Source organism: Acomys minous (assembly GCF_964271855.1).
Source record: "Acomys minous genome assembly, chromosome: 15".
NCBI lineage: Eukaryota > Metazoa > Chordata > Mammalia > Rodentia > Muridae > Acomys > Acomys minous.
The window spans coordinates 99,135,274-99,413,670 of record NC_140497.1 but is presented as its reverse complement, the minus strand read 5'-3'; the positions used below and the strand labels follow the sequence as shown (position 1 = coordinate 99,413,670).

The 278,397-nt window shown below is 50.2% G+C and overlaps 11 protein-coding genes across 44 annotated transcripts in view; 4 read left to right on the top strand and 7 right to left on the bottom strand.

Moving 5' to 3' along the window:
- The window catches only part of ARHGAP9 (Rho GTPase activating protein 9), a 9,898-nt gene extending 8,355 nt beyond the window's left edge, over positions 1–1,543 (top strand). For both annotated transcript variants that reach the window (XM_084759610.1, XM_084759611.1), the window contains 3 exons: positions 1–37; positions 498–603; positions 1,093–1,543. The exon at positions 1–37 is cut by the window's left edge and continues 98 nt beyond it. In XM_084759610.1, the coding sequence (XP_084615736.1) occupies positions 1–37; positions 498–603; positions 1,093–1,264 (315 nt within the window). In that variant the 3' untranslated portion in view covers positions 1,265–1,543. The remainder of the gene's footprint in view (positions 38–497; positions 604–1,092) is intronic.
- An 83-nt stretch (positions 1,544–1,626) lies between these two features.
- GLI1 (GLI family zinc finger 1) lies at positions 1,627–13,214 on the bottom strand (the record flags this gene model as incomplete). 3 transcript variants are annotated; one of them, XM_084759571.1, is made up of 15 exons in its annotated part: positions 12,845–13,214; positions 12,580–12,760; positions 11,996–12,312; positions 11,641–11,755; positions 8,863–8,990; positions 8,542–8,634; positions 7,983–8,178; positions 7,659–7,803; positions 7,237–7,326; positions 7,008–7,145; positions 6,576–6,725; positions 5,588–5,752; positions 4,908–5,138; positions 3,727–3,991; positions 1,627–3,353 (listed from the first exon to the last, which is right to left on the bottom strand). In XM_084759571.1, exons 5-15 carry the CDS (start codon positions 8,960–8,962, stop codon positions 1,627–1,629), a joined length of 3,300 nt encoding a protein of 1,099 aa, XP_084615697.1. In that variant the 5' UTR covers positions 8,963–8,990; positions 11,641–11,755; positions 11,996–12,312; positions 12,580–12,760; positions 12,845–13,214. The 3 variants fall into 3 exon arrangements, with proteins under 3 accessions (XP_084615697.1, XP_084615696.1, XP_084615698.1); XM_084759570.1 differs by having other exon boundaries at positions 12,580–13,214; XM_084759572.1 differs by lacking the exons at positions 12,580–12,760; positions 12,845–13,214 and having other exon boundaries at positions 7,237–7,320; positions 11,996–12,444.
- Positions 13,215–17,762: 4,548 nt separating this feature from the next.
- INHBE (inhibin subunit beta E) lies at positions 17,763–20,448 on the bottom strand. Its single transcript, XM_084759623.1, has 2 exons — positions 19,067–20,448; positions 17,763–18,797 (listed from the first exon to the last, which is right to left on the bottom strand). The coding sequence occupies exons 1-2, from the start codon at positions 19,362–19,364 to the stop codon at positions 18,043–18,045; spliced, it is 1,053 nt and encodes a 350-aa protein (XP_084615749.1). The 5' UTR covers positions 19,365–20,448; the 3' UTR covers positions 17,763–18,042.
- A 4,677-nt stretch (positions 20,449–25,125) lies between these two features.
- On the bottom strand, positions 25,126–33,774 carry INHBC (inhibin subunit beta C). The gene is made up of 2 exons (XM_084759624.1): positions 33,257–33,774; positions 25,126–26,482 (listed from the first exon to the last, which is right to left on the bottom strand). Exons 1-2 carry the CDS (start codon positions 33,561–33,563, stop codon positions 25,737–25,739), a joined length of 1,053 nt encoding a protein of 350 aa, XP_084615750.1. The 5' UTR covers positions 33,564–33,774; the 3' UTR covers positions 25,126–25,736.
- Positions 33,775–40,148: 6,374 nt separating this feature from the next.
- Positions 40,149–158,481, top strand: R3HDM2 (R3H domain containing 2). 25 transcript variants are annotated; one of them, XM_084759591.1, is made up of 28 exons: positions 40,150–40,419; positions 60,605–60,672; positions 102,484–102,584; positions 105,886–106,084; positions 106,536–106,682; positions 113,049–113,090; positions 113,616–113,702; positions 115,994–116,120; positions 118,656–118,734; positions 119,307–119,366; positions 119,823–119,963; positions 120,349–120,457; positions 122,978–123,073; positions 125,800–125,831; positions 125,957–126,010; positions 132,752–132,984; positions 136,380–136,549; positions 141,326–141,427; positions 143,542–143,784; positions 144,089–144,215; positions 144,412–144,572; positions 145,006–145,160; positions 146,811–146,911; positions 151,833–152,002; positions 154,441–154,588; positions 156,575–156,672; positions 157,006–157,090; positions 157,747–158,481. In XM_084759591.1, exons 4-28 carry the CDS (start codon positions 105,920–105,922, stop codon positions 158,085–158,087), a joined length of 3,273 nt encoding a protein of 1,090 aa, XP_084615717.1. In that variant the 5' UTR covers positions 40,150–40,419; positions 60,605–60,672; positions 102,484–102,584; positions 105,886–105,919; the 3' UTR covers positions 158,088–158,481. The 25 variants fall into 25 exon arrangements, with proteins under 25 accessions (XP_084615700.1, XP_084615717.1, XP_084615718.1 ...); XM_084759592.1 differs by lacking the exon at positions 102,484–102,584 and adding an exon at positions 99,678–99,782; XM_084759594.1 differs by lacking the exon at positions 102,484–102,584 and adding an exon at positions 99,674–99,782.
- On the bottom strand, positions 68,650–72,667 carry LOC311584240 (reactive oxygen species modulator 1-like; the record flags this gene model as incomplete). Its single annotated transcript, XM_084758338.1, has 2 exons — positions 68,650–69,077; positions 72,624–72,667. The coding sequence occupies 2 exons, from the start codon at positions 72,665–72,667 to the stop codon at positions 68,744–68,746; spliced, it is 378 nt and encodes a 125-aa protein (XP_084614464.1). The 3' UTR covers positions 68,650–68,743.
- Positions 158,482–159,405: 924 nt separating the features above from the next.
- On the top strand, positions 159,406–167,551 carry STAC3 (SH3 and cysteine rich domain 3). 6 transcript variants are annotated; one of them, XM_084759614.1, is made up of 13 exons: positions 159,406–160,678; positions 160,778–160,861; positions 161,299–161,399; positions 161,893–162,157; positions 162,391–162,488; positions 162,670–162,742; positions 163,564–163,661; positions 166,031–166,097; positions 166,293–166,345; positions 166,570–166,655; positions 166,825–166,876; positions 166,956–167,093; positions 167,200–167,551. In XM_084759614.1, the coding sequence occupies exons 1-13, from the start codon at positions 160,504–160,506 to the stop codon at positions 167,296–167,298; spliced, it is 1,389 nt and encodes a 462-aa protein (XP_084615740.1). In that variant the 5' UTR covers positions 159,406–160,503; the 3' UTR covers positions 167,299–167,551. The 6 variants fall into 6 exon arrangements, with proteins under 6 accessions (XP_084615740.1, XP_084615744.1, XP_084615742.1 ...); XM_084759618.1 differs by adding an exon at positions 161,606–161,672 and having other exon boundaries at positions 160,576–160,861; XM_084759616.1 differs by adding an exon at positions 161,520–161,672 and having other exon boundaries at positions 160,576–160,861.
- A 6,284-nt stretch (positions 167,552–173,835) lies between these two features.
- On the top strand, positions 173,836–175,906 carry NDUFA4L2 (NDUFA4 mitochondrial complex associated like 2). The gene is made up of 4 exons (XM_084759566.1): positions 173,836–173,954; positions 174,302–174,390; positions 175,077–175,137; positions 175,229–175,906. Exons 1-4 carry the CDS (start codon positions 173,898–173,900, stop codon positions 175,283–175,285), a joined length of 264 nt encoding a protein of 87 aa, XP_084615692.1. The 5' UTR covers positions 173,836–173,897; the 3' UTR covers positions 175,286–175,906.
- A 170-nt stretch (positions 175,907–176,076) lies between these two features.
- SHMT2 (serine hydroxymethyltransferase 2) lies at positions 176,077–181,308 on the bottom strand. Of its 2 annotated transcripts, none has more exons than XM_084759564.1 (12): positions 181,165–181,308; positions 179,609–179,806; positions 179,066–179,145; positions 178,702–178,902; positions 178,396–178,477; positions 178,123–178,245; positions 177,879–178,018; positions 177,536–177,701; positions 177,263–177,362; positions 177,024–177,179; positions 176,822–176,929; positions 176,077–176,671 (listed from the first exon to the last, which is right to left on the bottom strand). In XM_084759564.1, the coding sequence occupies exons 1-12, from the start codon at positions 181,195–181,197 to the stop codon at positions 176,544–176,546; spliced, it is 1,515 nt and encodes a 504-aa protein (XP_084615690.1). In that variant the 5' UTR covers positions 181,198–181,308; the 3' UTR covers positions 176,077–176,543. The 2 variants fall into 2 exon arrangements, with proteins under 2 accessions (XP_084615690.1, XP_084615691.1); XM_084759565.1 differs by having other exon boundaries at positions 179,609–179,797; positions 181,165–181,305.
- A 2,961-nt stretch (positions 181,309–184,269) lies between these two features.
- On the bottom strand, positions 184,270–193,512 carry NXPH4 (neurexophilin 4). The gene is made up of 2 exons (XM_084758436.1): positions 193,317–193,512; positions 184,270–185,773 (listed from the first exon to the last, which is right to left on the bottom strand). The coding sequence occupies exons 1-2, from the start codon at positions 193,371–193,373 to the stop codon at positions 184,916–184,918; spliced, it is 915 nt and encodes a 304-aa protein (XP_084614562.1). The 5' UTR covers positions 193,374–193,512; the 3' UTR covers positions 184,270–184,915.
- Positions 193,513–197,716: 4,204 nt separating this feature from the next.
- On the bottom strand, positions 197,717–267,341 carry LRP1 (LDL receptor related protein 1). Its single transcript, XM_084759046.1, has 87 exons — positions 267,205–267,341; positions 264,995–265,114; positions 262,933–263,061; positions 262,550–262,813; positions 253,338–253,500; positions 253,006–253,228; positions 251,634–251,823; positions 251,311–251,454; positions 249,919–250,155; positions 248,498–248,678; positions 247,571–247,793; positions 246,376–246,577; positions 245,654–245,779; positions 242,116–242,256; positions 241,853–241,978; positions 241,328–241,444; positions 240,914–240,994; positions 239,145–239,312; positions 235,814–235,996; positions 235,257–235,457; positions 233,876–234,121; positions 233,523–233,720; positions 232,063–232,267; positions 231,745–231,909; positions 231,043–231,287; positions 230,702–230,833; positions 229,971–230,198; positions 229,607–229,781; positions 229,424–229,518; positions 229,047–229,196; positions 228,786–228,926; positions 228,272–228,406; positions 226,630–226,761; positions 226,025–226,159; positions 225,726–225,855; positions 225,493–225,619; positions 224,795–224,946; positions 224,581–224,705; positions 223,893–224,270; positions 221,946–222,135; positions 218,621–218,825; positions 217,808–218,000; positions 217,059–217,184; positions 216,777–216,905; positions 216,453–216,572; positions 216,137–216,250; positions 215,715–215,864; positions 215,515–215,637; positions 215,135–215,251; positions 214,893–215,021; positions 214,506–214,628; positions 214,278–214,418; positions 213,971–214,161; positions 213,014–213,197; positions 212,734–212,819; positions 212,446–212,565; positions 211,894–212,081; positions 211,561–211,766; positions 210,889–211,077; positions 210,305–210,453; positions 209,851–209,944; positions 209,318–209,434; positions 208,976–209,095; positions 208,582–208,704; positions 208,301–208,426; positions 207,615–207,731; positions 206,880–206,986; positions 206,651–206,783; positions 205,803–205,922; positions 205,480–205,602; positions 205,257–205,397; positions 204,993–205,127; positions 204,796–204,915; positions 203,716–203,984; positions 201,868–202,046; positions 201,350–201,456; positions 200,937–201,053; positions 200,420–200,596; positions 200,170–200,310; positions 199,915–200,088; positions 199,552–199,713; positions 199,011–199,185; positions 198,795–198,896; positions 198,586–198,650; positions 198,369–198,459; positions 198,125–198,269; positions 197,717–198,014 (listed from the first exon to the last, which is right to left on the bottom strand). Exons 1-87 carry the CDS (start codon positions 267,269–267,271, stop codon positions 197,874–197,876), a joined length of 13,374 nt encoding a protein of 4,457 aa, XP_084615172.1. The 5' UTR covers positions 267,272–267,341; the 3' UTR covers positions 197,717–197,873.
- Positions 267,342–278,397: the final 11,056 nt, after the last annotated feature.

The window sequence follows — 278,397 nt, the reverse complement described above, 5'->3', positions numbered from 1 at the left end:
CCTCCACCACTGCTGCCTGATTTCCGTGATGCCCTTGGTAAAAGCTAAGAGCTTTGGACAACACTCCTGACGCGGGAGGGCACGCAATAGAGAGCAGAACAGAGGGTCCCTTCCGTCTTCACTATGGGAATGGGAAATAGTTTATATGCCAGCTCTAGTTGGTTTTTTGGAGGGTGGGAATGTTTAGAAGGCTGAACAGAAAATAATTCTAAAAGTCACTTGCTGCCAGGCTACCTGGAAGAGTGGAGGGCTGTGTATGGGTCAGCAGTAAGTTGTATGCTCATCAGAGGCAAGGTCCTGTGTGTGTGTGTGTGTGTGTGTGTGTGTGTGAGAGAGAGAGAGAGAGAGAGAGAGAGAGAGAGAGAGAGAGAGAGAGAGAGAGAGAGCTAGACAAATGATATCATTATTCATGGACTTGTTGGAAAGAGGGAACTTAGCCACCCTATCCACCCTATCATAGTGTTTTCTCTAACCTCAGCCCCTGTCACTCCCTCTAGAACTTTCTGAGCCAAAGCAGTGCCTCTCTAAAATACAGAAATTAGTAGACTCGTTGCCGAGGCCCAACCATGACACTCTGCAGTACATCCTGGAGCACCTATGCAGGTCAGGGAGACTCATCATCCTTGTTGGCACTGGCGAGGGTGGAGCAGGGCATTCGCTGGGGAGCGACCCTGACCAGGGAGGGTGGAGACAGGGGGATGCTGACACATGTCCAAGCCTTGGTAACGCAGCATCCAACGGGAGGCGGGGGCGGGGGGGGGGGCGCGGGGACACACGAACACAAGATAAAACGAGGGATGCCATGAAAAGAGTAATGGCTTCTTCGCTCTTCCTTCTCTGGCCTTGTCTCGGACACTGTGCGCAGGGAGGACTCTAGGGGCGGGCCCTGGAGCTGAGAACCAGTTGTACCCCGCTTGTACCTGCAGATTGTATACTGAAGGCTTCTCCACTAGCCTATCTCTGCTCTTCATTATGTCTGTACTGGTCCCTCCAGCCAGCAGGGTGCTCTCCACCCTGCTCAGACCTACTGGGGCCATTCTGGCTTGCAGTGGGAAGCCATAGTCTCTCTGTCCCCCTTGGTTTTGCCCTCAGGGTGATCGCACACTCCGATAAGAACCGCATGACTGCTCACAACCTGGGAATCGTGTTTGGACCCACACTGTTTCGACCTGAGCAGGAGGCCTCTGACATGACAGCTCATGTTTTCTACCCTGGCCAACTGATCCAGCTGATGCTCAATAACTTTGCCAGCGTCTTCAGCTGACTCGGGCACGGATGGGGAGCACGCTTGCCTCCTATGACCTGTCAGCCAGTCTTTGGAGAGGGGTGGCAGGTTGCCTGTTTGGGAGCTAGCCTGAAGGGCATTCTTCATTCTCTGAGTCTCACTTGCTCTCTTAGTGGGGGGCAGGAGGGAGGCTCCCTGAAGAGGAAGATGTATGAGCCCCACTTCTACTCTCCCCAGCACGATGTGTAAAGTATTTTTCTCAGCATTCCTTTATTGTCAGGAAACTGTCATTATTAAAGTTTCTTTTCCTGGAACATACATAGACTAAATACAGGCCTTCCATCCCTGGGCACCCCATGCAGCCACTGTGGAAGCATGATCAGGGTGGCTTCCTTGTCCTTTTAGGCATTAGAGTTGAGGACTTGTGTCTCTCCCGGCAGAGACCCCAGTAAGACACTCATGTTACCCACTGCCATGTTGGGGGGCCCGGAGGGAGGTGGGGTAATTTTAGAGCTGTCCCCTTGCTCGTGGGAAGGAGGAGGGCTCAGCCCCTGAGCCTCATCTAGAATAGCCACAAAGTCCAGCTGAGTGTTGTCCAGGTCAAGAGAGTCCAGAGGATTGCACACCTGCCCTTCAGGGGGAGGGTACAAGGCAGGGCCGGCTCCTAGCCTGCCCACTTCAGGGTGGCCACAGCTGGGGTTGGTGTCCCCCACCTTGAGGGGCCCATAGCAAGGGGGCAGTGGGGGCAGAAGCCGGGGAGGTGCTGCTGGCTTATGGGAAAGCCTGTTTACCCCCGCTGCAAAAGTTTCATGGCACTGAGAAGGGGAAGGAAAGGAGCCTGACTTGTGATTGGCCAAAGTAGAAGCAAAGCCAGGTCCGTATGCAGCTGCTGGGGCCTTGGCAGGGCTCTGACTAACTTGAGAACCCCCTAGAAACTTGGGGCTCTGATACGGAAGTTCCTGGTGGGGGAGCCCTCCCCGGCCTCTGCCCTCCCACAGCAATTCCTGCTGCGACTGAATGTAATCGCACACAAGCTGAGCTTTGAGCTGTCCTGTGGAGTGAGAGAGAGGGTCGAAGCCGAGGCCAGGCCTGGATTCTGACAGAAGATAATCATGCGGAGGCTGGGGATAGGCACCTGACTGGGGATACTGGGGAAAATGGGAAAATGGAGGTTGTGGGCCTGGGGACCCTTCACCGGGATGGGCATTGAGGCAAGGTGCCAATCCGGCAGAGTCAGACCCCACCGGGCACCCTTGCTCCGGCTTTACCTGCGCTTGTCCGTAGTGTTCAAGTCGAGGACACTGGCTATAGGTCCCACTTGGAGCCTTAGTGCCACTGTATGCCCCAGAGTGGGAGGGAAACTCATTCCATGTTTCTGGGGTAGGGTCAGGATAGGAGAGCTGCTGGGGGCAGTGGCTAGGGCCGTAGTTAGTAGGTGGACCAGGCCCAAGAGGCAGGGAACCCGGACCCCTAGCTCCGTAAGGCTCAGCCGCCGTCCCCTCAGGCCCCCCATATCCCAGAGTATCAGCAGATGAAAAGTCCATGTATGGGTTCAGACCATCGCCCATCATGGAAGTTCCAACCTCTGGCTCCTCCTGTAGCCCTCTTGTGTCCATAGCAACGTTTTCAGTGATGCTGGGGGGCTGTGGCGAATAGACAGAGGTAGGGAGGTGGGGATCGAAGGTCCGCCCTGTCGCCACGCTAGGGGGCGTATGGACACATCCCAAGCTCTTGAACCTTTGGACTCTGGCTGGAGCAGGGTGGTCAGCAGCCCGGGCTGGGTCACTAGCCCTCCGGGTGACCCCTGCATTGGGGTTGTATCCTGGGTACTCGGCGCGGCTTCTCCAAGGAGGTACAGGAAGACCCCCCATTCTATCCAGGCTGTGAGCTGAAGCGGGTGGAGTGCCGCTGCCCCTGGCGGAAGTATATCTCGCTCGGAGCAAGTAATGCTGGGCAGGTGTGAGGCCAGGTAGTGACAGTGCCCCATTCTCTGGAGGGGATCCCGGCGGGAAAGGGGACGCCAAGGAGGACCGACGGCTGACCGTATAAGCGGAACTAATGCTGCTGGAACTGCTGCTGCGGCGGTCGAGGGAGACTGGGGGGCCCAGACGGCGGGACACCGGCGCGCCTACAAACAAGGAGAAAAAGCAGGTGGTTGGGAGTCCCCTTGATTCTCACCCTGCCCCCACCCGCGCCTGCCGACCCCGCAGAATAACTTTGACTTGGAACTTCACTGTAGAGTCCCAGGCTTTCGCGACCTCGCTACACTGTCTCCTTTGCCTATCCCTAGTCTGCTTCAGCAGGGACTCCATGCGCAGTCACAGGGATAACATATCACAGGTGTATTAAATAAGCACTTTTCTGCTGCAGTGGAGGGAAGACGGGTGGGGGGCTGTGCAAATGGAAGCTCAAAGCATGATCTGAGCTTGTTACCCTTAGGGCAGGTCCACGGCTCAGCGCAGCAACACACGACCCCCGACACACACACACCCAGCTCTCACCTGCGTGGGTTAAGTTGGGCAGTTTGAGACCCCGGGACCCTATTGGCCGGAGCTGGTGCAGCTGATCCAGCCTGAGGTTCTCCAGGCGGCGAAGAGTGGAGAGTCCGGTGGCCGCAACACAAGGTCCTTCATCCAAGCTCGACAGGTCCTCGGTGCTGCCCCCTGCGTTGCCAGTCATCTCCACACCGCTATCGGTGTTGGCTGCGCTGCCTGCTGGGGAGTGGTCACTGCTGCAGGAAGACTGTGCTCCTGGGCTCTGCTGTGGCTGTAAGGAGGATGAAAGCGGAGGTTGGCACCCTCCCCAACTCCTTCTGTGAGTGCCTGAAGCCTGTGTCCCAGTGATTACAAGGGCTGAGGACTAAGTGGGCAAGGTAAACGAAGAAAATGTGAGGGGCACCTGCTGGGGCGCCATGCCTGCTTCCTCCTAGGACCCTGACAGTTTCTCTTTACCTGTTTCCTCTTGTTGTGAAGAATATACAAAATATGCCCATCAAAGGCTTGGAACTGTGTAGATAAAGTGTTTTTTGAGAATGAATCCATAGGGGGCTGAAAATTTCCTTTTTTTTTTTTTTTTTTAAAAGATAGAGTCTCTCTGTGTTAGCCTTGGCTGTCCTGGACTTGCTTTGTAGACCAGGCTAGCCTCGAACTTACAGAGATCCACCTGCCTCTGCCTCCTGAGTGCTGGGATTAAAGGCCTGCGCCACCACACCCAGCTCTTTTTTTTTTTTAAAAAGAGGTATATTTATTATTTATATAGTGAGTGCTCTGCCTGCATGTAGGCCTGTAGGCCAGAAGAAAGCACCAGATCTCATTGTAGATGGTTATAAGCCACCATTTGGTTGCTGGGAATTGAATTCAGGACCTTTGGAAGAACAGCCAGTGCTCTTAACCACTGAGCCATCTCTCCAGCCGAAGATTAACTTTGTGGTAGAGCGTTTGCCTACTTCATATTCCCAGAAGCAGCCCACCCCCCCAAAAAAGAAGTGAATGTGTTGGGCCAATTAGACACAATTATAGCATCCTTAGATGAGGTTGGCCATGAAACAACACTGAGTCTGGAGACAGGCAGGCGGGGCTGGCCACAGAAGACTGGTGTGCACAGGAGGAGATGCTTCTGGAAAAGGCCTAGAGCGTGGTCACAGGGCACGGTGGGGAACAGAGGCAGAGTTTCCTGGGCTTACCATGTTACCCTCAGGCACAGCCAGTCGGCTCTCTTCCCTGATGGATCCGCCTTCCCTTTCCCGCTTGGGCTCCACTGTGGAAAGGGACGGTGCCCGTGGCAAGGGACCATCCCCTCGATGCCGCTTGGTCACGTGGGCATCGGGACCATGCACTGTCTTGACGTGTTTGCGGAGTGAGCTGGGGTCTGTGTAGCGCTTGGTACAGCCAGGGAGCTTGCACACGTATGGCTTCTGTTGAGTAGAAAGCCAAGCCAGAAGGCCAAAGGGATGAAAGCAAAAAATGGCAGACCGAAGGGAGAAGGCTATAAGATGGGGCAGGGACCGAGGACACCGGGAAGTAAGGGGAGTGGGGGCCCTCAGGTGGGGTGAATCATGAGGGGCTAGGAGGCATAGGGAAACAGATGGCGTGGGCCTAGGAGAAAAGAGGTGGCTCCAAGGCCGTGAGGCCACCTAAAATTGGAAGCTGAAGGGGTCAGGGGTCTATTTTAGACTGACCCTTGGCTGATTAGACCAGAGCAGCAAGTGGAAACTCTTGTTTTCAGAGAGTGTGTCCTGTATGAACCTCACAGGAGGGGAGCTCACCTCTGCGGGTATGGAGTGAGTCCTGGGTTAAGGGGCTCTTTTCAGGGGGTACGCTTAGGAAGCCTCTCGGGTCGGGGAGTCTCAGTTTCAGCTCTCACCTCGTTGGAGTGGGTCCGATTCTGGTGCTTGGCGCGGTCGCTGGCGTTGCTGAAGGCCTTGCTGCAGCCTTCCTGCTCACACATGTAAGGCTTCTCGCCCGTGTGCGAGCGAAGGTGCGTCTTCAGGTTCTCAAGGCGTGAGTACGACTTCCGACACCCCTCAAACTGGGGGGTGTGAAGGGGCCAAGCAACGTTTCTCAGATAGGGCAAGGGAGATTTAAGGATTTACATCAGAGAATACAGCTAAAAGTGGGGGTACATGGGGACGTAGGAGAATGCAAGAATTGGGGCACAAGAGCAGACGGGAGCTAACAGCAGAGAAAAATGGAAACACCACAGGGTGAGGGACAGCAGTGGAGGAACAGGGCCCTCTCTGTACAGGGCTCACATGGTCCTAGAGTGGGTCGTCTGGGGGGTCAGGCTTACACGAGTGTCCTTCATCATTGATGCAAATAGCGATCCACTAGGCAGTGTCCTAGCAACAGTACTAAGGGACCCACTTAAATAAAGGATTCATAAATATATATTATTTATTTTATTATTATGTTATTTTATTATTTTGCTTTTTAATTTTTATTTTAAAAGAGTATTTATTATGTATATAGTGCTCTGCCTGCACGTATACCTTTAGGCCAGAAGAGGCCAGAAGAGGGCATCAGATCACATTATAGATGGTTGTGAGCCACCATGTGGTTGCTGGGAATTGAACTCAGGACCTCTGAAAGAGCAGTAAGGGCTCCTAACCTCTGGGCTGTCTCTCCAGCCCCTTATTTTGGTTTTTATTGAGGCAGGATCTCACTGTGTAGTTTTGGCTGGCCTTGAACTCACTATGTAGACCAGGCTAGCCTCAAACTCATAGAGATACACTTGCCTCTGCTTTACAAGTACTGGAATTAGAGATTTGCACCACCAAGCTGGGCGGTGGTGGCGCTTACGAGTGGACTCTACTATGATCTGGCACCAACATGGGGAGGGGCGGGTGCCTCACCGTGCACTTGTGTGGCTTCTCGCCCGTGTGTCTGCGCATGTGCACCACCAGCATGTACTGGGCTTTGAAGGGCCTCAGCTCCCTGGAGCAGCCTCCCCAGTGGCACACGAACTCCTTCCTCTCGCCGTGGATATGCTCGCTGTTGATGTGCTGAGGCAAAAGACAGACAAGAGGCTTTCCAAGGTCCCAGATGCCACACAAACCCTGAAGCAGCCTTTTCAGGTGACTATCCATCATCCTTAGCTCCGCCCCTTGGGGTGGGGCTAGGGACGCGGCACGCCCACATCTCGGGTCTTCTAGCCCGCTAGCTTCCTCTGCAGGGCTGAGCATGCAACCTCTGGCCTCTGCACCCTTGAATCTTCTGCCCTCAGCCAGACCACAATAACCCCACTACAGGCTCCCACCAGCCATCTGTTACCCCCTGGGGCTCACGTGCACCAGCTGCTCCTGGGAGTCAAACTCCTGACTGCAACCATCCCAGCGGCAGTCGGTCTCGTACACAGACTCAGGCTCCGGTTTCTCCTCTCTCTCCAGCTCCTCCCGCCCAGCAAGCATCCCTAGCAAGTGATCCTAGGGCAAGAGGGATGATCTTAGGGTCATTTGCGCGTGGCACGTTTCGTTTTGCTCAGGTCCAGAGGGGAAGCCCTGCCCCTTCCCCTACCTGTGTGCCTGTGGAGCCAGGGCTAGACATGTCCCCTTCCAAAGGCTCTTCTGGGCACTTGCTGACCATCATGCTGAGCTCCGACTTCAGCTTCCCCAGGGGAAGAGGTAATAAGGGTGGAGTGGTCAGAAGGCAAGACATGCCAGGTCTTTCTGCCCTACAGGCCCCACCCACCCACCCAAATATCAGGATCCGGTGTGTATGCGTGTGTGTACGGACTTCCTCCACAGCCTGCACTGATGAACAGGCGTGCTCTGGCAATGTCTGAGTCCACCCCAACGGCTGATCACCGCCATGCATATACCTCTACTGTCCTGGTACCCAAAGCTTGTGTACCTGCCGTCTCTCTTTGCCTGGCCCCTGCTAAGCCACCCAGTCTGAGCTGGAGAAGCCAAGCACTACAGACAAGTGGAGGGCCCCACCTGGCAGGTTGGACGTGGTCCCCGAGACTGAGGGTGAAACATCATTGCACCTCGAGTAGAGTCGTGTGGACCACAGGGCTGGACTCCATAGGAAGGCGACGTCCCTTTTTGGTGACTCATCTGTGGTGGGAATCCTAGAGACGGGCTAGGTGAAGAGGAGGCTGTTAGTCACATCTATCCGTCATCACAGCCCTTGCGCTATTCTGCGGGGCGCCTGGAAGGCTTGGTTGAGGGGGCCTCGGGGACGTTCTGGGGAAGGGTCTGAGTCTTCTAATGGGTTTTAGTGTGTATTTTAGGGGTCTCTTAGTTTGAAGCTGCCAGCACCTCATGGTGCCAATGGAGAGATGTCCGTAGGAACCTCCTGGAGATGCGCAGCGTGAGTTGATGAAAGCCACGAGGGAGCTGGGTGAGGTGCGGATGACTGTTTGTAGGTCCAGGCTGGCATCAGAAAGAGGCGATATGGAGAGTGCCCGCTTCTTTGTCAATTTGACTGAACTCCGGGGAGGAGGGAAGAGTGGCCCTGGGGCAGGAGATAGGTGTCGAGATACAGTGATGGAGGGTTGGAGAGATACAGGGCTGGAAAGATGGCTCGGTGGTTAAGAACACTTGCTGTTCTTCCAGAGGACCCGAGTGTGATTCCCAGCACCTACCAGGCAGCTCACAACCTGTAACCCCACAGCCTTGACCTCTACACGCACACACTCACACAGACACAAACACATGCATCCTTAAAAAAATAAAAACAGGGCCACCAGAAGAACCTCTTGGTTGCTCTCTGATCTCTTTCATATCTGGACGTTTCTTCTCTTGAGTTTGGTCCTCACTTCCCCCTTCAGAACAAGTCCCCAGGGGCAGAGGGAAGGCAGAGTGCCTGAGTTCTCACCCTCAGTGCAGCCGTTGGTCTCTCTGGCAGACCCGTAACCCTGGGGCCCTGACGTAAAGTTGGCTTGATGGCAAAAGGGCAAGCCAGAAAGTCCTGGAAAAGAGAGACAGGTGGTGTGGGGCATTTGAATGGGAGATACAGGGCTTACCTTGAACCCCACATGCGATAAGAGCCCAGCATACATGGCATGGGGGTCTCACAATCCTCCTGTAGCTAGGAAACTAGCACGGGGTGGGAGTGGGCTGAGAGGGACCCTGGAGCTAGGTGAGCGGTCTGCCACTGTGTCCTCCTGGAGGCCCAGGAACTGGTCAGTGTTCTTACCTTCTGTCCCCATGCTGGGGAGCCCTTGGCTGGGGAGGGGGTGGAGACAGCACGGCTCAGCATAGCTATTGTCTTCTGGTGGAGTCATGGAGTTGAACATGGTGTCTCAGGGAAGCCTGAGGGGGGCACTGCAGAAAGGATGCAGAAAGGAAAGCAGATCTGCAAGTTGTAAAGATGGAGAGAAACAGACAGTACATGACACAAACCCATGGCCGGCATGTTGTCCCCCGTGGCCCCGACTCCTCTCTCAGAGACTGGTCATGGAAATCAAGTGGAAATATAATGTCATTCAGCTGTGTTTAGAAGCAGAAACATCCCGAAGAGCAGGCAAGAGGCAGCCGGTCAGTCCTGGGGGTCTTTTGGGGGCGAGGATCAGGTAGGAGCTTCCTGGTCTGTGTACCTATGCACGTGGGAATGCTATGAACTTGATCCAAGTTCTGGGTGATATTACTGCCATGAGCCCTATACTGTCTTTTTTTTTTTCTTTTTTTCCATCTATGGTTTTTCGTTCTGGCCATGGACTAGCTGTGAGGAGTATGATGGTGGAACACACTGAAGGTCTGACTTGACTTCATGCCCGGGGCAGCTCACTCTGCTAGAGTCCAAGAACTCAATATGCAATCTCTCCAGCGCCCAGTAGAGGGAGACCTCGCTTCAGTCCAGATTGCCTGGTGGGGCCAGAAGAGAACACAAATGCTGTGTCCTCTCAGTCAGAGGACTGTGTGTGGGAGGGAATGAGGCTTCAGAGCAGAGCGTAAGGAAGGTTTGCGTCGGGCCTACCTAACCCTTTTGATTTTGGGGGGCTAGTGGAAAAGGGCTTTGAGGAAAGGCTTGCTGAGAACGAGAAAGTCCTCCTCTTCAGGAAGGCGTTAGAGAGCGAGGAGCTGGTGCGAGGTCCACTTTTCCTCCTCAACCAGCTTCCACTCCACTCCACGTTTTCCGGTCTTCCGGGAGCCGAGGGTGGGGTGGGGCGGGGTGGGGTGGAGAACCACCGGGAGCGGGCCAGCCTGACGGCGCGGTGGGTGATCCCGGGATGCTGGGACTTAGGGTGAGGGCGGGGTAAAATGGGGAACGGAGCCTGGACCCTACGACCCGAGGGCTGTAGCCTGGGCTACCTTTGCTAACTACTCCTTTTCCAGCTGAGACCCGGATCCCGCATCCCAGACCTCCCAGCTCGACCTTGGCACTAACGTTGGGAGTGGGGGGCACAGCTGGCTGGCAGCTGGATGAGGGGGCACGTCTCCCGCCCCTCTCTCCCTATGACTCATTGAAGGCAAGGAGAGGACTTGTAAGAGACCCCCGGACACTAGATGGTTCCTCAAAGATGTCACTCTCATCTCCCCGTCCCATTGCCTGACCGCCCCAAAGAGACGCGGTGGAAACCGGGCGACAGCCCTCTCCGCCCACGCGTGCCACAGCCTACACTCACGCCTTTACCCCCACCCTTCGTGCTAGTAAAGAAGATGTCGCTAACTTTTCCTGTTTCAGTAAAAGTTTTCTGGGCGGGATGGGGGCAGAGAGCACTGAGAGTTAGCCTGCCAGAGGCCCGAATCATCTTCCGTGGAGTCCTCTATGCACCCCGACTCCCCAACTCCCAGGAGTCGGCCCCACCCCCTTCTCCCGGTCCCGCCTTCCCCGCCCCCGTGCCTTCTCGGCCCACCCAAGTCGCCGCCGCAGGCTCCGGCTGCAGACGGCTCAGCTTCCCCCGCCCGCCCGGGGAGCCCAGAAAAGGGGGGGGGCGAAGGGTGGAACATTCTTCCCTCCTCTCAGCGCATCCTGAAAGCAGGCACTGGGGGGGGCACTATTGGAAAGTGGGGTCCCTATAGTGGAGTGGGGGAAAAAGAAAACTAGAAACCACAGAGAAAGAAGTGCTTGAGTGGGTAGGGTGTGCACGCAGGGGACGCCTTGGATTCCTGAGCATCTCAGTCAGCTTCTTAAGGGTTAACACTATAGACCCCCGGGAACCCCCTAGTGACGTCAAGGGCGAGTCGGAGACGTCTGTCCAGCGGGGGATGCCCGGGGAAATAATGGGGGGGGTCCTTCTGAACCCCGCCCCCTAGGGAAAATCACGCGCGTTCAAGAACTTTTCTCCTAGAAAACTGCCCATCTTCCTGCCAGCACAGGAGGGAAAGACCTAAACCACAGAGTCCCTGGCTCTCCGGACGCCCCAAACCCTCGGCCTCTATAGAGTCCCCAAAGCTAACTGTCCTGGGTTGATTGTTTCAGGGTCACGGGGCCTGAAAGAGGATTCAGAGCGGCGAGCAAGGGCAGGCAGGGTGGTCTGAGCAGAGGAGGGGCCTCGGTCCCCAGCTCCCGTTCGGGCGGGGGGCCAACCGGGATACACAAGCTGGCAGTGGCCAGTGGTCCCGCTCTGCCCCAGTAGGGGTCTCCTGGCGCCTGGTTTCAGCTGCCCCGGTGGTCCTGAGGTCAGAGGGTCAAGCCAAGGTCTCCCCAGCTCCTGCTCTCCTTCAGAGTCCTGCCCACAGTCATCGGGATTCAGAAATCCAAAATTCCTAGGGATTTTTTTTCTAAGGCCTACACCACGCGTTAGGAAACCCACCCAGCCTCCTTCCTAGTCCAAAACCACTTTTTTTTTGGCCCCCAAAACCCACGGGCACATCTGTCACAGCACAGGTCAGGAATCCGACCCCAGCCCGGCCCTCAGGGATTGTGTTGCCTCGCACACTTCTTATCCCCACCCTACTGAACGCTCCCTTCTTTTGCGGTGGGTCCAGTCTCAGAAACACTGACGTCTTCCCACGGCGCTCAGAGACGCACCTGGAGTTCCCTCTACCACGCAGACCTCCAGCTGGCCGTCCCAACTGCCTCTTCATCCCAACCTCAAGAGAGGGAGAGGTTTCTAAAATGTGGGAAGAGGCGCGAACAAAGAGACCTGAGACAGATACAGACTGTCAGAAGAAAAAGGAGGTGCAGAGAAAAGGAGGCAAGAATTAAAGCAAAACAAGAAAAACAGCCAAACTTCCTAACAGCTCACCCCAATCTCTCCCACCCCATAGTTCTCCTGCGCCCCAGGTCTTCTTCTGGGATAGAGTCCCTAGGCGTCAGAGCTTCTCCTCAGCCCCCTCCCCCATCGCTCCCAGGTGGTCTGTCCTCCTGCCAACCCCCCTCTCACCTCCGTCGGGGCGCAGGGCTCAGGATGCGTGGTCCAGGGCTGGAAACTGGGCTGGGGGGGGGGGCCGCGGGGGAGGTTGCTGCGGGGAAGGGGGGGCGACAGGGCCACTGCAGCGCAGCTTCAGTGCCACCCCACCCCCCCAACCTGGCCCCCAGCCCTCCCGCCGGCCCCGCCAGGCCGCGAGCCGGGACCACCCGCGAGAAGCGCAAACTTTTTTTTTTTTTTTCCTTTTGCAAAAAACTTTTTCTCGCTCTTGCCACACGCGCGCCGCCGCTCTTCCCGCTCACGTCCCTCCTATATCCTTCCTTCGGGCCGTTCTAGAAGATGAGGTAGGATGGATACTAGAGAGGGGGTGCCGGGCTTATGGCACCCCCAGGACCCCCAGGATCCTCCCCCTCCCTTGAGGGACCCTATACTGCCTACTACCCCCCCCCAACACGCTGCTCTTGGTGGGCGGTAAATCCCGGCACGGATCCCTGGATCGGCTGTCCACGCAGAGATCTGAACCGGAGCCAGGAAAACATTGAGGAAAATATTGCGTGGCGGGAGAGGGGATGGGTGCGGTGGGGGTAGGGGAAGCTCACCCCAGAAAGTTAACTTTGAAGGTACGGCTGTCGGCTTTCATTGGTCTTAGCTGAGCATTCTCCATGCTGTGGTCTCCAGGCCAGCCTCACTCTTTGATGGAACGTGGAGGATTGGGGTGTGTTGGGGTTTGGGCAAAAGGAGTTGTGTTGGCTGTGGTAGAAAGTTTTTACGGGGTGCGACCTGCGGGACATGAAAAGAAACACAAGCTGAAGTTCTAAGTGCAGGATGTGCACAGACCACTGCAGTGCCCTCTGTCTAGAGTACCTCTCCTGAGAAACTACGAAATCGATCTCCAAATTCTGGACACCGCTGCCACCTCCACACCTCTGTCTTTAAGTCTCTTCGCGCCCTCTGCTGGTCGTCTTAGCACATGGCACTCCACGGAAGTCGAACTGATGGCACTTGGGAATTTAAGGAAATTTAACAGGTTCCCTTCATCAAAGCCAGTTTAGAGGCCTAGAGAGGGAACTGCATGAACCCAAACCAAAGGGCACACCAGGGAGATTGCGAGTCCCTGAAGTAGTGCCTGACAGGGGAGGACCCTGTCTCTATGGATTTGTGTTGCCATGGTGACTGGACACAGAGGAGAGGGCCGCTATTTCAGTTTCCCACCTGAGAAAGAAGCATGGTGGGAAAAATAAGTCGGTGTTCTCAAACATCTCTCATGCCTGAGCGCTGCTTGAAACCAGCTTCTTGGGTCTGCAAGGTAAGTGTGTTTGAAAAAGTAAGATGAAGGGCTGGAGAGATGGCTCAGAGGTTAAGAGCACTGCCTGCTCTTCTGGAGGTCCTGAGTTCAGTTCTCAGCAAACACATGGTGGCTCACAACCATCTAGAATATGATATGGTGCCCTCTTTTGGCGTACAGCTGTACATGCAGGCAGAGCACTGTATGCATAACAATAATAAATAAATAAATAAATATTTTTTTTAAAAAAATTGGTGAAGCGAGGCATCCTTCCAGCCCTAAGAGCTTCAGTTGCTGTTCCTCATCTGAACACGGCAGCTTTGAAGAAAGCTTTCGATTGCAATTGGTTCACCATTTTGCACTGTCCCACACAGGAGTCCTATTAAGCCGGGAATTTCTCAACATTTAAAAACTGGACTACAGACCAGATGGTGGTGGTGCTTGCCTTTAATCCCAGCACTTGGGAGGCAGAGGTAGGTGGATTGCTGTGAGGTCGAGGCCAGCCTGGTCTACAGAGTGAGCTCAGGACAGTCAAGGCTACACAGAGAAACCCTGTCTCGAAAAACCAAAAAGAAAGAAAGAAAGAAAGAAAGAAAGAAAGAAACTGGACCACAAATGCTATTCCTGGTTTGTTTAACCTTTTCCCCCAACTTTATTTGTACCCCTACAAAGGTACTATTCTCTCCAAGTCAGCCAGAAGAAACCTTAAGAACATGATGCCCCATTTCCTCTCAGGTTGTGTAGGTTTTTGTTTTTGCTCTTGGGCTACAGATGCATATTTTCATTGGGAGTTCTTTATAAGTTATTATTAGTCTTATTCAAAGAGAAAACGAGGTTGAACTCAGGGATGTCTCTCTTTTCCTTTATCTTTCTTTTATAGGTATGGAGATAGAAAAGAAATGGGAATATAGAAATATACAGGGTTGATAGGACAAAAAGCAGATTATTAAATCTACTCAACTGAAGGCCTTATTTGCTAACTCACAAATAAGGTTATTTTTAATTCATTGGTATAGAATTTTGTATATTGATGCAAAATAAGCTTAATTTTGATACATTGGTGTAGTATTCAAATTTAAGATTATTCTCCACACACATTATATACATTTCTACTCTAACATGAGGTATTGAACCCATACATTCAATTATAATACAAAATTTACTTCCAATACCTTGGAAGTGCTATTGCAGGCTGTTTACGATAATTAATATAAGCTAATTGTTAGTTGATCAAATCATGGTCATATCAATTACTAGTTTATTTTTATCACAGGAATATACATCCTAGGTTTAACAGATAGATATGATCCTATAGATAGATAAAGTAAAATAGATAAGGTCTTCAAAAGCCTCAGAGACCTACAGGGTATGGCATTTAAAGATGCTTTTTAACATTTTAAAGTTTCTTTGACAACAAGACAGGTTAATTCCTGGCAATACCCAGCCTACCTCAAAGAAGATGATGAGCATTAAAGAACCTCCTTATGGAGCTGGCTTCAAATGTGGCAAAAAAGCCACTGGGCAAAACGCCTTCATTTCTACCACAGACAGAATTCTGCCTAAAAATGGGCAAGCTTAGATGCAGGCAGAGTTAATGGCCAAACTCTGCCATCACAGGGTAAGCAAGTCCTCAATACTTCCTGCCTCACAAATATATCTGTCAGATATACTGGGCCAGAAGGCTAAAGATGATGCTCCAATTTTATAGAGCATTTTGGGTGACTGTTCAGGCAACAAACTGTTTCTGTCGTTTTTTTCATTTTGGAAGCTGCTAACCTACTCAGGTAATTAAGTTTTATTCTTTCTCAAGTCTCTGATGAGGTTGAAGACCAGATAGTTTAACCTTTTTAATTAAGCTTAGCTGTTTAGGGGACAAGATGTTTTTAGGTCTAGATAGATGTTTTAAGGTGATAGAGATGAGATATGATAGATATTGATTTACATTCAGAATTTTAGACTCAGTGGGGGTGTGGTGGCACATGCCTTTAATCCGGCACTTGGGAGGCAGAGGCTGAGGGATTGCTGTGAGTTCGAGGCCAGCATAGTCTACAAAGTGAGTCCAAGACAGCCAAGGCTATACAGAGAAACCCTGCCTTGAAAAAAGAAAGAAAGAAAGAAAGAAAATACAGAATTTTAGAATTTTAGATTCACCAAGATAGGAGATATGTTTTCAGCAAGGTTGCCAAATACTATTAGCCAAAACACCATGAATGTAACATTTATGTAATTCCTAATTGTTTCGTGATTCTTCTTGCTGTATGTAGTTTATTTTATTTATGTGTAATAGTAGAAATGTATATGAAAAAAATCCTTACAAGAGGGCCTGGAGGAATGGCTCAGACATTAAGAGCACCGCCCGACTGTGGGGTCATTCTTATTCAAAGCACCTCGAGTGCTATAGTGTGTGTGGAGGCCAGGGGACAACTTGCAGGTCTCAGTCCTCTTAGACAGCCGTCTTAGTTACTGCCTGTGGCTGTGATAAAGACAGCACGGCCGAGGCAACTTATGGCAGACAGTGTTTATTTGGGGCTTACAGTTTCAGAGGACGGGTCCATGACCATCATGGTGGGGGAGCATGGCAACAGGCAGGCAGGCATGGCACCAGAGGAGCAGTAGTTGAGAGCCGACATCATGAGACACAGCCAGGGGGATGTGCATTTGAAACCTGAAAGCCTACTTTTTTTTTTTTTTTTTTTTAAGATAGGGTCTGTTCCTGAACCTGGAATGTATCAATTCAGATGGTCTCCTCCCCAGCATCGGGGTCACAGATGTCCTCATCCTGGGATTTTACATTGGTATTAAGGAACAGAACACAAGTCTTATGTTGGTGTGGCCGGTAATTTACCTAATGAACTGTGCTCCCAGCCTCTCTTTAACTTAAAAAAAAAGATTTATTTATGTGCATCAATGTTTTTTTTTTACTGCATACACCGATGTGCACCACATGCATGCCTGGTGTCATGCAGAAGAGGGTGTCAGACTCCCTGGAACTGGAGTTATCCATGGCTGAGCCATCATGTGCATGCTGACAACCAAACCCGTCATCCTCCACAAGCACAGGCTCTCTTCAGCGCTGGGTCAGCTTCTCCAGCTTTTCATTTTTAGATGTGGGGTGTGTGTGTGAGTGCCAGGTTCTCTACAAGGCCAGAGGCATTGGGTACCCTGGAGCTGGAATTATATAATTGTGCCACTGGATGTGGGGACTAAGAATTGAACTCAGGTCCAGTAGATACTCTTTGTTGTTGTTTTGGTGGGGTTTTTTTTGTTCTGTTTTGTTTGTTTGTTTGGTTGGCTTGGGTTTCTTGAGCCAGGGTTTCTCTGCGTAGCCTTGGCTGCCCTAGACTCACTTTGTAGAGCAGGCTGGCCTCGAGCTCACAGCGATCTACCTGCCTCTGCCTCCCGAGTGCTGGGATTAAAGGCGTGCGCCACCACGCCCTGCTTGGGCATGATCTATAATCAGCATTTAAATTTTAAAAGTGAAAGGCATGGCAACAAAAGATCGCAGAGCCAGGTGTGATGGTTTATGCCTTTGCCCAGTGCTGGAGAGCTGAGGCAGGAGGTTTGACAGCTTCCAGGTGTGTACGGTGGGGTAGGGCGGTGACTCAGCCATTAGGTTTGCTCGTGTCTCCCACTGAAGTTCCCAAGCGCTCTCACAGGCAGCTGTAATTTTAGTTCCAGGGATCCAGCGCCCCCTTCTGACCTCCACAGGCACTGCAAGCCTGTGCTACCCCCTACGTGCACAAAAGACTCATACACGTAAAATAAAAATAAATAATTTTTTTTAAGGAGAGAAAGAAAAAGAACATACAAGCTCCTGTTCTGTGTCATTAGATGTACCATATAACATATTCTGGAAAGACGCACTGTACGTTGTTTGCTTTGAGAAAGGATCTCACTCTGTAGCTCAGGCTGGCCTAGAATTCACTATGAAGGCTGATCTTGAACTCGTGGTGATCCTCCTGTCTCAGGCTCCCGAGGGCCGTAATTGTAAGTGTAAACCACTACACCCTTTCCCCCACTGAACAGTGTAGATAGAATGGCTACAAACCGGCAAACAACCTCTTAGACTTAGTTTTGGAAACCTCTGAGGGGGCTTCAGAGACCTCCCAGAGGTCCCCAGACCAAGCTTTGCTTATGGCCCATCATATCAACCCTTTGCTACTACTCACCGCTGTGTTTTTTTTTTTCTCGTTTTTATTAAGAAAGTACAAATATATGTCTTCCACGCGGGTCGTGCCCTCCAGGGGAAGCCAGAGATGCCATGGGCTCAGTGTCTCTTTTTTTTTTTCCTGACTCTCAATTCCAGGGGCTCCTAGCACCCCTCCCCCCACCGTGCTCATCTTCCTCGTGACCTTGCGTAAAGCAGGCAAGAGTCCCCCTCTCACCCTTTTCCCAATCTGCCCTGCTCTCTACTTCCGCCTTCATTACTTGAGGAACTTACTTCTGGAGAGAGACTAAATATCCCCCCACCGCCACCCCCGCCTTCTTCCTTCCCTCCCACTGCATTCCCTTGCTGTCCTGGAAGAGGGTTCGACGTGGGCAAAGTGCTAGCCAGGCAGTCCCCCTTGAAAGAAAACACCTTACCCATCTGTCCACATTTGAAACAGCCTAAAATAGGCCAGAATCTGGGACAAGAAAATGCCCGTTTGAGTTCCATAGGGGTCACACTGCCAGTTAGCCTGTTGCGGGGGGGGGGGGGGTCAGCACGATCAGAAAGAGTCTTTCGCCTGGGGAAACCCCAAACTTGAACTTCACTCAGAACCTTCCTGTCCTGCTGCTAGCTGCAGCCACAGGCTTCTACTACCATGTCTGGCACATCGGTCTTGACCACATTGCCATTATGGTCAAGGTAAAGGAGTGAGAGAGGTCTCCGGGCAGTAGGGACACAGCAGGAGGAACCCGCAGGCCAAGGGTTGTTGGCTTTGAGGAGGCTAAAGACAGCAGAATGGAAAGAGGCCGCGATGCCAGGGCTGCCAGCCAGGTGGGGCGGGCACTGCCCACTGCAGTAATTCAGCTGGTATCCCTCGGGCTGCAGGATCCAGTCTCGCCACCCCAGCTCCTGGAAGTCTACATAGTGGTCTCGCCTACAACATAAGGGGGTCTCAGGCTCACAGGTGGGAGTCCTCCTCCGGGCCCGGCCTGCTCCGGGTTCATTAGCTCGGATCTTAAGTTCCAAGAAGGGCCGCTGCTGTCCCGCCGTGTCCAACAGCCGCCTTGGCAGTCCAGCGATAGTGCTGTTGAGGTCCAGGGGTCTGTAGTCCAGCTGGAGTCTCACGACTCCAGATTCCTCACCCCGCAAGCCACTAGAGGGCAGAGTCAGGGCGTGCCAGCCCGACGAAGTCATCTGGTGCTCAGCTAGGAAGGTGCGGGATCCTCGGCACCTCGTGGTGCCGCAACGGAAGATCCTCAGGTACAGAGTGCCAGGAAAAGAGGGGGGCACATGCAGCCAGAGGCGGGCATGGTAGAGGTGATGGGACCCAAGATGGGACAGCTGGAAGGTGAGCATGGAGCGGTAGGTTGAAGTGGACTTGTCTGCGCAAACGACAAAAAAAAAAAAAAAAAAAAAAAAAAAAAAAGCAAAGAAAAATGTGAACAGAGACAAAGCTTCTTTCTGATGCTCCACCACGCTGTCCAGCCATCTCTCACACAGACCTCTGGAAAGAGCCTGGGCCGCCCTCAACCACACAACCACGCTTGTCCTGGGCTCTTCTTTCTCCTGCCACACCCCACTCCTTACGCCTCCCTTGCCCGGCTCTCCTTCTCCCCCCCCCCCCCCCCCCCGGTCTCTCTCCCTCACCCACCTACGATGGTAGCAAAGCTGATGACTTCCTCTCGGTTGCCAGTAACCATACTCCTGGCCTGCAGTCTGCCGAGGGCTCTGGTCAGCGCTGCTCGGGGCAGAGGGCGAGTTACTCTAGGACGGCTGGTTAGGCGCAGCCCCTGCAGGATTTGCTGCTTGGCTAGCTCTAGGACCAGAGCGCGTTCTCCTTGGGGTGCCAGTGTTAGGCCCCCACAGGACGGACATGCAGATCTTGTGCTCTGCACCCACACCAGTGCCCACAGTAGCACCGGCCAGAGCTGGACATTTGAAAGCCCCATGCTCCAGGTAGATGACAGCCTCGGGTGGATGGCAGTTTGACGAGTCTGATTTCGGGAGTCAAAAAGAGAGGAAGCAGGAGCAGCAGGCGGCCGACCAATGTCACAGCTACCCTTGACAAAGATCAGAGCTACTTGTCCCCGAAAGCCTGGGACTCAGGAAGACTGAGAGGAGACCATCGGAGGCGTAGCTATGTTTGACCCTCACAGTTCATGACTACCTACTGAGCAGGGCCTCTTTAGAGCCAACAGCTTGGGCTCCCTCACCTAGTGGTCAGCCAGCAGACCTAACCCTCCGAGCCTTAGGATTGGCTAGCTGAGCTGCCCGTCAGGCCCCTGTAGGGAGGTCTACCCCTGGGGTTGGAGTTTCACCATCTGGCTGTGGTGGCTTGAGGTAGGGGTATGGGGGGTGGGTGGGTTTACAGTGTGCAACGTGGGCATGCATGATGCAAGAAAAGGGATAATTTCACACGCTCAGTTTCCAAGGTCTGGGAGTCAGAGGAGGGATTCCATAGGAGCCAGGTGGGGATGGGTGGCTCCTCAATTTGCCCTGTTTCCCCCCACCACCACCACCACCCCTCAACTCCCCCCAATTCTGTAACAGTTTTATGAGGCAGCCATGGGCTCCAGGGTTTAGTTCTCAGGGTGTCCAGGTCAGAAGAAGAATTCTGGTCTCCATTTTCAAAGCATTCAAGGTGGGATAGGGTGAGTCAGGTTTTGGAAGGGGTAGTGTTAAAAAAAAAAAAAAAAAAGAGTCCTTTTGCTCAGGCCAAGGTGGCAGTGCCACGGGACATAGAAGTTACCTTTTGACCCTGCCTGTGCTGGCTGCCCAGAGTCCAACTGGCTGGGGGTGGGGGTTCAGAGCAAGGGGTGAGGACGTGCTTCTGTGATGTCTGGGAAACCCCAGAGAGGTGGGGGTGGTAGTGATGCAACTTTACAGCAGGGCAGAGTCCACCAAGGCTGGCAAAGGGCACGCACCTTTGAAGAGCCTGTGCCCAGTAACACCTGTCTTTAGGGCACTGTAGGAGTCGGCCAAATTTGAGGCATCCCAGGGGTGGCTCCTTGCCATCCCAGCACTCCAGCCCCACTCTTTACTTTCCTCCCCTCACCGCCCGCCCACCCCCCACCCCCGAGACAGTGTTTCTCTGTGTAGCCTTGGCTGGCCTTGAACTCACAGAGATCCGCCTGCCTCTGCCTCCCGAGCGAGTGCTGGGGTTAAAGGTGTGTGCCACCACGCCCGACTTTGGCTTTGTTTTTTCTTTGTTTGGTTTTTTAAAAGATTTATTATTTACTTTCTGCATATAGGCATTTTGCCTGCAAGTACGCAGTATGCTTCATCCATGCAGTGCCCTCAGAGCCCGGAAGAGGGTGATGACTTCTCCTGGAACTGGGATGACTGCTGTGAGCTGACATGTCGGTGCTAGGAATTGAACTCAGGACCTCTGGAAGAGCAGTGAGTGCTCTTAACCGCCGAGCCATCTCTCTCCAGCCCCAACTTTGCTTTTTAGTGAGTGTGTATGTGCGTGCGTGCGTGCGTGCATGCGTGTGTGAACATGCCGTGTAGAGGCTGGAGTAAAGCCCTGGGTGATCTTCAGGATCACCACCCACCTCCTTTGAGGTAGGGTCTCTCGTTGGCCTGGAACTCACTACTTAGACTAGGCTGGCTGGCCCGGGAGCCACAGGGATCACTTCCTGTTTGGACCTCCCCCACACTGGGATTGTAAATTCATGTTTCCGTTTCTCCCTGAGTTCGGCAGGCGCTATTGCTGCAGGTTCGTGTGATTGCAAGGCAATAGCTTTACTTACTGAGTCACCCCCTACCCCCAATTTCTGACACCCCCACCCCCACAGGGTTTCTCTATGTAGCTCTGGATATCGTAGAACTCACTGGGTAGATCAAGGCTGTCCTTGAACTCACAGATCCACCTGCCTCTGCCTCCTGAGTGCTGGGATTTAAGGCGTGGACCACCACACCTGGCTTAATTTGCAGGGGGGGGGGTGGCGGTTATTTTTTGTTTGTTTGTTTGTTTTTATCTTGTGAGATGAAGCATTTCTGTGTTGCCCAGGCTGGCTTGAACTCCTAGTGTGAATGATCCTCCTGCCTCAGTCTGTTTAGCATTGGAGACTATGGTGGATTACTTTATTTTGTTGTTTTTGTCCCTTGGGACAGACTCTCCCGACCTGATCCAGGTTGGCTTTGAACTCCCCTGTAGCCAAGGACGACCTTCAATGCCCTGTGTTGTTAAGGGGAACCTTCAACTTCTGTTCTTGAGTGCTGGGATTAAAGTCATGCACCACCCATCATACCTGGCTTTTACTCGGTGCCGAGGTTTGAACCCAGGGCTTTGTGTATGCTAGGCTAGAGCCCCACCACAGAGCTACATAGCCAGCCCTGAGGTGGATGACCTTAAGTGGAAGTGACCTTCTACCTCTGATTAAAAAAAAAGATGGTGTCAGGCTAACTTTTCTCCTTGGGCCCCAGTTTCTTTAAGGACCGGGGAGGCATCAGGGAGAGAGCTGTAGGCAAAGGGGGTGTGGTTTAGAGTCCTCATCCACTCTGCCTTCCCCTTTCTTTAGCTGTTGAGTTCTGGGTCTGGGCCAGGGGTAAGGGGTGTTCTGAGAGCTGAGCCTCAGTACCATCGGTGTCCACCGTGTGGCAGTGCTTGCCACTGGACGGCAGCTGACCAGAAAATACTGGGGACAGGGATGGAGGTTGGAGCTGCTGGAGTGATGGGGGGGATGGGGGGGGCATGCTTCATGCTTCATCTTCTCCCTTAGGTGCCTGTCTCCCTCACAGGCAAGGGAAAGGGGCTGGCTCCTCTGCTCTCTTGCCTCACTACTGCCAGGCAGCAGAGCAGGTCCCCAGGACTGGATGCCTGCCACCTTTGACACGTGGCAATGGAGCCGGATGGCAGAGGCCAGGCTTCCTAGAAATTTATGGCTCTGTGGAACGGAGAGGGAGGAGGAAGGGTTAGGAGACACTTCTTTCTGCCTGCATTCCCCCCCCCCCCGCCCCCTCACCCGGCCTGAAACACATTCAAGACTTTTGGCTACTGCTCCATATAGCCTCAGTCCTCTCTTTGTTGGTCACTGCAGGTGAGTGACAACCTGCTAGCCCCTGAGGTATGCACTCTGAGGCTGCAAGCACCCATGTCTGGCGATGCCTAGGAGGGCTTACCTGTGGTGCCAGGAAACAGGCTCAGAGGAAGTGGCGAGATCTGACTGTTGGAGTCATTGACACCCACCCCCCCACCCCCCACCCCCGCACCCTCTCTGTCAGGTGTCATGGTTTCTAGCTGTTCCTACCCTCTTTTACTGTTGCGCCTGGCCCGGTCCTACCTCCCCACTGACACTTACGTCAGAACTTAGCTATAAATACGCTCTTAGCATCTTAGTCACTTTTCCCAAGAAGTGCTTCCAGGTTATAAATACCCAGGCATCTGCAGCACTGCCCGCCTTGCCACCCGGCTGGCTGGGGGCTGGGGGTAGCGGCAGGCTTGAGAGGGGGGTGGGGAGGAGATAGAAGAAGCAGGACCAGTTATCCACCCAAAGGAGAAGAGCCTGAAGGAGTCTAGAGGTAGAAGGTAGCGGCTCAGGGAGAGAATGTGTAGAAGATGGCAGATCCTTCCATTCCCCCCGACTTTTTTTTTTTTTTAAACAAAAAGCAGAGCCAAAAGGAAAGTGAATAACGCGGATCCTGTGTTTATTTTTAAATACGCCGTTTTGCTCATCGTGGATTTGCAGCATCCACTTTGGCATCTGAAAAATCTTTCATTAAAATACTGGTTTTTCTCCATCAATGAATTGTTTGCCTTCACCTTAAAATCTTGCCCATCAGGTGAGCACCTCTCTTTGCTTGACCCCTGGCCTTGGTCCTGGCCACTGAAACTGTCACTATAGGGGAACAAATTGGAGCTGAGAGGGGGGATAAAGGAGGGACACACTTATCAAAATGCAGGGGATGAGATGCCATGAATCGTCTTTAGATGAAGGGCTTCTCAAGTCAAAGGTGAGGTGACCTCCATGGCCTGCTTAGGAAACCCCACAGCTCAGGCTTGCAGCTCCCCGAAAGGCCCCCTTGCAGGTTTTCTCTCTTGCACTTCCATCCCAGGGACCTCTTACCCTGGCAGGAGGGGTTCTATGCTGAGCAAACACAGACACTCACATTACCCAAAGGACACATGGGTTTTGCGCAAACCTGGCCTTGGGTTGCAGACAATATCGACCCCATAGTTGAGGGCTGTCCAGCCAAAGGGAGGAGATGGTGAGGAAAGAAGGGCAAAGGTCCAAAGAGGACCAGCTCTCAGAGGAAATGCTGCCCTCTCATTATCCCAAGCCTTCCTCTTCTTGACCCACTCAGGCTTCCTTCCAGGCAGGACTCATGGCTAAAGCTGTAAGAGTGTTTGGAAGGAAGGGGAGCCAAGTTCCCAGCTACCAGCTCCAAGAAGGCCTCTGCCTCCCACCCTGTGTGGTCAGGGTTGGCTTACTTGATAATTGATTGTTGGTCTGTCTCACCTCTTGGAGTGAGTACAGAGGGTGATGAGATTTAGGCAAAAGGTAGTTCATTATTAGCCATGAAACCATTGACCGATGGTTCTGGGTGGAGGATGGAGGGAGACTGAAGAAGAAGAGGCAGCCTGGAGGAGGAAGAGGCCTCAAGTGTGAGATGGATGGGGGCCATGGGAAGAGAGAGGAAAGTTCTGGGGTATCAGGGAAGGCCCCAATAGGAGACAGGAGCTATCTTTTTATTTATTTATTTATTTTTATTTTATGTGCATTGATGTTTGGCCTGCATGTATGCCTCTGTAAGGGTGTCGGGTCCCCTGGAGCTGTTACAGACAGTTGTGAGCTGCCATATGGATGCTGGGAAATTGAACCCGGGTCCTCTGGAAGATCGGCCTGTGCTCTTTACCACTGAGCCATCTCTCTAGCCCCCCTTTGAGGCTTAGTGACTTACAGAGTCATAGGTAGGGAACCCACCAAAAATGATGTTGAAAGCCCGGCATGAAGCCTGGTGCGGTGGCGCACACCTATAAACCTGGCACTCGGGAGGCAGAGGCAGGCAGAGCTCTGTGAATCTGAGACCAGTCTGGTCTGCAAAGCAAAGTGAGTCCAGGACAGCTAAGGCTACACAGAGAAACCCTGTCTCGAAAAACAAAACAAAAAATATATACAAAACTTGGTATGGTGGTGAAGACCATTAATCCTAGTAGAGGCAGGTGGATCTCTGCGAGTTTTAGGCAATCCTGCTCTACATAGCGAATTGAAAAACTAGATGCTCGAACACCAGGGACTAGAAAAAGGACAAGCCACCAGAACTCTTTAGTGTTGAAACAATGATATGACGCGGACATAGCACAGCCATGGTGACACAGAGCCATGGCCTGTAAACAAGCGGGGAGCAGAAATAGAATAGGAAATATTCTTTTTAAAAATTTTTCCTTTATTTTACTTTGCGACAAGGTCTTAATGATATAACCCAGGCTAGCCTAGAGCTTGCTGGCCTCAACCTTTAGGTAGGTCTCCCGCTTCAGCCTCTCATGTGCTGGGATTATACTTGGGAGCCGCTATGCCTGATGGAGTTTTTCTGACCTCTGTACCGTCCTAAGCTTTAGTTTCCAACCGGAGTCTCCCTTTCGTCAAATTCAGCTGGAACTTAGTGGGTGATGAGACCCCGGAGCATCAGGCCCCAAGGGCAGAGGTGGACAGAGAACACTGGGGGCCACACAGGATTTGAGAGCTGAGCCTTGTTTTGGAAAACAGCAATCTCATCTTGGGTGAACCCCAGGAAGGGGTTCTGTGGAGGTGGAAGGCCATAGAACTCAAGGGACTGGGAGCCGAGCCATCAGCTGACAGGACAGGAGGCAGAGGAGGTTACATGGTCGGTTAAGGGTGAGCTGAGGGTGTCTTTGCTGGGGACAAAATGATCTTGCCTGAGTTGGCAGTGGATTATCATCCCCTGGACTAGGGTTGAGGATGAGGGGTGTCCCAGGAGAGAGAAAGGCCATTGGTTGTGAGTGATTCTCCTTAGATGTAGGTCTCCTGGGGTTGACAGAAGGGTGCTTGCACACTTAGAAAGGAGGAGCTTGCATTCCCGACAGAGACGAAAACGTGGTCACCCCCTCCTTCTGAGGAAGGCCATCTTTGGGTTTTTGTTGTTGTTGTTTTGTTTTGTTTTCAAGACAGGGTTTCTCTGTGTAGTCTTGGCTGTCCTGGACTCACTTTCAAGACCAGGCTGGCCTCGAACTCACAGCGATTCGCCTGCCTCTGCCTCCTGAGTGAGTGCTGGGATTAAAGGCGTGCGCCACCACACCCGACGGAAGTCCATCTTTGTAAGAGGCCACACTACCTTGGGCTGCCTTTATCACACACAGGCTAACTGCACCCACAAGCCTCTACCACCATGTCAGGTATGTCCGTCTTGACAATGTTGCTGTCCCTGTCATAGTAGAGGAAAGACAGAGGGCGCTGAGCTGTGGGCACGCAGCATGAGCCCCCGCCAGCATTGCCGGCAGCCGTGTTGGTTTTGAGCAGATTGAGCACTGATGTGTGAAAGGACGCAGAGACGCCAGGTATGCCTGCCACATGTAGTGGGCACTGCCCGGTGCAGAGGTTCATGGCGTAGCCTTCAGGCTGGATGACCCAGTCATGCCAGCCGATCTCACGGAAGTCTACAAAGAACTCCTGTCGACAGCACATCTTGGACCCTCCCTGGCAGTTGATGCCTTGTTGTCGGCGAACCCGATGCTTGCCCTCAACTCTTACCTGGGCTGCCACAAAAGGCCTGTGGGAAACCCCACCCAGGATCACTGAACCGTGGGCCACCTGGCTTTCAGGTACCAGCTCCAGAGTAAGATGCCCCTGAGTGCAAGCAGCCTGAGCTTCCGGCCCCAGGAGAAGCTGGTGCCAGCCGCTGGCATCCACCTGCAGCAGGTGATGACTTGTCAGGGTGAGGTTGGTGTCATACGGTCTTAGTACAAGTACTCTTATGTTCACAGTCCGGGTGGCATTGGGGGGGAGTTGCACAAAGAGCATGAGACGAGCCTGCCGGACCTCCAAGCTACCAGCACTTCTATCAGAGAAGTGGAAGTCGAGGCGCGTCTGGCTGACGCTGGAGGGGCCTGGAAACATAAGAAGCCGTAGTCAAGTCATAGCAGCCCTCTGAGTGTCAGCTCTACCAGCTGCTTCTCTATTCTCAGCATATACTCCCTTTGTCTGATACAACGGCTCCTGTTGCCCAAGCTAGCACTAAACTCAATATACACACAGGACAGCCTTGAACTGACGGTCCTCCTGGTCTCCACTTTCACAGTGCTGGGCTTACAGGCCTGTGCCACCACGCCCGGCTCAGAAACAATGTTTTAAATGATGAGAAAGCCTGCAGAAAGAGACCCTGGAGGGCTGGGCGTGGTGGTGCATGCCTTTAATCCCAGCCCCAGAACTCAGGAGGCAGAGGCAGGTGGATCTCTGTGAGTTCGAGGCCAGCCTGGTGTACAAAGAGATCCAGGACAGACAGGGCTAAAACAAAGAAGCCCTGTCTCAAACACAACAACAAAAAACAAAAACAACAAACCGAAAACAACAAACACAAACAACCCCCCCAAATTATATATATATAAACATTTATATATACTATATTATATATATTATTTATATATTATATATATATATATAAATTTTTATGTTAGGGCTGTTGTGTAGCACAAGCAATGTGTGTGTGATGAGTGAGACTTATTGCCAGAACCGTAAACAAAACAAAACAAACAAAACCCTCATATAACAATAGCAGCAAAACTGTTTTATGTTGGTTTATAAAATTAATGAGTGACAGAAATAGAAATTTGTGTATCAGAAGTGGGGTGCTGCCACCATAACCCAGACCTAATATTTGTACCGTTCACTTTGGGACTCAGTGGCAGCCTGTTAAGCCAAGACAGAAGTGAGGAGGCTGCTGTGCAAGTTGGAGAAAGAGGAAGTCGAGTTATAGGTTGTTTATCACCTATAACAACTTGGAAGCCAGAACCATTTCTAACTACCTTGTGACGTCAGCTAGAGATTTCCTGGCAGAACACTGAAAGTGCTGATTGTCTTGTTTTGGCTTCCTGTGATAAGACATTTCAGGAAACATTCATTGGAAGTGGTATGTGTGTGTGTGTGTGTGTGTGTGTGTGTGTGTGTGTGTGTGTGTGTGTCAGGGAGCCAGGAATGGTAACTCACACTTGTAATTCTGGTAGCATTTAGGAGGCTGAAGCAGGAGGATTGCTGTGAGTTTGAGGTCCACCTAGGCCTAGTGAGTTCTAGGACAGCCTGGACTACAGTGTGAAGCCTGCACACACAAAACCTGCTCAGTTTCCCAGCAGAATTTGTAAAAGGACCTGCAAGATTGAAAAAGAAAACCCTTTCTCCTTCCTTCTCCATTGACTCCATGGTTTTCAACTGCCTATTTCTTCTGCAGAGGACCTCGGTTAATTCCTAGCATGTACATCAGGTTGCTGACAGCTGTTTTTACTTTATTTTTATTTTTTAGCTTTTTTTGAGAGAGGGTTTCTCTGTGTAACAGTCCTGGCTATCCTGGACTTGCTTTTGTAGGCCAGGCTGGCCTTGAACTCACAGTGATCCTCCTGCCTCTGCCTTCTGAGTGCTGGGATTAAAGGCCATGCATCACCACGCCCAGCGCTCACAGCTGTTTGTAAACCCAATTCCAAGAGATCTGATGCCCTCTGACCTCTATATAGTCTACATAAACTCAATAGACACACATGTACACATAATAAGTAGATAAATAAACAAATCTTTTTTAAAAGGGCTCTCTTTCTCTCCTTTCCTCTTTCTTTTTCCCTCTCACAGGGTTTCTCTATGTATCCCTGGCTGTTCTGGAAATGCTGGGTTAAAGGGATGTGCCACCATGCCAGGACAAAAGACTCTTAAAATAAAAGATAAACCCAGAGCCCGACGCAGTGGTGAATGCCTTTAATCCCAGCACCCAGGAGGCAGAGGCAGGTGGATTGCTGTGAGTTCGAGGCCAGCCTGGTCCACAAAGCAAGTTTAGGACAGCCAGGACTACACAGAGAAACCCTGTCTCGAAAAATCAAAACAAAGAAACAAAACTCAGGATTAAAAAAAAAAAAAAGGCCTTGTTGGATATGGGTGTCTGAATCTCTAAGTTCAGCCTGGTCTGTATAGGGAGTTAGAGGTCAGCCAGGGCTCCATACCTTGTCTGTGATGGTTTGAATACGTATGGCCCCCACACACTCTTGTATTTGAGTGCTTGGCCCATAGGGAGTGGTACTCTTAGGAGGTGTGGCCTTGGAGTAGGTGTGGCTTTGTTAGAGGAAGTGTGTCACCGTGGGGGCGGGCTTTGAAGTCTCCTCTCAGTGTGGCTCACTGTCGCCTGTAGATCCAGATGTAGAATTCTCGGTCCCTTCTCCAGTACCGTGTCTGCCTGCACACTGCCATGACGATACTGGACTGAACCTCTGAAGCTGTAAGTCAACCCTGATTAGATGGTTTCCTTTATAAGAATTGCCACGGGGGTCGGGGAGGGGGGTGCTGGAGAGATGGCTCAGAGGTTAAGAACACTATCTGTTCTTCCAAAGGTCCTGAGTTCAATTCCCAGCAACCACATGGTGGCTCACAACCAGCTATAATGCAAGCTGGGCCCTCTTCTGGTATATGGGCAGAGTACTGTATAAATAATAAATAAATCTTAAAAAAAAAAATTGCCACGAAGCCAGCTGGTAGTGATGCACACCTTTAATTCCAGCACTCAGGAGGCAGAGGCAGGCAGATCTTGAGGCCAGCCTGGTCTAGAGAGTGAGTTTCAGGAAAACCAAGGATATACAGAGAGCCCCTGTCTCAAAAAACCAAAAGGAAAGAAAAAAAGAAGTGTTGTGGTCATGGTGTCTTCACACCACTAAAAATCCTGAGCCACTATCTCTAGCTGGGCGTGGTGGCACACACCTGTAATCCCAGCTCTCAGAGGCAGAGGCAGGCTGATCTCTGTAAATTTGAGGCCAGCCTGGTCTACAAAGCAAATCAGGACAGCCAGGGCTACACAGGGAAACCCTGTCTTGAAAAACAAAACAAAATAAAACAAACAAAACAAAATACTGTCTCAGAAAATAAGCAAATAAAAATAATTTTAGTGGGGCAGTGGTGGCTCAGGCCTTTAATCCCAGCGCTTGGGAGGCAGAGGCAGGCGGATCTCTGTGAGTCTACCAAGTGAGTCCAGGACAGCCAAAGCTACACAGAGAAACCCTGTCTCAAAAACAACCAACCAACCAAACAAACAAAAACAAAACAAAACAAAAATAAAAAATTTAAAAATCCAGATCCAGTCAGGTGTGGTGGCTCACACCTTTAATCCCAGCACTGGGGAGGCAGAGGCAGGTGGATTGCTGTGAGTTCAAGGCCAGCCTGGTCTACAAAGCGAGTCCAGGACAGGCAAGGCTACACAAGGAGAACCTGTCTTGGAAAAAAAAAAAAAACTAAAAAAAAAAATCCAGACCCAACACTTTGTTAAATTAATTATAAAATTGCGGTGTGGTGGTGCACGCCTTTAATCCCAGCACTCAGGAGGCAAGGGCAGGTGGTTCTCTGTGAGTTGGGATGGGAAAGATACAAAGTTATTTTATTTACTTATATATTTAGCTTTCTGAGACACTTTCACCATGTAGCCTCAAATTCAGACTGAGCTCAGTTTCCCAAGTACTGAGATAACAGGTGTGAATACCTTGCTGGCTTAAGGTTTGCCTTGACAGCACAGAATGTGTTATAACTGTTGAACAGGCTACACTATATTATTTAGAGACCCAGGGAGTCTTTTTTTTCTACCATTCAGTTTATTTTTAAATTTTATTTGTTTGTTTTTTGAGACAGGGTTTCTCTGTGTAGCCTTGGCTGTCCTGGAACTCACTATGTAGACCAAGCTGGCCTCAAGTTCACAGAGATCTGCCTGACTCTGGCTCCTGAGTGCTGGGATAAAAGGCATGGGCCACTACCTCCTGGTGGTTTTTAAAAAATAGATATTTAATCATGGGCATTTGAGGTAGGCAAGCATAGGAAAGTTTGGTAGTGTGAGAGTGTCATTCGGTTTTAGTTACACCTGTTATAATGATGCACTTGGCAGCCTACTTCCTCCATCTGCACAAAGTAGATGGGAATTGCTGGGAATTGAACTCAGGACCTCAGGAAGAAGAGTCACTGCTCTTAGCCTCTGAGCCATCTCTCCAACCCCGGGCCCATGGTCTTAATTTAAAATGAAAAGAGGTACTGGGCGTGGTGGCGCACGCCTTTAATCCCAACACTCAGGAGGCAGAGGCAGGTGGATCTCTGTGAGTTCGAGGCCAGCCTGGTCTACAAAGAGAGTTCCAGTACATCCAGGGATAGCACACAGAGAAACAAACAAACAAACAAACAAAAAAGGGACCTAAGGGCATCATGCAGTAGAGTGCAAAAGTACAAAACCAAAAGGAGGCACCTTTAATTCCAGCGCTAGGGAAGCAGAGGCAGGTGGATTTTGAAGTGCTAGAGGCCAACCTGGTTTGCATTGTGAGTTCCAAACCAGACAGGAACTAAGTGAGATCTTATTTCTGTTTTATTTTCTGTTTGTTTGTTTTTGTTGTTGTTGTTTTTTGTTTTTGTCCTGGACTGGCTTCGTAGACCAGGCTGGCTTCCAACTCACATCAATCCGCCTGCCTCTGCCTCCCGAGTGCTGGGATTAAAGGCGTGCCTGACCAGGCCCAGCTTGGTTTGCATGATTTTTATCCAGTTCTATGCCACCCTGAATCTGGATGCGGCTGCAGCGACATGTTTTGTCAATGGGACAAAAGTAAACAAAGTATCTATAGAAGCTGGACAATCATTTATGCTGAAATTGCCCTCGTGGAATCCGGCTGCCATGTTTTAAAGAAGGTTGGGCTAGAATGACCAGACAAATGCTTCAGTGGGGTTTTTGTTGTTGTTGTTGTTTGTTTTTTTGTTTAAATTTTTTAAACTTAATTTAATTTTTTTTGTTTTTGTTTTAAAAGATTTATTTATTATTATGTATACAGTGTTCCACTTGCTTGTTCACCTGCAGGCCAGAAGAGGGCACCAGATCTCATTATAGATGGCTGCGAGCCACCGTATGATTGCTGGGAATTGAACTCAGGACCTCCGAAGGGGCAGACAGTGTGCCCTTAACATCTGAGCCATCTCTCCAGCCCTGCCTTTTGGGTTTTGTTTTTGTATGTTGAAGCTGGGCATGTGTCCGTAACGCCAGCGTTCGGGGTTGCAGAAAGATCATGAGTGGGTTTGGCCCATCTGAGCTGCATGCTGAGTTTCAGGCCAGCCCAAGCTGTGTCAGGAGACCCTGTCTCTCAAAAAAGAAAAACCAGTCATGTTGAAACCCAAATCCCAAAGTGATAGTATAGTAGCCTGTGGGAGGCTCCTAGGTCCTGAGGGTGGAGCCCTGGAGAGGGGATTAGGGCCTGGTTAAAAGAGACTTCGGAGTTTCCTGTGTCTTTCTGCCATGTGAGGATACAGAGAGAAGAGACCGGTCTCTTCCTGGACAGGGGATGAACCCTCCGTATTTCCTGTTCTTTCTACTTTCTAGAATTCTAAGGAATGAATATATATAATATATAATATATGTAATATATTATATAATATATATAATAATATATAATTCATATATATATATATTCATCTCCATTTAAGTCTCTAAGCTATTCTCTTATCGTCTTCATTTACGAATGAGACCCCTGACCATTAGCTACCCGGGTCCCTCAGCTAATAAGAGCCTCTGCAAGAATCAGAGGCCATGCTATGTGGCTGCATAATTTGTGCTGGGTCTTGGGGAAGGAGGAGAGCAGGTGCCCATCAGGGGACAGGAGCCAGGAGCACAGTGAAGATCGCTCCGGCAGATCTAAGAGCAGAGGAGCGCGCAGTAGCTTTCCTTTTGTTTCTAAGCGCTAAGATTTTCTCCTCTTCTCTCCAGCTGGCGGCTGTGGAAGTAACTCTTTCCTTTACCTTTTATCCTTTGGTTGATTGGTTTTGATTTTGGGGGTTTGTTTGTTTTCCAGACAAGATTTCTCTGTGTGTCCCTGGCTGTTCTGGAACTCAACCTGTGTATATAGACCAGGCTAGCCTTGAATTCAGAGATCCGCCTGCCTCCGCCTCCCAAGTACTGGGGCCCAGCACCAAGGCTGATTTTTTTTTTTTACTCTTTATTTCCTACACCTCTCTCTGAGTTCTATTTGACCTTGTGACATGAGGACTGTATTATGGGGATCTGAGGTTTTGGAGAGAATTTATAATCTTGGTGTTTTACTTTTTCTCTTTTTATATAAATGGGGAGGTCTTGAGGAAGAGGATATGGAGGTAATTGATATATCCTGGAGCCAGAGAAATTACAAACTCCCCAGTAATCAATCAGCCCTTGGCCTAGGGTGGGCAGGCTCACACATGGAGAGTTGGGGATTCTGAGGGGGCGGGCTGTCAGGCAGACAGACAGACAGACAGAGACAGAGACAGAGACAGAGAAGCCAGAGGGCATGTGGACGGCAGTTTCTAAAGAAGTGAAACTGAGAGGCAGGAGAGATGGCTCAGAGGTTAAGAGCACTGTCTGTTCTTCCAGAGGTCCTGAGGTCAATTCCCAGCAACCACACGGTGGCTCACAGCCATCTATAATGTGATGTGACGCCCTCTTCTTGTGTGTATATGTAGTAAATAAATAAAATAAATACATAAATAAAAAATAAAAAATAAGTGAAACTGAACAGTTTCCATCCACCGCTACGTGGACCTGATCTATCCCAGAGAACCTGGGGGTTGCGAGCCTGTGGAGGGCAGGATGGTTAGGGAGAGGCCAGGCAGGTGTGGGTGGGGGGCAGAGCTGCAGACCACGGACCCACCTGTGTCAGCAAAGCTGATGATCTCATAGTCTTGTGTCTGGTCCAGCCGGGCTTCCCGCTGAGGCCCGCGGAGGCGCTGCAGCGCGGTCTTCAAAGCAGCTCTGGACACAGGCCGACTCAGCGTGGGGCGCTGGCGGAGGTGTAGCTTGTCCAGGATGCGTTTCTTGGCTAAATCGAGAAGCAGCTCCCGCTGGCTCTCGGGGTCAAAGGTGGCCCCCCAACATGCTGGACACGCAGCGTCGGTTTTGAGGTTGGCCACTGTGGCTGGAGTCAGGAACAGAAGAATCAGGAGCAAAGGGGAGGCCATTGCTGGAGGGGCCCTCCTTGAAGGACACAATGCCTAAGCTCAGAGACTCAGCAGCAGTGGCCTCAACTCTGCCCTGGCCACCAGGGCCCCTGGGAGGAGTGTGCCACCAGCTGGTATGGTTCCTTTTTGTCAGAGACACAGCGGCTAAACATCTGGCTTAACAGTGAAGTCTGTACAGGTGGAACTTGGCAGAAGGCTCTGGTGTAGGCAGCGAAAGTACAGGGGGGTGAGGGTGGGGGAGGGGGAGAGGCTGGATTGTTTGAAGAAAGAGAAGTCCCTTGCTACTGTTGGGAGATTGTTAACCAAAGTGAGCTGCCGGGCCTAAGGGCAAAGGTCAGAGCCTTGCTGTGAAGCCTGGCCAAAGGCGGTGGGGTGAGCAGTGGTGGTTTCAGATAACGTTACTGCAGGGCTCAGGCAGGAGGATCACAGAACTCAGCCCTTAAGCTTCTTAAAAAAAAATAAATAAATAAATAAAGGAAGAAAGAAAAGACAACAGTTTTGCCATGTGTACAGTGTGCCATTGGGTCAGATTCTCACCCAGGCTTGCTCAGGCTTGCTTTGAACTTGCTATGTAGTGGAGGTTGGTTTTGAACTGTCTCTGCGTCTCAAATCTGGTCTCACAGGCACAGACTACAGTCGTCTTCTTCTTCTTCTTCTTCTTCTTCTTCTTCTTCTTCTTCTTCTTCTTCTTCTTCTCCTTCTTCTTCTCTTCTTTAAACCTTTATTTTATGTGCATTGGTGTTTTGCCTGCAAGTATGTTTATGTGAGTGTGTCAGATCCTGGAGTTACAGACAGTTCTGAGCTGCCATGTGGGTGCTGGGATTTGAACTCAGGTCCTCTGGAAGAGCAGTCAGTGTGCCCTTAACCACTGAGCCATCTCTCCAGCCCCGTGTCTTCTGCTTCTTAAAGTCCACCCACCCACATCTTTCCTCCTCCTTTGTTAGTTTTGTTCCAGTTTTCCCCACTAAGTCAAAGTTTTCTGAAAATGAAGGAAAGGTGAGAGAAAAGAAATGTCCAAAGCAGATGTTCTTAGTGTGCAGCGTCTGTCAGAAACACAGAAAAACAACAGCACATCTGCAAGCTATGTCCGATTCATTGGCCGCACTTTCCCAAGTGTCCCTCCATGGCTGCTGGTATTCAACAGTTTCTTTGGAAGAGCCTTGTTGACTACAGAGGCCAAGAGCAGACACCGATAGAGTCACTGTGGGTGGTGCGACGTCAGTAGCTCAGTGCTAGACTACAGCCTCAGGGCTGAGCTGGAAGACACGGGGCACAGGAGAGTGAGGTGTAGCGATATCTCTAAAAATGGGTGGCCTTGAAAGTGGACTGCATCAGCCAATGGCAGCTGCGCTGTGCTGAGCTGACAGTCCTGAGACGTTCGGGAGTTCTTGTTGCCCAGTGGTCACTTGATGATGACAAGTCCTTGAGGCCGTCCATCACAGTGTTAGGCTCTGTGTGTGTGGAGAGTGTACGCTTCTTCCTCTGTGTGGTATTGCTCATTAAGTTTATGGGCCTGGGGCTGGAGAGATGGCTCAGTGGTTAAGAGCACTTGACCGCTCTTCCAGAGGTCCTGAGTTCAGTTCCCAGCAACCACATGGTGGCTCACAACCATCTGCAACAGGATCTGATTGCGTCTTCTGGTGTGCATGAAGACAGAACACTCATACATAAAATGCAAGAATAAATAAATCTTTAAAAAAAAAGTTTATGGGGGGCCGGGCGTGGTGGCGCACGCCTTTAATCCCAGCACTTGGGAGGCCGAGGCAGGTGGATGGCTGTGAGTTCGAGGCCTGCCTGGTCTACACAGCCAAGGCTACACAAAGAAACCCTGTCTTGAAAAACCAAAAAAAAAAAAAAAAAAGTTTATGGGCCTGATCCTTCTGTCTTTTTTATTTTTATTATTTTTTTGTTTTTGGTTTTTCAAGACAGGGTTTTGCTGTGTAGCCCTGGCTGTTCTGGACTCACATTGTAGACCAGGCTGGCCTCGAACTCATTGAGATCTGCTTGCCTTTGCCTCTCAAGTGCTGGGATTAAATGTGTGCACCACCACGCCTGGCTGGGCCTGATCTTTCTAATTAAAACTTTTCAAAACAATTTATTTGTCTAGCGTGTGCCTGTGTATGTGTCCCGTGCACATGGTGCCACATGAATTCTGTGGAGAACTTGCAGAAGTTGTTTCTCTCCATCTACCATGTGGGTACCAGGGAGCCAACACTGCCAATAGGTTTGGAGGCGTCTTGTCTACCCTCTAACATTTTGTGCTTTTTTGTCTGTTTGTTTTGAGATGGGGTCTCACTACGTAATTCTGGCTGTTGTGGAAGTATGTAGACCAGGGTGGCCTTGAACTCACAGAGATCTGCTTGCCTCTGCCTTCTGAGTGCTGGTTTGCTCTTTAAAAGAAAAAAAAAGTATATATACATACACATATGTATTATATATTTAAAATATTTATCTTTGTTTGTTTTTCAAGACAGCGTTTCTCTATGTAGCACTGGCTGTCCTAGACTCACAGAGATCTTCCTGTCTCTGCCTCCCAGAGTGCTGGGATTATAGGCCTGCGCCACCACGCCGCTTAAGTCTTTGAAATTTTTTTTTTTTTTTTTTTTGGTTTTGTGAGACAGGGTTTCTCTGTGTAGCCTTGGCTGTCCTGGACTCGCTTTGTAGACCAGGCTGGCCTCGAACTCACAGCGATCCGCCTGCCTCTGCCTCCCGAGTGCGGGGATTAAAGGCGTGCGCCACCACGCCCGGCTTAAGTCTTTGAAATTTTAGCTACATCATTTCTCCCCTTTTCTTTCCTCCCTCCGGCGCTCCCATGGATCTATCCTCTTGGGCTCTCTTAAATTCATGACCTTTTAAAATAAGTAAATAAATATTCAATATATTTATATATTATATATATGTATTATATAATATATATATTCCTAAGTGCATAAATGCAACCTTTTCAGTCTATATAATACTACCTGTAACCTGTGTGTATATCTTCAGGAACAGAGCTGACCAATTGGGGGTTTCTTCCCTGGGGAAGACTCTCCCTGTCTCTGGATTCCCCAGCTGCCTGTAGCTTTGTGTAGGGCTGAGGCCCTGAGAGCTTTCCCACATTTCCAGTGTGACGATGGGTCATCACTGTTCAGGGCTTGTTTACACAGCTGTGCTGATGAGAGTTAAAAGTCTACAAAGATTTCTGAAGGCGTGAAGCTTGACACTGGATTTTACATTCTTATTCTCAAACATGTTTTTGAATCTCACTGTGTAGTCCTGGCTTGCCTGGGGCTCTCTATGTAGCCTAGGCTAGCCTGGAGCTTGCTATGTAGCTGAGGATGACCTTGAATTCCTGATCTTCCAGGGGTTGGGATCATAGGTGTCTCAGTTACATTTCTATATCCAAGGCAATTTATAAAAGATAATGTTTAATTTGGGGACTTTCCAATTCAGAGACTTAGAGGCCATCAATCACAGCATGGCAGGAAGCAATCGCTGAGAGTTTAGATCTTCATCCACAAGCACATGAGGGAGGGAGGGAGAGAGAGAGAGAGAGGAGAGAGAGAGAGAGAGGAGGGGGGGGAGGGGAGAGAGAACACTAACTAGAATGTATGGGCTTTTGAAACCTCAAAGCCCACCCAGTGACACACCTCCTCTAACAAGGCCACACCTCCTAATCCTTCCCAAACACTTCCACCAACTGGGGACCAAGCTTTCAAGCACATGAGCCTATAAGGGTCATTCTCATTCAAACCACCATAACATGCAAGACAAACTATGCATAGTTTATAACTTTATTCATAAAAACACCAGCTTTAAGATGAACAGGTTTGGGCTGGAGATGGTTCAGAGGTTAAGAGCGCTGACGGAACTTCCAGAGGTCCCGAGTTTAATTCCTGGCACCCACATGGTAGCTCACAACCATCTTTAAAAAAAAAAAAAAAAAAGGATGGACAAGTCCAGGCCTTTAATCCCAGCACCCAGAAGGCAGAGGCAGGTAGAGTTACAAGCTGACCTGAGTTCAAGGCTATCCATAGCTAATAGTGAGACCCTTTCTTTCTCTCTCTTAAAAGATAAAAAAAAAAAAAAGAAAAGAAAAGAAAAAAGAAAAAGTTTAAAAGGGTTTTGGCTATAACTGTGCTAAGAGCAGGTGTATAAGATGCAGGTCCAATTTCTAGTGACTTCCCCCCTGTACACCTGTACACCTGCCTTTTATTTTTACTTCTGGTTATTTTAAATACATATGGCACTGCTATGTTGACCAGGCCAACTGAATTTCTGGGCTTCACAATACTGTGTCCACAGCCTGAATAGTGAAGGCCATGGGTACTTGCTACCATGCCTGCTTTTCCCAGTTCCAGTTCCCACTTGCTCCTTCCTGAGACAGGGCCTCTCTTTGTAGCCCTGGTTATGTTAGAACTTGCTATGCCAACCAGGCTGGCTTCAGACTTGCAGCAGTTCGCCTGCCTCTGTCTTTTGATTACTGGGATTACAGGCGTGTGCCACCATTCCCAGTTTTGTGAGGGCCACGGTTCAGGGAAGGCTCAGAAGACAAACTCAGTTTGGATATCTGAGACTTTGAATTACTATGCCTCAGGTTCCCACATCTAGAAAATAGATGTAGGGGCTGGAGAGATGGCTCAGTGGTTAAGAGCACTGGCTGGGGCTGGGTGTGGTGGTGCATGCCTTTAAGTCCAGCACTCGGGAGGCAGAGGCAGAGGCAGGTGGATCGCCGTGAGTTTGAGGCCAGCCTGGTCTACAAGTGAGTCCAGGGCTGCTAAAGCTACACAGAAAAATCTTGTCTCGAAAAACCAAAACCAAAAAAAAACCAAAAAAACAAAACAACAACAACAACAAAAAGCACTGGCTCACTGTCTGCTCTTCCAAAGGTTCTGAGTTCAATTCCCAGCAACCACATGGTGGCTCATAACTATCTATACTGAGATCTGCTGCCTTCTTCTGGCCTGCAGGTGTATATGTACTCTACATTTTCCATCACTGCCTCTGCCTGGTACTTGCTGGGTGAAGAAAACATAAATTGTATACTTCTTCCAGGGGCTGGGGATACAGTAGGCACTAGAGCCCTTACCTAGCAGGCATGCATTTCCAGAGTAATACTGCAAAGAATCCTCACCTCCTCAATCCTGCACACCTCCATGACTTTGCCGAAATCCCTGCCACTCTTCTCTGCTCAACAAACAACAAACCTATAGTGTGTACACACACACACACACACACACACACACACACATATAGTTTTTTGAGTTTGCTTGTTTATATGTAAACAAACATTTTACATATATATAATTTGTTTGCTTGTTTGGTTTTCCGAGACAGGATTTCTCTGTTTAACAGAGCCCCAGTTGTCCTGGACCGGCTTTGTAGACCAGGCTGGCCTCCAATTCACAGGCTGGCCTCTGCCTCCCGCATGGTGGGCCTAAAGTGGTGCACCACCACACTTGGCCCCTCTTCATATTTTTAAAGGCTAACTGAAAGTTTGACTGTAGTTTCTCTGAAGCTTGGAGATTTTTACTTCTAAGAACTAATTGCTCTTTCTTTTTCCACAGAGCACCAAAACCACGGTAATTAGATTTTCCCCGCATCATTCTCTTAACTACTTAATGGTAGGGTTCCATTGATTAAGACTACATTTTTAAAAAAAGACTTATTTGTATGAGTGTTCTGACTCGATGTGTGTCTTCGCCTGAGTGCCTTATGCCTGCTGAGGCCAAATGAGCCCTGCATCTGGACTGTGTGTGAGCTGCCACGTGGGTGCGGGGAATCAAACCCATGTTCTTCTCATGAGCAAAGAGCGCTCTTAGCGCCTGAGCAGCGTCGCCAGCGTGCTACACTGCTTCTTTGAGGGTCGTAAACTGGTGGACTGACCCTACCTAGAATAGACAGGGGAGGTTAGAATTTGTTGTTTTTAGTAGCCCTGGCTGTCCTGGAATTTGCTTTGTAGAGCCGGTTAGGGGAGGTTAGAAATTTAAGATGACTGTTACAAACAAACAAACAGCTGTATGTTTGAAAGGTCACAAGAGCTTGATTTTTGAGGTCGCAAAACACCTTTAATCCCCTTTAATCCCAGCACTGAGGAGGCAGAGGCAGGAGGATCTCCTGAGTTCGAGGCCAGCCTGGTTTAGATACATATTAATTGTTCCAAGACCTTAAGGGCTAGCGACGTCTCAAAACAAACCAACCAAATCCCATATATACGAGCTTCATTTTGGGCGGGGGGTGGGGGGGGTGCAGTCCTAGCTAGCGATTGGCAGTGCGCCTCGGAAACACCAGCTCCAAGAAGGCTGAGGGGGGAGGACTGCGGAGTCTGCACAGGTGATTATTGTACAGCTGGCGTCCTGTGGCTGAGGGCAGCGCGGGGTCGCGCGCCTAGGGAAGGGCGCGGGGGGCGCGCATCAGGGGTCCGGGAGAGGCCGCGGGGGCGCGCGGCGGGAGAAGGCCGCGGGGGCGCGCGGCGGCCCGGCGGCGGCGGCGGCGAGGCGCACACAGGAAGCAGGGACGCGCTGACGACCACGCCGGACGTGGTGACGTAGCGCGCAGGCCGCAGCGGGGGGCGGACTCCGGGCCTTTCTTCCCCTTCTGCTTCTCCCCCTCCCCCCTTCTCTCCCTCTCCGGGTTTGGGCCCCCTTCTCTTCCCCTCTCCCCCCTCCTTCCCGGACCCTCTCCCCTCCCCCGCCCCGCTCCCCTGCCTCCCCGCCCCGGCCCCGGGGAGACCCCCCTCAGAGAAGAGCCCGCCCCCAGAAGCGCGCCGCCGCCGCCGCCGCCGCCGGCCGTCGGGGCCGAGCTCAGCCGAGCGGCCGTGGGCCCGGGGCGGCGGGCGGACACCGGGCGCGCTCCCCGCTCTGGCCCCCGTGAGGTGAGGCCACCTCCGGCCGGGAGGGGGGCGGGCGGCGCGCGGGCAGGGGGCGTGGCGGGGCTGGCGGCGGAAGGGCTGGGGGTGGCGGTGCCGGGCCGCAGCCCCCGGGAGCGCGCGGAGCCGGGGCCTTGGGGGTCACGGGGCGGGGGCGGCGCCACCTGTGGCCTGTGCCGCCGAGGGCCCGGGAGCAGCGGCGCCCTTGGCCGCGGTGGAGGGCAGCGCGGCTTCTCCTCGGTTGTCTGTTTGCCCGGGAGCCGTCAGAGAGCGGGACGCGGAGGTGCTGGAGTTTGTAGCTGCACCGCCTTTGAGTTGACACAGGCGGGAAGAAGTTGGGCCTGTGCGGAGCTCACAACTCGTGCTTCCTCGTAGTAGGGCAGAACATTTTCCAGCGTTGGTCACCATTAGCCTAGTAACCGCAGAGTGTTTACTCGAAGTGAATTGCTTTTGCATAATGATGATGAGTGACCGAATCACAGCCCCAGGACTGCACTGATACCCAAGGAAGAAAAATGGGAAAATTTACATTCCGATCCGAGTCGAAGGAGTAGCCTTGTTTGTTTTTTCCCCCACCCAAAGACTGTTATTTGTAGGCAACTTGAAGGCTCTGGGAGATGCGACATGTACCACTTACCATCACATATTGCTAGCATTTTATTATATTTTCACATAGTTAAACTGGTATATCAGTCATTTGTGGCCCCTCTTCCAAATGCATTTTTCCTCACTTTAGTAAAGAAGTTTCCTTACCCTACCAGACTCCGGTATCAAGATAAAAGTTGAAGTAGATGTGGAAAGTTGTCAGGTCACTTCATATCACATACTAGATGCATTTTTTTCCCTCCCCGGTAGCTAATTTTCACAGTTATTTTTAGAATAGACAACCTTGCTGATGAAATGTCAGCAAAACCTAAACTTGAAGCATTGCAATTCCAGCCTGTGGTGGTGGCGGTGGTGCACGCCCTTAATCCCAGCACTCTGAGGTGGAGGCCCGAGGATCTCTGGGTTTGAGGCCAACCTGGTCTACCAAGTGAGTTACAGGACAACCAGGACTACATTTCTCCCCCCCCTTCCCCCCCTCTCCCTTCCTCCCTCTTTCTCACACACACACACACACACACACACACACAGAATTGCAGTATTGCAGTTAGAGTTGTTTTGTGTTCACTAAGTGATCTGCAGTACTAAACAGTTTAAAATTTATCACATAAAGCCTGCTGTGATAATACAGACCTGTAACCAGCATTTGGGAGGTAAAGACTGTACGATCAGGAGTTTAATGCTAGCCTAGTCCACAGATAGAGTTTGAGATCAGCCTGGGCTACGTGCGACCATGTCTAAATAAACAAACCAAACCAAACATAAGACCAAAATTCACCTAATAAAAGCTGGTGGGGAGTGGTGCAGATCTGTAATCCCAGCATTAGGGACCCGACTTGGAGGCCAACCAGGAATATGGGATTGAATTCAAGGCTACCCTGGGTTCTGTAACAGTATCCTCTCTCAAAATCAACAAATCAACAACAGCAGAAATAAGTAAATGTGATAAAAATAATATGCCTTGGGCTCAGGCTGTGACTGAGTCTGTGGAGTGCTTACCTAGCATGCTTAAAGCCCTGGGTGTCAATCCCCAGTGCTGTGTAAAACCAGGAGGTAGAGGTAGGAGGATCAGAAGTTCATGATCTTTCTCCACCACGTATAGAATTTGAGGATAGCCTGAGATACAAGAGACTCTGAAGACTTCCTGTCTTCAAACCTGGTCCTCCTAGTCTTTGTTTAATTCTTAATGTTGAGACAGTTTCTCTCCAACTCATAGCAATCTTCCTGTCTCAGCCTCCTGCACTGGGATTGCATGTGTGCGCATTATGACCTGCTGAAAACCAAGTCTTTATGTTTGCCGATAGCACCATAGTTCTGTGGCACCAGTTTCCCCGAATGCACACACTGATCTGCTTGTTGTGATAGCACATTTCTGACCAGAGACTCTGCTCTTGTGTTTTGTTCTTTCCCTTGTAAAGCTGCATCGCCTGTCTTGTCACCTTTATCAGGTTGTTCCTCAAGGGTCTCTAACGGGGACATTTCCTTAGCTACCTGAATTGCAAAGGATTTGTGTGAATCCTACCAATTTTTCTGCTGACTTTGTCACCTGGCTACTTTCTGTAAGTTTTAGTCTTTGCTATTTAAAAAAAGGAAAACTTCAGGATAACAGGTTTTTAGTTTGGCTAATTGCTTGCTGTGTCCTCATTACTGGCACATCCGGCATGCATCAGTGCTCAACAGATTTAGTGTTTATTGATGGCTAGGAAAGAGGGTCTGATGGTTCCCAATCTGCCCAAGGACTTAAGCTCCATTGGGCCCCCTGTTCCAGCCTCTCAAACAGCTGGGGTTACATGCAAGGACCACTCCACCTGGCTGTATTCTTGAACTCTTATCTTGTAGTGAATTTCTGGAAAGATTTTGTAAGGTATTCATTGGAAGATAATATTTTTCCCCTGTTACTTCTTGGGATATTTTCTGTTTGGCAGAGAAGAGAAGGGAATGTGATATCTTTTGTGGTTAGTCTTTTTTTTTTTAAAGATATATTTTTATCGAATGTATGTATATATGTATGTATGTGTGTGTGTTATTATAAGCCTAGTGCCTGCAGAAGCCAGGAGGGTGTAGGATCACTTGGACCTAAAGCTAAGGCTGTTGTGAGTTGTCATGTGGGTGCTGAGAACCAAACCCCCTCTTCAAGAGCAGTGAGTGCTCTTACTGTCTCCTGCCCGTGTGGGTTGCCTTGGATTCATCCATAGTTGGCGGAGTCAAGGATACCCAGTGCTGCCTCAGCCTTAGCTGAGCTGGCCAGACTCATGACCAGTGTTCAGTTGATGGAGGGTGATGGTCCTGCGTCCCTGTGGGTACAGTTGAGCTTAAAACTATAAAGTTGCTTTCTCTAATAGTGGGGAATTTGGTCCTAGAAAGCACTTGATTTCTCCCCCTTCAGCATTTTTAGCTGAATCTAGTAAGTCTACATTAAGTTTATAAATAAAAGAAGCAGGACCCTGAGTGCTTTGGGGTACACCTCATTTATTTCTTTGACGTTCTGGTTGTCTTCTCTAACCTTGCTGTAGTGGCCGGGGTGAAATTTCTGCCTGTGGCAGTCTTGCCTACTCTTTAGGAAGGCAATGGATGGGGGTGGGGGGTGTATTTTAAAAAGCACTTAGTAGGAATGTGGTGGCAAAGGTTTTGCCATAAGTGTTTGCCAGGACATTGAAAGCTGCCATGCTAGAGAGAGCGCAACTTGTTTGAGGTGAAAGAATTGAAGATCTAGATCTGTTTCTAGTATTAATGTACAAGAAATGGCACTGGAGGTATGTTAAGTAAATAAACGCTGACATAGTCTAGCACGTGTGACGTGGAGGTGCGAAAAAGAGCTCAGTTACCTGTGCTTACTGAGTTCTGGTCTATCGTGAACTACCTGAGACCCTGTTAAAGAGGAAAAAAAAGATTTATTTTATTTTTAATTGTGTGTATGTGTGTGCATATGAGTGCAGGCCAGAAACAACAGGTCCCTCTGGTGTTAGAACTATTAGCAGTTGTGAGCTGCCTGACACGAGTGCTGCAGCTGAACTCGGGACTATATAAGATCAGATCTTAACCACCAAGGCATCTTCAGCCTGCTACCCTGTCTCCTGGTGTGGCCCTGGCTGGGCTGGGACTCCTGAAGAGCCTCTTTCTGTTGACTCTGTGCTGGGGTAACAGGTGTGAACCACCGCCAGCCTTGCCTATTAATCATTTTGTTTTACAAATAATTTTTAATAACATAGGCAAATTGGTAACAGTGTCTGCCAAACTTCTGTTTTCCCCTTTAGGTCTGCTCACAACAAAATTTCTAGTAAGTTTTTTTCTAGCTTCAGAGATACTTAAACATTTCTATGTCTAGATGAATAGGTGCTGATAATGCTTCTGTACAGATAGTTTCTTTTCTTTCTTTTTTTGGTTTTTCCAAACAGGGTTTCTCTGTAGCCTTGACTGTCTTGGCCTCACTCTATAGACCAGGCTGGCCTCGAACTCACAGAGATCCACCTGCCTCTGCCTCGTGAGTGCTGGGGTCAAAGGTGTGAGCCACCACGCCTTGCTCAGATAGTTTCTGAATGAGCATGGTGCTTACTATGCCAGGTCTCATAGGAAAGTGTTTAGGAAAAGGTGAGAAATTTTTTTGAACTTAATAACGTGTGTGTGTGTGTGTGTGTGTGTGTGTGTGTGTGTGTGTGTCGTGTATGTATGTATGTTTACAGAGAGAATGAATACAAATGTGGCACATTTACCAAGGCATGTGCATGTGGATATTAGAGGAGAACCGCCTGTGGTGTGGGTTCCCCCTTCCACCTTAACATGTACTTCAGGGATGGAACACAGCTGTCAGGCTTGGGAGGCAAGGTTTTTGGCTTTGGAGCCATCTCACTGGCTCAGGAAAGGTAAAATTTTGGGGAACGGTGAAAAGTGTCATGTTTTGGTTATATTCTCCTGCTGAGTCCAAAGGAGAGCATTTTGTGGGACTATCTATAATTTTCTTTTTAAGGTTTTCTTTTGCTTTCTTTCTTTCTTTCTTTCTTTCTTGTTTTTTTTTAGAGATTTATTTATTTATTATACAGTATTCTGCCCAAATGTGTGCCTACATTCCAGAAGAGGGCACCAGATTTCATTATAGATGGTTGTGAACCACCATGTGGTTGCTGGGAATTGAACTCAGGACCTTTGGAAGAGCAGCCAGTGCTCTTAACCTCTGAGCCATCTCTCCAGCCCTTAAGGTTTTATTTTTGAGACAGTTCTCAACCATGGACCCTTGGCTAACCTGGCCTGGATTCACAGAGATCTCCCAGCCAAAGATTTTATTTAATTTAAAAACTGTGTGTGTGAACCGGGCGGTGGTGGCACACACTTTTAATCCTGGCACTTGGGAGGCAGAGGCAGGCGGATCTCCGTGAGTTACTGGCCAGCCTGGTCTACAAAGTGAGTCCAAGACAGCCAAGGCTACACAGAGAAACCCTGTCTCGAAAAAAACAAAACAAAACAAAACAAAACAACAACAACAAAAAACCCCCAGAAAGGGCTGGAGAGATGGCTCATTGGTTAAGAGCACTGACTGCTCTTCCAGAGGTCATGAATTCAATTCCCAGCAACCACATGGTGGCTCACAACCATCTGGCCTGCAGGTGTAAATGCAGGAAGAGCTCTGTATACATAATAATAAATAAATAAGTCTTTAAAAAAAAAAACACCCAGAAAACCAAACCAAAAATTGTGTGTGTGTGTGTTTATGTGCTAGTAGCTGTGGAGACCGGAGAGCCTGGAGCTGTGGTTGTAAGCCGCCCCACATGGGTACTGGGAACTCAGGTTGTCAAGGCTGCCAGCGTTGGTGAGGCCTTTGTGTGCTGCTGCTTAAGATGGGGTAAAAAAGGCAGGAATGGTGGCAGGTGCATGTCTGCCATCCTAGTACTCAGGAGGCAAAGCAGGGAGGTGAAATAAGTTTGAAGCTGTCATGGGCTACAATGCTGTGTCCCTGTCTAAAAAAAACAAGAGAAAGGAGAAAGCAAGTCTCCAGAGAACTTTTTCCTTCCATGGAATGTGTTGCCAACTTTGAAGAGGGAAAAATAACCAGACTCATGGCTTCACAGTGTGTACATGAGTGCAATTGGTGGATCTGATTTCAGATCTTCCTATCTAGTGGCTGAGTATTTCCTTTCCCTGTGTCCTTCTCGTCCTCTGTAGAAAACATTCCACTTGATGGTTGAGTTGAGTAGACTGGACGGCTTGCTGCCTTAGTAGTGGGCGCATGTGCCCATCTCTCGGCTTAGGGTCCTCCGTCCATTCCTTCTATTACGTGTGACTTTATTACGAGCAGATAGGAAATGTACTTGCTTTGGCCTTTCTTTTGAGTTTCCTTGATATATTCTTTCTTAACACTTAAAATCAAGAGCTGTTGAAATCTGTTAATTATGGAAATAGGAATGTAGCTCAGATTTATTTGTTTTAAGAGAAGTCTCTCTGTGTAGCCCATACTGGCCTTGGTCCTTTAGTTCTACTATAATGCAGTACATAAGCTGTGAGCTGGTTTTGTTGTGCCACTTTTGATTATGTTGGTGTGTTTCACGTTGTAACACCTTTTTTGGTGCACCACTTTTGGTATATTGGTGTGTTTCATGCCATAACACCATTTTTGCTGCACTTTGTTATTATTTTATAGTGTGTGTGAGTTGTGCTCATAGGGTCATGTGTGCTCAATGTGTGCATGCCCTGTTTGTGTATGGAGGTTGGAGAATAACTGAGGAGTTGGTTATCAATCCTCCTTCATGTGGGTTCTGGGAATTCAATTCAGATTCATCTTGAGACAGTGTATCCTGTAGCCCAGACTAACCTCAGATTTGCTATGTAGCCAAGGATAACCTTCAACTTCTGATCATCCTGCAACTACTTCTCAAGGACTTAGGTTATAGCCATGTGCTATTATGCTCATTTCGTGTGTGTGTGTGTGTGTGTGTGTGTGTGTGTGTGTGTGTGTGTGTGTGTGTTTATGTGGTTCTGGGCCGAGAACTCTTCCAGCTGAGTTCTGAAATTTATTGTTAGTAATAATCAAAACCTACATTTCATAATCTTTTTTGAAAATAATTTAATTATTTTTACTGTATGTGCATTGGTGTTTTGCCTGCGTGTATGTCTGTGTAATGGTGTCAGATCTTGGAGTTACAGACAGATGTAAGCTGCCATGTGGGTGCTGGGAATTGGACCCGGACCCTTTAGAAGGGCCAGTCAGTGCTCTTAACCGCTGAGCCATCTCTCCAGCTCACATTTCATAGTCTTTAAGGCACCTTTGTCTTTGCTAAAGGCTTGGTTAGGGCAAGCAAACTGGCTTATTAGGTAAAGGAAAGGCACTTGCTACTTACTGTTAATCAAATTTGGGAACCTGAGTTTGATTCCTGTAATCCACCTAAAGGTAGACAGAGAAAGCGCAATGAGCCTTAATGTCGTACAAGTGTTTATGGTAAAAGACCGAGTTTGGGCTGGCAGTGACACGCCTTTAATACTATCAGTCAGGAGGCAGTGGCAGCCAGCTATCTGTGAATTCAAGGCCAGCTTGGTCAACAAAGTGAATTCCAGGCCAGCTAGGACACACACTGAGACCCTGTTTAAAAACAAAACAAAAAGGACTAAATCTTTAGGTTTTGTTGACATTGTTTCATATGGTATTTGTAATAATTTATGCAGGGTTTTAGCATATGAACACACATAATTGTAGCCTCAAGTAATCCTTAGTGCCTGGAAGAGTGGTTCAGACTTAGGAAAGCTTTCACAGCCTTAATAACTAGGAGGAAAGCAAATTGAGGGAGTTTCAATACAAATTGAGTGTTGCTATAATCCCAGAGTGGCGTGAAGTTTACTGTGTAGCCCAGGCTGGCCTCAGACTTAGAGGCATGTGCCTGCCTCTGCTTCCTAACACACCACCTTTTAAAATTACCTTGTTTGATTTCTTGTCTGGTAATCTGACTTCCACCCTAGACCTTAATACCTATTATATCAGGAATGTTACATATCTTATGAATTGCTCTATTCCTAATGTCCAAATCCATTTTTCATACACACTTACTGACGAGATGTATATATGCATTAATAATGAAGAAATGCATATATGTATGCAATTTGAGTGTTTTTAAAAAAATATTTATTTGTGCATATGGGTGTGTCTTGTCTACATGTGCATCTGTGTACTAGAAGAGGGCACCAGATCTCATTACGGATGGCTGTGAGCCAACATGTGGGTGCTGGGAATTGAACTCAGGACGTCTGGAAGAGCAGCCAGTGCTCTTAACTACTGAGCCATCTCTCCAGCCCTGCATTTAAGTCTTATTGCATAGATTTGTATTTTGGCTTAGGATATAGCTGGTAATTTGCATTTTAGTAAAGTCCATGTGTTTCTGATGTTTCTGGTTAGTTGTCTTAGATAACATTTCAGAAACAGCACATGAGTGTGACAATCCCACTGCTCTGATGATGTTACTTAGCAACTGTTAAGGTAAGCTGAAAATTTGTGGTTTTGTCTTCAGTTGTGACCACTTAACCAGAGCTCTAGGCTCATTTATTCTCTGGAATTCAAACATCTCCATTTGACTCTCACATAGCACCTCAAAGTTCACCATGGCCAAAGCAAAAATAATTGGAAGAAACTAGGGGTGTAGCTTACATGGGTAGAACACTTGGGAGGCATTGAGTGTGATTACTGAGTATGCCAAATAAAACAGACATTAAAAATATAGTAATAATTTTTTTTTGCCATGTGGTGGTTGTGGTATATGCTTTAATCCCAGCACTTGGGAGGCAGATGTAAAACAACTACAATAATAATAATACTGATTTTTGTGATTGGGAATGTAGTTTATTTTATAGAATTTGGCATGCCTGAGGTCCAGTGTTCTATTCAACGTACCACTGAAAAAAGAGATCAAGATTCTTGGTGCCAAGGCAGAGTGGGTGTGTTTCTGATAGTAGCATGCTGGGAGCTTTTGAAGAAGGAGCAAAAGTCAGCTGTTTAGCTCTCCTGTCATTTCACATGTTCTTCAGATGTGTTAGCTTTCAGTTGTTTGTGTCACGGGAGGATTTATTGTTTTGCTTGTTTAAGGTTTTTCTTAGTGTGTAGCCATGGGAGTCATGGAACTTCCAAAAGGCCAGGCTAGCTTAATCCTCCCCAGTGCTAGGATTAAAGTCATGTGCCCCCATTCCTGACCCTCTGACAGATTTATTTTGTTATTGTTAAAAGTGTGCCTTTCCCCCTTCTAGTAATTTAGAAGTGTTCTTTATAAGATGGGCACTGTGGCACAATGTTGTTTTAAAGAATGTAAATCCCACATGTTTGATTTTACCCATAAAGTCTCAGGAGCCAGATGCTGGGGTGAGAACCTGCTACCTGAGAGAGGCAGAGAAAGCACCCAGCTGACCCTCCACTCAGCTCATGTGTCAGAGGGAAAAGCCCAAAAAGCTCACTAGCTCAGCTGACAGCCCAGGAGGAAAAGGCCACCCCCCCCCAAAACAAAAACAAAAACAAAAACAAAAAACCACCCCAAGCCAAAGGCTTGCTGGCTCAAAGCTTAAAAGCCTAAAAGCGTATCCATGATCTCTTAAATACACTCTTAAATACACCTCAGCTCAAAGTCCCTCCTACTCTTAATCCCCGTCAGCTGGTTTCCTGCTCTGCCTCTTGACCTGGGGTTAACTTTATTAAATCCTGTGTGCAGAAAGCTCTTGCATTTAAGGTGTGCGCTAGGGCTGACTGAACCACACTTTAATCACCTGTTTACAATAAACAGAAAGCTTTTAGATTAAAGGTGTGTGTTAGGGCTCATGCCAAAAAAGACACAGGTTTTTACAGTTCATATCTGTGGTTTACGATGGGATCAAATACCCTGCAACAGCACAAACCTGTACACAACCCACTGCTTAGGATTTAAGGCCAGCCTAGGCACCCATTGAGACTCTTTGTCTTAGAATGAAGCAGGGGACGAGGGGGGTTGAGGGTCGCTTTATTTTTTAAAAATTACCTTCTTTTTTCCGTCCTCCCTTTTCCCCCTTTTTTTTGGGGGGGGGGCGGGCAAGAGGGTCAGGATCTTTAAAAAAAAAAAAAGTCCTGGCTGTTCTAGAACTCTCAATTTATTTTTTTTCCCCCTCATAGTCTCATGTGGCCCAGGCTGGCCTGGACTGTGATACGTGGTTGAAGATAACCCTGAGTTCTTAACCCTCCTGCCTTCCTGCCTCTGGAGTGGTGGGATTACAGGCATGTGCTAACCATTTTTTTAATGTAGTGCAAAGGGCAAACGGAGCTACTAAATTAAACAGCCAGATGTGGTAGTGGCTTACATAGTGAAAGTCTATGGGGAAGGGATAAATATGAATGAATAAACAGGTGCTAGTTTGGCATAACATGCTATAATGCTAGCTCCTGTTTACTCATTCATATTCTCTCTCTCAATAGAATTTCACTGTGTAAGCCACCCCATCTGGCTATTTTAAGATTTATGGCTTTTGTTTCCTCAGTAGCCTTTTGTTGTTGTTTGACACAGGGTTTCTATAGTAGCCATTTTGCCCTCAGTGTAGTAGATGATGACTGTGAACTCCTAATCCTCCTGCCTCTACTTCCCCAGTACTGGAATAACGAGTACCTTCTATCCAGTGTCCCTGGCATCCATTGATGAGTCTATTTTAAAAATAATTGTTTTATGTACATTGGTGTTTTGACTGCATGTATGTCTACCAGGGTGTTGGATCCCCTGGAACAGGAGTTATACACAGTTGTGAGCTGCCATGTGGGTGCCTGGAATTGAACCCTTGTCCTTTGGAAGAACAGCCAGTGCTCTTAACTGCTGAGCCATCTCTCCAGCTCCATATTGATGCTCTTAATTGAAACTTTTTTTTTCCCTTTAGTTTTTCAAGACAGGGTTTTTCTGTGTAGCCTTAGGTGACCCGGACTCACATCATAGACCAGGCTGGCCTCAAACTCACATAGAGACGCCAGCATCTTCCTCCCAAGTGCTGGGATTACAGGAGTGCAGCACCATGTCCGGTTTAGAATTGTTTTTATAGAATACCCCTTCTCTGTTTTGTCTTGATGAGTGCTATAGAGTTGATACTTTACTTTTTAAAACTCTGTATGTGTGGTATTTGTATGTGTATATGTGGTATATGTATGTGTATGCAAGCATATATGTGCGAGACTGTGCCTAAAAAGATAACTAGGGGCAGTGTCTACACACTGAAGGTTATCCTCTAGGCCTCCATACACATGCACACATATGTGTGCAACTCCACCAAATGCACACATGTATTAGTACATACAGATACTTTACTTTCCTCTCAAATTAAATACTTTAAATCCCTAGTTGTCAGTATTAAAAGTATTAACAATATTGACTATTAAAATTAATATCACTTGAGCTGAAGAGATGGCTTATCAGTTAAGAATGCATATTGAGCTTATTGTGGTAGCACACACCTTTAGTCCAGCACTCGGGAGGCAGAGGCAGGCATGTCGCTGTGAGTTCAAGGCCAGCCTGGTCTACAAAGTGAGTCCAGGACAGCCAAGACTCCACAGAGAAACCCTGTCTTGAAAAACCAAAACCCAAACCAAACCAAAATAAAAAAAGCATTGTTCTTAAAGAGGACCCAAGTTTTGTTCCTAGCACCCACATAAGGTTGCTCATAACAGCCTGTTAATTCTAGGCCCAGGCAGTCTAACACTCATGGCATCTGTGGTGGGCACAGCACTCTTGTACACTTGTACACATAATTAAAAATACAATGAAAAACTTTTAAAAGAACACTAAAATTTGGCAGCAAAATGGTTCAGAAGGTAAAGGCACTTGCTGCCAAGTTCAGTAACCTGAGTTCAGTCCCTGGATTCACATGATGGAAGAAAAGAACTGATTCTTACAAGTTGCTCTCTGACCTCCAAATGGTCATGTTTTGGTAAACCCTGCCCTCAATAAATATGTAAAATGTAAACATGATTTAAGAATGTTAGGGCTGGAGAGATGGCACAGAAGTTTAGAGCACTATCTGTTCTTCCAGAGGTTCTGAGTTCAATTCTCAGCAACCATATGGTGGCTCACAACCATCTATAATGAGATCTGGTGCCCTCTTCTGGTGTGCAGGCACACATGTGGGCAGAGTGCTGTATAAATAATGAATAAATAAATCTTTAAAAATAAAAAAAGAATGTTAGCTGGGCACTGTGGCGCACGCCTATAATTCCCAGCACTCAGGAGGTAGATACAGGTGGATCTCTGTAGAGTTTGAAGCCAGTCTGGTCTACAAAGTGGGTCCAGGACAGCCACAGCTACACAGAGAAACCCTGTCTTAAGAAACACACACACACACACACACACACACACACACACACACAACAAACAAGCCCCCCAAACAAAAACGAAGAATAAGAATGATGGGGCTGGAGAGAAGGCTCAGCGGGTAAGTGCGCTGGCTGCTATTCCAAAGGACCCAGGTTCAGTTCTCAGCAACCACATGGCCTCTCACAGCCCTCTCTAACTCCAGCTCCCGAGGGTCTGATGCCCTTACACAGACACACATACAGGCAGAACACCAGTGGAGATAAAAATAAATACATCTTAAAAAAAAAAAAAGAGGCTGCTGCAGTGATTCTCAGTTTGGTTATTAACCCTGTGGGTTGGCGTCCCTGTCCTTTGGCACAGGAGCATCAGGCTTTCAGCTCTCTCGCCACACTCTCACAGCAGGTGTTTGCAATTGCTTCAGACTTTACTTGCCCCAGGCCTGGAGTCAGTCACCTCTGACAGAACCCTGATTTTTTTCTTTTTCTTCTTTTCTCCCTCCCTCCCTCCCGTCCTATCTTCCTATCTTCCTTCCTTTTTGGTTTTTTGAGACAGGGTTTCTCTGTGTAGCCCTGGCTGCCCTGGGATTGTTTTGTAGACCAGGCTGGCCTCAAACTCAGAGATCCACCTGCCTCTGCCTCTTGAGTGCTAGGATTAAAAAGGTGTTTTTACTTCTTAAAAAAAAAGCAGAGCAGCTATAAATTTATTTTTTATTTTATTTTTTGGTTTTTCGAAACTGGGTTTCTCTGTGTAGCCTGGGCTGTCTTGGACTCGCTTTGTAGACTAGGCTGGCCTCCAACTCACAGCTTGCCTCTGCCTCCGGAGTGCTGGGATTAAAGGCGTGTGCCACCATGCCTGACTGCCAGTTTTTTGGTTTTTGTTTTTTTTGAGACAGAGTCTCATCCAGCCTATGCTGGCCTTGAACTCCTCCTCTTCCTGCCACAGCTTCCCAAGTACTGGGATCTTGGGTGTGAGACACACCTGGCTCAGATAGTGGTAGTCAGCAGTTACTGTCCTGTCAGTTGCTTATATGGTGTATTTCTTCCTCCTTTTATATGATTGGCTGCTCCAACAGTACTAAAAGAATTAGCTGCTTGGCAACATAAAACGAATCACATATCTTCCAACTATGTCTATTGCTTGTCTAAATTTAGAACCATGTAGAGCCTTAGTAGAATTGAAATCTGTGGGGGATTTTATAGTTAGTAGACAGTATTCAGCTTTTCAGAGTAAGGAAGAATACAGGTAGCTTCAAAATGACTTTTGTAACCTGCATCACTTAATTAAAACACAGAGACCAGTAAAAAGTCAAAACTGGTCTGAGAATTTTATTTCATTGCCATGTTTCTGAAAGTTTCATTCTGGCATGTTCAATGTGGTGAACAATTTTTATTTCCTTCCCAGTGAATTACCAGGGGTGTCCCACTGTCTTTCCTCAGTGTCTTTTAAAGTTATACTTGATACAGTTCTCAGTACTTCATGTGAATGGAGGAGCCAGCATATCTGTGCTAGAAATCAGGTGAGGACTACACTGGGACCTATGGATAAGATTTATGATGTTGGAATTGTTTTGTGGGATCAAACTAGAGTTAATAGATAAGTTCGAGCAGAAATTTACCTGTGTATATGTGTGGCATGTCAATAGATTTAAGAAGTGAGTACATTGAGTAAATAGTTTAAGTTAAATATAATTTAAAATGTGATAAGGTTTTATTTAACAGTAAATATATTTCATACATCAGCTGGTAGTACGAAAAATGATGTTATTAATGCATAGTAAGAAATCCTGAGCCAAGTGTGGTGGTGCATGCCTTTAATCCCAATACTCGGGAGACAGAGGCAGGTGGATTGCTGTGAGTTCAAGGCCAGCCTGGTGTACAAAGCAAGTCCAGGACAGCTAGGGCTACACAGAGAAACCCTGTCTTGAAAAACAAAAACAAAAGAAATTCTGAGGATATTTGAAAGTACAAAAATTTATCATAAACTGAAGAGAAAAATTAACATAAATAGAATGTGGTGTTATTGAGATTCTAAATTAAAAAAAATAAAATAAAATAGGGCCCCTCTTAACTCTTAAGGTTATTATGGGGCCGAGAGATGGCTGAGTGGTTGAGAGCACTACTTACTCCTCCAGAGAACCCAGGTTCATTCCCAGCACCCACATGGCAGCTCACAGCTGTCTATAACTCCGGTTCCACAGGATCCATCACCCTCACACAGATATACATATATGCGGGTAAAACACCAATGCACATAATATAAAAATAAATAAAAGTTATTTTTTAAAAAAGTGATATGGAGGTTGAAGAAACGCCAGGCGGTTAGGACGGAGTACTTCCTATTCCAGAAGACCAGGTTTGATTCCCCACTTGGTCACTCACAAAGGTCTCTAACTCCTTTGTGATCCAGGGCCTATGATTCTCTCTTCTGCCCTTGCAGGCAATGCGTGGATGTGGCAAGCAGACACACAGACAGGCAAAACATGCGTATATACAAAGAAAGAATAACTATTTTGGAGGGAAAAAGAGAAGTTCAAATAGAAAACAGATAAACCAAAAAACCTATATGGACAGTAAGGAACTTTAGCTTATGTGCGTTACATTTATCAGTATTGAACTCTGTTGGGTTAAAAAGAAGAAAACAATGTAAATATCCATCAGATAGAACAACATACTTCTTATATACTGATAATACCTATAACTTTGTGTGCACATGTATGCATAAGAATGAAGCCAGACGTCAACACTAAGCCTTCTTTAGCCTGTTTTTCCCCCTTCAAAATGTGTTTGTTCTATTTATGTGTATCTGTGTGTGCCCACATGAACACATGTGTAGGAGGCCAGAAGAGGGTGCTAGACTCCCCGGAGCTGGAGTTAACGCTGCTGTGAAGCACGTGATGTGGGCGCTGAAAACCAAACTTGAGTCCTCTGCAAGCACTCTGAGATGCTGAACCAGCTCTCCAGCTCCCCTCCACCCTACGTATTTTTCAAAATGTGTTTGTCTTGTTTCCACCTCACTTGTGAGACAAGGTCTCACTGAGCCAGAGCTCACTGCTTGGGCTAGATGGTCTGGCCAGCGAGTGCCCAGGGTCTGCCTTCCCCCCCTTGTTGACTGCAACACTGAAGTCACAGATGTGTGCCACCATGCCCATACTGAGAGTAGGTGTTGAGGGGCTGCCTCACTCACACCTCCGTGCTCATGCAGCAGGACTTTACCACTAAGCCAGCTCTCCAGTTCTTATGCCTTCTTTCAAAAGAGGGAAAAGCAACTTTCAGCACAATTGGGTGAGAATGTTGAGCATTATTTTATTTATTTTAACTTATTTTTAGGGCCAAGAATCAAACTTAGAGCTTTTCATGTACTAGGGAAGCACTTGACCACTAAACTATATTCCTAGCCTTGTTTTATGTCTTTGCAAATCCATAATATATAACTCAGTAGAAAGCAGTTGGATTCTTTTGTTGCTATCCACATTCAGTCTGTTGTGATGCCTTATTTTGGTTCAAGTATATGAAGAAAATCCAGCTCCAAAGACAGACATAGTTGGAAGAAGTAATAGTAGTTTATATCCCCTTCATTAATTACAATTATTCTTCTTTGATGCTATAATCACAGTCAAGTGCATAAACGGTGCTGTACTTTCTTCCCTTCAGTCTTCCCTCCCTTCTTTCTCTCTGTTTTTGAGAGACAAGGTTATGCTGTTTGGTTCATGTTGGCCTTTGGCTCACCATGTAGCTCACACTTAAGATCTTCCTGCTTTGGCCTCTGGAACTGGTGTAGTAGGCATTGCCTGAGGTTACATTGTCGAGTCTAGGAGCATTAGTGGAGTTCGTCCTTGATGGTATTAACATTTATGAGTGTGTCTGGGCATGGAGTTCTGCAGGTGCAAGGTTCTAGCTTCAGTCCAGATACTGTACTGTCCATCTTGTAAAATGAGGAGATCTTTACTTGTGAATGACTTGGAAATGTCATGGGGTCAGCTGACAACCTTTTTTGAGACAAAAGTCTCACTCTGTAGCCCTGGCTGGCCTGGAATTCTCCCTTAGACCAGGCTGGCCTGGAATTCTCTCTGTAGACCAGGCTGGCCTCATAATCACACAGCCCTGCTTGCCTCTGCCTCCCAGGTGCTAGGAGTAGAAGTGGGCACCAGCAAAATGGCCTCAAACTGACAAGTATTGATTCACTGAATGAAGCAGACCTTCCAGATGTTTGACCCTTGCGCACGCGTGCGTGCGTGTGTGTGTGTGTGTGTGTGTGTGTGTGTGTGTGTGTGTGTGTGTAGTAGAAGTATTTTACACTTACTATTCTGCCAAGTAGAATATTAAAAAGCCACGAATGTGGACTGGAGAGGTGGCCCAGGGTTAGGAGCACTTGTCCTTGCAGAAGGCCTGGGGTTTGATTCCCATACCCACATTAAAGCTCGTACCTGTCCACAACTCCAGTTCCATAGAGCCCAACACTTGCTTTTGATGCGGAACACTCACATATGAGACACACACACACACAGATAATTCTTAAAGGAAGGCATGAACGTGTTCGACATGATGGTTTATGACTGTAATCCCAGTGCTTGGAAGACTACAGCAGGAGGATAGCTGTGGGTTCCAAGCTTGGCCTATAGAGTAAGGCACTGTCTCAAGCATCAGAGGGAAAAGCTGAAGGACAGAAATGACAGTCAGCCTTCCTTGTCTGTAAGTGCCGCATTTGTGGATTCAAGCAAATACAATTAAAACATTCCGGGAGGAGGCCAGCCATGGTAGTGCATCCCAGAACTTGGGAGGCTGAGGCAGGTGACGTCTCTGGGTTTGCCAGCCTGGTCTACACATCAAGTTTCAGGCTGAGCAAGATGAGATGAGATGTTGTTCCTAAAAAAAAACAAAAAACAAAAACAAAAACAAAACAAACACACACACACACACACACACAACAAAATTACTTCAGAAAAACAACTGCGATTGTATCAAACATGTACAGACTTTCCCTTTGTTACCTTGTAACCAATACAGTAGTATAGCACCTATCACACAGTATTGAAATGTCTACAATGTAGAAATGATTGAAGTATATAGGGAAGCCGAGTGAGGTGGTGCACACCCCAGCATTTAGCAGAATGTGATGCCAATCTGGGTTATATGTCAAGACCCTATGTCTCCTTACCTCCCCAAAGAAGTATAGATCTACAGAGTTATGCAAATATTACACTATTTTATATAAAGGATTTGAGTGTATTGAGGTTTTGGTATCTGTAGAAGTTGGAGGGGTGCTATGGAGGGTAGAGGATTTTGAGAAGTGACTATAAATGTATTTTTACTGTTTCATTATGGACATTTTATTTTTATTATCTATTGTGCTAGGAATTGATCTGAGTGAGAGCCTTCCATACGTTATCAAGTGCTCTACCACTGAACTACATACATCTCAGTTCTTGTATCCCTAATAGGCTTCTGTGTTGTTCTGTTTCGTGATAAGGTCTCACGTGGCTCAGGCTGAGGATTACCTCAAGCTTCTGACTCCCCTGCTTGTGCCTCCTCGTCCCCAGTGCTGGAGTTCCAGGTGTGCACATGACTCACACCAGGCTCATACCAGGCTTTGCTCAGTGTGAGTGGCTACAGAAGCACCCTTCCAGCTCCGGGCCTCGATTGTTGAGGTAGTCTTGTTGTGTAGCCCAGGCTGGCCTGGACACTAGGCATCTTTCTGCTTCAACTCTGCAGTTCTTAGATTATAGGATATGCCACTGCTGCTGGGTTTGTTTTGCTCATAGGAAATCCAGGGCCTTGCACATGGTTTTCCACTAAGCTACTTCCCCAACTTGAATGTTACATTTGATTAATTACTTTAACTTTTGTGAATGCACTAACAATTTTACCTATGTAAAAAAGGCACATAAAGGTGGGCCTGGGTTCCCAGTGACTGCTAGGTTGAAGTGGGAGGATGGTGAGGTCAGTGCCAGCTTGGGCAGCTTACTAAGAGCATGCCTCAAAATAAACCCTAGGAGGAGGGCTGGTGAACTATTTCAGTGTGGGTCTGGAGACATGGTTCAGCAATTAAGGACATTTGTTGCTCTCCCCAGGCACCAGACACACCCGGTGCATATACATACACACAGCCCAGACACATCTGCACAAAATGAAATAAATGAATCTAAAGCCAAAACACTTCAGTGCACAAGGCTTTAGGCTCAATCCCCAGTACCGCCAAGACAAAATAAGTGCAAATAACATCCTTAGTGTTGCTGTGAAGCTGGTTTGACCTCTTAGCTCTCCTGAAACCTCATTTTTAAAATTGTTGTTCTGGGTAGCTCTGTTGTATATTCAAAGATACTGAAGTAGAGTAAAAGCAATCTTATTAATTAACAAATTTATAATAATAATAATAGTAATAATAATTATTATTATTAATTTATTTTTGGTTTTTCGAGACAAGGTTTCTCTGTGTTGCCTTGATTATCCTGGACTTGCTTTGTATTTTGTTGGCCTTGAATTCACAGCAATCTGCCTGCCTCTGCCTCTGCCTCCCAAATGCTGGGATTAAAGGCGTGCATCACTATGCCCAGCTTTAATTTATTTTTGAGACAGTATCTCACTATGTAACTCTGGCTATCCTGAACTCAAAGCGATCTGCCTGCCTCTGCCTCCCGAGTGCTGGAGTTACAGGTATGCACCACCACGCCTCCCTGTAGTTTGGAATATTATGAATAATATTACTAGGATTATTATTATTATGATGATGATGATGATGATGATGATGATGATGGTGGTGGTTTTTTTTTTTTGGTTTTTCGAGACAGGGTCTCTCTGTGTTAGCCTTGGCTGTCCTGGACTCACTTTGTAGACCAGGCTGGCCTCGAACTCATAGCGATCCGCCTGCCTCTGCCTCCTGAGTGCTGGGATTAAAGGTGTGCGCCACCACACCTGGCTCTAGGAATATTATGTGTACAACATTCTTTTTTTTTTTTTTTTGGTTTTTCGAGACAGAGTCTCTCTGTGTAGCCTTGGCTGTCCTGGACTCACTTTGTAGACCAGGCTGGCCTCGAACTCACAGGGATCTGCCTGCCTCTGCCTCCCAAGTGCTGGGATTAAAGGCGTGGGCCACCACGCCTGGCTCAACATTCTTGTTATGTGAGACAAGTTCACTTAACATTGGTTATGTATGCCTTGGAGTGTTGCTAGGTTATAGGCTATATGTATATTTAGCATTAGTAAGTGTTGCTAGCTTTACAAAATGATTGTATTAATTTATTCTTCTTCAGTAAAGCTATGACAATTCTGATTACACTCTGTTTTAAAAATTATATATATTTTGAGATAGGGTCTTGCTAAAATTATAAGCATGTCCCATCATCTGAGCTACTCACTCTCTCCTCCTTCTTTCTTTTTAAAGTTATTGTTGGAATAAAGCATTTTGGGTCAGAGGATGGAGGATTTTTCTGTACTTTCTTGGTGTGGCCAGGGACTGATACTTTGACTTTATGAGTCTGTTTTCCAAATCACCATCATAATACCACACATCTCTTGATGCTGAAAAAATTAATTTCCCCTTCTGGTAATTTTGATATTTATTTTTAAATTCATAATTAATGAGTCTCTTTTTACAGCCTCTCATCTAGCTTTCCTTTGGCTGATCATTCATTTGGAGTTGCTAATATGGGCCTTAATTTACTTTGTAGACCAGGCTGGCCTTGAACTCACAGAGATCCGCCTGCCTCTGCCTCCCAAGTGCTGGGATTAAAGGCGTGTGCCACCACCACCCAGCTAGCAGAAGTGTCTTTATATGAAGTAAACAGGAACCTTGAGCAAGGCTAAGACACCGTTGGCCTGCTAGTCTATCAGGAAGAATCAGCAAAGGTCCTAGGGGACGTGACAGTGTCATCTCGCAGAGCCCCTTGCACTGCAATGAATCTTTCATTATAGTAGCTGCCACAGCCTGTATTTTAGAGAAGATTGAGACAGTGCTGAAGGTTCAGCCCACTTGTAGAGGTCAGGATCTTATAATAAGGATCCAGGTTATAAGAAATGCAAATGAGCCAGGCGTGGTAGCACATGCCTTTAATCCTAGCACTCGGGAGGCAGAGGCAGGTGGATCGCTGTGGGTTTGAGGCTAGCCTGGTCTACAATAATGAGTCTAGGATATCCAGGTCTGTTACACAGAGAAACCCTGCCCCAAAAAACCAAATAAGAATAAATGCAAATGAAACAGGGAGAGGTAGGTAAAAAAAAGGTGCTACTGTGGGTCTTAACTGGATCTCTATTGTCCATGAAGGTCTCTGTGTATTAATATTTTAAATTGCTTTTAACTTTTTTTTTTTTTTTTTTTAGGTTAAACTTGTTTCTTAAATGAGGTGCCATATCAGCACTGGACTCATGGAGACTGAGCATTTATTCAGGTAATAATACTTAACATTTCTGAATGTTTTTATATGCCAGACAACAAAGTAAATGTTATAGTATCACCCTCACTTAATCGTCACACAACCCTGTGTAGTTGGAGATTGTATTTTACCCATTTCATAGATAAAGAAGTTTAAATTCAGGGAATAATATATGGAGGGGTTTTTTTGTTTTATTTTGTTTTTTTTGTTTTTTGTTTTTGTTTTTCGAGACAGGGTTTCTCTGTGTAGCCTTGGCTGGCCTGGACCCGCTTTGTAGACCAGGCTGGCCTCGAACTCACAGTGATCCACCTGCCTCTGCCTCCCGAGTGCTGGGATTAAAGGCATGTGCCACCACTCGGCTTTTTTTTTTTTTTTTAAGCCTTTTGCTCCTTCCAAGTGAGAGATACAAATAGTTTGGGATAGGTGATATTATTTGTTCATACCAGTAAGTGCTATGCATATACAGTGGTTTTGATTGAACTACTGAAATTTCTTAACATTTTTCACTAGTATCATACTTTAATTTTCTTAAGAAAATATTTTATTCTGTGGACAAGTGTTTGTTTGCCTGTATGTATGCGTACCATGTACACACCTGGTGCCTTTGAAGGCCAGAAGGAGGAATTGCATCCTGGAAACTGGGGTTATGGATGGCTCTGAGCTCCGACATGAGCCCTGGGAACCAAACCTTAGTCCTCCGGCAGAGAGGCCGGGCTCTGAGCTGCTGAGCCACCTCTCCAGCCCTTGCAGCATACATTTGCTTTCTATTAAAGAAATAGATATACCTTCAGTAAAGAAAAATCCAACTTAGGATTTTTGTTTGTTTGTTTGAGACAAGGACCCACTATACAGCCTTAACTGTCCTGGAACTCACTGTGTAGACCAGGCTGGCCTCGAACTCATGAGATCTGCCTGCCTCTGCCTCCCAGTCTGGAATTAAAGGTGTGTACCACCATTCCTGGCTCCAGGTTACAACTGTTTGTTTGTTTTGTTTTTAAATCTGTGTGCCACATGCATTCCTGGTGCCCCAGGAAGTTGGGAGTTGGATTCTCTGGAACTGGAGTTATAGATGGCTGTGAGCCGTGTAGGTGCTGGGAATTAAACCTGGGTCCTCAGCAAGAACAAGGGCTCTTAACCGCTCAGCCATCTTTCCAGCATCCCACTTCAGCACTCCTCAGAATGCTAAAAAACTGGACATAGTGGTACACGCCAGTAATCCCAACTACTCAGGGAGTTCAGACAGGACGGCCACACCTTTGAGACCTGCCTGGGCAGCTCTGCAAGACCCTATGTCAAATAAATAAAAAAGTAAAAACAACCTTTCACTGCACCGTGGGTATGCGTTTGCCACACACAGTACATGTGTGAGCCCATTCACTTCTTCCACCATGTGTGGCCGCAGGACCTGACTCAGGTCTTCAGGCATCTAAAAGGTGGCTGGCCATGGGGCTTCCTCACTGAGTAGGGTCCCTTGCTGCTTTTCCAGGGAGTACCAGTTCAGTGCCCAGCTCCATGTTGGGTGGCTCACAGCTGCCTACAACTCTAGCTGTAGAGGATTTGATGCCCTTTTGTTTTTCAATGCAGGGTTTCTTGAGTCCTGACTGACTTGGAACTCACCTGCCTTGCCTTCCTCTGCCGTGGTTAAAGGCATATACCAGCACCACACCCTTTTTTTTTTTTTTTAAATGGGGGCACTGAGGATTGAACACAGTAAATTGCTGTCTTAGTTAGAATTACTATTACTGTGGTGAAACGCCATGACCAAGAGCAACTTGAGCAGGAAGGAGTGTATTTGGCTTACATATCCCAAGTCACAGTCCACTGAGGGAAGCCAAGGCAGGAACTCAAGCCAGGCAGGAACCTGGAGGCAGGAGCTGATGCAGAGACCCTGGAGCAGTGCTGTTTACTGGCTTCCTCCTTGTGGTCTGCTCAGCCTGCTTACAGCACCCTGGAGTACCAGCTAGGAGATGGCACCATCCATAGTAATTTAAGAGTATCCCCTCTAGCCTGATGCCACGGAGGCATTTTTTTCAAGTGAGGTTCCTTTGTCTTAGATGACTCTAGCTTCTGTCAAGGTGACATGAAACTAGACAATTGTGCAGCCTGCTATGACCTCACTCTGTTGCTCAGGCTGGTATTGACCAGGCTTGATGTGGTGAATACTTGGGGTTTAGAAATCTGGGCCATAGGCCCAGCTAATTAGAATCACTTGCCAGAACTTTTGTTTGTTTTTCTGTGTGGCCTTGGTTGTCGTAGACTCTCTCGCTATGTAGACCAGGCTGGCTTTGAACTCACAGAGATCCACCTGCCTCTGCCTCCTGAGTGCTGAGATTAAAGGTGTGCGACACCACGCCCGGTACACTAAGACTTGTTAAAGATGGTTTTTCCACAGCTGTTGTGCTCATGGAGAAGTATCATGGGATTCGGCATTGCAGGAAACTATTCCAGACACCAGAAGCCACTGTTTGGGGCTGTTTTGTGGCTGAGTTTTGGCTTTTTCAGTTCCAGCTGCTTCTGTTAAGGGGCTCTCAGCAGTGAAGTGTTTGGTTTTTATGGAGGGGAGCAAGCCTGGAAATCACTCAGTCACCCAGATTTTTCCCAAATTCCCTTAGCTCCTGCCTTGTCTTCCCAAGTGCTGGGATTACTGTCATACAGCCCTTATGCCCCGTATTCCTGTCTCAGTAAGCAGACATGTTGTCAACCTATTGAGTCTCAGGTTTGTTTTTTGTTGTTGTTGTTTTGAAGACAGGGTTTCTCTGTGTAACCCTAGCTATCCTGGAACTAGCTCTATAGACCAGGCTGGCCTGCCTCTGCCTCCTGAGTGCTGAGATTAAAGGCATGCACCACAGCCACTTGATTTTTAAAAATGATTTATTATTTTTCTTACTGTATGTACATTTCCCCACCACCACCACCTGGTTGAGTCTCAGATGTTTTTAGTACCAGAATTATTTTATCTTCTTTTTTTAATGCCAAGACTTGAACCCACTTTCTCATTCCTCTTTTAGACCCTTAAAAATTACTGAAATCAGATGTGGTGGCATATACTTGTAATCCCAACACTTGGAAAGCTGAGGCAGAAAGATAATGAGTTTGAAGAAAGCCTGAGGTACATTGCAACCTCCCCCCTCTCTGTCTCTGTCTCTCTGTCATTATTTTATATTATATAAAAATTGAGGTATCTGGAGAGTTTTAATGACCAAGCATGGGAGTACATGCCTATAAAATATACTTAGGAGGCTGAGGCAGGAAGATCGTAGCAAGTTCAAGGCCTTTTGGCAATTGAATTATATAACAATATTCTCTTAAAGAAAGAAAAAAATTAAAAGTGTGCGTGTGCGTGTGCGTGTGCGTGTGCGTGTGCGTGTGTGTGTGTGTGTGTGTGTTGCATGCACAGTGTGTGGTTGTATGTGCCCATGAGCCTTCATACTGAGGCTAGAGGAGAATGTTGGGTGCTCTCCTCTTGTGCTCTCCACTTTATTTTTTGAGACAGCATCTCTCATTGAACCTGAAACTCCATATTTTGGCTGCTGGCCAGCAATGCTCCCAGAATCCACTTGTCTCTGTCCGAGGACAGAGTTACAGGCATGCATGGTCATGCCTGACTTTTATGTGTGTGGCTGGCATTCAAAGCCAGGTCTTCTTGCTTGCACAGCAAATGCGTTTGACCAGAATCATGTCCTCTGCTCACAAACTGAGAATTTTTAAAACATTAATTCATGTAAAAAGGATAATCAGCATGTGTTGAGGCCTTTCGCTTGTTCCTCGGCACTACAAAAAGAAGACCAAGCTTATTAATAGTGGTCTGTTACCATTACGAAATAACATGAAAGCAAATTATAGTGGCAAGTGCCTTCCAAAACTGCAGCAACAGACATCATTGTAAGATGAGGCATTATTTATTACTTTAGCAAATTTTCTTAATGACGGCTTAGTATACAAGTGTGACCCAAATCTTGCATTGCTTAGTAAAGATTAAATAACAAAACGACAGGCAGTGTTTAAGTGTTTCTAACAACGAGGCATTATACATACCTAGTAACTCATTTAATTCTTACATCCCATGTGATGGTCACTATTACTTCTGTTTTACAGGAAAAGGAAACTAAGGCACTGCGTTGTTAAGTGACTTGCTTCAAAGTAAAATGTTGGCTGTCATTTTTGTTGCTTAATCTTTGCTAAGCAGCAATAGATTTGGATCACCAATATTATTCTGCTAACCTCATCATTAAGAAAATTTGCAAAAATGATAAGATTTAGTATAGATGTTTGAACCATTACTGAAGTGACATTTATTTGTGTGTGAAAAGGATCACATGTGCCATGTGCTATGCAGACAGGGCAACTTGCAGGAGCCAGCGGTTCTTTCCTTCTGCCACGTGGGCCCCAGAGACTGAACTTGACTAGAGAGCTTGGTGAAAAATGCCTTTACCAGCTGAGCCCTGAAATTCAAAGGTCTTTTTATAATGACCTTTGAATCTAGTGAAAAGAGATTTCCATGGTGTCTTGTGTTACAACGTCTTTGTCACTGCTCTGAGCTTCCTTCTGGTCAGTTCCCAGTGAAGGGACAAGACGAACAGAGAGAAAGCTCTCACTGGAACTGTGACTGGGAGGCTGTTCTCTTCTCCTGCTTTTGTTGCTGAGTTCTAGACCTTTACTTTCAGGAGCGGTTGTCCGGTTGCCCCTTCTCTCTGTCTGACTCCTCACTCTGCACATAACATCCATGTTTGCCTTTGGGAGTGCCAGCCAGCTTCAGGAATTGTATACCAGGAAGCGGTTTTAGACATTTATAGCTTTGCATTTTTGGTTTAGATTATGGTGTGTTGGAACTTCTTAGATTTTGTGTCTTTTTTTGTTTGTGTTGTTTGTTTGAGATGGGATCTCACTATGTGGTCTACATAACAAGTTGCATTGACCCCCAGCTCACAGAGACCTACCTACCTGCCTTTGCCTTCTGAGCACTGAGATTAAAAGCATGCACTACCATGCCTGGCTTTTTTTTTTTTTTGTAAAGATATACTTAAAAATTTTTATTTGCATCGATGTTTTGCCTGCATGTATGTCTGTGAGAGGGTGCTAGGTCCTCTAGAACTGGAGTTGCGGACAGTTGTGGGCTGCCATGATGGTGCTGGGAATTGAACCTGGGTCCTCTGGAAGAGCAGCCACTGCTCTTAAGTGCTGAGCCATCTCTCCAGTTCTGTTTTTTTTTTTTTTTTGTTTTTTGTTTTTTGTTTTTAAGTTGGCACTTAAAAAAATTCAGCACTTAAAACCATCCCTGTAAGGTCAGAAGGTAGTTTAGCAGGTGAAGCATTTGCCTAATGACCTGAGTTCAGTCCCTAAAATCCATGTAAAGGTGTAGAGAGAACCAGTCTACTAATGTCCCCTGACTTACATGCATGCACTGTGGCACACACAAAACCAAACCACAAAAGCACCAAACAAGTTGAGCCTTCGCTTCATGCAGCCTGGTTAGTGGTCTGGTGAGTGCTGGCTGCTGGGACTGTGCCCATGGCTGCTGAGCAGGCAGAGAGGTTAGAGCAGCCACACACTGCTTTCTTTGTTTCCTTTTCTTTTTTCTTTTTCTCTTTTCTTTCTTTCTTTTTTTTTTTTTTTTTTTTTTTTTTTGAGACAGGGTTTCTCTGTGTTTGGCTATCCTGGACTCACTTTGTAGACCAGGCTGGCCTCGAACTCACAGCGATCCGACGGCCTCTGCCTCCCGAGTGCTGAGATTAAAGGTGTGCACCACCACACCCGCCTTCTTTGTTTCGAAAACTGACCTGTAGTTGGAGAAAGCAGTTAAGAGAAGTAGCCATACACAAACAATTACTTCTCTGTTCATGCCAAGCTTAATTACATGCTTCCTATGTGCATTACATGTATATACTTACATGGTGATGCTGCACTATCACTTGCCTCTTGTAGCTAATGATTTATTAATACTTATTTAGCCAAGACCCATTTAAGAGCAGATGATATGGTTGTTTTTTTTGTTTTGAGGCAGAGCACCACGTAGCCTAGTTTGGTCACAACCCCACTATGTAGCTCAGTACCTTGTCTTCCTGGTCCTCCTGCTCTTACCTCCCAGTGCTAGTTTTATAAGTGTGTATGCTTGCCGTTGTTACTGTCTTACTAATGTTCATCATGTCGCACCAGACAGAATTTCCTTGTTAAGGCTGTATAGAATTCCACTGTATCTGCATGTACCTTTTGCTTATTCATTTATCCATTGATGGACATTTTGGATTGCTTCCACCTCTTACGTATGTATTATCTGTCCAAGACCCTGTGTTTAATTATTTTAAATATATTCCCAGAAGTGGAATTAGGGTTAGGATATTCATTTTAGTGAGAAGAATTGATGACGGCGATGATGATGATGATGACGACACTGTTAGATGTCCATGATGTCACTAAAGGAAATCCTAAAATGGGATTCAGGAACAGCTGTGTTTTGGTTTCAGTTTCTTAAAATTGGTATTACCCTTTTGCCCATAACAGGGGATCAGACTAATTGCAGATCATGTGGTAGCATTGCTTTAGCACAGATTTGCTATGAACCAGACACCCTGCAAACACTTTGAAAATTATTTACCCTCATTAAAATCCTGTGAAGGAGATTTTTGGCTTGCTGTTTCATAGTTCAATGCAGTGAGGCATGAGAAGTTACTTGAAGCCATAGAGCTGGTGTGTGACAGGGCTTGGGAGACTTCCTCCTCCTGATGTGTTTGGGCTGGTGAGATGGCTCAGTGTGTAGGAGAACTTGTCATAAAGCCTCACTATCTGAGTTGGATCCTTGGGGCTCACATGATGGAAGGAGATAATTAAGTTGCCCTCTGACCTTCATACTGTGGCATGCATGCACCCTTCATAACTGAATGTGACTTGACAGCACCTCTAGGTTCCAGATACAAGCGTGCAAGCAAGTCTACACAGTGCCTTAGGTCTAAGCACAGCGAGCTGAGGTTTTAAAGCTGAACAACAAACACTGTTCTGTTGTTTCCCCTCCTGTTGTAAATATGCTTCTGTAGTGCCCTAGACGATCACTTTGGAGTTCTCAAGAGGGCCCAGCCTGAGCTAGAATGGCATAGTGCGGGGACTCACGGATCTTGTTTCTGCTTACACCCTCCCATTGTTTTATTTGTGTTTTACCCACCATTCGGGCTGTGAGAAGTGTGTGACAGTGGGTATTATCCACTGGAGGACAGAATTTGAGAAGAGATCCACTGAGGACCCTGGGGCTGCTCAGGTAGGGCCTTATGCTCTTTAGATGGGAATAGTACAGTCAGGCATTTATATGGCTCTGTCCCCGTTGGCATCTTGTTCTGTGGGGATGGACAGCTGAGGAACATCTTTGTACTGTCTACAGGAGTGGAATAGGGCCCCTTGCTGTGACTGAGAATAATACTAAGGCCAGGACTCAACTCCCGGTCTGTTTGACCTCGACCTCGCTATTATTATTCCTTGTCACTAGTGGGGAAGCTAAAGTTTACAGAGGGAAAGAGCGTGGCTTCCTCTGTGGTGAGTGGGGCAGAGATGTCGAACAACTGATGGAATCATTCCATGCCAAAGTGATCTAAACAGAAATTTAAAAACACACTGTTGAGCTGGATGGTGGTGGCAGTGGTGGCGGCGGCGGTGGCGGCAGCGGCAGCTGCGCACGCCTTTAATCCCAGCACTTGGGAGGCAGAGGCAGGCAGATCACTATGAGTTCTAGGCCAGCCTGGTCTACAAAGTTAGTCCAGGACAGCCAAGGCTACACAGAGACCCTGTCTCCAAAAATCAAAAATCAAAACAAACAAATAAACAAAAAACCACACTGTTGAGCTGGAGAGATAGCTCAGCGGTTAAGAGCACTGATTGCTCTTCCAGAGGTCCTGAGTTCAATTCCTAGCACCCACATAGGGGCTCACAACCATCTATAATGAGATGGTGCCCTTTTCTGGTGTGCAGGTGTACATGCAGGCAGAGCACTGTATACATAATAAATCTCTCTCTCTCTCTCTCTCTGGAGAAGAAAAACTTTATGATTGTACAAGGGTCGAATTGGATGGGGAAGGATAGATTTAGTAGGCAGTCAGTGCCCTGCTTAGCATTGTATGCCCATTCCGATGGCCATGAATATGCCAAAGGTGCCGCTACTCTGCATCATGGTTTTCCCAATGCCACCTATCAGCTCCTGACCCAGCATTCTGATCCCGAGACAGGAGAAGGTGCCTAACAGCGCCCCAGCCGCCATGCCCACAGCACAACCCATGACAAAGCCCATCTTCACGTGGTTGAAGCAGCTGGGCTGGGACTGCCTGTAGGGACCCACGGCCAGGCCACCGGCATCTCTTTGCTGCCGCAGTCGCTCAGCTCTACCTCTCAGACCGAAGGCTAGGCGGAGGGTGCTGGTGGCCCGCTTAAAACAAAACCAAAGACTTCACTGCACCTTAGAGTACACACAGGTCATCTGTACTTGGGCTAAGTTGTGAAGAGACACAGCCAGATATTCTTCTAGGTTTGTGAGTCTGTTGGACTGTTTATGCCTTGGCCTATAGTTTAGGAACAATTTCTTTGGTGCTGTTTATTTTTTGCTTAATTAAAATAAAACAATATGTAAGAGGACCAGGTTATTGTTTGTGTTTATTCTACATTGTACATTTATTGGTAGATTAGGGATCATTAAGGGTTATCTTAGCTGAGTATGGTGGTGCATCCCTATAATCCCATTACTTACAGGAGGAGACAGGAAGATTGGGAGTTCAAAGTCAGTCTTAGCTATATTTTGCGTTTGAGGCTAGACCCTTTAATAGTTTGAAAGATGGCCAAAAGAAATTACCTTAAATGTTATATAATTTTGGTTGTCTGAAATTGAGTTCAGACTTACAAAGACTGAAGCGCTCATATGTATATATGTATCTCTGTCTCACATTATGTGTAGTATAACTTTTAAGAATTCCATTAATTTTATATGTGAGAGTATTATGTGTGCGTGTCTGCACATGGGTGGAGGTCAGAGGGCATCTTTTGGAAGTTGTTTTTCTTCTTTCATATGAAAGGTCCTGGGAATTAGACTCAGGTCATCAACTTAGCCACAAGCACTGTTACTTGATGAACCATCCGTCTGGCCATGGAAACATCAAAATGCACCATATTATCTTCATCACACATAGTTTTTAAAAGTGCGTTGGAATTCTGCTGCTGGTTTTGAGTGACAATTTCAGCAGCCTCTTTTTATTGCAAAGGGTTTGGGGACTTGTTGACATAAAGCCATTTTCCTGGTGACTCCTGATGCTCCCTGCTGGTCTCCTTAGCCTCTAGTCTATTTTTAAATCATGCTGCCGTTTAATGTATTGCAGCAGTTCTTTTCCTGAATTATTTATCATCATTGTTTGGAGCTGATTGGAGCACTTTGGTTTTTTGTTTTTCGGGGTTTTTGTTTTTTTCACCACTGCTCATTAGAACCTACATGTCTGCCCTTCACCATAGTTGACAGATTTGGTTCATGTTAAACCCCACTTAGCCTGTCCTGGAAGGTCTAAAGGTAGTGTTGAAGCAGACCATAGCTCATGACACACGAGGTAAATCAGTTGTGTTGTTACTACGTTGTAGGAACTGTGCAACAAAAGCTCTCTCTGCTCGTTGGGCTGCCTGTGTTATGCTGAGTTTTCTGATGTTGTTTTTGCTTTTGTAGTTCTGATTTTGGTGTTGTGCACTTAAGAGAAAGTGGAAAGAAATCTAAATGAGAAGCACAGCAGGAAATGAGGTTCCTTCTAGTTAGAAATGTGACCTGGGTATTTGTAGACCTAGAAACTCCCTGGTATGGTGACATGGCTTACAGGAGAGTGGTGTGTTTTGTTTCGGAGTGTTGTTTTATGAGCTTCAAAGAGGGTGGCAAAACCTAAGAAAGAGGTGGTGATTCTGAGAGGTGCTTCTTTCCACCTCTATCTTGAACACATTAAAGCTGCTGTTTCCCTTTTGTCTTCATTGTGGGTCCTCCATTGTACATATTACTGTTGGGTATTATTTACTTCTTTAAGTGAGGATTGTTTCCAGTATTGTAAGCAGAGGGACGGTCACTAAAGTGCATGAGGCCTCCTTTCTCCTCTATCTCATCAGGCACCTCTGAGTTTGAGGCCTTTAAAAACTGTTCTCCTGGGGCAGTGGTAGATCACTTTTTATTTTTATTTTTTTTATTTTTTAAAGATTTATTTATTTATTATTATGTATACAGTGCTCTGCTTGCATGTACTCCTGCAAGCCAGAAGAGGGCGCCATATTACATTACAGATGGTTGTGAGCCACCATGTGGTTGCTGGGAATTGAACTCAGGACCTTTGAAGGAGCAGGCGGCGCTCTTAACCACTGAGCCATCTCTCCAGCCCTAGATCACTTTTTATTACTGGACCAGAAGGCAGCTTTGGGCATCTGTTGCTGCTTCTAGTCAGTTCTACTGACCAAGACACTGGGGCCTTACTGCCCTGTGTCACTCTGCTCCCTGCTGACTGGTGGTGGTGGCCCTCAGATGTGGACATCCCATATTGCTTGGCAAGGCTTGAGGATAGCTGTGCTGTCCAGTCACAGATGCTTCATGTCTTTGGACGTGTCAGACAAGTTGAACCCACCTTATTTTCTATCTTTCTCTTGTGCACTTGTCTTAGCCAAGTCATCATGACTCTCACTTTACCCACACAGTTCTATGGCTACTTTAAAAAATACATTTTTTTGAGCTGTGTAGCTTGAACTTGTCATCTTCCTACCTTAGCCTACAGGTGTGTGCTACCATGTGACATAGACTTACATTTTTAAGTAAATGTATGGTTCAAGCTACCCAACCCTTGTTAATTGAACATACTTTTATTTTTGTATTTATTGTACTTCCTGTCTTGAACATTAAGGGTGCTATAATCCTTTTTCTTTTTTAAAATTTTTTTGTTTAATTTTATTTATGTTGTATGTTCCACATGTGTGTGGGTGCCCTCCAAGGCCAGAAGGATGTCCTAGAGCCCGTAGAACTTGAGTTACAGGCAGGTTTCCTGGGGGTGGGCTTCAGGACATGGGTTGGGTGGCAAGTACTTGTACGCAGTGAGCCATGTCTTTGTCCCAAGGTTGATCTTAGACTCAACTAAGAGGAAGGGGAAAAGAAGAGATTGTTTTGTGCCATGCAAGTAGAGACAGTAAAAAGCAATACAACAAAAAATATTCACAAAACTGATACAAACAACAGCAGCAACAAGAAAACCCATGTCGAGCCTCTGAGCATGGTGGTTCTTGCTTGTAACGTCAGTAGTGCTGATTTATAAATATCACAGGTTTAAGGCCAGCCTGGACTATGTAGGAAGTTCCAGGTCAGCCTTATGAGAGTTGCATAATGAAACTTTTTTTTTTTAAACAAAAAGTAGATCCAAATTGATAGACCACCCAAGAATCTGAGAAAAGCACCTGGACATTGTGGCTTATGATGTAATCAGTCCTAGCAGTCAAGACATGGGGCAGGAATTTCAGGTGATCAGGGATAACCTGGGCTACATGAGACCCTGTCTCCAAAATGAGAGAGAGGGAGGGAGGGAGGAACAGAATTGTGTGTTTATATATTGCCAAGAATGCCAGAGACTGAAATTGATACAGCAGGGAGATGATTCCATGGGACAAGTGCTAGCTGCACAAGACTGACACCTAGGTGGCACCTGGGAGTGCTCTCAGCACTCTTGCAGTGAGAGGAGAGCAGACGGCAGAAGGGCAGAAACAAGATACACGGTGGAAGGCAGTGGTTGACTCCTGATGCTTATGTGTATACCATTGTGTGTGTGTACACTAAATAAATGTTTAGGAATTTAAGAGGGTGAAAATGTGTATGACTCAAATTAGCACTAGGTGTAAAATATTCAGGATTAGGTTGGCACAGGCTGTGCTACTACTGGTGAACTGGAAAGTGTCTGTGGGTCATAAGACTCAGGGTGTTAAGATCCCAACCCTGTTCCCACCTGCCATAGGTGAGTAGATACGTCACATTGCTGTGCAGCCTCATCACCAGATTAGAGTCAGTGGGACCAAGATCATACACTAAGTCTACCAAACCCTCCTAGAGGAAGAATTTCTCCAGTCATACTGATGCTAACACATACAATAAAGATAAAACCAGCCTTTAATTCCAGCAGTTGGGAGGCAGAGGCAGGTGGATTGATGTGAGTTTGAGGCCAGCCTGGTCTACCAGTCCAGGACAGCCAAGGCTACACAGAGAAACACTGTCTCGAAAAAACAAAAATCAAATGTGAATATGCAAAATCAAGCTATTTACTCTGAAGTAGCTTATGGTTTGGTTTGTTTGTTTGTTTTGTTTTATTTTTGAGACAGGATATCTCTGTGTAGTCCTGGCTGTCCTGTAATCACTCTGTAGACCAGGCTGGCCTAGAACACACAGAGATCCGCTTGCCTCTGCCTCCTTGAGTGCTGGGATTACAGGTGCACATCTGAAGTATTTTAGTACTGGAACAAGTTAGGGATCTCTCCTGGTGTGGCCAGTGACTTGTCCATTCCAGAAATGAGAAATGAGAATTTGAATTTGAATAGCTATAGTCAACATCATCACCCCAAATAGAATCTACAGAAATGATACAACATTCATTACTTTACACATTTGTATGTGTTGGTCAGAAAGAAAATACAGTGTGTAGCTATATAAGCAAATGATTGCTTTAAAATAAACTAGTTAATGTTTTTGTTTTTGAGTTAGGGTTTCTCTGTATAACCTTGTCAGTTCTGAAACACACTCTGTGGACCAGGCTGGCCTTGAAAGCCACTATACCCAACAAGAAAGTATTTCAAAGAAGAAAATAATGAATTATTTTAAAAACTGATAGGTCAGATGAGATGAGAACTTCCAACTGATTACATCTAGATCTCTTTGAGGGTGGGGTCCACATGTAGACCCAATCAAGCCAACTGTGGATTCAAAAGAAAGGGACATGTGGAAGGCTGAGGCAGAAGGTGAGGAGCTCAAGACTAGTCTATAGGTTATGAAATGTGATCTGGGAAAGCCTGGGCTACAGAACGAAACCTTGAATCAAAACAAAACAGTACAGCTCTGCAGATTGGCTAGGCTTTTCCTGTCATTTGTCTTAAGCAATGCGAGTATCAACTGCCTCCTCAGTGTTTACCTGTATGATATACTGTAACATTGAAGCATATCTGGGGTTTGGTAGCTCAGTCTCCCAAGGGTACACCAAGGGAAAACTACCTTGATGTGTCAGAGAGAAAAGAATGATGACTAAAGCCTAATAGGCTTGAGGGGGGGGCAGGGGGTGGGGAATGAAGGTGGAGGTGGGAGGGCAGGGAGGATATGACAGATGGCTGATAGCAAAGAGAAATGAAGTAAAGCCAGGAGATGGTGGTATACACCTGTGATCCCAGCACTTGAGAGGCACAGGCAGGAGGATCTCTGTGATTCATAACAGCAGCAAAACAACATGAGAAATTGTATTAAAGGGTTGCAGCTTTAGAAGGGTTGAGAACCACTGCTCCAGAACAAACATTCAAAACTCCATGTTTATTAGCTGTAAGTATTTACACAAAGATAGTGAACTAAATATATAAAGAGGGGTTGGGAAGATGGACGGGGTAAAGTACTTGCACACAAACCTGAAGACACCTGAAGATACCTGAAGACCCCCACATAGAGCCAGACAAGCAGGCAGCAGGCCTGTAACCCGGCAGAGGCATTTGCAATCTCCAGGATAAGCTGACTGGCCAGGCTAGCTACAATTAGTGAGCTCCAGGTTCAGCAGTAGGTAAAGTGGAGGAAGTGTGTCACTGTGGGGGTCATGCCAGGCCCAGTGTTTCTCTCTTCCTGGATCAAGATGTAGAACTCTCAGCTCCTTCTCCTGCACCAAGTCTGCCTGGAGCCCCGAAGCCTTCACTGGAGCAGTTCTCTTTAGGAGCATCTTGAAAGCCAGTGATGAACAGCCACTCAATCCCAAGTCTCCAAAGACCATGCCTCCTGTTTTTGACTCACATTTATATCTCCTCTCAGAATTTGTTCAAGGATGTTTTTCAGCTGGTAACAGCCAAGCTCCCCCACAAAGTGGTTCGACTTCTAAAGGGATAAACATCACCTGCTCTCTCCCAAGTCTGTTCCTCATCCCACACTTGGGATCTAAACAAAAAATCCATGTTTATCCCTCCTTCAGCCAGGGCTACACTGAGAAACCCTGTCTTGAAAAACAATAACAACTCCAGAAACTATAGGTTGTCACTGAAGCATTTACAGCTGGAACGACACATGGGAACACACTCTGACCCTGAGGCTGGAACGATGGTGAAGTGCCTGCCATGCACGTGTGAGGAGAGCTGAGTTTGAATCCTCAGACTTCACATACGCCCAGGGGCTCCTGGCGGAAGTGAAAGTGGGGAGGGGAGTCCTTGGAAAATCACCAGCTAGCTAGGCAGTAGGAGTGGCACCCACCCTGAGTTCCAGCACTCAGGAGGTAGAGGCAGGTGAATCTCAGTGGGTTCGGGGCCTCACTGGTCCAAAAAGGGAGTTCCAAGACAGCCAGGGCTACACAGAGAAACTCTGTCTCAAACAGATAATAAACAAATAGGATACACTGTTTACTTGACAAAGAAAGATGCTGATTGCAGACCTGGTACTGTGGCACTCCGAGGAGCCGCTGAACTCTTTACAGATGGTTCTTTGGTAATGTGCTTCTAAAGAACACTAACTAGTGCCTTCAAAGACACCAGCAGACCTAGCTATGTGCTGTACATGCCAGATGTGATGAAGAAATGGAGTTATCGTGTAAACACTGAAAACATGCTGCACAGCTCTGTAATCCCGGTATTCAAGGAACTAAACAGGACAGTTTTGAGTTTGAGGCAGCCTGGGCTACATAGGAAGACCTTGGCTTAAGAAGAAAATGATTAGAAACATTTCATTCCAAAGAAAAAGAAAAAGTCTCTTTTTGATGTCGTACTTCTTCCCATTGGGTCAAAAGACACCTAAGTATATGATTATACGTAGAAAACTAAGGACCAGTTATCAAGTGCTGGGAGCTTTCTACTTCCCTCTGTGTGTGAGTAGTTAATGCATATGGAGATACCAAGCATAATTATTCAAGACCAAAACGTCCCTGTGAATAAGCCTGTTTAATGTCTCCGGATATTGACAACTTTATTCTTGGGTAGCCAGGGTAGTGTGCAGCTCACTGTGCAACTGAGGGTAACACCTGCTTTATGTGCTGCTGGGGATGGACTCCAGGACTTCCTTCACAGTAGGCAAGCAGGCTACAACCAAGCCTTTACAATTTGTTTTTATTTTTGTTTTTTTGTCTTTTTTTTTTCTGTTTGTTTTTCGAGACAGAGTTTCTCTGTGTAGCCTTGGCTGTCCTGGATTAGCTTTGTGGACCAGGCTGGCCTCAAACTCACAGCAATCTGCCTGCCTCTGCCTCCCAAGTGCTGGGATTAAGGACATGGGCCACCACTGCCCAGGTGTTAACTTTTAATAGAAAGCTGTTTTTATATTTAAAAAAAAAAATTGTAGGCCAGGCGTGGTGGTGCATGCCTTTATTCCCAGCACCTGGGAGACTAGCCTAGTCTACAAAGTGAGTCCAGGATAGTCAGGGCTACATAGAGAAATCCTGTCTAGAAAAACAAAAGCAAAAACAAAACAAAAACAAAAACAAAAAAAAAAAAAAAAAAAAAAAGGAAAAGAAAAAGAAATGCTTTTTCATGTGGCTTGCAAAACAAGCATTCTGTTTTTACTGAATATTTCTTGACGTTTACAGGTTCTTTTAATACCTCTTCCCTTGCTATGCCCCAGTCTGTCCTGAAACTTTGAATTCTCCTGACATGAAGGCCTACTCTCCACTACTGCAAACTTTCCCACTTACAGATTAAAATAGGATATTATAAAGCAGTATACCATGTGTTCTTTAATAATTGTCTATAAACTATATTTTTTAATAATTTTTTTAAAATTTTATTTTGAGTCACTATTTGGCTCTGGCTATCCTAGAACTCTCTGTAGACCAGGCTAGCCTTGAGCTCACAGAGATCTTCTGTCTTCTGCCTCCCAAATTATTTTATTTTTAGATTTGTGTTTATGTAATGAAGCCTGGCCTCAAACTCTATATAGCCAAAGATGATCTTGATTTGTGATCTTCCAGCCTTCACCTTCCTAGTGCTGAGAATACATCAGGTAGGCACCACCATAACTGGTGTAGGTAATGCTGGGACCAAACCTATGGCCCTGCGCTTCCTAGGCAAGTACTCTGCCAGCTGAGTGATGCCTTCAGCTGCAACTGAGGCTGGTGCCCACATTAGTCTCACCCACACTTAATTTCTTTCTAAAGTTTTGTTTATTGATGCTTATCCATGTAGGTGAATTCCTTTCAAAAATTTTTTTTTTCAGTGCTGGGGATAAAACCTGGCTTTCAAACATACTAGACAAGCACTCTGCCACTAAACTATGCCCTCAGCTCTAATTCTCTACGTTATGACAAGTATGGCCAGGCCAGGTGGTGCATCTTGTTTTCCCAGCACTCAGGACACTTGAGAGGCAGAGGCAGGTGGATTTCTGTGAGCTTGAGGCCAGTCTGTTCTACAGAGTGATTTACAGGACAACCAAGGCTACACAGAGAAACCCTGTCTGAAAAAACAAAACAAAAACTGTGAAAATAAACAACAATAAAATTCTTTTCTTCTTCTTCTTCTTCTTCTTCTTCTTCTTCTTTTTCTTCTTCTTCTACTACTACTACTACTACTACTACTACTACTACTACTACTATTTGGCTCAATTGTCAATGTTAACATCCTATGGTGATCTAGCTAAACATATTTTCTGGTTTGAGAAAGTTTTTTGCTTTTATTTAGCTTCATTTTTTTGATACTTTAGTTCTTTCTATGTATATAGTTGTTGTCTGTGGATAGGAACAATTGCGTTCCTTGGCTCTGCGTGCCTTGTTTCTTCTTCTGGCTTATTACATTGTTAGGACTCCACTGTGGTCTTGAATAGGAGTGACAGTGTACAGCCTAGCCTTTTCTGATCCTAGTGGAGAAACATTCATTCTGTAGGTTTCTTTAACTGTATTAAACCAGGACAGTTTGAGCCAGTCACTCACTTGTAATCCCAAGATTTGGGAGGCAGAAATAGGATCGCTGTATGTCCATGGCTAGCCTGGTCTACATAGAAAGTTACAGACTAGGCTGAGCAGTGATGGCGCATGCCTTTAATCCCAGACTCAGAAGCAGAGGCTGCTGGATCTCTGAGTTTGAGGCCAGCATGGTCTATAGAGTCAGTTCTAGGACAGCCAAGGCTACACACAAAGTCCCTGTCTCAAAGAAAGTTCCAGACCAGCAGGACCTGCACAATGAGAGCTTGTTTTTTGTTCCTTTGATATTGTTTGTTTGCTTTTAAAGACAATTTCCTTCATGAGCATTTTTGCGGGGGGGGGGGTTCAAGACGGGGTCTTTAAGTGTTAACCTTGGGTGTCCTGGACTCGCTTTGTAGGCCAGACTGGCCTCGAACTCACGCAATCCGCCTGCCTCTGCCTCCCGAGTGCTGGGATTAAAGGCGTGCACCACCACACCCGGCGAGCATTTTTGTTATAGATTGTTTTTCAATTTTGTCAAATGCTTTTTTAAAAAAAGATTTATTTATTTATTATGTATACAGTGCTCTGCCTGCATATACAACTTCACTCCAGAAGAGGGCACCAGATCTCATTGTAGATGGTTGTGAGCCACCATGTGCTTGCTGGGAATTGAGCTCAGGACCTTTGGAAGTGGAAGAACAGCCAGTGCTCTTAATCTCCAAACCATCTCTCCAGCCCTTTCAAATGCTTTTTTTGTGTGTGTCTTTTGTTTGTTTTATGCATTAATCTTTGATTGATCTTCAAATTTATGAAGTTGTTTTACTGTCTGTTGTTATACATATCAAGTGATTACCTGTATTTTGGTTGTTATAGTTTGTAATTCTAAAGTTTCTATTTTTCTGTATATATCCTATTTCTTTGCAGAAGCTGCCTGTCTTTTCAATAGTTTAAGAGTGTTTGTTGTACTTTGTTGAAAAATTTGTGTAACATCTGCCAAAAGGTCGTTGCCAGATAATTAATCCTTTTATTTTAAAGATTCATTGATTATTTATACAATATTCTGCCCCCATGTGTGCCTGCACACCAGAAGGCCTGCCCCCCCCACCTCATTATAGATGGTTGTGAGCCACCATATGGTTGCTGGGAATTGAGCTCAGGACCTCTGGAAGAACAGACAGTGCCCATAATCTCTCTGAGCCATCTCTCCAGCCCCCAGATAATTAATTCTAATATCTGTCTATCTTGATGTTTTGATTGTTCATGGAAATTATCTTGAATCTTCACATAGCCAAATAATTTTTAGATTGTTTCCTCAAATTTTGGGTAATTATGAGGGTATAGATTTTTTTTTTTTTTTAGGTTTTCGAGACAGGGTCTCTCTGTGTAGCCTTGGCTGTCCTGGACCCGCTTTGTAGACCAGGCTGGCCTCGAACTCACAGTGATCCGCCTGCCTCTGCCTCCCGAGTGCTGGGATTAAAGTAGATTTTTATTTAAATCCTTCAAGCTAGTGTTTGCTTTTTTAAAAATTTCATATATGTGCATTGGTATTTTGCCTGCATGTGTGTGTGAGGGTTTCAGATTCTCTGCAACTGTGATTACAGACAGTTGTGAGCTGCGATGTCGGTGCTGAGGCATGAACCTGGGTCCTCTGGAGGATCAGCTGCTGCTCTTAACCATATCTGCAGCCCCCAGTGCTGACTTTTCATAAACGGTTGACCCAGGTGAAGCCCTTCTAGATGTTCTAGTCAGCCTCCTTTAGTATCGATTCCAAAACCATGGCAGTTTTTAAAGCTCTAGTACTCTTTGGGTCTTTTTTTCATGTGGACCACCCAGAATTCATTGAGACCTTAGCTAGGTAGCTTCTCTCTCTTGGTTTTTTAGAGACAGGGTTTCCTTGTGTAGCCTTGGCTGTCCCGGAACTCACTATGTATATCCAGGCTGGCCTCGAACTCACGGAGATCTACCTGACCCCACTTTGACTCCCGAGTGTTGGGATTAAAGGCACGCACCACCACCACCTGGCAAGGTGCTTTTTTTTTTTTAGTTCAGAATGACCTTATTCTATCTGCTAGGGATGCATACAGAAGTATGATAAGTTACTATGAAACATTTTAAATAAATTTTAAATTATATATTTACATGCAAATATACTTTTTATGGATCTATGTGATTATTTTAGTATATTTTTGATTGTCTATATAGTATAAACTTCTCAAACCAAAAATTGGAGGCCACAAAGAACTATAGGTCTAGAACATGTCGGTCTTCTGCTTAACAACTGCAACGGGGTACTGGGTGAGCAACTCAGCCTGGCCATGAGCCTGAACTACAGGATGGTAGGAAAGACCCGACTTCCAAAAGTTGTCTTTGGACCTCCGCCTGAGTGCTATGGCATGTGCATGCACATATACGTAAAAGTAACTTATTCTCTCCTGGTTCAGTTGTTGTCTGGGAGGCTTACTGCCTCTTTCTGCTAACCTAGGCCTAGTTCTGGAAGCTCCTGGCCTCCGTAAATCTAACCTGGGCCTAGAATGTTTTTAGCCTCTGAGACTTACTGCTTAATAGTTCACACTTGTTCTTTTTGAGCTCTGGGCTGGCTGGTTCAACTCAGCTGTTCTGGCTCAAATTCCTCTCCTAGCTGACTTATTTAATCTGGCTTCTCTCTCAGCCCAGAATTGCTCTGCTTGGCTTCAAACTAACTCAGCAATCTGCTCTAATCTTCTGGCTTCTTCTCATTTTCTGGCTCATTCCATCTTCACCTGAGTTCTCTCTCTCTAACCCATCTCTCTATTACTGTCCTGGTAAAACTGCCTGCTCTCTCTGCAAATCTGCCTCTTAAGTAGCTTCCTTTTCCTCCCACTTCTTGTGACAGTTGGGAGGATCCTATTCTGTCAAATCTTCTCTGATTCGTCACTTTTTCTGCCACTCAATTAGACATCATTTTCAAACATGAATGCTTCCTTCTATAAACTAATTTTACCTTCATTTGGGATTAAAGCCATGTACTACCACACCTGGGCCCAAGCGTTTCTTTACTGGAAACTTGCACTAAACCAGGCTGGCCTTGAACTCAGATCTGTTTACCTCTGTCTCTGGGTTAAAGGCATGTTTGTATTCCAGTCAGATCACACAGACCTACAAGATCTTTGGATGTGATCTCTTGCCAGAGCAGCCATATTCTGAATTAAAATTCCTCTCTACACACAATAAATTAATGCACTTTTAAAAACTAGCAAGATGCCTTTAATCTGAGTGCTCGGGAGGCAGAGGCAGGTGGATCTCTGAGTTTGAGGCCAGTCTACAGAGTGAGTTCTAGGACAGCCAGGGCTACACAGAGAAATCTTGTCTCAGAAAGCCAAACAACAAAACAAACAGCCTACTAGTGGCCTTTCATCTCAGCACAGGCCCACCTATGCCTCAGGTGCTGGGATTAAAGGTGTGTGGATGAGATCATAGACCTTCCCTCCTTTCTTCTCCCATCCCACCTCCCCTACTCCCCCACCTCACCCCAACACTCTTCCACCCAGGCCAGGCAAAGCAGCCCCCCCAGAGGGAAGTGATGAAAAAGCAGACAACAGAGTCCATGTCAGAGGCAGCCCCTCTTGTTAAGATTACAGGTGTGTAGGGGTCCTAGGTCCAGTCCATGCATCGTCCTTAGTTGGTGCTTCAGTCTCTGTGAGCTCTGTCCGTCTTCTCGTGGAGCTGTTGGATTAGTCTTTTTAACAGCTTCTCTTGCTTGCCTTAGGTTGCCTTGGCTCCAGCCATAGTGCCTTTGTGCATTACAGATTTGCCCTCCTCTAAGATCCACTGCCTCCTGTAGTGCTAGATATTGTTAGCACTTTTCTTCAGGGCTGGAGGTACAGCACAGTGGTGGGGTACATTCTTAGCACGCACAAGATTCTGGATTCAGTCCTTATGAACTAAAGGAAGAGACCGGAAGAGAGAAGAGAGAATCTGAAAGGCACATTTAAATTAGTTACTCCTGAGCCACACTTACTTTGTTTGTTGAAAACAATCTGTAGACCAGGCTGACCTTGAACTGCTTCAGTCTCCAAGAATACTTGGGTTATGAGTGTGAGCCCTGATCTAGATTTAAATCAGCTCAAGGCGGATTCTGGAAATGGTGTTGAGGCTCAGGGATTTCTGGCTTTTTTCTCCCAAGGCGGGATCTTTGCTGAGTGTGGTGGCTCACACCTTTGATCCCAACATTCAGGGAACAGAAGCAGGAGATAACTGAGTTCTAGGCCAGCCAAGGCTGCATAGAGAGACCATGTCTCAACAAGAAAAGCAGCAACAAAACAGTCTTTTTCTGTAGTGCAGGCTATTCTTGAACTCTGAGCTTACCTTCTGCCTCCCTCTTGTTAAGATTACAGGTATGAGCTGCCATTGCTGGCTCACCAAGCATACTTTATCTTTTCCATTATTAAATGACTACTCTTTTCTGTGGTCTCCTTTATTTTAATATATTCATCCTTATCCCCTAATATTTGTTCCTCCCCTCCCCCTCTCCCTGTCCCTTCCTCCCTTCCCCCAGTGTCTGGTCCTTTCCTTAGTTCCTTATTTTATAGCTTGGTTTTTTGGGGGGGACAATATGGGAGGGGAAGCAGGTAGCTACTAGAGTTCCATGCTGCATGTCTTCTGCCCCAAAATGAAAAATGATTTTACTAAATATAGCTTGCTGGAAAGAAAATTCTCTGTAATTGTGTTTGGTCTTTGTTTTACATTTTAAAACAACTTGAGCCTGGTAGCTTTTAGGTAAAAAGCATTTCTTTGATCTCAATTATTTTGAAGGTGAGAAAAAGTCAGGATAAATTTAAAAGTGAACTTTAACATATCCCCAAATCATTATTTTGGCAGCTGAACATATGTAGCAAAAAGGAGCTGCTGCTGTATCTTTAAAAGCTGTCCTCAGAGCAGTGTGGAGGCAGGCATTCCTCTGAAGTGCTTGAATGAGAGCAAGAGGAGGAGGTGGGGGCCCCTCTCTCTCTCTCTCTCTCTCTCTCTCTCTCTCTCTCTGTCTCTCTCTCTCTCTGTCTCTCTCTCTCTCTGTGTGTGTGTGTGTGTGTGTGTGTGTGTGTGTGTGTGTGTGTGTGTCTCTGGGTGACATCCCTTAAAACAGCTGGGCCATGGTCTGCTTCAGAGCAGTTAGCTGGAGAAGCAGCAACAAGGATCAGTAGCATTTCATTCAAGGGGGAAGTGGGGCGGCTGGGGACTGTGGGCGGGGGAAGAGGCACAGGTTTCCCAGAAGGAATTTCTTCCGGCAAAATTCCGGCAGAACAGATCCTTACAATGAGGTCTCCATTAAAAATGTGCTCCCTGTTGGTGTAAGTGCAGATCCATCTGGGGTGAGTTTTGAGTAATTTTCTTTCTTTAAATAAAAGTCCTTGGACTTTACAGGTTGAGACGGAAGAGGTGACAAAAACTGGCATTTAAAAATATCATTGTTGATTTAACTGTAAAGTACACACAATGGAAATTAAATTTTCAAATGTTAATTTTTTTGCGGGCTTTGTGGACATTTTCAGGGCGGTTTTTATTTTTAAAAAGATTCTAAGTATTAGGTTTGCTAGAACTTCTTCTGTATATGAATTCTACTTCTTCCATGATTATTTCAGGCAATGCTTCATTCAGATTTTGCTTATGAGAATCGCGGTGATTTCTGTTCTCTTTGGTGATGCTGTTGACGCACATTGCAGGAAGCAGGGAATCCCCTATAAATATCCTTTCCTGTGTCATCACCCAGCTCTCCATGCCCGGCTGGTGAATATGCTTCTGTGTCCTCTGTCTTTATGTAACTGTCCCTACCTTTTTTTCCCCCCTCTATTCTTAAGATATGTTAAGAAGAAATATGTCGCCTTTGTTGTACCCAGGGAGCTTTTGTGATTATAAATATCTGGGAGTAATTTGCTAAATCATTTTCCTACAAATGGTATTTGATGTATTGAGGTCGTTACGGGTTTCTCTGGGTTTGCCACTCCTAATTTTGGGTGGCTTGTTTGTTTCTTATAATTGGCTTGTTTTGTGTGCTGGCTTTGGTTTCTAAAGAGTGCAGAAATGGGATTCCCTTTACCTCCAGTGACGTATTATTTTGTTTGCAGTCTTTTTCTTCCGAGAGGGAGGGGCCGGAGAGAAGGAAGAAGAAAAATCGATGTGAAGCGGTGCGTTCTCCCTTTATGACTTGATAACTGGGTACCACTGAACAGGACTGAAGCTAATGTGGGGTGTTTTAGTGATAGGGGAACCGATGTTTGTTTCTTTTTGCAACAGGCTTAGACAAAGTCGGGATTGCTGAAGCAAGGTGCTTGAATTAACCGTGTGAGTGCTGATGCTAATGAATTTTACCTAATTGCTGTTTCTAAATGTAGAAAGAAAAAGAGCTCATCAGGATTTTAGAACCCAGAAGCTGTTAGTTTAAAATTGAGTTTTGGAATTTTCTATTTTTCTGTGTTATTTATACTGGTCCTGATCACTTTGTGTGCTGTTTTCCAGACCTCAAAATAGGTAGTTATATAAAAGTCCTTGCCACTGTAGTTGAGAGTAAAATTTAATTTTTAATCTATATAGTTAAAGCAAAGCTTAGGAAAGACTTGCCAGGTATAAGCCTGGATGTGAGCATAACAACGCCCAAGATCATTGGTTTTGGGCTCAGTGTTTGAGCATCCAGTTCCTTTTATGCAGCTCCATTTTAATACTGATGGTCTTTGAAGGGCTACCTGCAGAGGTCAAGCTGAGGAGCTCACTAGACTAGAGTCACCACCGTTCCGTAAAAGATGTATTTGGATAGCATGTGTCTGAGTTGTACCTTTAAGAACATGCCTGTTTATTTTCTATCTTGATTTGTTTCTCTGTGCCGTACTGCCACTTATTCTGAATTATTTGTAAGAAGTGAAAAAAAAATAGTTTCAGCTGTTTCGCTTAGATTATGCAGTTCTGTTTTCTGCGGTATCTCAGTAATTTATTATATCCATAAATGTTTCAAGCTAACAATTCAACTTTATTTAGGTGGAAGTAGGGTGGGGGCAGAAAAAGGTGACTCTAGAGTAAGCTCAGCTCATCCTGGAGGAATTGCCTGTTTACTGTAGGCAGAGATAGGAGCTGTACGGTCAGCCAGCACAGCTCCTCTGTGTCCTTGCATCTTGATATTGCAGCAAATATGTGGGTAATTTCTCATTAGCTTTTCAGGAAACCCCTGTGGTGGACAGCCCTCCTTAACCGTTGCTGGGAGACTGCTCTGACGTCACTGGGAGCAGTTCCCAGTCTGCAACTAGAACAGGAATAGCCTTTGAGGGGGAAAGAACTGCTGTGAAATTAAAAGATGACAGTTTTTAAAACGTGGTTTTCTTTTGATTTAGGGGTAGGTAGGAAATATCGAAAACCTTCCTTAAATGTTTCAGTCATTTCCATGCAAAAAAGCACCAAAAGATCATTTTATTCCACTGAAGTGTCTTTTTTTCTTAATTATTTGTTTTCTAATTATTGGGGTTTAGAAAAGGTCAAGGAAAAAAGCTCCTAAAGGTGTTAGAAAAGGAAGATTACAGTTTCTTTTTACCCTTCACTTTCTTGCCCCTCTCCTTTTAGAGGGGAAAGCAAAGATCAAGGGCAGCTTCTGTGACAGCTGTTTTAGCATAATTTAAGAGTAATTGAAAATATGATATGTTGGAAGGACATTCTGGCAACATTGACTGCTTTGTATGATTTTATTTATTTAATTACTTGAGAGAGGGTTTCACATAGCTGGGGGTGGCCTCAAACCTGCCACATAGCTAGGAATGACCTTGAGGCCCTGATCCCCCAATCCCACCTCTCAAGTCCTGGGATTACAGGGGTCTGTCACCATGTCAGGCTCCAGTGATGTTTATACAAGACTCTTTTTGGACCTAAAGGTAATATAATTTAATTCTTTCTCATCTCCTTTCCCAGTTCCTCTCTTAATTGTCTGTTACTAGTTTCACTTCAAGAAAGGCATTCTTCTTGGCGTGGTGGAACAGCAGGTGGATCTCTGAGTTTGAGCCCAGCCTGCTCTACAGATCCCAGTTCCAGGACAGCCAGGGCTACAGAGAAAAGCCCTGTTGGGGTGGGGGGTGGAGTGGGGGCAGGGCGGCAGGAAGCAAACAAAAAAAACAAAACAAAACAAAACCAAGGAACAGTGTTCTGATTGAAGGCCTGCTGTACCAGTTACTGATTATTGTCTTGGCTAAATTACTAAACTTCTCAATTTCTTCATGTGTAAATGAAGTTAATAGTACCCACTTCCTAGGTGTTTTAAGGGGTAAGGATAACGATTTTGTTTAAGGATTAAGAATTAAAACAAAAAACATAGGGCTCTGAGGTGGCTCAGTAGTTGCAGCCAAGTCTGATGGATAACCTAAGTTCAGTCCCCAGGACCCATATGAAAGCAGAGAGCTCACTCCAGCAGGCTACCTTCTGACCTGCCTACCTGCACACATGAGCACACAGTCACTCACTCACTTATATACACATAAATAAATGGAGAAAATTAAAACCAACACCTATAACCCATCAGAGGCTTAAGCAGTTCAAGGACAGGGAAAAAAAAAGAAAAGAAAAGAAAAGGTAATGTATATAAAAGTTTTAAAAAGCTGGTGTGGTGGTGTACACCCCTGCACTCCACATAGCCAGAGGCAGAGGAAGATGGATCTCTGTGCGTTAGAGGCCAGCCTGGTCTGCAGAGCAAGTCCAGGACAGCCAGGGCTACATAGAGAGCCTTTCAACCCATCATCGTTGTCGTCGTCGTCGTCGTCATCAATAATGATGATGATAATGATGATGATGATGATGACGACGACGACGACGATGATGCTTTAAAATAGCCCTAGAGGACTGACAAGATAGCTCAGCAGGTAAAGATGCTTGCTGCCAAGTCTGATGGCTTGAGTGCAATTCCTGAAACCCACATGGTGGAAGGAGAGAACCAACTTCTAAATGTCTGTCCCCCTCTCCCTCTGCCTCTCTCTAGAGAACCAGCTCCTAAATGTCTGTCTGTCTGTCTTCTCTCTCTTACACACACACACACACACACTGTAAAACAAAAAGACAGTCTCATAATAGTGTTTTTTATTTATGTAGGGGCAGAGATAGACACTGAGTGTCTTCCATAATCACTTTCCACTTAAATTTTTTAAAATTACATTTTCCATTTAATAGGGTGGAAAGGTGGTGCAGTGGTTAAGAGCACTGGCTGCTGTTGCAGAGGACCTGCGGTCAGGTCCTAGAAACCACATGGCAGCTCACTACAATCTCTAACTCCAGTTCTCGGGGATCTCACTTGTCCCCCACAGCCACCAGGCACATAGGTGCAGGCAAAATACCACACATATAAAAGTATCTTTGGGATTAGGATCATAATATACTTACACCTTCTCCCTCTAAAGCCTAATCTTTTTTCTTAGGATCATTTTTGTCATGTATGTGAGTATGTATCTGTGGACCTTACGCACCCCTGGCTCTTGAGGTTAGATGAGGGTAACTAGCTGCAGTCGCAGGTGCCCGTGAGCTGTCGTGTGGTTCTGGGAATGGAGCTCTGGTCCTCTGTAAGAGCATCCAGTGTTCTTCACCACTGAAATTTTTTCATAAACAAATCTTTTTGTTTTTAAATTATGCTTTGTGTCGTGTGTGTATGAGCCCATCTATGCCATGGCATGTGGGTGGAGGTCAGGACAAGTGGTAGAGCCTGTCCTCTCCTTTTTTCTCCTAGGGCATGTGGCCCTAGGTGCCTTTTTCTGATGATCCATCTTGCCAGGCTTGCTTCTCTGCTGTATTTATGTGTTTGTTTTTATCTGTCTCTGTGTGTACATGTGTGCAGACCCACATACACGCCTGTGGTGCAAGGGTCCAGGTTGGCGCGCCCCCCTCTATAGCTGTCTATTCTTTTTGAGACAGAGTCACCATTGATTCTATTTTGCTTTTCTGTTGCTGTGATAAATTACTCTGACCTAAAAGCAACTTGGAGAGGAAAGGATCCATTCCATTCCATCATGGAGGACAGTCATGGTGGAACTCAGTTAGTCAGCTAGCTTTTGTTATGTAGCCGAGGAAGGACCATCTGCCTAGGAGTGGTTTTCCCCGGGGCCCTCCCTGTCTGATCTGGGAAAATACCCCCCAAGCTAACAGTGGATGGATGCTAACCAGGGCTGCATGTGTGTCTGCACTTGTGTGTGCATGCCATGGAAGTCGCGGCAGCTTTTGAGGAGGTTGGTTCCTTTCTTCTGCTTTGAGGCCAGGTGTCTCTTACTTCTAGCCGCCCCACGCCTCTAGGGAGTTTTCCTGTCCCTGCCTTCCACTTCTCCTAGAGTACTGGGGTTACAGATGTGAGCTGCTACATGTGGCTTTCTGTTATTTCTGGCAGCTGAACTTAGGTTATCGGGCTGGCGTGGCCGACACCTTTATCTGCTGAGTCATCTTGCCGGTCTTCCTCCCTTTTGGTCTGAGCGTGCATGCTATGTGAACTACATCTCATTCCTTACATGGACGTTTTGCGGAACAGATTTTCAAGCCATATAAAATAATGAATTTCTGAAATGAATGTAAGTGTAGTATCAGCATTTCAGATATACATCGACACAGCTATTCCTCTTAAGTATCATAGCCAGGGTTTGAGCCACTTACCTTTATCCCAGCACTCCAGAGGCAAAGGAAGTATCTTTTCTAATTTGATCTCAAAGGCCAATTTGTGAGCTCGCACTCTGAAAAGATTAGTAACTCTTTTTTTCTTGACCATCATTCATCTGTTGGTTGGTTTGGGCTTGTTGTTTTGGTTTTTGTAGAGAACCTCACCACATGGGCCCAGCCTAGTTTCAGATTCCAGGTCCTCCTACCTCAGCCTCCTAAGGGTGTGAGGTAAGTTTCAAACCGGAACTGAGGTACCTGTTAACATAACAAAATATCCCTGGCCACCAAGTTCTCCCAGCCTCCCTCAGTCCCCACCTGTTACAGGGTATGACTGGCAAACCCTGCCCTCTACCCTGAACTGTGGAGCCCAGGGGCTGGGCTGCCCTCCCCCAGGGGCTCCTCCCTGCCTTTTCCAGGTTACCCCCACCTTTTTTTTTTTTAATCTTTGCCTTCTTGGCTGCTGTACTTGGTTCCCCTCTCTCCCATCCCCTTCTCATCTCCCCAGTAAAGGCTGGTGGTCTTGTTATGTTACTGTATCAGAGCCTTTTAAGATCCACAGCTTCTGCCTAGCATGTTGGCACACATTTAAATCCCAGCACTGAAGCAGGCAGATTTGTATGAATTTGGGGCCAGTCTGATCTACATAGTAAACTCCAGTCCTACCTAGTAAATGGAAAAATTCACAGCTTCTGAGGTAAATCTATAGAGTATGGACTTTATTATACAAACTCTTTGCTCCCATGGCCCAATCTAATATTTATATGCAGGAGTGCTCTAAGCTAAATTTATAGATTTGGAGCTAAATTTGACAAGATCTGCAGTTTGAGGCCAGTGGCAGCACCCACTGTGATGTTGAAAGGGAGCTGGTGCTGCTGGTTGGCAGGTGTTTGCTTTGAGGTCAGCCTAGAGCCTCTGCCTGAACAAAGTCACCAAGCAAACAGCCTGCTGGTTTGTAACTGTTTTTTTCTTTGGGCTTCTTATCTTTATCTGTCTGAAAAAGAAACTGCTTCACTCCAATCTGCGTTGTTTGGATGGTTTCCTCTGTTGCCCACCTCTGGAAAGGCACCTCTGCAGAGGTGGAATGCTCCTTATATCATTATAAGAATGTACAGTTTGTATGAAATACTGCATATGAAAGTCTCCTTAAAATACTGTATTTAAAAAAAATAAATTGATTTGGGGCAAGGGTGGTGGCACCTGGTTTGAACGGGAGGCCTTCTATATACTAACTATATGCTGTACAGTTGAGGTACCTTGACCATAAAAAAAAAAAAAAAAAAAAAAGGATTTTAAATGGACCAAATGTCAAATAAAATATACTAAACTGTCCAACATCCTGCTCCTGTTTTATCTTCTTTTAGTTTTATGTTATAACATATTTTGGGGTATGGGCCTAGCCTTTAATGGCTGAGCTATCTTACCAGCCCTATTATGTTATAATTTAGAGTGTTATTATTTTGTATATTTTGAGGCTTTTCCTTTTTTTTTTTTGTTATTGTTTTGTTTTTTTGAGACAGGGTTTCTCTGTGTGTAGACCTGGCTATCCTGAAATCATTCTGAAGACCATGCTGGCCTGGAACTCACAGACATCTGCCTACCTTTGCCTCCAAGTGCTGGTATTAAAGGCGTGCGCCACCACCACCACATGGTTCCTTTTTAAGGGACACGAACTGCAGAAAAGTAGATGACTAAGAGGGTAAAGGTGACTCTCACCAGCCTGACAACCTGTGTTTGTCCTCAGTGCCTATGGAGTGGAAGAAGACAGCGACTCCTACTGGTTGTCCTCTGCCCTCCACACATGCCAGGCATGTTCCACTTGCATACACACAAGTAAATATCAAAATGTAAAAGAAAGATTGACTATAAAAAAAAGAACAGAAGAAGTGAGAGCAGCACTGCCCGTTTGTATTCTAGAGCTTGAAGGTCCCACCCTAAGGCCCGAGAAGTGGGCATGGGACAGGTGACAAACACTAATTCAGTAATGAAACTGCATGCATTTTTTTCTTTTCTTAAGTGGGTGAAGTAAGGAAAAACATTTTGTCTCAATGATTCCTGAATACCTTTATCCTAAGGAGTCATTGAGAATTGCTAATAAAGATACAGGCACAAAGGTGGTCATCACAGAATATTTTACTGTAAAATTGATAGCTGCCTGAATTCACAACAATGGTTGCTAAATTATGATCCATGTATGTAATAGAATGTTTCTTTAGTTAAAGATAATTTAAAACCTGCTGTGATATTTTATATTTGTAATCTTGGCCCTGCGGAGGCTGAGACGGGAAGATTGCTAGTTCAAGATCAGTCTTATCTGTGTAGCTGGGCCGTAGCCAGCCTTGAATGCATAAGGTGCCTTTTCAAATTACAAGAAGCAGGACCTTCAGGAGGACACTTTTAGTTTGAGGGCAGGCTGGGTTACATAGTGAATTCCAGGCCACTCTGGGGTACAGAACAAGACCCTGTCTCAAACAAACAAAATAGCAAAATTCCAAGCAGAAAAAAGAGATCAGTGTAATGGAATATGCCTATAACCCCAACCCTTGAGTTGCTAACTAGTAGATCATGAGTTGCTAGCTTACACTACCAAGTAAAAAGTTAAAATGGAAAATTGTTACAGTTTTAGTAGTTGATGAAAATTGTCTAAGTGTATATCCTATAATTACATTAATATTACTGGTATGAAATCATCCAATATGGATGTTAGTTTTATATAAGGATAGACCTTAGTGTGTTGTTATTGGTAATGGTAGTAGTGGCTGAATTACAGACTATGGCTGATTTTTGCTACCTTTTCTGTTTTTGTGTTTAAAATAAAAAGAAAGCCAGGTGAGGTGGTGGTATTCTATATATATGGAACCTTAGCTAGGTGTGATACACCTTATGTCTGTAATACCAGGTTTGGGAGGATTACACAGGAGAATTGCAAATTTCAGGTCAGCTTGAGCTATATAATCCTGCCTCAAAAAAGCCAAAGGGAGCCATTGGTAGTGGAACCTGCCTTTCTTTAGTTCTAGCTCTCAGGAGGTGGAGGCCTGTGAGCGTGAGGCCAGCCTGGCCTATGGAGTGAATTCCAGGATAGCCAGGACTACACGAGAAACTCTGTCTTGGGGGGGTGGGGGGTGGCGGGACTCAACCAACTAAAACCAAACAAGAACACCAAAGAGGTGTAAGAGGGGAAATCTTACTTTTAAAAAAAAATGATTTTATTATATTTCTTCTCCTCTTCCTCCTCCTCCTAGTCTTTCTCCTCCTTTTCTTCCTCCTTTTTATGGTTTTTCAAGACAGGGTTTCTCTGTGTAGCCCTGGCTGTCCTGAACTCGCTTTGTAGACCAGGCTGGCTTTGAACTCACAGAGATCTGCCTGCTTCTGCCAACATGCCCTGCTTTATTATATTCCTTAATTATATGTGTATTGTGTGGTGTGTGCATATGAGTCCAGGTACCTTTGGCGTCCACAAGAGAGCTTCAGATCCCTTAGAACTGAGGACCCTGATGTGGGTGCTGGAACCTGAATTCAAGAGTCTTACCCCACCCCCTTAAAGACAGGGTCTTACTTGTATGGTTTTGAAGTTGCTGTCAACTTTCCTCAGACTCCTGATAGCTGGGGTTCCGGGTGTGCGCACCACACCTGGTCATTGCTTTGCTAGTTTCTCCTTCCATCATGTGGAGCCACAGACCGCATAGGTCATCAGGTCAGGTTGATGGCAGGTGACTCAGTGAGTCCTCTGGCCAGTCCCTCCTCCCAGCCTGTGAATTGACTAACATCTCTGCTGTTAGTTTCTGCATATAAAATTTTAATGTTAAATTGAGATAGTGATAAATTGAGAAAAAAAAATTACATGTGATACTCCATGTAAGTTCCTAAACATAGCATTGAGAGCACTGGAAATAATAAATAATAGCTATGTCTGTCTGTCTTTCTTTTTGCTTTGTTTTGTTTTTTGCTTTTGTTTTTTGTTTTTTTGAGACAGGGTTTTTGTGTTTAGCCTTGGCTGTCCTGAACTTGCTTTGTAGACCAGGCTGGCCTGGAACTCACAGCAATCCTCCTGCTTCTGCCTCTGGGAGTGCAGGGATTAAAGGCGTATGCCACCACACCAGGCTGAGATAGGCTTCTCTTATGCAAGCCTTCAACTTGCCTTGAAATTCTGATCCTCCTGCCACAACTCCAAGTGTTAAGCTCACAGATGTCCTGCCTTGCCCAGGTTATTACTAGAGTGGATGGAGGACGAGGCTTCCTGTGTGTAAGGCAAGCAGTGTATCATCTTAGCTACATCTCCAGCCCTACAAGTTCTACCATCATCACTATTATTTTAGGAAAATAGCTTCCTGTGATCAGGGGTTTGGGTTCTCGTACTGGGAGATAACATCATTCATAAAATATCTTTCATGGGACTGGAGAGATGGCTCAGAGGTTAAGAACACCAACTGTTTTTCCAAAGGTCCTGAGTTCAGTCCCCAGCAACCACATGATGGCTCACATCCATCTATAATGAGATCTTGTGCCCTCTTCTGGCCAGAAGGCACACCTGCAGGCAGAATACTATAAATAATAAATAAATAAATCTTAAAAATAAAATTTTAAAACAGGGCGGTAGTGGCACATGCCTTTAAAAAAATAAAATAAAATATGTTTCATGTAACTTCTTGTCCTTTTGAGCTCAATAAATATGCTGTCCTTCTATGTAAACAGCTGAAGATCCTTACAGATATTTTTATATCTGTGAATGTCTGTTTGCATGCCCTTCTGCCATGGTGCACATGTGGAGGTCAGAAGACAATTTGCTCAAGTCAGTTCTCTCTTTCCACCATGTGGGTTAAGGGATCAAACTCAGGTTGTCAGGCTTGGTGCCAGGTGCCACTGCCTACTGAGCCATCTCTCTAGCCTTCATTCAAGATCCTTTAAAAAGAAAAAGGGAGATCCACAGAGATGTCTCAACAAGTAAAAGAAAATAAGGATACTTGCTATAAAAGCCTGTCACCCTGAAACATGAGCCGGAAGGAGAGAACTGACACTTGATGGTTGTCTTTTCACCTTTAGAAATCTGCAATGACAGGTGTGCCCCTTTCTCTCTCTCTCTCTCTCTCTCTCTCTCTCTCTCTCTCTCTCTCTGACACACACACACACACACACACACACACACACACACACACACACACCCTGTTGCCTGTGTTCCCAGCTCCAGGAGGGGAGAAAGTGGGAGGATCAGAAGTTCAGGGTGCTCTTTGCCAACATAGGACTCAAAACCCAGCATGGGCTTAAACCAGCCTGACTTAAAAATAAATAAATAAAGGGCTAGAGAGGAGAATAAAGAGTTAACTGTTAGGTTTTCCTCTATGATGGTAATAAGCTGTTTGTACAGAGAGAACTAATAATGTCTTTTCTATGCTTGCTTTCATACTCTTATATAATTAGGACTCCCATGAAAAGTGAGATCTTTCCTTTTCTTAAGGAGACAGTCCTTAAGAATTCTTGAGAAATTTTAGCAGGACTTGGTGTCTGATCCAGAATTGGGGTGAGGGTGAAGCCATCCTGGGCTGCATGATGCCTAGAATTTAGAGCATGTCTCAAGAATATAAAAGTTCTTGAATAAATTTGGGACAAAATTTTTTTCAGTTCCAGGAGTTTCTGAAATTCTGCCTTTTGTTTGTCTGTGTTTGTCCCATGGAATTCAGTGCTGATAAAGAGAGCCAGATCAATTGAGATGGGCATGTAAGAGATTACATGTGCTCGTATTGGTAGCTATTTTTCTCAGGGCAGGGATGTTGAAAAACACTCTCTCTCTTTCTTTTCTCCTCCTCCTCCTCTTCTTCTTCCTCTTCTTTTTCTTCCACAAGAGGTTGAACCAAGGCCTTGCACATACTACCATGCTAAGCAAGCATATTACTGACTTATATTCCCAGTTAATGTCCAAGATTTGTAACATTTGCTTCTTTATTTCTAAGTCCAGCAGAGGTCTTCATTTTGAGAGGGGAGGAAAGAGGATTTTGGTGATTAAGTTCAGAAGCTTGTACCTGTTACTAACCTCCACCTCTGAAAGATGCTTGGTTTTGCCCTGTAGGGGGTAATAATGTGCAGTGCTGCACTGTGAAGACTGTGGCAGTGAGCCATAGTCCCCGGTCAACTGCAGCATCACAGGGAGCAAAGGAAGGTGCTGCACATTGTGATGCTCAGTAGATCATATATATGAATACATTTTATTTAACATTTTCTTTTTTTAAAACTTCATTTTAGAGGATGTGTATGAGTGTTTTGCCTGCATGTATGTGAAGTGTATGAATGTATACAGTGACACAAAGGCTACAAGGAAGTGTTGGGCCCCTCTGGAGCCAGAATCATATTCTGTTGTGAGCTGCCACGTGGGTCCTGGTCCCCTGCAAGAGTAGCAAGTGCTCTTAACTGCTGAGCCACCTTTCCAGCCCCTGATGTAGTATGTCACCTTGCAGTGTTTATTAGGAGGAGCATCTCTTCCCTTCTCTTTGTTCATTATACAGCAGTAAGAGAGTAACTATAGAGTCTTAGTACAGTCTTTGTGCTAAGATAACTTTCTACTTTTATAACAGTGTTGGCGTACTTAATATTATTAGAGTATATACAAAAAGCTGTTAAAATAGGGACTGCTGCTCTCACAGAGGACCCAAATTTGATTCTGGGCAGCCATGTCTGGCAGCTCACAGCCACCTACAGCTCTGGTTCTAGGGAATATGATGCTCTCTTGACCTCTGAGCGCACCTGCACTCATGAACACATACACCTGCTTAAATTAGCTGGGTGTGGTGGTGCACAACTTTAATCCCAGCACTCGGGAGGCATAGGCAGGAGGATTTCTGTGATCTACAGCTTGATCTACAAAGTGAGTCCAGGACTGCCAGGGCTACACAGAGAAACTCTGGCTTGAAAAACAAACAAACAAACAAACAAACAAACAGAAAGTTAAATTAAAGCCGGACATGGTGGCGCACACCTGTAATCCCAGCAGAGGCAGGTGGATTACTGTGAGTTCAAGGCCAGCCTTGACCAAAAAAAGTTAAATTAAGGCTGGAGAGATAGTTTGGCTGTCAAAGTGGTTAACACATGGGCATTAGAACCCAAGTTAGATGTCCAGTGCTCCAGTAAATGGCACATGCGTTCTGAGAAATGGCACGAGCGCACGCACACACGCGCGCGCGCACACACACACACTTGTTACCTCAGTGCCAGAGAGACAGACACAGGAGGAAAAGTGGAATTACTGGCTGAAGTGAGTTGAGTTGCTGAGCTCCAGGTTCAGAGAAACTGGCACAAAAACAAACACATAAAAGTGTCAAAAATTAGGAATATATCTTATGTCAACCCCTTCCTTCAAAATACATGTGCATACATGTGTACCTACACATGTATACACACACGAACAAGTGAATAAACACAAAAATTGTTAAATGGAAAAATTACTGTTTTATATGTTTTACTTCAGTTAAAAACACATTAAGAGCAGTATGAATTCGATGACAACCTGTAATTTCCAACGAACTTTAACCCTGAGTAGGCGCTGTCTAGTTCCCAGCATTCTCTTGACACCACAGGGCAAAGGGTAGAGACCAAATTTTACTTGTTGCATTCTGGGGTTTTTCATCAATTACTGGTGAATAGTATCTGGGAAACAGGGATATCTTATATCATATGCCAGTTGGATTGGAAACTGTAACCTTCTGCCAGTGAGGCAGATTTTGGCTTGGCCAGCCAACTGGCCTGCCTGCCTGCCATCCGCCCTTCCTTCCTTCCTTCCTTTTTTCCTCCTTCCTCCTCCTCCTCCTCCTCCTCCTCCTCCTCCTCCTCCTCCTCTCCCTTCCCCCCTCCCCCCCCCCTCCGGGATGTTTTCAGGTAGAGGAGAAGGAGTGGAACCACATGAAATGTGAAGAGTAAGTACACTATTCTGGCACTGGGAACACCACTTTTGTTTGTTTGTTTGTTTGTTTGTTTGTTTGTTTGTTTATCCCTAAGAGCAGTGGAGGGTGATGTAGAAGGGATATACAGAAAAATAGCCTATAATAGAATTCTGAGGACTGTAAGAAATGTATTTGAAAATATTACAATAAAATCTTAAGATATATCAGTTTCAGTTCAAGGGCAGCCTGGTTTACAGAGTGAGTTCCAGGACAGCCAGGGCTACACAGAGAAACCTTGTCTCGAAAATCCCCTCTCCACAAAAGATATGTTGGTTTTTGTGCCTGTTATAACATTTCAAAAAGAAGGGAAAAAAAAGGAGAAACATGAGAAGATATTAGTCCTAAGTTTAACCTTGTGTCAGCTTTCTGACTTTTCAGAGCTTCTACAACTCTTCTGAAATGGAGCAAGGAAAACATCCTGAGGGAAGTCTCTGCTTCCATAGATTCATTGCCATTGCTGTTCATTACCCCTGCCCCGAACTGCTAGGATGGCAATATTTCTTATTTGTCGCAGAGATCATCTCTTGTAGCACTTGCAGCAATGTCTGTGTAAGCTGTTTTTTAAGATGGGAGGGTAAGCTCATTTTGTAGCTCTTAGCGGTAGACTGTTACCATGGAGTCTTCAATCAGATTGGCTGACCTAGGGACCAATGAAAAGACAGATCATAAAACACACCATCATTTAACCTTGAAGAATTCCTTTATTTGGTGATTTTTTTTGTTTCTTTGTTTGTTTGATTTTTCAAGACAGGGTTTCTCTGTGTAGCCTTGGCTGTCCAGGACTCACTTTGTAGACTAAGTTGGCCTCGAACTCACAGCACTCTGCCTGCCTCTGTCTCCTGAGTGCTGGGATTAAAGGCATGCGCCACCATGCCTGGCTTATTTGGTGTTATAATATGAATATTGACAGAATGTAGAGCCATGAAAGAGGATGTTTCAAGAATGATAAAAGGTGCTTTTCTCAAACTGTGTTGTTGCATATGAATACTCTTAAGACTATATTTTCAGTGTGATTTGACTGGAAGATGAAGCTCCTGTGTATGTACCACCTTTTTGTAAATTGTACTCCTGCTGGAGTCACTTGGGCTGTGACAAGTTTGGTTTGGTTTTTTGTTTTTGTTTTGTTTTGTTTTGAGACAGGATTTCTCTGTGTCTTAGAACACAGCTCTGGCTGTCTTGGACCTCTATAGACCAAGCTTTGTAGACCAGGCAGGCCTTGAACTCACAGAGATCCACCTGCCTCTGCCTCCCAAGTGCTGGTTGATTAAAGGTGTATGCCACCACGCCGGCTCTTTTTGTTTTGTTTTTTTTTTTTGTTTTTAAGATTTATTGGGCTGAAGAGATGGCTTAAAGGTTAAGGGCACTGACCGCTCTTCCTAGAGGTCCTGAGTTTAATTCCCAGCAACTACATGGTGGCTCACAACCATCTGTAATGAAATCTGGTGCCCTCTTGTGGCATGCAGGTGTACATACAGGCAGAGCATTGTATACATAGATAATAAATAAATAAATAAATAAATCTTTTTTAAAAAAGATTTATTTATTTTTATGTATATGGGTACTCTATCTACATGTAAACCTGCAGGTCAGAAGAGGGCATCAGATCATATTATAGATGATTATAAGCCACCATGTGGTTGCTTGTAATTGAATTCAGGTCCTCTGGAAGAGTAGCCATTGCTCTTAACTACTGAGCCATGTCTCCAGCCCTGGTTGGTGTTCGTGTGTGTGTGTGTGTGTGTGTGTGTGTGTGTGTGTGTGTGTGTGTGTGTGTGTAGTTAAATAATGTAAAATACACAAATCTTAAATGTTCTGTTAATGAGTTTTGGCAGTTGTATACTGCTCCTATAAAACTACTCTGCAGAGGCTAAAAAATGTCTTAGTAATTAAGATAACTTACTACAGAGGCTGGAGAGGTGGCTCAGTAAAGGACTAATTTCCAGTTCTCAGGATCCTAACATAGCTGCACACTGCCATCTGTAACTCCATTTCCAGGGGACCCAGCTGCATCTTCTGGCCATCACAGGCACCAGGCACACTTGTCGTACCTATGCATACAATCAGGCAAACATATAAAATAAAAATAAATCTTAAAAATCAAGAAGAAAAAACATTAGTACAAACAAAATAGAATATTTCTTTTTGTTTTGATTTTGGTTGCTTATTTTTTTAGAGACAGGGTCTCACCCAGACTGGCCTGAAGCAAATGGCAATTGTCCTGTCTTAGCCTCCTAAATTATTACATTATATGCATGGACCCTCCTATCCAGCAAGATAGAATATTACTATTAACTCGTGGAAGGTCCCGTATTTTCTCTTGCCAGTCATTATTTACCCTGCCCTCGCTCCTAATTCTTAAAACAAGCACTTTGACTTATCACCATAGATTAGTTTTACTTCCATTCTTTTTGTTTTTCTTTATATTTAGATTTATTATTCTTTATTTACTTAATAAATTTTAGATTATTTTTATGAGTATTTTGGCTACATGTATATACGTGCATCATATCAAAGAGGGCATCACATCCCCTGGAAATGGAGTTATACATGGTTGTAAGCCACTTTGTAAGTGCTGGGAACTGACCTGGGCCTTCTGCAAAAATAACAAGTGCTCTTAACCACCGAGCCCGCTCTCTAGCCACTTGTTTTTGCCTTCTTGAGAAAGGGTCTCACAGTACAGTTCAGGTTATGTTTCTTCTATATCAACCTGTTGTGTGAAGGTCATATTTACATGCTGAGCTTAGTTTTGTTCTTGAACTGCGTATAATTATGTAGAGAGAGGGTCCTGGTTTCTCTTATAGCTTTGAAATAACAGTTCTTTTATAATGTTTTTTAAAGATTTTATTTGAAAATTTTAAAGTGTGTGTGTGTGTGTGTGTGTTTATGAGTATGGGTTGTGCACATGAGTACAGTGCCTGAGGAGCCAGAGGAGGTGGTCCAGTGCCCTGGAACTGAACCTGGGTCAGAAGCATATGCTCCTATGTAACCACTGAGCCATCTCACTATTCCTTAATATTTTGCTGTTATTGTTCATTTTAGGGTGTGTGTGTGAATTGTTTATGTCACTGTATGCACATAGAGGTCAGAGGACAGGTTCTCTGGAAATTAGTTCTCTCTTTCTACCTCTTGTTTCTGCTTCTGCATTGCGTACTCTAGACTAGCTGGCCTGTGAGCTCCCCACCCATCTCATGTCTCTTCCTTCCATTTGCTGAGTGCTGGACTTAGCGATGCGTGCCACCGGATCTGGCTATCTTTACATTAGTTCCTGGGAGTCTGGCCTAGAATATGCAGTACAGCAGGAGAAACAAAAGAAACAGACCATGCCTCAGCGGGTGGAAGAGAACGGACATCCAGAAAGCTATGCCTCACCCAAGATAATTTGTTTGTTTTGTCAAGACAGGGTTTCTCTGTGTTGCCTGGGTGTCCTCAAAGTGGCTGTGTGGACCAGGCTGGCCTCAAGAGCAGAGATCCACCTGTCTCAGCCCCCCTGGTCCTGTGTTTAAAGGTGTGCACCCCTATGCCCAACCCCCCTTAATTATTAAATATTTTACTTGTTACAAAATTTGGAGAGGGGTCTCCAGTAATTGAGTCAGGTTGTCAGGCTTGACAGCAGGTACCTTCATCTGATGAGCCATCTCACTGGCCAAAAGTTTTTTAAAGATTTGTTTATCTATTATCATGTATACTGTGTTCTGCCTGCATGTACACCTACACCCCCAAAGAGGGCACCAGATCTCATCATAGATGGTTGAGAGCCACCATGTGGTTGCTGGGAATTGAACTCAGGACCTTTGGAAAAGCAATTAGTGCTCTTAACCTCTGAGCTATCTCTCTAGCTCCCACCTAAAAAATTTTTTAAAAATCTGTTTCTCGTCACATGTGAAAGAGTAAAGGACTAGAAAACTTTACAAGAAATTCACCACAGAGTTAAGTCAGGACTTTTAATGCCTTTTATTGTGTCATTTATATTTCCTCTACTTGACATTGATCATAAAGGAGAAAATGAAAACTAAGAAGATGGACCCTCTAATGCTACACTTATGAGGCTATGGCAGGGTTGTAGGTTCAAGGATAGTCTCAGAGACATAGCAGGCCCTGTCTCAGAAAAAGAGAGAACATAATATGTCTGTCTTTGTGTCTGGGTATCCCTATATATTCCCTTGCTCCAGTGCCTTAGAAGTCATCTATAAAGTTGATAGAAGACTGTGTAATCTCACTGTGTTCTGGAAGGTACTGATGAGGCAGTCAAAAACTTATGGAGAATATGTAATATTCTCTATGAAAGAAATAGTTAAATCTTGACACACACCCCACCAGCCATCTTCCCTTTACTATATTTCTTCACTGTTCCAGTAGTCTCTTTTGTGTAGCTCTGAGCCACTGCACATCCTCAGAAGATCCTCTGCCTTAGAAATCCTACTTATAGTATGTGTAGATAGTTGCCAGGGATGTACTTTTATGGACCTCCTGGGAGCCTTGTGTCTGCTCTGTTCTGGTCCTTTTTTTTGTTTTTCTTGCCAAAAAGAAATCTCCCAACTCCTAAATTTCTTATGTGTGCCAAGTAGACAAGCCATCAAAAGGGGAGATTATTTCTATGCCTTCTATTGGCTTTAAAGCTATTCTCACTTTAAACATTGTTTTTTACTTTGGTGCATTTGTGTGAATAAGCAAGCAAAGCAAGCACAAGAGCATGTGCACATGCCTTTATAGCTGTTATGACAGGGTTTCTCACAGGGCATGGTGGCGCAAACCTTTAATCCCTGCACTCAGGAAGCAGACGCAGCTCAATTTCTGTGAAGTTGAGTCCAGCCTGGGCTACCTAGTGAGTTCCAGGCCAGCCAGATTTACAAAATGAGACTTGTCTCAAAAAGAAAGAGAAAGAGAAGACAAGACAGGGCTTCTCGCTGAACCCAAAGCTAGCAATTTTGACTTTTACTGAGTAGCCCAGTGAGCTCAAAGACTGTGCCTGTAGCTCTACCTCTCAGCACCTGACTTCAAGGCATATGCAGCCATGTGTGTGGTTTTATTTTTTTCTTTGTGTTGTTTTGTTAGGTTTGGGGCAGGGTCTATGTAGCCTAGGCTGGCGTAGCACTTACTGTGTAGACCAGGCTGGCTTCAAACTCATACAGATCCGCCTGTCTCTGCCTCCTGAGTGCTGGGATTAAAGACTCAGGTTGCCACAAAACACCTGGCTCATGCCTGTGTTTTGTTGGTTTTTTGTTTGTTTGTTTTGTATGTGGGGTCTGAGTATTTGATCTCAGAATTTACACAGTAAGTACTTGTAATTTGCTAAACTGAGCTATATCCCAGCCCCTGTCCTTTCAATTTTAGACTTTTAAAAAAGTTAAAAAATTGACGTACCTTTAAGTTCAACTTTCACTTTTGCGTCCCCCACCCACAAGGTTTATTACTAGGAATTCTATTTGCTGAGAATGCAGAGACTTCTACATAGAATTACAGTACTGATAATTATTTTAATTAAGCATTATTTTGGAGAGCAAAAGAATGCCTTACCCTAAGAAATAGTTTTATTGAAAATACTGAGAAAAATATATTAAAATATTAAGCCAGGCACATAATTATAATCACAACACGCAGGAGGCTGCAAGTTCAAGACAAGCCTGGGCGAGAGGAAGTAGGAACAGTGCTGTGGGGGAGAAGGACGGAGAAAAGGTTTTGTGTCCGTGTCTTTGGATAGCTCATGACCCAGGGATTAGTCTCTCCTCTCAGATCCCTCATGACTGGCATGGCTTGTGTTGTCTGTGCACTTGCATCTGTCCCCAGTCAGCACAGGGTTTTTATTGTTGTCTTTGAAACAATGAGAATGCATTGGAAATGATAAGGAGACTTGAAACAGTGTCAATTGAAGACCCGATTTTAAGAAGCAAGAAATGCAGACGAAACAAAGAATGCAGGCAGGCGCGATGGCGCATGCCTTTAATCCCAGCACTCGGGAGGCAGAGGCAGGTGGGTCGCTGTGAGTTCAAGGCCAGCCTGGTCTGCAAAGAGAATCCAGGACAGCCAGGGCTACACAGAGAGACCCTGTCTTGAAAAACCAACAAAGCAAAACAAGACAAAAAAAAAGAAGAAGAAGAAGAAGAAGAAGAAGAAGAAGAAGAAGAAGAAGAAGAAGAAGAAGAAGAAGAAGAAGAAGAAACAGGGAATGCTTAAATAAGGAAATAAGCAATGTTGTCTTTTGTAAATAGCTGACATGGAGTTAAGATTGTTCTTGTTCAACATACTCCCGTCCTGCTTCTGAAGCTGATGCACCTATGGTGGGCTGTCTGGTGCCAACAGGATATTCCCAGTAAGACTTCGTTAGTATACATAATTGAATGCTTTTCATACTTGCTCTTTATATTGTGTGTTATCAGACAAGATAATTATTTAAGAAACATGGGGAGTACGGAAATGGCCATGGTGCAACATTACTTATTATGTGGGTTTTGTGCTACTTAAGTTGGATGTTTACCTACATTTCGGAAACAAGTTTTAGGGTTTGTTGTTGTTTTTTGGTCTAGAAAATACACGAATACCTGTTTTCACAAAAGTAACTGTGCTGCAATTTGAAATACAACAAATGAAGATGATGCATAGCTTTTCAATAAAAGATATTTAAATACTGAAAAATTATGCTTTTTGTTTTTTTGAGATAGGGTCTTACTATTTAGGTATCCCTGAATGTCCTGGAACTCATTACATAGGCTTGGCTGGTCTCAAACCTGTAGAGATCTGCCTATGTCTGCCTTGAGTGCTGGGTTTAAAGGCCTGTGCCACTAATACCTAGTACTGTGCTTGTCTTTTAGTACTGACATAGAAAGATAAATTGGGCCCAATGGGAATGAGGAACAAGAAGGTTAATTTTGTCATCTTTTTAAGAAGGTCTTCCTAAATGGAAAAGTTTATATTTGAAGGCAGATGCTTGGACTTTTCGAAGGCGAACTGAGCCAACTCCCAATCCTAAGTGCTGAGTTTTCTTAGTACTGTAAAGAAAATGGAAGCTTGACTTACCTGACAGGACACGGTAATACATAAAACTCTTTAGAGCCAGCAAGATGGCTCAGCAGGCTCAGTGGGCAAACAGTACTTGCTGCCAGGCACGTTGACCTGCTTCCTATCCCTGGTCCCCAGACGGTGAAAGGAGAGATCCAACTACTCACCTACCATGGACACAGTACACATACAACACACACAATAAATTTTCAGAAAATTTAAAGCTGATCATGTGTGACATGACATGATATAATAAATGGACAGATAGGGCTGGAGAGATGGCTTAGTGGGTAAGAGCGCCACCTGCTCTTCCAAAGGTCCCAAGTTCAATCCCCAGTGACCACATGGTGGCTCATAGCCATCTATAATGTAATGTGATGTGATGCCCTCTTCTGGCCTGAAGGTGTACATGCAGGCAGAACACTGTATATATAATAAATAAATAAATAAATAAATAAATAAATCTTTTTTAAAAATGGACAGATAAAACACCACATGGCTTATAACTCTTTCTATAGAGGTGTGTACCAGTACATCAATTAGTCAGGATATATAGAAATATATTTTATTTCTCCCATGTAGATGAGATTTGGCACATGAAAGGAGGTGTGACCATAGACAGCACCTTCCTCCCTCCACCTCCAGCCTTCCAGGTGCTGAGAGATTCAGGAACACCATAGTGTCTAGCTGCCAATGGAATTAGCTGTGTAGACCAGGATGGCCTCTGCCTCCCAAGTGCTGAGATTATAGGTATGTACCACTGTGCCCAGCATGAAGGAGAAGTGTTTGTCCCTAGGCGAATCAGGTCTCTATAAACAGCTACTGCAAGGCAGACAAAGACTGTTTAGCTATGCTGGTGACGCTGCCTGTGCTTCTTGAGAGCCTTTGGGGTCTGACCCTTTAAATTGCTTGAAGGATAAGGAAATGTTTGCTTGGCAACTTTCTTGAAGTATTGTTGACCATTTTTTTTCAAATTGTAAACCACACTGGCAACAAATGTGATTAAGGAAAAAAGAAACTATTCAGGCTCAAAGTACAGTCAGTGATCCCTGTAAGAAGTAGTGTTGATGAGCATTCTTGGGGCTACATGTGTTTGACTCTGGCAATCTGTAGAATCCAGTATTGCCCAGGCAGTGACAGTGAATGATCAGAAGCCACCCCTGTCCATACAGTCTGTGTCGCCGGGAGGCAGTAGATACACTGAACCCAAGTATTAAAGAGCAGAACTAAGGTTTTCTCCCACTCCAGGAAGATAGATGCTCAGTCATTGTAGCGGGCAGGTGGCTAGGAAGGTCTTCTCTACTTGTTTACACTGTGTAACAGAAAGAACACAAGGCACTGTGACTGCTGTATAATTTAGCTGCTTTTTGGTAGTGTGTGGCTTGAAGCTGGTGAGAGTTCCGTGGTTTGTAGGAGCTGTGGCGTTATTTTCTCCCTTTTGTTAAAGAAGGGTGTTTCTGGTGATGAATGGAGCTTTATTATACATTTTTCCTCTCTCCAGAGAGAGTCTAGTGATTTAAATAATACAACTCAAAATATGAGCAGATTTATGTTGGTAACAGTATATAAGTGCCCAGAGAACTCAGAACTCACCCTGAATTGCTTTAGTACTGAACTCGGGTAATCTCAAAACAGTTATTCTGAGGGAAATTGCCTAGGCAGTGTGATTTCATCTCTGTGAAACTCCAGTTTCATCTCAAATGCATGTGGCTAGTGGTATTGCTCAGTGGTGGAGTGTGTGCCCCGCACTGCTGAGACCTGGGTGTGGTCCACAGCACCCCATTGCCACTGTCTAGGAAATACAGATTAATTTGACGTGGCAAAGCAGACCAGATCTGACCAGGGGTGGTGGGAAGAGAGGGAGAACTAAGACGGGACAAGAAGAATAAACATGCTTACTGACTTAGTTGTAGTGATGGTTTCCCAGGGATGTTAATATTACAGCTCATCAGTTACGTGTTTCACATTATGTAGGTGGCTAGGCATAATATAGCACATGCTTGTAATTCCAGCACTTAGAAGGCTAAGGCAGGGAGATAACGTGACCTTGAGGCCAGCCTGCTCTACATAGTAATAAGTTCCAGGCCAGTCAGGACTACATAGAAGAGCCGATCTCTAAACAGCAAGTGTAATTGATTAGATATATGCCATATTATAGATCAGTTTTACTACAATTAAGTTTAAAAAGAAAAGAAAGCTGGACATGGTTAGTGTACACTTTTAAACCTAGTACTCAAGAGGCAGAGGCAAGCATATATCTGTGAGTTCCAGGACAGCCAGGACTACCTACAAAAATAAATAAATGAAATTAATCTAGGGCAGCATTTATCAGAGGACTTTTTTCTAAGTGGTAGGGAGACTGCTGGCTGTATGTGTCTGTGTTTTAAAAAAACAAAACAAAGCCAGGCATGGTGGCACATGCCTGTAATCCCAGCACTCCTGGAGGCAGAGGCAGGCAGATCTCTGTGAATTTGAGGCGAGTCCAGGACAGCCAAGGCTACACAGAGAAACCCTGTCTCAGACAGCCAAATAAATAAATAAATAAATAATAAAACAAGCTGTCCATGTGTGTACAAAGCTATAACGCTCATCTGTTGCCATTGATGTCTTTTCAGAAGTCCGTAGAAGCTCTGTGTCCTGCTGCAGAACATGTCTAACAGCAACACTGCTCAGGAGACTCTGGAAATAATGAGAGAATCAGAGAAAAAACTGGTGGAAGAATCTGTAAACAGAAACAAATTTATATCTAAAACTCCAAGTAAGGAAGAAGTTGAGAAAGATAGCGAAGATACTGGTTTGCGTCAGGAGACACAGGTAAGGATTAAAAATGTGTTTTGTTCATAGTCCTTTAACTTGAAGAGAAACAGAAAATTGTAGGAATCTGCTGATTCCTGATACAACTTTCTTTAACTTAGCCCCAAACCAGGCATAGTCATGCACTCTGTGTCTTAGTTTGTTTTTCTGTTGCTGTAATAAAACATTCTGACAAAAAGCAGTTGCAGAGAAAAGGGTTGATTTCACCTTACAAGTTACAGTTTATTATTTGGCAAAAACCATGGAGCCATGTAAGAAGGCTGCTTATTGGCTCTTTCAGCCTGCTTTCTTCTATAGCATGGAGCCATGTAAGAAGGCTGCTTACTGGCTCTTTCAGCCTGCTTTCTTCTATAGCACAGGCCACCTACCTAGGGATACTACCACCCACAGTGGGCTGGGCCCTACACCAGTTAGCAGTTAAGAAACCGCCTTTAACTGCCTATCATTCCAGCAGAGACAGGTGGAAGCCAGCCTGGTGGTCTACATAGAGTGTTTCAGGACAGCCAGAGCTGCACAAAGAAATCCTGTCTTGAAAATAAAAAAGACAGAACAGACCAGAACAAAAAGAAAAGAAAAAGCTTCACACATATGGCCAAAGGTCAGTCTGATTAAGACAATTCTTCCATTAATATTCCCTCTTCCCAAGTGATTCTAGGTTTGTATCAAGTTGACAGCTGATGGCCACCATGATAGCTTGCAATCCCTCAGCAAGTGATGGCAAAAAATTCAGTTCAGGGTCATCCTTGGCTATATAGCAAGTTCAGGGCCACAGTCCCATGGTTCGTACTGTAATTGCTGCATTTTCTTTTAATTCTGGCGTGAACCTTCATTGTACAAGAGGAAGCTCCACAACTTTGTTGAGGCATATCACTAGAAACTTATTTCAGTATAATTTGTATTGCTTTCTTCCACACAAAAAGGAATAGATCTAAAATGGTTTAAGAAAGAGAGTAACATCACCACCATAAACTTTATAAGGATACAAGATTTTAAATGGCCAGAATAGCATCCTATTACATCAAAATATACTTCAAGGTGTTTTGAACAAAAACAAGTGTGTTTTCTGAGCCTAGTCAGGCAAACCCATTCTTTTCTTCTTTTAGGATTCAAAATGAGACCCCCTCCTCTAATTCAGTGGTCCTGTGCTTACAGCCAAGTAGCAGTGTTCAGTTTGGTTCACTCTCAGCAGGGTGCCTCTGCTATAAGAAGCTAGTGCTTTTGTGTTTGCTGCAGGTGGTGGCACAGCCTGCCTTGGCGCAATTAGTCAGCATTCTCCTTGCCACTTGGTGCTGTCTGCAGCTTGGTCTGATGTCCAGTACGGCAGAGCCAACATTCCTGGAGCTCCAGGCAGCATAGCATCCTCTACCCCACAGAAAGAGGGGTCTACTGCATCTCTGGCAGCATCCCCAAGCAGTGAAAAGATAGAGGTGTTTTCCTACCACTTAATTACTCTGCAACTAAAAAGCAGATCCATCACTGAGACACATTACTGCACTGTCCTGGGCCAGACCATGGGGTAGCTGTACTCTATTGAGCACAATGGGTAACCCACACTTGCATTTTTGAAAAATAATTTATTTATTTATTATTTATATAGTATTCTGCCCACATGTGAGCCAGTAGGCCAGAAGAGGGCACCAAGTCTTATTATAGGTGGCTATGAGCTGCCACATGGTTGCTGGGAATTGAACTCAGGACCTTTGGAAGAGCAACCAGTGCTCTTAACCACTAAGCCATCTCTCCAGGCTCTACAATCATATTTTTTTATTTATTTGCTTATTTATTTTTAATATTTTAAAGACAGGACTTTATGTAGTTCAAGCTGACTCTTAAACATGCTGTGTAGTCAAGGCTAACCTTGAAGTCCACCTCCCAGAGTGTTGGGATTACAGGTGTATTCTGCTACCGTGCCCAGAACCATGTTGATAAACAGATGGATGGATAGATGATAGACAGACAGACAGACAGATGGGGCTGGAGTCACACACGGTTGTCAGTCTCCATGTTGGCGCTGAACCCTAAGTGCTCTTAACTACCGAATGTCTCTTTAGTTTTACCAGTGATATTCTTTTTTTTTTTTTTTTTATTGTTGAGGTTTATTTTCTTTATGTATGAATGTTTTGCCTATATGTCTGTGTGCCATGTGTTGTGTGGTACTTGTGGTGTTGGATCTGCTGAAACTGGACTTACAGACAGTTGTGAGTGCTCTGTGAGGGCTGTAGACTGAACTCGGGTCTTTTGGAATAGTAGGCTTAACCACTGAGCCATGTTTCCAGCCCCAGTGGTAGTATTTTTTAACTATCAGAAAGTAAGTTGCTGCTGGCCATTGCAGCACATGCCCTGAGTCCGAGCATTCAGGAAGCAAAGGCAGCAGATCTTTGTGCGTTTAAGGCTAGCCTACTCTACATACTGAGTTCCTCCCCAGCTAGGCCTACATAGTAAGACTGTGTGTCAAACTACTAACTGAGTATATTGGTACACACTTGTATTCTCAGCATTCGGAAGGCAGAGATCGGAGCCTCAGGCCAGCCTAGGCTACGTAAGACACTGCCTTAAACAAAACTAAACAAAATTTACATACAGAGACATATTTAACAAGTAATAGGGGCTGGTGAGATGGTTCAGTGGTTAAAGGCATGTGCCACAAAGCCTGCATTCAGACCCCAAGGGTGGCTCTTTGGTGCCCAGGTAGCCAGACTCTCAGACTTTTCTAAGCTGTTAGAGAGCTCTTTCTCTGTGTCATTCTAGTTCTCTTCTGTTGCACAAACCCAATATCTGTAAATCCTTTGTTTGTGCCTGAGGGGGAGACTGGTCTTTATTATAAGCCTGGGAGATAGAACATTAACTCTAGCAAAAGTCAGGTCAGAGCCAGGAGCAGTGTCAATTTGGAAGGTGTAGAAACTTGAAGCATAATTTTTCAAGACAACTTAATTCACCCAGGCCTTGTCTTCTGTAAAGATTAAAGCAACAGCAACATAAAGGATGAGTTACAGTTAGACAGCTCCTTGAGGTGCTTGCTCTGCAGCTGTCTGCTCTTCTCTGTCTTTCCCTTTGCAGTGTGCCAAGTCTGTCCTGGATGCTTCCCTCTCCATTTTCTCTGTATGTGATTTGTCATTCCCCACCCATCCTTCCCAAATATGTGGAGACAGTTTGCCACAGTTCCAAATATACTTCCAGCCTCCACTGATACCAAGAATGAATTTTAAATACTCAGGACAGATAAGTGATGAATGTTTAATTATGTGTTGTCAAGATTACATGAAAGATAATAATTAAATGAACTTTCAGATCCAAGTTATTTGTTCTCAGGAGACAATTCTCTTCTGAGCTCTTGTGTCTGTTTCTTAAAGATAGACAGAAAAGAAGGAACATACATAGGTTTTATATTTCCTGTGAGGCACTCAGCTGGTTAAAAAGCTCTTTATCTCAGTATACAAATACTTTGTAAGTAGGATTGGAGAAAACCTACTTCCCCTCTCACCTGACTCCTGCTTCCAGCAGAGGAGTGAGAGTCACTGCTGCCATCTATTGGAGTCTTGTTACTGACCCTCCACTCCTTAGGAAGCCCTCTGCCCTTTTCTGCTTCTCAGCAGAGCACATGTTCCTTCAACAGCCATGAAAATTCAGCCTTCTCTGCTCCTGCTGCAACTGCAGTCTTCCAGAAAGCTAACTTGTGCATCAGAGAACCCCTTCTCCAAGTGGAAGCTGAAGGGTTTGAAAGAGAGGAGGCACTTTTACCAGGGCCATGTGACAGACATTTTGGGAATTGATTATTCAGAACAGCTTTTACAGAGAGATTTAGTGATAATGCAGGCTGAGATTCCTTTTAGAATGGGCAGGCCATCAGTGTCACACGAGCTGAACTCGAGCGTGTGTATCAACGGCCAGCCTTCTGAGTGGGCTATCTGCTTTTATACTTAGAATCCCTTTGGGCTCATCTGTTCTGTTGATTTAAAAAAAATTACTTTGAAATAAGGTACTAACTATTAATTCTCTTCGAGCTTCCTGTGTATCTTACTGCCTAGCACTAGGTCTCATAGTCATATGGCCTAATCCTTTAACTTCAGCTACTGCTTCTAGCATTTTGTGCTTTACTTTATCTGTTCCTTTTCCCTGATATAAACACGAGTTGAGAAGTCTGAAAAAAGCAGGATGATGCCTCCTGTTTCTCTGCCTGGTGCCTAGTGCCTGACACATTAGGCTTTAGCCTGAGTTTGCCTGTGAACTGAGAACTTTCCGTCAGGGGCGTGATCAGATTCGTACATTCTTAGTGAGATGCCATTATACACTGTGAAGAGCAGTGAGCGACACTTTATAAAGACTTTAAAGTGAACCATAGGTATGCTGTGTCTATAGATACATCAATGACAGGGTCACTGTTTATACTTAGATTGGAAACATCCTAATGATGTATATATTGAAAGGGATTGGTAAAAATAAACTGTAGCATGGCCACACAATGGAATACTGTGTATCAGCTATGAAAAACAGTATATCTTCTGTGGAATTATGTCTCTAAAAATTAGTTTAATCGTAAAGTTTAGAGTAGTTATGCACTTGATTTTTTTTCAGTGTACATGCTTAGAGTAAGCTTATATACATTAAAGTCCATGGATAATTTTAAAAGAAAACCTGTACTGATTGAACCGCACCAGGTATTTGTGGGACAGATATGAATGTACTCAACATGTGACTGACAGCCCTGAGTGTTCATGCCACTTGGGTGTTATCTCTTTGAAAAGCTGATGAAAATAGTACTTTGTAGCTCCCTTGTTACAACAAGTTTTGTCACTGATCAGTTCTACTATAATTTGTGACCCTTTCCAACCACCCTCTCGCTCCCCCATTTCATACTGTGGCGAAGTTGTTTGTTTAACTTGTAAAGAGAACAGAGGGAAGAGAAATCCTTACCTCAAGAAGCCCATGCTAATATCCTGCCTCTATCTTGTCTTTCCTCTCCATCCTCCAGCCTTAGTTTTTTATATACCCCAACCCCTTCCTCAAAGCCCATATTTTGACTTCTCACATGTGTGTTTAGAAATATTAACAAGTAGTTAGTTGTGTGCTCCCACAGCCTGCCTCCAGGATTCTCCTCCTCTTCCTCCTCTTCCTCCTCCTCCTCTTCCCTCTGTCCCTCCCCCTCCCTCTTCCTTCCTCCCTCCCTCCCTCCCTCCCTCCCTCCCTCCCTCCCTCCCTCCCTCCCTCTCTCTCTCTCTCTCTCTCTCTCTCTCTCTCTCTCTCTTTCTTTCTTTCCCAAAACGTGGTTTCTTTGTATAGCCCTGGCTGTCCTGGACTCTTTCTGTAGACCAACCAGATTGGCCTCGAATTCACAGAGATCTGCCTACCTTCCTGAGTGCTGGGATTGCAGGAGTACACCACCACACCCGATGGCCTCCTGGACTCTCTTCAGATTCTTCATCTTTCTCAGTAGATGCCATGTTCCGTATCTACAGCCCCTCTTCCTTGTTCTCAAGCTCTTATCCCTGTCTTCCATGCTTTTTGTTTTTTATCCTTTCTCATGCCACATCTCCTATCCACTGAAGCTATAAGACCATCACCAGAAGCTTAGAACCAGACTCTCTTGCTTAAGAAGAGAAGCATTGCTAGGGAGGCAGAGGCAGGTGGATCTCTTAGCTGGAGGCCACTCTGGGTGAATTCCAAGTCAGCTAGGACCATGTAGAGAGACCCTATCTCATAAAATAAACCAAAAATGGGACAGTGGGAGGGAAGCACTTGAAAGGAAGACTTTGTAGTGTTATAGGGACAGGTTTTCTGGGCATATCAAGTTGGAACTATAGATGTATTGTTCTATAAATATGTTATAGGTGCCAGGAAATGGCTCAGCAGGCAAAGGTGTTTGTGGGTAAAGGTACTTGTTGCCAAGCCTGATGCCCTGATTTTGATCCCTAAAGCCCACATGGTGGAAGAACACAAACAATTCCTGAAGATTGTCCATTTACTGCTGTATACCATGGCACTCTTACACACACCACACACACACTGTTATTTTTTAAATGTTATTGGGTCTGGAAAGACAGCTTAGCAATTAAGAGCACTGGCTGGGGTCTAGAGAGATGGCTCAGCAGATAAGAGCACTATCTGCCCTTCCACGGGCCCTAAGTTTAATTTTACTGGAATCTGATGCCCTCTTCTGGCATGCAGGGGTACATGCAGGTAGAACACTCATATACATTAAACAAACAAACAAACAAACAAATAAATAAGAAAGAGCACTGGCCGATTTTCCAGAGGATCTGGGTTTGATTCTCAGAATCCACATGCCACTCAACACTGATCTGTTGTTCCAGTTCCAAGGGATGTGATGTCCTGTCCTGATATCCATGCACTGCAGGCACATATGTGCACAGACATACATGCAGGGAAGCCCTATACATATAACAGATAAAGTAACTGGGTGTAGTTGCACACATCTGTGAGTTCAGGATGGGGAGATTGAGGCAGGAGGGCTGCAAGTTCAGGGGTAGCCTAGGCTACTTAGTGAGACCCTGCCAAATGAGGATTCAGAAGTTGAAGGTCATCCTCACATATATAGTGGGTTTGAGGCCAGCTGGGATGCATTAGACCCTGTCTCACAACCAGAGAGACATGAGGGGATCATGTTTCATGTCCACTATGGATTAAGAGGACTTACGTGAGGAAGTTGTAAGGAAAAGCACTTGATGCTCTGCTAGTGCACGAGGTCAGCAGAAGCTCCTGACTAATGTGCAGACAGCCCAAGAAAGTACTGCCTCTGGCTCATCTTCATGAGAGTGTGCTTCCACAGCTGGTGGCCAGGATCCGTTCTGTAACAGTTGCTGGAGTTGGAGTTGGGCAACAGCCACACCAAATGCTCTCCTCCTAGTGTGGCAGCTAAAGACAGCTAATAGTTAGGTGGTGGTGTTAACGTGTGATGCTTCTAGGTTTTCATTTCCCACTTTTCATATTTTTAATCCTCTTCTAACAGAGACGGACATCCAGCCATGGCCATGCCAGGAAAAGAGCCAAGGTGAGAACTCCTCCCCCGCTCTCTTATCTCTAGATGTGTGCGTCAGTGGTGCTTGCCTGTTCTAGCTCAGGCAGGAGGGGCCATTGCACGCAGAGCGTGAAGATAGTCCTGCACGTGGACTGGGAAGTCAAACTCACCCTCTCCCCTTCAGACAGTCTGCACCTGAGCCTGAAATGACAGGTGAAAGGGCTCTGGAGCCTGAGAGTATTCGGTGATGTTTATACTGAACTGCCTCTTGCCCTGCCCACTCATGGCTTCTCTGGGAGAATGGCTGTTTGCATGAGTATTAATAGTCAGCAAATTCTGCCCCACACCAGCCTGGTCTACACAGTGAGTTCCAGGGCAGCGAGGGCTACATGGCTACCTCCTGTTTAAATTTAAAAAGAAAAGAACAGCAACAACAACACTGCTTGATAGAAACTGCAACTAACAGAGCCTAAAGGTTATTTTATAACTACTCAGCAAAGGAATATATATATATACAGTGCAGTTTTGATGTTTGTTTTGTGCTGCTTTATTTTTCAGTCTAATTCCAAGCTCAAGTTGGTACGCAGTCTGGCAGTCTGTGAGGAATCCTCCTCTCCCTTTGGTGATGGGGCGCTAGACACCCAGGTGGGTCTTTTACAAGCCTAAGAGATGTTCATTTTGAGCATGGTAGTTGCTGGGTAAAGCATGTAGTGGCACCACATGCATATTGGACCTAGAAATCAAGGAACAAAGTGTGTTATTTTGTTTTGAGACAGAGTCTTGTGTATCTTAGATCAGCCTCAAGCTCTATGTAGCCAATGATGACTCTGAACTTCTGATCCTCCAGTCTCTGCCTTCCAGGTGCTAGAGTTCCACACCTGTACCACCAAGACTTGCAAGAAAGGATACTTTAAGGAAAAGCTCTTGGGAGCTGGAAAGATGGCTCAGAGGTTAAGAGCTAAGGATCCAGTTCTGATTCCCACCACCCACAAGGCAGCTCACACCAGGCATACAGACAGTCAAAACACTGATGCACATAAAATAAAAATAAATAAATCATTAAAAAAAGAAAGAAAGCCAGGTGTGGTGGCACACCACTTTAATCCCAGCACTTGGGAGGCAGAGGCAGGGGGATCACTGTGAGTTTGAGGCCAGCCTGATCTACAAAGCGAGTACAGGACAGCCAGGGCTACACAGAGAAACCCTGTCTCAAAAAGCAAAGAAGAAGAAGAAGAGGAAGAGGAGGAGGAGGAGGAGGAGGAGGAGGAAGAAGAAGAAGAAGAAGAAGCAGAAGCAGCAGCAGCAGCAGCTCATTTTTTTGTTGTTGTTGTTGTTTTGTTTTTGTTTTCCAGACACGGTTTCTCTTGTAGTCCTGGCTGTCCTGGACTTGCTTTGTAGACAGGCTGGTCTTGAACTCACAGAGATCCACCTGCCTCTGCCTCCCAAGTGCTGGGATTAAAGTGGTACGCTACCATGCCCAGTGAGTAAAGCTCATATGGTAATACAAGGGGGTAGTTTCAGTCTTAATTTTTGGCTCACTTGGTAGAGGGCCTGGAGCTGAACAGTTCCCCATCAGTGGTAGAACCATCATCCAGTTCTTACAGGGACAGCCAGTGCAGCTTTAGCTGTGACTTCCCACAGAAAAAGGTTGGCCTCTGCCCTTGGTAAAACAAAAATCCAAAGAATTAACAACAGACATTCTTCTGTAAAATAAAGTTGGAACTGGGGAGATGACCCAGTGGGTTTCTTAGTTAGTGTTCTGTTGCCATGAAGCGACACCACAGCCACAGTATTTAACTGGGGCTGGCTTAAGGTCAGAGGTTTAGTCTGTTGTCATAATGGCAGGAAGCAGGGCAGCACACAGGTAGACATGGTACCTCAGAGTTCTACATCCAGACTAAACAGGCAGCAGAAAGTCCACTAGGCCTGCCTTGGGCTTCTGAAACCTCAGAGCCCATCCCTTCCAACAAGGCCACACTTTATCATCCTTTCAAATAATGCCACTCCCTGGTGACTAAGCTTTCAAATATATGAATCTATGGTGGCCATTTTTACATCACTGTGGGTAAAACCTTTATTGTCTCTAATAATCTCAGACTTTCAATTTTACCAATAAAGATTCATAAGCCAGAGGCCGGGGTGAAATCCTACTAGCTCAGAGAGGCAGAGAAAGCACCCAGCCCACTTTATTCCTCAGCTGACTTCCCCAAAAGAAAAGGGCATCGTGACAGTGGGGAGTTTGAGTCTTAATGTCTGGTTCATTCGGCAGGGGACCCAGAGCTCGCCACACCATCTCAAAAACCCTCAAATTGAATCTTCCTCCCTTCTACTTCCTGTCTGTCTGTCTTCCTGACTTCTTACTTTCTGTTTTTTCTTATATTCATTCTCTGCCAACTGGTTGCTTGCTCCACCTCTTGACCTAGGGTTGACTTTATTTAATCCTTTTTACAATAGTCAAACAGAAAGCTCTTGGATTAAAGGTATGCGCTAAGGATGAACTACACCAAAACTAGAAACAGATTTTTCTAGTAAACAACACAATCTTGGGTTTGACAGTGTGTTTAAATATCCTGCAACAAGCCTTGCACTTCAAGTGTGAGGGCCTGAGTGCATATGCCCAATGTAAGTGCTCCTGTAGTGAGATGAGAGGCAAAGACAAGAGTCTCTGGAAGCTTACAGGCTAGCTAGCCTGGGACACACTACTACACACAAGACACCCTACCTCAAGCAAGGTTCTCTGAGCTCTGAGGTCAGAAGAGGCTGTCAGAGCCCCTGAACCTAGAGTTACAGATGGTTTTGAGCTGCCATGTAGGAGCTGGGAACCAAACACAGGTTGTCTATCAAAGCAATAAGTGCAATGAATTAAGCTGAGCCATTTCCTTCATACTCACCAGAGTGTAAGTCTTTTTCCCTTCTTTCTTTTCCTCTTGTTTCAGGATATAATTCAGCTGCACATCAGCTGCCCCTCTGACAAGGAGGAAGAAAAGTCCACAAAGGATGTCTCTGAAAAGGAAGACAAGGACAAAAGCAAAGAAAAGGGCCCAAGGAAGATGCTATCCAGAGGTGAGAACTCACTCTCTCTCATCTACCCTAGTACCTGATGCCACAGTGTGCTGTCTCTGTCTGTTTCCTCCCTCCTTCCTTCATTTCTTTAGAGGGAAGGTGTTTTATTTTGTTTTTGTTTTGAGAGACTAGCCCTTGTAGTTTACTATGTAGACCAAGCTGGCTTTGAACTCACAGAGATCCTCCTGCTTCTGCCTTCCCATGCTGGATTATCTTGGCATTTCATCTTTCTTCCCCATTATTTATTGTTATTTTATGTGCATAGATGTTTTGCCTGCATGAATCCCTCTGCTCATGTGCATGCCTGGTGCCCAAGTGGGCCAGAAGAGGGTGCCAGTTCTCCAGAGACAGTTATGAGCCACCATGTGGTGGCTGGGAGTCAAACCCAGGTCCTCTAGAAGAGCATGTGGTGCTCTTAACATCTGAGCTATCCTTCCAACTCTCTCTTAAATTTTGAGGCAGGTCTCATGTAGCCTAGGCTGGCCTGTAACTTGCTGTGTAGCTAAAGGTGACCTTGAACTTATGATCTTCCTGTCTCTCGTCCCGAGTCTTAGGATTACAGATGTGTGCCACAATGCCTAGTTTTAATGTGGTGCTGGAGTAGAGTCCCTGGCTTTGTGCATTCCAGGCAAGCACTCTACCAACTGAGCTATACCCATAGCTCATCTCTCTTCCCGTCTCCTTTGTACAGCGTATTGGTCCTGGGTCCTTGTATGTTAGGCAAGCACTCTGTCACTAAACTATATCTCCAGTCATCTCTTTAAGTTTTGAGGTAATATCTCACTAAGTTTCTCAGGCTGTCTTTGAACTTAGTTTATCCTTGAATGCCCCTGCCTCAGCCTCCAGAGCAGCTAGGATTACAATTCCACACTGTTTTCTCTTTCCATCCTGATACTTGGCACCCATGGGTTTTTGTGGCCCTGCAGTTCAGTGTCTCCTGTTGCCTCAGTTGCTTGGAGAGGAATTGACCACGTCAAGTACTTTGCTTTTTTAACCAGCTCTGTCAGCATCAATACTACCCTGGTAGCGTATCTTCCAGATACTGTATTTTTTGGACCATAAGACGTACTCCCCCCGCCAAAAGGGAGGTGAGGGTGGGGACGTAGAGCAGGGAGCAGGGAATTAGGATGTGCCTTATGGTCCCATTGCTGTTTTTACTGTTTTTCTTGTTTTACTGCTCTAAAAACTGGGTGTGTCTTATGGTCAGATCATCTTAGAGTCCAAAAAATACGGTAACATTTTCATTTTGCATTGGGGTTAGCTACAATGATTTATTTATGTTAATTTGTTAATTTTGAAGCATCGTCTCATGTAATTTGGTCTGGCCTTGAGCCTCCTTCTTCCTCTATCTCCTGAACTGGGATGGCCAGTGTAGGTGGGGCTAGGGATCAAACCCAGGCTTCACGTGTTAAATAAGCACTCCACCAGCTGCACTTTACCCCAGGCCTTCACCAGTATAGCTTATAATGTGGGTCAACTTTCACTCATTAGCCTGTGCTATGCTAGGTATCTGTGGGTGAAGTGTTTTCAGTGCAAGCCTGACAATCTGAACTTCACCCCTGGAGTCCACAGAGAGATGTGAGGAGGACATGCCATGGCATGTGTATCTACACCATGTGACCACACACGTGCGTGTGCGCACATACATACACATGTACATACACAGAGCACACATACATACACATCACACACCACATATACATACACAGACCACACATAAACATACATACACAGAGACCATTTTTAGTCTTTCAAAGGTTATATTTGACAAATAAAGCAGCCTTGGGATTAAAGAATAATACTGAAATTTTTTCCTGAGATTTTGGATAAGTCAGCCATGATGGAAGTCAGCATGAAAACAGCCTTACCTGTTTTCATTAGGTAGGATAAAAACCTGCTTTATTCTCATCAGGGCATTCAGCAAATATTTATTAATGTTAAGTAGTAGTATTTTAGTATAATACTGATACAACACTGTAGCCTAAATTCATTCTTCTGTTGTTGTAATGGGGTTGTATGCGCATGTGTGCGTGTGTTACGCGTGTGTACATGTTCACATGTGTGGAGGCTAGAGGGTGAAGTCAGGTGTTTCCTTCTATTGCCCTCTACATTAATTTATTTTTTGGCACGTTCTGTGTTTGGTGGTTGTTTTCTCTGTGTGTGACATGTGTGGAGGTTAGGGGACACTGTTCAGGAGTTAGTTCTCACCCCTGGGTAGGCTCTGGGAGTCAGTCTCCAGCTGTGGCAGTGTGCACCTTCACCGCTGAGCAGTCTAGCCAGCCTCTCTGCGTTAGTTTCTGAGACAGAGTCTCTACACCGAACCTGGAACTGATTCAACCAAACTGGCTGGCCAGGGGTCTCCCCCGGACCACCTGTCTCCACAGGACCTGGGACCTTACCCATGGTAGCCAGGCACTTTATCACAGCCCAGAGCTTGATGGGAACTTCACAGAACATTGCTGTTTAGACAGTGGCTTTTGTTTAAAATTATGCAGTTTTATTTCCTTTAAATTTCTTTTGTTGTGATGATTCTAGACTCCAGCCAAGAGTATACGGACTCCACTGGAATAGATCTACATGAATTTCTTGTCAATACACTGAAGAAGAACCCAAGGTAAACATGATTGAAAGGGCTAGGGTAGGGGTGGCAGGACCCTGAAGCCGAGCAGCTTCCCCGCACTTGTGCGTTACTAGAGGATGCCTGTCTCTTCTTACTTCTCTAAGGTTCTCAGTTTTGAACGATCTGGAATACTGTCACATGGGGATTTCTGTGTTTTGAAGAGTAGAGAGAAATCTTGCGAAAGGAGAGCACAGTGACTAGGAAGTTTGAAGGCTTGGGTGCTTGTTAGTTAAAAATCCCAGAGCAGCGACCTAGGGCTTTGTACATAAGCAGAACCACAACTGCTTTAATCCTCTTCAAATCGCTGGGTGGGACATGGAGCAGCGCCTAGGCTTACCAGCCTGAAGTGTGTGCTGCTAATAGCTAGGTGCTGATAGGAGAGACGTACAGAGTATGTACTTTCTCAGACCACCACAGGACAGCCTAGGAAGGCTCCTCAGCTTCTGCATTGTGGCCGGTATTAGAGTTTGGATACATTCCTCAGTTTTTGTGATGCACAAGTTGGTTTTCAGTTCCTGCTTTTACGGAGGGCAGTGTTTTGTTTTGTGCTAATCTTTTTAAAACAGGGACAGGATGATGCTGCTGAAATTAGAGCAGGAGATTCTGGAGTTCATTAATGACAACAAGTAAGTTACTTTTATGAAACTTATTTTAGAGGTGGGAGGGACACTGGAGAGGAATTATGTACAGCTTTGAGGCATCACTATTTCCCTCAAAGAAAGAACTTTGAATTACCCCCCGGGGAAAAGTTAGGGAGAAACAATCTGAATAGGTTAAGGTTGAGCCAAAAAGATTTTATACTGTTTTTAGCAGTTAGGTATAGACTTCACCCATTTCCCTTTGACTAACCACTTTCAGGTGGTGGAAGAAAGGACTTAAGTAGCATAGCATCATGCAGTGGGAATGTGCAGTGTCGCTAGGGACTAGAACAAATTAATCTGCAAAATACTGAGAGGAACTCTTTTTGTTCTCACGGGGTAAATATCTATTTCTTGTATGTCTCATCCTCCTAAAATGTTTCCACTTTAGACACTGGCTTCTATTGTTGTTATCTTTTGTTTTTTACCCTGGTACCCCTTCAGTAATCAGTTCAAGAAGTTTCCTCAGATGACCTCATATCACAGGATGCTGTTACACCGGGTAGCTGCCTATTTCGGGATGGACCACAATGTTGATCAAACTGGGAAAGCTGTCATCATCAACAAAACCAGCAACACGAGAATGTAAGATTCTGATGAGAGATCCTGGTCTCCCGTGGAGACTGGTCCTAGCTTCTGTTCATGTCCAGTAGCACCAACACCACACTGAGTGAAGAGGTGCTGCACTAAAGAGCAGGCATCATGTAGCGGTGCATGCCCGCAATCCTATAGCATTCAGGAAAGGTGGAGGTGGAAGGGTCAGGACTGAAGAGCCTGCTGCCTGAAAAAGGGGGTTTGGGGATCAGACACAAAGGTTTCATTTAACTCTTCATGTGACATGACCATTCCTGACACCAAGAATTCTCTTGAGTAGAGACGTAGAATTTAGGAGAGCTGTGCCTAAAGTCCTTCTCCCTGATGGAAAGGCCTTTCTCCCTCCCTTCTTCTCATGTTTCTTTCCAAATCTCAGCCCGGAACAGAGGTTCTCAGAACATATAAAAGATGAGAAGAACACGGAGTTTCAGCAGAGATTCATTCTCAAGAGAGACGATGCCAGCATGGACCGAGATGATAACCAGGTGAAGAATGGGAAGGGTGGGCCTACAGAGAGCCTGCAGTGAGAGAAACTGGGAAGGGAGAAGGAAATTGAAAATATCGTAGAGTGGAAAGTGACACAGAGGTGTTACCTGAGTTGGTTTTGGCCTCACACTGAGGACTGACTACTGCTGGGCTGAAGAGACATGGTACTGAGGTCTGCTGGGTGATCTCATCTGGCCTACAGTTCTATAGGTCTGCCACTAACTTCTAACTACATTTCATTTTGGACAAAGTAAGGTCCCTCCCTGTGTCGGCCTTGATCTAGCTGATTTCAGTGTCGTCTCCTTCTCCCAGCCCCTCCCTCGGCCCATAGGAAGGACATTGGGGTTACCAAAATACCAAAGTTACTTTCTCTCCTTTCCACGCTTATCCTAGCTGAGGGCTAGCCTAACACTGGCAAAGTTATGGCTGGATTTAGACAGTTGCAGCGTGTGTCTGGTCTCTTTGGCAGACCCCTCAGTCTGTCCCACGTCCTTCCACCAAGTGAGTTACTATGACTCAGTGCTGGGAGCTCAGGCCCCTTTGGCCCATTCCTGTGGAACTAAGCGAAAAACCAACCAAACTGCCCTGGCCCCTCATTTGCGGTGGGGCTTCTGCTGCTCTCATCTCTGTCCCTTTGATAGCAAGTGACTGAGGACTGGTTTCCCCAGCTGAATGGAGAGTTCAGGGTTATCCTGCATCTGCTCGGCTGCCAAAGGGGATTAGATGTGAAGAGTGAGTCTTGGTAAGGAATAGTAACTGTATAATAATACCTTACTTCTAGAGTCACAGCTAGTTTTCTTGAAATACTGTATGTCTTGAGACCAGGACCTTCCTTGCTTGCTACTTGAATGTGAAAGGAGTCCTTTTAAGAAGGTGCCGTTGTCTAATGCAGACAAACACGCTGGGTCTGACCGAAAGCAAAGAAAATTACAAAAAGACAAATTTTTGTAAAACAAGAAAGAGCCTTTCCATCCTGATGCCCTTCTCTACATTTCCCAAAACCCCTGTGCGTGACTCGGGAAGCACTAGGCTGCAGGCACACTGGAGTGCAAGGTGACTGGGTCCCAGGAGGGAAGCTTCTGTCCGCTTTCTGGCTGTGGTGTTAGCAACAAACATGGTGTTGTTGTTTTATTGTTTCCCCTGAGCTGGGCTTTGCTTTAAACATACATATGTTATCTCTTTTAATCCTTTCCACAACCCAGTGTAAATGGGGTAGTTAACCCTACTTTTCACATAAAAGTACTGAGTCTACAGATGTTTGGTTACTTGCCTGAAGTCACTTTACTGTGAGTCGACATCTGGGATTCGCCTTGATGCCCCGTTGGGCTTTCCAGTCTGCCGTTGGCATACCGTGCTAGAGGCTGCGGACTTTGAGAGTCTTGTGTCTCCTTGTAATAGAGCTGATGAAAGATAGTCAGCAGGACATGGTCTAGAGGACAGGAGGACTGCATCTCGGCAGTCAAGACCCCTCAAGGCCTGGGCTGCCTTTGGGAGGGGAAAAGGGAGCAAGAGAGAGGTTTGGCCTCGAGCAGCAGGTTCCTTCAATTTCACGTGGCTGAAGGTCAGAGTTGTCTGTAATGTGACAACACTGACTCACTGAATTCTGCGGTTACCTTAGAGAAGGGCCCTCTGTTAAACCCTCCCAGGACAGTGTTCACAAAAAACAATTGAAGAGGAAAACAGTGATGGGAAGTTAGATAGTGACTAGCCAGAAGTGGTCATCTGCCCATCAGACATTCCTGTTGGTCACCTCACTTTGTCTGTCAGAGAACATGAAGTTCTCCCTGTGTCCCCATCTCCTTCTTTACCCTTTCTGTCCTCACTGTCCACCGTACCTCATTTATCTGTTACTTTCTTTGCTCATTTCCTTCTATTTTGTTCTCTTTTTCTTTCTCTTCTGTGTTGAGCTGTTCTCTTTGTTCTTTATTTCTGTCTCCTCAACTCCCTCCAATTGCTATAATTAAGTTGAGAAAAATGCTCAGTCTTTGAGTTTAGCTTCACCCCTGAGATTTCATGACCAAGACCCTTTTTGTGAAGCCCTGTCTGTCTTGGGTTCCTAGGATGTGGCGTCAGTGACTGAGGAAGGGTCCTACTGAGTGCCAGCTCTGTGAGCGTCTGACACGCCGCTGTGCTAACCTTCCCTCTCTGCCCTCTTCAGCCTCCTTCTTCCCCCCAGAGCACTGTTGTTTATTTGCCCAGGGCTGCTTCCTTGATCTTCACTGACTGAACAGTACCTGATTACTCCAGGGAACTGACCCAGTCCTTATAAGTAGTTGTTGTTCTTGATATTTGGGGGTTGGCGGGCATGGCAAGTCCTCTACCATCCAGAAACGCTGATCTCCCAAACTACATGGTCAGATGTACCCAGTGAAGCCTGTCCAGGACTGGAAATGTCATTCCTTTATTTTCCATTTGTTGATGGCAACTGTAAACTTTCCCGGTTTCTCTTCCTTGCTGGTGTGCAGTGAGCTTGCAGTACGAGGAGAACTTAACTAGCTTAATTCTGCTCATCGATCTAGATCAGAGTTCCATTGCAGGATGGAAGGAGGAGCAAGTCAATAGAAGAGAGAGAGGAGGAATATCAAAGGGTCCGAGAGAGAATATTTGCCCGAGAGGTAAGTGTAGCTTCTGAGAGTTGTCAGACCATAGCTTTTAGCTCTTAATCTTTGCAACTGTGAATGGAATGAGCCCTCCATGAATGTTGTGGGGTCTTTTTGTTTCCTTTCCTTTTCTTTGCTATTTTTAACCAACATCAGTCAGTCCCAGATTTGACCTCTAAAACTGAATGTGGCTTATCCAGAAGCTATGGGTTTTTATTTTGAAATACATTCTGCTGTATGGTATACAAAGAGACTCGAAACTTGGAGTGGCTGAATTTGGTAAATATAACTAGACTGGAAAGAGAATTGGTTTTGGCAGAACTGATGAAAGGGCCCTAAGTCTTGCCTGTGAAGCCCTCCTCCCACTCACCCTCTAGACTCCCACTGTCTGTTCTGCGCATCTTTGCTTTTCAGTAGAAGATTCAGTGTCCACATGGACTCCACATTCGTCTTGTTTGGCCAGCTTGTTTTCAGGGTATGTTGATGCTTTTACTAAAGTGCTGTTCTGGCTGATCCTCTATAGCTACCACATTCCCCGTGCATACACAGAGAGCACCCTATTCCCTCCAGACACTATTTGGATGGGAAGCCTCCTTCTTTCTATATTTCTTACCTTCTAGAACAGTGGTGGCTCCATGGTCTAAAGGGGAACTGTGTTTTTAAGAACTGTGAGCCATATCAAAATACACTTATCACCCTGTATCTAGTTGCCTTTGCTTATTACTCCAAGAAATGTTTAGCAGGATTTCAGGAAAGAGCTTAGATAAGCAACAGATGAACAGATCTCTGAAACATGTACACCGGGATAGAATAACATCTTAGCAACAAAGGACGTTTAAGTCAAGTGGACGGACACTGCTCTCCTCCCATGCCTCTATTCTTCTTCTCTCATCAAGACACCCCTCCCATTTTTATATCACACACAAACACACGCAGAACAACGTGTGTGTCTTTTCATCATCACCTCACCCAGAAAATAAAGTCTCCAACTCCAGAAAAATGCTCGTTTCATTGTCTAGAGAGAAAGCCAAGCAATTTTAAGAATTCTTATGGAAAATGACACACAGCAAGCTTTCTGGCCTAGAATTCAAAAAGCAGTCTTCTTACCTTCTATTATGTAGACTTCCATTCTGAGTTAGAAAAGTCTGTCCTCCAAATACTATCCCTACCTGAAGAGAGTTTAGTGCCTTGCCTGCAAACCAGGTGGGTGGACTGAGAGGAGAGGTGTTGTAGTTATGGCTAGGATGGCCCTAAACTGTGACTAGAAGTGCTTATGTGGTACTTACGGTCTTAGTATTTCATATAGGTTAACTTGTATCATCTTAACAATAGGTCTGTGAAGGAGTTTTAATTATTTTTTCTCACTTTATAAATGAAAACCTAAGACACAGGTTCAGTTACAGCCTACCTACCATGGCATTGCTAGTTAGTCAAGGTGCCGGTGTTGGATGTAGACAGTCTGGCTCCAGAGTCCACGTTCATAACCTAATGGCAGCTGCCTCTTGATGGCTTGCCCTGCTCTGGGGTCTTCAGTGACGGCCACGCTGACTATCTGTGTGCTCCTCTGCTTCCCTGACACATGGAAAATGACTGCCTCGCTGTGTCACGCCCTCGCAAAGCCGTTATCTAAATGCACAGACAGCTTATCACAGAACACTGGGCCTAGTTATCAGCCATAGTGGAACACATCTGCCTCCAGCCACAGTAAAGGCAAAGTTAGCACTTCTCTCCTCTTTCCTTCCTGATGTCTAGTCTCTCAAGCCTCTACTAATATGTATGTATTCTTTGTTAAATCCTTGTGGATTTATCACTTTCGTTTCAGTACTTCCTAGCTCTTGTAGTAGAGGCCTCGGAAATCTCAGAAGATCTAGATGAGGAGAAATGGCCAAATTCCACCATCCTCCAAAGAGTCCATGTGGAGAGGAGCCGCCCAGTCAGAGGGAGTGATTAAGGGTAGAGTGAGGACAAGGAGGCAGGCCCAGAAGAACGGGAAGTGCCAAGAAGGGTGTTCGGATGGAAATGCTGCTGCTGCAGCCTTCTCTAGGGCCAGAGCTGTGTTTTGGGAAAGCTGCTCTGTGCAGACCCTGCTGTGCTCAACAGCTGGACGCTGGCCCTCGGTGCCTTTTTCTAAGGTTTGGGAGTCTACCACAGGGTTTGCCTCACTCAGCTCAGTGGCTTGGTCAGAAAATGATCTGGTGGAACTGCTTCAGACTTCTGATGTCCTAATTTTTTTCTAGGCTCTAAAAAGTATCTGCTTTCCCAATATCTCACCCATAATGGGGCTCAAGTCACACTGCCTTTCATTTGGGCAGAAAGAGAACAGCCACTGAGGTTAATTTGCAAAAAAATGAAATTTCCTTCTCATGTGTCCTTTACTTTGCACATGCTTTAAGATGAGTATGTCAGTTACTACATTCAGTCACTACCAGAGCAATAAATGTAGAGCTAAAAAAGGAGGTAATTAGGCTCATAGCTTTCCTGCCCTCCTCTCCATACTTCTCCCTTATCAACCGTCATTGAAATGTTGTGGAAAGGCTAAAAATGCCATTGTTTTCACACTAAAGGTGAGAAGTCGGCCTGGGCACAGCAGTGGGTTACCCTAGCCTCACCCCGCGCTCCCTGTTGGTGGGGTGAGAGCTTTGGTTTGAAGACAGTGGGCATTCCTAGTATCGTGGACATCCTTTGCTATTGTGCCTTATAATTTTCTTATGAATTATTTTCCATTTTCTCCCCCTACCTAGACTGGCCAGAATGGATATCTAAATGACATCAGGTTAGTACCACTGAGCATGCTCTCTGCTTATCATTCGCCTTTATCAGTGAGGTCGTGTATATTATATGCCCTATAATGATACTATTCTTGTCTTGTTTTGTTTTGTTTTTGGTGTTAACCAACAGACTCTCCAAAGAAGCCTTTTCTTCTAGCTCTCACAAGAGAAGGCAGATTTTTAGGTACTTGTGTGTGATCTGTATCTCTCTTTTTTATTTTTAATTTTGTTTTGCTGTAATCTTTTCAGTGGAGTGAGTGGGTTTTCTCCATGCATGGCTGCTTGTGAAATAATTAAATTTGTGGGTTTTGCAACACTGGATTCTTTTTCCCTTTTTGGAGGAAAAAAGGTTCCTCCTCAGTGGCTTTATTGAGTCCTGAGTAGATGTGATAGGGAACGACTAGTTGTGTCTGAGACAGGTAGGTACTATTTCCACCCACAGATGGGCTAGCCTTGGGCACTTGTAAAGGACTCGAACCTACAGGTAGTGTAAGGTGAAAGAATGGGTGTCTCCTGACTGCCTTTGCTCAGCCTGTAGAAAGGTGTGGACAGCTGAGATCTGAACCTAGAACAAGGGCTATTTTGTATCTCTAGGAAAAAAAATACATGCATGCATATAAATACATACACGAATATCTGTGTGTAGTGTTCTTGTTGACAAGAGACTATATAGTAAGATGGCCTCAGAGAGGATAGGTCGCATTAGAATGGGCCTAGAGCATGTCCTTTAAAAGACTGGCTGTCTGTCACCCTCCGTCCTGAGGAGAGCTGCTGCTCCTGGGCTGCATTAACTCCCCTAGCACCTGGTGCTCTTCATCTTTTCACAAAAGAACTGTAACAAAATCTTTTTGCTTCAATCTCTCAGTCCCATCTCAAGGGATAGTATAAAATGGAGGTGAGAGAAATACCCTGTGCTGGTACCAGCTCACTGTAAGTTTATTCTTCCTGATTTGCCAACAGAAAAACTACAGAACTCAGGGACCCTGAGTATTTAACACTCTACTTCAGTACTACTCTTTCCAAAGGGTGTTTCTGTTTTTTAAAATCATGAGTGATAGGAAACTCGGATTATTGGTCTCCTCTCTAACGCTGCAGTTGCCCTCTCTCCTTGTTGACGTTCCTAGGGCTAGTGAGCCTGAGATGCTCAGTGGTCACCAGGGAGCACTACTTACATCAGGTGACTCACAAGCACTTGTGGTGTCCTCTGGCCAATTCCACTTTCACTCATGTGTGCCTACCCACACACATAGATACGCACACACACACATACATAAAAATAGATCTTAAAAAGAAGAGGAGGAAGAAGAAAGAAATTGGAGCAATGAAATTTTCCAACGTTGGGATAGAGAATTTTCATTTCTCTGAATTTTAAAAAAAGATATAGCAGGCGTGGTGGCACATGTCTTTAATTTCAACACTAGGGGGGGCAGAGGCAGGCGGGTCTTTGTGAGTTTGAGGCCAGACTGATCTACATAGTGAGGACAGCCAAGGCTATGCAGAGAAAACCCTGTCACAAAAGACCAAAGCAAAAAAAAATTATTTTTGTTTTATGTGTATGGGTATTTTGCGTGTGTGCGTGTGTTGTGTACCACATACATGGAGTGCCCACAGAGGTAGGGGTGTGTATGTGTGTGTGTGTGTGTACACCACATACATGCAGTGTCCACAGAGGCAGAAGAGGGTGTTGGATTCCCTGAAACAGGTTAGAGTTGTGAGTTACCATGTGCATCCTGGATGTCAGACTCGGGTCTTATGGGAAAATATCCAGTGTTCTTAACCACTGGCCATCTCTCCATCCCCTCTGACCTCTTTTATCCCTGTACAGTGCTGCCCTGAGGTACATCAGAAAACCAGAGGCAGAGTGAGCTTTGATGATTGATGGAACCAAAGATATGTAAAGTTCTCACGTTTAAAAGATGAAGATTTTGCTGGATAGTGTACAGCGAGCAGTCATAACCATCCCAGAGTGTCTTTGACAACAGCTGTGTGTGAACATATGTTGCCAAAGTCAATCTTTACTCCTTCAACTCGCTGAATACATTGGCCTGTAAACAATACTGGTTTATATCAGAGGAGACAAAGGCACAGAGATGACATAGCCAGCCCTAGAACACCTGGCTGTAAGTGGCAACACTGAGGCTGATTTTTGTCCAGTGTGCTTTTTCTGTCCCACAGTAGCTGTTTACAAGCCTCGTTTCTTCCTCTCAAGCTTGTGTTTATTTGAAGCCCTAGTTCAGATTCACAGCTAGGAATGCTGCTTACCCATGAGCATTAGGCTGCACCAAACTGCAGGGGATGGCTTGAAGACTCTGGTGAGCAAGTGCAATCCTCACCTTTCCAAATCTTTTTTTTTTTTTTTAAAGATTTATTTATTTATTTATACAGTATTCTGACTGCATGTGTGCCTCCACTCCAGAAGAGGGCACCAGATCACAGTATAGATGGTTGTGAGCCACCATATGATTGCTGGGAATTGAACTCAGGACCTCAGGAAGAACAGACAGTGCTTGCTGTTAACCTCTGAGCCATCTCTCCAGCCCCCCAAGTCTTTTTTTTTTTTTTTTTTTTAATTCAAGCCTGAAAAACCCAACTGTGTTTGATTAACAGTGATTAAAGGTGAGGACTAGTGAGATGAATTCAGCAGGAGTGTGCCTCTGCCCAGGATTCACATGGCAAGAGAAGAATGCCAACTCCTGGGGCTGTCCTCTGACCTTTATACACACACACACACACACACACACACACACACACACACACACACACACACACACCCAAATGTAAAAATAAATAAATAAATAAAACTGTGAGTAGAGAAATGGCTCAGCTCCTGTAGAGGATGGAGTCCCTTCCGTTCCCAGCACCCTTTAGGAGTCCCACTGCTAACTGTCTATTATTGCAACTTCATGGGAATCTGACATCTTCTGGCCTCCATGGGCACATGCATCGCATACACAGACCCCCTACTGACGCCCACACGCATAAGCAGCTGGGTGTGGTGGAGCACACTTTTGATCCTAGCCCTTGGGGAGAGCTAGTGTAGGAGGTCTTTATGAGTTCAAGGGCCAGCTTGGACTACATGGCGAGTTCTAGGACAGCCAGGGCTACAGTGAGACCCTGTCTCACATCAATGAATAAAATAAATAAAAGACGATGTGCAAAGGCTTAAGACAAGAGAACTTTTTGTTTTGTTTTTTGAGACATGGTTTCTCTGTATAACAGTCCTGACTGTCCTGGAACTCCCCCCCCCTTTTCTTTTTTGAGTAGGGCTTTTCTCTGTGTAGCCTTGGCTGTCCTGGACTCACTGTGTAGACCAGGATGGCCTCCTTCAACTCACAGGAGATCCACTACCTCAGCCTCCTGGCTTTAGAATTTTTTTTTTTTTTTTTGGTTTTTCGAGACAGGGTCTCTCTGTGTAGCCTTGACCATCCTGGACTCACTTTGTAGACCAGGCTGGCCTCGAACACACAGTGATCCGCCTACCTCTGCCTCCCGAGTGCTGGGATTAAAGGCGTGCGCCACCACGCCTGGCTCTAGAAATTTTTTTAAACATAGGTTAGGTGCTGGTAATGCGGTTCAGCTGGTAGAGAACTTAACTAGTGTACAAAGGACCTGGGTGCATGGGCAACACAACATGGAAATGGAGGTGGTGGTGCACACCTTCAATCCCAGCATCCAGGAGGTGGAGGCAGGAGGGTCGGAAGTCCAAGATCAATCTTGGTAGTTTGAGGCCCCCCCAAAAAAGTATTTAAATGTAGGATCATAGAGTGACTTCCTACCCTGTTAACTGTAAAACCTTCCGTTGCCACTGCCTCATACATTTCTGTCCCAGTTCATGCCTTTAAAAGTATATACTACACCTTTAATCCCAGGACTTGGGAGGCAGAGGCAGGCAGATCACTGTGAGTTTGAGGCCAGCCTGGTCTACAGAGTGAGTCCAGGACAGAGAAACGCTGTCTCAAGGAAAAAAAAAAAAAATATATATATATATATATATACACACACACACACACACACACACACACACACACACTATACCTGATTTTGTCACCCATACTGGCAATAACTATGTCAACTTCAAAGTTCTTACTTTATTGATAAATGAGCCACACTGCGGCTTAGTGTTCTTTATTAAATACTTCTCAGACCCAACAAATTGGACCTCTTACTATAAAACTAAATTAAATCTACTTAAAAACTAAATCAGAGAAGTTTGAGGTGAAGCTCACTTGGCACAGCACTTGTTGCCTAACTTGTAGGATGCCCTGCATTTGATCCGTTAGACCACCTGGGCAGTCCAGTGGCACACACACCTACAAGCCAGCACCAAGGAGGAGCCACAGCCCAAGACCATCCTTGGCTACATACCAGGGTTCAGGCCTGCTCGGGCTAGTACCCCATCTTGACACAGAGACAGAGATTAGGGCTAATTTAGCCTGAATTCCCTCTGGTTTTGTAGTAACACAAAGTGCGAGTATGCTCTTCATCCTCATCCCATCTCTCTAGCGTAACACAACCCAGTCCTCAGAATTGAATTTAAGTGGCTCTCCCAAATTGTCATGTTTTTAGTGAAATAATATTTATAGAGAAGGAAACTGATGGATTTTTCTCATGAGATTCTCCCTCAAGAGAATAATGTTTCAGTCATCAGACAGTCCACATTTTGAGCTTTTACTGTCACTGCTTTGGGGAAACTGGGTACAGAAACACTACTTCCTAGGGTACTTAATTTAAAGACGCCTCATTCAAGCCCAGCACTCAGGAGGCAGAGGCAGATAGGTCTCTAAATTTGAGGCCAGCCCAGTCTGCAGAGTGAGTTCCAGGACAGCCAGGGCAGGATGATGGAATCCTATCTGTGGAAAAAGAAAAGGAAGAGGGGTGGGAAACAAGCTAGCTCACCCACTCCAAAGCCTTGGGAACTAAAGTGACTGGGATAGCATTTTCTATTCAGTTTTGGTGGGATAATGGTAAAACGAAGGGGATCCCAAGGAGTGTGATTTTTGCCAGTTACTCACTGGTGCATCTACAAAATCTTCATAACTGTTGTCACTTGGTCCCCTTAGGTAGGAGTTGTTGGGAAAAGTGAAATGAGAGGAACTTCTGAATCCGGAATGCTCTTAGTAAGGAGCAGTAAGCCCTCAGGAAAGCTGAGGTGATGGCTCAGCCTGTGCAGTGTCCGCTCTGCAATCATGAAGACCTGATTTCAGATCCCCAAGCCTGTGGAAGAGCTGGCAATGGTAGCTGTCCATAGCCGCTGTCCTGGGAAGAGCAGTGAGGCAAAAGCAGGAGCATCCATGGAGCTCATAGGCCAGCAGTCTAGCTGAGTTCTTCAGCTATCCAGGTTCAGTGAGAGCCACTGTCCCAAAAAAGAAGGTGGAAGGCTGGTGAGGTGACTCAGTGAGGAAAGATGCCTGCCATCAAGCCTGATAGCTTAGATCTGATCGCTGGGAGCCACATGGTAAAAGAGAACCATACTTGCAAATTGTCCTCTTGACCTAAATACACACGTACTCAAAATAACAGAATACAGTGTAACAGTGAAAACATTTTAAAAATAGTAGAGCCTGATCAAGGAAAATATGTGATGTTTACTTCTGGTCTTCACACACATGTACTACATACACGTTGACACACACACAACTCAAAAGAAAAATAAAAATTTGATTCCTAGCACCCACACCCATTGGCTCACAACTGCTTACTGCAAGGAATCCTTTTTTCTGTTTTCCTTAGACATCCGTACACTTGTGGCATTGCACACACACAAATCCAGACACACGAGAAGTAAATCTTCAGAGGCTGGAGAGACAGCTCAGCAGTTGAGAGCACTGGCTGCTCTTGTAGAGGACCTGGGTTCAGTTCTCAGCACCACATTGTTCCAGGGGATCTGATGCCCTCTGTGGGATTTGTGGACACCAGGCACACACATAGTACATATACATTTATTCAAGCAAAACCTTTATACACATTTAAATAAATATTTTTTTAAGACAAGACAAAACTGTCAGGCCAACAATATCTTGGCGTCCTGTTATTTTAAAATCACAGGCAATCTCCCCACCCCGCAAGATAGAGATTTCTTTATGTGGCCCTGGCAGTCCTGGACTTGCTCTGTAGACCAGGCTGGCCTTAAACTCAGAGATCCACCTGCCTCTGCCTCCCTAGTGCTGGGAATAAAGGCGTGCGCCACCACACCCAGAACACGTGATGCTTTTACCGGCAGGATAAGCCTGACGTCTCAAAGCAAATAAGAACAGAAGCTTTGTGCCTCACTCAAGGCAGTGAGATTATAAACACGATGGCAGTTATGCCCAGTCAAGCCGCTGCCCTCTCTGCCAAGTCCCAAGCATATACTTGATCTTCCTGATGACCATGTCAGTCCTTACAAGCTGTGGAACCTTTTTCTTAGATAACAAGATGGAACTTCCAGAGAATAATTTGGACACTCAGACTGTTCACTGTAACCTCCTTCCAACTCTGGAAAGATATTCATAAGTAGCACCTCTGCTGGCTTAGATGCACGCTGTTTGGAGCCCTTTTTTGGGGTGTATCCATGTCACTGGCTACTCCTACCTTCTACCAGCAGTAGCTTCCAGGAGTCCATTTGTTTTAAGAAGTCCCAGAAGTTGCTGCTACCCTTCTGTTGCCCTCTGTTTCCTAGCATGTGTGAGGTCCCTGCAGGGTGTGGAAAAGAGATCTCAGTGCCATGTATGTTGCTTCCCATTTGCCTAAATCCACTGTGCTGAATTAGCTGCCAGTTCTGTCTTTCAGATTTGCCCCGTGTTCTTTGTTACTGTACTGGACCTTGTTCTGTCTGCTCCCATCAGATCCTAGTTGGCCAGCTAGGCCACAAAAAGTGATCTCTCTCTTGGCCCTTATGTTGAAGTGGGTGGGTGGGGGGAACCTCTGACCACTGTGGTTTCTGCAGGGGAAACCGTGAAGGGCTGAGCCGCACCTCAAGCAGCAGACAGAGCAGCACAGACAGTGACCTCAAATCCCTGGATCCACGGCCTTGGAGCAGCACAGACTCAGATGGTTCTGTCCGGAGTATGCGACCCCCTGTCACCAAAGCCAGCAGCTTCAGTGGGATCTCCATCCTCACCCGTGGTGACAGCATTGGCAGCAGTAAAGGTGGCAGTGCAGGAAGGATCTCTAGGCCAGGTACAGCAGTATCTCTCCTTCCCTCCTTGCTTGTCTTTTGCAAAATATGTTAGTAACTGTTGAGGAAGCATCTGCTTCAGTATAGTTTCCTGGAGACTTGGACAGCATTACCAGAAGAGAGGACATCTGATTCTTGGGTCCATTGTCCATTCTTAAATCTAGTTGCCTCTTTGATTTTTTTTTTTCCAACTTTCTGTTCTTTTTTAGGAAGGAAGGAAGGAAGGAAGGCTGGTTGGAGCTCACTATTTTGTGTCTTATCTGGCTAAGGTGGATTATTAGTCCAGGGCAGGTTACATGGCACTTTGATAAAGTGTAACTGTGTGTAACTGATAAGTAGTAGTCAACATACCAGAACTTAGAAACACCCTGTTCCAGCACTTTCTGAAGTTAGTACTAGGAAGGAGTGGACACTCACGTTCTCATGGAAGCTTGTCAGCACCTTCAGTGCTCCCAGCCCCCTCCGTTCCTGCTACAGTCTTACCAGAGGCCTGTTTAGCTCTCCATATACAGTTGACCTGACCTTGATATCATTGCCCTGTGAAGAGTATCTTGAACCCCACACCAGCGACCTATAGGTCCTGTCTGCAGTAGACAGTGGTGGTGAAGCCTTTTGCCTCTGTTAGATATCCCTCCTGCCCTTGTCTGGTAGCTGCATTTTCTTTTTTTTCTTTTGATTTTTCAAGACAGGGTCTCTTACAGTCCTGGCTGGCTTGGAACTCACAGAGACCCACCTGCCTCTGCCTCCCAAGTGCTGGGATTATAGGCGTGCGCCACCACACCCGGCTGCATTTTTATCTAATACCACCACCTCTGCCTTTAACTAGGCCTTCATTTTATTAAATTATGGTATTAGCTCCATGTTCATCTCTTCCCTCTATTGTCAGCCATTTTCAGAGCATATTTACTAATCTGAGCACAGACCTACTCACTTTCAGTCCCCTCTTTAAAATGTTCATGTTAGCACCAAGGAGATAGCTCAGAGAATAAAACCGCCACTGGCAGTATCCTGACCTGAGCTTTATTTCAAGCATATTTGTAAAAGCCAGGCCATGGAGGCTGGAGATGGTTCAACAGTTAAGAACACTGCGTGCTGGGCTCAAGTTCAAGCACCCACATGGTGGCTCACAAACATCTGTAGCTCAGGTTCTAGGGGATAAGAGACCCTTGTTTGATCTCTGTGAGTACTAGGCACAAATGTGCTACACAGAAACTATGCAGGCAAAATAGTCACACACATAAAATAATTAAAAAAAAAAAAAGCCAAGCATAATGTTACATACTTAGCAATCCCAGCCCTGGGAAGACAGAGCCTAACTGACTCAACAAACCCATGAAACAAGGTGAGTAGTTTCTGAAAGACAGTGCCTACTGTTCACCTTCGAGACACACACACACACACACACACACACACACACACACACACACACACACACATATTTAAGTTCATGTTTCTACATCACCTACAGAAAAAAAAGGGCATGGTAGCAGCCTAGGAGGCTGAGGCAGGGGGATCTCTGTGAGTTCAAGGCCATTCTGGTCTCCATAGTGAGTTCAGGCCAGCTAGAAGTACATAGTGAGACACGGTCTCAAAAAGAAAACAAAAACAATAAAATTCAAGCTACTTAATACAGCATAACTGTTAGTTTGCCGTTGTCGCTTGATTTTCCTTCTCCAGCTCTTCAGCCATCTCTTGAATTGAATATGACATAGCTTTGTGCCCTCTTACCCTGATAAACTTCTAGTCATCCCACCCTCAAGTGTGTCTTCTCCCGCTTGCTCTTCCTTGACCCTCTGAGGAACTACTGTTTCCTCATGCTTGCTGTCATTTAACTTTGGTGAGAGCAGCACCTTTTTTCTCCCTTATCAGATTTTAAGAGTGGGTCAAGAACCATGCCCTTAGTTCATTACATAATTCCTCATACATAGTACATAGTCAATAAAAGTATGTTATATGTGAACCAAAGTAAACCTTTTTCTCTTTATGGGAAAAAAACAAAAACAAACAAAAAATAAAAATATGGGGCTAGGGCCTGGAGAGGTGGCTCAGAGGTTAAGAGCACTGGCTGTTCTTCCAGAGGTCCTGAGTTCAATTCCCAGCAACCACATGGTGGTTCACAACCGTCTATAATGAGATCTGGTGCCCTTGTCTGGCTGCAGGCACACATGCAGGCAGAGTACTGTATAAATAAATAAATAAATAAATAAAAATATGGGGCTGGGGAGATGGCTCAGAGGTTGGGAATGCTGTCTGTTCTTCCAGGGGTCCTGAGTTTGAGTCCCGGCTCACAACCATCTATGATGAGATCTAGTGCCCTCTTCTGGTGTGCAAGTGTATATGCAGATAGGAATTATATTCCTTTTAAAAAGTGTGTGAGGCAAAGGCAGGCAGATTTTTGTGAGTTCGAGGCCAGCCTGGTCTACAAAGTGAATCCAGGACAGCCAGGGCTACACAGAGAAACCCTGTCTCAAAAAAGCCAAAAAACAAAAAAAAAAACCAACCAAACAAACAAACAGAAAAATGTGTTGTGTGTCTATGCAAATACATTAGCAAGCCTGGAAGTGAGACATTTGTTGAGTAAAGATTGTGTATATGTGTGATTATGCTTAAAGGAATAAGTTGCTTTCTCAGCAGCTTTTGCCAGGGATGGTATGATACACTTTGAGAAGAAAGTGAGGAGAACTCAAGGTCCCATAGCAGACCAAGAGGCTCTGAAGCTTCATGTTTGCAGCCATCCCATTATGCTACACAAACTGACCTTAGGCACTTCAGGGGAGATGCCGCAACAGGCTCATATTTGTGGAAAGTCATTTTGGAATTTGGGGTTTTTTTTTGAGACAGGTTTCTCTATGTAGCTCTGACTGTCTTGGAACTCACTATGCAGACTAAGTAGACCTCAAACTCAACAGAGATCTGCCTCTGCCTGCCTCTGCCTCCAGAGCAGCAGGTCTCAGCCTTCCTAATGCTGCAACCCTTTAATACAGGTCCTCATGTTATGGTGACCCCCCCGATTACTACTTTATATTGTAATTTGCTACTGTTATGAATTGTAACGTAAATATTTGATATGCAGATAGTCTTAGGTGACCTCCATGAAAAGGTTGAGAACTGCTGCTCTAGAACATTTTTTTTCTCAATTCCCAAACCAGCTATTTACATTCAAGGTGGTTCCTGGCCCAGGGGGCAGAAGCCCAAGAGGTGGACTCCTACCAGCAGAAAAGCTGCAGTAGAACATCTGCACCCTTGCATAGATCTTTGGGTAACTGGGGGCGAGAATGAGGAAAAGGAGTGAAAAGAAAGGACAAGGGAAAAGTAGAGTTGTGCAGCTGGCCCTTGAGGAATAATTATACTCATGGTTTATATTTACAGCTTTGGGTGGGTCTCCTCTCTGCCTTAGGCCTGGCACTAGGTGCCCCAGAAGTGTGCAACCAGGTCACCTCACCCCAGTCTGTCCGGGGCCTTCTTCCTTGTACTGCCCAGCAGCAGCAGCAGCAGCAGCAGCAACTTCCTGCTCTCCCACCCACTCCTCAACAGCAGCCACCCTTGAATAATCATATGATTTCCCAGGTGAGTCACTCCCTACCCAAGTGTTGAGCCCCTGGGGTCTGTCAAAGAAGGTCTAGAAGTGGTGTCATCTTGTCCTCTGTGCTGGGGAAGATTCTGCTCCTGCCTCCAGTTCTTACTCATTAGCTGTTGGGAGAGAAGAAGAAGGGCAGGTGTTGGGCCACAGTACTCCTTCTGTTGTGTTGTCCTCTTAAGACAAGGTATAAGCAAAGCCTACCTCAGCCTCAGAGCTCCAGGCTGGAGCAGTCTCGCTCCTGGCCCTACCCCCACGTCCTCAGTGCTGGGATTGCACATGTGCACTGTCACACTTGGCTAGCCTGAGAACTCTGTTTTACATTTCTTCCTCCTCTTATGAGGCAGGATCTATCTGTGTAGCCCTAGCTGGCCCGAAACTCAGAGCCCACCTGCCCCTGCCTCCTGAGTGCTGAGTTCTCAAAGTTGTGTACCTGACAACTTGTCCCTCGTTTTGCTGAGAGTTGTTGGTGGGATCTTCTACTCCACACCATGTTTCTACTGTACCTTTAAAGTCCTGCATAATTAACAAGATGATTTTGCTGACCATATATGGAACCTGAAAAGATCATAGTTCCAGTCCTCCCACCCCCATAAACTGACCATGTTGATCTACAAACACATACTCGTTGCTTTGGGAGTGGGAAATAACACTCAAGACCTCACAACTGATGATGATAGACAGAGAGCACCCAGGTGGCATGGCACATGCTATAATCCAGGACTTTTGAAGCTGGGGTAGAAGGATCAAGAAGATAGCCAGGGCTACATAGTGAGTTTAAGCTAGCATGAGCTGCAGAGTAAGACCTCCCCTTAAAGACAGAAAGACCCTGGCACTTGCCAGGCAGTGATGGCACACACCTTTCATCCCAGCACTCAAGAGGCAGAAGCAGGCAGATCTGAGATCACGGCCAGCCTGGTCTACAGAGTGAGCCCAGGACAGCCAGGGCTGCACAGAGAAACCTTGTTTGATGTTGGCATTAGCCAGGGTTTGAGAAACATTGTGTTTCTATGCAGACCATGAAAGCCATCAGCCAAAGAGTCAGATCTTCTGGCAGTTTGAATCTTAATATTCTGAGTGGAGTTGTCTCTACTATAAAAATAAAAAATACTCTGAGTAGTCACTTACTCTGTATAAGCAGAGCTCTTCGTGACCAGAGCCCCATGTTATACCTCAAATATTCTGTTAGCGAGAAGGCTGTTTGTCTCCTGCTGCCTGCCAGGCTCCTTTATTCCCCTGCTCAGTCCAGCTTGGCCTTAGAAGTATCTCCTCTCTGGTGCAAGAATCAGTTTCCTGCCTAGTCTTACCGCAATGTGTGATATGCCTTGTTTGGTTGATAACCGTGGGAGGCCTGTTCTTTTCTGAAGAGAAATGGAGGAGTGGATGGGAGAGAAATGGGGCCTGGGGGGGGGGGGGGACTGGGAAAAGAGGAGGGAGGGGAAAATGCAGTCAAGATGAGGTGATGATAGAATCCGTTTCCAATCTGTAGCTATGAACTGGAGACTCAAGTGGGAAGATCCCAGGATGACCCAGTGACCTGACACCTGCCCCTTAAGTCTTATGTATGCTTGCTAAGGTGTACACTTGGGGCCCTTGATCTGCCTGTGAATGATCCCTCCAGCTGCCTCCCATTGTGGTTTTGTATGTGACCATTTCACTTGCTAAGGTCCCAGCATTTTGTTTTGGTTTATTTTTCCTGAAATACGTGTATTTTAATACTGTCTGGCTCCCCTTTCTCCCTCTTAGTCTTTTATCTTTTCCTTTTACCTGCCATCCACATTTAAAAGCACAGCAAGAGCCAGGTGGCAGGGGCACACAGCCTTTGGGAGGCAGAGGCAAGCGGATCTCTGAGTTCAAGACCAGTCTGGTCTATATAGGCTACACACAGAAACCATATCTCCAAAACCAACCAACCAAACAAGCACAGCAAGAGTGGAGAAGGCATAAAGAGGCAGAAGAGCAACCGTTTGGCATGAATACTTTGGAGTAGATGGCAAGTGGGCTCTAAACCCCAACCTTGTCCTTGAGCCCTCTCCTGGGTTCTGCAGTTCAGTGGGTGCATTGGTGCTGTGGAGTGTGGCCTTGGGTTAGATGCCATAGAGTGGGGATTAGGCATGTGCTGCTTGGTGTGAAGACTTGTTCTCTCAGAATACACTCCTGAGGTTAGCTCAGAAGAATCCTCTCTGGGTGAGTTTCAGTGTCCCAGGAGATGGGAGCCACTAACCCTACCCACCACCTGATGCGTTTTTACCTCTTTTCTCGATCCCTTCTTCCTCCTTCTCCTTCTCCTCCTCCTTCTCCTCCTCCTCTTCCTCCTCCTCCCTCTGCCTCTTCCTCACTCTGCTTCCCTCCTTTCTTTTGTGGTGCTAGACTTGACGCCTGAGCCCTTTCTCCCTGCTTTCCTGCTCCCCTTTTTGTTTTGTCCTAACTTGCTGTCAGCACTGAGGCTGTGAAGTTACACAAGAATACTTACAGTCTGTTTCCTCAAATAATGCCGTGGTGTAGGAATAAGGGACGGAATCACATAAACATGTTCCACTTTTAGAAAACTTTGGGAAAGGGGTACTTATTGGGTGTGAATTCGAGGACAGCCAGGGCCACACAGATAAACCTTCTCTCAAAAAACAAACAAACAAACAAACAAACAAAAATGTGAGGGGGGAGTGGGGGTGATGGAGTACTTACCTTTAGCTCCTAGCAAGAGGATTTTGCCCATATGTCAGTGAAGCAGGTGGCACCAGGAAGTGAGGCTGAGGGCAAAGGCTCAGTGGCCATGTATTATTCAGTCGGTTTACACTGGGGTGGATATTGGAAAGGAGCCCTGATAGCTCTGTAGCTAGTTAGTGTCTTTAGATGTCATAGAGCTGTTCGTGTATCCCAGACTTCACCAGTAGGTGGCAACAGATGTCCTTGTGGTCTCTTAGAGATATCCTGGTTCTGGAGTTTGAGGCCATCCAAGAAGATAATGCTAGAATAACCAAGACATGAACCAGAACCAGCAGCGTAGCAGTGGAGGTGCTGGGGAGGCCTGTCCCCCATGGCGCTGCTCTTGCAGCTCTGGCGGCAGACCAGCAGGTAGTCTTCTGGTCTCTGGGCACATGTAGGCAAAGCACCAATACACATTTATAAAGTACTTGAGGCCCCGCCTTTACTATGGCTCCTCCTAGTTAAGGGAGCCAGAGAGCATCCACCTCCTTCTCTTCCCTCCACACCCACCCCAACAGAATCTTTATTATGTACCTTTGGCCGTCCTGGAACTCCCTATGTAGACCAGGCTGGACTCCAACTTACTGAGATCCACCTGCCTCTGCCTCTCAAGTGCTGGGGTTACAGGTGTGCCACCACCGTGCCCAACCTTAGTCTGCACTTAAAACTCACAAATGCGGAAACGAGTTGTCGTAGCACTTTACTGTTTGTCATGTCTAAATAGGCGAGCCCTCCTGAAGAGAATTAGGATAGTGGAAAAGGCACATAGGCACCAGCAGCATTTGGAGCTAATATTGGCAGTCTGGCCAACAGTTAGATTTAGACTGTCACTGGCTTATAGAAAACAAGGATGTCAGTAGGGTGAGCTGACTTCTCAGGCTATGCAATGTCCCTCTTCAAGTAATTGGGATTCTTGGAAACTCTTTAAAACTCTAGATGTCAGATTCTCTGCTAAGGCCTTCAGTCCCTTTTGGGTTTCAAGCCATGTTCTGTTACTTAGCTATGTGATCCCAGGTGTGCCATTCGATTTCTGTGACCCTTATTTATTTATTTATTTATTTATTTATTTATTTATCTTTGAAGGGTGAGGTTCACCCAAGAGCCTTGCACTGCCAGGCAAACACTGTACTTGGCTACACCCCCAGCTAGCCCTCCTTTTTATTGTTGTATTGTAAGGTGTCATGTCTCTAGACATTCTTGTAAAGCCGTCATGAAACAGTGTGTAAATGTCCGGTCCCTTTTCCTTCCTTACCACTGTCCTTCTCTCATCCCTTCTCCACCAGGGGCTGCAGCTAGAGAACTGATGAGATAATCCACAGGACTGGAGAGGAAGGAATGAGGAGAATATAATTAGTTGTTTTAGAACACTGCATGTTCTCAACAACAGACTCTGCTGCCTGAGGCTAGTGAAGGGCTGAGGGACAAAATGCACAGCTGTTGTGGCTGTAGTTCAGCCCTTCATTCCTGAGGGCACTTTTCATACTACCTCACAGCCTGAAGGAAGGTAGGAAGTCACGGATGAGGATCAAGTGGCTAGAATCAGGAATCTACTGGGTGTTTATTTCTTCTCTTCCCTGTAGAGGGAGATGTCTCTGTGGATGAGCACTTCCTCCAGAACTGCCCTTGGATGACCCTTTGTACACTAGTCTAGCACTGCACACAGTGCCCCGCAAGTGCAAGTGGGCTTTAGGGGAGTTGGGATGGAGCTTCTCTGTGATTGTGTGGTCAAGTCAAAGTATACCTCAGGAAAGTGTTGCTTGGAATCAAGTCATAGACCATGGCCCTGAGAGTCTAGATTCCTCACACAGCTGAAGACTTGAGTGGTTAGTCGGCAGGGAGCATACTGGGTCTCTTCTATGGGAGAGGCTGCTTGTCTGTGAGAGATGTGAGTGCCACAAGCTATCCTAGGCTTGGCCAACCTGCTCAGTGGCCACGTGACTCATATGAAATGTCTTTGATGATTAACCTTGTTGTCCCTCCCCTCCCCTCCCCATCTCTGCCCTCTGCCTCTCCTTTTACCCTTTTCTCTTCCTTTCCACATGCCTCTGTGCTGGCCACAGCCAGTCCCGGCCCTGCAGCCCTCTCCACAGCCGGTTCAGTTCTCTCCAAGCTCCTGTCCCCAAGTCCTTCTGCCAGTCTCTCCGCCCCAGCAGTACAACATGGTATAAACTCCACTCCCCCTTTTGTCTTGTCCCTGTGTGGCCTGTATCTGTGGGGATGTCTGGGTCAGTCTTTGGTGGCCTTGCCAGCATGTTGTGCTTTTGGAAGAGATGCAGAGAAAGCTGTTTCTTGAGGGGCCAGCACAGGCGGAACTGAATTCCAACCTGATAACATCATCACAGAATACCAAAAGACAAGTGAATTTATGACAGGGGATGTTCACTTGCTCTGCGTGTCAGGAAGTAAGCTAACTGAGACCCTCATCTCTACTATATGTGCCCTTCATTTCATTTGTTTCCAGCTTATTCTGTTTTATACAGAATTGTGGTCTCTGATTTCCTTCATTGCAGACTTCTCAGGTACCAGTTTTAAAGAACTTAGACCTCACCTGTCTCACCGTGTCAGATTATGTGCTCTTCACATGTACACTACATGCTACTTGACTTATTTGAAACTTGAATGTATTGGCACACGCCTTTAATCCCAGCACTTAAGAGGATAAAACAGAAGGATTGCCCTGAGTACTAGGCCAGCCTAGGCTACATAGTGAATTCCGGTCCAGCCTGGTATAGAGTAATATCCTGTCTCAAAAATACCCAAAATACATAAGTTAAATTAAAAATAGTTTGTATCCTAAATACAAATCCTTTGCAAATCAAATTAAATTTGCCTCATAGCTAGTAAGTTCATGGTAGTAATGAACCCTTACTTTTTTACTTTATATTAATCACAGCTCTCTGCTTTTTCACTGGAACCCCCTTTCCTCCTACCTTTTGTCTCCATTCTGAAAGGTGCTGGAATATGGACCTCAAATTAATCTGCAATCTTGTCCTCTTGTTATCTTTTCCTGACCAATAAGGTAGCAAAACAGTCCCTGAGAATTATTGAAACTAGAGGGTAGTGTTTCCTTTTGGTTTTTAGTATTTTCTCTCGCAAAAGAACTAGTCTGATGTGTATGTATGTGTGCTTATGTGTGAAATACTGTCCAGAGAACAGAAAACCCAACGGGAAGCTAAGAAACTAGCCTGTCATCACACAAGTGAGAGATGGCACACCATCACTCGTGCTTAGGGAAGGCAGCTGACGAAAAGGTAATTACAGCCAGCCAGCCACCGCCTTCCTCTAGTTCAGCTGCTCACCCTGTCTCCTCTCGGAGGTGAGAATTGGAAGTGGTTTTTGAAGGGCAGGAGAACTCTAGACTAGTGTCAAAGAAGAAAGGTGGAAATAACCTTGGAAGGGAGGAGAGAAACAAGCAGCAGGAGTGAGTGAGCCCACAGCTCTGCTCTGTGCTGGGGCCATATGAGCCCGAGGTCCATGCACAGGCTGTGCAGGTGTGTTGTAGGTACTTCCTGTAAGAACAGGGCAGGGGCATGAGGCAGGCATACAGGAAATGGAAAGAGTATTACATCTTTTCTTTAAATCTTATATTTATCCTGTATTCCTGTAGATCGGTGCCCCCATCTCCTGAGGTATAACCATGGTAACAGCTGTGATGAGAGCAGCCATTGTTACATTTTATAGAGAGACTGTTTCTGGTTTTAGGCCCTTCACACAGGTGTTTAGTTTAAAATATCATGACATAGTCTTAAGGCTGAAATGCACAGAAACCAGATGGTATATCTAAGGAAAGCTGTAGAACAGTGCTTCTCAACCTGTGGGTCTCGACCCCTTCAGAGATGTCAAATGACTCTTCTCAGGGTTGTCTAAGACCATTAAAGGATACATATATTTGTGTTACAATTCATAACAGTAGTAAATTACAAAATTATGAAGTAGTGATGAAAAGTTTTATAGTTGGGTCTCCACAACCTGTGGGGCTATATTAAAGGACAGCAGTGTGAGGAAGGTGAGAGCCGCTGCTGTAGAGCATTGCATTTCTGACTCTGTCCTGGGTTTGGGTTATTTGGTATATGTGAGACAAGGCCTATGTAGTCCAGGCTGGCCTAGAACTTAGTATATCGCTGAAGCTAATCTTGAACTCATGATCTTCCAACCTCCACCTCCCAAGTGCTGATATTAAAGCGTATGCCACCCCATCCAGCTGTCTTTCTGTATTGAAGCCAAATGTGTGAGGTTTGACACAGCCTCAGCCACTGAGTCCCTACTCTCTCAACAGGCAGATGACCTCAGCAACCCCTTTGGACAAATGAGCCTTAGCCGCCAAGGTTCTACTGAAGCAGCTGACCCATCCTCAGCTCTGTTCCAGCCCCCGCTTATCTCCCAGCATCCTCAGCAAGCTAACTTCATCATGGCTTCTGCAGGACAGCCCCTGCCTACTTCCAACTACCCCACCTCTAGCCATGCACCAGCTACCCAGCCAGTCCTGCCACCCCAAGGCTACATGCAGCCCCCTCAGCAGGTAGGCAGCCCCTTCCCAGCTTTGGTATTGCTGCAGTTGCTCAGTGTCACAGTCCTTTTTCCTCCAGTCTAGACTGACCAGAGAGAATGCTCTCCCCATTGTCTGCTTCAGTTACCGTTCTGCCAGGTCTCCTTTCTGTACAACACAAATCTTGTTTGACTTCAAATATGTATAGTTATCCCATGATTGCGAACTGAAGATATGTCCGTTTACAACTTTCTGGTTAGCAGCCCCGGGGCATTTTGTAACTTGCCGCATAATGGCTGGGTTAGAGAGCCCTCTCCCATCTTGTCTGTTCTTGTAGATCCAGGTCTCTTACTACCCACCTGGACAGTATCCCAATTCCACCCAGCAGTATCGACCTCTCTCTCACCCGGTGGCCTACAGCCCCCAGCGCGCTCAGCAGCTGCCTCAGCCATCCCAGCAGCCTGGTAAGTAGAGCTGCTGCTGTGAGACGGTGGCGCAGACGAGGCCAGGGGAGATGGGGTAGCAACGCTGGGAGTTCTAAGAAGGGGCCAGGACCGACAGAAAAAGGAAGGGAAAAGACCGGGGAAGGAAAGGCAGCTGGAGCTGTGGGTGGCCTCCGAAGCATCACACTGACGTCTTGTATGCCTTGCCCATCCTTAGGCTTACAGCCCATGATGCCTAGCCAGCAGCAGACGGCTTACCAAGGCATGCTCGGGGTCCAGCAGCCTCAGAACCAGGGCCTACTCAGCAACCAGAGGAGCAGCATGGGAGGCCAGATGCAAGGCCTGGTGGTTCAGTACTCTCCACTGCCTTCTTACCAAGTGGGTGTACTCTACGTCAGGGAAGATCACTGAGTCCTTGGGAAGCCAAAAGCACAGCCTCCCAGGGCCATGCAAACTTAAGACTCCAGTACTGAGATAGCATCTGTTTCCTCCTAGAACGTCTAGGTTTTTTTTTATTTTTCTTCTCAAAGAAGGTGCAGAGTTTGAGAAGGGTCTAAAATTGTGGTTTTTATATAGTCATGTAAGTAAGTGTGTGTCCAGGAGACAGTGTGGAGGAAATTGGAGCACCTCCTTGTGCGATATCTGAGCATGGTGTTTGGGGGCGGCAAGATTACAAGGGCTCTGTGAATGTGTGCTGTGGGCAGATGAGGACTCCTGGGAGAAGCCCCTCACAAGGGGCCAGGGACTTGTCTTGGTCTAGTGATGAGCAGCAGCTCAGCGAGATGACCCCAGTCATGTTCTTCCTCACCAGGTCCCAGTGGGCAGTGACTCACAAAATGTGGTCCAGCCACCTTTCCAGCAGCCCGTGCTGGTCCCTGCCAGCCAGTCTGTTCCAGGAGGCCTCCCGGCAGGGGGCGTGCCCGTGTACTACAGCATGATCCCACCTGCTCAGCAGAACGGTACGAGGTGAGGACGGCTGGAGAGCTGGGGCCCACACAACCCAAGATTAACCCCAGCAGCGTCCTAGCACAGTGGCACACATACAGTCCCAGTAGCACTTGGGAGGCTGATGCATGAGGGTCACAACTTTAAGGCCAGCCTCGACCACCTGGTGAGACAGCCTCAGAAGTACAGGGGCCATCTCTTTCTTGTTCTCCTCAGAAGTACAGGGGCCATCTCTTTCTTGTTCTCCTCATTGACTTGATACTTAACGTAGAGGTCTGCAACAAGAACTGCCTGTTCCGAGACATGGGGGAGAGTGACCCCAGTGCTTGCTGTTTAATCAGCCGCACTCAGACATGGGGGAGAGTGACCCCAGTGCTTGCTGTTTAATCAGCCGCACTCAGACATGGGGGAGAGTGACCCCAGTGCTTGCTGTTTAATCAGCCACACTCAGACATTAAAAGAACCAGATTTTACAATATACTTATATAATTTTCTCTTACCACAAAGAGAGGGTAGGTAGGTTGTAGCTAATAAGATCGTTGGAGTAGAAGGGACATCTTTGGTTCCACTACATAGACTAGGCTGGCCTGGATTCTGGTCTTCCTACTTCAGCCTCCTGAGTCTACTGAGGTGACAGGTGTGTGGCACTGTGATGTTTTTGTTTGTTTTTCTTGATTTAAATTTGAAAACAGAGTCTATGTTGCTCATCATCCTTGAGTGGTGGGTAATAAGCATGAGTCGCCGGGCCCTGGCTACCTCTTTATTTAGGTGTGCTCATGTCAGCGTGTATCATGGGAGTCCATGTTGGGTCCCATGGAACTGGAGTTTCAGGTGGTTGTGAACTGCCTGGACTGAGTGCTGGGAATTGAACCCTATTCTTCTGAAAAGATCAAAAAGTGTCCTTAACCAAAGAGCAATCTCTTCAACACTCTGGCTGAGACAGTTTCTTTGTGTAGCCCTGGCTGTCCTGGAACTTACTCTGTCGATCAGGCTGGCCTCGAACTTAGAGTACACGCCACCACACCCAGCTTTTTCGTTTTCTTTTTCTTTTTTAAATGAAGAAATTCAAGTTAGGAATGTTAACAGACCCAAGCAAAATCACACAGCTGGATAGAAATGCAGCTGAACTAGAGTTAATGTAGGCCTAACTGTATGTATCTGTGTGTTCATCTCCGACGTGTGTGTGTGTGTGTGTCTGTCTGTTATGAGTGTGTATCCATGTTGTTTTCTCCTGTTTGTCTTAGGCGATCCCTAGTGTCTACCGTTGTGTGTGCACCCTCAACTATGCAGCTCTTTTTACTCCTTTTTTCCGAGCACCATGGGTCTGACCCTGACTTGATTTAGTACCTTTTTGTTTATAAAACCTATATGTGTGTATACACATGTATGTGTTTGCTGTTCCATATTGTTAGGAAGAGCATGTGCTGCTAACATTCTAACATTCCGTATTTAGCGCAGATTAGTAGCTCCAAATTGAAAGATGATCAAGTACAAATATATATAATTAAGTTTGCGCTGATGAGTGATTTTAGAAATTGCATGGCAAATTGGTCTGGGAATGGCTTGTAGCTGCCTCTGCTTCCCACGGGGGAGGCCCGGGAAGCAGCAGCTGTGTGCAGGAGCTCTTTCTCCCTCTGCCCCTTCACCACTCCTTTTTCCCCCCTCTCCCAGCCCTTCTGTGGGGTTTCTGCAGCCTCCTGGCTCTGAGCAGTACCAGATGCCTCAGTCTCCATCTCCCTGCAGCCCACCGCAGATACCACAACAGTACTCAGGTAAGAGTGCAAAGACTCTGGGGAGGGATTGGGCACTGACAAGAGCATACACTGCAAGAGCTTGTGTTATAAAGCCGTGAAGGGTTTGGGGATGGGCTATGACCTCATCACAAAGGGCTAAGTCTTGACTATAGTGTGGAGTACATGCCTTACTCCTACCACCCAGAAGGTAGACACAGAAAGATCATGGCTCTGAGCTACGGCTCTGGGTTCATTGTTATTTTGTTGTTGGGTGTGTGCATGCGTTTGGGGTGGGGGTGGGGGCATTGCATGCATGCTAGTGTCTTTTTTCACCATTGTACTATCATAAAATGCTTACCTCTGTCTCCTGCACTCATTTATCCTTTAGACTACTTTTCTTTTTCTCTTGGGAATATGAAAAAAAAAAGTTGAGAAATGCTTTTTAAAACATCATAGATTGTTTAACAGGTTTTAGTGAGTGCTCACACACACTGTGATGTAGTTACTCTTAGCACAAGCTGTAAGGAAATCTAAGACTCTGAAAGTCATTCTGGTACTAGGACTGAAACTTAGGACTCTGCACTCTGTGTAACCTATAAGCTGCATCTTCAACAACAGGTTTTCGGGAGACATTGTGCTTTATCCCTTTCTGTCCAGGAACTAATGGCTTTATTTTTTTTAATATTTTTTAAAGATTTATTTATTATTATGTATACAGTGCTGAAGTGGGCATCAGATCACATTGTAGATGGTTGTGAGCTACCATGTGGTTGCTGGGAGTTGAACTCATGACCTCTGGAAGAGCAATCAGTGCTCTTAACCTCTGAGCCATCTCTCCAGCCTCTAAATGGCTTTATGTTAAACAGATATAAGCTTCTACAAGGGCTGACTATGCCAGGAGAAAGATAAATGCTGTGTGACACCTGGCTGTCTGCTCCTAGCATACCCAGGCAGTTCCGTTGTTCATTTACCTCTCAGCATTGCTGACACAGTGACACACTACAGTTAAAGAACCTTCAGCGGGCCACACGGCGGTGGGGCACACCTTTCTTTTTATCAGCACTGGGGAGGCAGAGGTAGGTAGATCTCTGTGAGTTTGAGGCCAGCCTGGTTTACAGAGTCCAAGACAGCCAGAGCAATACAGAGAAACCCTATCTCCGGAAACAACAAAAAGAAGCCTCAGGGCTTTGGAGAAGGGATCTTAACTTACCTTCAGACCCTATGGTCCCATTCCACTTTGTTGGGGGTCAAGGTAGGGGGTGGGACCTGTGCCCTCTTTTGAGGATGGGGAGCCATTTGGCTGGTTTTCCCATTTAGAACGAAGTGCTTTCACCTAAGATGTTTTGCACTCTCACTGTTGGGTGCTTTGGGCAATTGCAGGGTTAGTCTTGCTCATAAGATGCAGTTTACCTTTCAGGGAAATGACATCCAGTCTCGTCCAGACCAAACTCGGACAAGCTAAGGCTTTAAACCCACCCATCCTTTTATTACGTGGGTGGGCTCTGGCTGCTTCTGTCTGCCAAGGGCACTTGACCTTGACCTTCCCAGGGGAACATGGGAACTGTAGAAACAGCTCCAAAAATTGCTGTGTTGGTGCTTGACACCATAGAGCGTTTTCTTTCCTGTTTGTTAAGATCAGTGTGTACATAGGCATAAGGATATGCTTGTGAGTGTATTAATCCTTTGTGGTATGTCAGGATATCTCTTTGGTCTGTGGTATCTGTTGTTCAAATATAAAAAAAGTCTTGGATCAAAAGCAAAGCCATAGGAAATAACTATGTATCACCTGCTTGGCCTAGAGCTAAGCCTACTAAAATCTCTAGGGTCAGGGTGGCAGAAGGAAGTAGTGCAGACTTCCCAATCAAAGGACATAAGGAAGAGCTCTCCATCCGCTGCTGTCCTTGCTGCTTTGCAGTTTCTCCCAGTTATCTCTCCTTTCTTCTCTAGACTGAAAGCTACTCACAGTCTTGCACCCTCCCCTCTGTCTTACCCACACTAACGTAGGAGTAAGACATGGTATTCACCTGACCACTGATGCTTCTCATAGAAAGTCAGGAGGCTTTAAAAAGAAACAAGTGTGTTTTCTACCTTCTTTTCTAGTTCACTGTTAACTGGGAAAATAGTCTGGCCCACAAAGGCTGCCCTCTCACCTTCAGAGGACAGTGACCCCGCCCTCCTCTCATGTAGCAACATGATCACTTTTCCAAAAATAAAGGCAGGGATTAGGATTGACTATCCCTGGAACAGCCGTTTGGTTTATTAATACCTTCTTGTCGTTGCCCAGTTCGCCTGACCCCTGAATTCTGCAGCTGTAATGCTAGCCATAACTACAACTCCAGGAAACACTTTGTCGCCACTTGAAATGATGCCTTGTAGGTCCCCTGAGGTTTATATGGGGACTCCTGTTTGGGAAAGATGCACACAACTGAGAAATGGCAGTGACATCTATGCACAGACTCCATCTCACAGTGACACAGCAGCATGGACAGTGTGACATACAGAAATAGCCTTCACATGCATACTGGCTCATTTTTAAGGGGTTTCAAACTGAGAAGACTGTCTTCCACTTCAGAAAGATCTTCCTCTCCCCTGCCAAAAGAAGGGGGTTGGGGAGCCAAGAGAGTGATTTCTATGTTGTAATTTTGGCTTCATTTCTTTTTCATACATTTGGTCCCCGCTGGTAAGGAAGAATCCCTATCAGTTTTCAGTTTTCTATCTCAATGATCTTAAAAAAAAAAAAAAAAAAAAAAAAAAAACCTAAACAAAAAAAAAAGAAAAGAAAAGAAAAAAAAAAGAAAACCAATTCTGCCAGACATAAATGTCATCTGCTTGTATTTATGTGGTTTGCCCTGCCCAATCGACCTTTCTGCCCAGGTTTAATGATGCCACTTAAAAAGCCATTCACACGTCCCCTCTCCTTTCTTAGCTTTCGAGCTGAAATTGATTTCCTTATTCAGCCCCCTTCCTTCTCCTTCTTCCACCAGCTCTCAGCCCAGGCCCCGTCCCCAGCCTGGCGGTAAGGAAATGCTATCATCTGGGCATTAGGAAATAGGGACGGTTCAGCTGCTAACAGAGGCCACCTGCTTTTGGCTTGAGGAAGAGAAGCATAACAATGAGCTCATCAGTTGAGTAGTGCTGTGTGTCCTCGCTTGAGTGAAGGAACATGCTCCAGGCCAGTGGGGGAGGGGCTCACACATCGCAGCTGAGAATCCTGCTTAGCTTATTGTTGTTGGGATTGGAGAAAACAAAATAAGGACTTTGTTCTTTTTCTCCCTCCGTGGAGCCCCCAGTAGCTCCTTGTGTCTGCACATTGTCCTGCTTAACTCTCACCTCATGCACCCTGACTTACGCCCCACCTTCCCTAGCTAGCCCAGGGCCTTAGGCTCTGCTTTGAGCTGCCTTCCAGAAAAACTGTTTTGTGTTGGTCCCTCAGGTCACAATGAGGCATTTGAATAAGGTCAATTACAGTGTTGTTGGTAGAGGATATTAGGGTGGCAGGTAAAGTACCCAGAGCCCTGTAGTAAGGAGTTGTTACGGATACTTAACACACCACAGCTGTGCGCCTTCACATGGCCAAGCCACGCTGATGAATTTGCTGCAGGAGACAGGAATGACCAACCTATGGTACTAAATATTTGTGCTCTCTGATAAGTCCTAAGGGTGGGTCCACAAATTCCCAGAGGATAAATACCCCCTGTGTCTTCTGAGCTAAGACTTCCTGTCTTCTGCTTTCCTGTGACTAATACTACTTGAGTGAGCATTCACCTCCCAGCATGACTGGCATCCAGAGGCTGAGGTGTTTCCCATCATAGCAGCAGTGTGGCAGTGGCGGCGGCAGCACTGAAGCACCAGACCACGAAAAGGGCAGCATTGCAGAAAGCTCCCATTTCTCCACCACCATACACACAACTCACCTCAGCAAGAACACAGCCTGGAAGGTCACAGCCAGCTCCCATGTGTGGAGTCAGGGCCCTGCCTGTTCCTCACAGCAGGGTCTGCCCATCAGACTGCTCCTCTGTGACTCTTTGCATTTTTTTTCCACCATAGAGAAGGTTAGAATTGATGTTCCCTTCTCCACCTTCTGAGTTGAGGGAACTACCAATGCCTTCCAGTACCAAAGCCTCATAGGCACATCCATATGGCCCTGGACTCTGCCAGTGTAGCCCTCAGTGTAGCAATTAGTTATCCTTCTGGCTACCTCATTCAAAACTTCCTGTTTTGGTCTTTAAACGATCAGGCTTGTGTGTGGCTCACTCAAATGCACCGTGAGCACTGGCAGGAAGCAAACGCCTAATACATCTCTTTTCTTTTAGTATTTTCCCAGTGTGGCTACATATCAGCAACTCAAAATAATTTCCCATTTTCTGAATGTGACTTAGAGCTCCAAATTGTGCCCTCTGCTTGAACTATTCCCTGACATAGCCAAATGGCGACAAGCAGTACTTCGTAAGGTGGTTAATGAAGCTGGGGGCTTTCCTCTTCTCCAGAACAATTAGACTTGGCTGGCTTACCTACAGTCCTTCCCAGAGAAACTTGCATATACCTGCCGCCCTGGCCCATGCCCCAACCTAGACCAGCATTGTGCCCAGGCATTTCAGCAGTCTGACCTGGGTGTTTGGTAACACTCAATTTTGACAGAATAGTTTTTCTGCCAATCATAGCTGAATACCCTCACCAGATGAAGGGCGGGAGAGCACTGGCAGCTGGTCTCAGCTCTCACCAGATGAAGGGCGGGAGAACACTGGCAGCTGGTCTCAGCTCTCATCCACTCATACTTCTACTGCTTGGGGGAGAGAGACTCAGAAGCCAGATCAGCAGCCATGTCAGATTCTTGGCAGCACACAGGGAGAATGGCCCTGAAACAAGTAGGTGGGTTTGCTTGCTGGCTGTTCCATTCTGAGACAGCTCTAATTCCAGAGGAGTCTGAATTCCCAACAATTGCTTTCTTTGTGCCACTCAGGAGTGTCGCCTTCTGGGCCAGGTGTGGTGGTCATGCAACTGAATGTTCCTAATGGACCCCAGGCGCCCCAGAATCCATCTGTGGTCCAGTGGAGTCACTGTAAGTACTACAACATGGACCAGCGAGGTCAGAAGCCTGGAGACCTGTACAGTCCTGATGGTAACCCCCAGGTAAGTCCACCAAGCCTCGGCACTTGTTTTGTTTTTTCAAGACAGGGTCTCACTATGTAGGGCAGGCTGGCCTCAAACTCTTGAACTCACAGAGATGTGCCTCTCTGCCTCCCAAACCACTGGAATTAAAGGCATGTGCCACTATACCCAGCTCAGTCCTTGTCTTAATAAGGAAAGTCCAGATTCTTCTCAGGAAGAAACGCGCATGTCATCCACTAAGCAGCCTCTTTTTATTGTTTGTTTCTTTTTCTTTTTCAAGACAAGGTTTTTCTGTGTAGCCTTGGCTGTCCTGGACTTTTTAGGACAGGCTAACCTTGAACTTACAGAGATCTTTTTCCCTCTGCTTTCCCAGGTGCTGGGATTATAGGCCTGTGCCACCACAACCAGCTAAACAGCCTCTTTTACACATCTTTCACTGGATGTTTTAAGAAAGAAATATGAGAGTAACAAAGTACACCCTCTTTCAAGGAACCTAGTTATCTCAGACAGGAGAGTGACCACATCAGCCCATGCTCAGGAGCCTAGTTATCTCAGAGGAGAGTGACCACATCAGACCATGCTCAGGAGCCTAGTTATCTCAGAGGAGAGTGACCACATCAGCCCATGCTCAGGAACCTAGTTATCTCAGACAGGAGAGTGACCACATCAGACCATGCTCAGGAACCTAGTTATCTCAGAGGAGAGTGACCACATCAGCCCATGCTCAGGAGCCTAGTTATCTCAGACAGGAGAGTGACCACATCAGACCATGCTCAGGAACCTAGTTATCTCAGACAGGAGAGTGACCACATCAGACCATGCTCAGGAACCTAGGTATCTCAGAGGAGAGTGACCACATCAGACCATGCTCAGGAGCCTAGTTATCTCAGACAGGAGAGTGACCACATCAGACCATGCTCAAGAGCCTAGTTATCTCAGAGGAGAGTGACCACATCAGCCCATGCTCAGGAGCCTAGTTATCTCAGACAGGAGAGTGACCACATCAGCCCATGCTCAGGAGCCTAGTTATCTCAGAGGAGAGTGACCACATCAGCCCATGCTCAGGAATCTAGTTATATCAGACAGGAGAGTGACCACATTAGTCTGTGTTTAAAGCATATTTAAGTGGAGGACACAGGGATGAATGCTGCTCAGTAGGAGATCACAAGCCTAGTGCACATGAGGCTCTGGGCCCAAGATTGAGCTGTGTCTCACAAACATGCACACGTACAAACATGTGCACACAGGTAGGGGAGCCCCGCAAGCCTCACGGCCTTCAGGGAAAGATCCGTGCAAGCTAAAGAGTGAAATGAGTCCACACCACATTTTCAAGGACTGGGTCAAAACTTCCAGAGTTTGACCTCAAGGTTTTTTTTTTCCTTGTACATTGAAATACAGTAAAACTTTGGAAAAAGGTTTCCAGGTGACAATTATCACAACAAAAGCTTCAGGCACAGCTACAGAGAAACACCCTAGTAAAGGAGCAAAGCACTTGAGTTCTATGGACTGATAAACAGAGCTCAGGACAGGGCATAAAGAGGAAGGATTTGTGATAAGCATAAGAACAGACTCTATAAGTGGAAGATGCAGGTACATGGGCCTCTTCCATAAGGACGGGTCCTATTGGTGGAGGATGCAGATACATGGACCTCTTCCATAAGGACAGGTTCTATTCAGTGAGAGACTAAGTTCAAGATAAAGTACGAAACAGTGCCCAGGATTGTGGGGATTCAGGAAGGCTGGCTCCATAGAATAGCAAAAAGATCACTGGCTTGCCAGACATCTACTCTTATGTTTTTATTTTTCGAGACAGGGTTTCTCTGTGTAGCCTTGGCTATCCTGTACTCACTTTGTAGACCAGGCTGGCCTTAAACTCACAGAGATCCACCTGCCTCTGCCTTCCAAGTGCTGGGATTAAAGGTGGCGTGAACCACCACACCCGGCCCTCCAACGCCTTCTTTAAGCTTTGCCTACTAGACATATACACACACATGCACAGACAAAACAATGAAATAGTTCAAGAGTGCCTACTAAGTCAGCCGTGATGGCACACGTCTGAAATTCCAGCAGTTGGGGAGGCAGAGGCAGGTGGATCTCTTGAGTTTGAGACCAGCCTGGTCTACAGAGTGAGTCCAGAACAGCCAAGGCTACACGGAGAAACCCTGTCTGGAAAAACAAGCAAAAATGAGTGGGTACTACAAATACAAACTAGGACTGCCAAGGTAGGTGAGTGGCTCACTGCTTGCCTAGCATATGTAAAGGTCTGAGTTTGACCCTAGCGCTGGAAATAAAATAGGAAATAACAACACAAACTAACTAGGGAACAGGAAGGAGTTTGAAGCAGCAGTCTGGCTTGGGCAGTTCTTAAAAGACCACTTTGTAGAGTGATGACTTGGAAGCCTTGGAAACATACCAAGGCTAATGTGTGCCTGTGCGGTGTGTGCTCTTGTCTTTCACAGGCCAATGCACAAATGGGCAGCAGCCCCGTCACATCTCCTACCCAGTCTCCAGCACCGTCTCCTGTCACAAGCCTCAGCAATGTCTGCACTGGACTCAGCCCCCTGCCTGTCCTCACACCATTCCCTCGGCCTGGAGGTCCTGCACAGGGTAGGGAGTTAGCTGAGGGTGGGCTGCTGTGGAGCTCAATGCTCCTCATCCAGTACAAGGTGGAGGGTTAGAAGGTAGCAACAGGTAGGGAGACAGTGGTGCTAATACTTCCTGTGGCCTCATCTGTTAGGCAAAGGATAACTTACCCCAGCCCTCCTTCACGTGCTTGGTATATACTACCAAGTAGGATAAAAAGAGAAAAGGCGTCCATTCAACTTTGCAGTGAGCAGAAGCACTCAGCCCAACATCATTGCTGACCCAGAGAGCTGGGAATGTGAGGCTGTGTCAGAACAGTTGGGCTTTGTCTTGTAAGGTGTTTTAGCTGGGCTTGTCTCAGGATGCAGAGGCAGAAGGATCTCTGTGGGTTTGAGGCCAGCCTGGTGTACAAAGTTCCAGGTCAGCCAGGGCAATTACACAGAGAAACCCTGGGGGGGGGCAGGGAGGGTATTTTTAAAATGTATTATTTATGGCATGTGCCTATGTGATTTATATATACCTTGGATTGGGATTATAGGCAATTATGAGGTACTGGTGTGGGTGCTGGGAACCAACCCAGGCCCTCTTCAGGGACTGAGTGCTCTTAGGTGGTGTCCCAGCTCTCCAGCTCCAAGGAGAATGTGATTTCTGAAGAAGCAACACGTAGATCCAGTTAAAGCACCTGGTTCCAGGGCAGGTCTCATAAACTAAGAGGAAGACCTTAGTTTTCTCATCCAGAGAAGGGAGTTAAGAAGGAAATGGTCTTTTGCTTTTTGCTTTGGCTATCACAAGTAAACTAAAAATAAGATTAAGATGTTGTTTAAGGCCAGGCGTGGTGGTGCATGCCTTTAATCCTCCCAGCACTTTGGAGGCAGAAGCAAGTGGATCACCTGTCTACAAAGACAGAGAGACCGTCTTGAAAAACAAAACAAATCAACAACAACAAAAAAAGATGTTGTTTAAGAACTTTAAGATGCTCTGAAATAAAGAATTTTATGAGGGCTGGAGAGATGGCTCAGTGGTTAAGAGCACTGCCTGCTCTTCCAAAGGTCCTGAGTTCAATTCCCAGCAACCACATGGTGGTTCACAACCACCTATAATGTGATCTGATGCCCTCTTCTGGCCTACAGGTGTACATGCAGGCAGAACACTATATTCATAATAAATAAATAAATAAATCTTTAAAAAAAAAAAAAAAAGAATTTTATGAGTAGTAAGTCACGCAGCACTTAGTGCTGCCCCCGGCATTGCTACAAGGCTTTACTGCTGAGTTCAGTCACCATCCAAAGCACCAAAGCGGGCAGCTCCCCCCAGCATTGCACTCTAGTTACGCACAGCCAGTGGTTTTGGCTGGGCATGAGGCTCCAAGTCTGTGCTCTTGTCCATCACTCTGCATTGCCTCTCTCTGGAGTTAGAAACTTGGGGCCTTGGGGATGACGAACACACCCAGAGGTGATGACCGACGCTCGTGGAGCTCAGGCCTCCTCCCTGGCCATTTCCCTTTTCTTGAAACCAAGGCTCACTTTGCATCCTGAGCTGGCTAGAATTCCCTGTGTGGTCCAGGCTGGCTTCAACTATAAGCAGTCGTCCTGCCTCCGCCTCTCAAGCACTAGAATAACAGGCATGTCCACCTGCCTCCTCCCTCCATTTGCTCAGGGTGGAGGGGCTAGTAGTGGGGCTCAGAGCAGGAAGGGACACTGCTCTTTGTTTGTTTTCCTTTGTTTTTCTGAGGCAGTGTCTTCCTATGTAGCTATGGCTGTTCTGGAACTCTCAATGTAGACCAGGCTGACCTTGAACCCATAGAGATTTGCCTGCCTCTGCTGAGTGCTGGGACTAAAGGTATGTGGCCGTCACATAGAAATGACGCTCTTGAATCAGCTCCATAGGCACTCCCATCATAGAAAAGGCAAGAGCAGTGTGCATTGCTGTTTACCTCCAAAGCCCCCTGGGTCTCATGATAGATACACTGTGAAATGCAAGCTCCCGGGAACTGTCTGTTCTTGCTCCTAGGTGATGGGCGCTATTCCCTGTTGGGTCAGCCATTACAATACAATCTATCCCTCTGCCCTCCCTTGATCCATGGCCAGTCGACTTACACGGTGCACCAGGTAAGCATGGCCAACAGCAGTCTTGGGACATCAGACCCCTTCTTATTTGGGAGGGGTCTCCGAGCCATCTGCTTCAGCCAGCTGGGGGAACATTGGAGAAAACACAGATGGGCAAAACAAGAAAAGTTTTACCCTACTCCTGTGCTCATGACACCCACCTCAGTGCCCAGAGAGAAGTTTTTATGTCTCAGTTGCCACTCCCTGGGAAATCTAACTACCTGGTGGGGTCAGGTCCTCAGGGTGGGGTGCTGCCCCTCAGTCTCTAGGGGGGACACTGGGACACAGAGCAATCAATCTGTTCATTTGGGGTGAGATTTATATTGGATGTTGAAGGGACAGAGTGGATTGAAGCATGGAAACCGAGGCAAGAGACAAGCACTCAAATCTGCCTCCACTGACCTGGGGACAGCAGATGTTGGTGAGTAGCAGGACTCCAAACACCCAGGGGATGCCCTTCCTTGCCATCCAGTGCAAGTGGGAAGCTGCCTGAGAGCAAGGGGGGCGGGGGGGGGGGGGGGGCGGGGATGGAGCCTTCTTTGCTCAAGAGCAGCAGGAGGCAGAGAAGCGAAGAGTCTGTTCCCCTCGTAGACACAGTGTGGGAGTGGACTTAGCACAGTGTGGGAGTGGCTGAGCCTCTTGGGCACTCCATCTCCTAGAAGCCCTTCTGACACTAATCTAGGTCATCTCCCCCCTGGTGTCCTAGACCTGTGTTGGGGTTCGTGGAAAGTGTGGGAGAGGAGCTTCTCTCAGGCCTTCCGTGGGGTTGCCTGAACAAAGAAAGAAGGGGTGGAGCTGCTGAGCAGGATAGGGAAGTCTGCCTTTGGATCAGCCACTGAGTAGTTAAAATCACTAATAATCCTACATGTCACAGCAGTGCCACCCTGTGAAGGTGCTCTAAAGATGTCATTCTTACATCCCTGAGTTAGGAGAAAGGAAGGCTCCCCCTACCCCCTCCTTATCTTGATAGGTAGGGCTTTTGAGGGATTTGGGGTACAGGCTTGGTCAGTGATACAGCCAGGCCACTTCCCCGTCTTGCTTCACCTCTCACAGTCATGTTGTCTCCTCCCCTTTCAGTGCTGGGAAGGGTGCTGGAGGTGACAGATCTCCCAGAAGGAATCACCCGTACAGAGGCAGACAAACTCTTCACCCAGCTTGCCATGTCTGGGGCCAAGATCCAGTGGCTTAAGGATGCTCAGGGGCTGCCTGGTGCAGGTGGGGGGGACAACAGTGGGACTGCTGAGAATGGCCGCCACTCGGACCTCGCTGCCTTGTACACAATAGTGGCTGTGTTCCCCAGCCCCCTGGCTGCCCAGAATGCCTCCCTTCGCCTCAACAACTCTGTGAGTCGCTTCAAACTTCGAGTGGCTAAAAAGAACTACGACCTGAGGATTCTGGAGCGAGCCAGCTCCCAGTAAACAGAGGGGGAAGGGACTGGCACAGTAGGAGTGGGGGCCTGACCTGAGGGAGCCAAGGCAGAGCGAACTGGGCCAGAGCCTACCACAGAGGCTGAAGAGAGAAGCAAAGAGATTCTCATACAGCATGGCCTCCTTTGCCATGGGTCCTGCTTTCCCCTTGACTGGTCCCTCTCTGTCTCCCTTTCCTTCCCATCCTCCTCTATGATTTTTTTTATCTCTTCTCCCACCATGAAATTAATTTCTTTGATATTTTTTTGGTCAAGTAGAATCGAGAGGGTCCCACACTCCCCTCTTCTCCCATTTCATCACCATCCAACCTCCCTTTCCTCTTTTGGTCTTCATGAATATATTTATATGGACAGAATTAAGAAAAATAAATTGATTTCCCCATTCTCTCACTTCCCCCATCTTGTCTCCCCAAACCCCACAGAGTTAAAACTTGGGACCCTCCCCTCCCCAGAACACATGTGTATTGTTTGTTTGAGGTTTGTGCCACAGTAACAGACACAGTATTTAATTGCACATACAGATGTTTGCTGGGTTCACTGTAAATTTTATTTAATCTGGTTTTTTGTTTGTTCGGGGAGTTACTTGGGGGGAGGTTGGTTTTGTTTATAAATATATATATATAAAAAAAAAAGCAAAAACCTATCACTGGACATCAGTTACTGTTTCTCTGTTAAGGGTTTCTGTGGGAATGGTCAGAGGGTCTGAGCAGGTCCAGTTCCACATGTGCTAAAAGGGCTTTTTGTAGGTTAGGAAGTTTTCCTAGTTGTGCACATGTTTTCCTAACCTTCCTTCTGGCTCTCCTCTTCCCTGTGCATAATTCTCACAGATGGTGGTCTCTGGAACTGGGATCTGTGGTTCTCAAACTCTGCAAACTGCTCTTTACCCGTCAAGCCTGTTGTTCCTCAGTTCTGGCCCTTAGTGTCCATATCAGAGGCTCCTTCTTGCCCATTAATTCTGATTTCATTATAGCCTTGCTACTGAGCTGGGCAAGTCAAGTCCAGAACTAGGTCAAGATGCTGGCCTCATTTCTGTCCATCTAATCTTCTGACAAACCCTCAGGGGCGGGGAGTTTGCAACTTCAATCCTTCATAGGGTTGAGTTCTTAGCAGAAACACATGTGGACATTGCTTACAATAAAACCAACGGAACTTACAGTGCCAAGATGCTGTATCAATGAAGCATGCTCACCTGTCCCACGCAGTTGATGGAACTGAGAAGCAAAAGTCACCACTTGCAAGGTAGAGCTGTCTGGAGGCGTTTCCAGGTTCTCTCAGTACCACAGCCTGTTAATCACAGCACTTAGGGAGCAGACAGGCAGATCTCTTAAGTTTAAGACTAGCCTGAACATAGCAAGTTCTGGGACAACATAACATACCTTCTCAAAAACAAACAGGATCCATACTCAGTTACAGTCTTGGCGGCTCCAGGAGTGCGGCCACCCTTGCCTTGCTGTGCTGGGCTCTCAGAGCTGAGGGCTGGAGTTGCAGTTAAAATGGCTTGAGACTAAGACTTGGCTATCAGAAATTCTAGAGTTTGCAGTTGTCGTGGGGAAGGGAACAGACGATAAGAGCTCTCTGGATGGCCATCAAGATGGCGCAGTGCTTGCTGCCATGCCAGGAAACCTGAGTTTGATTCCAAGACACACAGTGGAAGGAGAGAACTGACTGGCAAATTGTCCTTTGATCACCACCCACATGTTAGAGGGCATGCACCAATAAATATACACACATAGTTAGCCGGATGTAGTGGTGCACACCTTTAATCCCAGCACTCTGGAGGCAGAGACACTCTCTGAGTTCGAGGCCAGCCTGGTATACAAAGTGAGTCCAGGACAGCGAAGGCTACACAGAGAAACCCTGTCTCAGTGAAAAATAGAATACACACACACACACACACACACACACACACACACACACACACAGATAAATAATGTATTATTAAAAATAACCCTGACTCTAGAAGGCAGCTGTGGGCTGGTGAGGTCGGTTAGGAGCTGTAATGGTGCTTGTGTATAACCCTGGCAGCCTGAGTCCACCCCGATCCACCAGTGGCAGGAAAGAACTGACTCCAAGAGTTGTCCTCTGACCCCACACACCTGCACTCACAGACACACAGGCAGCTCCAAGCTGTCCAGGGTTAACTGAGCTCCTCTCTGCTCCTTAGCCCTCTGGTACCAACCCGCCTCTCCCCACAAAGTCCCCTCATGTGAGTGTGTGTCGTGTACAGAAGCTCCTTTCCTGCTAGGGATCTGGCTTGGTGGTGTAGCACACGCTTAGCATGGCACAGCCCTGGGCTCAGTCCCTGGGACTTGGAGTGGGCTAGGGTAGAGAATACCCGTTGCTGACTAGCAGCACTGACCAGCTCAGTGTAAACACACCCAGAGACTAGCAGCTGGGGGGTAAGGGGGATGGGAGGAGTCAGGGTCCAGCCCTGCCCCAGACCTCTTGGTTCCAATTTCTGCCTGTCAGCTGTGCTCTCAGCTGTCCACTGTTCTCCAGCCCTGTCACTTCAACACTGCCACCCACAGCGAGAGGCTGCGAGGCCTAATGATACTGTCTGGGTGGCTGGTGTGAGTCCAGAAGGTACTGGGGGGCTTAGCCCTGAAGGAGGAGGACTAGCCTTCCCCAGGACCACCATCAAGGTCTTAGGGAACTCCCTCCTCCTACCCTGAACTGACTTAGGAAGTCTGAGAAGTAAGGCATCTCTCCATCCCTTCATCTCCCCAATCCTGAGTCTGTTCGGCTTCTTCGTCTCTCTCCTTATCTGTGAGTAGTTTGGATTTTTAAAGTAGTTTGGGTTCTACTTCGGGATGAGCCAAGATTGGAGGAGGGGGTGGGGTGTGGTCCAGGGAGTGGAGTGGTAAGGAAAGGAAAGTCTCATATTACTTTGAAAACCTAAAATAGCTGAGGCCTAAGGCAGGCCAAGGCCCCCAAGGCTTAGGAGAGAGAGGAGGGCAGACCTCAGGACACACTTTCATGCCGGTAGACAAGGATTGCCCTTGTGAGCCAGGTTACACTTCCAGAAGCCATGAGAAGGTGTGCGTCATATCCACCACTCAGGACTCTCTGTAGGACAGTGTTTCTCAACCCTTGGGTTACGACCCCCTCTGGTGTCACATCAAACATCCTGCGTGTCATATAAAGTAGCAAAGAGACAATTTTGTGGTTGGGGGTCACCACAACATGAGGAACTGTATTAAAAGGTTTCGGCATTAGGAAGGTTGAGAAACAAGAAGCCAACAGCCTTGGTTACCATACTGGACTTGAAGACCCTGGAGCTGTCCCTCGACGTGGAGAGATAAGTGTTAGTTTAAGGAACCGGTGGGGAAGTCTTCCCTCTGTTTTTGGGGGGACCTCCATAGAATTTGATCACAAGTTCTTCCAAAGGCTGTTGGACCAAGTTTCCCGTAACCCCTTTCCCAAGGGCCACCCTACTGTGTGCAGCAAGAATACAGGAACAGAAGAACGGCAGTCAGATTAGACCTCATAGTGGGGTCCATCCTCTTGTAGGATGACAGAAAAGGAGGTGGTGGAGTCCCCTCAGCCCCCCTTTCCAGAAGAGACTCCACAAGGTGGGGTGAGTCTGGACCTTTGGCCACTAGGTGGGGGGTGTGGAGGTGGAGGGCTGTGAAGCCATCACATCATCTGAAGAAAACTGCTTGGACTGATGCCACTTGTGTGTGACTCATTTGTTGTTGGGTTAGCCGACACCTGCAGCCCCAGTCCACTAATCCCATGACGGAGAAATGAGAACGTGACTGTCATTTAACATTGGGTTTCCTTCACCCCTCCCTCAGCTACAACGACTGAAGCAGCTATTCAAGAAGGGCTCTCCAGAGACTGCAGAGACGGAGCCTCCCCCAGAGCCGCAGGCCAATGGCGAGGCAGTGGGGGCTGGGGGTGGACCCATCTACTATATCTATGAGGAGGAAGAAGAGGAGGAGGAGGAAGAGGAACCACCCCCAGAACCTCCTAAGCTTGTCAATGACAAGCCCCACAAATTCAAAGATCATTTCTTCAAGAAGCCCAAGTTCTGTGATGTCTGTGCCCGGATGATTGTGCGTGAGTCTTGAAGGGGAGCAGAGGCAGTAAGACGGAAGGCCCATGGGTGGGGCAGGACTTGGAAGAGTTGTGTCTGAATAGATAGACAAACTGCTGAAATTCAGCCTATGAAAATAGTAAGGTTGACAGGATAGAGTCCCAGAAGAGGGCAGGCCGACGAGAGCAGAAGTAGCCACAGTGGTACAAAGGAAAAGGGGACCCAGAACCTTACACAAATGTTCTCCCCCTCCAAGTCAATAACAAATTTGGGCTCCGGTGTAAGAACTGCAAGACCAACATCCATGAACATTGTCAGTCCTACGTGGAGATGCAGAGGTGCTTCGGCAAGATTGTGAGTAACAAGGCTCTGGGGAGGAAGGCACAGGCCATCAACTACTCCTTGCTGGCCCCTGCATGTCCCATCCCATACATTCCCCTGCTTTCTCTTACTCTGAGAAGGGCTGAGCACTCACTAGGGAGGGGACTGGACCCCACCTTGCTCCTTCTAACGCTCTCTCTGTCCCATCCTGCAGCCACCTGGTTTCCGCCGGGCCTATAGCTCCCCGCTCTACAGCAACCAACAGTATGCTTGTGTCAAAGATCTCTGTAAGTGCCCATGCAGGACCTGAGGGAGTGGGCAGGCCCCAGAGATGGTTTCGGCCCCCACCGGAAAGTAAATTCTGAAGCAGATCCGTCTTCTTTCCATAGTTCTCCCTCAGTCTAGTATTTTACAGCCATTTCTGGTTGCAGTGACTCGTCCCACTGAGAGCCATGTCTAGCTGAGACATGGGTAAGCAAGGACTAGCCAGAGGCAGGGATGAGAATGAGACCTCAGACTCTAGGCTGCTTTCACCCTGTTACAGAGTGATGCCACACTCAGGGGCCAGCTCATGAGCTAAGGATAGCCTCCTGGACAAGTTCCCAATGTGGCAACCCTTAAAAGTGTATTCACTGATAGTACAGGCCTTTAATCCCAGCACTCACAAGGCAGATCTCTTTGATTTCTATACGTAGCCAGGGCCATGTAGCAAGACTGTCTCAAAAAGAAAGAACACAGTGACAGGCCTGTGCTCAGAGCTCGCTTCTCCTGTGGACTCAAATTTATTTGGCGGAGAAGCTAAACTTTGTGACGAGTATGGGTACAAAATAATGTGCTGGTGGTAGGGCCCTGGCTTGCACACATACTGCTTAGCAGAACAAAAGCCAGGATAACAGTGATTCCAAGCCTGTCCCAACTCCCAGGAAACTTAGCAATGCTGTCTTTCCAACACCATCAGAAGGCATTCCTTCATAGATTGGTGACCTTCATGACACAGCTGGCTCTTCCCTATTTCCTGCACTCCAGTCCCCAGCAAGTCCCTGTGAGTAAGAGGTCTCCCCTCCAAGCCCTGCACTGTAATGTCTTCTTTCTCCTCCCATCCCACTAGCTGCTGCCAATCGCAACGACCCCGTGTTTGAAACCCTTCGCGTCGGGGTGATCATGGCAAACAAGGAACGGAAGAAGGGACAGGCAGATAAGAAAAATGTGAGCGCTCTATGTCCCCACAGAAGCCTCATGGCTCAGGTCAACTCCTCCTGGGGAAAAGACAGAAGCTATAGTTCCTCGGCCCCCAAATGTTGCAGCATAAGCAAACAGAAACATTCCTGTGTGAAATACTACATTTTTTTTACATGACTATACCTCACTGTCGGCCTCTGGTTAGGACTGAGCATGTAGCTTAGTGGTGGCAAGCTTGCTTGGTGTCTGTTTGAAAGGTACTCCGGTCTAATACCCAGTACCAAAAAGCAAACTTGCTCCTGCCACAGAGTGTACTTCCCCAACCCCTTCTAAAACTGAGAGACTAAGTGCCACAGAAGGCTTTGGCCAAGCCCCGGCATTGCTGGGTCACAGGCAAGACCTGTGCTTTTTGCATTTGGGGGAGAGGAAAGAATTGTAGCTGCAGCAGGAGCCCATGGAGATCATCTGTGTGATCTGTTCCTCGTGGAGATAAGACTGAGGCACAAAGCCTCCTAGGGGCTCCAGGGCAGCCCCAATGCTTTTACAGTAGACAGACAAGGTTGATAACAACAGAAATGTGTTTGCCTGCATAAGCATAAACTAGTATAGATGGTGTTAGTTAAATCAATCCCAGTTCTGAGGTCTCTGTGGGCACCGGGCATGCACATGGTGTTCAGACACACGCAGGCAAAGCACTCATACATATAGGGTAAAGATAAAATCTCAGAGAGCAGCAAATGCTCTTACTACACTCCAGCAAGCCCCGCCCCTTATTGAGGGTCTCAGGTAGCAAACCAGCACTAGGTCTCCTTGTAGCTGAAGATGGTCTTGAATATCTGATCCTCCTGCCTTCATTTCCCTAGTGCTAGGACTACAGATACACATGTGCACACCTGATTCATAGGTGGTAGGGATCAAAACCAAGGCATCATGCATGCTAGGCAAGCATTCTACCAGCTTAGCCACGTCTCTAGCACACATCTGTTCCACTCTGCGCTGAGGGTCTGGCCATATGGCACAGGCTAACATAACTTGCTTTATAACCTAGACTGGCCTTGAATTCATGACCTTCCTACCTCAGCCTTCCAGTGCTGGGATTGTAGGCATGTACCACCTTGCCAAGCTTCTAATAACTTGAGATTTCATAGGAGAAAATTTGCTTTTTTTGAGGTGGGGGAGGACTGCCCCAAAACAAAACTAGAGGTCTGATGTCTAAGTAGTTGATATAAAGCTTGGGTACAGATAACAAATTTCAGCCAGTTCAACTATGACTTACAGGGCTGTTTCAGGAAAGACACCCATATTCTTAGGTTCTGTTCTCAAGGGGGAAATGTAAAAATGTGTTGCCAGACAGATTAGGTGGTGCAGTGCCTATAGTCCCAGCATTTGGGAGCTAAAGGCAAGATAATCAGGAATTCAAGGTCATTCTGGCCACATAAGGAGTTTGAGGACAACTGGCCTGCATGAAACTCTGTCTAAAAAAATAAAATAGGGCTGGAGAGATGGCTCAGAGGTTAAGAGCACTGTCTGCTCTTCCAAAGGTCCTGAGTTCAATTCCCAGCAACCACATGGTGGGCACAACCATCTATAATGTGATCTAATGCTCTCTTCTGGCTTTCAAGCACTGTATACATAATAAGTAAAATCTTTTTAAAAAAATAAAATAAATAAGAAGAAAAGGAGAAAGCTGTGTTGTGTGCCCCACCCCCACCCCCAACCACCACCTTTTCTTGCACACTGGATTATTTTAAAGCAGACAGTATAATGAAGGGCCTGAAATCTGGATCATAGGGGCCATTTGAAGGGATCAAAAATTACTGGGCAAGAGAAGCCAGGAAGGATATGCCTGTGCCCCTTGGATATGTGAAGGGACTGTGTTTGCTCCACATTTAAAGCTCCAGGAAGGTAAGTGGAGACAAATAACTAAAGACAGCACAGGCTTAACAGGTGTGGTGGTGCATGCCTTTAACCCCAGCACTCAGGAGGCAGAGGCAGGCAGATTTCTGTGAGTTCCAAGGCCAGCCTGGTCTACAAAGAGAGGCCAAGACAGCCAAGGCTACACAGAGAAACCCTGGCTCAAAAAACAAACAAACAAAAACCCCAACAAACAAATTTAACACAGGCTTAATAAAAGGAATTGAAAAAAAACCACATGGGATTGTATTGTAGGGTAGTGAACTCCCTGTCAACAGCTGTATTCAGGCACAGTATGGGTGACCTGCCTGCCAGCATAGTTGAGAAGAAATTCCTGCATCGGGGAAGTAGTTGGGCTAGATATTTTCTCCAAATTTTCTTCCAATGTTTAGATACTATTGTTCTACTGCTCTGGCCTGCCTGGAGAGGCAGGGAAACAGGAGCCCAAGACAGATCTCTCTAACTCTGCTGTCACCCTCTAGCCTCTAGCAGCCATGATGGAGGAGGAGCCAGAGTCAGCCAGGCCCGAGGAGGGCAAGTCACAGGACGGTGAGTGAGTGCCACCATCTCCATCCACAGAGGTGGCCTGGGGTGGGTGTGGTCAAGGGTTTAGCTGCTGTATAGCAGGTGGAGAAGGAAAGGGGGGCGGGGCCCAGGGTGAAACCGGCCTTCGACCAGGAGCGGGAGGGCGTGATGGATGCCCTCCTAGAGGCAGAAGCAATTTGTCCATATTTCCCATCCAAGGAAACAATGCAGAAGGGGACAAGAAGGCTGAGAAGAAAACGTCTGATGACAAAGTAAGTTTCTCCCGGTAGAACCGTGGTCCTCCTGGCTGTAAAGGTTTGACATCAGTCCCAGCTGTGCCTATCACCTCCCCCCCAACACACACACACACACACACACACACACACACACACACACACACACACACGCCACACTGAGACAGACACACAAACCAATAAATGCCTCTCCTGGAAGAGGTGAAGAAGTCTTGTAATCTGTCACCTTCTCTCACCCTCAGCACAAGCAGCCTGGCTTCCAGCAGTCTCATTACTTTGTGGCTCTCTATCGGTTCAAAGCCCTGGAGAAGGATGATCTGGATTTCCCGTGAGGAGCCTTCTAGGGAGGCGGGAGTGTAGGGAGCACTGAGGAGTAAGAGATGAGCTCTCTGGGAATGGAGCCAGGTGCCCTGGCGGTCTTTATCGATGCTGTGCCTGCTGCACAGCCAGGAACTGGAGTGTGAGTGTAAATCATAGAGCTCGCCTTCCTATCCCAGGCCAGGGGAGAAGATCACAGTCATCGATGACTCCAATGAGGAGTGGTGGCGGGTAAGCCTAATGGCTAGAGCTAAGGTGGGATATGGGTCAGTCTAGAACCTAAGATCATCCTGCCTACTGCCTTCTCTAGGGGAAGATCGGAGAGAAGGTCGGATTCTTCCCTCCAAACTTCATCATTCGTGTCCGGGCTGGAGAGCGTGTGCACCGTGTGACTAGGTCCTTTGTGGGGAACCGCGAGATTGGGCAGATCACTCTCAAGAAGGACCAGGTAGCTGGGTACCTTAACCTAATCCCAGGCCTCATCGCACCTCCTCCACCCCGCTCCCAACTTCCCTGCTCTCTCTTACCTTTGGCCCTACCCTTTAACCCCCTAGATCGTGGTGCAGAAAGGAGATGAAGCAGGCGGCTATGTCAAGGTCTACACCGGCCGCAAGGTGGGGCTGTTCCCCACTGACTTCCTGGAGGAGATCTAGGTGTGGGCGCCTGCTAGCGGGAGACAAGCTTGTCCTGGGCGGGGCCCAGTGAGGGTAGCAGGGGACCGGGGCAGGGGACTACTGGATGAGTAGAGCAGGGAAGGCCTACCAGAGCACACTCATGTTTCTGGGGGAGGGTCTGGCCCCCGCCTCGCCCCCCTGCCTAGGGCTTGAGATGCCTGGCTGAGTATCTTGGCATCGAGGAAGATATGTCCCACACTTCAGTCCTACCCAACCTTCAAGTTCTGGGGCGGGGGAGGGGAGGGCGGGGTGGAGGGGAAGGGGGAGGAGGAAGGAAGCATCTCCATAAGGAAATGCCAAGGGGCTGGACTGTCAAATGTTAGGAATTTATTAAAGTTTTGACAAAAGTTAGAAAAGTTTTTTTTTAACTGCGGATGGAGAGAAGGCCTGTGGACTGAGGGAGGGAGGGAGGGAGGGAGGGAGGGTGTTCGTGGGCGCTCCACCTCATCTTGTCAGCTTATGGAAACCCAAGGCTGGTGTAGGTGGACAGACATGCGCTCGCGAGGCCGGGCTTCTGCTGGAAGTGAAGAAAGGGCCAGCCTGGAGTCATTGTCCCTGTGGTTGGGAGAATAGCACGGCAGGGCCAGGTACCTCAGCTAGATCTTGGCTGGTTAGCATTTCCGAACCTGGCACGGAGCCTTGCTTGGCCGCCAGGGGGCGATGCAAGATCTCAGTTGGAGAGAGAGGGATGGGGAGGGGCTGGAGGGGCGGCTAAGGGGAGAGAACCGGAGACACCGAGCCAGAGACCCTAGGTCTGGGAGGGGGTGGGGTGCGTGCCGTCTCCATGGCAACACTTCCTCTAGTCCTCCGGGAACGAAGCTAGCGAGGCCGGGGGGCCTAACCCCTCCCGCGCGGCCCCTGCCCCAGCCGTTTCCCGACAGGTACGGAGAGAGGACGCTTGGCAGACGGCTAACCGGTGCTAGCAGAGACCCCCCCCGCGGCGCGCCGTATGCAAATGTTATTATTTGCATATGCAAATATGCAAATGTCCCGGCCCTGGTCAGAACGGCAGGTGGCGAGGAGCGGGAAGGTGTGCGGAAGGGAGCAGAAGGAGACGAGGAGTTTGGGGACCTGGGAGCCGACCATTGAGAAGCAGCTTGGGGTGGTCGCTGGAGTGGGGCAGGCGGAGGGTCTTGGGTTTGATTGCGAGTGGGGGAGGGCCGGCCTGGCCAGCCAGAAGCTCCTCTTCTAGTCTATGGGTTGTCTGCCAGGACTGAGGTTGGCACCGCCTAGCAAGGTTGGCAGCGGGAGCCCGGGCACCATCTGCTGCTGGAGGAGAGGGGAGGGCAGAGGCTCAGCTGGGCTGGGGAGAGGAGGGCCCCGGGACGGCACCCCCTCCCCTTCCGTAGAGAGAGATGAGGTGTGCTGGGGGTAGGGAAGCACACAACGAAACTCGCTGCAAAGCCGGTTCCGCTTCTTGTTCCTTTGCCCTTGACTGTCACTTCTTGAAGCCTGGCTGTCTGAGGGCCAGGGCCTTAGAGAAACACTCGGACAGTCCCCCTTTTTTTACCGTGACTAAGCTGGAACGGGAGCAGATCACAGGCAAACGCACACACCCCCAAGACACACAAGTCAATGTATTGCCCCGTCCCTGCACGGAATTCGCCTACCAGAAGTATGGGGAGGGAGGATGCCGATTGCCTGTATCTATCAAGCGGTCTGAGGGACTCAAACCCCGAGCAGCCCCACCCCCGGGACTGTCAAGAGCCCCCCAAAAATACTGAAGCAAAACCAATTTACTGGCTCATTGGGCGGCAGTGTTGGTGTAGGGGTGTCGAGGAGCAGGGAGAAACGGCTGTTCTCTCCCTATACTCGCAGGGCGCCCCCCCCCCTTTCTCCCTCGCCTTACTGAGCCGGCAGCTGTCCCTAATTAGAGCGGCGGTTTAATTGGATTTATCAGCAGTTAATAGGAAATTAAGCAAAGGGCCCGGGAGAAGGGGGGTGGGAGGAGCCGGGAGACAGGCTGCGCCTAACTGGAAGGAGGGGTGCTGGGGTCCTAGGGGTGGAGAACAGTGTCTTGATTGAACCCACTGATCACACCCTCCCCTCGGTCTCCTGCCGGCTGAGCTGGGCCCTGGCCAGTCCCATGAGAGCAGAAGATATGACAGGGACACTGTTTGGCCCCCCAGTGCCTCCCACTCCCACAAGCCAGCTGCCTGGTGATGGATGACGCTGCCACACACTGCAAAGGTCATAAGTCTGGGCCAAGGAGCAGACTGAATTGAAAATAGATCAGAGGAAGGACCAGGGTATTATAGAGCCCTGGACACAATGTACACCCACCTTCTCCAGGTTCTAATTGTTATTACAAACAAACAACAACAACAAACAAACAAATCTCCTTTGCTGATTGAGCAAGTGAGGAGGTGAGGTACAGACTGACACTGTCTTCAATCTTCACCTCACCTCACTTGGGGCTCCTGAGGGGGGGTCTCCTAGGACTGTTGCTTGTGTCCCTCCAGCCATCACCCTCCTCTCAAGTGGGGCTGTCAGAGTCTGCTGGAATTGTTGCAGCAGGGACAGCCTGAGGTCTATACCTGAAGGCCTGAGAAGAACGCTTATGAGCCAATCAGGCAGGGGCCACGGGCCTCTGCGTCCTCAGCCCCAGGCACCTCTTGTCACCAGGTCCTCATTACCCTGCTTGGCTAATACGGGCTAACAAGGCCTACTCCAGGGAGCCCAGCGACCTTTCTCACACACGGCAACTCCGAAGGGCACAAATGGCGGCATCTCCAACAATTGGTTGGGTGCAGCCCCTTGAGTAGATTTGGAAAGGCTCCTGAGCTGCTGGTGGGTGGTATGTATGTGTCTGGGAATGTGTCTGTATCCCGACCACAGATACGTGTGTTCAGAGGCACACGTCAGTGCCTCTGTGTCTATACTGCCCTGTTTGTCAGCCCCCATTTCTATGATTTCTCTAAGTCTCAGGGTGGCTAGGTGTGTTGTGCGGTCTTTCAAACGTGCTTTGACACGCCAACGTGTCTGTGTGCTCTTTAAGTCTGGATGTGCCCTGGTATGCAGGTGTCACTGTCTCAAGGATCGTATGTGTGAAAATCAAGAGCCACTTGTGTGGTGTGTGTGTGTGTGTGTGTGTGTGTGTGTGTGTGTGTGTGAGAGAGAGAGAGAGAGAGAGAGAGAGAGAGAGAGAGAGAGAGAGAGAGAGAGAGCGCTGCTCTGGCGTTTCTGCTTGCAGGTGTGTGTGTGTGTGTGTGTGTGTCGGTGACAGTGCGTGGGCGTGTGCCTGGGTGTGAGCTGCGCGGCAGCAAGTACCGAATGACAGTGTGACGCCCGCGCCCGCGCGCGTTCCCGAGCGCGAGGGCCTCTGATTGAGCCTCCCGCCCCCGCTTCTTTCACTCCCCATTTCTATTCCTCTCTCCTTTCCCCGGCCGGCTCGCCGTCCGCATCATCTCCATCCATTATTGAAGAAACAGCCGCGTCCTCTCCAATCACATCAACACCCCGCCCCCTCCCTGTTGTACTCGCCCCGTGGCCCCTCTGGCTGCTAGGGAGGAGGGGGATGCCCAGGCGTAGCGGGAGCCCAAGGTAGAAGTGGGTTCATGACCCTGCGCCCCGGTCTGGGCAAGGCACCGGGACACCAGGGTCCCTGGCGGTGAGCGCTTTGCATAAACAGATGGCGCGGGCGTCTTTGTCTCGCTTGCTAGCCTGCTTGCCGCTAGGCTCCTGGCTCCACTTCTGTCTGGCTGATGCAATCATGATCATCTCAGAGCCTCAGGACCCAGCGCCCTTAATAGTGGCAGCGGGGGTCAAGGGCCCGCGGGGCTTCTGAGCAGATGCAGGGCATTGTGGCTTCCCTCTCGGGCGCCCTCTCTAGTACCTCAGCTGCGGCGGGAAGACAGAGGCCGCTGCGAGGTGACAGGAATGTGGAAGAGATGGGGAGGGGTCCCTGAGCAGTGCCCCCAAGGTGTCCTCGGGCTGTTCCATTGGGTTGCTGCACCTCCCCAGAGACAGGTACTAAGCTACAAAATAGAAACAGAGCTAAAGAATGGATGGATGAGGGAGGGAGGGAGGGAGAGAGAGGCGGGGGGGGGGGGGCTTTTGCAAAGATCCCACAGCCAGGTAGAGCGAGGTGTAGAAGGGAGGAGAGACTGGTAGAGACACAGAAACAGACCCAGAAAACAAAGCCAGGTTGAGAACAGTGGCAAAGAGAGGCACAGACATACCTAAAGACATAAAGCTAGAAACAGTCTGAAGAAAGGAGCTGAAAGGACGACAACCAAGGGCTTTAGGGGGAGGCCAAGTCAGAGGGAAGTCCGGTAGTATTAGAGCAAAAGTGAAGCCCCGGGTGTCGGGTGTCTAGGGCCAGCCTGGCGAGAGGATCCAGCCCAAACCTGGATGCCGTGGGCACCTGGTGAGACAGAGTCTTCCGCGTCCCATGTATGTCCTCTGACCACACCAGAAGGGTGGAGGCTGAGAGATTCCACTGCCTTGGTTGCAGGAGCGAGCGAGCCACCGGGCACAGACCTGTATGCACACTCCAGGCGCAGTCTAACTTGAGCAAACGTTGGCCGTGCAGAGCAGGCGCTGCCCGACAGGGGGAGCCCGAGACCTCGTCCCTGAGTTTGAGAGCAGCTCGGCCTCCAGAGGGCACCCGCACCCACGGACCCCCGCAATCTGCTCGCCTTCGCCCCAGAGAGCCCAGCTGCATTTGACTTGCTGCGCCGCCAGCCACGCGGATTAGTACCCTGGAGCGGTTTAGAGTTGAAGAGTCGGGTTCCCCTGGGACCACGGGTCGTGCCTAATCCTCGGCTAACGACTCCTGCTGTCTCTCATCTACTGGGCCAGCGTGGCCTGAGTTATTGTAGGGGACGAGGGGGGCGGGGAGTGTAAGGAAGGAAGTAGGGTGTGAGACCTGGAACCCCAAAGACCACGACCCACGTATGGGAACATGAGGGGAGGGGGTCTCAGGGATGAGCCTGGATCACGGAGCAGATGAAGCGTTGAGAAATCTCGGAGAGGCCAGAGCAGAAGCGACAACGTAGTATCTGAGCGGGGTGGAGACCCAAGGGAGGAGAAACGGTGGAGGTTCCAAGACAGAGAGGCTCTGGGCCTCAACCAAGCCTAGGTCATCAGAACCAGGCAAGCAAGCGAGGGCCCAAGAGCAAAGGGCCAGACGTCTCTCCAGGAGTCCTGGCTCCCCAGCTGCCACAGAGTACCAGATGTGCAGCCCAGATGGGCAGCTGCTGGAGCTTGAGCTGCAAGATTGGTATTTAGCACCACCACCACCACCACCCCTAACAGTCCAGGCTCGGGGGCGCTGGTGACAGGACACACCCGCCCTGGCTCAGGATGCGGGTGTTCTGGTAGGACCCTGCTCTGCTCCAGGCTCTGACATCCCATCAGTCCCCCTCCTCCACCCCACCCCCACCCCCACACACATCTCAGTGAGTCTCTGTCTCTTTGTTCTCGCCATGTCTCTGACACTTTATCTCATTATCCGCCGGAGGGAGGCGGAGAGCCCGGACCCCGCAGCCTAATTACAGCAGAGCTTGTCAGCTCAAGGGGCGGGCGAGGTATCGGTGTGCAAGAAAGGGAGGGGCCTCTCAGAAAGGGTTGTCCTCCCTTCCTGTACCCCAGGGAGGCAGGGGCGGGTACATGGCTCGTCCCAGGGGGTGCCCACCATAGGACAAGTTCTGTAGAGGAGAAATGGGGGGGGGGAACTTGCGGGAAGTGGTGATGGAAATGAATATGGGAGTGAAGAAAAGGAGATGAGGTTCATCTTCTGTGTCCCCAAAACCAGTCCTCCAAAGATGGAGGGTGGGGAAGACTTCCTGCCGTGGCAATATAGCATATACCTCAATTGGCTTTTCTCTTCCCTATTTCAACACCTCTTCTAGCTTTCTATGTCTGCTTCCTGCATTCAGAGCTCTTCCTCTAGTCCCAAGGCCAGAGATTAAGTATGGTGGTCTCCTTGGGGAGCTCTACCTTCATCATCTCAAGCCCCTAAAGGGCCACAGCGCGGAGATTCACACACCAACATCCGCCACCTCTTACTACTCTGGGCCAAGCACAGCTCAGTAACTGCCAGGAACAAGAAGAGCTGCCAGGCCTAACACTGCTCATCTGGCCCCTTCTGCCCCGCCCCCTACACAGTGCTGAGGTAGAACCTGCGCTCTCATGGCCCTGCTAACTCCCAGGAGGCTCCAGGTGTGCACAGAAGGTACACTACAGATGCCCTTACTGTTCCAGTGAACACTCCACACACCCATTTTGTTAGAAGGCTGCCTGCCTGCCTGCCTGTCCCACGTATGGATCTCCCCTTAGGTCTCTGGGTGCCAGAGGGGCTCCTCCTTCGGGTACCCAAAAACCCAAGTACAATGGTGTCTCATGGGCCAGGGGTTCCCTATCAGTAAGAGTTGGGAAGGAGAAACCTCAAGGCTCCCCTCAACTATCTCCAGCCTGCTTTGGACCTGGAAAAGCTGGGAGGAAGCAAGCTGGGTGGGGCTGGCTGGCTGGCTGGCTGGCTGGCGGGGCTAAGCTGACCCCTCCCCGATGGGGGGCGGGACCCCAGGGGGAAGGAATAGAACAGATCCACCAAAAAGACCAGACATTGGATCAAGATGACAGGAACCAGTCTAGGGGCCCGCTTATACCGGCAGATAAAGAGACACCCCGGGGTGAGTGCAGTCCCTAGATCCTAATCCCCCTCTTGTCACCCTGCCCCCTAAAGTCTTGCCCCCCCCATCCCCACACCACATCCCCGCTCCTCCAACCCTGCTTCCGGTCGGTCCAGTTTCCTTATGCTCCCAAATCTTCCCAGAGACATTGCACATTCCATCTCTGCGATGTGCCCCATTTCCCTGCACCCTTACTTCGAACAGGATCACTGTAGAGCGAGGGAGAGTGTGCTGAAGCTGCTGGAAGGTAGCAGCACACCTCGGTGAAGACGAAAGGGACAAATCTAGCACTGGGCGAGTGGGAACGGGCAGAGTTCCGGCCCTAAGAGTGCTTGGTTTCTCTGCAGCTCATCCCAATGATTGGCTTCATCTGCCTGGGCATGGGCAGTGCTGGACTCTACTTGCTGAGACTGGCCCTTCGCAGCCCCGATGTCTGGTAACTACCTCAGGGAAGCAAGCAGAGGTCCTGGGTGGGGAGCAAAGTGGTCCGGCTTAGGAATGAAGGTAACGGGTGACCCTAGAAGGGCTCCTTGGTCTATGTCCCTCTTTCCACTCAGCATTTCAGAGGGTCAGAGTGGCCCCTGACTGTAAGAGACTCTCACCTCCCTTACTGGACCACCTGGTGGCTCACTTGTCAGTGGCTAGCCACGTGGGGCAGCTGGAATCCCAGCAGCTCACCACAGGGTTGCCATGGCGACACAGCTCCACTGGCCACGTCTGGCTTTTAGGTACCCTTATGCCTGCCCAGAAGTGCTGTGAGGCTGACAGTGTGGTCTTTGGTGGTACTGGGACTTCACGTCCTGCCAGAGGCATCAGGGGGTCCTCTGACAAGCAAAAGGCCAAACCACTCGCCCACTTCAGTCCTGGAGTGTGAGGCACACTGAAAGCCCTGTCCTTCAGGATTTCTGCCTGATTGGGAGGCGAGGAACCCTAGGGAATCTGTAAGCTAGATCGTCACTCTGTCATCAGATGCTGTGCTTCTTGCCAGCACCTGCTAACATGCCCCTTTCTGCCAGTCTCTAGGAAATGTGCTTCCCTCCCCAGGGTAGGAAACCAGGGGTGGCGACGCTGAGGTCATGTGTAATGTCAGAAGCGACCCTAACCCTCCTGTCCCCTTCACAGCTGGGACAGAAAGAACAATCCAGAACCCTGGAACCGTGTGAGTCCCAATGACCAGTACAAGGTAAGTCTGTAGCGCTACAGTACTCTCCACTCCCCTCCTAGCCGCTTGCTCTGCACCACACACATACAAACTCCCATGTCCGTCTCCACAGTTCCTTGCTGTTTCCACCGACTACAAGAAGCTGAAGAAGGACCGGCCAGATTTCTAAGCCAGGGCCGGCGGCTTCCACTCCATGCCCCAGACCCTAGGGCGTCAGTCTAGCTTCTGCTTACACAGGCTGGATTCCCACGAAGAGGGGAGGCTCCACCCCCACCCTCCTCCCTTGCTCCCTGTAGAGGAAGGGCCTCTGACCCTCAGCTCCAGTCCCACGTGGGGGAGGGGAGTCAAGACTGCAAGCAACCACTGGGGTTGACCCAAAAAAAGGCCCAAGCGGGCTCCCCTCTCCTCCTCCCCCACCCCATGGGCTGGCTGGGTGGGGCACGGGCTACGTGTTGAGCGTGCACTACGTGTGCCAACAGCAAGCAGGGGCCTGAGTGCCAAACGACATGGGGCCTCCCACAGCAAGGCCTGGGGCTGGGGGGGAGGGCGGGGGATGGCTTCTGCCCAGGCTGGGCTGGGCCCGTCCAGGCTACCCACCCTGCCTAGAAGGGCGCACCTCTACCATGCAGGGTACCCCTTTCCTGCCCAAGCCTGCTGCCTCCCATCAGTGACACCCCCTCCCACCTGGCACCTGGGCCTTCCCCCACCCCTCCCTTCCCTTGCTCCTCTGTCCCTGGGGATCAAACAGAAGCAGCCGTGGGCAAAATACAATTTCATTTAACAAATTGAATTTGCTGCGCCTGCTAATCACGTCTGGTGTCGGCTCTGATCAGAAACAGAGGAAGGAGGCTTCAGCCCCGGGGGTCCTTGTGGTGGCGGGAGGGAAGGAGGAATACTTGTTGGGGGAGTACAATCACTGGATGGCCCAGGGGACCCCTCCCACAGTAACAGGAACTCTGGGCAGGTTAGCATTTTATTAGATAAAACAGGAAGGAGGGCCTTTACCCACTCCTTCCTCTGGCACAGCACGCAACTCTCCCCCTCCCCAAGAGAGAGCAAGAGCCCTGCAACACTGAGATGTGGCAGAGGTCAAGGCAGAAGGCTGAGGGGAATGAAGTCGGCTGTGCACCAGCACACCCATAACCCCAGCCAGCACTTGGGAAATGGAGGTAGGAGGGTCAGTTCAAGGCTAGTCCCAGCTAAGTGAGACCCTGTCTCAAAAACAAGCTACATGTGTGTTGGGTGCTTCTTGTAGATACGGTTACAGACCAACCCCTCAGCTACAGACTCTGGAAAGGAGCTTGCGCCTGGGCAAGCCTTCCTCCCTCCACTAAAACCCAGAAAAGATCAGCAACAGCTCTTTTGTGGTCCAGGTGGGCAGAAGGAAGAGTTACTTCCAGTCTGTGGGCCTTGATTCCCAGGCGCCCTCAACGTTCATCAAATCCAGGCATCGGAAACGCCCTGGCAAACTGTTCCACCTGTTGCCGGAGGTTGGCCAAACGCTGACTTGTTTCCGGGTCCTTGAGCAGGAAGGATTTGAAATCCTGGAGCTTGGCTGAAACCAGTGACAAAAGATGGTCTCAGTGCTGCTAGGCAAGGCTGAGGGGCTGGAACAGCAGGAGAGGGGAGGGGAGGGGAGGGGAAAGGAGGGGTGGGGGCCTCAATGGGTGACACCTGGTTGGCTGGGGATCTTGTAGCCACTCACCAGTCTTGCGCTTCACCTCCAAGCCAATGTTGACTCCTTCATCGATAAAATCAACCACTCTGCGGAAGTCATCCTCTCGGAACTGCCGAGAAGTCAATGCTGGGGCTCCTGAGAGAGAGCGGAAGACAGATAATTAGCATAGCCAAGATCCCAGGTAACTACCCAGGATGGGACCCGTCCCTCCTCAGCCCCCAGGTCTCACCAAGCCTCAGGCCCCCAGGAGTGATGGCGCTCCGGTCCCCAGGGCAGGTGTTCTTGTTGGCCGTGATGGACACAAGCTCCAACACACGCTCAGCTCGGGCTCCATCCAGGCCCTTGGGCCGCAGGTCCACCAGCACCAGGTGGGTGTCAGTGCCACCTGTAGGGGACAGTGATGGGGGATTGCAGAGTCCTGGGCCTCTGCCTGAGGCCACAAAGGCCTTCACACACACCCTGGCTTACCAGACACCAATGAGTAGCCTCGCTTTAGCAGGGCATCAGCCATGGCCTGAGCATTCTTCAACACTTGTAAGGAATATTCCCGGAACATGGGGGTGCTGGCCTAGAGATGAGACAGTAGCACCTGTCACCCCAGGGCTCAGGAAAGACCCCATCTTGTTGCCCTACTGAGCAAGACACCTCCCATCTCAGCCATTTCCGTCAGCCTCAGCCTTAGCTACAAGGGAGCAGAATCTCTGGGCCAATGCACCCCGACACAAGGGAAGGCTCCCCAACCTGCTTGAGGGCCACAGCTACCGCAGCAATGGCATGGTTGTGGGGACCCCCCTGTAAGGATGGGAACACAGCAAAGTTGATCCGGTCCTCGAAAGTGTAGGGGATCTCTTGGCCAGTCTTGGGGTCTACGGTCCGTACTCCCTTCCGGTAAAAGATGAGTCCCGACCTGTGGGGAACACCAGTGGTCAGACTCTAGGATGAAGGACAAGTGATGGGAGGAAGGTGGCGAGGAGAGGCTCCGAGTCCGCTCCCTCCGTTCTGTTTGCTGTTCTGGATCCCAGAGGGACCAGCCTCATTGCACCCTCAGATCCCCTAGTGAAGTGTGACCCCAGGGAATTCTGACCTGGCCCCTCGAAGAGTCTTGTGAGTGGTGGTGGTGACAATGTCCGCATACTCGAAAGGTGACGGGATCACCTTGGCAGCCACCAGGCCGCTGATATGGGCCATGTCTGCCAGCAGGTGTGCCTTGACCTCATCACACACCTGGGCGAGTAGAGAGACAGGCCTCAGCCTGGAGAAGACCCCGAGTAGGTATACAGAGGGCGCTGTCCTTCCCAGCCCCCCACCCCCACCAGTCCCTCACCAACCTCTCTCATGCGGGCATAGTCAATGAGGCGGGCGTAAGCACTAGTGCCAGCTATGATGAGCCGTGGCCGGAAAAGCCGAGCAGTCAGTGCCAGCTGGTCGTAGTCAATGAGGCCAGTTTGGGGCTGGACGGACAGATAACCAGTTAAAGCTCAGAAGTGGCCAGAAGTACAGCATGTGCTCCTTGAGGCTGAGGGATGCTCAGAGCTCCAGCCCCTCCCACTGGCCAAAAAAAACCCCACCAGGGCCAAGTGCCCGGGTGCTAGAACACTTACATTGAGCTTATATGGCATAGACTCAAAGAAAATGGATGTGGCAGAGATCCGCTTGACATCAGACATGTAGCCATGGGTGAGACTAGAAAGGAAAGGAGGCCTCAAAGTGATCCAACCGGACTTACCCAGCCACCTCCCTGTTCCTAGAACACCGGTGCTAGCTTGTCCACCCTGTGCTGGGTACTAGGGCCCTGCTTTCCACCAGTGTATCAGGGGACAGGTGTGGCCCATCTTCCTTGGATCTGACAGGTACTGCCCACCACACCCATCATCCATCCCAGCATCCCAACATCCCAGCATGCTCACTGGCCACCGTCGGGCAGGTCCAACCCCATGATCCTATCGTGAGGCCGAAGAAGGGCTGTGTAGGCAGCCAGATTGGCTGGGGACCCCGAGTATGGCTGGACATTGACTCCCCATCGTGCGGGGTCTAGGTCAAAGGCTTCCAGGGCCCGGCGCTGACAGAGCAGCTCGATTTCATCCACAACCTCTGCTCCTCCGTAGTATCTGCCGTGGAGAGGGTACATAAGGGTGCAGACAAAGGAACCCTGGCCATCAGCAAGGGACTGGGTAGCCACTGCTCCGTACACACTAATGGGGCTCCAGAAGGTTCCGCCACTGGGAGTGCCATCCCTGATGCTGCCCTCCAGCCCTCTGGTCTGGCCCTCACCTCTTGCCAGGGTAACCCTCCGAGTACTTGTTGTTCAGACAGGACCCCAGGGCCTCCAGCGCAGCGCGGCTGCAGAAGTTCTGGGGTGGTGGGGGGGCAATGTCAGAAGGCAACGAAGCCCGGCCTTCCCCTGGACTCCCACAGCCCCACCCCTGCCAGAGCCCACAGGCTGCAGGGGTGAGACAGGCTGCACACAAAAAAAGCATGTGTTCCTTGCCAGGTATAAGGCAGGACCAGAAGCAGCATTCTCAGAAAAACTCAGCGGCCATGGTGGGTGACCCCAGTAAGGCCACCTGTCCATTCAACTTGGGTGTCCTAGGTTCCTCTTTCTTCTGACAAAAGAGGTAGGTAGGTAAGGAAGACATGAAACTATGCGGCTATAGAAGCTCCCTAGTGCCCAAGCCCCATAAACCAGATTGGTCCTGCCTTATGTTTCAGAGGAAAGTATAAAGAGAGGAAACAGGCAGAGGAGGAGGCTCTTGAGTCTGACAGGGGGATGACTCACGGTGGGTTTGCTCTTTGGCCCATATCCTCACGTCCTACCTCTGAGGCGATGAGCTCCAGACCACGACACTGTCTGTCCTTCTCCCTCTGCAGTAGCTCCCACATCTCAGGGTCGCTGTCTGATAAACTCTCCTGGCCTGTCCAGCCTCCAGCTGCTTCCCCGGCCTGTGTGGGGGCCACCTTGCTGTGCTGAGCCCGAGCAGCCATCCAGATCAGCTGACCACATCTCTGCAGAGGCTCAAGGTAGAAAAGCCAGGGGTTAGCCAGGTGTGGTGGCGCATGCCTGTGATCCCAGCACTCAGGGAAGCAGAGGCAGGGGAAATCGCTGTGAGTTCGAGGCCAGCCTGGTCTACAAAGAGAGTCCAGGACAGCCAGGACTACACAGAGAAACCGTGTCTTGAAAAAGTAAAGAAAAGAAAAAGAAAAGCTAGGGTTAATTAAAAATTGTCCAGACCTCTCCCAATTGCCCTCGGCCTCGGGTACAGATGAGCCCTCTGGCTGAGTACACAGCCTGGTCCAGCCAACAGACTCAGACCTCACCACCCCCACCCTCACCTAAAAAGCAAGTTCTAGAGCCAAGGTTCAGATCACTATCCAAAGGGCAGTTTTAATCAGCTTTACTCAAACACCACCACCACCCACCCACCACCACCCCTGTCTAAATCTCCCTCCCCATCACCCTTGAGTGACTCTGCAAAGTCACAGAGCAAAGCTTGTCCTCCAGAAGCCCATGTCCCCCCAAATTCAGGAGAGAGACACTGAGGTTCCAGATTCTCCCCACACACTGGAATGACAGGGCCCAGCCTGTGCCTGGAGATGGCTCAGTAGTTAAGAGCACTGGCTGCTCCTGTAGAGGACAGAGGTTCAGCTCCCAGCAGCCACCCATCTGTAACTCCAGCTCCAGGGGATCTGATGCCCTCTTCTGACCTCTGCGGGTACCCAGGCATGCATGTGGTACACACACATAAATGCAACAGTCCTAAAGGGGAGAACTTCCCAACGGAGGAAGACACCAAGTCAACCGGGCTTAACGCCACGGGCTGTCAGGGTAGTTTCCAAAGCAACGAAAGTAGGAGGGTAGACTTCAAGCAGCTCTGGGAAAGAGGTGTGAGCTGGCGGGTGAGAGTGGGGGTAGGGTGAAGGTGTTTGCCCAGAGGGAAGCCAAAATCTTAACACTCTCTCGACCTCCTTCCTGCCCGCACGGCAGCGGGACCCCTGCCTGATGAAAGCTCTGAGGCTCGGTTGCATCATCTCCACGGCTCAGAGCTGGCGGGAAATTTTCAACTCGCTTAGCGAAGCCCGGAACCCCACTTGTTCGCTAGGATACTGGTAACAGGGGGTATGCGAGCCGTTACCCTAAGAACCGTGTGACTTGGGCGATCACCGGACCCTGGGAGGTCTGATCGCCAGAACTGGGGGCCTACGAACCGCCATGTGCGCCCAGGGCTCTCAGGGACTTCCTGGTTAAGCATCCGTTCCCCTGAGGCCCCCGAACACGTGCGGCGAGGAGCCAGGGGAACCCCACTTTGTGAGAAGGAATTAAAGCGGGGTGGGCCTTTCCACTCGTCATCCAGTATCCGGAACCCTGTTCTTACCCGAGTGGTCCAAAGCAAAGAGAAGGGTACCATCGCTACCAGAGGTCACAGGAGCACCGGCCACTAAACTCTGGATCGGTGTAGTAACGGGGTCGGAGCCGACTGCTCTTAGAGCGCATGCGCGAGAAAAATACGGCCCTGAGGTCCGAGTCAAAGGGGCGTTGTCTACGCATGCGTAATGCCAGTCTCTAAAATGGCCTTCTGGGAACTGTAGTTTTTCCTTCATCCTTGTTTCCCATCCGTACCTCCCGGTTTACAGAGCCTTGCCTGAAAGAGACTTAGAGTTCCTTCATGGCCTTTCTTGAAGCTCTTCAGAGTTTTTGCTTTGTTTTTCCTATCAGTTGTCTAGACAAGTGCTTTCTGGTTTGTTTGTTTTCATTTGGTTTGTACCTACCACGTAGCCAGCATTATGGCCCTCTGGGAGTTCCAGACACATATAGAAACCAATATAGTTTCAAACTGTAGAAGACCCAAATCCCTGCTTTAGGATTACAGCAAAAAGAACCACAGTTTCTTCCGTCGTAAAACAATGATGCTTGTGATGGGCCACACTTGGCATTCCAGCGCTAGGGAAGTGGAGGCAGGAGCGTTAGGAGTTCAAGGCTAGCCTCAACGACACAAAGAGGCCAGAGGACCACACGTGAGCCTGTCACACCTTACTCACCCCCAAGCATATAAAAGAGCTTATGAAAGGGATTAAATGAAACTTGGCCTGTGAACCACTTCCCTGTGGATTGACTCACAGACCGCCTCTTCCAGGGCCACTTACCCACTGTCAGCTGACAGCGGTGTCAGCCACCTCTCCTCCTGTCACACTTGTACACTTGTTGCGTTTCATGACTTGTTTGCAGATGACTTATTCCCCAGTAGTCACCAAGTTCTTGAACAGGATCTGACCTCTCCAGGGGAGATTGTAAATGAGCCGGGGACATCTTTTGTATTGTTTTGTTCGTTTTGTTTTTATCAAGACAGGATTTCTCTGTGTAGCCCTGGCTGTCCTGCAATTCACTCTGTAGGCCAGGCTGGCCTCAAACTCAAGAGATCTGCCTGCCTCTGCCTCCTGAGTGCTGGGACTACTGTTGCACGCCACCACCGCCTGAGCTTGGGGACATCTTCTTAAGGCCTGTACTTCAATGGTTCTCAAAGAAACACAACCAAGCCTCTATTGGGGATTCCAGTAAGCAGTGGACATTGTGGCGTGCTAGGCTTGTCACGGCCCTGGCGAGACAAGGGACCTACTGGCTGATGGGCCGGGAAGAGGTAAGCAGCGACAACATGCAGCACTTCTTCACCTCGTTCCCATGTGTCCAGATGACCAAGGAGCAATGGAGATTGGAGGACACAGCCTTGGAGGAAGAATGTTTGTAAGGAAGAGATGGACAAAGCATGGGAGGGGGAGATATGTAATCACCACCGTGAGGGGGTTGTTGTGTTGGGTGGTTTTATTTTTTATTGTAATTATTTTGATTTTAGGGTTGTTTGTTTGTTTGTTCTTGTCTTTCGAGACAAGGTTTCTCTGTGTAGCCTTACTTGTCCTGGATTGGTTTGTAGACCAGGCTGGCCTTGAACTCGCAGAGATCCACCTGCCTCTGCCTCCCAAGTGCTGGGATTAAAGGCGTGTGCCACCTTCATCCAGTTTGATTTTGTGTTTGTTTGTTTGTTTGTTTGTTTAGATACAGTTTATTGATTTCTCAGTGTCTCCCTGGCTGTCCTGGAACTCCCTCTGTAGATTAGGCTGGCCATGAATGCAGAGATCTACCTGCCTCTGCCTCCAGAGTGCTCGGACTAAAGGTGTTGCCACGCCACGCCCCCACCCCCGCCCCCACCGTTTTGTTTTCCTTTCAGTGCTAGAGATAAAATCTAGGGTCTCCTGTGTATGCTGTTGTAGAGTTACAGGTGTGGAGACGCCCAAGCAGGCCGATTGCCGGCATAGGAGCATCCCCAACCTGGATCTCCCCAGTGGCCTCAGTGGGTCTGTAAAGCTTCACTTCTCTCAAGTAATTGCTGCAACAGGCCCCGCCCTGAATGACCTATCTTCCTTCTCCTTTCCCTCCAACAGGCTCCTCATCCTACTAACACGTGTTTGAACCCAGGGCCTTGTGCATGCAAGAGCTACACCCTAGCTCCTGGCGTTTATCTTCTGACGGGTTTTACTCTCAGGCATGTGGGTGTGTGTGTGTGTGTGTCAGATCCATCTCTAACCCAATGTCCGACTGAGCTGTAGGCAATCCTGTGGAGGGCATTGCTCTCCTCCTCCCTGTGGACACCTGCACCAGGGACCCCACTAAGTCAGCCGCTCTGTTCCTCAGCTTGTCTGCACCCCGCCCTCCCAAGCCCCAGTCAGGGGGTCCCAAGGGGAGGGGGGGGCTGCTGAGCTGAGAACTGCTAATGAAGCCGCAGCCAATTAACGCCCGGGCCAGGGTTGGGGGCGGATAAAATTAGCAGCCAAGGCTGCAGGAGGGAGCTGAAGGCGGGGTGGGGGGGGGGCGTGGAAAGGGTAGGGCAGCTGGCTGAAGGGGGCTGTGTGCCAGCGGCTACCAGCAGCGACTCGGCCCCGCCCCTCCAAACCTGCGCTTGTCCCTTCCCCCATCACCTCGTCCCAAGGCTCCCTCCCTCCCTCCCTCGTCCGTCTGCAAACTCAGCGCCCACGAAATTAGGAAGGAAAAGGAAGATCGATGACTCCAGATGCCGCAAACACCGTCCCCCTTCCCTCCCAACCTTCCACTTCCCTCCAGCCCGGTGGAGCTTAGCAGGTTGTCAGCTCTCTGTCCCCGCTTCTCCATCACATTCAAGGTCTTAAACCTCCCCTTCCCCTAAATCTGGATCCAAACAGACTGCGGGAAGTCCCACCTCAGGTCTAATCCCAGTTCTATTTGCCTTTTCTAGCATTCACTCACTTTAACAATCCCCACCTGGGCAGGCTCTCGCCCACTGGTCGGTTTCTCCTTGATCGGGTCTGGAATAAACTCAAAGGAGCTGTGTCTGTCAGTCTTTGCCTCGGTTTCCCCAACAGCCGCCGAGGAAAGAGGCCCTGGCTCAGCCTCCACCAGACAAAACCCCACACCTGCCCGCCCCCCTTTCCTACAAAGGTCTCACACAGGCGAGTATTGGATTTCGCTTTATTTTGTTCCCTTTCTCGTTTGTTTTGGCGATGAAAAAAATATCACCTAGAGGAAACAGCCAAAGGGGGCAGGTGGAGCCGGACTGTGGGCACGGGACGGAGGGAGGGAGGAAGGCAGAGCGCAGGGGCCAGGCCAAGCCCGGGATCAGGACTGTTGCTTCTGCTAGGTTGGGAGAAAAGGAAGGGGCTGACGTGGGGCGCGAGAAAGGAAGGGGGCTAGGTGGCCTAGGGCCTTTAGACACTTAGGTCTTGGGGAGGGGGGTTCGGACCTCCGCTTGGGGAAAGAAAGTACCAGGCCAGGAATCATTAAAACTGCGGGGTGGGCAAAAGGGGAACCAATATGTATTCGTAGGGAACCCTAAGAAAACTTCCAAGCTCCGCCTGCTCCGAGGCTGCGCTCTTGCCCCTCCAATTTACCGCTGGAGGAGACTACCTCAGCCTCAGGGACGCTCGGGGCCACAAGGGAATGGAGAACCACGCTGGCTGATAGTCCCGGGCAAGGCTGTTTTCCTCTACCCTACCCGTAGTGGAAGAAGTGGGGGCAGTCACAGGAGCATGGGGTACAGGAGGGGGGGTCCCACCTAGCGAGGCTGCGATCTGGTGGGAAGCTCGGGGAGCAGGACAGGGGCGTTATCCAAAGTAGGGGTGCTCACTCTGGAAGTTATAGTCTGGGCACACCTTCTGCACCAGTTTGTAGTCAAAACTGAGGAAGGAGACGAAGATACAGATGACTTTAAAAGGCTTGGCGCAGAGCCAGGCGGCCTGGCTCTGCGTGTGCTCAGTAAAGCACACCTGCGACGGGTCGTACAGGCACGGGCGGTGCTTGCGAGCGCGGTTTGTCTTCTCGTATTCCACGTGGCAATTAAAAGCGCGCGACTCTTTGGCCCCGGGCACTCCCAGCGCGCCTCCGAGAGGGCCGGCAAGTGCGCCCCCAAGGTTGGCCCCCAGCCCTTGCCCCGCCATTCCCAGAGGGGGCCCCAGTCCAGGAAGTACCCCTTCTAGTGCCAGCGTAGACTGCAGAGGATGAGGGGCAGGCCCAGGCAGCCAGACGCCCCCGAACTCCACGCGCTTGGAGGGCGGCACGATACTGACGCTTAGGTTACCCAGGCTGGACGAATTGTGACGGAAGTACACACTGAAAGTGCCGTTCACATGGTCCACGATCTTGCCGGTCACCAGCAGAGAGAACTTGAGAGTATGCACACGAAAGTAAAAGTCCCCCCAGCCGAAAATCTTCTTGGCGCGGGCCGCTTTAATGGATGGCTTCCTCTTAGTGCGCGGCGCGGGCAAGCCGCCGGCAGCCCCGGGCTTCGCCAGCGCCCGGGTGTGGTTAGCGGGCCAGGCCCAGCTCCAGGAGCGGGTTGCGCCCAGACCCTCGGAAGACCCGGGTGCTGGGAGCTGCTGGCCGCGGGCGCCCCCTCCGGCCATGGCGGGGCGCAGTTCCAGGTACTGCGGCCTTCCGGACTCAGAGATTTGGCCACTGACTGCCTGTGTGGGAAGAAAGGAAAAAGACGCTGTACTGGACAGCCCGCGGCGGTGGCTCAGGGGTGTGTTTGGGGCCAGATCTTGTAACCCTTTGGAGCTCTGTGATCTTGGACGAGTCAGCTCTACGCCTAGCTAATACACCTGTGAAATGACCTGATAATCCTGGGTTGTCACACAGCTCCAGGGTGGGCATAAAGACAAAGCCTGCTTTGGTGTTGGTGGTTAATGGGGAAAGCGCTTCCTGATAGTCTGGCTTGTGATGTTCCCGGTCATGCGCCTGAACTGGGCAAGCAACAGAGGCCTAGCCACCTCCAACACTAAGCGAGCTTCCTGGCTTCTGCAGAGACTGGCTCTGAGCAGAGAGAATCCCAGACCATGGGTTGAAGCTTGGAGAATAAAGGGGACACTCCTCCTGTCCCCTTCCCCTTGGTGTGGAAGGGCTGGAGGAGTCACCCTGCGCGCCCACGCCCCCGGTGCTGGTCGGTCGTCTCCGGTGGCAGGGGATCTGGGAGACAGCCCTGATGCGTGTTCAAGATGGATTGAGAGGCGGGAGCAGTCGGGCCAGGTCCGGGCCATCAATTATCTTGGGGTGTGTGTGGAGGGGGTGGCCGGGGAGTGAAGGAGCAGGGAGAGAGCGACAGGAGAGTGAGAGGAAGAAATATGGAGACGCCGCTCCAGCACAAGGAGCGGGAGGGAGAGGAGCAGAGCGTGTCAGAGTGTGTCAGTCAGCCTGCGCTAGACACCGCCGCCGCCGCTACTGTGGCCCTGACTGCCTGCAAGTCCCTTGGGAGAGGCAGTCCTGTGTGTGCCCAGGTGGTTGTTATCTTGAAATGGTTGTGTATATGTGTCCATCGGTTCTGTCTTGGTTATCTTGTACATATTCAATCTGTGAAGGCTCGTGTGTGTGTGTGTGTGTGTGTGTGTGTGTTTTAATTTTCTGTGTGTCTGTATGCCTATGTATATCAGCCTGAGGAGGGTGTGTGTGTGTGTGTGTGTGTGTGTGTGTGTGTGTGTGTGTGTCCCTGTCCGTCTGCTTTCTGTGGCTGCCTGTCCATTGTGTATTTGTGCGTGGATTACCTGGGGGGGGTGATCTCTGTGAAGCTGTGTGTCAGTTTGTGGTGGTGGCCTGTGTATAGCTATGGCATGTATGCTTGTGTACAGGGTGGCTGTGTGATTGTCTAGAGGTGCCACATTTCCTGTGTGTGTCCCTGGGTCAGGATCTTTCTATGGGGGTATCTCCATGGTGTGGTGACAGTGGTCTGTGTTCATACCACAGGAGTGAGTGTGTGTCTCACACACACATGCACACACACACATGCGCACGCACAACACACACACACACACACACACGCATGCACTCACGCACGCACAGCCTGCACAGATTGTATATGAGTGACAGGCATGCTGACTTGCAGGGTGCTTGAGGAGGGGTAAAGAGCCTGGAAGCAAGAGTGGGTGACCCCTCTGTTTGCGTACACCCGAGTCTATCCACTGTGTCCACAGGGACAAGAATGGCCGAGCAGGGCTAGAATCTCTCCTGGCTGGTCTCCGTCCCTGCAGCTCTGCGATCCCAGGTTATTAATGCTGCCGCCACCCGCTCGCTCGTCATACATATTTATCGCCCCCTCATTCCCTCTCCCATCCAGCCCTCCTCCCAACCCAGGTGAGGGGGGTGGAGGTGGCAAGAGTGATTGACTCACGAAGACAAGCTTGAGCTGGCATCTAACACCCAGAGGGTGCACCTGAGTAGAACTAGGGAAAGAGGCTTAAGATGGGACGGAGGAGGGGGGGTCGCCAGGGAAGAAGCCCCAGGGGTGGAATTGAACTCCAGGCAGTGGGTTGGAGGTAGGAATGGGTGGGTATGGCTTCAGGGAAAGCCTTGTTGAAGTTATACCCCCCCCCCCAATCTCTGCCCCTCTGGACCAAACCCTTCCCATTTCCAGCCGGCACAGCGCTCCCCCCCCAACCTCCTCCCCCTCCCCCAGCTGCTCAGAGCTAGGACATCAGATGCCTCCAGCTACACTTTCCCAGGACATCTTAGCACTCTCTGTCCTGCACCCAGCCTGGGACCTCTCAGGGCTGGTAGGCTCATTCTCAGAGGAAGGACTAGGTGGAAATGAGGTTTGGCAGGGCAGAGAGAGGTGCCAGGCTGTTCCCCCCCCCCACACACACACACCTCTGATCCCAGACAAATTGCTGTCTCTGCTTCTGTGATCCTGGCAAATCCCTGGGCTTTGGTACCCACAGCCCCCACCCACTGCTGGAGGCAGCTAAGATAAAAAGGAAGAGTTGGGGGATAGAGCGACCTTGGGGGGTAGAGAGCTCGGACTGGGAGACTGGGAGGGGAGAGAGAGAGAGAGAGAGAGAGAGAGAGAGAGAGAGAGAGAGAGAGAGAGTCTGGGAAGAAACGAGCCGAGAAATGGGAACATGGAATAAAATAAAATAAAATCCTCCCTCTGGCTTCCTTGATCGCTCTCGCTCTCTCTCCCTCTCTTGCTCTCCATCTTTCACTGTTTTTTTTTCCCTCTCTTCCCCCCCCCCCCACTCTTCTTTCAATCTCTCTGTCTCAGTTTCTTCCCCCACTCTGCCTCTAATCTCCAGTTTGAGGAGGGACCCTCTGCATGACGTTTCTGTCTCTCTAACCCTGGCTCTGTCCTTCTGCTCTTCTGGTTGTCAGTCTCCAGCAGTGAATGGGGGACAGAGGATAAGGGGAACAAGGTGGTGAGGGAGCCTCCTTTTTGCCAGAGCCCATCCCCCCCAACAACCGAGGGCCTGAGTGGGGTGTTGACCAAGGAACCCTCCCTCTCCCCCCCCAACTTGAAAGCTAGTTTAATTAAACTAATTGGGCTCAGTGACATTTGCAGAGGGGAGAGGCTAGCCGGCTGGCTGTCAGTTGGGATGGGAGGTGGAGGTGTATGGTGGTTGGGGGGGGCACTTACTGCAGACTCTTTCAGGCCTCCTGGGGAGGAATTCAGCCAAGAACACTTTGCCCCAAGGCAGCAGGCCCACGCACCTGAGGGGGAGTTGAGGCCATCTTCCTGATGCTAAACAAACCCTACCAAGGCAGAGGGAGGCAGGGGCTCTTTGGGGATGGGACTCCTGGGAATTGAGAGGGAGGATCAGGCTGTCAGGCCCCCTTAGCCGCATTGCAGGGTGCATTCTCCTGGGCCTCCCGCCTTAGCCCATTGCTTCTCTCTTCCCCTTGGGTCAGACCAAGCTTACAGATTTACCAGGGTAGGAAGCACCCTGTGTTTGAGGAAGGAACAGTTTAGGCCTGGGTGGAGAAGCAAGTAATGGTACACGGAGTCCCCCCAAAGTAGAGGCCCATCACTGCAGTCAGGTCAGGGTGGGGGTGAAGTCTGGCTGGGAGCTGGAAATAAAGAAGGCATGTATTTGGGGAGGGGGTGGACGGGGCCGGACAGGCTGAGGTGAATATTAGGGCAGACCTGCACTGGGACTAGGATTGGGTACTGACTGGGCTGGTAGAAGCTTAGGGGTACAAGGATGAGGATGCTATAAGGATAGACTTGGGGGACAAGATCAAGGAGATTGGAAATTGTGACTAGGTAGAGACTCAGAAGTCCATGGGCTGGAAGGAAGAAGGTAGGGTATAGGGTATGGAAGAGAATGGGGACCTAAAGTGAGACAGGCATGGTCAGCGAGGACAAATGGGCACTGGAGGATGGGACAAGGAGACAAGATGCAGGCACAAGATGGGCCAGAGCAGAAAGAAAGGAGTAAAGATGATTCTTAAGAAGAAACAAGAGTGCTGTGACAGATAGAGACCTGGGAGATGGGGTGGGGGAAGCCATTGGTTGCGGGGGGGGGGGGGGGATGGGGAAAAGGAAGGTAATAGGCAATACGGTAGAAACAAGAGCTTGAGGACAGGTATTCAGACGAGATGGAGGGAACCGCAGAAGGCCAACCTCAGGATCAAGTTTTGGAGGGGGCCAGGCAAGTGGAGGGAAAGGTACCTCTTCCAGCCACTACTACAGAGCAGGGATGAGGGCCTGCTGGTGAGGTGGGCTCTGTCCTTGGGCCAACCGCCCTCTTCCCCCACCCCACCCAGCTCCCCCCCCCCCCCCCCGCCCCGCAGCAGCCCCACCCGCTCGCCTGCCCGCGGCCTGCTGCGCAAGGCTCACCGTTATCTGAATTTTGATTTTATTTTATTTTATTTTATTTCCCTGCTTCCTAGAGCCGGCGCGGTACCCCCGGGAACGGCCGCCCCCCCCGCCCCCAGCCCCGCGCCTCACTTTATTATTGCAATAAATGTGCCTATAAAGGCGCTGGCTCCAGGGCGCGGTGGGGGTTGGAGGTGGGGGGGGAACCGCGGAGCGGGGATGTAATTTCCCGAAGCCTGAGCCGGAGGGGGAGTGGGCGGGGTGGAGGTGGAGGAGGGGCAGGCGGGGGAGAAGGGGAGACTCGCCAATTTCCCGTGCTCAAGGCCGCGCTCCCAGCTCCCTATCCCGGTTTGCTTCTTCTACTATGTATCTTGGGAACCCCGCTGAGCTGGAGCCAGAGGACCTCTTATCGCAACCTGACCCCTTCTCTGTTAACCTTGTCCCCTTGCCCAGACCACGCCTATACTGAGCTACAGGGTTCTCTCTATTCAAAGTTCCCTAGTCTCTTGCCTCCGACGGTCCCTCCACTTACCCGCTGGCTTTCAAGGATTATCTTGCCGCTTTTCGGCGGCGGGTCCCTGACCCTAGTGACTCATCTTTACCTTCCTCGGCTGGCTTCATGACCAAATATCTCCAACATTACCCACCTCCAAGATCTCTGTCTAGCTCCGTCACCCAGCCCAACCTGTGACCCTCTCTCTCGGTAGATTCTCCTTTCTAACAGTGCCCCTCCCACTTAGGATGCGAGGCTTGGCTGCAAGCTCTGGCCCAAAGGGACTGTCACTGTAGACCCCTCCTCCAGTGTCCCTGGCCCAGCTGCGGCCCCTGATTACCACACCCCCCCCCAAATCCCAGCCAGAAGCTCTGGGCCCAAGCCCAGGCTGTTCGTGCCTAAGTGGCCCAGCCAGAGATTAGTCAGGGGGCTCCAGGAGGGGTAAGGAGGTGGGAGGCGTTTGTTGGCGCAAGGGTTGTGGCTAGCCTGGACTGTGAGAGAGGCTTGCAGGTCTAATCCTTCCCTGAGGCAAGGTAGAGCTGAAAGGTCCCAGAGGGCCCCCGCCCCTGCCCTCCCCCAGCTAATTAGTAATTAGTAATTAGTGATTAGTGACTATTGATCGCCTGCTGTTTCTCCCAGTAGGCAGCTGCTTTGGCAAGGGGCAAGGAAGGCAGAGATACAGAGGGAAAGGGGTTGAAGGCTGCATTGGAAAGAGCCTGAAGCAGCCAGGCCAGCCAAGAGGCCAGAGCCCCTGGAGCTATGGGAGCCAGGAGTACCAGCCCCTGAGAGGAGTCTCAGAGGCCTACAAGTAAGGGGAAGAAAGCAGAGTGCTCCGGAGGGACCCAGGGTTGGCAGCACTGATGGCCAAGATTTCCCAAAGAGCTGAGAAACTGTGTCCACCACTTCCTGTCCTGGTGTCAGCCTCACCTTTTGCCCTTTGCCCACTCCCAACACTGGCATCACGATATCCCTGAATGCAGGCGCATTCAGGCAAACACACCCAAAGCTCACAACCCATGCTCACACTCAGCTAGACTCAAAGCTGTGAGCACACAAGTGTACACTCAGGAACCCAGACTCACAGGCAAATAACAGATGTGCTCTGGCAGGCAAATACATCAGAGGCCCCCCTCCCCTGCGGGGGGGGGGTGGTGTCTATACATGTGCATACATCGTCCTGCTCCTAACTCAGTGTGAACACATCTCTTTACACGGCTTTATGAAAAGCCACACGTATCCGTATCCATATACCACGCATTAAGCGTAGACTCTCAGGCGTCCACAGGCTGGACCAAATGGCAGATAGGCAGGCAGTTTCCTGATGATTCCAACACAGCCAGCCCGCAGCTGCAGCTCTCTCTCACAGCGGATAGATTCCCATCTCTCATATCCTTGTGCCTACTCTCCCTCAAGTCTAGACCAGATGTTTCATTCCCCTTCAGGGGGCAAAGGAAATTAAACCAGATCTGTCCACAGGGGAGTTAATTTGATGGGGGGAGGGGGCGGGGGAGGCGATCAGGGTAACGGTATCAGCCCTCTCCTTTCCTCCTCTGTGACCCCAGGCCTTCACACACTGTGGTTTGAGGCTTTCTCCTCTACTGCAGCCTTGCTAGGGGTAAAACCAGGCCTCGGGTTCAAAAGAAGGTCCTGTCAGAGGCAGTCATTCTTTTACACCCAGAGCTTTTCTTTCTTTTTTCTTTTTTTTTCTTCTTCTTCTTTATTTATTTAGTCCAGCTTCCACCCCCTCAAGGTCACTAGGCAGCCAGGATTGGGAGAATCGGAGGAGCCTGCTACTAGGTCACTGCTCAGTGGGGCAGTCTCTACCCTCCTGTAGTTGTTGAGGACACCACACCAGGGCTGGGGTCCGAGTGTGGTAGAGGAAAATTATTGGACTCTTTTAGGGGTTAGGGGACTGAGGTCCAAGAGTGTGGCATCAACTACTTAGCCTGAAACTACTAGGTAGGCTATAGTTGAGAATGGAAGTTGGGGGCCAAGGTCTAGACAACCCTTGTGGACCACACACCAGGGCACCAGGGCTGTAGTGTGGAGCAAGCACAGTCACCCAAGCAAAGACAGTGTCTCCGAGGCACACCAGCATAGGCATTCACCCTGGGCCCCACTGCTAAACGCCAAGGTTTGGTTCGCCCGGACACATGTTAGCACACAGGGATTGGTTTCCACCCACACACTCCACATGAGCACACTATGTATATAGGCGGAAGATCTCAAGTCTCGCAGGATGAGGTCTGGGCCCTCTTGGCCTTGGGGTCTTCACCCAGAAACCCCAGGAAAAGAAGCAAGAAAAAGGGTGGGGGCAGGGAGGAAGTGGGAGGAGAGAAGTCCCCTCCCAGGCAGCAACCTCTGTCCACCGGGCGCGAGAGAGGGGGTGTGTGTGTCTGTGAGGTTGTGCAGGGGAGAGGGTGTCTCCGCGGGAAATGAGTGTAGCCAAGTTCAGCCCTGCCGGTGTGGGTCCGTGTAAGCGCGTGTGCCTGGCCAGTGTGTGCTTGGGTCGGAGAGCACACCTGGCATTGTGACAAGTAAGGAGAAGAGAAATGGGAAGGTAGAAGGTGAGGGGTGGAAGGACAAACAGAGAGGAAGGCAAGCGAGGTGGTGCGGAAAGAAGGCTAGGTTAACACCCGCTGGCTTGTCTGTCTGTCTCGCACTCCTTCTCTGTCTGGCGCACTTGGCGGGTCGCGCTTTCGTTCCCTCCCCCGTCACGCCTGAAGCCCGGCCTCCACCCCGCACCTTCTAACCCTCAGCCAACTTGTTCTGGGAGCGTGCCAGTCCTAAAGCGGGCAGTCTGTCCGTCCGTGTCCCCAACGAAGCACAAAGTTGGGATGCTTAGTGCTGGGGGCGGGCCGGGCGCACGGGGCCCCTAGCACGCAGGGTTCCTGGTGTCCCGGACCCCGCGCCTAGGCTCTGCCACCCTTACCTTCCTAAGGAGCCAAGGACCAAAGAGCAAGAGGAGCCATTCTGGGAGCAGCCGCATCTTCCCGGGTGGCCGAGCGGGTCGGGCAGGGCGGGTCCCAGAGCTGGCGGGACTGGGTGCAAGGCGAGGGGCACCGGGCGGGCGGAGGCACCAGCGGCTGGAGCCGGCAGCTCAGCCCGCGGATTGAGCGCGGAGCTGAGCGCGGCGCTGGGGGCGGGGCGCGGGCGGGGGAGAAAGTTGGGTCTGAGTCGGCGGGCGGGGGGGCGGGGCTCCGTCGTGCTCCAATCCGGGCAGCGCCCCGCGCGCCCCCTCCCGCCCAGCTGGGGGCACGGAAGGTGACTTTCACCCTGACACGCCCTGGACACGCCCCTGGTTCAGGTGTGAGGCTGGAGAGGGTCTAGGGGTTTGGGACCGGCGCCCCAAAGACGCCTGATGTAGGCTCAGGTGAGGGTTAGGACAGGGCGTAGGGCTCTGGGCTTAGGACTGTGCACCGGAAGGGGGCATCTCCAAACAGGAGCCCCGGCAGGCTCGTCGGCGCGGCAGGACCAGGGTCCCACAATACCCGGGATGGGGGGCGGGCAAGGGCCTTCTCTGCTCCTGTCCGAGGTGGGTCTGGGGCAGAGTGGGACAGGGGCCGAGGTGAGGGCGGGCGGAGCCTCGGGTGACTATCACCGAGCGAGGCGCTGACGGGGATGGATGGGCGCCCCGCGGCTCATTCGGCCTGGAGATGAGAATCATTGATCACGGACGGAAACCCCATCACGTCTGTCAATAGGGCTGACAAACGGCGCCCACCGCCCTGCCCCCGCCCTCCATCCCGCCCCAAAGCACCTCTGTGGTGGCCGGGACCCCATGGCTAGACCGGCTTGTTTAAGTTAGCGCCTCGACCCGCATTGCTGACCCTTGCCCAACCCAGAGCGCCCTTGCGTGGGGGCTGGGCACAAAGTCCTCAGGGCCGTCTGTCTGCCCAGCCTCTTGGTACAATCCCTGTGCTTTTCGCTTTTCCCTCCCGCAGTCCCGTCTTCCACTCCCAGCGCTGGCGCTCTCTTCTCTCTCTCTCTCTCTCTCTCTCTCTCTCTCTCTCTCTCTCTCTCTCTCTCTCTCTCTCTCTCTCTCTTCCTGTCTCCTTCCCTGTCTATCTCTGTCCTTGTCTCTGTCCCCAGCTCCAGCACTGTCTCTGTCCTCATCCACTGGGCTGCTTCTTCATGTTTTCTCCTCCCACTGGTCTCTCTCTTCCCTGCCCAGGAAGTCATCAGCTGTCAGCTGTTGCTATGCGCTGTGGCTGGGGCTGAGGTGGTGGTACCTAGACAGCAAGAGATAGAAGAGACAGGCCCTCACCTCAAGATTTGTCTCCAGGCATACACCACTTCCATAAGTCCCCTGCCCCACTGGACCAAACTACATTCATATACAGACCAGCACGGAGAGGCACACAAGCACACACAGATGGACACACATGATTTATACACACAGGAGCACAAACAGCAAGCTACCTCAAAGCCCTCTCTCCTGCCTTGACAGAGGCAGATACTCACGGACCTGGACACACACACACACACACACACACACACACACACACGGACCGGCAATCTGAAAGGCAAGCCTAAGAATATGAAAAGAACAGACAGACACATCTAGGATGTGGCAGACACCAAGAAGAGGGTCAGGGAAAGGACAGAGATGCTGAGGAGTGTGACGTGGACTCAGTGACACCCACAAAGACAAACACCAGGGCACAGCAATTTGGCTGCGGTCAGGGCCAAGAGAATAAAGGTAGCATGTGTCAAAGTGTCAGGAATAAGGCCAAACGGCCCCAACCAGAATCCAGGGCTGACCCCCAGCACAGGGTCTGCTTTAGTGCTGGGTGAAGGCAAAGAGTAATCCCAAGTCTTGGGTGCTCAGAGGAGCCCAAGGCTAAAATCTCCATCTTTAGGGGACCTGATTCCCCCCCATCACCATTTTAGCTAACCTCAGGTCATCTGATTCTCTTGGAAAACACACACACACACATACAGGCGTGTGCACAGTACTTATCTCTGGGTCGTTTCCTGTTCCTGAATCTCTCCGTCTGAGCATATCTGCCTTTCCTTTGGTCAGCATCAGTCTATGTGGCTGTCTGCTGTCTTTTTGGTTCTTGAGACTCCCTGCCATTCGGCAGGGTGGATTGCTGTGAGATGGTGGACCCTTCTGGTCCTGGCCAGTAGAGGGAGGGTGCTAACCAAAGTGGTGTGCTTTCTAAGCCGCAGCTGGGGGCCTGTCTTGCTCTACCCAGGATCTTGAGGTGACAGGCAGAGAATCAGTGGCTCCCGGGAGGCTACAGATGCAGGCTGGCAGAAGGAGGGGCTGAGAGGGTGGGACTGCTGCTTGGGAAGCGAGCAGGCTCCTGGCGGGGGTGGGGTGGGGGCTTCAGGAGGAAAGAAGATGGCTGACAGAGGGTGGAAGGGTCAGCACAAAATAGCCCCAGGGAAGGAAGTGAGAGGCTGGGCTGGGGTCCTTCGCAGGTGCACAATTAGTGAGCTGAGCTTTAGGATAAGCTGTGCTACAGGAGTGCCGGCGCCACCTGGTGGCCAGAAGGAGCCACATGCCTATCGCTTGAGGATCAATAAGGACGCCCGCTTTTTTTCTTCCCCCAGCAGGGTTGCTCACTCCAGAGCTCTAAGGAGTCTGAGGAAGCTAGGAAGATCTTGGAGCGGGAGCTTCAGGAGTGAAGTGGGAGATGGAGGTCTTGAGGATGAGAGAAAATTGTATGTGCGCCTACCCATAAACCCCCAAAGGGAGGAAGTGAGGGAGAACCCACTGGAGCTGGTGAGGCTAAGAAGCTGCGCCGTTCCTTTGGGAGGCATTGTTTGCTGCTGTCCAGAGAGCAGGGTTCTGACCCTCTCTCACTCTCAGCCCTGGACAGTGTAAAGATGGATAACTTGCAAGAGGTTCACTCCCCTTTGGGAGACAGTCAAGGAGATCCGGGATAACTTAGACGACGGCGAGGCCTTTTCCTGGTAACTCCTGGAATGCCTACAGTGTTTGGTGAGGGCCTGGCAAAACTGTCTTGCTGGCTCCAGCTCAGCTGTTCTTCCCTCTAGCTCCTCCCCTAATCCAGGTTTTGTTTGTTTTGCTTCAAGACAGGGTTTCTCTGTGTAGCCTTGGCTGCCCTGGACTCCCTTTGTAGACCAGGCTGGCCTCGAACTTGGAGGTTTTCTTGCCTAGTGCTGGGATTACAGACCTGCACCACCACGTCCTGCTCCTAATCTAGATTTTTAATTGGAAAAAAAAATTTATTCTGGGTGTGTGTGAGAAACTGTAGATGTGGAGGTTGGAGAGCGGTTTAACGGAGCCACGGCTCACAGTGAGATGTCAACATTTCAAAAGGAGCCTGGAGCAGAGAGCTGTAGCCGACCACCCTGAAGGCCTTCATGACCCAATGTACTCAGTTCTTCTGGGGTGGCATCTCAGTGTGGGACAGGTGCACAGTGCCAGGTATAGAGCAGTGTTGCGAGGGGCCAGGGGACACCAGCGTAAGTCGCAGCATAAGTCTCAAGGTCATACACCAAGAAAAACAGCTCTTCCCTGCCATAGCAAGACAGGAGGATGGAGCCAGGCTGGAGACATGGACCTTAGGATTCTCAGGCCCACCTCCAGCGTGCAGCAGGGCTCCCTCTGGTGGCTGAAACAGGCAAGTGCAGCCTCGGCTCCCAAAATCTCACACTAGCATGCAGACTCAGTGGTTGTGGTTTTTTTTTTTCTTTTTTCTTTTTTTTTTCTTTTTTTTTACAATTTTATTTATAACAATATCTGTGTTATTTAGTTGTAAAGGAATTCAGCAAAAATTATTAAAACGTTCACGTCCCCAAAATGGGGCTGCCCGCTTGCCCTTCCTTGGTGTGCCCCAACTCTTCCTGGTCCTCAGGGGAGGCGGGAGGCTGGGGGGACAGTTACCAAAGAATGTGTACAGCCCTAGGAGCCACAGTGGTGGGGGGCACCGGAGATGGGAGAGAGGGCCTGTCTGGAAGAGATACTGAGTATGGTTGTCTCAGAGGTCCCCCTAAAGTAGTAGCTGGGGATTGGGGTGGCATCCCTCAATAACTAAACAAACTCTTATCCTTTTTTTTTTCTACCTCGGCCAGAACCAAATCTTCCAGACAGGGTCAGCAGAGGACTTTGCCTCCCCAGAAGTAGCGCCCAGAGAGCTGAGGAGGAGGAAGCTGGGATAGGGCCCCCCGTCAAGTGTCTTGCACGGGCGGAAGGCAGTGCCACCAGCTTCCAGGGGTGTGTTTGGGAGGGAATGCATGTGGGGGGGTCCTGCATATCTTTGAGCCACAGAGCCCTCCTCGCCCCTTCGAGGCAGCATGGGGGAGGGGTTGCTGAGGAGCAGGCAGGAAGGAGAATGCAAAGAGATAATACTGTGCTCGCTTGCTCACTCACATATAAAAAGTAATTCCTTCATTTTTACATTTGTACATCCGGCAGGGCCGGAGAAGGGCTGGCTGAGGGGGTGGGGGGTGGGGGTCATGAAGGACTCCTCTGGCAGGGCTTTCTCGGGACTTCCGTTGCGGGGCAGAGCCCTTACGCCAAGGGGTCCCCTATCTCGTCCTCAGGTCCCCGGCCCAGGAGTTCTCGCTTCTCGTCTGTGCTGGCCAGGGAGTGGCGGCTGCCATGGCCCCCCATGTAGAGTGTGGCATACACTGGGTTGGTGAAGTTGGTAGGCTGTGGAAAACGAGACGCAGTAGGCGGTTCAGATGGCGGTTACAACGCCCTACAGCTCCTGCCTCTGAGCCACAGCCAACACACACCCCAAGCCTTCGGACCCGGCATACCTTGTCAGGGTCAAGGGCGAAATCAGCATCCAGCAGGCCCCCAACGTCATCCGGCTCCCCGCCTTCGTACATCTTGTAGGTAGGGTTCCCAATTTCCACATTCATGGCCCCATTGGTCATCCGCTGGTGCTGGAAGCCCTTAGCCCTGAGGGGAGAGGTGGGAGTCAGGGAACAGTGATGCTGGTGAGGTGACTGGATTGCGACGTTTTAACAGGCGGGATTTCCCAGACTCCGAGTGGCTCACCCTCGGACTCGCCGCTTGTACCAGAACACCACTCCGGCCACCAGGAGCAGCAGAAGCAACAGCAGCAAAGGGATCAGGACAGAGGTCATATCTGGAAAGAGAAGTTAAGGAAACTGGGTCGAAAGCCCAGGGGAATGGGAGGAGCAAAGCTCTTGCCCTAGGTCTCGGCAGTCCAGCGGGGGGGGGGGGGGGGGGTCGGCGCCATCCCACCACTTACGCCCAGGCTGTTGTTGACTGACAACCTGCTCCTCGCAGCGGGGTCCTGTCATATGAGGCGGGCACCTGCAAGGCAGGAAGGCAAAGCTGAGCGGGCAGGCATCTCCTCTGCGACCACTGTAGTCACACGGAAGCCAGGCAGAGAGACACGGGGGCCTGAGGGAGAGGGTACAGCCTGTTCCTGGGTGGGGAGGCCCAGGCCCAACTCACTGGCACTCAGGCATCATCTTGGTGTTCATGGTGCAGGAGCCACCGTTGCTACAGTGATCAACGCAGGTCAGACAACTGGGGGCTACCCGGCCGTCGGTGCAGCTGTGAAAAGGAATCAAGGTCTGGGTCTGCGGCCAGCAGGAGGGTATCTGGTGTTAAAACAGGACCAGGACCGGGGCTAGGAGTGGCAGAGCGCGGAGGCAGGGCCTTACTCACTTGCAGGTGACGTCCCCGGTCTGCTTATTAACCACACAGGCACCTTGGAGACAGCGGCTACATTTGTTCACCTCACACCTCGATCCCTCAAAGTAGACAGTGCAGCGGCATTGCCGGGAGCCGTCAGCAGCCATTTGACATGTGCCGAAGTTTTCACAGTAGCCTGAGCACTGCCCTGGGGTGGGGAAGGGACAGCGAGTGCCTCAAGCCCTGCCTTCATCAGGGTCTACCATGTATGGGCGAGGACCTGTGGGTGACTCCCACCTCCTCCCGAACCCCCTACCACTGCCTTGTCACGGTCCCCAGGACACAAGGATACTGCTAAGGATTCAGGCAGGGCATTCCTTTTTTTTTTGAATAATCCCAATTCTTGGAGGCTCCCTGCACCAGGGAGGTATAGCAACATGGTGGACAGCCTGGGCTTGGTTCATCTGCACTCGCCTTCCCTCCTCTTGGTTTGCCCCTACAGTGGTTCCTTCCTGTTCCCCTCTTCCTTGGGGGGGGGGAGGGGGAGGTCAAAGAGGGGAGCTGATTCACTCACGGTACTGGCAGCGGTCACCCAGGAAGCCAGGTAGACATCGGCACTGGGGCTGGTTGCCCTGGTTGACGGTGCAGGTGCCATTGTTGGCGCAGTAGCCTGCACACACCTGCTGAGTGCATTTGGGGCCCGTGAAGCCGGTGGGGCACCGGCACGTGGGCATGCCTGGTGGGAGAGGATTTGCAAATGGGTCTGTGGCACTAGGGACCACCGGGGCCTACAGCAGGGCTGGGAGGGACGCTGGGGTAACGGAAGGAGGCAGCAACGTCGTCGTAGCTGGCTGAGGGCGACTGGGAGTGGGCCGGTCCTGGCCGGGGGCGGGGCGGGGGGCGGGGCGGGGCGGGGGGGGCGGGGCGGAGGGCATACCAGACGGGGAAGCAGCACAGGTGCCCCCGTTGCCACAGTACTCCCAGCACTGGTCCAGCTCACACTTGTCGCCCGTGTAACGGGGCTGGCAGCGGCACTTGGGCTGTCTCCGTGCATTGAGGAAACAGCTGCCACCATTAAAGCACTGCAGGGTGCAGGTTCCAGGCCTAGGGGCTGTGGGAAGATCTCATCAGGGCACAGGACTCATACCGAGGGTCAGGGAAGCCAGAGGTTACAGGGAAGGGGCGTGCGTACCATCTGGAGGCGGCGTTGGAGAGGGCACGGGCACACAGGTGCCATTATCCAGTCTCTTGCCGTTGGGACAGGTGCAGACTGGCCCGCTGGGGCTCAGCAGGCAGAGCCACTCACATTTCTTTCGGTCGCAGGGGTTGGTCACTGCAGGTGTGCGAGAGGGTAGACGCTGAAGGCCCCAAGTACCTCGCGAACACTCCACGCCCCGCTGGCGCCCTCCCTTCCACACCCTGGGCCACACTCATTGCCACACCTTCTGGCTGCTTGTGTTGATGGTATAGGACCACGTCAGAGGCGTGGCTCAGGCCCCCAGTCAGGTTGATCAAGGGGCTGTGTCCAAACTTGTGGATCTTGAAGACACGATTGTTGATGTAGGTGACGCCGTAGATGTAGTCTTCAAAGACATCGATGCTGAAGGGGTGAGTTAGGCCTGGTGGGGGGTGGGGGCCAGTAGAGTCACTTTACATCAAGACGGGTACATGGGCCCTGGAGCTACTCTCTAAGACATTTGGCACCTCGGATTTAACATGCCCAAACCAAACTATGCCCACCCCCACCCCCCACCCCCACTCCTGGCAAAAGGCCTCATCCCAAGACTTCTGGGGTCACAGGAGACTTCAGCTTTCTCTCTCTCCTCATTTGCCACATTCTTCCACCCCCTTCTGACTCCACACAACTTGATACTTGTTGGTAGTAGAGTGAATAAATGGGACAGGTGGCTCAGGCCCACGGGCTGGCTGGGGACCAAGGCTGTCACCTCCCCCTCTCACCCCGTTTGCTGTCAGCAGCCACGATGGGGTCAGTGCCGTTGAGGCGGATGCTGCCGATGACTGAGAGTTTGGCGTCTGCCCAGTAGAGCCGTTCGTTGTGGTAATCTACAGCCAGGCCTGGGGGGAGAGAATGCTCTGAGCGCTCAGCCTCTGTCACGCCAGGCTGGGTGCAGAGAACAGAACTGACCGTGTGTGGTGTCTGAGGCGGCGGCAGCACCTTGCTCATGTGATCTCCCCCCCCAGCCCCCCTCCGCACACCTTGCTCATGTGATCCCCCGCCCCTCCCCCCCCCATCACCCATCCGGGAAACACTCCCACGGCCCTTGGTCCACCCCACTGCCCTGGGGGTGACTTCTGAAGCAGCTGTGGTCAGAGGCTGCCCCTCCCACACCCTAACCCCCTGCCCCAGGGACCTGTGGGCCACTGAATGTTGTCCTGCACGAGAGTCTCCCGAAGGGTCCCGTCCATCGCCGCCGTCTCAATCTTGGGGTGGTTCCCCCAGTCTGACCAGTACATGGTGCTAGGGAGGGAGAAGTGAGAGCAGGTCAGACTCCAGGGCCAAGGAGAGAGACCAAGTTGCAACAGCGGGATCCTGGCCCGGTAGGGACGCTCTTGGGCATTGTGAGCAAAGTGCCCTGTCCCCTTCAACGGAGACCCAGGAGACCACCTCTGACCCACGGTGACATCATCTACTTTAACTACAATGTGCTAAAACCAGGGGTGTCCAAGTGGGCAGAGCTGTTCCCTGAGGGGGTGGGGATGGAATGGGCAGACCATGGCTGCACATGACAGCGGGTCAAGCAGAAGTCAGTTATCCCCAGAAGTGGCTTGAGGACCAGGGCTGGGGTCCCCCGTGGATGCTGAGCCTGCTTCCTATCTTGAGGGTTTCCTGACACCAGCCCAGCCGCCTCCCCCCAGGACCCTTGCCCACCCCCTCAGTGGGTCCACCACGATGGCGTGGGGCTCATCGATCATGCCCGAGATGAGCGTCTTGCGGTTCTCGCCCTTCATTTGCGCCACCTCAATCACATCTCGGCCGGAGTCCGTCCAGTACACGTTCCCGGCCACCCAGTCGATGGCGATACCCCTCGGCATCTTCAGCCCTGAAATCTAAGTGAGGTCACACGCTCAGGGACCACGGTCTCTTTCTTGTCTTCCTACTCATTACCCACATTCCCCTGCTCCCGTCTGTCACCCAGACAGACTGACTACAACCGTTCTCTAGGCTCCTTTCTCTGTTCAGCAGGTCTCTATCGTAGCCCAGGCTGATCCTGGAACCCACTATATAGCCTAGGCTAACATTTATCTTTTGGCGTTCCTGCCCTCTGCTACTCATATAGCTGGAATTACAGGCATGAGCCTCCATGCCTGGCACATTTACATGTTTTTTTTTCCCAGTTAATCCTCATTTTAAAAAAGGTTATGGGGGTGGGGGCAGTGAGATGGCTCAGTGGGTAAAGGTGCTTGCTGCCAAGCCTGGGACTCATGGGAGAAACAGAGAACTAACTTCAAGTTGTCCTCTGACTTTACGTGTGATATATTCATATTCTCTCTCTCTCTCTCTCTCTCTCTCTCTCTCTCTCTCTCTCTCTCTCTCTCTCTCTCTCTCTCACACACACACACACACACACACACACACACACTCACACACTTACCTTTCTAGTTTTTCAAGACAGGGTTTCTCTGTGTAGCCCTGGCTGTCTTGGAACTCTCTCTCTCTCTGTAGACCAGGCCGGTCTTGAACTCACAGAGATCTGCTTGCCTCTGCCTACTAAGTGCTGGGATTAAAAGCGTGCACCAACACTCTTGGCTACAATTTATTTATTTTTATTTTATGTGCAGTGGTGTTTTGTCTGCATGTATGTCTGTAAAGGTGTCAGATCCCTTGGGTCTGGAGTTACAGACAGTTGTGAGCTGCCATGTGGGTACTGGGCATTGAACCAGGTCCTCTGGAAGAGCAGTTAGCTGACTGCTCTTAACCACTGAGCCATCTCTCCATCCCCATTTCTCTCACTCTCTAAATGTTAAAAAATAGGAAGCTGGGAGTGCAATTCATTGCCAAAGTACTTGGGTAGCATACATGAGGTCCTCAGTTCAATTCTAGCCCTAAAAAACCAAGTAACAAGATATATAAAGGAGCTTATAAGATTAGCAATTATTCTTTATTATAAGGTCATTATTGTTACTGCTATTATCATTATTATATTTTCTTTCTTTTTAAAGATTTATTATGTATGTATAGAATGTTCTGCCTGCATGTACACCTGCAGGCCAGAAGAGGGCGTCAGATTATGTTATAGATGATTGTGAGCCACCATGTGGTTGCTGGGAATTGAACTCAGGACCTCTGGAAGAGCAGACAGTGCTCTTAACCTCTGAGCCATCTCTCCAGCCCTATCGTTATTATATTTTCATTGTTGCTAGAGACCGAACCTAGGGCTTCAAAATTCTACCACTGAACTCTATGTAAGCCTAGCGTAGGTATTATTCATTTTATTGATAAAATGAGGCCCCACGTAGTTAAGCAAGTTGGCCAATATTGACATGGAGGAGGAGTCAGTGACGAGCAGGAATCAGAGTGAGCTCTGATGCTATGTCAGTCTGTCCTGCCGTCCTATGTTACCATGTGGCAGGGCCAGCTTCTTATTGCTCAGGCTGTTATCTGGGGCCAACAGATCAGATAATCCTGACAGCTGCTGCCTGCCAGTCGTACGCTCGGCCAGCTCCCACCGTGCTCTTCAAGTCCCTGCCCTACAGAGCTGTCAGCCTGGGCACTTACATTGAGGTGGGTGACACCCCGGTCGATCTGCCTCCGGTGACGGTTGGAAGTGGTAGGCGGTGCAGCCGGTGGCAGGCTCTTGTAGGAGATCGTGCCCGTGTGCCAGTTGGTCCAGTAGACTCGGCCGGCCTTGACGTGGACATCCATGGCGTCTATGCGGACGCTCTCATCGCCCTGGAAGGCCTGCTCATAGGCTGACTGGGGGTGCCCAGGGAACAAGCTACGGATCTCGTTGTCATCAGCGATGTATAAGACCTGGTACTCAGAGCCTGCCGGAGTAAGAGGCCAACTATCAGACGGGCTCGAAAGGAAGGGGCGAGGGTTCTGTCCCTGGGACTCCTATGGACAAGTGTGGAGAAAGGATGGCCTCCAGACAAGACTCAGCCACCCTACAGCAGTCTCCGCTCTCAACAAAACACGTTTTAGCCCGAAGGGATGTGTGTGGTACTGGGGTGTGTTCAACGTCAGCCCTGAGGGCTCTAACCGGTGCCCTGAATTGATTTAGACTGACCAGATCCTTCAGAAGTCTGTCTGTCCTTCTGTTCCCCTTCTCCACCCAAACAGTCCCAGCAATCCTGCCTTGAGGTATCTTGAGTAGCATCCCCGCGATCTGCTGCGCACTGTCTGATAAATGCCAAGGGGGTACAGCTACGTGGGGTGTATGCGCATGGCTTGAGAACCCTCGTGTGTGTGTGTGTGTGTGTGTGTGTGTGTGTGTGTGTGTGTGTGTGTGTGGTGTGAGCACAGGCCCATGGAAGGTGCAGTGCCATGTCAGAGCATGGCGTGGGATGTGCTGGAAGGTGAGGGTGACTAAGTCTAACTGTGCTCTCAACCCAGAAGGGCTGTGGCCCTCTAGGGGCCTTGTGGGAGTGTTGCTCTCATAGAAATTCAGAAAGCCACCCGGGACCTTCTACCTTCCCCCTATGCTACAGTGTCCCGGTGCACCCTGAGTCTGGGAGTCCACGCCTGAGCAAGGAAAGCCTGCTTGGGAATGTTCCATTTCAGGCCAGCTCCACTTTCTGTGCTGGTGTGGCCCGGCTCCACCCACCCATCCTTCTTGTCCGTTCCCGGCTCTCGCACCTTCAGCCTTGCAGGTGTTGTGCGTCTTCATGAAGTTGCGGGCGCAGCTGCAGAGGTGACCTCCTTTGGTGTTGTTGCAGAGCTGAGAGCAGGTGCCGAAGCGCAGGCACTCGTTGATGTCTGCAGGGTTACATCAAGGGTCATGGGGGAGTCTAGGAACTGGGCTTTCTGCCCCATCTCCCGTGCCGCTTTCCTACCCTGGCATCCCGGCTGGCCCGGCACAGTATGGAAGCCGGAACGGCATGCGCAGTAGGCGGCTTTCTCGGTGCGCACACAGCGTGCTTCGTCCCCACAGATGCTGGCGTTGGTGGCGCAGCTGGTCAGCTTGGGGTCTGCGGGGGGGGGGGGGACAAAGAGTGGGTCCCCCTCCCCTGAGCCCCGCCCCCGTGAGCCCCGTCCCCCGTGAGCCCCGCCCCCCGGTGTCCGCCCACCCCCTCTGCTCTCACGGTGCCTGGTCCTACCGATGCTGCAGTCCTCTTCATCGGAGCCGTCGCCGCAGTCATCGAACATGTTACAGCGCAGCGAGGACGACAGACAGCGCTGGTTCCGGCACAGGAACTCCTTCTTGTCTTTGCAGTGGGGGTTCTGCGCTGTGGGCGGCTCTGGGAAGGGAAGAGGCGTCAGGCTCCACTGTACTGGCCACATACCTACCTCGCTTCCCAGACGAAGCTCCCCTGGGCTCACCACAGTCGTCCTCGTCAGTCCCGTCGCCGCAGTTGTCAGTGCCGTCACACTGGCGCCCGATCCATAGGCAGACACGGTCATTCTTGCAACGGAAGGGCCGGTTGGGAGGACACATGAACCGAGCTGTAGAAGCCAGAAGCCAGAGCCAGGGTCAGTCTTGGGGATGAGGGGCGGGGGTGTGAAGTCTTGGGGATGGGGGGGGGGTGTGAAGGGCAGTTGGCCACGGGGGAGTATGGGACTCACATCTCCCACCGTTCCTTGCCTTGGATGAAGAAGCCCCTAACCCTGCCTTTTTCCCCCACCAACACCCCAAGACATCTTACTGCATTCTTCAGGGTTCTCATCCGAGTTGTCTCCACAGTCATCCTCGCCGTCACACTTCCAGGCCAGCGGCTTGCACAAGGTGTTGTTACATTGAAATTCATCCAAGGGGCAGGTTCTCACTGGGGGCAGGGTGAACGAAGGGTTAAGAACGAATGCAGGCTGTGGCTGTGCTAAGACAGACGTGACTAAGCTCAGGTGTCTTTAATTCTCTGCCCAGTGGGCAGAGGGGCAGAGGTGCTGCTTCTGGTGTTCAGGGGAGAGGCTACTTGGGTGCGGGGTCCACGGGGCTTAGGGGCAGTCTCCTTGAGTCACCTGGTGAGATATGGCGCCAGAGCCTGGTATAGACTGTGGCAGGCACAATTTGCAGCTCTAGGTGCTATCGTCAGCCTTCCAGGGGAGAACCCCTGATCCAACCCGCAGGTTCCCTCCTGACAGGTGCCACACTGCTCCCTTGGGTGGCTGTAGCAGGCATTACCTGGGCTCTAGCAGACCCTGTCACACTGGCTGCCTCAGGCATGGAAGGCGAGCAGGAACTGGCCTCTGACACAGCCAACTGGGTATGGGGCGGGTAGGGCGTGGGTGACCACAGCCTACAGTAGGGCTGGATTTCTGCCTAGCTAGCGTCCCTAGCAAGGTTAGGGCACGGGCTGTGTAAAAAAATGTAGCCAGTGGCCTGAGCCTTGCCTACTGCTGTATCTGCAACACTAGGCCGACAGCGCCTGGCTCGCGGTATTATGCCCTCAATAAGGGTTTGTTGTAGGAACAATGAAGGAATTAGAATACTGGGTAAACCAGGCCACGTAATGGGCTGGGGGAGGTTGGAGATGCCAGGCTGAAGGGGGCTCACCCCCGGTGCCACAGGCTTCCTCGTCACTGCCGTCCATGCAGTCAGCGTCCGCATCACAGCGCCAGCGCAGGGGTATGCAGTGGCCGCTCTTACATTGAAACTGGTCCATATCACAGCGGGGGGTGCAGTCTTTCTGTGGGCATGGGAACCAGCGGGCCCCATCAGGCCCCTGGGGTCCCGCCTTGATTCTCCGGAGGCCACCCCCTTTCCTTGGGATCTCCCTGCTCACCTCATCCGAGCCGTCGGCACAGTCGTGGTCTCCATCACATTTCCAGCGCCCGGCGATGCAGCGGCCGTTGGCACAGGAGAACTCGCTCTCGGAGCAGGGCCGAGGGGCTGGGGAGAGACAGGCCCCAGCGGGGTGGGCACAGGGCATCTCCAGCTTTGGGGATAATGCTCAAGGCTCACTCCTATGTCCGTGAAGGCCGCGGCTGACTGGCGTTATGACTGGGATACTCAACCAATCAGCTAACTGGCTGTCCTCACGAGACTGGCTGGGCAAAGGGGCTACTCACACTTATACCACTAGGCACAGACACACGGGCGAGGGCACAGGTCCCTAGTCCTACCCTTAGGACAGGCTCTGTAGGGGTGGGAGGGAGGGAGGGACAAGACCACTGAGACAAGCACTGGGTCTGGGGAGAGGGCCACTTCAGGATGACGGTGGAGGGGGAGGGGGCGCAGAAGCACAGCACACAGGGATGGGCGGGGCTCCAGGGCGGAGGCGGCAGGAACAGGGGTACATCAGAGACACCTACCTCTGCAACCCCAAGAGGACAGTGTTAAAATGGAGAAAAACACGAGATGAGATGAAATGGCGCGCGCTCAAGTACACGACACGGACGGGGGGGTGGAGTGAGTGCGGCAGAGGAGGTTCCTGACCCCCCCCCTTGCCCTGGGAGGCCACCCGCTGGCACAGTGGCAGGAGGAGGGAGAGGAACGGCGGACAGGGCAAAGGACATACTGCAGCTCTCCTCGTCCGAGTTGTCGCCGCAGTCGTTGTCATAGTCACACTGCCAGCGGCCTGGCACGCAGCGGTTGTTCTTACAGCGGAACTGGTACGGTTCACAGGTGCGTTCATCTGGAGAGGCGGACATTGGGGGGGTCAGGGACCCGGGGTGCGCGGCAGACCACGCAGGGCCCAGGGCGGGCAGGTGGGGGCGGCAACAGCGGGAACGTTCTGGGCTCTGGGGGCTCAGGCAGTGTGGCGCCCTCGCTGTGCAAGGGCAAGACAGACAGAGTGCGGAGGGACGGCCGCAGCTTTTAGGGGGCGGGTGAACGGTGAGGGCACCCGAAGACTCTGCGTGAGCCTCCTCTGAGGGGTGGCTAGGGAGAGGGACAGGAAGTCAGAAGTGATGGGCACTACAGAGAAAGCCTTCCCTTGTCAGCCCTACGGCGCCCACAAGAGCCCTGCGCTGGGGCTATCTATGCTGGCGCACGCCTGTAATCCCAGCACTCGGTAGGCAGGGGCTGGCGGATCGTTGTGAGTTCGAGGCCAGCCTGGTCTACAAAGTGAGTCTAGGGCAGCCAAGGCTAACACAGAGAAACCCTGTCTCGAAAAACCAAAAAAGATCTGGCCGGCAGGCTACCCAAACTTCACTCCACCCGTAACTGGAAACTGCCACCCTCCCAACGTGTGGCCCGGCTTACCACACTCTTCCTTGGGCTCATCGGAGCCGTCCCCACAGTCGTCTTCCCCGTCACACTTCCAGCGTGCCGGGATGCAGCGGCCCGAGTCCTTACAGCGGAACTCATCAACTCCGCAGGTCATCTGGGCTGCAACGCACCACGGGCATGGGGCATGGGGTAAGGAGCGGAACGTCCCCTCGAGGACCACCCAGCGGGCGAGGGCAGAGCCCCCAGGGCAGGGGGTGTGCCTGCCGGCGTGGCGGAGCCGCAGATACCTCAGGGGAAGATGGTGGGCTACTCACTGCAGTTGGCGGGCTCATCGCTGCCATCCACACAGTCGTTGTCCCTGTCACAGACCCAGACGCGGGGGATGCAGCGCTTGGTGATGGAGCACTGGAACTGGTTGGGGGCGCAGGTTACCTCAGCTGCAAGGTGGAGGACACAATGAAGACCCCACCCTTAGGCCTCTTCCAAGCTTTTGGTCACCATGTTCTCCCCCTTCCAAAAGCCCGGCCCTGGCCCTGGTCAGGAGGAAGGTTATCCGCAGCCTGGTATTTTTCTTCTTTTCTGGATCCACAGTACTGTCCATACTGAGCACAGCAGGAGGCGTCCAGTGCAACTTACGCCACCCACCGTGTCTAATAAAGCGGCCGGCGGCGTCCCCTCCCTCCCTCCCTGACCTCGGCAGGCACTTACGGCAGTCTCGCTCATCCTCGCCGTCCCCGCAGTTGTCCTGCCCGTTGCAGCGGAAGATGCCGGGAATACAGCGGTTGGTGTTGGTGCACTTGAACTGGCTGGGCAAGCAGACGTGAATGTCTGGGAGTGGGAGAAGGAAGGGGCGGTAACCAACGACAGGTAGAGAGCTCAGGGCACGCGGGGTGGGGGGTGGGGGTGGGGGGACTCCATGGCCCTTGTTGGAAACGGGTGAGCCGTGGCCCAAGCAGCAAAAATGTAGCCCAGAGAGAAAGCTGCTGCGGGCTGGAGCTCCCACCCCCAGTGCCGAGGAAGGGAGTGGCTGGCGTCGAGGCAGCTCCTCACCACAGTTGGCCTCATCGCTGTTGTCTTGGCAGTCGTTGTCCCCATCGCAGATGAAGGCAGGGTTGGTGCAGATGCCCGTTGAGCACTGGAACTGGCCTGGGCGGCACTTGAACTCGGCTGCCAATAAGGGGGGGGGGAGGCGGGGCTCAGTGTCAAAAGAGTAGGCAGTGGGCAGTGAGACACAGCCCAGCAGGCGTTTGCCACCTAAGCCTAACGACCCCCCCTGGTGATCCTCAGAACCCGTCTCGGAAAGAGAAAGCCACGACTTCTGAAAAACCTGCCTTCCGACCTCCTCCACACACACACCATGGCACACGCACACGCCCACACTGGCAAATGCACACCGCACTCATGCAAACACACGTGCGTGCGCACACACACACACACACACACACACACACACACACACACACACACACACGCTAAAATGAAGAAAGAGCAGGGAGCAAGGGAGTCGCTGAAGTCTCTGCCCCGGGTGGTCAGTGCAGGGCGGGGAGGCGGGGGCTTATGTCTCCTGCACCCTGGACACTCACGACAGTCTGGAGGCTCATCGGAGTGGTCCCCGCAGTCATCCTCCGTGTCACACTTCCACCAGAAGGGGATGCACTTGTCGTTCTTGCAGACAAACTGGAGGGCAGGTGGGGCAAGACGGGTTGGAGCGGGTATAGGAGACTCAGAAGCTAGTCTTTCAAGGGGTAGAAATGTTTCAAAAAGAAATGGTGGTGTTGGTTTGTAGGGAGGCAGAGCTGGGACAGGATGGGCTAGTGGCCCTGGTGAGGTCAGCATTAGGCAGAGGTGTTTGTAAGGTGACAAGTGTAAAAAAAGTATTGCTGTAGGGAGACAAGAGGCAGGCAAGAAGTGTGGGGGTGTTAGCACGGGAATGCCAGACGTGCAGGCACTAGTGGGTGCTGGGATACTGGTGCGAGGGGTCAGGGGACTGAGGCACTTCAGAGTGTGGGGGGGTGGGGCTCTTGAGAGGAATCTTACCTGGCTAGCTGTGCAGTTGGACACACAGGTACGACCGTCGCCGCCCAGATAGAAGTTGGTGGGACAGGCACATTTGTGACCGCCCCCAGGGGACAGCAAGCACAGGTTACTGCAGCCACCATTGTTCACTTTGCAGGGGTGATTGGGCACTGCCGGAAAAGAAGCCGAAAGGTCATGCCTGGCTACTGGCTTCTCTGACTGTGAGGGTGGACCCTGCCCAGAATGGTCTCTGACTTTTAAAAGGATGGGTGCCACATGTCATCCCACACCTAGGCAGGGCAGATCTCTATCCTATCCTGGATCTATGTCTGCTTTCAGACATAGATGCTTTACCCACACTCACCAATCTCTGGGCTTTCTGACTACTGTAGCTGCCAAGACACCCCAGTGTTGAGCCCCAGGATGCACTGAAGCTGTCTACAGCCTCTGTGAGTCTGGTACTTGGCAGGGACACTCGGTGCTGGGGAGGGAAGGGGCAGGGACTCCCGCTGAAGCTGTGTGTCCTGACCCTTGTTGGGAACAGGCCTCTTTCATGCCTGGACCACTCATTTCCTGCCCCCCAATCCCAGCATCCGCTTGCTTACCATCTGGCTGGCGCAGGGCGTGGAAGACGTGTAGGTCCATGGGCCGGTGCAGGGTGCTGATGAGGAGTGTTTTGTTGGCACCCGTGGTCTTGTGGGCTCGGTTGATGGACTTTGTTTCCCAGTCTGTCCAGTAGACGTAATCTTCAAATAGGGTCAGTGCAAAGATGTGTGGGATGTCTTGGCTCAGCACTGCAGGAAGAGGGGGGTGGGGAGGTGGGGGAAAACACAGCAGTAGTTGGCACTGGGTTCTGTGCCTACTCAACCTCCTTAAGTCCCATCACAACCATGAGGTGAGAATGACACCCCACCCCACCCCACCCCCCCGGTTCCAGATGTTTCTACAGCTTCCTAAGGTTGTATAGTGACAGCCTGTTCTGTCAGCCACACTGCTGCTCTGGAGTAGCACACAGCTCCTCCAAGAAAGTACAGAACACGGATGCTGCTCAGGTACTCCTCGTGTGCCCACCTGTCTCCGGCCTCATCCTCCGGCTATCTTTCCTCTAAGGAGCTGGATTGTGTAGGTGTCTGGGCCAGTCCCGGAGAAGCACTACGGTATTTGAAACCCCAAGACCCCTGGTTTGTGGTTTCTGTACGCTACGCCTTCCTGCTTCCTAAACCCCTTAAAGCTCTAGGCCTGCTGCTGGTCCCGAGAGGCCTCACTAGCATACGGACCAACATGACGATTGGAGCCATCCAGGCTGGCAAACTCGATGTAGTCCTCACGGGCGTCAGCCCAGTAGATGCGCTCCGTGACGTAGTCCAGAGTCAGGCCGTTGGGCCACGTGATCTTAGTGTCTACAATGACGCTGCGGCCAGACCCATCCATGCCGATCCGACCGATCAGTGAGTGGTCACCCCAGTCTGTCCAGTAGAGGTACCTGGCAGGTGGGTGGGGTGGGGGCAGTGAACCCTAAGAGTCTAGAGACGGAGGCCACCAGAAGCCTGCAGGGAGGCTGGGCTTGGATCTTTTCCGGGGCTCCCCGTACCCCTCTTGGCCACACTTACCCATTCTGTACGTCCACCACCAGCGCCCTGGGCTCACGGAGGCCAGAGCTGACCAGCACTGTCCGATAGGCCCCGTTGAGCTTGGACACCTCAATGGTGTCTCTGCCCTTGTCACACCAGTAGAGGTTGCCACCCACCCAGTCCACAGCCAGCCCGTCTGGGTTACTAAGGCCCGTCCGGTGCAGAACCTGTTGGGGACACAGTGGGGAACCTCAGTCTCTCTGGGGCTTCGCCCTCCCGTAAAACGGAGCACATCTCCCACTCCTGGCTCTGTTAGGAAGCTGATTATCAGCAGGGGCTCCAAGAAGGGGGGTGGGCGGGTCACTAGGGACACCGACACACACCTAGTGCACAAGAGCTGTGGAGCGCTGTGAGGCAGGAGCGTCTCCTTGTGTTTGCACTTTGAGTTTAGCGGAGGGGAAAGCTGAAGTGTGCTGAGTGTTTCTGTGGCTCAGCGGGGAGGGAGAGAAGGGGGTGGGGAAAGGGCTGCTGGGGCCTGACTGCCAGTCAGCCGGCGGCGGGGCGGGGCGAGGGGCGGGGCCTCTGCCGCACCTGCACGTTGCTGCCGTTCAGGTGCATCCTTCGGATCATGCTGCCCTGGGTGGTCACATCGGTCCAGTAGATCATCTGCTCTCGGTAATCAAAGTCCAAGGCCACGGCGTTGTTCAGGCCCTGGGTTCGGAATGGGGACAGGGAAGTCAGCTGCTGCTGCAGGGGTCAGGACGTGGCTGGAGGGAGAGGCAGGAGGAGACAAGCATGGGCCCAAGTGGGGAGAACTGGGGGAGGCTGTGCTGGGCCCAGGCAGTCACCAGGTGTGTGAGGGAGGCTTTGGTTTGGCACCTGCTTGAGCAGTGTGTAGTTGGAGCCGTCCAGGTTGAGCTTGCGCAGGTAGTACCGGTTGGCAAAGATGAGAAACGGCTCCTCATCTGTGGGAATAGGGTCCTGGCTCAGCTCCTGGCTCCGATACAAGCTCTGGTTCTCCCCCCTTCTGCGCCCCCCCCCCCCGCCAACCGGGGTATGTTCGGCTATGCTGTCCCATGCCCTCTCCCTGCCAGCCACCCCGTGCCTGACCCCATGGGGCCTCCTGGACCATATCTCACCCTCCAAGTGCCCGTCTCACCAGTCACAGCTTTGCAGCTGTGGGGGTCACCACCACGGGGTGCGTAGCCCTCCACGCACAGACACTTGTAACTGCCGTGGGTGTTGATGCAGAGCTGGCTGCACGGGAAGGTGGTGCTGCACTCATCCACGTCGGCACAGGTCCTGCCGTCATCTTTTAGCCGGAAGCCGGGGCGGCAGCGGCACTGTGGGGACACGGAACCTGCAGCTGAGGACCCAGCTGGGGTCTGGGTATCCCCTACTAGAGGGCACGGGAAGGCAAGGGGTGAACAAACAGCCATCTGTACGCCCTGTCTTCTGGCGCCTCTCCTCATATCTCTCTGCAATACGTGCCCCCCCCATCCTCTGGTCCCGCAGTGTAGCTAAAGCTCTTTGCCATCTATACTTACTTCCTTGGGGAGTTTTGTCTGTTTGCTTGTTTTGTTGTTGTTGTTGTTGTTGTTTTTTTTTTTTTTTTTTTTTGAGACAGGGTTTCTCTGTGTAACAGCCCTGGCTGTCCTGGACTCACTCTATAGACCAGGTTGGCTGGGAACTCACAAAGATCCTCCTGCCTCTGCCTCCCCCAGTGCTGGGATTACAGGCGTGCGCCACGTGTCCAGCTCCTTGGGGATTTAAATAGCATCTCCGTGGCCATAATTCTTCCTCCAGGCTTGGCCTTTCCTTGAACTCCAGAGCAACATATCGGCTGCCCCCTGACGACCCACTCTTTTCTTTCCTAGGCTTTCTCTCGCCTGTGAACAAACCCTGCTGGCTCTACCGTCCACACAGATGGAGACTCTAACCTAACGGACTTCTGTCAGCCCCTGCCACATCCCCAGAGCCTAGCACACGGCATGGCAGGATGATTGCTCAATAAGCACTGAATGAATGAATGAATCAATGAGGAGGAAGAGGAGGAGGAGGAGGAGGAGGAGGAGGAGAAACAGCAGCAAAGTGTTCCGGCCAGACCCAGGCATACCTTAAACCCTATCTTGAGGTCCTCGCAGTCCTGACTGCAGCCGCTGAGCTTGCGGCTGAGGCACTCGTTGACATGGCACCCACGTTCATCGGAGCCGTCCCCGCAGTCGTCCCGACCATCGCAGAGCAGCGCCTCAGCCACGCAGCGCCCACTGCTGCACAGGAACTGTGACGAGGCATTGCATTTGTGCTCTGCGGAGGGGGAGGGGGGTGACGGCAACAGGTCAGTGCGGTCCCGGGTCGGGGGGGCAGGAAGGGGGAGAAAGGGGCGGGTGGGCGGGCGGGCGGCAGCCCCCTAGCAGGCCCACCTGGGCTGGTGCAGTGCGGGTTCTTCGGAGCCTCGTCACTCTGGTCATGGCAGTCGTTCTCGCCGTCACACTCCCACTGGCGGGAGCTCAGGCAGCGCCCGTTGGCGCAGCGGAACTCGTTGGGGCCACAGGTTGGGTACTCTGTGTGGGGAGGGGATGGTGAGGGTGGGCCCTCCGCACGGCCAGGCTAGGGCTCCCCCACCCCCCACCTCCAGGCACAGGACTCACCGCACTCTGGGGACTCGTCAGAGCCATCGGCACAGTCGCGGTCATGGTCACACACAAAATGCTTGGGAATGCACAGGCGGTTCTGGCACATGAACTCACGGTCGTCACAGGTGCTGTTGTACACTGGGGACAGAGGCAGAGTGCTCCCATCAGGCCTGCCCTACTAGCTCTCGGCAGTCACCCCCCTCCCGAGAGGTTCCTGGGACGTGAGAGGAAGTGAAATGGCCAGAGTGCTGAATGAGGGACAAGGCCGGGTGCAGGAGCGAAAGCTATGGCTCTGCGCTACCACTGAGGTTCTTCCTACCCTTGACCTCATTTGCCAGCCTTTGGCAAAGCAAGGCCGCGGCGCCTGCTGCCCACCCGCTCCTCACCGCCTCTCCCACTCACAGCAGCCAGCCGCGATGCTCTCGTCCGCGCCGTCAGCGCAGTCCTTGTCACCGTCACAGAGCCAGCGTTCGGGGACACACACGTGGGTGCCGGGACAGGAGAAGGAGGAGGGGCCGCAAGTCTTGCCTTCTGCGTGAGGAGACACAGAGAGAGTACTCAGGTGAAGGCAAGGCGGGGCGGGCAGCCACGGTAGCATCTCTCCTTGAGGCACCTTCTGGAACCCGGCTCGGGCCACGCCTTACCGCAGTGGGCCGCCTCGTCCGAGCCGTCGCCACAGTCATCACTGCCATCACACAGCCACTGCTTAGAGATGCACCGGTGGTTCTGGCACTCAAACTGGGCCTCTGAGCAGAACTTGTCTGAAAGAGCGGGAGAATGAAATGAGACAGTGGCAGCAAGAGGGACGGCAGGCAGCTGTCCCGGAAAGGCAGGCAGGTCCCTCTGTGAGAGGCTCATGAAGAGCTGAAGAAGTGACCCTAGTCTGGAGTCTGAGAGAGGCCTAACAGGAAACCCCAGCTTCTCCATGAAGGGCCCTTCCGTAAGGACTGTGACTAGGGGGCTGGGTAGGGTCTTTACGCCTCCGTGGCAGATGCCCTGGGCGCTAGGCTACTCGGCCACTCACTGCAGTGGCTCTCGTCCTCGCCGTGTTCGCAGTCGTCTTCTTTGTCACACGTCCAGCTCATGGGGATGCAGCGCCCACTCGGGCAGGCGAAGTAATTCAGGGGGCACCTGGGACGCTTCACACCTGGGAGTGGAAAGGAGGTGTGAAGACACTGCTAGCCCGGGGCCTCCCCAGCCACCCAGCAGCTACCGCTGGCCGACCTGGGCAGTCACGCTCGTCACTGTAGTCCCCACAGTCATTGGCGCCGTCACACACCCAGCTTGGCGCGTAGCAGAGGGATGTCCGCTCGCAAGGCTGGAAGAACACGCCTTTCACACCCAGGCGGAAGTAGCTGCTGCAGTCAGTGGCACCTGGTGGAGGAAGGGGCGGGTTGGAGTGAGGGGTCACGGCCAGTTCCCTCTATGACACACACTGGGAGCAGCTGCTGCTGGCGCTGTTACCGAACTGGTCCCTCACTACCGCCATGACCCCCAAGAGCAGAAGGGAGACAGACAAGGCCAGAGAGGAGAGAGGCTGCTATGTAGGGCCAGGAAGGCTGAGAGGAGGTATTGGGGGGGGGCAGGGCAGGGGGCGAGCAGAGATGGGCTGAGGAAAAACAGGCATGGCGGGGGACATCACTCACTGCAGTTCATCTCGTCAGAGGCGTCCTCACAATCCACAAACTGGTTGCAGCGGCTGGAGTTCCCGATGCACGACCCGTCCCGGCAGCGGAACTCGCCCACACCACAGGCTGTCTCTAGAAAAAGGACCCACCAAGTGCCCGTCAGGCCGCGTCCCTCTCTGTAGGGTCTCGGAGGCCACAGAGTACCCTGGACTAGCTAATATCTTAGGCCTGAGGGCCAAGGCTCATCAGGCAGAGTGAGGACAGGGGGTAAGATGGCTGAAACTGCAAAACCGGGGCTGAGGACAGCAGCTGGGGCTTGCGGCTTCCCACTCACTGTTGCACGGGATCTCATCTGAGCCGTCCCCACAGTCATCCACCCCGTTGCACCACAGCATGTTGGACACACAGCGGCCGTTGTTGCACTGGCGGAAAGTCTTCTTGCAGCGGCGTGAGTCTGCGAGGGGAGGGTGTGCCCATGGGATCACAACAGGCATAGGAAAGGGGGCTGCCCCATGTGGAGTGTTTCGCCCCCTCCGAGGGTCCTGGTTCTGCCAAGCTATAGAGCTGGGCCACATGAGGCAGACCGCCCCCGCCCGGGGGGGGAGGAGGTCCTTAGGCCAGGGGTCTGAGAAGACCAGGGGCTGGAGCGGCTCCTTACTGCAGTAGGAGGGTTTCTCGTCAGACTTGTCCTTGCAGTGGGAGACACCGTCGCAGGTGAGACTGAAGCTGATGCACTCGCCGTTGGCGCACTCGAATTCGTCTTGTGCCCGACAAGAAGAGTTCACGGCTGGGTGAGGGAGAGGGTTTCATGAGTTGGAGCCCAGACCAGCTTCATAGCCTGGGCTGGAGCGTGGAGGAAGGGTCCCTTGTTATGTTGACCGCCCCCCCAATCCCCGCCCCTGCCTCCCACCCAGCAGCCTCTGTCCTAGCTTCAACTCACCCCGGCAGGTGAAATCCTCCTGGAGGATCCGGCCCCCTCGACAGGAACAGTTGACGTGGCCTTGGTGGGTGAGCAGACACAGATCCTGGCAGCCTCCGTTGTTGATACGGCAGGGGGAGAGTTCACCTGAGCAGAGCCGGGGAGACCAAAAGCTGCAGAGCGTTCTCTGCTACGCACAACTCCAGAGATGCCCCACCTCACATCCCGGCAGCACTCTGCGGGACCCGAGGAGCCACGGGGGTTCACGGCAGTGGGGGGCGGAGGCAGCAAGGTGTGCCGCCGCTGAGGACTTTGAGATGAGTCTTGGGGGTTGGTGGGTGTGTTGTGGTGTCCAAGGGTGTGCATAAGGAGTGGGCAGGTATAGGTGTGTGTGCTTGTGCACAGGCTGAGGGTGGGCACAGGCTATACCTGGCATGTGGGTGTGAGATAAGCTGACTAGAAGGATTGTTAGGTAAAGTGACAGCATCTCCAGGGACGGGGACAAACTCCTAAGGGGCGTGAGCAATGTGTGAGTGTGAGTGCGTCAGTTGCATGAGACTGACCCAAGTATGCCAAGTCCCTGCATGTATACAGAGGACCCAAGGGAGCTGGGTTTAAGGAATGTTAGTGCTTTGGGAGTTTCTGGGGGCGAAAGGCATGTAAAGGTGTTTATTTGTATAGTAGAAATTGGGGGCGAGACAAGACTAAGGTACACGTGTGTGCGGGCACAGGGAAACAGGAGAGCAAGGCTGGTGGCGGGCCCTACTCACAGCTGTTGGTGTCATTGGCCACGGCGATGATGCCCATGGGCTGCTGGGGGATGTCCACTCGCAGCAGCTTCATGTCGCTGCCCACGTACTTGTTGGCCCGCTGCACTGCCCGCCGTACCCAGTCAGTCCAGAAGATATGCTCCCCGTACACGGCCAACCCAAAGGGATGGACGGGCTCTGACTTGAGGATCACCTGTCGAGACAGGAGCAGGAGCGCTCTTACGTTGTTCAAGCCCCTCACTAACGGTGACATTACAGTGGGGGGAGGGGGGAGGGGCAAGGGGAGTCACAGAACAGCAAGGATTCGTGGGTGCATCTTGCCGCCTCCTCTGTCTAAACGAGGTGGTCAGAACCACATGGTAAAGGGCACCCACAATTAAGACTCGGGTGGGTGGGTGGGGGCTGGAGAGATGGCTCAGCGGTTAAGAGCACTGTCTGTTCTTCCAGAGGTCATAAGTTCAATTCCCAGAAACCACATGATGGCTCACAATCATCCATAATGTGATATGATGCCCCCTTCTGGCCTGCAAGTGTACATGCAGGTAGGGCGTTCAAATATATGAAATAAATCTTAAAAAAAAAAAAAAGACTCAGGTAGGAATTTTTATCCTCCTGGCTCTTCTCACCACGTCTTGGGTCTCCCCGACCCCTTACCACCCTCCCTGTCCTCCCCACCCCCACCCTCCTCCCTGTCCTCCCCACCCCCCACCCCCCTCCCTGTCCTCCCTACCCTCCACCCCCCCTCCCTGTCCTCCCCACCCCCCACCCCCCTTCCCTGTCCTCCCCACCCCCCACCCCACCCCACAGACTCACATAGCGGTGAGAGCCGTCGTACTCGCACCGCTCAATCTTGTCCAAGGTGGCATCGGAGAAATAGAGCTTCTCCGCCCGGTGGTCGATGGCCAGGCCGTTGGGCGTGCGGATGTCCTTCTCGATGAGGGTCAGGACATTGGCTCCCGACAGGGCCGCCCGCATGATGCTCGGGTGAAGCTCGTTCCAATTGGTCCAGAACATGAGGCTGGTGGGAGACGGGCAAAGGTTCTGCCTCGGAGGGCACGGGCCAACCCAGGAGACAACGAGAAGGCAGGCTGGGCCCCACAACCTGACAGCCACAAAGCCCGGACGCCTCGGTGCCTGGGAGGAGCCCAGCCACGCACAGTTACTGCACTACACGGCTAGGTCTGATTTACCGTGTGCCCGCGGGCACGCACTGCACTCTGGGAAATGGCCACTTGAAATTGCTGAGACAGGAGGCTGTGCGGTCAAGTGAGTCAGGCCCCAGCCTCTAGTCCTGGTTCCACCACTTTCCAGCTAGGCGCCTTTAGGCAACTTGCCTGACCACTCTGGGCCCTGTTCTCTCCTTTAGTGGGGGATAATATCACTGCATCACAGAGGATTGTGAAAACTAGCTGGTGTACACTCATCTCGATGACAGGTTTTTTTTGTTTTTGTTTTTTTTTGGGTTTTTTTGTTTGTTTGGTTTGGTTTGGTTTTTTGAGACAGGGTTTCTCTGTGTAGTGTGGCTGTCCTGGACTCTCTTTGTAGACCAGGCTGGCCTCGAACTCACAGCGATCCGCCTGCCTCTACCTCCCGAGTGCTGGCATTAAAAGGCATGCGCCACCACCGCCCGGCTCAATGACAGAGTTTTCTGTGAATTTATTGCTAACTGCTTTTTCTCTGTACCGAAGCTGGTTCTTTACCTAACTACCCAAGGAGACCTTTGTTAAGTCTTTACTGCTTCCTAGGGCACACATGGGTCGTACCCTCAAAAACTGTCTTCACCTCAATTTAAGGCCTTTGCGAGTTTGGAGTCTGAGCCCCAGCTATGCCCTGCTGCTTGTGTGTGGGGGTGGTGGTAAAGACGTGGGGGAGGGCAGGGCATCAAGCACAACACAGTGGCACCATGGACACCCTCAAGACAGCTTGCAGTGGGGGTGATTCCTGAGACTGACTCACTTGACCTGCGGTGGTGGACCTTTTACACACACCTTCCTCTGAGAGGTGTACCAAAGAACACAGGAACTGATAGCCTTGTCCTTCCTTACGCTCCCCACCTCTCTCCTTTTCTACACAGGGTCTCCAGCCTGGCTGGCCTTGATGAATCTTTAACTTCTGACACTTTTCTGCCTCCACCTTTGAAGTGCTGGGGTCATAGAAGTGTGCTTCCACACCAGGTCCGTGTGGTGCTGGGGACTGGACTCGTGACTGTACACCACGCTAGACAAGCAGTCGCCCAACTCAAATCTACGACAGCAAAACTCTTGCACATCCTAGGGACAGGGCTCTGTTGTTTTAGAGGAAAAGCTTCCATGTAGCTGTCTGTCTGTCTGTCTTGGAACTCACTCTGTAGACCAGGCTAGCCTCAAACTCAGAGATCTGCCTGCCTCTGCCTCCCAAGTGCACCACCACACCAGCTAGGGAGAGGATCCTGATGGATGAAGGTGACACCACTCGGCCTGTCCTGGGGCAGGGGCTGTAGCATGTCCCGCCCCTCCCTTCTTCTCTACACTGCCCAAAAAAGGGCCTGATGTCCCCCAGGCTACCCTTCAACTAGTTACATAGCTAATGACCCCAGTGCTGAGATTACAGGCACGAACCACCAGGCCTGGCCTGAGTGTTGCTTCTTGACTGACTTGTCAGCCTGGCCTGACAGCGTCTTCTAAACTCGCAGGCCCTGCCCAGAGCACACTCACAAGTGAAACATCAAATTGGCTTACAAGGGATACGCTGTGGGTTAAGAGGCTGTCATGGCTGCTTTATGGGACAGTGTGATGGGGAGGCTTTCCTGGAGGAGCCTCTCTACCCGTCTATCTAGATGCTTCCCGAGGCCACTAGTGCTCCCATGGGGATGAGGAGGAGCACGGCTCTCTGCGCCTGTATCTTGACACACTAGCTCCTTCTGGGCCCCGCAAGACAACCTCACATCTCCCCTCTGGTGCCAGCGCAGGTCACCAGCACAGTCATGAAACCCTCTCTGTCCTCCACGTGAACACGCGTTTCTTGTCACCTAGTCCGTTCTCCATGTCCTTTGGGTTTTCAGAAGCCACTGGCTCTGGAGAGAGCATTTTCCTGGGCTGAGCCCGGAGGAACTTGGTGGACAATGAAAATATCTCTTTTAGAATGGCAGAAAACAGTATGGCAGCCCCTCCTGGAAGCTCTAAGCCCAGGGACCAGCCCAGACAGGTCACCAAGGTTGGGTCAGGGAACCTTTGTGTTCCTACAGAAGGCCACAGAGGGCCCTTGTATTGGGTCTCCTAGACTAGATCTGGCTAGAATTATGCCAAGGTGTCAGCTGAGGGTCCCACAGTCACCATCTTAGTGTAGTTGTTTGTCCCTTAGCTCCCTAGGAAAGCTGTTTGAAAACACTCCGGCTCCAGCTGAACTGCCTGGGAGGTTGCTCAGACGTGAGCCAGGACTCTTACGGAGAGGGTGTGGCCCATGAAGACTGCCCAGCAAAAGGAGGAAAGGCAGGCCCGGCAGGAGACAGGTGGACAAGCTTCCCTGCCCCACTCGGGTCTGCCATGCCCAGTGCAGTGGGCAGCCCCTTTGCTGCCCTCCGGCTTTGCTCCCTTGTTGCTTTTCTCACGTTGAGGCCCTGTGTCCACTGCTCCCTTTGCAGTGACTCTTGGTCACTGTCCCTCATATATAAGATGACCTCTGTACCTGGGTGGTGGTGGCGCACGCCTTTAATCCCAGCACTCGGGAGGCAGAGGCAGGCGGATCCCTGTGAGTTCGAGGCCAGCCTGGTCTACAAAGCGAGTCCAGGACAGTCAAGGCTACACAGAGAGACCCTGTCTCGGGGGAAAGGGGGAGAGATCTCTGCTTAGCTGGGGGCTTCCCAATGCTCAGGTTCAGTGAACCTTTAAACATGGCTGTGTGGCAACTGCCAGTCACAAAGCCAGAAGCGCTTTCCACAGCCCTCAACCTTCCCTTGGGTGTTGGCAGGACAACAATTCTCCTTGTAAACGAAGCTGAAGCTCAGAGCTTATGCCCTCTCCCTGCGGCCACACAGCAAGAAACGGTGGCGCCTGCCTTTCCACTCCCGCCCCCACGTCGAGTTACCGGGGACAATGTCTGTGGGCCCCTCTGCCACTGTTCCCCGCCCCTGAACCCCCCCCCCCCCCCCCCCGCAGCTTACTTTTGGCACTCATCCAGCACAAATGCCCTCGGGTGGTCGTCTCCAGACATGGTGATAACTGTCTCCCTCTCAAAGGCCCCTGGGCGAGTCTGGTCCACTGTGTGGCGGGTGATGGTGGATGTTGTGTAACTTGTCCAGTAGAGTGTGTCCCAGCCGCGGTGATAGGCCAGGCCCTCCACAGAGCCCACATCTGTGAGGAGACAGAACAACTTAGGTTGAGAGGGACCAATGAAAAGATGCAGGGCAGCCTGCTTGGTGCTAAGGGGATGACTAGGCATCCTTCCACTGAGAATTGTGGGTTCAGCTCAGAGGGCTCTTGGTCTGACTGGACCCCAAGGCCCTCCCCACACCACCTGTGCCACGGCACCTTCCTTCTTCCCTGCCCCACACTTGGTCACACTCTTGAGAATGTGGGGTTGGGATCCCGCTTACTCATGTGAGGGGGAGAGTTCAGTTAACTGAATTCCATCTGGGGCCAGACTGGAAAGTGCCCTGACTTCCAGAGGCCTTGAACTGGAATGCTTTATAAAGCAGATGTAAGGTAGGGTTAAAAAGCAGAAGCAGAGACAGACAGGGCCCAACAGTGGTGCTAGCGGCAGCCAGGGGAGGCTCCGTGGCTCCTCAGTGTTTGTCTGTGAGGCTGCCAGAAAGCCGAGCACACTGGATGCTGAACAGTTTGAAGGGAGTGGCCGGCTCCCACTCTCTCCTGATCAAACTGAGATTAAGTGTATCCAGTTTAGCTGCTGGGGATGGACCCAAGGCCCTGTACAAGCTAAGCCTGCTTCCACCGCCGAGCTCCACCAGCCCTCGGACACTCCGTTTTTAGAAACAGACAGGACACTGTGGAGAAAATGTCCCAGGAGCCTGAGGGACAGCTCTGTCCTTTTTTCTGCTGTATATGCTGCACCTAGCCAGGGCCTGGCTGGGTCTGAACAGACCTGCTGGATGAAGAGAGGAATAAATGGTGTCTGGGAATAAATCTCGGGTGGTACAGCGCTTGCCTCACATGTACATAGCTATGGGTTTGAGTCTTAGTATCACATATGTGCCCGTATGTGCACACCTCTAGCCCCAGAGGACCTCAGCACTGTACAGGGCAAATACCCGCAGGAGGATCAGAAGTTCAAGTTGAGGTCCTCTGTGGCTACAAAGAAGGTTTCAAAAGGGGGCTGGGGTGGAGCCAAATAGGAAGGGCCAAGTAGACAGCCTAAAGCTGAGGCTGAGAAAACGGGAGGTAAAGGACAGCACTGCTCTAGAAGAGCCAATGGCTGCTGCACTCAGCCTTCACGGTAAGAAGGTCGAGAGAGTTACTGTATCCTCCGTGAGGAGAGATGCCCCTGGCCCATGTCTGCTGCCTGTGCCTTGTAACCTGGGGCAGAATGGAGCCAGTGCAAAGAAGGAAGGAGCCTCCTCCTGGCCTCTGAACCAGTCCAAGGCCGGGCGTGGAGGCGCAGGCCTTTAATCCCAGCACTCAGGAGGCAGAGGCAGGCGGATGGCTGTGAGTTCGAGGCCAGCCTCGTCTACAAAGTGAGTCCAGGACAGCAGAGGCTACACAGAGAGACCCTGTCTTGAAAAACAACAACAGCAACAAAAAGAACAGTTCAAATGACCACAATGGCAGTGGATGTGGACAGCCCTTAGGACAGTGTGGTTCTCAACCTTCCTAATGCTGTGACCCTTTAATACAGTTCCTCATGTGGTGTGACCCCCCCCCCAACCATAAAGGTGTTTCATTGCTACTTCATAACTGCGATTTTGCTACTGTTACAAATTATAATGAATATCTGACACGCAGGATATCTGATATGTGACCCCTGTGAAAGGGGTCACGGCCCACAGCAGATGGGATTCAAAGGAGCGATGGGTGGGTTGGTGCCTGTGAGTGCGAGTCTGTGCTGACCACTCTTCCCTGACCCCACTTCTTGGGAGGACCAGGGCTTGGCTCACTTTCCACGATGGTGGTCCGCCCCGAGCCATCGTCATTGATCTGCTGGATGTTCCCAAAGTGGATGTCGCTGAAGAAGATGCGGTTAGGGGTGCCCGGGGAGATGCCCGCCCGGTAGTCAAAGGCCAGGGCGATGACATTCTTCATATGCTCGGGGTCTTCGAAGGGCTGCACCGGCGCGTTGAGGTTGCGCTCGTCTGACAGGTGGATGCTCTTGAGGATGGTACGCTCTGAGTAGAGCAGGTAGCCGGCGTACTCTCGGCACGAAGCCCCGTCTTCTGCCAGCATCCCGTGGGCACAGGCACAGGCTCGCTGCCCGCCACCCCGGTACAGGCAGAGTTGCTGGCACCCGCCATTGGCTACTGCACACACGTTGGTTCCTGGGGCAAAGGGCACCAGAAATAGGACAGTGAACAATGTAGAGAAAGGTTCTTTGGTGCCTCGGACCTCAGGGACCAGGTGGAAATCGCAGCCGAGCCCTGCTTAGCCATGACACTGCAGACCCAGATTCTGCTACTCAGTCTTTCCTCTCTGCCCCTTCACCCCCCACCCCCACCCCCACCCCCCCACCCCCAGCTCTTGTGAGTCACCAGAAAGTGCCCAGGACAGAGGCTCTGTCTTCTCACACGGTCCTTCCAAGGCTAGGCTGTCCTTGTCCCCTTTCTGCCCTGGCCCAGAGCCCAGCCTCACCTTTCTGCCTGTCCCTGTTGAAGACCTTGATGTCTTTAAGCTGCACCCCAATGCCTGTCCTCAGGGGCACGGAGTCTGTGGCATTGTCTTTGAATCCACGCTTGATGGAGCCGTTGGCGTGAGTCCTGGAGAAGGGAAAGGCAACATGAGAGAGGTGCAAACCAAGGAGCCATAAGGGAGAAGAGCACATCGGGGAAGCAGGACGCAGCCTCACCGGTCGCTCCAGTAGATGAAACCCTCAAACACGGACACGGAGAACATGTCCATGTTGTTGCTGGACAGGACCACCTCGCGGTTCTCACCCGTCTCCAGGTCAATGCGCTCGATCTTGTCCATCCGGGCATCACACCAGTAGAGCTTGCCACCCTGCAGCCAGAAGTACCCACCTCACCTCAGGGCCCTAACTCCTAGCCAGTGCCTGCATCCCAGGCAGCAGTAAGTGTGTGGGCCTGTGTAGCACCACAACCTCACTCTCCAGTTTCAAGTTTTTATTACTTACTATTATTGCTGTTGTTTGCAGCATTGGAGACTAAACCCAGGACCAAGCATGTTAGGCAAACACCATTGTAGCCTCTTTATCTATCTATCTATCTATCTATCTATCTATCTATCTATCTGTAGTTTTTGAGACAGGGTCTTACAGGGTAGTCCAATGTAGCCTTAAACTTGAAGCAATCCTCCTGCCTCATCCTTTTGGGTGTTGGGCATACACAACTACACCCAGAGTTCTCATATTCCACTTCTGAGGCCCCCACCCTCCATCTGGGCGACGAATGGGCCAGAACAGTCCATAACACCCTCCTACTCCCGGGCCGTGCCTAACCCCAATTTTTGGCTAACCACAGAGAGGCTGAGAGGAAAGGCACAGGGCTCGGACCTTCTACTCCGTCAGACCCCAGGGAGTATCTGTACCTGATAGTCCACCGAGATGCCATTGGGCCAGCTGATGCTGACGTTGACCAGCACCACTCTCTCTGTGCCATCGAGGCGAGACCGCTCAATGCGTGGGTAATGACCCCATTCGGTCCAGAACAAGTACCTGTGGGGTAGGGATGGAAGTGGGGGGTCAGAGCCCAGAGGAGTTACGGCCTCGTCATTCATATATTGGGGTCAAAAGATGCAAGCCAGCTTGCCTCACTCCTTACCCTTTCTCTGGGTGGACAGTGATGGCCCGAGGCTTGTCTAGACCCTGGGAAATGACCACGTAACGGAAGGAGCCATTGAGCCGGGCAACCTCGATGACATCAAAGCCCTGGTCTGTCCAGTAGATGTTGCCTGAAGGAGTCGGTAGGGTTCAGGAAGATCGGCAGGGAGCCTTGCATCCAGCCCCCTTCCATCCAAATTTCCCCTGTGACTCCCATTAGCTCTTACCCACATCACCTCAGAACTCACGCCCCCTAGGCCCATGGCCTTTTCCCTAAAGCACGTCCCCTCCGCTGCTCACCTGCAATCCAGTCCACTGCAATGCCCTCCACGCGGCCGATGCCATTGGTCACTACATCCTCTCGCCATGTCTGGTCACGCTTGGCCCTGCTGATGGTACTCAGCCCCATGTCCACCCAATAAATAGTGTCGTTTTCTGGAAGCAGAGAGGCAGGTATAAGGTATAAGAACACTCATCAGGGACTGGAGAGATGGCTCAGTGGTTAAGAGCGCTGCCTGCTCTTCCAGAGGTCCTGAGTTCAATTCCCAGCAACCACATGGTGGCTCACAACCATCTATAGTGTAATGTGATGCCCTCTTCTATAGATAAAGCACTCATGTGCAATAAATCTTAGAGAGAGAGAAAAAAAGAACACTCATCAACGCAGAAGCAAGGGGCGGGGGTTGTCAAACAAACCATGCGGACAGTCAGAATATCAACGAGGGAAGAATGGAGGTGCAGGTGCTTGCTTGGAAGGGGGGGGGGGCAGGGTAGCAGGAAGGAGCAAGTCAGCCACTCCAGGAGTACAGGCAGCTTTTTGAGGACTACAGAGTGTCACAACCCCACACTTGCCCCCACCATGAGCTACTGCTACACGTCAACCAATCCCCAGGGCCAACGCTCACCGGCATGGAAGTCGATTCCAACAGCCAGCGAAGTCCCCGACACTGGGACCAGGGCATCTGACTTGTCATTGGGGTCCAGTGGGATCCCCCGGATCCCCTCATGCACGGAGTACAGGAGAAAAGAGCCCACACCTGAGACACAAGGACACACGTCAGGCGTGAGCCTTGCTGATGGAGCTAGGCTGGCGCCCTCAAGTTGTTCTTCTCTGCTTTCCTTTCTACAGTTTCTTCCACCCACCTCCTTGACCTCAACACACGCCATATTTGAAGCCTGGAGCTTGGACAGGAAGTGGCACCTGACTAGGTAGGGTCTCTAAGGGACCCAGCTCGGAGGGACCACCTGCAGAACCACTAATCACCACTAGAGGGCAGAAAGAGATTTACTTTTCTTCTTCTTCTTCTCTGCACCCTGCCTGCCACTTAATTCAACGCTGAGTCTTCCTGCCAAGGCCCTCAGGGCTTGAGAGCTGTGAGGCTCCCGGCAGACAACTGACCTTAGGTTTCTCTTTGCCTCTGCTCTATTCCAAATCCTTTCCCAACAAAGTTCCCAGCACCTTGCTTGCCCCTGTGCCCAGTTCCCAGTTTTCCCATTTCCTAGGGGACACCACGATCTATGTATCCCCCAGGCCTCCCTGACTCTCATCTCTCTGTGTGCCCGTGTGCCCAAGGGAATCCCCCCCACATTGGTTGCCTGAGCTCTGTGAAAAGAAAAAGATATGGTCAAGTGCATCTGGGGAACCCAGGACGCTCTGGCTTCCACAGGCACCTTCAGGGCTCCAAGGGGGCTAAGCAGCAAAGAAACTATGTTTCCATTATGCTCTGCCGAGTGTTCCTTTCTGTAACACCCACCCACATCAAAGCAGGAGGGTTCTGGCAGAGCCCTTGGGGAGAAAAGTGCTGTCCTAGGGCAAGCTTGTACAGTAGCAAGGTCTTGTGAAATGCTGAGTTTCATCCCTTCCCTGCTGGGCAGCCGGGCCTGGAGCCTGGCCCCTCCCTCCCTCCTAAGAGTCTCCTAACTGGTCTAACTGCCTGGGTTTCTCCCTCCCCCAATCTGGAAGCTTTCTGCCGCCAGGATAATCTCCTAACACCACTTTCTAGGCACTCCTGGCTGAGGACCCACAGGGGCCCCGCCCTAGCTCTAGGCCTTATCATAGCCTTGCCACAGTCTGCCCACTTGACTGTTTAGACACATTATCTCACGTCTTGTATAGTATGAGTGTGTGCCCTCACCGTGTGTCCACGTGGCTCAGGGCATGCTAAGCACACCACTGTACCACTGTACCACCAACCTGTTTCTCCATTGTACCAAGGACCAAATGCTGCTACCAATTCTATAAAATCCAGGGCAGAGCATGCCTCTTCTGCCCAGCTGGCCTGCCTCTATCACCCCGCGTCTGCCTCATTAAAACCTACTGCAGGCACTAGGCAGTCACGTCCATTTCGTGGTCCAGCTTCTTGCTATATGTTGGCCCGTTCTTCTGGGTCAAGCTTTTGTCCACAGAACCAGAAGAGTGGCACACGATGACCATCTAAGCCAGGAGACTCCTGGGTTTGTGTGATGAGCACTCTTTCCCAAGGGCACGGTATAGCAGTAGGGTAGGAGGGGGCAAGGTTAGGCAGAGAGGAGATGCCAGCAACTGACCCTCGCAGGCCTGCTGTCCACTCCGGAGGCTATAGCCAGCCGTGCACATGCAGGAGCGCGTCGTCTCTGACGTTGGCAGGCAGAGCTGGGAGCAGTCTCCATTGTTGGTACTGCAGGGGTTGGTACCCTCATGTTCTGTGGAAGGGTGGTGGACGGAAAGAAATCGTGAGCCGAGCTGGCCTTCGTAAGGGACGGGCTTGGGCTGCTCAGGGACAGGATGCTCACTGGGGTTCACCTTGGAGTCAGGGTCTCACCCAATCCACCTCTCAGGCCTTTTATCTTCCTAGACCCCTGGACTTTTTCTGCTAAACTGAGTCTACCTCAGTGTGGGGGAGGGGGACCGGTGAGGAAAAGCAGCCCCTGGGGTGATGAGGGGAGCCTAGCCCACCCTGCATCCCCTCGCCCCACTGTTCTGGCAGGCTGCTCATGAGGCCAGCTCTGAAGCTACTCTCCTAGTCCTCCATGCTTACTGCTGCAGACCCTCTGGGTGCCACGGCCCTCACCCATTGCCTACCTAGCTGGATGCTCTCGTCATACACCTTCATATGCATCACCAACGTGGTGCTATTCCGCAGCACCACCGACCCGGAGCCGTCGGCCTTGTTGCACGTGCCCATCTTCTCCGACACCTGGTCTGCCCACCACAGCTTGTCCCCTGCGGCAACAGGTGGGATTAAGACCTTTGGGGCGGCCCACGGGAGGCTCCCCACCACCACCGAGCCCTGCTGTGCCCGCCCTTACCCTACCTTCCACCCCCTCCCCACCCAGCCCTCACCCATGATGGCTAGCGCAGTGGCCTTGCCCAGCTGGCTCCTCATGGCATCGATGATCTCCAGCTCGCTCCCGTCCAGATTGCAGCGGTTGATCGTATGGTTCCCAGAGCTGATCCAGTAGAGCTTGCTCTCGGGGAAGTCGATAGCCAACCCTGGGAAAAGGGAACGGGTGTCACAGCCATGGAACGTGGCACCGGGGCCAGACTCAGGGCCGGGAACAGAGTACGCTGAGGCTGTGTGGGTCTGGGACAAGGTGGGGTTGAGAACAGGCACTAACGCTGGGGGCCGGGAGAGGCCCAGGGCACCGGGGAGAGGTACCAGGAGCATCTCCTAACTGGGGAATTGGAGGCCTGCAGGAGCAAGCAGGGCGAGCGCGTACCCACGGGGCCCTTCTGGCCGCTGAAGAGCAGAGTGCGGTTGCTTCCATCCATGTTGGCCATACTGATGTTGTCCCCGTCGGTCCAGTAGAGCTTTCTGGGAAAAGAATGGAGAAGAGAGGGTTAAGGGTTCTCTTCTCCCTCCTCACACGGGCATTCCGAAGCCCTGAGCCATACAGACTGACCCACGAAGCGGGTGGACGACCAGGCCGTGCGGCTGCTCCAGGCCCTGCACCACGGCGTTCTTGAAGGAGCCGTCTAGCCGGGCCACGTTAATCTGCTTCTTGTTGGTGTCATAACTTGTCCAGAACAGATTTCGGGACACCCAGTCCACAGCCAGCCCATGGGCGTTTGGCAAGTCTGAGGGCACAAACAGGGAGGAGGTGGGGGTCGGGACGGGCTGAGGAGAAGATGGTTTCTGGAAAGCCGAGGGTCGAGAAACGGGCTAAGAGCAGTAAATGGAAACAAAGTTTGGGGAAATGGTATCGGGACCACAGGACATGGTTGGTGTGTGTTGGGGGTGGGGTGGGGCAAGGGCAGGGCCAAAACCTGCAGAGACGACGGTCTCCACGCCTGTGCCATTGATGAACGCCCGCTTGATGGCTTGTGTCCGCACATCAGACCAGTAAACTCGCTGCTCGCGGGCGTCATAGTCCAGCACCGTGACGTTGTCGATGTCGGGCACCGTGAAGGAGATGATGTAATTGTAGTAGGGGGCATCCAGGTCCACGCCCCGGATCTCCATCTGACGTGCGTACAGCAGGAACTTCTTAAACTCTGTGGGGCGCAGGCCAGTCACTGAAGGCAGTCCTTTGCCTTCAGGCTTCCTGCCTGGGTTAGGTCCCTCCCAGACTCACTTCTGTGGGCTCCTGGACTGCTATGACAGTGACCCTCAACCTCCCTAATGCTGTGACCCTTTAATACAGGTCCTCATGTTGTGGTGAAACCCCCCTCCTTCCCCCCCCCCCACAGCCCCTGCACCCCCGCCAAACCATACAATCATTTTCATTGCTACCTCATATCTATGATTTTGCTATTGTTAATTCATTGTAACGTCAAAATCTGATATGCGGGGTATCTGATAGGTGACCCCGTGAAAGGGTCGTGACCCCACGCACGGATTGAGAGCCACCGCAAAGAGGCAGCGCCACCTATGTCAGATCCCGGCAGCTGTAGCTTCTTCCCACACTGACAGTCAGTCCTCTGCTTAACCCTAGGGACCTCAGACCTCTCCTTCAGCCTCAGTTTACCCACAGCTGTTGGGGGAAGCGGCTTCCTACCGTAGCAGGTGGTGTTGTCCTTGTGGAGCTTCATAAGATGAGGACAAGCACAGGACACGGTCCGGTTGTAGTTGATGAGGCACAGGTGGGAACAAGGGCCCCGGCCCCCGTTGGCCTCGCATGGATTTGGAGCTGACCGGGAGAGAAGACAGCAAGAGCATCCTGTGACCTACCCTGCTCACCCGGATCCTTTCACCTGGATCCCACCCCAACCCTCATCCTCCCTGTGCCAGCACAGCCCTCCCCCACCCTCCCCCCACCTCCCCCCACTCTTCTAGCACCCTCCCTGTCCAATGGCTAGCGGCTCCTTTTCAGCTGCCTGTAAGGCACAAGTCCCTTACCCATGGGCTGCCGGGAAGGGTGATACACCTGCAGGTCGAAGGGCTGGGTGTTGGTCCTCTGCACCACGGTGACATTGTGGCCAGTCCACTTGTTGGCCTTGGCCAGTGTGTTTGTCCGCCAGTCGGTCCAGTATACCTCCCCACCATACAGTGTCACCGCAAATGGGTGTGACAGGAATTCGTGTCCCCGGAGGACCTCCATGTGGCCGGAGCCATCATACCGGGCTGAGTAGATAGCATCTGACCTGGGGGGTGTAACAATTGGGGGGGGGGAGATCAGTGATGGTCTCAGCAATGATGTTCTGTGCTCAGGCATCCACCTTCTCTCACGCTGCCAATGCCCCCCCCGCCCCCCCCCACCAACTGAGTACACAGGGAACTCTTCTTCCTGAGGAATGTAAGACTGCGGGGGGGGGGGGTAAATCCAACAGGTTGGAGTCTAGCCTTGTGATTGCCTTCCCAGGGTTGCAGCTGTCACCTGGAGCTTTGGTGCAAAGTTAGGAAACTGGCACCTTCTCTTTGCTCTGGGCTGACAGAGCGCTTAGCAGAGGGGACGGTGGAGAGGCGCAGGTCGCTACCCTGCTCCTTCTGCCCAGCCCTCTCGTGGTGCTGGCTTCACTTTGTCCCTGCTGGTCCCGGCCCCTCCCCTGCCCAGGTGGTGCTGCCGCCCGCCTCAGCCCTGCTTGGCGGAGTGCTGCTGACCTGGCATCGATCCAGAGGATGCGCTTTTCCAGGTAGTCCACGGTGAGCCCGTTGGGCCAGCCCCCGGAGCCTGTCTCTCTGTGGATGGTTCTGCGCCCAGCCCCACTCATGGATGCTGCCTCAATTCGTGGCAGACTGGCATCCCAGTCTGTCCAAAACAGAATCCTAGGGAGAGAGTCAGAAGGGACAAAGTTGGGGGTGGTAGCCCCATGATAAGACATGTGGGGGGCGGCGGGGGAGGATCAAGGGTACCAAGAAGACAGGCGTCCTTAGTCAGGCGGAACAGGGGGCTAGAGAGGCGCAGATAGAGTCCCTCACCCATCCCGAGGGTCCAGCGCAATTGCTCTTGGGTGTTCAATGTCCCCTGCCAGCAGGGTGGTTCGGAGGGTCCCATCCAGCTTGGCCACCTCAATCTGGTCCAGGTTGCTCTCCACCCAGTAGATGTTGCCTGCGATCCAGTCCACGGCCAGGCCCTCCGGCGTGGCCAAGCCATACTGAATCACCACCTCGAAGCTAGTCAGGGCTAGGAAGAGAGGTTGCTTGTGGTTAGAGACCCCTGGGGCAGGGCATGGCGGAGGTGTGGGTTCCAGGGTCCCTTCATCCTGACACTTCTGCCAAGATCACTGAAGGGCCAGCTCCCATGGGCGGTATTCCCAACACTCTTTCCCACTGGGAGGTAGGTAGAAAGGGGGGCTCCTGGAGGAGGGGGCAAGGGCAGCCACTTTCTGCACGTAGGGTAACCTTAGAAAGGAGGTCAGGGAGGGTGGAAGCGTCTGGGATGGCACTTGGGTTTTTGGTTTTGTTTTCTCGAGACAGGGTCTCTCTGTGTTTAGCCTTGGCTATCCTGGCGATTTGTAGCCCAGGCTGGCCTCGCACTGACAGAGATCCGCCTGACTCTGCCTCCCGAGTGCTGGGATTAAAGGTGTGCGTCACCACGCTCAGCAGGACAGCACTTGTTAGAAATGATGCAGGATGTCCTGAAGACACTCTAGGTTAGGAAACCCACATGTCTTATTCTTTCAGAGACTGGCATGTGGTGAGCAGATCGCTTTACTTAGCTGGTCTCCTGGAAGTGGACATTTGAGATGTTTTCTGGTTCCTTTTATAGTGAACAATCCAAATTCCTCTATTAAACCACACTTTTCCTTGCCTCTGTTCAGATGCCACCTCCTCAGGGACCCACCGTGACACACAATTTAAAACTGTCTGGAGGGCTGGAGAGATGGCTCAGAGGTTAAGGGCACTGGCTGCTCTTCCAGAGGTCCTGAGTTCAATTCCCAGCAACCACATGGTGGCTCACATCTATCATGTGATCTGATGCCCTCTTCTGGTGTGCAGGTGTACATGCGGGCAGAGCACTGCATACATAATGAATAAATAAAGCTTTCTTGATCACTGTTGTGTCCAAGTGCCCGGTGTACAATAGATGCTCAATACTGAGCCTGTGGTGGCTCAGGCTATCGTGAGACAGAGGGCATTCCAACCCTACCTGGCATTTTCCTTCTAAGCCTGAAATTCAGAGATTGGAGAGCCAGGCTTCAGGCCATTCCAAAGAAAGGGTGATCATTTCCTTAATTATCAGGCTGGCAGCAATGCTGACGATAATTATGGGGCATCAGGCTCTGAGACCCAAAGCAAAATCTAACCCAATTAAACAGGGAAGTGGGGAGCCGAAGCCTCAGGTTTGGGGCCACCTGGATCTGGGTCTGTGACCTCCAAGTGCCCAAGTGCCATCTGTGTGTGTGATCCTGGCACCGCTCCCAGGCCCAGCAAGTCACCTCCGTTGTCCAGCAGCTTTCCCCGGTAGATCTTGTCCTCTACCACGTCCGTCCAGTAGAGGGCGCTCTGGCTGAGATGAAAGTCCAAGGCGATGGTATTGCGCAGGCCGGGCACCAAGACGCTGTAGTCCCCTTTGTGAAGGTCTATGCGCCTGATCTCGTGTCGGTTGGAGAAGATGATGAACGGTTTGAAGGGATCTGGTGGGAAGGCACGATCCGGTCAGCAAAGGGCTCACACTAAAGCCTCTGTGCCTCTCTGTCCAGGCACACGCAGGGGTCTCTGCCCCCCTTGGCCTTCTGCATTTGGCCACTTAAGCACCCAGCCCACTGTACCTTAGGGATGGCGGCCTTACCCAGACTGCGGCAGCTCTCGCCATCAGGCTCCAAGACCCAGCCCTCGTAGCAGGAGCACTTGACGCTGTACTTGTTCTGGTCACATCTCTGGCTGCATTTGAGGTGCTTGGCACAGTAGCTCTGGATCTGGCAGGTACGGTTGTCAGGTTCCAGCTCCATACCCAGCGGGCAGGAGCACACAATGCCTTCGCCAGGGGCCACCGAGCAGTTGTGACTACAGCCTCCGTTATTCAGAGTACACTGGTCTGGAGGGGGGTGGGGGGAGACAGGCAGGGGACAGGCCCAGGGTAAATATCTGGGAAGGACATGGCCCTGTGGGGCCTTCAAGTTGTTTTCTTTGTTTTGGTTGGATTTTTTGTTGTTGTTGTTGTTGTTGTTGTTTTTTGTTTGTTTGAATCCATTCCAAGCCTGGAGCCCTACCTGTGGCCCTTGCTAAGCCTCTACCTCCCTGCCCAGGCTCCCTCAGGACCAGGACTGGGACACCTAGGCCCATTACCCCTTCTCCTCATATCTCTCTCTCTCTCTCTCTCTCTCTCTCTCTCTCTCTCTCTCTCTCTCTCTCTCTCTCTCTCTCTCTCTCTCTCTCTCTCTCCTGTACCCTCTATGTCTATGTTTGAGGCCTGGGCATTTTGCCTCCTCTATGGCAGGGTCCTTAGGTCAAGGCCCCTTTCTTTGATCTTTCCCTACTCAGGTTCAATGTGGGGGAGGATGCAGAGGGAGATGCCCTGACGCCTGACATGCCCTGGAACTTATGACCCTGCTGCCAACATGTCAGCAGTTTCTGGGCCAGTCTCCGGTGCCTTTCCCTTCCCTCCTCCCTTTCCCAGAAGTCAGGTGTCCCTCTCTGCTCTGGGGCAGCGAGGTCACCCCGCTCAGTCCTCCCTGAACCTGATCCCGTACCTCCTCACTCATTCTGCACATTTTGCCCATTTCTGCGAGCCCAGTTACATCCCCCTCCCGCCTCAGGAAGTCGGCTTAGCTCACGCCTTGACCCTGTACCTCAGTTCCAGCCTGGCCTCCCTAGTCAGTGGTCTGACTGAGGGGAGAGTCTGTTCCAGGTCAGGGGTTCTAACCACTCCCCCCCCCCCCGCCCCAAGGCATGCCTTCAGAGTGGAGGGACCCTGGACTAGTTTATTGAAGGGATTTGTGCCTCCTCTTCTTCATCTGGAAACTACTATTGCTGCCTCACTGGGCTGTAAGAGTGGGGGTTGTTTCACACAGGGCCAAGGCAAGCCCTAGACCAACGCACGCCTTTGGAGACATCCGAGTAACTGCCCACTCCTGCCCCCGGATCCTTTCCTACAGACCTGCCCTGGCCCCAGACCTCTCCACAGTGTGGCCTCTCCACACTGCTGACCCCAGGACCCGCCCGGGCCTCACCGCAGAGCTCGCCCTCGTCGGAGCCGTCTCCGCAGTCGTCTTTGCCATCACACAGCTTGTCCGGGGGCAGGCAGACGGAGGTGTTGTTGGCACAGGGGTGTGAGGGCGGCCTGCAGGCCAGGGCCTCACAGTTCTCCTCGTCAGAGTTATCTTCACAGTCGCTGTCACCGTCGCACACCCACGCTTTGCTGATGCACCGAGCTGAGGGATGGGATGGGCGCCGAATGAGGGGCCTGGCACGGAGACTGGGCCTCAGTGTGCCCTCCCTGCCCAGACCCCGTGTGCTTATCAAATTGCATCTTCACTGGAGTGTTCCGCAGCCCACTGTGAACCCTGAAACCATTTCTGCCAAATTCACACAGGCAACTAAGACGGTAGTAGCCTGCAGAAGGTGCTGATGCTCAGTTCTGGCCAGGGTTTGGGTTCCCAGGGTCCTTCACGCCAACACTGGCCCTTTTCTTGCTCTCTCCTCCCCCACAATATCAAGCCGCCCGTGAAGTCCCCAACATGGCCTCCTCCTCCTACCCACGCTGTTACATTTAAATCCTCTTTTTCACCTGAGTCCTTGCAGCCAAATTTGACATTTGGGTCACAAACGTGGGTCACCCCTTCACAGCTCTTCTCATCACTGGAGTCCATGCAGTCAGTGTCCCCGTCACAGCGCCACCGCAGGGGGATGCACAGGCCGTCTAGCCGGCACTGGAACTCATCCGTATGGCAGCCTCCAGGGGGTCTTGTGGCTAGAGGACACCATGGGGGGGTGGTAGGGGGTGGCATATCAGGAAGGAGAGGCACCCTGGGACAGACCTTTCCTACCACCTCTGCCTAGCCTGGGCGCCAAGCTGAGGAGGCCCAGAGCATCCTGTGAGCCTGCCCACAGCTTGCCAGCAACAATTCATCAAGACAGTCAGATGTCACATCTTCAAGGACCCCGGGTGACCATTTTATCTAATGTCCCTTTTCTACACTCATGAGATGTTGACTGGCTGAGTATTTATTTTGTCAGGACAAAGCTCAAATGCATCCAAACTCATTTGTTTCCTGCATTTACTCCACACTGAGTGCCAGCTATGGTCTAGGCGCTGCCCTGGGCACTGGCAGAGACGGAGACCAAGTCCTTGGCTCCCACATAACTTAGGGTCCAGCGAAGGGAGATAGCTCTAGGCCATGACTGCAGGCCACGGCACCTGTTTAATGGTGCCAGGCTGATGGGATGACATTTCAGATAAGACAGGTCAGCTTCCCAGCGGAAATCACTTCAGGCAGGGATGTGACTCGTGAGAGTGAAGCTACCAGGATCCGTGGAGTTGTGCATCCAGGGGGAGGCCTCTGAGATGGGCCCATGGGGAGGGGCATAGGTCAGATGGGTGTGGGAGGTGAAGGTCTCAGCATTTTCCCCCATGTGTGCAGAGAGCTGGCAGTCTGAGGGCAGGGTTGGGGCACAAGCTCACTGGTCCATCAGGGTTGTCCTGTATCCCATGTGACCCTGTAGGCCAGTGACAATAGTGAAAATGCCACCCACGTGTGAGCATGGATGGTCAGGTAATGGGGCTGGGTCTCACGCTGCCATGCCTAGGATCTGACTTGCCTAACCCAAGGTGCCTGAAGTTCAATCTAATCTCTATCCAGGGTTGCCTTTCAAAAGTACCAGCAATGGGGCTAGAGAGATGGCTCAGTGGTTAAGAGCACTGGCTGCACTTCCAGAGGTCCTGAGTTCAATTCCCAGCAACCACATGGTGGCTCACCACCACCTGTAGTAGGATTAGATGCCTTCTTCTGATGTGTGTGAAGATAGTATACTCATATACATAAAATAAATAATTTTTTGTTGTTGTTGTTTTTTTTTTTGTTTTTCGAGACAGGGTCTCTCTGTGTAGCCTTAGCTGTCCTGGACTCGCTTTGTAGACCAGGCTGGCCTCGAACTCACAGAGATCCACCTGTATGCGCCACCACACCCAGCTAATAAATCTTAAAAAAAAAAAAAAAAAAAAAAAAGTACCACCAACATCATACTATCTTCCAGAGCTGCCCGGTGCCTCCCAGGTCAGCCCTCTGCCAGACTCTCTAATGCTTGCAGAGCTGCCTCAGTTTCTTGTCCCTGCATGAGGTGCCTTCCATCTGACTGGCCTGCCCAGCCCTCGCCTCGGAGTTCAGTTTCCCCTTTAGTCTTTACTTCCGAGTTTCCAAGCCACCTCTAACCCATAGGAAGTCTCACACTCTCTACCTAGTCAGACCGACCTCCTCCAGTAGGGTCCTAGGTCTGGGAGGCTCAGAACCACAGGCGAACCGGGCTAACCATACCACCAATCAGGTCTCTGATCCCACACGCCAGGTCCACCCACCCCATCTCCACCCGCTGCCTGCACAGAGGAAGCCATTCCTTCAGATCTGCCTGGCTTGTTGGGCAAGGCCTGCTCTGCGTCACACAGCCTGCTGGGATCCCTTCCTAGGCCAAGTCCTTTCCAGAGGTGACCCTGCAGAGACAGTTGCTGTCTCCTGAGCCTCCTGTGACTGCCTTGGTGCTGCTGCTGGATGCACAGTGGGTGGTCCGTGGCACCTAGCACAATCCTAATGCGGAGGCAGAGACTAGCTGGCAGTCCATGGGTCATGTGAGGCTTAAAGAAATGTTTGTGACTTGGTCGAGCTGAACCACAGTCCCTAAAAAGATGCTGAACCCACCACACCTGTCAAGACCGCCTTGTTTGGCAGTAGTGTTTTTGCAAACTGAAATCACTGGGGTAGGGCCCAATTAACAGTATTAATGCTCCTATAAAAACAAACACTTGGACCCGGGGACAGACACACTGAGGGAAGACAGCACGTGCCGAGGAGAGCACGCACGGGATAATGCAGCTCACACAAAGGAAGGCCAATGTGTTCTGTGGGGAAGTGCACTTCTGTTAAAAGTCACTCAGGTTGTGGTACTGAGCTGCAGAAACCTTAGGAAATTAAAGATGCCAGCTTTAAAATACAGTACATTTAGCCAGGGTGGTGGTGCACACCTATAATCCCAGCACTCAGGGAGGCAGAGGCAGGTGGATCGCTGTGAGCTCATGGCCAGCCTGGTCTACAAAGCGTGTCCAGGACAGCCAAGGCTACACAGAGAAACCCTGTCTCAAAACAAACAAACCCCCAAACCCCAGTAAATTTCATAGGGGGAAAAAAAGGGACATTTCTGATTTTTTCTTAAAGCCAGAACCATCTTGTATTTGCTGTCTTTCATGGCAGTGATGGGCCAGAGCTGAGAAGCCAACACCCCCAGAGGGGACTTGTGACCTTCAGGAAACTCATCCTCCTCTGAGAGGCCCCATAACCTGGGCACTGGGCGATTCCCCGCTCTCCTTCCAACCCTTTGTTCTCTTTCTTCTTTCTTTTCTTTTTTTGGGACAGGCCTTACTCGCTAGCCCAGGCCGACCTCAGTGATCCATCCTCCTGCCTCAGCCTCTTGTGAGGTGGGATTATAGGTGTGGGCCACCGGGCCCACCTAGACTTCCTGTCTACCCACTGCTCCGCAGACAGCTGCCTGTGCCTCTCTCCTGTGCCTGCCCTCTCTAGCCTCCCCGTCAGCAGAGCCACGTCAGTGTTTTGTAAAGAAACTCAGAGGCGAGGCCCACAGAGATTAAATAAGCTGCCCAAGGCCACTCAGATAACAAGTCACAGGGTTTGGAGCTGAAACCTAAGGCCACCCAACTGCCAGGCCCTCACTCTTAACAGCGTGTGACAACGATATCCCAGCAAGCTCTCCCTCCTATGGAACTGGAACCTCCTCAAGGACAAGGGGCAAAAGCCTCATGGATCTCAGGGTTCCTGGGTAGTGACAAGGCAGGCGGGGTGGGGGCGGGGTGGGGGCGGGGTGGGGGCGGATGAATGCTAGTCCCAGGTGCTCACCCTGGTTGGTACAGTTGGCGTGCGTCTCATCACTGTAGTCCCCGCAGTCATTGTCCCCGTCGCACGTCCAGTGCTCAGGGATGCATCTCCCGCTATTGCACTTGAACTGGGTGCTAGAGCAGGAGTGGCTGCAGCCGGCCTCGTCACTGTTGTCCCCACAATCGTTGTCTTGGGGCGGGGGGGGGGGGCGGGGGAGAGAGGCAGGGGAGAAGGGGAGGGCATGGTCAGCAGAGCAGCCTTTCCCGTGAACCCCCACAGCTTGACCCACTCTGCCCCCTCATTCCTGCCCATGGCCCGCCCCACCCCACCCCCCCCAACTGAGAAAATAACAAACAGAAAAGACACAGAAACTGCATAGACTGCAGCATGCACCATGGCCCACAGGCTGGGGAGTGTGGGGAGGGAAGGCATTAAGTGGGCTCCAGGAGGACCCTTCCCCAGTCTCAAGAAAGCTGGCGCTGGAGGCAGGGACTGTTTACTTTGGGGGTGGGGGTGGTAGTGGTTAGGCAGAGGTTCCTCTGGTTTGGGACAGAAAGGAAGGTGGGGTGTAGGTGAGACTTGGCTGGCTGGAAAGGCCTTGATCCAGCCACACCCTGACCTTGACATAGTCAGACACTGGCATTGCACTGGGTGCTGGCTCCCCGGGGCTTGCCTATAGCCGAGGTTAGGGTAAGTCTAGTGACGTAGGTGTCTGTCTGCGCTGAACATCCTGCCTCCTAAGTCATAGGGCGACTGACTTCCCTCTGCGCTGACCGGATTCTCAAAGACCGAGGCTAGCCGGTCCTCTATGTGTTCCTCCCCCAAGTCTCAGTTTCCTCAGTACCACCTCTGTCATGTCTCCTCTGAGCAGCCCTGAGCCCACCCTGGGGCTGCTTCCCTGAAACAGCCTCTGTGGTTTTTGTCTGTGCATGTCCTGGCAGCTCTGGACCAGGCAGCCTAGGGGACTGGGGAAGGCTGAGGCCCATTGGGGGCTGTGGGGTGATGGTGCATGTGCCTCTATGCACTGACCGGCAGGCTCAGGACAGGTCTTTTCGTCAGAGCCGTCCCCACAATCCTTCTCTGAAACACAGAAACCGCCAGGGCAACCATTGGCACTTGAGACGCAGCCAGGGGGAGGGAATCATGGCGCTGACCTAACCAGTCGTCAGGTATGAGCCAGGGCAGGAGCCACTGCGGCAGCGCATCATGGCACAACACAACACCATGCCAGACAGGACGAATCCCCGAAACAGTACACACGACAATATACACACACACACACGTGTGTGGTTACACACACTGCTGTCCCCACGGCACAACACAACACCACGCCAGACAGGGCAGACCTTCCACGCCCCCCTGACATCACCTGGTCCGTGGCTGACCTTCAGGTGTGTTCTGAAGCCCAGAGCTTGGGGCATACAGTAAGAACCCCAAGAGACAGGGGGTGTAGGGAGAAGAGGATGGGCCCGAGGCTCCTTGCTCTGCCTCTCTCCTTACCCAGCTTTCCTCAGCCCCTTGTGTCCTCCCAGAGGGTGACAGCCCTGCCCTGCTAAGGCAGGCTGATGATGCAACAGCAGGGCCTTCCTTCTGCCCACTTTGGTACCCCTGTGGTATTTCTGGCTCCTCCTCATTTCTCCTAGCCAGTCCCCCGGGGTTTCTGTGCACCACAGAGAGCTGCAGCTTGAGCCCAAGGTCTCCATCTGCACCCCCCCCTACATCCCCCCAGCCCCGGCTATGGCTTCTGGCTTTCCTAGGCATAACATAAGAGGAGGGAGGCCAGCTCTCACCATTGTCACATCGCCAGTTGCTGTTAATACATCTGCCGTTGTTGCAGGTAAACTGAGTCAGGGGGAAGCAGGTAGGATAGGCTGTCAGAGAGAAAGAGAAAGAACAGTTGAATAGGGCCCTCAAAGCCACACTGAGTCGGTGGTGAAGGGGGCCATTCCACAAGCAGGAGCCTTTAGCAGAGCCAGGCCAGGGCCCATTCACCCCAGCTAGGGACCAACACGAGGCCCCTGAGCCCCCCCCCCCCAAAATGGACAGCTGTGACAGCGGGCTGGGCTGCCGTCCCCTGCTGTAGACAAAACTCACCAGAGCCACAGAGACCACGTACTCCAGGCCCAGAAACACAGGCTCTGTCCCTCCCTTCCCTCCCCTCCCCTCCCTTCCCCTCCCCTCCCCTCCCCTGCTGTCTCCCTTACCGCAGGAGGCTGACTCATCAGACCGGTCCCCACAGTCGTCATCCAGGTCACAGGTCCAGGAGATGGGGATGCAGCGGCCACTGGCACAGGAGAACTGGTTGGGTGGGCAGGTGCGAGCTGGGGGGCGGGGAGAGGGGGGCGGGTCAGGTGTAGGCGTTTGTCATCCAGTCCCTCTCTCTTCCTGTTGGTCCTCTCCCCCCTCCCCCCCCTCATCCTCCCCCTCTGTTTGAGATGTTATTCCCTAGTGTCCCAAATCACACTGGTGCCTGACCCCATCCCCCCAGAAATCTCTGGGACCTTTGGGGAAAGGCTCATCCATATTCCTCTTCGTATGTGTCTAGAATTGTGTCCGCTCCCCTGTCCACCCAGCTCCGTCGGTCTGTCCGTCCTGACAGGGTACGGGAGGCTCCACAGCTTCCTCCCCTCTGCTCTAGATATGCAGGCGGGCTCTTTTCTTTCCTTCCCTGAGGCTTCCTCTGTCCGCCCAGCCCTGGGTCCCCACTACTGTGGCCCCCCATCCCACACCTGAACAGGTGGCATTGGACTCATCCTCGCTGTTGCCACAATCGTTGTCCCCGTCACAGAGCCAGCGGTTGGGGATGCACCGGTTGTTCTCACATTTGAAGCGGTCCGAGGGGCAGGTGTGTTGATCTGGGGAGGTCGGGGGTAGGGGGCGGGGGGAAGAGGGTAAAGGTCAGGGGTCAGAGTGGAGTCTCTGGTTCACTCAGGTGTGGACACATCCAGCACCTTGCTGCCTCTGCTGCCAGGGGTGGGGGAGGGTGACTCACGGCACAGGGCCGGGGCCTCGTCACTGTTGTCCAGGCAGTCATTGTCGCCGTCACACTTCCAGCGCTCCTGGATGCAGCGGTTGTTGGCACAGGCAAACTCGCCCGGCTGGCACTGGGGTGGAGGCACGTAGGATGGGTTCGCTGTGGGCACCGCAGGAATGGGAGTGGAAGAAGGTCAGACCCAGGCCACGGGGCAGGTGCTAAAACCCCTGTGTTTCTCTTTTGATTTACTGGGGTTAAAAAAAAAAAATACTATGGCCGGGCGGTGGTGGCGCACGCCTTTAATCCCAGCACTTGGGAGGCAGAGGCAGGTGGATCGCTGTGAGTTCGAGGCCAGCCTGGTCTACAAAGCGAGTCCAGGACAGCCAAGGCCACACAGAGAAACCCTGTCTCGAAAAACCAAAAAGAAAAAAAAAAATTATATACAGAGTAATTTTTCCCCAAGTATATAACTTTCCATAAGCAAATTATTTGGTTAGATTGGGTAGCTCCTTCTCAGGCCACACAGTGATGTCTGAATTTCCCTGCAGTCTAAAAGTAAAACAGCTCTCAGGAGAGCTCATTACGACACATCAGAGATGTGTGGAGGTCCGCCACTGATTCCCTCAGCCACCCCTAGGCATCATCTCAGGGGCCCCCCAAGTTCTTGTCCTGGACTTCCACTGCAGGGATGAAGACATGCCCCAGACCCCTGCGTGCTCCACCACCCCATCCTCAACAGGGGCCCCTCGCCATCACCCTCTGCCTTAGCATCTAGCTGACCTTTGTCTAAGCCACTGGCAACCTGGAGCCCAGACTGCTATCAGTCACCCTGAGCTTTGCACTTCCCTTTTCCGGTCTACAAGTTGGTACGTGTGCTCCTTGTCTGAATGGCTGCTGCTCGGCTCCTCTCCTTCTCCCCTTCCCAGAACTCAGTGACCTTCTCCAGCCACGCCCTGCCATGGCTAAGGATGCTCTGCTCCTGGTCCAGGGTCACGTTCTCTGACTCCACTCTTAATGATGCCAGTGTCTACAAAGGTGACCCTGTTTCCCTGACCCCTCAACATTCTGCCAATGTGCTCAACCCTCACCGACCTCAGTCTTGCTCTCAGCTGGGCACTGGTCACTACTGACCTTTTTCTGGTTTTTCTTTATTTTTGTTTTTGTTTTGTTTTTGTTTTTTTTTGAGAGAACATCTCACTATGTGGCCTTGGCTGGCATGGAACCCACAGAGACCCACCTGCCTCTGCCTCCTAAATGCTGGGATTAAAGGGGTGTACCACCATGCCCAGCTACTGACCCCCTTTTCACTCCGGGGACTGTGATAAAATGATCCCAATTATGGGAAAGGGCAAATAGGCAAGAACTGCAGAAGGGCATTTAACAAACGGGCGTGGAGGCCAGACTTCCTGGTCAGAATGCCTGTGCTAACTTGGGCCTTGGCTTCTTCACTTGTAAATAAAAATGCTATGCCCACAGACACTTTAGGGGATAAGTAAGTTATGACATGGGACATGCTTACAACACATAGTCTATGCTCAGTGAGTGTTGGCCAAGATTACAAAGCAAAAACAAAAGCCCTGAAAATAACAACACAACAGCAGAGAAACAGTTGAGGAAAGGATGGGACATTTACTAAACGGTACAGTTTGACCATTAAAAATGCTGCTATGGCTGGCCGTGATGATGCACGCCTTTAATCCCAGCACTGAGGCAGGAGATCTCTGTGAGTTCGAGGCCAGCCTGGGCTACACAGAGAAACCCTGTCTTGAAAAACAAAACCAACAACAGACAAAAGATGCTACTTATGAACTCATGACACCCGGCTAAGTGACAGAAAAGAGCGTGCATGCGACATGACTCTAGTTATGGGGAAGTAAATGTGTAAAGAAACATTTGGGAGGATGCCCCTTGGAATGGCATCTAGAGTTGGTAGAATTAGGGGTGTTTTATGGATCCTTTATATTTTTTTATACTGTGCATTTATTCATTTTTACAATGAGTATCCACTTTAAAATATTTATTTATTTATTTATTTATTTATTGTGCATTTGGTGTTTTGCCTGCATGCATGTCTGTGGGAATCAGATTTTGGAGTTACAGACAGTTGTGAGCTGCCATGTGGGTACTTGGAATTGAACCCAGGTCCTCTGGAAGAGCAGCCAGTGCTCTTAACCTCTAAGCCATCTCTCCAGTCCCCAGTACTCCCTTTTATTTTCACCTTAATTATTTGTATGATACTGAGAATTGACCCTAAGGCCTTCCCCAATGATCAACAGCTCTAGAACTCTACTTGTTTTTTAGAAAATCAAGGCTTTTTAAAATCATAAACTAGAGCCAGGTGTGGTGGCACACATCTTTAATCCCAGCACTCGGGAGGGAGAGGCAGATGGATCGCTGTGAGTTTGAGGCCAGGCTGGTCTACAAAGGGGAGTACAGGATAGTGAAGGCTACACAGAGAAACCCTGTCTCAAAAAACCAATAAAATAAAATAATTTTTAAAAAATAATAAAATCATGAGCTTAGCGACTGAGAGAGGGCTCGACCATCAAGAACAACGGTTGCTCTGCCAGAGAAACCCGGTTCCATCACCAGACCCAGGGAATCTGATGTCTTCTTCCGGCCACCATGGGCACCGCATCACACAGTAACAACAAAATAAAGTACACATGTAAGGGGTTGAGGGTGTAGCCCAGTGGCACAGTAATCTGGTGTGTTTGAGGCACTAGACTGATCCCCAGCACTTTAAAAGAACATAATACTGAGAATGTTGTGATGAGCCCCAAGAGGCAGAAGATGTGCACACATTCCCAGACTACACACTCAGGAAAGAAAGTGGATGGTTTACCACAGAGCTACGGTGGTGTTCGCTGGCTTTGTTGCTCCTAATTTCCCTTTTAAAGTTATTTATTTGTTTATTTTGAGACAGGGTTTCTCTGTGTAGCCAGGCTGTCCTGGAACTCTCTTTGTAGACCAGGCTAGCCTTAAACTTACAGAAATCCTCCTGCCTCTGCCTCCTGAGTGCTGGGATGAAAGGAACAGGACTACTATTCTGAGCAACAGTGTTTTGAACTACTGTAATTTTACTCTAATAATGGTGAATTAAAGTTGAAAGCAGTTTTTTTTTTGTTGTTTTTTGTTTTTCGAGACAAGGTTTCTCTGTGTAGCCTTGGCTGTCCTGGACTCACTTTGTAGACCCAGCTGGCCTCGAACTCCCAGAGGTCCACCTGCCTCTGCCTCCTGAGTGCTGGGATTAAAGGCGTGCGCCACCACTGCCTGGCAAGTTAAAAGGAGTTAAGAATAGCTCCCTCCTCACATGGCTGGCCAGTTCCTCATTCTTTTGCCCTGATCTTCATGACCTTTCATCAAGCCTGCCCACCCCCAACCCGCCTTTAGCCCCAGAGCCTTCCCTGAACCCCATCCCTTGCTTCCTGTCAGCCCCACAAGGCCCCTCTTAGCCTCCTTAATCTCCCTCTGGGACCAGAGCACCCTCCCATCCTCCTCCGTTCCCCTGCTGGAGCTACCTTCCCATCCTTGACCCCAGCCAGGCCCCTCATACCCAAGCAAGTGACACCGTCTGTGTCCAACACCTGGTCCTCAGCACAGGCACACTGGCGGCTCCCGGGGGTGGCTAGGCACAGGCTGCTGCAGCCTCCATTATTTACCCGGCACTTGTTGGTTCCCACTACAGGAGAGGGGGAGCAGAATTAGGAACGAAATACACATGAGGAGATGTAAGAGAAAGTCAGGAGGGGAAGATCACGTTGAGAGAGAGAGAGAGAGAGAGAGAGAGAGAGAGAGAGAGAGAGAGAGAGAGAGAGAGAGAGAGAGAGAGAGAGAGAGAGAGAGAGAGAGGAGAGAGGAGAGAGAGAGAGAGAGGAGAGAGAGAGAGAGAGAGAGAGAGAGAGAGAGAGAGAGAGGAGAGAGAGAGAGGAGAGAGAGAGAGAGAGAGAGAGGAGGAGAGAGAGGAGAGAGAGAGGAGAGAGAGAGAGAGAGAGAGAGAGAGAGAGAGAGAGAGAGAGAGAGAGAGGAGAGAGAGAGAGAGGAGAGAGAGAGAGGAGAGAGAGAGAGGAGAGAGAGAGAGAGGAGAGAGAGAGAGGAGAGAGAGAGGAGAGAGAGAGAGAGAGAGAGAGAGAGAGAGAGAGAGAGAGAGAGAGAACACACAGGCGTGGGACGAGAAGTAAGTAGGGAACAGAGTGAAAGAGCATCCCAGAAGCCTTAGATACCAGAGCCTGGAGTCCCACACCAGCCCGCTGTCCCCAGCCTGTACCAAAGGAGCACCTTGCTGTTGTTGTGCGTCATACATTCGGATCTCAAAAATCGGAGGCCGCTCGCTGCGCAGGAGGGTCACAGTGGGGGGTGCGCCTGCTGCGCCCCGTTCCAAGCGGTAGACACTGCCACTCCGATACTCAGTCCAAAAGAGGTAGTTGCCATGGTGACACAGGCCAAAGGCATGATTCAGCTCAGGACCCTCATACACAATCTAGGAACGGAGGGGATGTTTCTGAGGAGATGGGGGCAAATAAGAGATGCCTGAGAGGTACCTAGGGCCCCCCCCTGTAATGCTGACGCCTACAAGTGACCAGAAAGGACACACTCTCCATGCTGTCCTCTAGCCACCGTTCATCCACTTATTTTTCCAGCTAATAAACATTTACTGGGATCTGCTAAGGGCCAAGCTGTGCCGGGTAGTAAGAGAGCGGGCTTGTCCTTGAACACCCACTGTCTGGTGGAGGGCGTATGTGGGTAATCTGGGGGAAAAGGAACCTAGAGATGACATCCAAAACAAAGTGAGCAGGGAGGAGCTGGGTGGATTCCCAGGAAGCAAAGGCCCGGGCAGCAGAGATCTTACAATATGCTAGGAATAAGAAGCTGTCAGCCGGGCATGGTGGCTCACGCCTTTAATCCCAGCACTTGGGAGGCAGAGGCAGGTGGATGGCTGTGAGTTCAAGGCCAGTCTGGCCTACAAAGTGAGTCCAGGACAGCCAAGGCTACACAGAGAAACCCTGTCTTGAAAAACAACCAACCAACCAAGCTGTCTAGCGTGGCTGTTCAGAGAGAGTTGGAGCACGGAGAGGAGGAGACACAAGCAGAGGTAGCCAGGGGCTGCACTGCGAAGGGCCTGGTAAACCAAGACAGAGTTTGGTCCACACACCTAAACACAAACACAGCTCATGAAGTATAAAACCACCCAAGTGAACAAGCCTGCATATATGTTGTCCCCAGGCATTGGTGCATGACCACGCCGAAGTGTGTTGTATGTATGTATCTATGCACACACAGTGAGGTACACACAAAATCATTAGATGCAGATTGACACTCTCAAATGAACAAGGCAACATAGGCGACACACAAACATACATATTTGTAGGGCCACAAGAAGCACATAGCCCTGGACACACAGACATCTACATTCTCACGGAGTCTCCTGCATAGAGACACACACACGGTCAACAATGCACACATGGCTGCCCACCTTCCGGTCTGTGCCGTTCAGCAGTATGGTCTCGATTCGGTCGTAGAAGGCATCCACCCAGTAGAGGCGCCCAGCCGGGATGTCCAGGCTTAGCCCATTGGGCCAAAGCACTGTCTTGGAGGTGACAAAGATATCTCGGTGTGAGCCGTCCATCCAAGCCCTCTCCAGCCGCCCTCGCCGGCTGTCCTTGGGGTCCTCCTCCCAGTCCGTCCAGTACATCCACCTGTGGGCAGTGACTGGTCAGCACCACACGGGTCACCCGTGCCACCAACACACTCTGTTCATCCCAGTCACTAAGTAGTACCCAGAACGCTTTCCTAGGGGCCTGAGTCGTTCATCCCTGAAAAACCACACCGCACTTCCTCAGGCCTCCACCCAACAGACAGCTGATGGATGCCTACCACAGCGCGGCACGCCCCTGACACCCAGGGGTGCAGCGGAGACCAAAGTTTCCCACCCCTCGGGCGCTCACATCCCACAAGAACAAGTCATTCAAGAAGGTCGCGTTAGAGATAAAATCAGGAGGAAAATTAAGAGTGATGGGTAGGGAGAGTAGAAGCGGGCGAGTAGGGGTGAACAGGGAGGGGGCCACGAGGGCTCCTCCGAGACTTGATGCTAACAAGACACCAAATCTGCTGGTTACCAGGGAGTTCCAGACAGCAAATAATGGGGAGGGAAGACAGGCTGTAGATGTGGGCAAGCGAGCTCCGGGCCGACCCAAACCCTAGGGTGGTTCAGGGCAGCCAGGAGAGAGCTCTGCACTAGGAGAGGCAGAAGCAGACTCAGGGTGTGTTCGGCTCACTTTCCAGCCTCCCATTCCTGCCTCAGTGACCAGCCTGCCTCAGCTGTTGCCCTCCCCGGTTCTCTGCGATGTGCATGCTCCCATCCACCCACCCACCCACACCCCCAAGGCCTGGGCAGACTCACCCATTGAGTGGATCCACTACAATGGCCCTGGGGTGCGTCATCTTGCCCTCAATTAGCGTCTTTCGGGTCTGAGCAGCCTTCTCCAGCCTGGCCACGCTAATGGTCTTCTTGGGGCCGTCATCCGTCCAGTAAAGGTTATCTCCCATCCAGTCCACAGCCACGCCCTCGACATTGTGAATGCCTGTGAGGGGGTAGAGTGGGCGATGAGGGTGACCCTTAAAGGACACGTGAAGCAGGGGGTGACGGTGGCCAGGCAGGGGGAGGAGGAGGCACGGCGTGTCCTGAATGGTGGGCCAACGGCATGGGGGGCGGGGAGGGAGGTTGGGGAGGCACGGAGAAGACCCTTTAGTTGCCACCTCTGTGTTGTGTCAGTCTCTGAAAACCGCACGGGGCAGCCAGGAAATTATGTGACTCGTGTGGGCTCTCGGGTGAGGGCATGTCTGGACCTGTGCTTCGGGGGACAGCTGAGGCAATGCGTACTGGTTCCTAGCACGGGTGTGACGCAACATCTTAGGCCCAAAAACCCTGAGCTCACAAAATAAATAAATTAGGAAGTTATTTTTTTTTTTTATTTTTTATTTCTTCCCCTTAGCCAAAGGCTTCATCTCAAGTATTCCTTAAATAGCAGTTCCCTGTATAGGGAACCCCAATCTCTTCCTGGGCAGGAGTTACCCTTGATTTCCACACAATCTTATGATTGCTGACTGCCGAGGTTCTCTGAGCTGCACACAGGGTGGGGAGCAAGGTGCAGAGTGGTGGCTGGCATCAGCCAGATCGACTGGTTACAGAACAAGATCCTAAGGCCCCAAAATACAGTTCTGAGGCAAAACACACACACAGCCCAGAAGCCATCATGGGGAAAGCTCTGATGCTACCACACACTGGGCCTGCCAAAGTAGGTCAGAGGGACAGACTAAATGGAATTAATAGGACGTAGTTTTCTCAGGCCGCGTAAAAGTGCGGGTTTCCGTGGCCACGAGAGATCCAGCCGCACAGACAATATGCATTTACCCTGGTGGATGGGCCCTGTCTGATCTGGCAGGCCCAGCTCTGACTCAGGGCCTCTGGCCTCCCCTGGCTGTATGCTGCACACAGCTCCAGGGCTCTGAGCCAATGGCAGAGAGACCCTGAGTTTTCCCAACGGCTGGCAAAGGCTGCCCACACTGCCTAACCCATCCATCCTCCTGACTCTTTCTGGCTCAGCCAAGAAGGGGGTCACAGAGGGGTCAACCTGTCTATCCCCTCATCTCCATGCCAACCGGCCCAGCCAGCTAGTCGGCAGAGGAGAAGTCTAAGCCTCTGATGCCTTCCTGTTCCAGGCATCACGTCCCTCAGGAGCACCCCAACACACACACACACACACACACACACACACACACACACACACACACACACACACCTCCCTCTCCTCACACCCGTACCGTCCTTCAGGATGGTCTCTCTCTCAGTGCCATCAATCTTCTGGCGGCCAATGAGGTAGCTGGTAGTGTCGGCAAAGTAGATGAAGCCAGTCTCGGCATGGAAGTCCAGAGCCCGTGGGTTCATAAGGTTTTCAATGGGGATCATGTGTTCATCCGGGACCTTGGCCCCCATGTCCATGCCTCTGATGATGCCTGGCCGGCCCTTGCCGTACACGAGGAACAGTTCATGTTCAGGCTCTAGGGTGGGCACAGAGGGGATATAGTTTTTACACACACACAGGCACACATGCACCACACAGGCACACGTGTGCCACACATGCATGCAATGTATGTACACACACACAAACACGAATATACATGCAAGTACACATGCATGCACACATGCACGCGCACACATATATACACAAGCACACATGCATGCACACATGTATGTGCATACACACATAAATGTATCCACACACACGTGTTCACACATGCACTTGCACACATGGTCACCACCCAGCTTTGGATCTGGGTCTGAGGGGCTGCAGTGCATTGTGTGTGCTGGGTCAGGAGACAGGGAGCAGACGGGACTCCCGAGTCAGTGAGAGAAAACACAGGATAGCACGCCCCACTCTAGCCCTATGCCACTGTGGCCTGAGGATTCGACATGAGCAGCTCAGATGGGAGGTTGGAGGAGGGTAGCCTGTTTTCGCTTTAATGCGTCCACTATTCAGTAGTGAAATTCCGGGCCTAAAAGGAGAACTTGCAAAATATGTTGGAATCTGGTCACTTTCCACCACTTCCTCTGCCACCATGCTGGCCTAAAACCACATCACTCTAACCCGTGTCACAGAAATAGCCTCCTGGCCTCTTCCCTGCTGCCCGGCCTCTGCCTAGCGCAGCAGAAGCTGCACAGTATGGGCCCAGTCACACGCCATTTTTCCCCGCAGTGCCATAGGCGTCTTGCTCCAGAGAGAAATTCTCTTCACCTCCTTTGCTTGCATCATCACTGGTCCCACTGGTCTCCACGCCCTACACTGGCCCCAGGGCCTTTGAACTCTAAGTTCCCTGAGAAATGTTCCTCTTCCAGGTGGTCATGTGACTGGCCACCTTCCCTTAACCACAGAGATCTTGGCTTAGACATCATATCCTCAGATGGGCCCTCACTGCCATTTTAACTCTTCTTCTGTTTTGTTTTCCTCACACACCTTTCTTTGCCAAAACAGTGTCAAACACCCCGTGGGCGTCTGTTGAGTGAACGGGTGACGGAACAGCGCTGCTGCTCTCCACGGATGTGGGTCCCTTACATCTCTGCCCTTTTGTCTCTCTGCAGTGGGTTGTGGGGGGAACATCTGCAGGCCCATCCCTCTCGCCAGCAGGCCCACCTGCCCAACCCTCCCCGCCACTCACTCTTGCATGATTTCCCGTCACTTCCCAAGCTGAAGCCAGACCGGCATCTGCAGGTCCTCGCCTTGTGACTGTTGGCCAGCAGGCAGATGTCGGAGCAGCCACCTGGCTTCCCGTACTGGTCATTTTCACAGGCATGACTCCGCACTGGGGGCAGAGCAGAGAGCTGTCAGCGCTCCTCAGGGTTAAGGGAACTGGGGTCGTGGAGGCGAGGGTATCCATGGGAGGAGAAGCCGCGGTTGGTAGCTTGGGACAGATGCGAAGGAGTAAAGGGTTCCTAAGGGCTATGACCCTGAGCTGGGAGCCCTGTCGGGGAGACCGCTTACCCCGGGGCTGACGTCTCTGGTGGTAGATGTGCAGGGCGCCACCCTTGTCTACACGGGTGACGACCTGGTACTCGGTGCTGTTGAAGCGGTTAACCCTGATCACACTCGTCTTCTGCTGGGTGTTGGCGTTGTCTGAGTTGGTGGCGTAGAGATAGTTCTCAAACACAGTCAGGCCATAGAGGTGCTCAATCTGAGAAGGATGGCGGGCAGGGTTGGTCAGCGACATGAAAGGAGTGTTTCCTTCACCCCAAACAGGCCTGTGGCTGCCACCCAAACTCCATTGTCTACTTTCCCAGCGTCACCATCCAGTTTGACTTAACATGATGGCTAACATTTTGGTCTCCTCTGTTCTGGAAATTTTCTGTTCGTCAATGTCCTGCTCATCCCTCACAAAGTGCCTCTTTAAAGAACTTCTGGAGTTTTCTTTTTCTTTCTTTCTCTCTTTTTTATTTCAGGGGTGGGGGCAGGTGGCAGTTTCAAGACCGGGCTTTTCTGTGTAGCCTTGGCTGTCCTGGACTTTCTTAGCAGACTAGGCCTGCCTCTGCCTCCCGAGTGCTGGGATTAAAGGCTTCTTCTGGAGTTTTCTAAGAGAGCTTTTCCCCCTCTGCCTGTATGGTGACACTGCTATACAGCACCCGGTGTGCTGACCAGTGGACCATCCCACCCACTGAGGACAGGAAAAGTGTCCCTTGCAGAATTACGCTCCCTGCAAACTCCAGGTGAGCTACCCTCGGGCCGTAACCTCCCTGGCCACGAAGAATTGCTCTGTCTGACTGAGTACACGCTTGTGTCCCAAGGAAGCCTACAGCAGCCAGATGCTTTAACGTGCCCAACATAAGGGGTTAAAACCAGAAAAGTTCCAGGCAAAGCCCCAGGGATAGCGGCTGCTGCTGCTGCACAGGCACGCCACTCCAAAACGGAGGTTCCACCACTGAGCAGCAAGACTTCCTGCCTGGATATGAGCGCTGCTGCTGCCTCTGCTGCTGCTGCCCAGTTGTGTAACCTCTGGCAAATTACCAAACATCTTTGAACCCTGTTTGTGTCAACTGCCTGCTCATCCCCCAGGGGTTATTTTAAGCATTAAAAAAAAAAAAAAAAAAGGAAAGAAAGAAAGGAAAAAAAAAAAGAAAAAGGAAGTAAAAGATATCTTTGAATGACTGTTCCCATAAGATTCAGAAGCCATATCCTTCCTCTTCTAACACATTCCTGCTGGTGCCACGGCCACCAGAAGGCATGAGGCTGACCCCGCTCCCGTGCTGTCTACGCTTACTGGGAGGCGGCGAGATCAGTGCCCCCAGAAAGGTCTCCCCCCTCACCATAAGACTCCGATTAATGGTTCCTCCAGTGTAACCTCAGACAAAATCTCTCTCACCAGGATGCCTTGGATGATGGTCTGCCGGCCCTTGCCCTCATAGTCTACCACCTCAATGTAGTCCAGGTAGGCGTCCGCCCAGTAGACAAGGCGGCTGACAAGGTCCAGCGTGATACCGTGCGGGAAGACAATCTTGCTGTCCACCAGCTTGGTGCGGTTCTGCCCATCCATGTCGCAGCGTTCCACCTTTGGAATCTGCCCATAGTCAGTGAAGAAAACCTTCCTGTGGGTGCACACGTGTTAAATGGGGTGCGGGTCCTGGGACCCCCCTCTTTCCCACTATAGCTTCTGCCTCCTCTTCCCAGGGTCAGAATCCCGCTGGCCACTCTCACCCCATGGCAGGATCCAAGGCGATGCCCTTGGGATTGTAGAGTTCCAGGTCTAGCAAAGTGACACAGGTGTCCCCGTTTCGGTTGCAGACGAAGATCCTGTCGTCAATGTCATCCACAAAGTAGAAGTTTCCTGTCAGCCAGTCAATAGCCATCTGCTCCACGTCTGGAGGATGAATGAAAGAGCTAAATGGGACAGACCCTCCCACAGGCGCTCGGCCCTCCTGTGAGCTCGCCTTCTCTGGGGCCTAATCCTCCTCCAGCCAGCGGCAGCCACCTTCCCCGAGCTCCTGTGAGTGTTATCGGCAGAGTCGTACTTGGATTCTCTTTGTGATTCCAAGTCTCTGGTCTCTCCACATAGAAGTCTCTGAATCTAGTCACTCCCCTCCCCCATCCCGGGCTCAGGGCTGTCATGAGCAAGAGGGTCTAGGTAAACATTAGCTGACTGACAGCTAATGTCCCATTTCTAATCCTGCCTTCAAAAGGAAAAAATAGCTTTTTGGTAGTGCCAAGAGGTGGAAGGATAGGGCTACCGGCTCACCCCAATACTTTCTTTCTTTCTTTTTTTTTCTTTTTCTTTTTTTTTCTTTTTTGGTTTTTCAAGACAAGGTTTCTCTGTGTAGCCTTGGCTGTCCTAGAGTCACTTTGTAGACCAGGCTGGCCTCGAACTCACAGCGATCCGCCTGCCTCTGCCTCCCAAGTGCTGGGATTAAAGGCGTGCGCCACCACGCCAGGCTACCCAATACTTTCTTTTTAATCTGCTTTTACTTGAGATAAGAGCACCCTAGCTAACCAAAACAGCACATCTTTGGTTTGGGCCTGACTTATATTTGCTTTACATGGTAAAAGTCTAATTATTTCATACTAACAAGAAGTGCTGGCTGGAAGCTGTACATGTTGCATAAATTACACACACACACACACACACACACACACACACACACACATACATATTGGAAAGCAGAATGTTTGTAAATGAACTCAGCTTGGAGAAAAATACTTCAAAATATTAAGTCCATACGGCATGACACAAGATTGGTGGCACAAGGCTGGGATTCGGTAACGTGAGTCAAACTTCTTCTTGCCCTCGAGTCCCTGTTTCCTCCGTGTTGTTACGCAATCCCCTCCCATCCCAGGGAAGTGCGGAAGGAATGGGAAATGAGGTAGAAAGGGCCCAGGAGGAAGGTGCAGATAAGACCCTGGAGATAAACCAGGAGAAGCAGAAAGAGGAGCTTCTGCTCAGCACAGAGCGGCTACCACAGTCGCTCCAAGCTCCAAGCCGTGAGGCGCCACAGGAGGCAGGCGAGTCAACGAATGACTGCTGGAAATCTGGGGACAAGAACAGCTGCTGGCCTCCTTCCCAACACAACACCAAGATGTCGTCCCCCCCACCCCCCAACTGATCCCTTTCAAATACAGCTGGGATGGTGTTAAGGCCAAGACTTTTGTGTGCACTATTTGTGTGTGTGCACGATTTCAACAAGTAGACATCTTACTAATTTGCCTCTGGCTCAGCCAGGTTAGGGATTCCTGTGCCTGGAAGCTACAGGTCTAATGATGGGCTCTGCTAGCTCCTCCCTAATCCCCCTCCCTCCCCTGGGGTGTGGAGAGCCAGGAGAAGTTTCTTAATCATGGGAGGGGGGTACAGGGAACAGGAACGTGGCATCCAGGGAAGTTGGCTGGACAGGGTGACTGACTCACAGTCACAGGACTGAGGCCCGAGGGGGGGGGATGGTGCAGGGGGGGAGAAGGAAAGTAGTCACTCGTAAATGGTTTCCTCTTCAGATCCCCTCTGGTAAAAGCCACCCCACTGGAGAAGAGGTCACAAGAATGAGGGCATAACCCCTCTAAATGCTGATGCGGTCCCAAACCCAGATCCTCTCTCCTCTGGGCTCCTAACCCTAACCCCATCTTAGGGAGGGGGCGGGGTGGACGGGGGTAGCAGAGGACCATGAGGAGAACAGGGCCCAGAGGCAGAAAGCTCAGTGTGAGAGTCTAAGGCAACCAAGCCGCCACACACACTCCGGTTACCACAGAGAAACCAGATTAAAATGAAGCCGTTGGGCTGCCTCCAAAGGAAACTGAAGTCTCAAAGTAGAGACCTTCCTGCAGGCCCCAGGCAGCCAGCAGGGCAGCTGAAAATCAACAGGGCTGTGTGCCCTTTACTTGGTGGGCGCTGCGGGGGTCTGGGGGCCGCTGGCATGTGTGCAAAGTTCATCAGTCAAATCTGTTTTCCCACACCAGCTGGCACAAACGATCTTCCCTCCAACTTCCTCAGGCTTCCCTGAGTCACTGCCCAGCCCTAGGCCTGGCAACACCCTGGCCCTGTTCCCCCATCCACCCTCAGCAAGAGGAAAAGAGGAAGAAGCCTGCAGAGATTTGATGCTCTGAGATGCAGCTTCATACTCAGGCCCAGTCTCAAGATGGGTGGGGGCGGAGGGTGGGGGCAGGGTGGGAGGACCTGAGAGAGCCTCTCTCCTGGCTTGCGTTCCCTTACCACTTCTGGGAAAGAAGTGTAGTGACAGTCCCGGCCCACCCATGGCTGGCTCTCCTCACCTCCCCAAAGGCCAAGCAGCCTCTGTCCCATTGAGCGGCCGGTGAGGAGTTGTCGAGAACTGACGTCCATAGCCAGCTTGGCCTCCCCTTTGGTATTTTTGCAGCTGGAGGTTATTAGACCCAAGCAAAACTCCTTTGTTACCCAAGCCCGCTCTATCACATTATTTTCTTTCCCAAAGTTCAGATTCCTCTGCTCCCCGCAACTCACCCCTACCCCCCAGCAATCCCCAGCCACAGGCTACTAACTCCAAAGCCAGGCAGGGAGACAGAATGTACTGGAAGGGGGTGCCATTCGTCATTGCCCGTGAGCAGACTCTGGGGTACTAGCCCTGGTCCGATAGCCTGAGCCTTTGCCTAGAGGAGCTAAGTACTCCTACTTCACAAACCTAGACGGTGTGTGGGCATGATGGACAAGCTGGGCACAGTGACAAACATTTATTTATAACCCCAGCACTGAGAAGGTAGGGAAAGGAGTGTCAGGGGTTCAAGGCCAGCCTTGGCTACACAGTGAGCTCCAAGGCCGGGGTGAGGGTGGGGGGTGGGGTGGGGGAAGGACAGGATGAGACAGGACAAGAGACTTTTTGTCAAAACAAAACAAAAACAAAATCCAACCAGAGGCTGGAAAGATGGTGTGCTGCTCTTTCAGGGAACCTGGCTGTAGCTTCCAGCACCTACATCAGGTGTCTCACAGCTGCCTCTGCCTCCAGCTCCTCAGCATCCACACACACATGATGCATATAAACTCACACAGGTGAGTGTACATACGCAGACACATAAATTAAAAGTGAACAAAATCTAAAAAAAAAAAAACAAAACAAAACAACCAACCAAACACAGGAAGCTGCACCCACCCACCCAAACAACCCAAAACACAACACAGCAAAGACCCTGAAGGGTAGCGGCTGCTTGTGTTTCTTGTCCGGGAACACCCTCCTGCCCTCCAGAGGCACTCTGGCCAAAGGCGCTAGGCCCCTAAGACAGCTCTGACAGACCCAAGGAGAAGGAGGCACGCATGCGTGCTGAGGGAGAGATTGGGTGGTGGACGGGCATTGATGAGGTGGGGAGGGGAGATGGGGTCCAGTAAGGGATGGGGGGGTGGGGGGGTGGGGGAGGACTTGAGCAGGGTGAATGGGAAGACGGAAGGACGCTCATTCCCAGGCCCTAGAATAGACCTGGGCGCTGGGGGTGGGGGTGGGGGGGTGAGTGTGTGAGTGTTTGCAAGCGCTGAGTTCCCCTTGTAGCTGCAGCTCCAGCCCTGACATTCAGTTGGGCACACACAGCTCCAGTTCTTCTCAACTTCTCCGTCACCCACATTGCTCAAGAGGTATTTCTTAAGCGGTGGCTGCTTTCCCAGAAACAACGGCCCCCAGCAGACTCCCGAGAGCTTAGCTTCGGTTACATGGCTCCGGCCGCTTTTGTGAACTAAGGAAATCTGCGTGCAGGAAAGGGGGTCTTTGTACCTTGAGAAAATATCTCCAGATACATCCACACGCCCAAAGAGGACAGAACAGGCACCAAAGCCTCTTAATGATGAAAAGAGCCCCGTTTCTCCGCTAGCTACATCCCCAGAAGACACACAGGGATGTGGCCTTCTTTCTAATCTGTTCCACCCTTCCTCCAATGCTGTGCTCTGCCCTGGGTCCTGCTGGGCTCCGTCAATAGGCAAGTCACTCGACGCCTGCTTTCTCGTCAGTAAACAGGATGGTATATCTGGGGCAGGTAGCCCACAGCAGTCCATCCATAGCACCCTCTTCCTTAACCCCAGTCTTCCTCGCTGTCTCCATCAACCTGTGGCCTCCTGACGAAAGGTGGGCAATGGGGTGGGGCATGGGGCAACAACCACTCTTCTTGTCCCACAAGGACACTGAGAAGACACTTTCTCCTCAGAGTGGAAGGCACCCTCCCTACACAGATGAACTCCATTGTACACAGGAACTTAACCCACTCAAAGTGACCCCAGGAGCTCCCTTCATCCCTTCATCGAGGCTCCCACCTGACCACCGATGCCGGAAACTGTCTTTACCTTTCCTCTCTGGTGCCTCACACACAAGTATTGATTAGTTTAGCAAATATTTACTGAATGCCGACTCCTCCCTCTCTTGTTGCAGAGTCATCATCCCTTCCCGTCCGTTCTCTGGCCGTGGACACTGGCAGTCCCACTGAGGGAGCTGGCAGCGAGGCCGGCCTGGCCTCGTGTTCCTGTTTGCTACCAAATCCTGCCTTCAGCTCCTCGTGTTCCACCAGTAAGTCCAGAACTTACTGGTTACTTATTCCCTGAGTGCCCGCCCCACCCCCACCCCGCACCCCGCCTCTGCTTGTACATCCAGCCAGGACCCCACAGATGGAACGCCTGGACTCTGCTCTGACTGCCTGACTTAGGGTCTTGACATGATTGCGACATTCTCACTGGGCTCTGAGACGTCCGTCTTGCTGAGAACAGGGAGGACAGAGCTGGGGGGTAGGCTGGCTTGGGAGGCAACTTCAAGGAGACAGCCGGGAAGGAGAGGACAAGGCTGGATCTGGGCCTTGGATCTGAGACATAGGGCTGGTGCTGGCCCAGGGAGGAGGAGCAAGAAAGTGTTAGTGACTAGGAAACTGGGAAGGGGGGAGGTGCCAGGGTGTGGGGGGCCAGGACTAGAGGGTAGAGTGGCTAGGCTGCCCCATGCCTTGACACCCTGTGGGAGTCCAGAGGAGGTGGGCCTTTCAGATGTGACCTCTGGAAGTGTTCCATTTGGGTGTTTTGTGTAGGTTTATTTTAGATAGTTTTTTTTTCTCTCTCTCTCTCTTTCTTTCTTTCCACTCTGTAGCTCAGGCCAGCCTGGACCGCACTAACGGTCCTCCTGCCTCTGCCTTGAATGTTGGCACTGCAGGTATAAGCCATGCTGTCTAGCTTGTGAAGTAGTCTGTAAACAGTATGGGACTGAGAAGGGGGTAAGGACGCACTGCCAACTCCGCTTTCAGTTGATCGCAGACCGACCGAGGAGGGCTGCCGTTTGTCTCCCTCTCTAGAAATCCTGTGGCCATTTTAAAAACACATCTACCCACTACACACACACACACACACACACACACACACACACACACACACACACACACACACAAACACACACACCCCAAAAAGTGGAGAGAAGGGACAGAAAAACAAAGTTGGTCAGTTGGGCTTGGGGATTTGCTTTGCAACCCTGGCGCCTGTAGCATATGGGTCCTCTTCTGGGCCTTCCCGCCTCATGGGGCATGTCCCAGGAAGGACACCCCCAGAGACTCAGAAATGTCCCCTGCCCCCCCCCCCAGACTTCCCTGTCTCACACAGTACAACACGGAACAACGTCATCAAACACTATGTCCGCCCAGCACTCTCTTTGCAGCTTCACCGGCCCAGAGCCTCACCCTTCTTACAGTGGAGAGACCTCAGGAAGGGAATGGGAGCAGACAGGGGCCCTTCAGCTGAGGAACCCATGCTGAGCAAGGATGGGAAGGGCTCCGTAGACTGAACCACACACAGGGCACTAAAGAGGCAGAATGGGAGGGGCCACTGCTGGGCTCTGGAAATATCAGGCCTGTTGACCCTCTTGGGACTCAGTTTCAGAACTTTAAGCCTTTTGCGCATCACTTTCGAAATACGAATGTGTACGAGGATACATCAGGAGAATAAAAGCTCCTTTAACATATATGTGTATATAGTTTACAGTATTGCTTATTTACCATTTTGGAGGTCACAGCTGGATATGGTGGCTCACACCTACAATCTCAGCCCTCGGAAGGCCGACAAACGAGGATTGTGATGGAGTTTGAGGCTAGGCTGGGCTACAGAGGTTTGTTTTGTTTTGTTTTGTTTTGTTTTTTTATTATCTGATTAGGGGCAGAGAGATGGTTCACCCAGCAGTGCTAATCCTGGCGCATGAGGACCTGAATTCTCTTCCCAGAAACCACTTTTAAAAAAACCAGTTGTTGGGGCCAGGTGGTAGTGATGCACGCCTTTAATCCCAGCAGAGGGAGGCAGAGGTAGGCAGAGCTCTGTGAGTTCAAGGCCAGCCTGGTCTGCATATCAAACAAGAGACCAGCCAGGACTATACAGGAAGACTTGTCTCTCAATTTTTTTTTAAAGGTGGTCCTAGTAGTGCACAGCTCTTTTCCCTTATTTTCTGCTCTCGCCCATCGTGGCCTGGGAATTTTAGGTGTCCCAGTCCATTGGGCAGAAGTGGGTCTGAGCTAAGGCGGGAGAAGAGGCAGCCACCCCAGCCCTGGGTCAGTGCAACCCTGGGGCTAAGGGAGATGGATTCAGTAGCCTGAGCCATCAGAAGGAAGAAATAACGGGCCTTGGAGGGGCCCTCAGGAGGCTCTCAGGATGCAGAGCAGACTGGTCCCCATGTTTCAGGACCCATGTGAACAGGCTCCCTTCCCAGCTTCCTTCCTTCTTCATAGCTATTTCTGTTTGCAGAGGCCTTTCTGAGGCAGGCTTCCCCTATCTCCCCGCACCAGTAGGCTGTCCTCACTGGCTCCCCACCTCTCGATCACAAGGCATACACCCCAACTTTTTGATCCCCCACCCACCCACCCACCACCACCACCACCGCCTTGGGCTTGTCCCCAGGGGCCTCAGGGACGTCCTAGTCACTGAGAAGGTTGGGAGGATTCAGGAGAGCAGCCCTGAAGGACGGAGAAGGCAGAAAGTCCTTCATCCTCCAGGGAGCTAATTACAGGACAGCAGTCCTCTGTGCAGGTGTGTACCCTGGGCTCCTGGAGCTCCCTGACCCCAGGGCAGGCCTCCTCCTGAGGAAGGGGATGTACTAAGGGTGGGGGAAGGGAGGGTGCTACAGAGACACTTCCGACATTCTCAGCCCAGGGCCCATAATTAGTTTGTGGGATAAGAGCAAACAACCATCCTCAGGGTGACAGCCAGACACTCTGGCGTCAGGAGTGGAGGCGGGGACGAGGGAGGTAGGGAGGAATGGAAGCTGCCCCCCCCATCCCCACCCCAGGAGCCCGATCAATTCTCCCCTACAGGATTTCCCCCAAGAACCTTGGTCTCTTACAGATTCCTGGACTCTGCCCCAGAGGCCCAGTGAAGGTCCGAAGCCTCAGAGGCAAGGCCCATCTGTGTCCCGAGGGTGGCTACCCAATGTTACTTCCTGCTTCTCTGAGGAGGAAGTCAGGAGAATGGGCCAGGCCAGGGCAGAAGCTGAGAAGGTTCTCCGAGGGCATAGCCACCTACCCAGTGTACCACTCACTGTCTGGCCCTGAGGCAAGACTGGAGAAAGGCCTGCCATTGCCACGTCTCTTTGCCCAAGCGGGCCCACTGAATGAGACGGTGGGCAAGGAGCACTGACAGGAAGGACAGTCGCTCCAAGCACACCACGTAGGGCTCCTCAAGCTGCTCAGCCCTCAGGCACCCGGCAGCTCTCAGCCGTGCACTCCAGAAGAGCGGGCAGCCATCCAACCACAGGTGCGCCTTGGACACTAATAGCACCGGGCAGCTGGAGGCTGCTGTCCTAGCAGTATCCTGAGGGGGCTATCCTGAGGGGGCGAGGGCTCCTCTGTCCTCCACCAGCCCCTAAAAGGCCCCTCTCACTCAAATTGAATCCTCCATAACCTCATGGGGCCTTTGCTTTCTGTCTGGGAGCCTCACAGGCCCAGAAGAAAAGAACTTACAGACCTACTATGAAACCTGGGGGCATACCCAGCCACAGAGCGCATGCTTGGCACTTGCCTGTGAGGCCCCTGGGCTCAGCACCAGCAACAAAACAAAACTGTAAGGACCCAACCCAAAGTTCGTAACCCAAAGGCTCATCAGCAAGTACTGAAATTTTCCCCTAGCTCTCACTGCAGGCTGTCAGGGCTGGACAGAACAGCATCAACCCATTATGCAGTTTAGGGAACCACAGTTGAGGTAGGGAGTTCTGGTTCACTCAAGGTCAGAGGGCTAGGGACAGATCAACCACACAAGCCAGACACCTCCCCCTCAGCCCCGTGCGGCTTTCTGGGAATGCGACTGTTGACTCTGAAGCACTTTTTGTTTGTTTGTGTGACAGCATCAGAGCGGACCTACACTCAGCCACACACAAGCTCATCGCGTGAGAATGACCAGCACATCCTAACTGCTCAAGTGGCTGGTAGCTCCTCCCTTATTCTCATTGACGGCCACGGCCATGGACTGGAAATAGGCTCAGGGACCTGGCGTCTACCCAGCGGCGGGGGAAGTCACTTCTGGCCACACTCCTGACACTTCATGGAAGCCCAAACCAAGCCAGGCTCCAGCTCCTCAGCTATACTTAACACCCTCTCTCCGGTCCTTCTTGCTGTGTGGGAAGCCCCCTCCGCCGCCGTCTCATCAACACTCCTCTCCCAGAGATGGGACAGTCCCTGGTCTCTGGAGAGTGACCATTCATTACCCTCTTGGCCTTCATTTCTCCCGCGGCAGCCTCCCTTAGCCCCGAACCAGATGTGAACACGAGCTCAGAGCTCAGAGAGCAATGGAAGAATAGTTCTCTGCTCCTGCTCCAAAGAGGCATAAGCCCCGCCTCCACCCACCACCCAGTCTTAGCCTCTGTCGGAAGGCTCTTGATGGGACTTCTGCCCCCAAAGAGGGCTTAGGCTATCTAGTTTCTCCAAGTAGGGCCCGCCTTGCCCATCTCCCCTGCTCTCCCCTCTGAGTGACTCACGGTGCAGACTGAGGGAGATGTTGATGGTGTGCTCATCCACAAAGCCCTTCAGGCCAGGCATTCGGGCACACTTGAGCTGTGTCTGGGCAGCACTGTCCCCGACATGCACCCAGCACACGGTCTCGTTGGCGTAACTGAAGTCCATGGCTGTGGTCTGTCGGGTGCTGGTGGGCGTGATGGTAGACACCTGGGCCCCACTCAGGTACGTAGCTAGTATGTTCTGGGAGTTGGCAATCAGTAGCACTGGGGGCCGATCTACTGGCTCTGAGGATGGGACAGAGAAAGGGCAGTCGGGATGGGCCGCCTGACTGTTGAGGCCACTGTGCACTGGGGAGCTGCATTGCAGGTCTCCGGCTCTGCGGCCACAGGCACACCCCACTCACCATTCTTGGCCTTGCACGAGCGGTTGTCTGGTTGCAGCAGGTAGCCCTCCACGCAGCCACACGAGAAGGAGCCGTCTGTGTTGGTGCAAAGCTGGCTGCAGGTGCCATAGAGTGAACATTCGTCAAAATCTGCCGGGAAAGAAGAGACGGCAGAATTGATTCCAGTTCAGAAAGTGCAAAGCTACAGCCTGGGGTTTTGAAATTTACTCTGATCTGTCATGTGCACTGTTATCCTTCATTCAGAAAACACATTGGGCTGGGCAGTGGTGGCGCACATCTTTAATCCCAGCACTTGGGAGGCAGAGACAGGCAGATCGCTGTGAGTTCGAGGCCAGCCTGGTCTACAAAGTGATTCTAGGACAGTCAAGGCTACACAGAGAAACCCTGTCTCGAAAAACAAACAAAGAGAAAACACTCTTGGATAACAGGGCAGGTACAGAAGATGAATGAATTTGAAAACAGAACTACATTACTGCTTTTCATGAAACTTACATTCTGGTAATAAATAGAAGGGTGACGTTATAATAAAAGAAATAAAAGGAAAAGCTTAGGTTACAGGAGATAGTGTAATGGAAAAATGACTAGTGTGGTTGATTTAAAAAAAAAAAGGCAAAGAGGGACTGTGGTGTGTGCCAGTGGCAGGGTGCTTGCCTGACATGTGCAAGGCCCTGGGTCTGATCCCTAGCACTGCATTAAAAATAAAAAGCAAGGGGCTGCAGAGATGGCTCAGCAGTTAAGAACATTTACAGCTCTTCCAGAGGACCCAGGTTCTGTACCCAGCACCCACACAGTGACTCAACCATTAGTAATGCCAGTTTTGGGGAATCCTACGCCCTCTTTTCTGACCTCTTCAGGCACCAAGTATGCATGTGGTACCATGCATACATGTAGGCAAAACACTCATACATATAAAAATAAATATTAAAAAAAAATACAGAGCGGCTGGACAGATGGCTCAGTGGTGAAGAGCACTTGCTGCTCCTGCAGAGGACTTGGGCTCAGTTCCCAATTCCCAGATGGTGGTTCACAACCATAACCATCACCAGGGGATCCGACACCCTCTTCTGTCCACGGACATCAGGTATGAATATGGTGCACATGCATATATGTAGGCAAAACACTCATACACATTAAGAGGAAGGAAGGAAGCAAGCAAGCAAGCGCAAAAGGGCAGTTTCAGGAGCATGACTTAGAGAGGCCAAGGATGTAGCTGCCGTAGTAGAACCTGTGCAGACTTGAAGCAGGCAATTTAAGACAGAAACATTTGCATTGTTTGTGACAGAGGAAAATTGTGAACATCTTACTCATCAATAGGGAAATGGCCAAGTAAACTGTGGTAACACTCACACGTCACAGTGGTTTTTTAATGAATGAGGTAAATCGCTACATAGTACCATGAGGTGGGGGAAAAAATCCCTAGAACATACTGAGGAGTGGGAAACACTGTAAATGATACCTCCAGTGTGGCCTGCCTTATGGGAAAAGAACACACACACAAGCAGTACTTCCAATTAGGTTTTTGGCCAGTCCGTGTGCACAGTGGGGGTGGGGGCGGGCTTGCAAAGAGGCAGAGAACACTGCTAGGAGATCTGACCTCCAGAGAGATGGAAAGTATCAGAACCAAAGAGACTTTGTTAAAAAACAAAAAACAAAAAACAAAAACAAAAAACCCAAAAAAAAACCCCACAACTTTGTTTTAATCTGTAATGCTTTTTTTTTTGAGAAAGGTTTTCACTCTGTAGCCCAGGTTGGCCAGGAATTCATAGCAATCCATCTACCTCAGCTTTTCAAGTATTGGAATTACAGGTGTGAGCAGTGCCATCTGGCTAACATTTTAATTTTTTTCACAACAAAATTCATACGCCATCTACAATTTGTGGAAGACTTTTTAAAGGTCTGCTGAAAGCAATGCTTAGGGCTGGTAGCCCCACTATGCCCTGACTGCCCCCTTCCACCCTCGTTTTTAGCTTTTCCTCCCCAAGCCCAGGCCTGCTTCAACCCACCCGGCAGCCAGCCCCCTCACGCATACATCCCACACGCACACACGGTTGTGTTCACAGACCTTTGCACGTCTTGCCGTCAGCCTGCAGCTGGAAGCTGCTGTTACAGTAGCATGTGGCCCCACTGGGTGTGGGGACGCAATGGTGCTGACAGCCCATCCGAGAACAGTTGGCTCGAAGCTCTGCAGAAGGACAAGAGAGACACACTCAGGCCACCCCAAGACAGACCCTCCTCCGTTTCCAGTCACCCATCAGAAACCCCTTTGAAGACCCAAGACCCACCCTGTCTGAGAGGGAGGGAGGGGCTGGGGAAGCAATTGCAGTATTTTGAAAAGCCCAGAAAGGGCCAACGCGTCAGGCATAAGGTCACGCAGCCGACTGAGGCTTGGCACCTGCCTCTTCCTGCTCGCGCTCTGTCTCTGTCTCTCTCTGTGTCTGTCTCTCTGTCTCTCTGCCTCTGTCCCTCTGTCTCTCTCTCTCTGTCTCTGTCTGTCTGTCTGTCTGTCTGTCTCTCTTTGTCTCGGTCTCTCCCCCGCCCCCCCCCCTCAGCATCATGTGTGTTTCCCCTGGGGTGGGTTCTGATATCTCAATGGGATCAACAAGAAGAGACAGTGACTCTTGTCCCTTTATTGTGCCTTGGGTTCGCACCTAAGGGAGTTATGACATCAGCTCCAGCTGAGGATGAAGAACAGGCAGAAGTCCTGGTTTAAGTCATCTTTGAGCTCTATGTGTGTGTGTGGGGGGGGCGCCTCCGAGGGACCTACCCAGAGTCCAGATGGAGGAAGAGGAGGAGGGATAAAATGGGTCCCTCCTTCTGCCATGACCCAGTTCCACAGGGGAGACAGAGGGAGTAAGACAGGGGAGGGGAGAGGTGTGAGAACAGTGGGCCCCCCCCCTTCAGACCAGCGACCCAATTAAGGTCTTGCTTGGGGCCAGGCGACTAGGCCACAAAGACCCCTTTGTCCATGTGCCTCACTCCGCAACCTAGGAAAGAGTGGCTTGAGCAGCTAAGGTGTTTAGGGCACTAAGCCTGCCAGGGGGAGCTGGGATGAGGCGGGGGTGGGGGTGGGCAATCCTCAGTTATTCCTTCTGCCCCACTCTGACCAGAGAGCTCAAAGGTTAGCGCCTTTTGCCAAGGGTGAAAATGTTGCCTGCTGTGGGAAACTCAGAAGTCTTGGGAGGGACGCCCCTCATATGCTGGGGGAGGTTGAAAGTCAAGCTTTTGTTTGTTTATGAAACTAAAAAGGCGTTCAAGAAGGACACAGTGTTGCTCAAGATTGGCCACGGGGCGGGCCGAAGGTAGCCCAACGCTTACTTCCTGAGTCTCATCTCAAAAGCTCCATAAGAAATCCGTCAAAAGAAAGGAGAGGGAAAAAAAAAATTCTTCCACAAACTCCCTCGCTCCACAGTCCGTGCCTAAGCGAAGGGATCCAGATGTGTCTCCTCCCACAAGCAGATGTTTTCTGACATGTGTAGGACATATGACACTGGCCCCACCACCCACTCCCATGACTACCCTCGTCAAGGCCTGTCAAACACTGCTTGCTCCAGGCCCAGGGCCCAGGGCCCAGGGCTGAAGAGGAGGCTTAGTCTTTCTCTAACAGTCAGACCTGAAGCTGTGTCACTTCCCACATCCTCTCTAACTGCTAAGAAGTACACCTTGTCACAAATGTTCCTTCCTCAGCCCCAAATCTTTCCCTTCAACCAGCTCCGAGGAGGTACGCGCTGCTAGGAAAGACCAGAGTAGCTTCTGGACCCCTCTGAGATTTGCAGTTCTAGACGGAGCCTTCTAGGGCTGTTGCTGAGTTGGTGAACCAAACCCTCAGTCCCTAGCTATTTTAGCTCTGAGCCTGGCACCTGTGGTGCTCTACGTCCACAACTCAGGAGTCAGATAGGAAAGCCTTTGAAAAAACGAGTCCACTATTAAAAAAAAAAAACAGGAATAAAAACACTGGTTTCTCATTTAATGTTGAAAACTTACTTGAAAAGGAGAGACTTAAAAAAAAAAAAAAGGAGTGACTTATCCAAGCACACATAGTTAGAGAGAAGTGCCCAGTCAGGTCCAAAGCTGAAGCCCACAGGGCTGTGTGATCAATCTCCAAGGCCTGAGGTGCCCACTAATTTCACTGACGAGCCCGGACACTGGAGAAGTACAAGGCCTCATACCAACTAAGGCTCAGGGTCGTCCTTGGATGGTGAACTGGCCAGCCTACACAAATGCTGAGCCAAGAGATCACACATCCTCGGCACGGGAGAGCACAGGGGCCCTTACCTCGGCAGTGAGCGCCCTCGTCGGAGCCATCCATGCAATCGTGCACCCCGTTGCAGAGACGGGACATGGGGACGCACAGCTCGGTCCCCAGGCAGTTGTGCTCGTTCGGCTGACATCTCTGGGCTTACTCTGTGGACCTGTGAGCAAACCGAGACGACGGCATGACCGAGCTGCCTGAGGCAGCTGCCTACGTCTCTGTGCTGGGTGGGTAGGTGAGGAACAAACCAAGACTGGGATTTTCAGACAGCTGGACATCTTCGATCTCAAGGGTTCTATGGACCAGATGGACCCTTCTGCCTACAGCCGCACCGCTGTAGCTCACGGTAGCTACACATCTGGGGACAGCTGCGTGAAGGGGAAAGCTAGGGCCTGCTTCTAAATACGCCATGACTACTGGACGCTACAGCCACGCTAGCCTATAAATCAGGAGACAGGCAGAAGGCAGACGTGAAAGGTTTTGATGAGCTTAAGGCAACACGGTCCCTGGCAGAACGGAGCTCAGACGAGAAACAAAGACAAACCACCTTTCTTGTGCTCTCGGAGCACTGAGCTGAGTGTCAAGTGAAGCACTAAGATTAGACGTGAAGCCAACTCACGTACACAGCACCGGCCATATGCAGCTCTCAAGCACAGCACGGGTGCTAAGTCAACACCACATAAAAATAGTCTTTGATATATCAAATATCAAAAGAGGGCAAAAGACCTCTAATAATAATAATAATATGTTGAGTGCATCTTATAAAAAATATTCAAATTAATTTCACTTTTATTTTATTTTTTTAATTTTGTTTTTTTGAGACAGGGTTTCGTGTGTGTGTGTGTGTGTGCGCGTGCGCGCACACGCGCGCGCGCGCGTAGCCCTGGCTGTCCTGGAACTCACTCTGTAGACTGGGTTGGCCTCGAACTCACAGAGATCCACCTGCCTCTGCCTCCCTGAGTGCTAAGATTAAAGGCGTGTACCATCACCCGGTTTCTTTTTTTAAACAAAATGTGACTACTAGCCAGGCATGGTGGCCCATGCCTTTAATCTCAGCACTGGGGGGTGTGGGGGTGTGGAGGGAGGGGGCCAAGGGCAGGTGAGTTCAAGGCCAGCCTGGTCTACAAAGGAGTCCAAGACAGTCAAGTCTAAACAGAGAAACCCTGGCTCAAAAAAAAAAAAAAAAAGACTAATTGGAAATTTCAAAACTATATATGTGATTTATACTGCATTTCAAATAAACTATTATTTTAGAATTCCAACCCAGAGCAGACACCCAGTAGAAAGACCTGGAGAGGTCAGAAGTTGTGGCCTACAGACAACATCCCTCTTGACTTCCACAGTTGGATGGGAGGAAGGATGAGGTGGGAAGACACCCAAGGGTCCCAGCAGGTGAGGTACGAGAGGCTGCAACTGTGCTGGTGCAGGTCGAGCCAGACAGGTATCACCTGTGCAGGAAGCGGGGCGTGGGCAAGGGAGCTTCCATACCGTTTGGTGAGCCCGCAGCCGCTTTTGGGAGCATCCACATTGGGCAATGCAGACCTGCCTGTGCCTTGGCCTGGTGGGTATTTGTGCCCCGTGGGGCTGTGTGTATCTGTTTTGGTCCAGGAGAATGCGTGTGTGGGAATACATGCGTGTGTGTGCGGGGGGGGGGGGGGGGGGATTATATAAGATGGGGTGTGCATCAAACTGAAGGAAAGATGAACAAGAGAGCATGAGCTCTAGCCCCTCTGCGCGGCTTTCCAGCCTCCCAACACACAGGCACGGCGTCAAACACATGGAGAGGAAGTGGAGGAGACAAGAGAGGAGGCTCCAGGCTTAATACCCTGGCTCTTACCCCCCAGGGCAGGATGCAGGGCGAGGAAAAGGAGAACAGGTGGCTTCATTTCCAGCCCAAGAGTTACCCTTGACAGCCATGGCTGGGAGGTATGGGGAAAGGACACAGGATGGGACCAGAGCCAGACAAAGCCCAGGAGAAAAGGCAGCATGCTTAGACCTTGGCCATCCTTGGCCATGTAGGGGAGATACTGAAGGTGGAGGCCCCAGGACTGGCAGCAAGTCCTTCCACCCTACAAACCCTCTCTCCTGGCCACTGGCAGGGTGAAGGTTTGGGTGGGGACCTTTCGCCCAGTTTAAACAGCTGCCTCTGATTACACCACTTATTGGGGGCAGGGGAAAGCGGGGCTGTCGGGAAGGGTGCAGGGGTGGGGCTTCTCGAACAGACACTGTGCAAAAGCTGTAGCCTTTGGCCTGGGAGATTCAAGGCAGAAGGGTACCTGGCAGGTCCTGAAGGCCACTTCACTGAGCACCAGCCAGTGAAGCTTCAAAGCCAGGAAGAAGAAAACGCTTGAAGGAACGGGTGGCTCGGTTACCTCCTTTTGACAAAGAATACCCCAGCCGATAGATACAGCTTTGGGGACGGGTAGCAGCCAAAGGAGAAATCCAAGGTGCCGCTGCTACTCACGCCAGGCACCATGCCGAGTACTTTGAAGCAGGAGGGGGACACTCCTAGCTGTGTCATGGCAAATAAAATCACAGAGCAAGGTCCACACACACCAGCTAGAGACTGGCTGCTCTTAGCCCACACACCCGATGAGAGGAAGCAGGAAAGGCCCGGGGTGGAGAGGGGCCCGAGAAAAGGTACTTACAGATCTCGGGGCCTCGTCAGAGCCGTCAGGGCAGTCCCTCTCCCCGTCACACCGCCAGCCCTTCGAGATACAGGTGATCTGGTCTCTGCAGGCAAACTGCTTAGGGCTGCAAGTTCTAGGGGCTGAAAGGAAAGGAACAAAAAGGAGAATGTAGAGAAAAGAGGGGGAGACCAACTTGGACCCTGGAGCTGCCTAAGACTCTCCTTTCCTTCGCATCAGTCCTCCAAGGCCGGGCGGCGCAGTAGGTAGCGCACGCCTGGATCCCAGCACTCGGGAGGCAGAGGCAGGCGGATCTCTGTGAGTTCGAGGCCAGCCTGGTCTACAGAGCGAGTCCTGGACAGCCAAGGCCATACAGAGAAACCCTGTCTCAAAAAAAAAAAAAAAAAAAAAAAAAAATAAACCCAAAATAAAACAAAGCATCAAGTTCTCCATACTGTGAACCTGGAGCAGAGAGGAAGGACCCAAGAGGACTTTATTACCCACTTCCTAGTTTTCTAGGTTGTCTAGCAGACATGCCCCTCCACCCCGTGCTGCTCTTGTTATCGTACCAGACACCAGCGCCCCTCACGGGGCCAAGGATGACAGTGGGGGAAGAGCAAAGCCCTTCGATGTGCCATTCTTCACGGTCCTCTTGTTCCCACAGCTGGCCTTTCCTAACCTCTCCTCTCCTCTGACCTCAGGGATACTGCTGGCCTCTTGACCTACCACCATGGCTCCAACTCCTTACCACGAGACCCCCCCACGTGAGAACTGTGGAGGCGCCTTAGCACACAGTGTGGCTTGGAGATGCTATCTGAAGAGGACAGCAGGGCAACGGAGCCAGGCATGGACGAGGGGAGAGGGTAGAAAGCTCAGCTCCCACAAGACGCAGCTTCCCTTGTTGGTCAGGACCACGAGTAGAGGACTCTGGGAGGGGGCGGGGTTCTCCAGATAAGGACCTAAAGCTCACTCCCTACCAGGGGCAGGGTGTTGACTGGCTTGGTCTCTAGGAACTAGTTTTGATGCCCCTCACCTGCGCAGCGACGATATCCACGTGGACCACCTGGCTCTAATCCTTCTCATCCCACAGTTCACCCTCGCCCCCAGCAAGGGGCGACCACAATGCCAGCTGACACTACCGTGAGCAGCATGCTGAGGCCAGCAATGGACCAGCCTTTTCCACATGTGGTCTTATTTGGTCTTCCCCACCGGGTGGCAAACAGAGAAACAGCTGACCCACAGTTTTTGGGCCGGACCTGGCCAGGATGCCAACACCTGGCAAGTGACAGACCCAGGACTCAACCCAGTTTAGCCAGGCGTGCATGGGTGTTTTGTCTACATGTGTGTCTGTGTGCCACTCGTTTGCCTGGTGCCTGTGGTGGGCAGAAGAGGGCACTGGATCCCCTAGAAGTGGAGTTACAGATGGCTGTGAGCCACCATGTGGGTGCCGGGAATTGAACCCAGGTCCTCTGGAACAGCAACCAGTGCTCTTAACCACTGAGTCATCTCTCCAGCACCAGGACTCTAGGTTGTTAAAGAGCATCATCCCTACCCACCTGCCATACCCCTAGCCCCTCTGTCCTTGTCACTGTGCCCTCCCTGCACAGGGGCCTTTCACCCATACCAGCACAGGGATCTCCTCTCTGTTTTTCACTGCCTTTTCTTCTACCTGGGTCAAGCCCATTTCTGTTCCTCTGACACAGACTGGAGGCCAGCTCTATGCCAGGCGCAGAACTAGGGCCAAGATGGGTGCAAATGCCGTTGACCCCCTCAGGAGCCGCGGTTCCTGGGGAGACTGTACAGTGTTAACTCAAATGCAGGGCTGAGACAGGAGTTAAGAAACGTGTCAGGGCTCTGAAAGGAGGGAGTCCAATGGCCTCACTGAAACGTCCTCTCTCCCTCAGCCTCACCCCTGGCAGAGGAGCCTGTACCCAGGCCCCTGGCCAGAACCAGAGCTGAGTTCAGGAAATACAGCAAGGATGGCCTGGCCAGGCCCCCTGGGAGTCCCCCTCCCTCCCTCCCACCCTGATCCGGGAATAAAGGCCCCTTGAGGAGGAGGATAATGCTGAGTTCATTGCCCCACTGGGCCAGCTGTGAGGTCTTCCCGGGGAAACAGCCCGCCAGCCTAGTTAGCATGCTGGGGACCATCACTTCCCCTGGCCAGCCAGGCGGCCTGAGGGGGGACTGGGTGGGTGGGGGGCTGGGGGGGGCGGGGAGGTAGATGGGATGTTTGGAGCTCAGAAAGGACCCCTGAGACACCCAGGCTGCTGACTTCTTCCCTTCCCCACCTGGGGCTGAGCCCAGGCCCCCCAACTTTCCCCAGGGCAGAACTCACAGCCAGGGTCTGAGGTCACTGGCTGGTCACTCTAACCTCCTCTGTCTCCCACGTCCCCAGCCATGGATCCCCTCCTTTGGCCCTCACATGGTTCCCCCACTGTCCCCCCCACCCCCATTTTTGGCCTGAATTCGACAGAGGAAACAGCAGCTGGCAAACTCCAAAAGCTGAAATGAGAGAGCTTCACAAACCAGATGTGCTCTGTGTGGAGGGAGGGCAGCGGGGGGGATGGGCTCCGTGAAAGGAAAAGGGGAGCTCAGACCCTGTCCTTCTGCACCATCTCCTCAGGCTCAGGGGCAGAGGGTGGACTGGGGGAAGGGGGCGGGGTGCGTGTCTCTCAGGAGAGCCAGGATAGCAGAAGGATTGGGGAGATAAGTGAAAGAACTTCCTGTCAGCCATGCTGGAGAAAGCCCTAGGAATTCTGAGTGAGAAGGCTGAAGCCTGCCTTTGATTTCCTTCAGGGGGAGAAGCAGAGGAAAACACATAACCTACTTTGGGGCAGTCTCCACAGCCAAGTGAGGCCTCCTCCAAGCTGGGAGGGAGCTGGGGGGGTGGGGATGGGGGGGTGGGGATGGGGTGGGGGGGGTGGGGGGGGGAAGGAAATGTATAATCTCCTTAAAGGCCAAACCAACCTACTAGATGCCCTGAGCGCAGAGTCTGCTGCATCTGAACTCAACGCTCAGAAAACATGTCTATGTGGCCTTCAGATGAGTTAGGAATCTGCAGCCAGCCTCCGGTGCCTGCCCGGCGGCCCCCACCAGATGCCAGCGAACATTCCTTAAAGGGTGACCACCGAATGCCACACGCAGATCGGAAGCCCTGGGGTCCTACTGTCAGGCTGTGAGGTGTCAGCCAGGGCAATCCCACCTTACAAAGGAGGACGCTGGGAAGGAAGAGACAGTCACAGGGCTCTCGAGCAGGGATTTATGGACAAGGTAGCCTCTGGGGAGGAGGGCATGGAGCGGGGCAAGAATGGGGCTGAGGAGGGATGGGTCATAAAGGAGAAAAAGCAGGAGAGAGGGAGAGCGAGCTGCAGAAGGAGCACGGGACACAGGGGCCCGTCTGTTCTCAGCTTTGCCTGGAGATGAATGTGAGCGCCATGCTAACTTGGCCAACACCCTGCCCCTCCCGAACCAGGCACCCAGCCCAGCCATGGCCCTGAGGGCCACCAAGCTGGAGCCAGGGCAGAGAGGTGTGGGGTTGGGTGTGTGTCCAGACACAACACAGAGCCCCCCTCCCCACCCCTGCCTGGCTAAAGCCTTGGCTATCTCTTAAGTCCCACTCTGGGACCTTGGGGTGGGGTGGGGACAGCAGGCCAGTATGCCTAGCAAGGGAAGAGGAAGAGAGGAGAGCCCGGCCCAAAGAAGGGGGACCTGTCCTCCAACAGCCCCTGGGAGCCTCAGACATTCTTCCTGAAGGACAAGGAGACTGAAGGACCCTGGGGTCATTTGGAGAGTGTCACAGCCTAGAGTGAGGCTCTCTCTGATAGGAATGTGGGACGCTCTGTAAGGGAAACCACACAGAACCTACAGGAACAAGGGGGCTGGGGACAGACTGTAGGAATCTGAGCTTTCAAGGGCCTCCTGCCCAGCAGAGTGCTTTCTCCAAATTTTATGTATTTTGGGTGTTACCAGTGGCTCCTTCCCGCAGCTCAGTGAGGTTCAGGCACATTTTTGTCATTCTTGAGTCTGGAACTCTGCTTTGCGGCCTGGGACAGATGGACAGACAGGGTGGCTTGGACCTCCGCCCACGGGGATGGGGGGGGGGAGAGGAGGGTCTCCTCTTCCATCCTGAGTCAATATTGACTCAGCAGGACACTAGCCTGACCCACACGCCCCGCCAGTCTTTTCCTTTCCCTATAAACAAAATCCAGATCTCCTAATGCCTGCACAGGTCAACATCTCTCTCCCAAGCCTGGGTACATCACCAGCACCCCCTCCTCTGCCCACACAGCCTGCTCACCAATGGTAAAGCTCCAAGCCCCTGCTCTTTCCTATTGGGAGGAAGTTTTCTACCAGCCGTCTCACTGCGCCCCCCCCCCCCCCCGAAGCATCTCCAGTCCCCCCATCCAACTTTTCGCCCACAAACAATATCAAGAGTTATTTTCTGTTGTTGTTGCAGAAATATTTGCCCTACTGTTAACCCCCAAAATCGGTGAGGGGGGGTCAGGAGAGAGGAATTTGGGGGAAGTTGGAGAGGACAGTCTGGGTCTGGGAAGGGGAGGATAAGTGAGGGTAAGGGGCAGGAAGGAAAGCCCAGGAGAGATGCCGCTACCGCTACCAGGTAGCTTTCAAGATCTAGAGGACCAGCAGAGAGGAAAAGATAGTTAGACAAAAGAAGGTTCGACAGTGACTGAGGGCAGAGTCAGGGCCATATAAAGGATGGGCAAACAGAGATATAAACCAAGAGGGCCAGAGACACAGAGCAGACAGATCACAAAGCAGACAGCCAAAAGACAGGAAAAGGGGTTCAGTGCAGAGGTTGCCCAGAGGGTGACACAGCTGTCCTGGGCTGAACCCAGAGAATGACCGCCCCCCTCCCCCTGTGACAGTGTGGAGGGCAGCTCATATCCTGGCCTTGGGAGAGAATGTCTCATCACCAGCTAAGGGACTAAGGGAGTCCAAATTAGCCGCTGCTGTCTCTCACAGAGTGGGAGGGTGGGGGCCGCGTAAAGAAGCTGAACTCTTCAGTCGGGGGGGGGTCTGGGGGGGGAGCTGTCATCTCATGGGAGTGTGACGAACAATTCCCCTCTCCCGTACCCCTCACCTCTTTCTGGGAGGCTCTGCACTGGTGCCATTGAGGTCACGGCACGGGAAACACTCCAGAGCCAACTGCTTCCTTCTCCAAACAATGCAGGGTCCTGCTAACCAGGCTGAAATCTGGGACAGACTGAACGAACGCAGGGGGCGGGCCAAGGTTCCCTGGCACATGTCACCACCAACTCAGGGACCCTTGCACAGTCCCACTCAACAGCCCCAGGTGCCCCAAGGACAAGCACGCTCCCCCTACTCAGACTGGGCGCACGGGCAGAGTGAGGACTCCAAGGGGTAAGGAAAGACCCTGAGGAGAGAAGCCAGGGTGTGTGAGCAAGAATAAACTCTGGGTTTAGGGTTCGTATGTACAGGGCCAAGACACAGGGGGGGAAAAAAGGAAAGGCCTTTGCAAAGGTAAGCAATGGTTGGTTGGGTTTTGTGGGTGCTGGAGACAGAACCCAGGGCCTTAGGCATGCTAAGAGAGCTCCACCATGCCCCAGAGCTGAACCCCAGGGAAGGAGGAGTGATGGAGAATAAAATTAAAAAAAAAAAAAAAAAAAAAAAAGCAAACAGAAGCAAACAAACAAAAAGCCCAAAGGACAAGGCTGGAAGACAAAGTCTTGTGAAGGTGCCCACGACATCAAAAATAACGGCCCAAGCGAATTTCCCATACAAGCCTGACTTTAAAGGGGGAAACTACAGCGGGATGTTTAGGATTTGGGTCTGAAGAGGGAAGGACGAAAGTCTGGAACCTTCTCCAAAAAGCCAGGAGGCTAGCACTGCAACCTTGGAACTCACTTCAACTGTCCACTTTCCCCAGCAACACACAGGGTCAAGCAGGACAGGAGAAGCCAGCTGTCTTCCCTGAGCTGGCTGCCTGGCAAGTGGCACCACCATCCCTCAAAGATCCTTCCCTCTGCCCCACCTTTTCCATCCTCCTTGCCTGCGCATGTACTAGGAGGAAGTGAGCCCTCTTGATCCACAAGGCAGAGGACCCAGCTATGAGTTTCAGACGCAGAAGACTGGGAGTAAGGTCCCTGGAGCTATTCCTGAGCAGCAGGAAGGGCAATTAGAACTGTTAAGTAAGTTGAGGCAGGAGGCGCCTTGTCTGGAGGAGGGGGCAGCTACAAGAGCTACAGACCGCACAGGGCCAACTCTTACTCCCCAGTGGAGGAAGATGGGAGTGTTTGGATGAGATTCTTTCTCTAGAGCTGTGTGACTTGCCAGGGATGGGACACAGGACATCCTGTGTGCTAGGACAAACGTTCTACCACTGACCTTTGCCCCCAGCCCTGATGGACCACGCATGGGCAGAGTTGATATGAACTAGGGACTTAGAGGTACCTCTTCCATCTCATCACTACAACTTGGTGCAGCCCTCAGGCCCCTAGGAGCAATGCTCCCCTAGGACCTAGAGGGCCAAGGACCACCCCCCCCCATAGAGAAGCCCTGCCTTCCACCTGACTCCACCCACCCTCCTTCATGTGGCTCCTGATGGGTCTGTTTCTTGCATATCTTTGCCTCAGTTTCCCCTCTCCCCTCACAGTGCCGAGGACCGAGAAGAAAAACACAGGATGACGTTGAGAGGTGAAGGACAGAGGGTGGCTGTACAGGCTTGTCTGAAGGATTTTCGGGGCAGCTCCGCTTTCCTCATCACATACAGAAAATTAGGGGTGGCAGCCAGACAAGACAGTCCCCAACATAGCATGACTGAGGGCCACTGGGCAAACTGTTTCCCTGGGCACAGCTGCTCCCTGACCTTCTGGCTCTCCCCCCTCCGACTGAAACAAGTTAGAGAGAGAGGGGAGGAAAACTGTAATCTGGTTTCAGAGAAAAACTTTCCCCATCGTGGCCTGGCAAGATCTGGAAGACAGGGAGGGGCTGTAGGATGCGATGAGGCTGTCTGTCCCCGGGGAGAGGCAAACCTGACAGGAAGTAATGAAATCTCACCCCCTTCTCAAGTTAGGGACCCAGCCCAATTCAACCCCCTGACCCCAGCTTAAAGCTTGGGCAAGCCTTGAACTGGTGACTCATAGCGAGAGGAAAAACAGCTACAGCAAAGAGGAGGGGGACACACAATTTCCCCCCAAACAGCAGGGAGCCTAAGCCTAACTAATATACAAAGTGTGTGTTTGCAGTGAGGTAGGGCTGGGCTTAAACGTGTTTACTAAATGATCAGGAATTGGGGTATGGGGCCATAGTCATAACCCCCACTCTGGCCTCCAACTCTCCCTCCAACCCAAAGTGTGATCAAGCCAGAAATGGGGGAGGCAAGCAGCTTCCTCTGAACCCCTCCCCAGCGTTCCCGACTATTCTCCAGGCGCTCGCAGAGTGATGACATCTGACGGTTTTCTCTCATCTTAAAGCTCCCAGGAATTATGAAAGGAAATTCAGTCAATAGCATCACCAGACCCCCTTCCATCCCCTCAACGTGGCTACTGACAGAGGCCCTCAGAGGGGGAAAGTGCTCACTTCGGAACCCAGGCAGGCAGCCCAGGATTATGGACCCAGGCCTCCAAGCCTGGGATGCAGGGCTCATTCCACACCAAACAGGGGGCCCTCCCTATCCCCACCCACAGCTTTCTCGGCCTGCCTGTGCTCTCTGGCCAGCAGGGCACCCCTGGCCGGCTTTGCCTTCCAGCCTTCAGAGTCCACTGCAAACGGCCCTCCGCCCCCTTTTGCAGCGGTACACAGCAAATCCGGATTCCTTCACAATTCAGATGGGGAAGGGGGGGGGGGCAGCGGGAGGGTGGAGGATGTAGGGGAGGCACAGGCCCTCCCGTACCAGAGGTAGGAAGAGAAGGCCTCTCAATCTCAGGATCAGAAAAAGGGGAGCCCTCCTTTCCTAGGCAGGCCTCTGGTCTTTGTCTGAGCTGGGGGGGGGGCCCTGGAAGCATCATTTGTCCCAGGCTCCCATCCCCCAAATCAGACCCCATCCCCGCCCCCAGTCAGGCCGCTGCTGTGTCAGCTGGACTGGGATAACAAAAGGCACCCCCTCCCGCGTCTCCCTTCCCCAACCAGACGCAGGAGTGGGGGTTGGGAAGGGGGAGCCCCCAGGGGTCCAAGGGGGCCCGCGGAATCTCACTCACCATCGATGGTGGCCCCGGCGACCAGAGCAGAAAGCAGGGGCAGCAGGAGCAGCAACGGCGGGGTCAGCATGGTGTGGGCCATGCAAGCAGCAACCCCCACCCCTCTAGTCCTGTTACTTCTCGTCCTCGCCCCCCCAATTGGGGGGTCCCCCTTTATCTTCCTCTCCCCGACTCTTCTATTCTTATCCTTTCCTTAAGCAAAGCGGACCAGGGGCGTAGGTGAAATGGTACAGTTCCGAGCCCCCTGGGAAGGGCCTGCTGACGCGGAAGCGCCCCCTGCCCTCAAATTCGAACCCTTCACCTCTGCTTTACTCCTCGCTCTTCTCCCCCTCCCGGTGCGAAGCTTACAGCCCCATCTAGGAGCCGCCTCCGGCTGCAAAAATGCACAATTGGGAGGAGGCGGGGTGGGGGG

Excerpts from the sequence above, each read along its gene's own strand:
- LRP1 (XM_084759046.1), bottom strand. The coding sequence starts at position 267,271 with ATGTCCCGTCTCTGCAACGGGGTGCACGATTGCATGGATGGCTCCGAC. Across the intron at positions 230,834-231,042 it reads CCCTTCCCGGCAGCCCATGG|CTCCAAATCCATGCGAGGCC; the intron begins GTAAGGGACTTG and ends TCTCCCGGTCAG. Across the intron at positions 199,714-199,914 it reads CTGTGCTGCTTCCCCGTCTG|GCATGCCCACGTGCCGGTGC; the intron begins GTATGCCCTCCG and ends CTCTCCCACCAG.
- INHBE (XM_084759623.1), bottom strand. The coding sequence starts at position 19,364 with ATGGGGCTTTCAAATGTCCAGCTCTGGCCGGTGCTACTGTGGGCACTG. Across the intron at positions 18,798-19,066 it reads CAGCTTTGCTACCATCGTAG|ACAAGTCCACTTCAACCTAC; the intron begins GTGGGTGAGGGA and ends TCGTTTGCGCAG.
- NDUFA4L2 (XM_084759566.1), top strand. The coding sequence starts at position 173,898 with ATGACAGGAACCAGTCTAGGGGCCCGCTTATACCGGCAGATAAAGAGA. Across the intron at positions 174,391-175,076 it reads CTTCGCAGCCCCGATGTCTG|CTGGGACAGAAAGAACAATC; the intron begins GTAACTACCTCA and ends TCCCCTTCACAG. Across the intron at positions 175,138-175,228 it reads GTCCCAATGACCAGTACAAG|TTCCTTGCTGTTTCCACCGA; the intron begins GTAAGTCTGTAG and ends CCGTCTCCACAG.
- NXPH4 (XM_084758436.1), bottom strand. The coding sequence starts at position 193,373 with ATGCGGCTGCTCCCAGAATGGCTCCTCTTGCTCTTTGGTCCTTGGCTC. Across the intron at positions 185,774-193,316 it reads GTCCTTGGCTCCTTAGGAAG|GCAGTCAGTGGCCAAATCTC; the intron begins GTAAGGGTGGCA and ends CTTCCCACACAG.
- SHMT2 (XM_084759564.1), bottom strand. The coding sequence starts at position 181,197 with ATGGTACCCTTCTCTTTGCTTTGGACCACTCGG. Across the intron at positions 178,246-178,395 it reads CTATGCCATATAAGCTCAAT|CCCCAAACTGGCCTCATTGA; the intron begins GTAAGTGTTCTA and ends CTGTCCGTCCAG. Across the intron at positions 176,672-176,821 it reads GGAGGTGAAGCGCAAGACTG|CCAAGCTCCAGGATTTCAAA; the intron begins GTGAGTGGCTAC and ends CACTGGTTTCAG.
- R3HDM2 (XM_084759573.1), top strand. The coding sequence starts at position 105,920 with ATGTCTAACAGCAACACTGCTCAGGAGACTCTGGAAATAATGAGAGAA. Across the intron at positions 145,161-146,810 it reads GCTCAGCAGAACGGTACGAG|CCCTTCTGTGGGGTTTCTGC; the intron begins GTGAGGACGGCT and ends CCCCTCTCCCAG. Across the intron at positions 157,091-157,746 it reads CCTGGGGACAGCAGATGTTG|TGCTGGGAAGGGTGCTGGAG; the intron begins GTGAGTAGCAGG and ends CTCCCCTTTCAG.
- STAC3 (XM_084759614.1), top strand. The coding sequence starts at position 160,504 with ATGGGAGGAGTCAGGGTCCAGCCCTGCCCCAGACCTCTTGGTTCCAAT. Across the intron at positions 162,489-162,669 it reads AGAGGTGCTTCGGCAAGATT|CCACCTGGTTTCCGCCGGGC; the intron begins GTGAGTAACAAG and ends CCCATCCTGCAG. Across the intron at positions 166,098-166,292 it reads GGAGGGCAAGTCACAGGACG|GAAACAATGCAGAAGGGGAC; the intron begins GTGAGTGAGTGC and ends TTCCCATCCAAG.
- INHBC (XM_084759624.1), bottom strand. The coding sequence starts at position 33,563 with ATGGCCTCCCCTTTGCTCCTGATTCTTCTGTTCCTGACTCCAGCCACA. Across the intron at positions 26,483-33,256 it reads CATCAGCTTTGCTGACACAG|GCCCCTCCAGCGTCAGCCAG; the intron begins GTGGGTCCGTGG and ends TTATGTTTCCAG.